This window comes from Palaemon carinicauda, chromosome 40 (genome assembly GCF_036898095.1).
Source record: "Palaemon carinicauda isolate YSFRI2023 chromosome 40, ASM3689809v2, whole genome shotgun sequence".
NCBI lineage: Eukaryota > Metazoa > Arthropoda > Malacostraca > Decapoda > Palaemonidae > Palaemon > Palaemon carinicauda.
In genome coordinates this window covers 18,722,064-18,947,063 of record NC_090764.1, presented here as the reverse complement: position 1 = coordinate 18,947,063, position 225,000 = coordinate 18,722,064, and the positions used below count along the sequence as shown (strand labels likewise).

General features: G+C 40.1%; 4 protein-coding genes across 7 annotated transcripts in view; 2 read left to right on the top strand and 2 right to left on the bottom strand.

Annotated features, from left to right (window-relative positions):
- The first annotated feature begins 31,359 nt into the window (after window positions 1-31,359).
- LOC137631576 (centrosomal protein of 78 kDa-like) lies at window positions 31,360-98,907 on the top strand. 4 transcript variants are annotated; one of them, XM_068363400.1, is made up of 10 exons: window positions 31,360-31,455; window positions 46,151-46,405; window positions 60,958-61,085; window positions 69,057-69,233; window positions 69,696-69,870; window positions 70,603-70,784; window positions 74,490-74,707; window positions 75,233-75,355; window positions 77,978-78,166; window positions 97,210-98,907. In XM_068363400.1, the coding sequence occupies exons 2-10, from the start codon at window positions 46,165-46,167 to the stop codon at window positions 98,759-98,761; spliced, it is 2,985 nt and encodes a 994-aa protein (XP_068219501.1). In that variant the 5' UTR covers window positions 31,360-31,455; window positions 46,151-46,164; the 3' UTR covers window positions 98,762-98,907. The 4 variants fall into 4 exon arrangements, with proteins under 4 accessions (XP_068219501.1, XP_068219500.1, XP_068219502.1 ...); XM_068363399.1 differs by lacking the exon at window positions 31,360-31,455 and adding an exon at window positions 33,278-33,582; XM_068363398.1 differs by lacking the exon at window positions 31,360-31,455 and adding an exon at window positions 34,859-35,019.
- Window positions 98,908-99,629: 722 nt separating this feature from the next.
- Tfb4 (transcription factor B4) lies at window positions 99,630-139,559 on the bottom strand. The gene is made up of 5 exons (XM_068363397.1): window positions 139,437-139,559; window positions 136,767-136,976; window positions 112,879-113,101; window positions 105,156-105,310; window positions 99,630-99,962 (listed from the first exon to the last, which is right to left on the bottom strand). Exons 1-5 carry the CDS (start codon window positions 139,524-139,526, stop codon window positions 99,708-99,710), a joined length of 933 nt encoding a protein of 310 aa, XP_068219498.1. The 5' UTR covers window positions 139,527-139,559; the 3' UTR covers window positions 99,630-99,707.
- A 6,354-nt stretch (window positions 139,560-145,913) lies between these two features.
- LOC137631573 (uncharacterized) lies at window positions 145,914-188,940 on the bottom strand. Its single transcript, XM_068363395.1, has 15 exons — window positions 188,901-188,940; window positions 187,965-188,082; window positions 184,917-184,998; window positions 169,356-169,424; window positions 168,874-168,943; window positions 168,275-168,384; window positions 166,675-166,934; window positions 163,452-163,679; window positions 161,705-162,079; window positions 161,088-161,185; window positions 160,055-160,161; window positions 158,944-159,005; window positions 157,778-157,888; window positions 149,208-149,295; window positions 145,914-148,209 (listed from the first exon to the last, which is right to left on the bottom strand). Exons 2-14 carry the CDS (start codon window positions 188,079-188,081, stop codon window positions 149,227-149,229), a joined length of 1,758 nt encoding a protein of 585 aa, XP_068219496.1. The 5' UTR covers window position 188,082; window positions 188,901-188,940; the 3' UTR covers window positions 145,914-148,209; window positions 149,208-149,226.
- An 8,614-nt stretch (window positions 188,941-197,554) lies between these two features.
- The window catches only part of Esyt2 (extended synaptotagmin-like protein 2), an 83,038-nt gene continuing 55,592 nt past the window's right edge, over window positions 197,555-225,000 (top strand). Inside the window, exons 1-2 of the mRNA XM_068363396.1 lie at window positions 197,555-197,970; window positions 221,909-221,921. Of these exons, the coding sequence (XP_068219497.1) occupies window positions 197,656-197,970; window positions 221,909-221,921 (328 nt within the window). The 5' untranslated portion in view covers window positions 197,555-197,655. The remainder of the gene's footprint in view (window positions 197,971-221,908; window positions 221,922-225,000) is intronic.

Sequence of the window (225,000 nt, the reverse complement as noted above, 5' to 3'; positions counted from 1 at the left end):
TGTATTTAGCAAAGGCAAATCATAATGATATTAATAAGAAAATCATCATCATCATCATCATCCGATCCGTTGTATTTAGCAAAGGCAAATCATAATAATATTAATTAGAAAATTATCATCATCATCACAATCATCATCATCATCATCATCATCCGATCCGATGTAATTAGCATAGGTATATCATAATGATATTAATGAGAAAATTATCATCATCATCATCATCATCATCATCCGATCCGATGTATTTAGCAAAGGCAAATCATAATAATATTAATAAGAAAATTATCATCAACATCACAATCATCATCATCATCATCATCATCCGATCCGATGTAATTAGCATAGGTATATCATAATGATATTAATGAGAAAATTATCATCATCATCATCATCATCATCATCCGATCCGATGTATTTAGCAAAGGCAAATCATAATAATATTAATAAGAAAATTATCATCAACATCACAATCATCATCATCATCATCATCATCCGATCCGATGTAATTAGCATAGGTATATCATAATGATATTAATGAGAAAATTATCATCATCATCATCATCATCATCATCATCATCCGATCCGATGTATTTAGCAAAGGCAAATCATAATAATATCAAGAAAATCATCATCATCATCATCATCATCACCATCATCTCCTCCTACGCCTATTGACGACAAAGGGCCTCGGTTAGATTCCACCAGTCGTCTCTGTCTTGAGCTTTTATTATCATAATTATTACTTCTTAGGCTACAATCCTATACTCAATTTTTCTTAATGAGGCGCATTTGCACCGACTTGTAGTGGTGCCCTTTTAACTCGGAAAGGTTTCCTGCTATCTGATTGGTTAGAACTATCTTGACCAACCAATCAGCGCTCAGGAAACTTTTCCGAGCTAAAAGGGCACCCCTGCGAGTCGATGCAAATGCGCCTCACTAAAAAGAATGGACTATAGTTGGAGAAGCAAGATGCTATAAGCGTAAGGGCTCCAACAAGGAAAAATAGCCCAGTGAGGAAAGGAAATAAACTACCAGAAAAGTAATTAACGATCAAAATAAAGCATTTCAAGAACAGTAACAATAATGAAATAAATCTTCTATTTATAAACCATTAAAACTTCAAAATAAAAAAGAGGGAGATAAATAAGATAGAATAGTGTGCCCAAGTGTACCCTCAAGCAAGAGAACTCTATCAATACTGAAAATATTCGAAATAAAATTACGGATAGAGGTATGAAAAATATGAAGGAGAATAAGAAGAGAAAGACAAAGGAAAAATGAGAATAGGGAAGAAGATACTCCAAAAGGCACTAAGAAAAGTTGGAAGACCCAGGCCTACATGGCTGAGGGCTATGAACCATGAAGTAGATGATGCATAGTTAAATAGACAGGTTAAATCGAAAGAGGAAATAAAAGCAATGAAGAATACAATAGAGGAAAGAGGAATGAAGGAAGAAGGGAAAAAGAAATAATAAAAAGGTAGGATAAAAACTGCGAAAAAGACATTAGGAAAAAATTAGCATTTTGTCCAAAACTGGATCACAGGACAAATTCGGCAATGAGAGACTATAGTCAATTCTTTTTAGTGAGGCAGATTTACACCGACTTGCAGGGTTGCCATTTCAGCTCGGAAAAGTTTCCTGATCGCTGATTGGTTGGACAAGATAACTCTAACCAATCAGAGAGCAGGAAACATTTCCGAGCTAAAAGGGCACCGTTGCGAGTCAGTGCAAATGCGCCTCATTAAAAAAATTGAGTATAGTTTCAAATTAGTTTGTGTACTGTAGCGACAGATTTAATACCGATTATGCATAAATAGAGTTGAATGAATTAATACATCTAATACAAATAAAAAAATTTAGAACCCTAAGCGAACTATTTAGCAGTCCAGTATTATTATTATTATTATTATTATTATTATTATTATTATTATTATTATTATAATAATAATAATAATAATAATAATGAATATTATTATTATTATTATTATTATTATTATTATTATTATTATTATAACTACAACAAGCTAAGGTACAACTCTACTTGGAAAAGCAGGATGCTATAAGCCCAAGGGCCCCAACAGGAAAAAAATAGCCCACTGAGGAAAAGAACCAAGGAAATAAAAAAACTACAAGAGAAATACTGAACAATTAAAATACAATATTCAAAAAACAGTAACAACATTAAAATAGATCTTTCATGTATAAACTTCAATATAACTGTATTTGTGTTGTATCCACTTTCCTCTTGGTATGGGTAGAAGCGACTCTTTAGCTATGGTAAGCAGCTCTTCTAGGAGAAGGACACTCCAAAATCAAACCATTGTTCTTTAGTCTTGGGTAGTGACATAGCCTCTCTACCATTTCTTCTATTGTCTTGGGTTGGAGTTCTCTTGCTTGAGGGTACACTCGGGCAAACTATTCTATCTAATTTCTCTTCCTCTTGTTTTGTTAAAGTTTTTTATAGTTTATATAGGAAATATTTATTTTAATGTTGTTACTGTTCTTATAATATTTTATTTTTCCTTGTTTCCTTTCATCATTGGGCTATTTTCCCTATTGGAGCCCCTGGGCTTATAGCATCCTGCTTATCCAACTAGGTTTGTAGCTTAGCAAGTAATAATAATAATAATAATAATAATAATAATAATAATAATAATAACAAGCAAAAGACAACCGTGTTCTGGAAACGCACAAGACGAGAAATGACGTCAAACGTGGATCTATTTTCGAAAGCATATTATCATAACAATGCAAGGTACTCAATCAATCTCCGGAGGTTACTGTCCCCTTCGTCAGATGACAAGAAAGCAAAGATAGCATCTGTAACAAGCTGTTGATGGGTGCTGTCCATATCGACATTGTCAACAAGAATGCCATTCCGTTGACACTTGGGGACAAAAGGGGTTTTCCACAGGGTCGGGATTTTGGGTGTAACTGTTTCCCATAACCACGGTCCAATGAAAAAAAGTTGTAACTTGATGGGATATTTTCAAAATGCAAAATGTTTTAAAGTTACATTCTTGAAATTTAACACTAACAAAAACATTCTGTCTAAAAAAAGAAAAAAATAAATAAAAAAGGGTATATTTTCAAAATGAAAAATGTTTTAAAGTTACATTCTTGAAATTTAACACTAACAAAAACATTGTCTAAAAAAAAAAGAAAAAAAAAAAGTTCTAATGTTCAGTTGTTGGTTCTTCCTTGTCCACGATACAGGTTATCTTCATTCAGATTTCCAGCAAATAAGAAGTGGGTAATTGAACAGATCTACATTCTAACTTCTTACTAACACTATAAGCCTCCTCAGATGACGTAGATGCGCAGAAGAGACTTAAAATCATTACGTTGTCTGACTGACCTGGCATATCTGCACTGTCAAAAATTTGCATGAAAAAAAAAAACGGTGAAAGTCTGGCAACATTTATTCCAGGATTTTTACCGTTTTAGAAATGGTTATATTGTAAAATTGAGTGATATCACGGTCATCATCCAGTAAAAGATAATAACAAAGTAAGGTAAAATGACGGTCGCCTGTAATTTACTGAAATATGGTTGAAAATAGTATATTTTTACGGAGAATTTTCGATAAAAATTACGGTTTTTCTAACAGTGTGGACCGTGCCCAGAACATGAAAGATGTTTTGTTAAAGTTTTTATAGTGTATATAGGAAAAATTTATTTTAATGTTGTTACTATTCTTAAAATATTTAATTTTTCCTGTTTTCCTTTCCTCACTGGGCTATTTTCCCTGTTGGGGCCCCTGGGCTTATAGCATCCTGCTTTTCCAACTAGGGTTGTAGCTTACCATTTAATACTACTACTACTACTACTACTACTACTACTACTACTAATAATAATAATAATATGGTAAAGGTGATGCTTTAGCAATGCCTTGTTGAGATTAAGATATTAAACTTTGATAATTTATAATTAGTATTCGAAAGCGATAATGATAATATTAATACTTATACAGAGTTGTGTAAGGGTATTAATCTACCATATACAGACTGTAGCTTAGAATACATCAACACATTATTATTATTATTATTATCATTATTATTATTATTATTATTATTATTATTATTATTATTATCATTATTATTACTTACTAATCTACAACCCTAGTTGGAAAAACAGGATGCTATAAGCCCAGGGGTTCCAACAGGGAAAATAGCCCAGTGAGGAAAGGGAACAAGGAAAAATATTTTTTCAAGAACAGCAACAACACTAAAATAAATATTTCCTATACAAACTATAAAGATAGAATAGTGTGCACGAGTATACTTTCAAGCAAGAGAACTCTAACCCAAGACAGCGGAAGGCCATGGTACAGAGGCTATGGCACTACCCAAGACTAGAGAAACCATCTACTTAAGTATATGAATATCATGTACATTACTTTCTTACATGAATAGTATCAATACATTACTTTCTCCCCGAGTTTATCCTATATCCAGCTTCTCAATATTAAATCAAGATTTATTACTATTCTGATTTTTTTTTTTTTTTTTTTTTTTACCTTCATGTCTAATTACCATAAACTCTCTCTGTTCCTTAGATAATCCTGTTGTATTCTTCATTAAAATTTCCTCTGATGAAGTGGCAGGACAGTATTAGAAAAGAAATTATAAGAGAGATTACTCGAATGCCATATGTAGATGTGATCATGGTGAGGGGTAGATGGAGATGGTTTGTTCATGCTCTCCACACTCTCCCCAAGAGAGATTAGTTCACTAAACTTTCACCTGGTCTCCACAAGGCACTAGAAGAGTTGGAAGACCCAGGCCTACATGGCCATGAAGCGTGAGGTAGATGATGAATGGAAGAATATTGAATTAAAAGCTTAATAGCTTCCGAAAGATGCAGGACTGTGCATTGTTATACAATTATATTTATAATTGAAAAAATCTACGCGAGAAGAGTATAATAGACTATGATATAATTACTTGTTTTCGTATGGTTGAAGCTTAGCTAGTAATAACGATAATAATAATAGTTTTCTAGTTCATTTAAAAAAGAAAAGACAATAGGAAAAGAATTACCTACAGAAATCAGCTATAGGCCTACAGAAAAGGATATAGTTTAAACAAAATTAACTGTGTTAAACAGAACAATAGTATATTTTATGGAAGTGGGAGAATCTCTCTCTCTCTCTCTCTCTCTCTCTCTCTCTCTCTCTCTTCAAGAGAGGATTGTACCGAATCTCTTGATTCACTTCCTAATCAATGCAAATTAAAGTCCCGGATGAAGTGGGAACAAAATTTGCGAAAATCCCTGATGGTTCAACAGACGAGAAGAGAGAAAGAAAGAAAGAAAGAAGAGAAGGAGACATTGTTGATATAACCCCCCCCCCTTTTGGAGGAATAATTAATTGTAGCGTATATACGATATATATATATATATATATATATATATATATATATATATATATATATATATATATATATATATTATATATATAATATATATATATATATATATATATATATATATATATGCATATGTATTATATATGTATTTTATATGTAATATATAATCAATCTATCAACGCGAATTTACGACAGCACGAACATAGAATTTTCGACGTCAGCGCAAACTTTCGTTCCAGCGAATTTAAATTATATCACAGTGTATATATATATATATATATATATATATATATATATATATACATATATATATATATATATATATATATATATATATATATATATATATATATATACAGAGAGAGAGAGAGAGAGAGAGAGAGAGAGAGAGAGAGAGAGAGAGAGAGAGAGAGAGAGAGAGAGAGATAAAAAACATTCCTTTTGTCCCTACACTCTCGATGTCTCGTCTCCCCGAATTGCTCATTTAGAGAACAGGAATTAGCCAAGATGAATATTCATTATCCATGGGAGGAACTACTTCAGATTATGGGAAGGGAAAGGAAGGGAAGGGAAGGGAAGAACAAGAACATGATCTAGGGAAGGGAAGAACAAGAACATGATCTTTGGATTATGTGAGGGAAGAGAAGAGAGAAGTACATGGTTTGTTTCAAAATGAGGATGGGTATAGGAAATATGTTTAAGAGAAGTACAGTATGTAAAGAGAATGCAGGTATGAAAAGAAACATAAACATCGTCAAAATGTCCATAGAAATTAAGTTTAATTGTTCCAAAATGTTCATAAAAAATAAGTTTAATTGTTCCAAAATGTCCATAGGAAAAAATTTTCATAGAAAATATGTTTGATTGTTCCAAAATATCCATAGGAAAAAAGTTTCATAGAAAATAAGTTTGATTGTTCCAAAATGTCCATAGGAAAAAAAGTTTCATAGAAAATAAGTTTGATTGTTCCAAAATGTCCATAGGAAAAATTTTTCATAGAAAATATGTTTGATTGTTCCAAAATATCCATAGGAAAAAATTTTCATAGAAAATAAGTTTGATTGTTCCAAAATGTCCATAGGAAAAAATTTTCATAGAAAATATGTTTGATTGTTCCAAAATGTCCATAGGAAAAAATTTTCATAGAAAATAAGTTTGATTGTTCCAAAATATCCATAGGAAAAAAGTTTCATAGAAAATATGTTTGATTGTTCCAAAATATCCATAGGAAAAAAGTTTCATAGAAAATAAGTTTGATTGTTCCAAAATATCCATAGGAAAAAAGTTTCATAGAAAATATGTTTGATTGTTCCAAAATATCCATAGGAAAAAAGTTTCATAGAAAATAAGTTTGATTGTTCCAAAATATCCATAGGAAAAAGTTTCATAGAAAATATGTTTGATTGTTCCAAAATATCCATAGGAAAAAAGTTTCATAGAAAATAAGTTTGATTGTTCCAAAATGTCCATAGGAAAAAATTTTCATAGAAAATATGTTTGATTGTTCCAAAATATCCATAGGAAAAAATTTTCATAGAAAATAAGTTTGATTGTTCCAAAATATCCATAGGAAAAAAGTTTCATAGAAAATATGTTTGATTGTTCCAAAATATCCATAGGAAAAAAGTTTCATAGAAAATAAGTTTGATTGTTCCAAAATATCCATAGGAAAAAAGTTTCATAGAAAATATGTTTGATTGTTCCAAAATATCCATAGGAAAAAAGTTTCATAGAAAATAAGTTTGATTGTTCCAAAATATCCATAGGAAAAAAGTTTCATAGAAAATAAGTTTGATTGTTCCAAAATGTCCATAGGAAAAAATTTTCATAGAAAATAAGTTTGATTGTTCCAAAATGTCCATAGGAAAAATTTTTCATAGAAAATATGTTTGATTGTTCCAAAATATCCATAGGAAAAAATTTTCATAGAAAATAAGTTTGATTGTTCCAAAATATCCATAGGAAAAAAGTTTCATAGAAAATATGTTTGATTGTTCCAAAATATCCATAGGAAAAAAGTTTCATAGAAAATAAGTTTGATTGTTCCAAAATGTCCATAGGAAAAAATTTTCATAGAAAATAAGTTTGATTGTTCCAAAATGTCCATAGGAAAAAATTTTCATAGAAAATAAGTTTGATTGTTCCAAAATGTCCATAGGAAAAAATTTTCATAGAAAATAAGTTTGATTGTTCCAAAATATCCATAGGAAAAAATTTTCATAGAAAATATGTTTGATTGTTCCAAAATATCCATAGGAAAAAAGTTTCATAGAAAATAAGTTTGATTGTTCCAAAATGTCCATAGGAAAAAATTTTCATAGAAAATAAGTTTGATTGTTCCAAAATGTCCATAGGAAAAAATTTTCATAGAAAATAAGTTTGATTGTTCCAAAATGTCCATAGGACAAATTTTTCATAGAAAATATGTTTGATTGTTCCAAAATATCCATAGGAAAAATTTTTCATAGAAAATAAGTTTGATTGTTCCAAAATGTCCATAGGAAAAAATTTTCATAGAAAATATGTTTGATTGTTCCAAAATATCCATAGGAAAAAAGTTTCATAAAAAATATGTTTGATTGTTCCAAAATATCCATAGGAAAAAAGTTTCATAGAAAATAAGTTTGATTGTTCCAAAATATCCATAGGAAAAAAGTTTCATAGAAAATATGTTTGATTGTTCCAAAATATCCGTAGGAAAAAAGTTTCATAGAAAATAAGTTTGATTGTTCCAAAATGTCCATAGGAAAAAATTTTCATAGAAAATATGTTTGATTGTTCCAAAATATCCATAGGAAAAAAGTTTCATAGAAAATAAGTTTGATTGTTCCAAAATATCCATAGGAAAAAAGTTTCATAGAAAATATGTTTGATTGTTCCAAAATATCCATAGGAAAAAAGTTTCATAGAAAATAAGTTTGATTGTTCCAAAATATCCATAGGAAAAAATTTTCATAGAAAATTAGTTTGATTGTTCCAAAATATCCATAGGAAAAAAGTTTCATAGAAAATATGTTTGATTGTTCCAAAATATCCATAGGAAAAAAGTTTCATAGAAAATAAGTTTGATTGTTCCAAAATGTCCATAGGAAAAAATTTTCATAGAAAATAAGTTTGATTGTTCCAAAATGTCCATAGGAAAAAATTTTCATAGAAAATAAGTTTGATTGTTCCAAAATGTCCATAGGAAAAAATTTTCATAGAAAATAAGTTTGATTGTTCCAAAATATCCATAGGAAAAAATTTTCATAGAAAATATGTTTGATTGTTCCAAAATATCCATAGGAAAAAAGTTTCATAGAAAATAAGTTTGATTGTTCCAAAATGTCCATAGGAAAAAATTTTCATAGAAAATAAGTTTGATTGTTCCAAAATGTCCATAGGAAAAAAATTTCATAGAAAATATGTTTGATTGTTCCAAAATATTCATAGGAAAAAAGTTTCATAGAAAATAAGTTTGATTGTTCCAAAATATCCATAGGAAAAAAGTTTCATAGAAAATAAGTTTGATTGTTCCAAAATGTCCATAGAAAATAAGTTTGATTGTTCCAAAATGTCCATAGAAAATAAGTTTGATTGTTCCAAAATGTCCATAGAAAATAGGTTTAGTTGTTCCAAAATGTCCATAGAAAATAAGTTTGATTGTTCCAAAATGTCCATAGAAAATAAGTTTCATTGTTCCAAGATGTCCATAGAAAATAAGTTTAATTGTTCCAAAATTTCCATAGAAAATAAGTTTAATTGTTCCAAAATGTCCATAGAAAATAAGTTTGATTGTTCCAAAATATCCATAGAAAATAAGTTTAATTGTTCCAAAATGTCCATAGAAAATAAGTTTAGTTGTTCCAAAATGTCCATAGAAAATAAGTTTGATTGTTCCAAAATTTCCATAGAAAATAAGTTTAATTGTTCCAAAATGTCCATAGAAAATAAGTTTAATTGTTCCAAAATGTCCATAGAAAATAAGTTTGATTGTTCCAAAATGTCCATAGAAAATAAGTTTAGTTGTTCCAAAATGTCCATAGAAAATAAGTTTAATTGTTCCAAAATGTCCATAGAAAATAAGTTTGATTGTTCCAAAATGTCCATAGAAAATAAGTTTGATTGTTCCAAAATGTCCATAGGAAAAAAGTTTCATAGAAAATAAGTTTGATTGTTCCAAAATGTCCATAGGAAAAAAGTTTCATAGAAAATAAGTTTGATTGTTCCAAAATGTCCATAGGAAAAAGTTTCATTGTTCCAAGATTTCCATAGAAAATAAGTTTAATTGTTCCAAAATGTCCATAGAAAATAAGTTTAGTTGTTCCAAAATGTCCATAGAAAATAAGTTTAATTGTTCCAAAATGTCCATAGAAAATAAGTTCAGTTGTTCCAAAATGTCCATAGAAAATAAGTTTCATTGTTCCAAAATGTCCATAGAAAATAAGTTTAATTGTTCCAAAATTTCCATAGAAAATAAGTTTAATTGTTCCAAAATGTCCATAGAAAATAAGTTTAGTTGTTCCAAAATGTCCATAGAAAATAAGTTTAATTGTTCCAAAATTTCCATAGAAAATAAGTTTAATTGTTCCAAAATTTCCATAGAAAATAAGTTTAATTGTTCCAAAATGTCCATAGAAAATAAGTTTAGTTGTTCCAAAATGTCCATAGAAAATAAGTTTAATTGTTCCAAAATGTCCATAGAAAATAAGTTTAGTTGTTCCAAAATGTCCATAGAAAATAAGTTTAATTGTTCCAAAATTTCCATAGAAAATAAGTTTAATTGTTCCAAAATGTCCATAGAAAATAAGTTTAATTGTTCTAAAATGTCCATAGAAAATAAGTTTAATTGTTCCAAAATGTCCATAGAAAATAAGTTTAGTTGTTCCAAAATGTCCATAGAAAATAAGTTTAATTGTTCCAAAATGTCCATAGAAAATAAGTTTAATTGTTCCAAAATGTCCATAGAAAATAAGTTTAGTTGTTCCAAAATGTCCATAGAAAATAAGTTTGATTGTTCCAAAATGTCCATAGAAAATAAGTTTCGTTGTTCCAAGATGTCCATAGAAAATAAGTTTAGTTGTTCCAAAATGTCCATAGAAAATAAGTTTGATTGTTCCAAAATGTCCATAGAAAATAAGTTTAGTTGTTCCAAAATGTCCATAGAAAATAAGTTTAGTTGTTCCAAAATGTCCATAGAAAATAAGTTTAATTGTTCCAAAATGTCCATAGAAAATAAGTTTAGTTGTTCCAAAATGTCCATAGAAAATAAGTTTAGTTGTTCCAAAATGTCCATAGAAAATAAGTTTAATTGTTCCAAAATGTCCATAGAAAATAAGTTTCATTGTTCCAAGATGTCCATAGAAAATAAGTTTAATTGTTCCAAAATGTCCATAGAAAATAAGTTTAGTTGTTCCAAAATGTCCATAGAAAATAAGTTTGATTGTTCCAAAATGTCCATAGAAAATAAGTTTAGTTGTTCCAAAATGTCCATAGAAAATAAGTTTAGTTGTTCCAAAATGTCCATAGAAAATAAGTTTAATTGTTCCAAAATGTCCATAGAAAATAAGTTTAGTTGTTCCAAAATGTCCATAGAAAATAAGTTTAGTTGTTCCAAAATGTCCATAGAAAATAAGTTTAATTGTTCCAAAATGTCCATAGAAAATAAGTTTAGTTGTTCCAAAATGTCCATAGAAAATAAGTTTAGTTGTTCCAAAATGTCCATAGAAAATAAGTTTAGTTGTTCCAAAATGTCCATAGAAAATAAGTTTAATTGTTCCAAAATGTCCATAGAAAATAAGTTTAGTTGTTCCAAAATGTCCATAGAAAATAAGTTTAGTTGTTCCAAAATGTCCATAGAAAATAAGTTTAATTGTTCCAAAATGTCCATAGAAAATAAGTTTAGTTGTTCCAAAATGTCCATAGAAAATAAGTTTAATTGTTCCAAAATGTCCATAGAAAATAAGTTTCATTGTTCCAAGATGTCCATAGAAAATAAGTTTGATTGTTCCAAAATGTCCATAGAAAATAAGTTTAGTTGTTCCAAAATGTCCATAGAAAATAAGTTTAATTGTTCCAAAATGTCCATAGAAAATAAGTTTAGTTGTTCCAAAATGTCCATAGAAAATAAGTTTAATTGTTCCAAAATGTCCATAGAAAATAAGTTTAGTTGTTCCAAAATGTCCATAGAAAATAAGTTTAGTTGTTCCAAAATGTCCATAGAAAATAAGTTTAATTGTTCCAAAATGTCCATAGAAAATAAGTTTAGTTGTTCCAAAATGTCCATAGAAAATAAGTTTAGTTGTTCCAAAATGTCCATAGAAAATAAGTTTAGTTGTTCCAAAATGTCCATAGAAAATAAGTTTAATTGTTCCAAAATGTACAAAGAAAATAATTTTCATTGTTTCAAGATGTCCATAGAAAATAAGTTTGATTGTTCCAAAATGTCCATAGAAAATAAGTTTAGTTGTTCCAAAATTGCCTTAAGATAAGTTTAATTGTTCCAAAATATTCATAGGAAATAAGTTTAAGAGAAGCATGCAGAAAGAATACATATAATAATAATAATAATAATAATAATAATAATAATAATAATAATAATAATAATAATAATAATAATAATAATAATAATAAATCTTAAGCACGAAATATTGCCTATTGCCTTATGCTTTCTCTATGTAATCGCATGTCGTCATCTGTAATAATAGACCGCTATTTCATAATCAAAGAGTGATAACTTTAATTCTTATACTGTAGTCAGTTTTCTGTATTTTATACTTCCTTACCTTTAAGGAAAAATTTTATCTAGTGCATTGCTGAGGTAGTGTGCATTTAACCTACGGGATTTGCACTCCCAAGTTATTATTTTTTTTTTCTATTTCATATATCTGCATTTTCCAATTTTCTAATTTTAAAAGCAGTCTGCCTCTATCATACGTATGGATTAGATTTTTTAAGACTGCAAAGTATTCGAAAAAATAGCACCTGAGGTTATTAAAAATATTTTCTCGATTTTGTTCATAAGCATCATTCTGACCTATTTTTCAGTGGCAGCATAGCTAGGTTTATGTGGTGTCCTTATTTATATGAAAACGTCAATAAAATGGAATTCTACGATGCAAATTGTAGATTCATGTCAACAGTCCTAAGACGACGACAGAAAAAAGATAGCTCACGCTATGGCAATGCATGCTCTACAGGCCAGAGTTCAAGAGGGGACTTGTGCTAACTCAGCATTCTTTGTTGTACACAAAGATCTCTCAGATAAGATTATAAAAAAGAGAACACTACTAGGTCTCAAAATGAACAGTTGAAGTGATAGAACCCCCAGAATATAATGCTATGAAATTATCGTAATATGTGGACCCTAAAATGGCAGAATACAAAAAAAAAAAAAAAAAAAAAAAAAAAAAAAAACTGAAAGAAAGGGCCAAGAAGAAAAATGATTAGACTAAATTGAATGTGATAAAGCACATGAAAATAAAGTTTGAAAAGAAAGCCATAGAAGGAGGCTTTTTTTTCATGGCCTGCCAATACATTCCAAGTCAATATATTTAACAAGATAATTCTGTGAAATTATCATTTCGCCATAAATGCTACTCTTATCAGCATCTGTATAAGGAATGTTCTGGATAAAAGCTTCAAAATATGCTATGAATGCTTAATCATATAATCATATATACAGATATAAAGAACATATAAAGAAATGTGTTAATTGCAATCAAGAACATGTAAATTTAGCAGCGAAATGACCAGTGAAAAAAAAAAAAAAAAAAAAAAAAAAAAAAAAAAAAAAAAAAAAAAACAGAGATCGAAGCGAACACATACTGTATGCATTATCCTCTGCAAACAACGGTGCAAGTTATGCCAAAGTAACAGCCGCAATTATAGGGAATTATCAGGCTAATACAAAAGACAATCAAAGTAATATAAGCGATACATAAGATGCAATAATTGTGACAATAACAAATATAGCAATAAAACCGGGGCTATGTCAAGAAGGATTCTACCCCTCAGTAATAAACAGATAATAATTTACCAATAATACATTTCTCTGAGTAAACAATAAACAAGATAGCAAGCGTCATGAAAAGTAATAAAAGACTGAAAAAACACCAACAAAGCAAGTTTTTCATGCAACACAGGATATGGAACATCGCCTACAATCTAAAGAAAGCTTAACAGAAAGTTCAGAATGCGACTCATCAGGCTTTACATACAGAAATGAACTTAATTTGCACTCAAACTCACAAATTCCTTCCCCAGGACATATGAGGGATTTGCAAGAAACACAGCATCAATTAAAGGAAAAAAAATACAATTCTCACTTACATAGCTTCTGAGATTTATCCCATTTTGCAAGGACTAGCTTCAGCATTTTTCAAAATCAGAGCATGAAAATATACAATGCCAGTAGTCAAGAATGCCAGAAAACAGAAAATAAAAGAGAATAATGCAGTTGATTTATCCATAGAATTAAAATCATCCATCATTGCATAAAATCCTTAAAAACAAAGATTTTTGAATTATGTAATAAATACAAAAAAAAAAAACCTGACATAATATTAACCAATGAGCATCATATGAAACGTAACGAAACAATGAAAGGTTTTGGTATGATATAATAGACGAACTCCATCCAAGACGATTTTTTTCAGTCCAAAATCATACCAACACAGGACCAATAATAATCGCTGCACCTTACAAGCCTTCAAGAAGAAACAATTTCACAAACAGCTTTTTCAATTAGACACAGTTTAGCTGATGTTATTAATTCGTTTTCTACACTCAGGTGATAAAATTTGATAGTAATATCAAGATGGGAAATAAAAAATTAGAATTCACTTGCTGGAAATTTAGGCAATTCAATTTCAAGGAGAATGGACAAAGAAACTGACACTAAAGGGCATCTGAGGACCAAACGCATTTTCGAAAGTTTCGAAGCTTGGATGGATACAAATCAGGGTTCGGTTTCCCACTGAATAAATATCTGGACCAACACCAAAATTTCGTCGATTGCTTTTAGTTCCAAGAAATAACTCTTCTGATAAATTTCGTGAAAATCAGACGATCGAAAACCTAAAATTAAAGGGCATCTGAGGAAGGACCAAACGCATTTTCGAAAGTTTCGAAGCTTGAACGGATACAAATCAGGGTTCAGTTTCCCACTGAATAAATATCTGGACCAACGCCAAAATTTCGTCGATTGCTTTTAGTTCCAAGAAATAACTCTTCTGATAAATTTCGTGAAAATCAGACGATCGAAAACCTAAAATTAAAGGGCATCTGAGGAAGGACCAAACGCATTTTCGAAAGTTTCGAAGCTTGAACGGATACAAATCAGGGTTCGGTTTCCCACTGAGTAAACATCTGGATCAACGCCAAAATTTCGTCGATTGCTTTTAATTCCATGAAATACATTTCCTGATAAATTTCGTGCAATTCAGGCGATCGAATTAAATGCAATGTAAAAGGCATGCAACCCGAGAAATAGAGGTAAGCTAGTCCCGTTAGCATTAAGCTAAGTCATTGCAATCAACTTTCTTTTTTCCTGTTTTTTTTTTTTTCTTTTTTTTTATCATCAGACATGAGCTAGTTAACGGTACCAAATGTTTCCCAAACCGAACCTCCTGTTAATATTCTTCTTGACAATTTCGTATTCTAATTTGTAAACTTTTAGCAAATACAAATGAATAAGTATTTTGTGGTGTATAACCCACAGGTGGCGAGAAAGTTTTATTTTCTCGCATTTAATAGGATGGGGCACATGAAGAATGAATATAGGTGGTTGCTATAGTCAATTGTTTTTAGTGAGGCAGAATTGCACCGACTCGCAAGGGTGCCCCTTTAGCTCGGAAAAGTTTCCTAATAGCTGATTGGTGGGAAGTATTCTTGCCCGACCAATCACCTATTAGGAAACTTTTCCGACCAAAAAGGGCAACCCTGCGAGTCGGAGCAAATCTGCCTCACTAAAAAGAATTGACTATAGATGTCTGTTTTTGGTTGTGGATAGAAAGACCATCATATGAATGAGTTGATAAAAGGAAGACAGATTAAATACCACCAGTGTGATTTTTAGGACATATAGCAAATTGTGATTTCAGAGAATGAGTGATATCTGTGGAATTTGGGGTTTGCAAAGTGATTTTGTTAATATGTTAATATGTGGCCCCAAGTACGAAGTGTGGAATGATTGGTAGCTGGAGTGTGTAGATTAGGATGAATGGAATAGGGAATGTCAGAAGGAATTGTGGCATGACAACATAGAGGGAAATTTACCGGGGAGGAATATGAAAGAGGTATTGCAAAGGAAAGGTCTTATTAACATATACAGTATATACTGTATACACACACAAGGAAACAGACCTACATCGACATTCTCGTTCACGATCGATTCTGAAGACAGTTGCCATTGGGAAGGTAGCGTAAATAGAAGAATCTAGAATACAATATCAAATTATTGTATATCTTTCCAAGGTATAATCAAGTCATCTTATAAAATATTTCTAACTTTTGTCTGGATTCACTGATAAAGTTTTAAAGCACTCTGAAGTTTATATTACTAGACAAAACAATAATTTATAGTTGATATATTAATTCCATTATCATAATGAAGGTCCTACTTTAGATAAATGAAAGCCTTGCTTCGGATAAATGCACGCTCAGGCTTAAATAAACAGGTGAAAAAGATAGCGGCGAACGTGGATGAAGCCTACGGGATTGACACGCCACATATCAACCTAACGCAAGAAACATGCGTCGAATTGCAGACATAGCGTGGGTGATTACAGGGTAGTCCGGCCGCGACCATTAATTTGGGAGGGTCTCGTTACTCATGATAGCAACTGAACGTAGTTTATGTGTGTAACTTTATGTCATGATGGATGCAAAAAAATGTGATTGATATCCGAATGTGGTGGATTTTCGTGTCTTCGTGTAAGCGAACGTCCATTTGTTTGGTAAATGTTGTGTATGTATCAATGAAGTACTTTGGGTGCCCCGAGCTTCATGGAGCGTTGTCTTCATCCGAAAGCCGTTATGTATGTTGCAAGTTTATGATAACGGATTTTTGGAATTTAGTGTTTTAAGAGGCACAGTTTAGGCTAATTGGACACGGGAAAAATGGCAAAGGAATTATACACACACACACACACACACACACACACACACACACACATATATATATATATATATATATATATATATATATATATATATATATACATACATATATATATATGTATATATATATATATATATATATATATATATATATATATATATATATATATATATATATATATATATATATACAGATTTTTTTCTGAGAAAGAGTCTGTGCCTCAGTAGTGGGTTAAATCTAAACACTTATGTTAAAACGCATGATAATAATAATAATAATAATAATAATAATAATAATAATAATAATAATAATAATAATAATAATAATAATAATAATAAGATGCATTTCGATATAATCGGGGATAGATATACTTATAAACTATTATGTTAACAGATTTTCTACTAATACGATGCAAAACCTGACTTAAATATTATGAAAATTAAAGTCTTTCCACATTGGTACCCAAACGAAGTGAAATGGAAGTTATCGTTCAATAACAAAATTAAAACGAAATAGCTAGCAGGGAGTTCTGCCCCATTCTGATATCTTTATTTCACTCAACCGAGAGATTGGGTCAATGCCATCTGGCCTGACCTGAAAGGTGGTAATCCTCTCTCTCTCTCTCTCTCTCTCTCTCTCTCTCTCTCTCTCTCTCTCTCTCTCTCTCTCTCTCTCTCTCTCTCTCTCTAGTTACATTTCACTTCTTAAATTTCTCTTATAGTCTCTCATTTGACTGTCCTTCCAAGCTACGCTACACAGCTAGATTTATAAGCTTTGCTTATATAAATTGCACGTTTTGGCACATTCATGAACATCGCATTGTATGCAATGTAGCGCATTTCATACTATACTGTCATGTTATGTTACAGAATATATTGATTACTAACAAGAATTATATTTAACCATAAATTATATTAAGATATACGTAACTGTATCCTTGTCTGATTTCTTAAACAGCGCTCAAAATCAACAATTTAGAAGTAAGTAGGATCAAGAGTATGATTTACATACGTTTATATAACTCAAACTTTAATGGGACTAAGAGAGAAAAACAAAAGAGTGTCGCATTTGTTCCGAGAAACAACGGAGGAACTATTCTCAGCAAATTTAGGCGGACATTCCTAAGTTCTTGGAACATTGTTCAGAAAGTTAAAGGCTCATTTGACTAGTTTCACACAACTCCAAAACGCGATTATAATAATAATATTCCCCGATGTATAATACCAGAAAATGAGCCCGAAGAGTGAATCACGCGATTAATTAAAATGGTGAAACAAATCCATAATAATGTATGTAAGAAGATATTTAAAATCTAAAAAACTGAACTTTCGGGAACCTGTATGATTCTCCATTTCAATCAAAATGAAAAGGCACAAGTTACTACTTTTACTTTGATGGCTGCTTTTCCGATCCCATACAGCCGGGGAACCCCGCTCTCTACAGGACCTCCACTGTCGTTTTACCTTGTTCTTTCAGAGTATTTAACGTTTATGATTAATACTTTATAATTATATATTTGTTTTACAAATAATAAAACAAACTAACGGATTACATACCTCAGTCGACGTTGAACTCTTATGACCACAAACTATCAAACTTGGTTATCAATAAAATTATAGCAACGATATGCTGCGTTCTAGTTCCATGTCCTCAATTTAGAAAAAGAGATGGTGCAGATGAATTAATCCACTTCGAGAAATGTTCCTTCTCCTCAATAGTTTAATTCCAGTTTCTCCCAAAATCTAATTCTTTCTCAGTGGCGAGGTCCAAAAAAACTGTTCGTTGCGTAATCTTGCTAGTAACCAGACAAATGGAAGCAAATGCGTAAGATACTTGCCGTCAACAATTATCATAACTTGACCGTGAAGAAATTAGTGCATTTACTATAATAGTAACGTGGTGTTGATTGTTGGTGTTTGGGGATATTCCCCAGCTTAAGGTATTTCCCGACAAGCTATACCGTTGCTGAGGATAGTCACTAAAGGTTTAAAGGTCGCTCATGAATGGCAGAGGCAAGGGACAGTGACATTGCCCTAGAAATCAGGACAATGCCCTAGAGACTGATCATATATTATATGATCAGCGCCCAAGCCTCCTCTCCACCGAAGCTAGCACCAGGGAGGGCCAGGCAGTGGCTGCTGAGGACTTAGCAGATAGACATATAGGCTCCCCCATACCTACCAACCTTAGCTCACAAGGATGATAAGGTTGCAGACACTAATGGCACTAACGAATCTCAGCGGGACTCGAACCCCCGACTTGCAACTACCAGTCAGAGACGTTACCAAAAGATATGCTTTATCAGAGATATGTTCATTACTTACTTTAAGGCCTGTTTCTGTTATGTATTATTGTAATAATGTACTATATTATTTCAAGTGTTGCAGGTATTGCGCAACATTGCATCATATTGCATGAATAAGACATGTTATGCTTTATACATAAGAGTAATGATTTGTTTTGGTATTAGGATTCAAACATTTGTTGATTATCTCAGATAGAATGTGATTCTTTATAGTTTTGTACTGGAGTAGGATTTAAGTCTTTTCAGAGCGATGCTCTTTTGTTTAGCAATGTTTTGGTTTGGCAGATTGTGTTAGACGCTCCATATGCACTTGGGAGTCAGCTGTCACAGAGTGAAGATTATAATGTAGTCTTTTATACATTAAAGGTATCTTTTAGAATACCAACGTATTATTATCCATCAAGCACACATCGACAAGATGGGATCAGCTGAGAAATAATTACTAACGATTGTTCATCTATGTTCCAGGTAATTATTATGGTTAATAGAACTTCCTACCTAAGCATCAATATCGAACAGTTTCCTGGTCCTATCGCACAAGGACACCTTACTCACTATACAAACTACAAGATCTGTTTGTCGCAGGCTATACATTCTTAGGTATTTAGAGTATCACACAGCGTATTCCGGGTTCAGTGTCAATCCACATTGTCGATACACTTAGAAAATAAGAAAATGTCAACTTCTCGTTATTGATACACTTAGAAAACTAGAAAACGTCAAATCCACATTATCGATACACTTAGAAAACAAGAAAACGTCAAATCCACATTATTGATACACTTAAAAACCAAGAAAACGTCAAATCCATATTATTGATACACTTAAAAATCAAGAAAACGTCAAATCCACATTATCGGTACACTTAGAAAACAAGAAAATGTAAACTCCACATTATCGGTACACTTAGAAGATAAGAAAATGTCAATTCCACATTATCGGTACTCTTAAAAAACAAGAAAACGTCAAATCCACATTATCGGTACACTTAAAAACCAAGAAAACGTCAAATCCACATTATCGATACACTTAGAAAACTAGAAAACGTCAAATCCACATTATCGGTACACCTAGAAAACAAGAAAATGTCAACTCCACATTATTGATACACTGAAAAACCAAGAAAACGTCAAATCCACATTATCGGTACACTTAGAAAACAAGAAAATGTAAACTCCACATTATTGATACACTTAAAAACCAAGAAAATGTCAAATTTCACATTATCGGTACACTATAAAAACCAAGAAAATGTCAACTCCACATTATTGATACACTTAAAAACCAAGAATATGTCAAATCCACATTATCGGTACACTATAAAAACCAAGAAAATGTCAACTCCACATTATTGATACACTTAAAAACCAAGAATATGTCAAATCCACATTATCGGTACACTATAAAAACCAAGAAAATGTCAAATCCACATTATCGATACACTTAGAAAACAAGAAAATGTCAACTCCACATTATTGATACACTTAAAAACCAAGAAAACATCAAATCCACATTATCGATACATAGAAAACAAGGAAATTTTCATTTCCTTCGTGAAAGCTTTATCTTCGTCTTTCGGATGTCAATCGGGAACTTGTTATTTAGTCTTGGGACAGCATATTTGAAAGCTTTAGAACCTACAGTATCCCTGGCAGTACATATTCCTTGATGATATTCCTTAGGAGAGTATAATCCCTATAAACGATATTCCTTAGGTAAGGATACTCTCAAGGAGAGTGACTTCAGAAGAAGTTTCGATGAATGGTGAAGTGCTGCGCGGTGTGAGTATAGGTGTTAAAGGTTAACCCCTTGTTAAACCACGCTGTTAGCAATGGTGTTCTAGTTGAACAGAATATGCCAAAATACACATACTGAATATACGTCATAGATTTATAATCACGGTATGCATGCTCACATACTCCAAATCATCGATAACCATATGTGCAAATGGCTCCCGATATCTTGCTTGCATTGATGGCTGCTTTTTCGGTCCCATACAGCAGGGGAACCCCATTTTCTACAGGACCTCCACTGTCGTTTTACCTTGTTCGTTCAGAGTATTTAACGTTTCATATCACGTATTATTCATTTACTGTTAAATCGTCACTGTCAAAAGACTCATGAAATAAGAAAGTCTTCAGTTTCCTCTTGAAAGCCGTAATGTCTTCAATCATTCGAATGTTTCGTGGGAGCGTATTATCAAGTAGAATTCGTGAGTCCGTGACCTAGGTGTATCGCTTAACTGTTATTTATCTCTCAGATAAATAATGTAGTCAGAAACGCTGGGTATCGCCACAGAAACATCGACTTAGAAAAGAAATATCTAGGTGAATATTCTGTAAAGAAACTTGGGAGCTTTTAAAGAATAGCGGTCCCATACGAACCTGGGACCTTCATTCTTCAAAAGGATAAAACTGAGGCCCACATTGTTAAAAAAGGGAATTAGGGGAAAACAACCGCCGAGGAAAACAAGCAGTAACATGATTGATTGTCAACCTAACCAACTAACCTAACCTACCCTAACCTGACCAAACTAACCTAACTGGGACCTTTAATATTCAAAAGGCCCAAACTGGGGCCCCTATTCTTTAAAAGGTCCAAACTGGGACCACTATTCTTCAAAAGGGTTAAGTGGGACCGCTAATCTTCAAAAGCTCCGAAACTTGTGATTAAAAAGAAGAGGATGTTATTAACTGTGTTATTAATAGAACTGACGACTGTAACGCCACCTGTTAAAATTCACCCAAACGACAGCTTAAGAAATTGCAAAACATATTGAACGAGGGACCATGACTGATTAAAGGTGTCCAGCCCTTTGAAAAGAATTACTCATATACTATTTGAATAACAATGGCTGCCTATTAAAAATAAAAGAGAGTTTAAGGTATGTGTAATACCTCACCAAGTTATCAGAACCGAACTTCCAAAATATCTAAGAGAATTGCAACAGACCGCGCAGCCAACGAATCGCGTCGACACGACAATAGTTACTTTACTTACTTCAAGTTACTTACTTTGATGGCTGGTTTTCTGGTCCCATATACAGCAGGGGAATCCCACTCTCTACAGGACATCCACTGTCGTTTTACCTTATTCGTTCAGAGTATTTAACGTTTCATATCGCGTATTGTTCATTTACTGTTAAATCGTCACTATCAAAGGACTAATGAAATAAGAAAGTTTTCAGTTTCCTCTTGAAAGCCTTAATGTCTTTAATAATTCGAATGATTTCAAGATATTGGAGCCAAGATGTTTGTCTACTATAGGTTCCAGAGCTTTCAAATATACGAAACCAAGACTATATAAAAATTTCCCAATGGATATCCGAAAGTCTTAAGATATTAAGGCTTTAAAGCAGAAGTTGAAGACTTAATTGTTTTTTAAGTGCTTCGATAATGCGGATTTGACAACTAACAGACAGATCTTGTAGGTCCTGTAGGACACAGGGCTTCATTGTGTGATAAGACCAAGAAATCTGCTCTTAAAGTAAAAGTAAGCAAAGTATTATTATTATTATTACTTGCTAAGCTACAACCCTGGTTGGGAAAGCAGGATGCTATAAGACCAGGGGCTCCAACAGGGAAAATAGCCCAGTGAGGAAAGGAAACAAGGAAAATATTTCAAGAACAGTAACATTAAAATAGATATTTCCTATATAAACTATAACAAAACAAGAGGGAAAGAAACAAGATAGAATAGTGTGCCCGAGTGTATCCTCAAACAAGAGAACTCTAACCAAAGACAGTGGAAGGCCATGGTACAGAGGCTATGGCACCACCAAAGACTACAGAACAATGGTTTGTTTTTGGAGTGTCCTTCTCTTAGAAGAGCTGCTTACCATAGCTAAGGAGCCTCTTCTACCCTTACCATAGTGTTTAAGGATTCCCGCTTGCCAACGAGAGATCCTAAAACAATTCTGGTTCGTTTCAACTGTGTTGATGCCAACTGGACAAAAGAAACGCATGGGACAACAATCTCACCCACGCCAAGAAAACGTATTAACCCTTTCTAATGAGGAAAGACTTTTGGCAGACATTTCTTATTATTATTATTATTATTATTATTATTATTATTATTATTATTATTATTATTATTATTATTATTATTATTACAAGCTAAGCTACAACCCTAGTTGGAAAAGCAAGAGGCTATAAGCCCAAGGGCTCCAACAAGGAAAAATAGCCCAGTGAGGAAAGGAAACAAGGAAATAGATAAACTATAAGCAAAGTAATAAACAATCATAATAGAATATTTCAAGAACAGTAACAACATTAAACTAGATCTTTCATTTATAAACTATAAAAACTTCAACAAAACAAGAGGAAGAGAAATAAGAATAGTGTACCGAGTGTATCCTCATGCAAGAGAACTCCAATCCAAGACAGTAGAAGATCATGGCACAGAGGCTATGGCACTACCCAGGACTATGATTTGATTTTGGAGTACCCTTCTCCAAGAAAAGTTGCTTGCCATAAAGGTTTAAAGGTTTAAAGGTCGCTCATGAATGGCAGAGGCAAGGGACAGTGACATTGCCCTAGCAATCAGGACAATGCCCTAGAGACTGACCATATATTATATGATCAGCGCCCAAGCCTCCTCTCCACCCAAGCTAGGACCAGGGAGGACCAGGCAGTGGCTGCTGATGACTCAGCAGATAGACCTATAAGCTCCCCCAAACCCTCAACCTTAGCTCACAAGGATGGTAAGGTTGCAGACACTAATGGCACTAACGAGTCTGAGCGGGACTCGAACCCCCGACTGGCAAACACCAGGCATAGACGTTACCAATCAGACCACAGCTTTATATCAAGGTAAAAACATTTAGTTTGTATTTGCTTCCATTTAGGACAATTTGAGTCCGCAATATAAGTGTATAATATAATTGCTAATTTTTATCTTAAATACTTAGTGTTAATATCTATAACTATTGATATCATTGGTCTCTTGATGGAATGATTCTTTGTATACTTTTATATTATCACCATTATCATTATTACTATCCAAGCTACAACCCTAGTTGGAAAAGCAAGATGCTATAAGCCCAAGGGCTCCAATAGGGAAAAATAGCCCAGTAAGGAAAGGAAATAAGGAAATAAATAAATGATGAGAACAAATTAACAATAAATAATTATAAAAACAGTAACATCGTCAAAACAGACATGTTATATATAAACCATAGAAAGACTTATGCCATAAGTCATATTTCTCCATGTGTCATCATCATCATCTCCTACGCCTATTGACACAAAGGGCCTCGATTAGATTACGCCAGTCGTCTCTATTGTGAGGTTTTAATTCCATTCATCATCTCTTGCTTCACGCTTCACAGTCCTCAGCCACGTGGGCCTTGGTCTTCCAACTCTTCTAGTGCCTTGTGGATCCCATTTAAATGTTTGGTGAACGAATGCCATGTATCATAAGTAGATTAAATTGAGTAAGTAAGCTTTATGAGATAGTTTTAAGATATATACACTTCACAACACATAAAGAAACCGTTGCGATCAAAATGTCTAAATACAAAATGAGTTAACGTAGGTACGGCATCTAACGGAGGTAGCTTACAGTGAAAATGAACAAGTTTATTGTCATACCAATATATCGTAAGAAAAAAAAAGAAAAAAAATAACAAACTTTTAAATCAAACCGGTTCATCTTAATTCTCAATTTCGTCGAAGTAAAGAATTATACTACAGTGACAGTGGAAGGAAAATTTATTAAAAACATCTAAATTCCTAAAAGATCAAGAACAAAAAATTATTAGATATATAAACTTTTATGAAAAAAAGTCATACAATCTATTTTGTAGATTATGATGTAGATAGGTTACATCATAGACACATGACAATTCAGAAATATAAGACTTGGAATGGTAGCATAAGTGTCTTGTAATGACGATACACATAGGAAAATGTCTCTAGCATTCTTAAAAAGAAATATTTAGTTATACAAAACGTGTTGTAGTTGTTATTTTGTAAATTACTGATTTGTAAATTTCAAAAGTTTAATTCTTTATAAAATCATTAAGCAAAGGGACATTATTTTTCACAGCAATACAGCAAGAGGCCTTCCGTAAATGAAACATGGAGATTAATTCCCTTAGAGTTTATACAGTCCGTTCTAATTTCTCGTTATCGTGTTATGCAACGTAGACTACGATAAAAATCCTAATTCCTTGTTATATGTTATGCAACGTAAACTACGATAAAACTGACATACAAGCGTTTCAAGTACTATTACACTAGAAACCATACATACACATGGCCTTTCTATGCCAGTAGGTACCCGCAAATTTCTTAGCTTGTCAATCCATCGTCTTCTCTTCCTTTCTCTGGTTCGTTTGCAATCTTTAGGAACCAATTCTGTTATTCATTTTGTCCAGTTATTATCTGTCATTCTCATTATATGTCTCACCCACGTCCATATATTATTTTTCACTTGTTAAAATATCCTCTACTTTAATTTACCTTCATATGCATGTATCTCTTTTTCTGTCTCTTAGTGTTATTATCATCATTACTCTTTCCATAGCTCTTTGAGTTATAACTAGCTTAAGTCAATACTAGTAGGACCATCTTTTCTTTTTAGAGAAAGTGAAATTTTACTTTTCATAACCCCTTTTTTGTTTATCAAAAGCTCTCTATCCCATACTTATCCTTCGTTTAATTACGGTCTGGTGTCCTGAGGAAACACTTACTGTCTGTCCTAAGTACATATATTCATTAAAAATCTCTAAACGTTCGTTTCTAACTCTTATTTGTTGTCTCTCTGCATTTTCATCGAACATTATCTTAGCTTTACTCAAATTAATTCTAAGTCCTACATTTCTGCTTTCTCTATTTAAATCTTCAATCATCTTTTGCAATTCCTCCCATGATTCACTATGTCATATGCAAATCTTAAATTGTTAAGTTATTCCCCATTAATGTTAGTTCACATTTTTCCAATCAAAATTCTTAAAAACTTATTCCTGGCACGCTGTGAATAGTTTAGGAGAGATGGGATCTCCCTGTCTAACTCCTTTCTCAATTGGAATTTTCTCACTGTCTTTATGTAGATTTAGGATTGCTGTACTTCCTGTATAGATATCTTCAAGTGTTCTAACGTAAGATTAATCTATTCCTTGTCTTTGAAGGGCTTTCATTACTGCTGAAGTTTTGAGAGAATCAAAAACTTTCTCACTGGCTATAAATGCCATACATAGTGGTTTGTCACACTGGTGATTTTTCCTTTAGCTGGTTAATTACAAGGATATGGTCAGTTGTTGATTGCCCGCTTCTAAAACATGCCTGCTTGCTTGTTTGATTAAAGTCTAGCTCGCTTTCTATTTGGCCTAATATATATATATATATATATATAATGTATATATATATATATATATACTGTATATATATATATATATATATGTATATGTATAAATATGACTATATATATACACATATTTATACATAAACATATATATATATATAATATATATATATATATATGTATATGTATAAATGTGTATATATATATATATATATGTGTGTGTGTGTGTGTGTGTGCTTGTACAGAGAGAGAGAGAGAGAGAGAGAGAGAGAGAGATTTGAACGTTCATGATACGTGATGAAATTATGAATAAGTGTGAATAAATGTAAAATATTGAGCTTCATCCCTAAGTCAATACGGATGTTGCGGCTTAATATGCATATTTCAACTGCATGATTTAATTACACAAACTTCTAATCGGATTATCAGTTGCTTAAAACCACTTCTTTCTTTCTTTCGTGATAATATCTCGTCTGAGTATTAGTGTAAGATTTATTTGCCATTCTGAAAATGTTACGTAATCTGATGTAATGGAAAAAAAGCAATTGGAAAAAAATGACATCTATAAATTTGACGATTATAAAGTTTCACTAATAAAGTCATTGAAATAACGCTGACGTCAGCAATTTATAATTTATCAGTGAATAAATCTTATAGAATATATTCTTTGACTTTGAAAAAAAAAACTATAACAATTAACGCAGAATACGATTGGGAACAGTGGGATACTCTAAATACCCAAAAATGTATAAAAAAATAATAAAAAAAAAAAAAACAGTTTTCCAGAAGTTCACTCCAAAATCAAACCACTGTTCTTTAGCCCTGAGTAGTGCCATAGCCTCTGTACCATGGCCTTCCACTGTCTTGGATTAGAGTTCTCTTACTTGAGGGTACACTCGGGCACGTTGTTCTGTCTTATTTCTTTTTCATAATTTTGACCATCCTTTACATTCAAATCTTCCTGGACAGTTCCATCCTGTTCGTAATACTGGCATGCAGTTAATTCTAATAGTAAGGCCTTCTTCATCATAAGGCTCAATACTACACAGTACTCAAGAAGTTTTATTCTAACTATGATCAAGTTGTGGAATGATCATCCTAATCGGGTAGTTGAATCAGTAGAACTTCAAAAGTTCAAAGTTGTAGCAAATGTTTTCATGTTGAACAGGCTGACATAAGTCCTATTATAGTTTATATATCAAATATCTGTTTTAATGTTTTTAAAATATTTTATTTCAATTTTCATCACTCAATTTTCTTAATGAGGCACATTTGCACTGACTCGCAGGGGTGCCCTTTTACCTCGGAAAAGTTTCCTGCTATCTGATTGGTTAGAATTTCTTGTCCAACTAATCATCGATCAGGAAACCTTTCCGAGCTAAAAGGGCACCCCTGCGAGTCGGTGTAAATCTGCCTCACTAAAAAGAATTGACTATAGGTACCTAATTTGGTTGTGGAGATAAATGGCATTGTGTTAATAAATATAAAAAGCAAGACAGATTAATGCATTTTCTTTTTAATTCCATTATCTCTAAAAGATTGGTCTGTTTTCAAACTGATTATCTCGACAGGAAGTCTTCATTTTCAAGTCTTATTATCTCTAAAGATACGTCTCACACTGACTGTATTCTCCCAATGATAAATCTTACATGCTGAACTACGTATCCTACAATGGATGTAGTCGTTATCAGTGTCCAGTATCCCTCTGAGGATAATATTATTCGTAACTCGTTGCTTCTCAAGAGTCCTTTCATTCCTGGTTTTATCGTCGGTCTAAAGATTCATTCTAAACGACTGGTCTTTAGAAATGTTCTAGATAAGGATTTGAATTATATCATCTTTCTGTTCCTGATTATTCTTTGTAATACCTAAAGCATGAAAAAAACTTATATTTATATAGATTATAAGATATTTAAAAAAAAACATAGATTCACCTATGAACCATCTTAGGTTTATCGTCGGTCTAAAGATTATTTCAAAACGAAATGCTCTATAGCGATTTCATTCATATCGTATTTTCTTGCAATGTCCTTATTCCTTGCAATACCTCAGGCATATTTATGTAGATTATAAGATATTAAAAATATTTAAATTCACCTTTGAACCATCTCAGACTCATCGTCGGTCTAAAAATTAATTAAAAAATACGACTCTGGTCTTTAGAAATGTTCTAGATAACGATTTAATTTATATCGTATTTTTATGTATTGTTCTCATTCCTGCCAATACCTAAGGCATAAGAAAACCTTATTTTTATATAGATTTTAAGATATTTAAAAACAAAGAAAAACAATAAATTCACCTATGAACCATCTTAGGTTTATCGTCGGTCTAAAGATTAATTCAAAATGACTGATCTTTAGAAATGTTCTAGATAACGACTTAATTTACATCGCGTTTTCTTTCATTGTTCTTATCCCTTGCAATACCTAAATCATGGAAAACCTTATCTTTATACAGATTATAGGATATTAAAAAATCTAAATTCACATATGAACCACCGTCAGTCTAAAGATTAATTCAAAAATACGACTCTGATCTTTAAAAATCTTTTAGATAACGATTTAATTAATATCGTATTTTTATATATTGTTCTCATTCTTTGCAATACCTAAGGCATAAGAAACATTATATTAAATAGATCATAAGATATTAAAAAAAATAAAAAATCAAAGTTCATCCATGAAACTTAGGTTTATCGTCGGTCTAGAGATTAATTCAAAACCACTCTGATCTCAAGAAATGCTCTAGATAACGATTTAATTCATATTGTCTTTTCTTGCAATGTTCTTATCCCTTACAATGCCTAAGACATAAAAAAACCTTATCTTTATATAGTTCATAAGAAAAATTCACCTGTGAACCATCTTTCCTCTTTTTCTATAAGAGGTAATGCCGGGAAGTCAGTCGGAAAATTGAATAAGCCTGGGTAGAAGAAGAATCTAAAAGGGTCGTATGGACGAGGAGAGCCGTCTGGAAGACGTAAAGAGCTCCTTTGAAGGACGAAAAGAGCTACTTGGAGGACGAGCACAACAACCTGAAGGACGAAAAGAGCTTTCCTATGAATGCCAATATATTTGAAGATTACTTGCGCCGCCTGAAGAACTCTCTCTCTCTCTCTCTCTCTCTCTCTCTCTCTCTCTCTCTCTCTCTCTCTGTATATTTTTTCCTCAACGTACAGCCGTTTCACTTAAAAGGAGTGGCTCTAGAGAAAAGAAATACAACAGCGTTGTTACATTCATCCGTTAACTGTTGAAAATAGTTTTGCTTCTCCAAAAGTATCTTAGGAGTGCGGTTGCTAGCCCATGCCCTATGTCTGACCCTTTCTGACATTTGTACCTAATCACTGAGGGGTGATAGACCAGGATCAGACCACGGGCCTTGCAAATACATTCAGTCTCGCAAAGTGAAAATTTTTGTCTTTTATCTAGGAACGCCCCTATCTATCTATCTATCTATATACACACACACACACACACACACACACACACACATATATATATATATATATATATATATAATCTCCTCCCACGCCTATTGACGTAAAGGGCTCGGCCAGATTTCGCCAGCCGTCTCTACCTTTAGCTTCTAAATCAATGTATATATATATATATATATATATACATATATATATATATGTATATATATATATATATATATATATATATATATATATATATATATATAGCCTAGGACTAGGTCCCCTGCCATGAGTTCATAAAGCCCTACACTCAATGTAAGAACTAATTGGCAAAACCCAAATAGTTCGCAAAGGAGAGCAACTACGGCAGGCTCATAATAACCGAAGCCTTAAGCATCGCTTTCCAAAGGACATAACTTTGAACATTCAACATGAGTCTAACCACACTCTCCCTTCAAGCAGAAACCGTTTTCGTTGTAAAGTGGGAAGTGGTGGTGTTGAAACCTACGCTCTCCTACAGGAATATTGCTTCCCAGAGGGCGGTGCTTCTGCTGTCCGTGCCCCTGGCTCTTGCTTGACCCTTGACAGCAGAGGTAGGGGTCTTGGCTCTTGACCTGCAAAACGGGTGGTCTCTGTGTTGCTGCAGGATGCAGGTCTGCACGTATGTTTGTGTGTGTGTGAGTGTATTTAAGTATATATTCATTCAATTTCCTAATTTATAATCTCCAAGGGATCTCTGAGATTTTGAAATATATCATATTTCCCTCTTATCATTTTGTTAAACTGATTAATCGTGATTTTAGCTAAACCAGTATACCTTAAAAAGAGATTTATAAAACACTTAAATCAGTAATCAGTTGATAAAGGCATACTATTGTCTATAGTCTATACAGTGCTAGTTATATATAAAAAAAGGAAAGAGATAATAATAGTCGTTTCTTTAAATAATTAAAGGTTCACGCCGTGGAATCTGAAGAAACTACTTAAATACGAAAATTCCTTCAGGAGAAACATTGACGTCATCATCATCATCGGCCGTTGCTAGTCCACTGCAGGACAAAAGCCTCAGACATGTCCTCCCACTACACCTGTCTCCCGTTTGTTTATGGTCTTTCTATGCCAGTCTATACCCGAGAAATTTCTTGGTTCGTCAGTCCATTGTCTTCTCTTCATTCCCCTACTCCTTTTGTAATCTCTAGGGGCCAATTCTGTTATTCTCAATGTCCATTTATCCGTCATTCTCTTTATATATCCTGCTCATGTCCAATTCTTTTTCTTACATGTTAAAAATTCTTTACTTTAATCTGCTCTGATATATATATATATATATATATATATATATATATATATATATATATATATATATATAAAGATTTATATACATATATATATATATATATTTATATATATATATATATATATATATATATATATATATATATATATATATATATATATACACACACACACACACACACACATATATATATATATATATATATATATATATATATATATATATATATATATATATATATATATATATATATATATATATATATATATATATATAGAATACTCAGCTACCAATAGGAACCTTCCATCAGGACGACATGGCTATCTCACCCAAAAATAGATTTTTCGCTTCCCTCAAAATCCGTTATATATACACCTCAAGTGCAGGTGTGTTCTCTCTCTCTCTCTCTCTCTCTCTCTCTCTCTCTCTCTCTCTCTCTCTCTCTCTCTCTCTCTCTCTCTCTCTCTCTCTCTCTCTCTAGCGTTATATGAAATAATATGGCAGTGGACTATCTTTCCAGATCATCCCTAGACCATGAGGCGAAAGGGCACATAATGAGAATGGATACCCATTAATTTCAAATACCTCCGAAGCTCAGCTGAAAGTACTGTACGCCAATCAGCAGTGAGTTAGGCCTCCATATACTCTTTTCAAGGTAAGTCTGCTTTAAATATTATATCTTAAACACTTATACAAAGAACGTAATACGTAAATGGGCTGTTTATTTTTTTTTGCAACTTATATTTCGTAGATTTAGAAATTTGGTTTTTAATTAATGATGTAAATACATGTGGTAGCAATTGTAATTTATATGGTATTTTGAATATGGTATCGTGCTAGGTTTGAATAGATATTTTAGCGTAAGTTTCTTCAAATTGCTTTGATATAATTCAAAAGCTCAGGAAAGATTAGATGTATACAAGCGTAATAGTTAATGGAAACTGAGAACATAAAATGTAAAATGTATCAATCCCAAGAGATTAGATCTACCATCATTAGCGTATAGGATCTCGAGAGGAGATCAGATTGAAACATTTAAGATCGTCAACAACAAGTATGATAAGGAGTGTACTGAGGGTCTTTTCAGGATGAGGGAGGATAGTGTAACAAGGGGCCATGATAAGAAATTATTCAAGACAAGAGGCAAGCTGAACCGTTGCAAATACTCCTTCCCTAACCGTGTGGTTAACGTTTGGAACAATTTGCCTGACGAGGTGGTACACTCAGAGACACTGACACAGTTTGAGTCAAGACTTGATAAATTTTGGAAAATACAGGATCAAACATTCAATTATTAAGCTCAGATAAATACCACGTGCCACCACCACCCACATAGTGTCCTGGCTACCATACTGGACTGGAGCCACAGGCCCCTTAGGGCCTCTTCCAGGAAAACGTCTGTAAGAGTCTGTAAGAATTATGATAATACAAGCTAAACAACAATAATAATAATAATAATAAAAATAATAATAATAATAATGATGATAATAATAAGAGGAAGAAGAAGAAGCCGTTAGTTGTAGGTTGAAGAAGGCACCACCTAGACTGCTAGAGTTAATGAGTTCTCTGACTGGCCAGATAGTACTACATTGAATCCCTCTCTGGTTACGGCTATTTTTTTTTCAATGCCTACACATACACCTAATAGTCTGGCTTATTCTTTACACATTATCATCGCTCCTCATACACCTGATGACACCAAACTTATTAAACAAGTGATTAACTACTGCTCTGTAATTGTTCAGTGGTTATTTTCCATTTTGTAAGGGTAGAAGAGACTCTAAGCTATGGTCATTTCGACACCAGCAATTCAGTCGTATTTATCACTGTCTTCCATAACTGACAGCTTACAAGATTTACGTGATTTGATTTCTACATCAATCAGCTAAGGACGAGGGGTATCGGCAATTTAATCATGAAAAGGGTTAATTGTTGCCTTTATAAGTATATTTGAGGTAAGATTTTTGATTTTGACATGGATCTCACCAACCAATGACCTGTCCAACAACCCAGCCCATCACTGGCCTACCTCTGTCTGGTTATTGTTGTTGTTGTGGATTATAGCCAACAGTTCTTGTTGGCACGGGCCTTTCCCTTGGTCGGCCCGTAGTGTCTGGTTGTGACTTCGTCAAGCATATATATGATAGTACTTGGATCTTGGATGCATCCATGAGATTTTTAGCTTGAATTTAAGCTGAAAATATAGTGTTTGTAATGACATAATCGAGCTCAGTTTACAGCAAGAGCATTGAAATCTCCCATCTAGACAACCCTGTCAGTTCTGTTGATATTTTGTTGCACTGCATCAAAATTATCCTATTCATTTACAATATTATTCATATTTTTAGTGATAATACGATGAAACTTCCTGTTTATTAAACGCTATGAAATTTTTAAAATCTGAGTGACCTCAAATAAAATAAAGGATGAAAAGTGTAAGAGTAAATCTGCTACAAGCGGAGGAGCACCTCAACCATTTGTACTTGAAATATAGATTATTGTATATCTAAGAATTATGGTAATGCTTTCGAAAAAGATATAAAACATGATATAATTAGTCACTGAAGAAGCGTTAGAAAAAACAATATATGTCTTTAAGAGTAAAATAAAGAGAGGGCAGTAAAAATTATAGAAAATAAACTTGTGTGTTGATGGACGAGCCGTTGCAAAGGCAACAAGCTAAACATCTGTGTGCAGTGACCTGTTGCCGTGGTAACGGCGAGGAAGAATTTGATGCATTCTGCTCTGGCTTTGACAGTTGAGAGGTTTCATGGTTTCTCTGGTAAAGTTTACAATATATATTACTTTTATTCACTGTATTACTTTTTTATTGAATTATAATTTTCATTTGATGCTAAAATTGTTATGAAATAGGTTGGGTTTGTTTCTATTTAAGAATATTTCGGCATTACCGGCACTATAACCAATTGCCATGGAATGCAGCCTAACCGGACGGCCTTATTTTACTCTGTATAATGACATTAGAGATAATAATCCGTTATAAGGTTTAATATGAAATATATTTATGCTGTTGCTAAATCTTTGAAACAACTTTGCTTTTTTGACAATGAGAATTTTCCGAATTATATGCATTTTGTGGATAGGTGGTCACACCGGTGTGACGGTCTGAACGATCCCCCGGTCTCAGAATTCTCCTTGACATTGTATAATGGTTCTTTTCCGCCATTAGCTCGCTTCACTCGCATGAAAATAAAACATCAAGCTCTTATGTACTGGCAAGCGGTAATGTTGAGCTGCGCACGCTAACATTACAGGAAAGTAAAACATTAACCTCGTATGCACTGGCAAACGGTAATGTTCGCGCATGCGCAGATTATCAAGGAGAATTCTGAGACCGGGGGATCGTTCAGACCGTCACACCGGCTAAGTAAGCGTAGTAGAGGTAACTGGTGGCTTACAGGGGGACGTTAAACCCCCCTAGGAATGACATGACGATGTAGGTAATGTCAGGATATCTCTGAATTAGTAAAATAGTTAAACTGTCCTTATCTAACCCTGAACCAACTCACGTCCGCTGATCTACAAACCATCTGTAAATACCAGAAAATTATGTAAAGTTGTATCCTGGATACTAGAGACCGATCTACAACCTTACGTAAATACCAGATAATCAGATATATTATCAGGAATGTTGCATACTAAAAAGTTTTAGGGAAGGTAGACATTACGTAAATGATGCAGAAATATTTGTAAAAGTCTGGGTCAGGTTAGGTTGGCGAGGTTTCTAGCTTAGAGACCATATAGGGGAGTTCAGTTACTCTATAAAAACACTGGTTTGAACCCTATTACCCAGTTTGGCAATTAAGAATAACTTAGATACCTGTTTTTATAAACACTTAATTTTCTATATTTTTTATGGTTGCCATAACAGAAGAAGACCCCTAAGCAGTTCATAAAATGTCCCACAATTGGTTCTGTTTAAACTTTGATTTCACATTTTTCTATATTATTAATTATTACCCATTTGTAACAGCCGATCATAATTTTTTTTTCTTTTTCCATGTGACTATCTCTTGCCCAGTCTCCTATTTCCGCCGTTCCTGTAGAAGCTCTAACCCTCTTAATACAAGTTTCTCCCACAACTACATCATACATTTGAAACTGTTCTTGGATTTGTATTTAAGAAAGATGTGCTTATTGATGGCATCCAAAACAGTTGGCTATATCCCTTTGAAGGAAATAAGAAGTTCAATTACAGGTATTTTGAATGTTTTATATGTCGTTAATCATCATAAATATGTTTTACAAGTTTTATGGATGGGTTAAGCTAGGAGATACATCTGAAAAACCCGTTTACATGAGGAAAGCCCGTTGGGAAACAAATTGTTGAGACTAGCTTAAGGTGAGATAAGTCGGTCTAAGGGGTGGTTGCAGAGCCCGTAGACCCGCTCTCCCTGGTAGGTAAGTAGGCAGAGATACAGCTCCTAGGTTAGGTTAGATGGCGCTCTCGTGTTTTCCTTTTGAAATTGGGTTTTTCAAAATAACTTCAGGAATTTCAAAAGTCTATAATTTGCAAAATATGGAAATTCCATAGTGATTTGCATCAGAACAGCTCAAAGTACCAATAAATACACCAGGGACACTGCTTATTTTTGTTATTAGGAATATTTTGCTATAGTAAATATTTACTAAAGTCACTTTAAAAGCTATGCATGGCTAGTATAATGTTAACACTTTTGCCTAGCATTCGCATGGCAGCAGATTTATTCCAGCATGGGTTTAAGCTGTTTACTGGAGAGATTACTGCTGTGGTTGGGCACCACAGTGTGGGTTTGGGCTTGCCAGTCTTAACGTTTTGGTGCGCATCCCATTGGATGATACTGGAACTGAGACCAGGCACTTTTAACCTTTTAACCTTCATTGGCTAATTGAGTACAAACGAAAAAGGTAGTTTGTTCCTACATAAATACAAACTTTTGCCATTTTATAGGAGTATGATTTCATGGCAGCTGGAACTTGGCTGATAAAAATTATAACAAGGTGCCATCAGTTACTGGCTAGTGGCCAGCATCAATATACTGTGTAGCCACTGATTTTTCTGCACAGCATTACGGATGTACTCTGTGCTAAACAAAGCTTTGATATTTATTCTGGTCTCCTTGTGATGGAGAATCCACTCACAGTTGGCCTTGTAAACATGGCCGCAAATGCGGCAGGTTTATGAGAAGGCAGGAAGGGGATTTCCTATTTTTCAATATTAAACTTACCCGATAATCATGTAGCTGTCAACTCCGTTGCCCGACAGAATTCTACGGGAGGGATACGCCAGCTATCACTATACTAGAAGGGGGTGTACTCACCAGCGCCACCTGTGGCCAGGTACTGCAGTACTTCTTGTTGACACCACCTCACTTTTTCCTCTGTCGTGCTTCCGGCAAGACATTCTGGGATACGCTTATGATTTTGGAGTTCTGTTCACGGTTTTTGGTGAAGTATTTCTCTAAGATTTCAGCTGTCGCTATACTGGAAACTTTTCTAATTAGCTTAGATAGCTTTTATTTAGTTTTGATTAATGGTTAACGATCTTTTTGCTTGATTTGGAATCCCCCTTGTCTAACTCTTTGATTCAAGATGTCTGACCTTTCACAAGCCCCACCCCATAGACGATGTAGGTCTTGTAATAGGCGTGTTCCGAAGGCCTCGGTTGATCCTCACACCGCTTGTTCTGACTGTAGGGAAAGACCCTGTCAGTTGGAAGATCGATGTGAGGAATGCGCCGGACTTTCGGAACTTGAATTTGTTCGATTCCTGAAATATTCAACCAAGTTAGAGAGAGAGAGAGTTAGGAGGAGTTCTTCTCGCTCTTCACTTTTTTCCTCACCACATGATCCTCAACCTTTTCCTCCCCCTGTAGTGGCTACCCCCGAACCTTCTATTTGTGCTCAACCTGATATGTCCGATGTTTTGCGTGCCATTCAGGCTTTAGGTGACAAAGTGGAATCGGTGGTTAGTGACCATAAGTCTCTTATGGCAGAAGTCAAAGAACTTAAGGTCAAAAGTGCAGTGGGAGGTGATAGTGCCAGTGCGGTGCCAAGTGCTAGTGTCAGTGCAGTGCCAAGTGCTAGTGTCAGTGTCAGTGTGGTGCGTGAGGGTACTTCTGTGCGTGCCAGTCGTCCTCCCAGTCCGGGACCTCTTGCAAGCTCCCAAGCCCAGGGGAGAAGCAATGTCGAAGGGCAAAAGGGTTCGGCAGGCCTTCATCGGCGCACAGAAGTATCCTCGGTGGTTGCGGGCGTGTCTTACAGAGACCGTCACTCCCACCCGCAGACGATTGAGCCCGTCTTTTACTCGTCTGCAGAAGAAATGTCAGGGAGAAAACGCTGGACTCAGGTCTCAAGACCTCTCAAACGCAAAGTCCAGACCTCAAGAGCTCTACAACCTGGTTGCAGTCATTGGCTTAGCTCTGACTCTCCGCAGTCATCAGGTGACTGCACACCTCCTAAGAGAGGTAAGGTGATGCCGCAACAGACCTCATCTTCTGTTAAGGCTTTGCCTCAGCAGACCTTAGCGTCTGTCGACCCCAAGTTGACTTTGCTGCAGTCCATGCAGTCACAGCTTGCGGTCTTAATGCGTGAGTGTCAGGCTGAGAAGGTTACACCTCCTCCTGCGATCGCTCCGCCTCACCGCAGTCCAGTCTGCCAGGCGTACGATGTTGAGGTTCCTCAGGATACCTTACCGCGTACTGAGTTGCCAGTTATCAGCGGTGTGCAGCAACCTCCGCCTTCCTTAAGGCAACCTCAGCAATGGGAGCAGGAGTCTTATGCCTTACTTCCTGCGGTTCCGCCAGCGAGGCAACAATCTCTTGAGGTACGACAACCTCTTCCATCCATGAGGCAGCCACCTCAGCACTCGCTGCAGCGACCTCAACCCTCCTCAAGGCGAGAGCCTCAACTCCTTAGGCTAGCACCTCAGGAACCTCAACTCGCGAGACAAGAACTGCGTTCTGCGCAGCCGCTACCTCAACTCTCGCAGCTCACACCTCAGGAACCTCAACTCGTTCCTCAGGAATCTGCTACTGCGCATCCGCTACCCTTACAGCAAGCGCAACTCTTGAGACAAGAGACTCATGCTAGGAGTCAGCCACCTCAACCCATGCGCCTACCTTCCTCTACTCTTCCTGACCAGTCTTTGCAGCCTGAACCTCAGGTTTTACCTCAACAACAGAGACTTGAGGATGAAACCACAAGCGTTTATGCACCCGCTTGTTCAGATTCTGCTGTTCAGCATACCACTGTTACATTACCTCTCACTTCGCTACACTCTGGTGATGAGGTTTCTGAGGAGGAAGCTGCGCACCTGGATCCCTCATCAGACGTGGAAGAACCCAAGTCTTCTCCTCTACCCATTGACTTTCGTAAGGTCCTGGCTCTTTTCAGAGAGGTATACCCGGACCATTTTGTTTCTGCTACCCCCCGCTCTCCTCCATCTGAGTTTTCGCTGGGCATGCAACCTGTGAAGTCAACTTATACTAAGCTCGTCTTTGCTAGGTCATCTAAGAGAGCTTTAAGAATATTAGGGGAATGGTTGCAGTCTAAACAGCAACTAGGGAAGACTTCCTTTATGTTCCCACCTACTAAGCTCACTTCTAAGGCAGGCGTATGGTATGCCACAGGAGAGGAACCAGGCTTGGGAGTCCCTGCCTCTGCCCAGGCTGACTTCTCAAGTTTGGTCGACTCTCCTCGTAGATCAGCAATGAGGCGCTCTAAGGTTTGCTGGACCTTCTCCGATTTAGACCACTTCCTAAAGGGTGTATTTCGTGCCTTTGAGATGTTCAATTTTCTAGACTGGTGCCTGGGGGCCCTAAGCAAGAAGACCTCCCCTGCGGACAAGGACTCGGCCATGCTTTTAATGTCCTGCATGGATAAAGCAATTCGGGATGGGTCTGGCGAGCTTGCTTCAATGTTTGTGTCAGGAGTTCTTACGAAAAGGGAGCAACTTTGCACCTTTCTTTCTTCCAGCATCACACCTTGTCAAAGGTCTCAACTCCTTTTTGCTCCGCTGTCTAAGTTCTTGTTTCCCGAAGAGCTTATCAAGGATTTGTCTGCGGCCCTGATTCAGAAGGACACTCATGATCTTGTGGCCTCTTCAGCTCGTAAGACTAAGGTTGCTTCCTCAGTTCCCAGGACTTACCGCACCCCAGTGGCTGATACTCCTGCTACAAGGTTTATTCCGCCCTTTCGTGGCAGAGCCCCCAGCCGAGGAAGCTCCCGTCCAGACTCTTCCAGGAGCAAGTCTAGGAAAGGTCCTAAGACTTCAAAAGGCAAACACTGACTCTCCTCCTCTCCAGACAGCAGTAGGAGCCAGACTCGAGACCTTCTGGCAAGCTTGGGAAAGGAGAGGTGCAGACTCCCAGTCTGTCAGGTGGCTAAGGGAGGGTTACAGGATACCATTCTGCCGCAAACCCCCTCTGACCACTTCTCCCATCAACCTCTCTCCCAACTACAAGGAAAAGGACAAGAGGCTAGCGTTGCACCAGGAGGTGTCGCTCCTGTTACAGAAGAAGGCAGTGGTTATAGTCCGGGACCATCAATCCCCGGGCTTCTACAACCGTCTTTTTCTGGTGGCCAAGAAGACAGGAGGTTGGAGACCGGTGCTGGACGTCAGCGCGCTCAATGCTTATGTCACCAAGCAGACGTTCACTATGGAGACGACGAAGTCGGTCCTAGCAGCGGTCAGGCAGGAGGACTGGATGGTATCGTTGGATCTGAAAGACGCATACTTTCACGTTCCTATTCATCCAGACTCCCAACCTTTCCTGAGATTCGTTTTTGGAAAGGTTGTGTACCAATTCCAAGCCCTGTGTTTTGGCCTAAGCACAGCTCCTATGGTGTTTACGCATCTGATGAGGAATATTGCAAAATTCCTCCACCTATCGGACATCAGAGCCTCCCTTTATTTAGACGACTGGCTGTTGAGAGCCTCCACGAGTCGTCGCTGTCTGGAGAGTCTCAACTGGACTTTAGACTTGATCAAGGAACTGGGTCTGTTAGTCAACTTAGAAAAGTCCCAGCTCATTCCCTCCCAATCCATAGTTTACCTGGGAATGGAGATTCGGAGTCAGGATTTTCGGGCTTTTCCATCGGCCCCAAGGATAAGCCAAGCCCTAGATTGCATCCTGAGCATGCTGAAGAGGAACAGTTGCTCGGTGAGACAGTGGATGAGTCTCACAGGGACCCTGTCATCATTAGCCCTGTTCGTCGAGTTAGGGAGACTCCACCTCCTCCCTCTCCAATTCCATCTAGCAGCTCATTGGGACAAGGATTTGACGCTCGAAGCTGTCTCTATCCCGGTCACCAAAGAGATGAAGACCACTCTCTTGTGGTGGAAGACCAACCTCCTTCTCAAAGAGGGCCTATCGTTAGCGATTCAGACCCCCAATCTTCATCTCTTCTCGGATGCATCAGACTCGGGCTGGGGCGCGACCTTGAACGGACAGGAATGCTCGGGAACGTGGAACAGGGAACAGGAAACGCTCCACATCAACTGCAAGGAACTACTGGCAGTTCATATGGCCCTAATGAACTTCAAGTCCCTCCTGCTAGGCAAGGTGGTGGAGGTGAACTCCGACAACACCACAGCCTTGGCTTACATCTCCAAGCAGGGAGGGACCCATTCGAGGAGCCTGTACGAGATAGCAAGGGACCTCCTCATTTGGTCAAGAAGTCTAAACCTCACTCTAGTAACGAGGTTCATTCAGGGCAACATGAACGTCTCAGCAGATCGCCTAAGCAGAAAAGATCAAGTCATCCCCACGGAATGGACCCTTCACAAGAGTGTGTGCAACAGACTTTGGACCTTGTGGGGTCAGCCTACGATAGATCTGTTTGCCACCTCCATGACCAAGAGGCTTCCTTTGTACTGTTCCCCAGTTCCAGACCCAGCAGCAGTTCATGTGGATGCTTTTCTGCTGAATTGGTCCCATCTCGACCTTTACGCATTCCCACCGTTCAAGATCATCAACAGAGTCATTCAGAAGTTCGTCTCGCACGAAGGGACACGGCTGACGCTGGTTGCTCCCCTTTGGCCTGCAAGAGAATGGTTCACAGAGGTACTACAATGGCTGGTCGACGTCCCCAGGACTCTCCCTCTAAGAGTGGACCTTCTACGTCAATCTCACGTAGACAAGGTGCACCCAAACCTCCACGCTCTTCGTCTGACTGCCTTCAGACTGTCGAAAGATTCGCTAGAGCTAGAGGCTTTTCGAAGGAGGCAGCCAGTGCGATTGCCAGAGCAAGGAGGGTATCCACTCGTAGAGTCTACCAATCCAAGTGGGAAGTCTTCCGAAGCTGGTGTAGAGCCAATGCAGTTTCCTCTACCAATACCTCTGTAACCCAAATAGCTGACTTCCTATTACATCTAAGGAATGAGAGATCCCTTTCGGCTCCTACGATTAAAGGGTACAGAAGTATGTTGGCTTCAGTTCTCCGCCACAGAGGTTTGGACCTTTCTTCCAACAAGGACCTTCAAGACATCCTTAAGTCTTTTGAGACTTCTAAAGAACGTCGTTTACCCACTCCAGGCTGGAATCTAGACGTAGTCTTAAGGTTCCTTATGTCTCCTAGGTTCGAACCTCTCCAGTCAGCTTCCTTCAAGGACCTTACCCTCAAGACTCTTTTCCTCGTCTGCCTTGCAACAGCTAAAAGAGTCAGTGAGGTTCATGCCTTCAGCAAGAACATTGGGTTCACATCCGAATCTGCAACATGTTCTTTACAGCTCGGATTTTTAGCTAAGAATGAACTTCCTTCACGTCCTTGGCCTAGATCGTTTGAAATTCCTAGCCTTTCCAACATGGTAGGTAACGAGCTAGAAAGAGTTCTTTGCCCTGTCAGAGCTCTGAAATATTATCTTAATAGGTCAAAACCTATACGAGGACAGTCAGAAGCCTTATGGTGTGCAATCAAGAAACCTTCGATGCCCATGTCCAAAAACGGAGTTTCGTATTATATAAGGCTTCTGATTAGAGAAGCCCATTCTCACATGAAGGATGAAGACCTTGCTTTGCTGAAGGTAAGGACCCACGAAGTGAGAGCCGTAGCCACTTCGATGGCCTTTAATAAGAACCGTTCTCTGCAGAGCATTATGGATGCGACTTATTGGAGGAGCAAGTCAGTGTTTGCATTATCTTAAAGATGTCCAGTCTCTTTACGAGAACTGCTACACCCTGGGACCATTCGTAGCAGCGAGTGCAGTAGTAGGTGAGGGCTCAGCCACTACATTCCCTTAATCCCATAACCTTTTTTAACCTTTCTCTTGAATGCTTTTATTGTTGTTTTTTGGGTTGTTACGGTAGGCTAAGAAGCCTTCCGCATCCTTTTTGATTTGGCGGGTGGTCAATTCATTCTTGAGAAGCGCCTGGGTTAGAGGTTGTGTAGAGGTCCTTTAGTATGGGTTGCAGCCCTGTATACTTTAGCACCTTAGAGTTGATTCAGCCTCCTAAGAGGAACGCTGCGCTCAGTAAGGAAGACGAACTTAATAAAGGCAGAGTAACGGTTCAAGTCGACTTCCTTACCAGGTACTTATTATTTCATTGTTATTCTGAAATAACTGATTATATGAAATACGGGATACTTAGCTATCCTTTAGTCATGTACACTGGTTTTCACCCACCCCCCTGGGTGTGAATCAGCTACATGATTATCGGGTAAGTTTAATATTGAAAAATGTTATTTTCATTAGTAAAATAAATTTTTGAATATACTTACCCGATAATCATGATTTAATTGACCCACCCTTCCTCCCCATAGAGAACCAGTGGACCGAGGAAAAAGTGAGGTGGTGTCAACAAGAAGTACTGCAGTACCTGGCCACAGGTGGCGCTGGTGAGTACACCCCCTTCTAGTATAGTGATAGCTGGCGTATCCCTCCCGTAGAATTCTGTCGGGCAACGGAGTTGACAGCTACATGATTATCGGGTAAGTATATTCAAAAATTTATTTTACTAATGAAAATAACATTTTTGTGCCCTTTTGCAGCGGGCATGATTGTTTGTAGTCATCCCCCTATAATGAGTGCAGGTTGTGGCCACCTTTGCAGTGATCTGAGTCTGGCAGGAGGAGAAAGATGGATAAGGGGGATTCTTTGTCTTTAGGGTTTCCCCGCCAAACTAAAAAAGGCTTCTCACCCTCTGGTGCTTCCTTCAGAGCAAAGTCTTGTGAAGGAAAACCAAAAAAGGAAGGTGACTCTGGTTTGCCCTCGGCAAGCTTCAGGTGAGACAGGTTTATCATCTTCCCCCCTAGCAGGCGGTATTTAACAGCCTTTTCCTAAAACTGATCCCATTGCCATAGCAGCAGGCGATGATATTTCCATGGATCTGGACCTAAGGACCTTGTGGCCCACTTTTGGTATCAATGGTGTCCGGCCTACAGAAAAGCTGCTGAAGGTCTAAGTTCCCATCCACTGTCGAAGAAAAAGACCATTGATCCTCCCCTTCTGTGGGGTCATTTCTACTAGGTGAGAAATCCTCAAAAAGGATTTCTTTAAAGAAGAAATAACCTCCCCCTAACCCTCTTCTTCCCAGCTCTGAACCTTCAACATTGCCCTTTTTGATGAGCCTTCATATGCTACCTGACCTCCAAAGACGAAGAATTCCATCAGTACTAAGTTCTACGAGACCTTTTCTGAACCCCATTTACAAGAGCATGACAAATGTGACATACCGTAGCAACTCTGACAAATTTTATAGATGGTGAAGTAGCTCGAGGAGCTCTTAAGTTTAGCTCCAGCTGCAGGTACACTTTGTCCTCTTCCATTGCCTGACAGTGAAATGCCCAGGCCAAATTAATGCAGAGAATGAGAGCAACTTTCTGAACAAGATTTACGACGTGATGAGAGACTCGGTTAGCGAGATCCACGTACATGATTATTTGATTTACTTCTACATACAAGATAACCTTGGGATGGTTCTCCTTGTGCACAATCATCTTCACGCATATGAATATCTGGGAATAGTTTTTCATGTACACGATTTCCTCCACGCTCATGATTACCTTCATGCAGAGGTTTTGAAGCAGAAAGTCTCCTCGCACAAACTTTTCATGCACAGAATCTCCCCCATGTAGAGTTTCCTTGCATCAAATATCCAAGGACACTCTCTCCATGCGCAGAACTTCTTTGAACAGTCTTCATGCAATAAGTCTCCTTGCACAGGTTTGTCAGGAGTGAGGCTTCCATGCAACAGGGATCCATACATATGCACCCCTTACATACACAGCCTTTCTCTCATAAAGTTGGTCAATATGGCCTCCTTCTAGGAAGCATCAAAGCTTGACCACCTGTTAAACACGTTTGCATACTTTCCTACACTGGTTTGTTCTTTTCAGATTACATGGTAAAGTTTTGGAATGAATGTATTGGTGCTGGTAGAAAAGACATTCTAATTGTCAGAACACATTAATCCACCATGTGGAGTTCTTTGAGACCGGGTACCTTTAAAGGAACTGTAGCCAAGTCTTTGAGGGTGACCAGACCCAAAGTTATGGGATAAGGAAGAGCTGAAGCATCTTTTAAACATGACAAGAAATTCAGATTCCTTTCTTGGGGAGGGGCTCATAGCCTTCCCATCACTTCTGGCTCCCATCTGAAAAGGAGGCAAGACTAAGCAGGAGAGGGGATACAGACGTAAGAGGTTTCCTTTCTGGATGCTAAGCATAGGAGCATGCTGGTCATATCATACTAGTGGTTTCCTTAGGTTCCAGAGTTTGTGGCAAAAATTCAAAATCTGCCAGTTCCTGATAAACAGATTTGAGTTTCTTTCTCCCCTCCCACCAGGACTTTGTGTGTCAACCGAGATGAGATACTTTTGTGCCAATTATAAGCTTTGCAATTACTATCTGAATAATGCTCATCACTTAAGGGCCAAGTGTTGATGTTTATTTGCAGTAGTAGGCACAAGAATGTATCCAAGAACACTATTGACTTCTGGTTTCATTAAGTGATCAAGCAGGTGTATCTGCTGTTCAGTGAGTGAGATGACTTTCTACCTGTGTGAAAATCTATGATGTCATTAGTATTGTCCTGTCCCTTATGTTCAGGCAGAACTTCTTGGTACATCAGGTATTGAGAACAGATGTGTGGTATTGGTAGACTACTTTTGCCTCTTTTTACTAAAATGATGTTTCCTTAAAGTCCTGTAACAATTTCTTCTTGGGATGACTAATGGCTGTTCAACAGATTGTGTAGCTGCTTGTCTCCATTATAAAATAAAAACCTCTCCCTTAAGGTTCACAGATTAACATAGCTCAGATTCTGAATAGGATGGAAGACTGGTCTTTCATCAACTTTTTTTTTTTTCCTATAAAGCCACAGCATCCAATATCAATGTGTGCTGATCTTGGCATCCTAGAGAGTTGCTTATTAGACAACTTGAAAGTCTTTGATCTAAAAACAGGATTGGCTCTTCTTGCTATTTGCATGAAAGTGTGATTTTAGGTATAAATTGCAACACACTGACCCCTATGGTAGGACAGGAACTCCTTGATATCCCTAGACCAGTATTAGATAGAACAACACCTTTTTTAAAGTTCCATGAGATGATGTTTTCCACCCAAGGAAGGTTTGTTTGCCCAAACTCATGTAATTTAGCCCATCAGCAAAGATGGTGTGGCACGCGGAGCCAACAAGTGAGAGTTTAGGTATCAAGGATGAACAGTGTACTTGGGCTACTCTATAAGGATACAACTGCCTTATTAATAAAAGTGCTACATCTCTTTACACTCCTCTTATATACTGTATTCACGCTTTAAGTCATATCATAATTACACTTCCAAACTAATCTTACATTGGTTCCTGTAGCCATAGCAAAGAGCGACATTTTTCAAGCAGATGAGTGGTAGGCCCTTCCTTAAATCAACCACTTGCCACTACTGAACTACTTTCGTAACAAGCTTCAACTACTGAATTACCTTGTGCCTAATACGCAGCTTTATGAAGGATCTCGGTTTTTTATAAAATTAAATTTAGCTTACTAACAAACTTGCAAGCCATCCTTCTCCATTACAGTACTTTGGACTGGTTAGACTAAAAGATAAAAGTTTTCTATGTAGATGCATTATGAAGCTGATATGCAAAGTTCTTAGATAAAAAATGGATTTATCATTGCTTGAGCATTGTGTTTCACAAACCCATCATTTAAGAATTTTTAAAGTCAATAACTTTATACAGAAATATGCAGCTGTAATGCACCGTAATTTATGCAGTTCAAGAAAACTTGACATTCTTTAAATTTGCAATTAGATAGTACATAATATAAATTTGATTTTAGATTATCCTCGGTTGTTATTTTATCATACAAGACTCGCATTTATAGTGATGATGATTAAAATACACCATTGCAGGTTCTCATTCCTTCATGGCTCGAAAAAATGCTGACTTGCAACTCCTGGGAGACACCTTAACTCGACAGTACCGCTTATCCTGTGAATTGTATAATACTTTTCCTATAGGACGTATTACGCACCAGTTATCTCAGGGAAATCTTTTTGTTGATTTATCTACTGTGGATCATGATCATTTGGAGGCTTTGTGTCATCTCCTTCAAAATAAAGTGACTCCTCAAATGTTGAAATTCAACATACCATCTTCTGTGGAAGGTAAGTTGTGCTCAGTATATTGCTAGTAGTTATAATAGTTTAATTAGACTACTGAGTTAGTACTGTGGTTAATTCTCATATGGATAACACATTTTTCTTTTAAAAGAAATTAGATTCAAGTTATCATAATTTACGTACTGAGTAATTTTGTAAAGCCTAAAAATCAGATATTTTCAATATTAAACTTACCCGATAATCATGTAGCTGTCAACTCCGTTGCCCGACAGAATTCTATGGAGGGATACGCCAGCTATCACAATACTAGAAGGGGGTGTACTTACCAGCGCCACCTGTGGCCAGGTACTCAATCATTTGTTGTTGACACCTCCTCAATTATTCCTCTGTCGTGCTTCCGGCTAGACGTTCTGGGATACGCTTATGGTCTTCGAGTTTATTCACAGATATTTGGTGAAGTATTCTCTCAGATTAACGGCTGTCGCTTTACTGGAATCCTTTTTATATTAGCTAGATAGCTTTTATATAATACTGATTAACGGTTAATGAATTTTGCTTGTTTTTGGATCACCCTTTGGCTAACTCTTTGAAACAAGATGTCTGACGTTTCGCAAGCCCCCTCCCATAGACGATGTAGGTCTTGCAATAGGCGTATTCCGAAGGCCTCGGTAGATCCTCACACCGCTTGTTCTGACTGTAGGGACAGGCCCTGTCTATTAGAAAATCGATGTGAGGAATGCGCCGGACTTTCGGAATTGGATTTTGTCCGTCTTTTAAAATATTCATCTAAGTTAGAGAGAGGTAGAGTTAGGAGAAGTTCTTCTCACTCTTCTATGTTTTCCTCACCTCATGATCCCCTACCTTTTCCTACCCCTGTAGTGGCTACCCCCGAACCTACTGTGTGCCCTCCGCCTGATATGTCAATTGTTTTGCGTGCTATTCAGGCTTTAGGAGATAAAGTAGAATCAGTGGTAAGTGACCATAAGTCTCTGATGGCCGAGGTTAAAGAACTGAAGGTCAAGAGTGCAGTGGGTGGAAATAGTGCCAGTGCTGTGACGAGTGCTAGTATCGGTGCAGTGCCAAGTGCTAGTGGTGCCAGTGTGGTGCGTGAGGATTTTTCTGTGCGAGCCAGTCGTCCTCCCAGTCCGGGACCTCTTGCAAGCTCCCATGCCCAGGGGAGAAGCAATGTCGAAGGGCTTAAGGGTTCGACAGGCCTTGTTAGGCGCACAGAACTATCCTCGGTGGTTGCGGGCGTGTCTTCCTTAGACCGTCACTCCCACCTGCAGACGATTGAGCCCGTCTTCTCGTCCGCTGATCAACTAGCAGGGAAGAAACGTTGGTCTCAGGTCTCGAGACCGCTTAAACGTAGAGTTCAGTCCGCGAGTGCTCAGCCAGGTTGCAGTCATTGGCTCAGCTCTGACTCGCCTCAGTCATCTGTCGACTGTACTCCGCCCAAGAGGAGTAAGGTTCTGCCAAAACAGAGCCCGACTGTGACTTTACCTCAGTCTGTTATCGTTTCTGCCGACCCCAAGTGGACCCTGCTTCAGTCCATGCAAGCTCAGCTTTCGGACTTGATGCGTGAGTGTCGGGCTGAGAGTGTTGCACCTCCCCCTCCGCCTACACTCCCCCCGCCTGTTCTCGCTCCGCCTGTGCTCGCCCAGCCTGCACCTGCTCCGCCTGGTCGCAGCACCATCTGCCAGGCGTACGATGTTGAGCCACTTTCGGAGTTCGCTGTTCCCAGTGTTGTTCAGCCTCAGCCTTCTTTAAGGCAACCCTTGCTTTGGGATCAGGAGAGTTATTCCACTCTTCCTCCTCCTCCCCTTGCTGCTCCACCAGTGGTGCAACTCTCGGTTGGGGTACAACAACTTCTCCCCTCCGTGAGTCTGTCTGCTCAACCATCGCTGCAGCGAGCTCAACCCTCCTCAAGGCAAGCTCCTCTACACCCTGGACTTGCGCCTCAGGAGCCTCAGCTTGCGAGAACTTTACCTTGTTCTGCGCAGCCTCAACCTCTTCATGCTCCACTCATCTCACAGGAACAGGAACGGACTACTCCGCCTCCGTCCTCCGCTCAGCTTGTGCAATCCTTGGGTTCAACTCTTGCTAGGAGTCAACCTCCTTCACCCATGCGCCTGCCTTCTGCTTCGTCTGTTGTTCAGCCTTTGCAGTCTGAGCCTCAGGTTTTCCCTCAACAGTTACAGGAAGAGGAAACCTCTGTTATTGTTCCTACCCGTTCTGACTCTGCGGTTCAGCATTCTGGTCCGATCGCTTCGCTACCCTCTGCTGATGAGGTGTCGGATGATGAGGAGGCACACCTTGATCCCTCATCAGACGTGGAAGAGTCTAAGCTTTCTCCATTGTCGATTGATTTTTGAAAGGTCTTGGCTCTACTCAGGGAGATTTACCCAGACCACTTCGTCTCTGCTATTCCCCGCTCTCCTCCATCTGAGTTTTCGCTGGGCGTACAACAAGCTAAGTCCAACTATACTAAGCTTGTCCTAGCTAGATCCTCCAAGAGGGCTTTAAGGATCTTAGGGGAGTGGCTGCAGTCTAAACAACACCTTGGCAAGACTTCCTTCATGTTCCCTCCAACGAAGCTCGCTTCGAAAGGTTGCGTTTGGTATGCCACAGGGGAAGCACCAGGCTTGGGAGTACCTGCCTCTGCCCAGGCTGACTTCTCAAGTCTGGTGGACTCGCCTCGGAGGACTGCTATGAGACGCTCGAAGGTTTGTTGGACCTTCTCAGACCTGGATCATCTTCTGAAAGGGTTGTTCAGAGCTTTTGAAATGTTCAACTTTCTCGACTGGTGCCTGGGAGCTCTCAGCAAGAAAACCTCTCCTGCGGACAAAGACTCTGCCATGCTAATCATGTCCTGCATGGATAAGGCCATCAGAGATGGATCGGGTGAGCTAGCGTCGTTATTTGTATCAGGGGTGTTGAAGAAAAGGGAACAACTGTGTACCTTCCTTTCCGCCAGCATTACACCGTGCCAACGGTCACAACTCCTTTTTGCTCCACTCTCAAAGTTCCTCTTTCCCGAGGAGCTAGTTAAGGACTTGTCGGCTGCCCTGATACAAAAGGACACGCACGATCTTGTAGCCTCATCGGCTCGTAAGTCTAAGGTTGCCACCTCAGTCCCCAAGACTTATCGCTCCCCAGTGGCTGATACCCCGGCTACGAGGTTCATACCGCCCTTTCGTGGTAGAGCCCCCAGCCGAGGAAGCTCCCGTCCAGACTCTCACAGGAGCAAGTCTAGGAAAGGACCCAGGACATCTAAAGGAAAGAACTGACTCTCAGATTCTCCAGACAACAGTAGGAGCCAGACTCAAGATCTTCTGGCGAGCCTGGGAGAAGAGAGGTGCAGACGCACAGTCTGTCAGTTGGCTGAGGTACGGTTACAGGATTCCATTCTGCCTCAAACCACCTCTGACCACATCGCCCATCAACCTCTCTCCCAACTACAAAGAAGAGGACAAGAGGCTAGCATTGCAACAGGAGGTGTCGCTACTTGTGCAGAAGAAGGCAGTGGTTATAGTCCGGGACCATCAATCCCCGGGCTTCTACAACCGTCTCTTTCTTGTGGCCAAGAAGACAGGAGGTTGGAGACCGGTGCTGGACGTCAGCTCTCTCAACGAGTATGTCACCAAGCAGACGTTCACGATGGAGACGACCAAGTCGGTCTTAGCAGCGGTCAGACAGGAGGACTGGATGGTCTCGTTGGACTTGAAAGATGCATACTTTCACGTTCCCATTCATCCAGACTCCCAACCTTTTCTGAGATTCGTCTTCGGAAAGGTTGTCTATCAGTTCCAAGCCCTGTGTTTTGGCCTAAGCACAGCTCCTATGGTCTTTACTCATCTGATGAGGAATGTAGCGAAATTCCTACACTTATCGAACATCAGAGCCTCCCTCTACCTAGACGACTGGCTGTTGAGAGCCTCCACGAGTCGTCGTTGTCTGGAGAACCTCAATTGGACTTTAGATTTAATCAGAGACCTAGGTCTATTAGTCAATTTAGAGAAATCTCAACTCATTCCCTCCCAATCCATTGTGTACCTGGGAATGGAGATTCAGAGTCAGGATTTTCGGGCTTTTCCATCGGCCCCCAGGATAAACCAAGCCCTAGAGTGCATCATGAGCATGCTGAAGAGGAGCAATTGCTCAGTGAGACAGTGGATGAGTCTCACAGGGACCCTCTCATCACTGGCCCTGTTTGTCGAGCTAGGGAGACTCCACCTCCGCCCTCTTCAATTCCACCTTGCGGCTCATTGGGACAAGGGCTCGACTCTAGAAGCAGTCTCTATCCCTATCAACCAAGAGATGAAGACCACTCTCCTGTGGTGGAAGCACAATCTCCTTCTCAAGGAGGGTCTATCATTGGCCATCCAGACCCCCCATCTTCATCTCTTCTCAGATGCATCGGACTCGGGCTGGGGTGCGACCTTGGACGGACGGGAATGCTCAGGAGTATGGAACAAGGAACAAGGATTACTCCACATCAACTGCAAGGAACTGTTAGCAGTTCATCTAGCCCTGTTGAACTTCAAGTCCCTCCTGCTAGGCAAAGTGGTGGAGGTGAATTCAGACAACACCACAGCCTTGGCTTACATCTCCAAGCAAGGAGGGACCCATTCGAGGAGCCTTTACGAGATCGCAAGGGACCTCCTCATTTGGTCAAGAGGTCTAAACCTCTCTCTGGTCACGAGGTTCATCCAGGGCGATATGAATGTTTCAGCGGATCGCCTCAGCAGAAGGAATCAGGTCATTCCCACGGAATGGACCCTCCACAAGAGTGTGTGCAACAGACTTTGGACCTTGTGGGGTCAACCTACCATAGATCTGTTTGCCACCTCCATAACCAAGAGACTTCCGCTTTATTGTTCCCCTGTTCCAGACCCTGCAGCGGTTCATGTGGATGCTTTTCTTCTGAACTGGTCCCATCTCGACCTGTACGCATTCCCTCCGTTCAAGATTATAAACAAAGTTCTGCAGAAATTCGTCTCGCACGAAGGGACACGGCTGACGCTGGTTGCTCCCCTTTGGCCTGCAAGAGAATGGTACACAGAGGTACTTCAATGGCTAGTCGACTTCCCCAGGACTCTACCTCTAAGAGTGGACCTTCTACGTCAACCACACGTAGACAGGTTGCATCCAAACCTCCACGCTCTTCGGCTGACTGCCTTCAGACTGTCGAAAGATTCGCTAGAGCTAGAGGCTTTTCGAAGGAGGCAGCCAGTGCGATTGCCAGAGCAAGAAGGGTTTCCACTCGTAGAGTCTACCAGTCTAAGTGGGAGGTCTTCCGAAGCTGGTGTAGAGCCAATTCAATATCCTCTACCAATACCTCTGTGATCCAAATAGCTGACTTCCTTCTTCATCTTAGGAATGAGAGATCCCTTTCAACACCTACGATTAAAGGATATAGGAGCATGTTGGCCTCAGTTCGCCACAGGGGTTTGGACCTGTCTTCCAACAAGGACCTTCAAGACATTCTCAAGTCTTTTGAGACGTCTAAAGAACGTCGTCTTTCCACTCCAGGCTGGAATCTAGACGTAGTCTTAAGGTTCCTTATGACATCTAGGTTCGAACCTCTCCAGTCAGCTTCCTTCAAGGATCTTACCCTCAAGACTGCTTTTCTCGTTTGCCTTGCAACAGCTAAGAGAGTCAGTGAGGTTCATGCCTTCAGCAAGAACATTGGTTTCACAACCGAATCTGCAACATGTTCTTTTCAGCTTGGTTTCCTAGCAAAGAACGAGCTTCCTTCACGTCCTTGGCCTAGATCGTTCGAAATACCTAGCCTCTCCAACATGGTAGGTAACGAACTAGAGAGAGTTCTTTGCCCTGTCAGAGCTCTCAAATATTATCTGAAGAGGTCTAAACCTATTCGAGGACAGTCAGAAGCCTTATGGTGTGCCATCAAGAAACCCTCGAGACCCATGTCCAAGAATGGGCTTACGTACTATATAAGGCTTCTGATCAGAGAAGCACACTCTCACTTAAAGGAGGAAGACCTTGCATTGCTGAAGGTAAGGACCCACGAAGTAAGAGCTGTAGCTACTTCGTTGGCCTTTAATAAAAACCGTTCTCTGCAGAGCATTATGGATGCAACCTATTGGAGGAGCAAGTCAGTGTTTGCATCATTTTATCTGAAAGATGTCCAGTCTCTTTACGAGAACTGCTACACCCTGGGACCATTCGTAGCAGCGAGTGCAGTAGTAGGTGAGGGCTCAGCCACTACATTCCCTTAATCCCATAACCTTTTTAACCTTTCTCTTGAATACTTTTATTGTTGTTTTTATGGTTGTTACGGTAGGCTAAGAAGCCTTCCGCATCCTTGGATTTGGCGGGTGGTCTATTCATTCTTGAGAAGCGCCTGGGTTAAAGGTTTGGTAGAGGTCCTTTAGTAGGGGTTGCAACCCCATGTACTTTGGCACCTTTGGGTTGATTCAGCCTCCAAGAGGAACGCTGCGCTCAGTAAGGAAGACGAACTTTAAATAAAAGGCAGAGTAACGGTTCTATTCGACTTCCTTACCAGGTACTTATTATTTCATTGTTATTTGAGATAACTGTTATATGAAATATGGGATACTTAGCTATCCTTTAATCATGTACACTGGTTTTCACCCACCTCCCTGGGTGTGAATCAGCTACATGATTATCGGGTAAGTTTAATATTGAAAAATGTTATTTTTATTAATAAAATAAATTTTTGAATATACTTACCCGATAATCATGATTTAATCGACCCTCCCTTTCCTCCCCAGAGAGAACCAGTGGACCGAGGAATAATTGAGGAGGTGTCAACAACAAATGATTGAGTACCTGGCCACAGGTGGCGCTGGTAAGTACACCCCCTTCTAGTATTGTGATAGCTGGCGTATCCCTCCATAGAATTCTGTCGGGCAACGGAGTTGACAGCTACATGATTATCGGGTAAGTATATTCAAAAATTTATTTTATTAATAAAAATAACATAATTTGAAATACTGAACAGTAATAGATTTATGCAATAAGATTGCCCCTAAGCAGGTACGACTTATTACTTGCCTTATATAATACCTGTAGTTAGTGCTGAAGGTTCTTTTGCAATGCCCCTTCAACTCCAGTTGCTTGTTTTTTCATCTACATTTTATCTGCTCCTTTTGGTCTCTATTGGCCAACTTCCAAATTATTGATCTTACTGTGCTTTTCATCTCTCATTTGAGAACAATTGCTTCAGGTAACTATGTGAATTAAAATGCGATTGAAAAGTCTTGTTAAATTAGTTCGTGATTATTGTTATAATAATGATGATGGAGATAGCACCAAATATTTTATGATTTATGCTGCACTTTTTACAGATATGAGAGATATCTATATTTTTGTTTACAGTAATACTTTAACTACCATAGTTTTGTGTAGATGATATTTAATTGGACAAGCTCCCATGCAAATAAGCCTGTCATTGCTCATCATAATGGTCTTCATTTATGTAATATGGGTTCCTATGAAACTTTATACATTTTATCTATTTCCCTCACTCCCTAGTGCTATCTGTGTTCCTATACTATGATATACTGTATAGTTGTTTTTTAAATATTTAACTTAGCCGGTGAATATATAATAGCTGCAACTCTGTTGCTCGACAGACACCTACAATAAAAACTCGCCAGCGATCGCTATACAGGTTGCGGGTGTGCCCACCAGCGCCAACTGTCGGCCAGATACCACTCTCGATGTAAACAAAGACTCAATTTCTTCTCTGTCGACGTGTCGACAAGACGTACTTTTACTCGCTGTAGAACCTGGAGTTTTTCCCATCATATTTGGTGAAGTACTTTAATTTGGTTTGAGCTTTCGCAGTGCAGGTGTTTTATCTTCATCTTAAATCTTGAACTCGTTTTTGGATAGATTTAATTTTTTGATGACAAAGAGAGTATGTACTTTCTTTGACTTTTAAATGGCCGACCCTTCCCTTAGACGGAAGTGTGTTTAGGCTTTTAGCAATTATCTTATCACGTTATAAATTAATTATAGATTTTCCTCTATATATTTTATATCTCACCGCCTTTATTAGGCCTCTTCGATTAACTTTCCATTTATAATAAACATGAAAATAAATTTTAATGATTTGTTTATATGCGACCTTCCTGAGAGTAGGCGGTCCTAACTTGGAAACTGAAGTTAAACAACGTTGAGCCCTTTCAATCGTAAATAGCTTTTAAAGAGCTAATGATTTAAAACTTTTTAAATGAATATTTTTTAATAGATATTTTATGAAAGATTTTCTTTGAATAGTCTTCGTACTGTTTCAAAGATGAACTAACGTTTAGTTTATTTATGCTACGCAGTTTGCGCTCTATCGTTACGATAGAGAGAGAGAGTATCACGGTTTCACTTTGCAGAAAGAGTAAATCGATTCTGACATTTTGTTCATTCTTCTTTCAAAGCTTAAATGTTTTAAATTATATTTTAAAGGAACTTTTTAATTGAAAAACCTTTCAGTTTTTTTTCCTTTGGTCAAATAACATGTTTTTTTTGACGAAACGTAAGTGGGCTCTTCTCTTAGGTGCGTAATCAAGAGAGAGAGAGAGAGAGAGATAGAGACGGAGGGAGAGAGAGGGGAGAAAACGTTCCGTTCAAGCGGGTAACGTTGTTCTCGAGTTACTCTCGTCCCTAGTCTCTGTACGGGGAGAAAGGATAAAACGTTTTTAGTTTTTTATTCTCGTCCCCAGGCAATGTACGGTGAGAGATTGAAAACGTAGTTTTGAATGAACTAGTGTTTAGTCTCTTCCCCATCCACTGATTTTTTTTATCTTAAAATATGTTTACTGTTTTTTGCTGGTATTAATGTGCTTGCATTATACAACTGATTTCGCTATTACTACCTTTTGATGAGGTTAGAATTGCGTGCTTCAGGTAGAAATCAGTAAAAGTTTCGATTTCAGTGAAATAAGTGCAAAACAGAAAATCGTAGTGATAAAGTGATATTGCGCAAAGTGTTATCAGTGTTGCGACCGAGGGTTCGTCTGTTCGTGCCTGTCGTTCGCCTAGTCCGGGACCTCTTGCAAGCTACCAAGCCCAGGGGAGAAGTAATGTCGTACGACTTATGGGTTCGAGAGGCCTTGATCAGCGAACAGACGTTCCCTCTATGGTATCGGGTGTATCTTACCAAGATCACCCCTACCATAAGGCCAGAGAGACGTTTTTCTCCTCGTCATCCGAAGGCTTTTCGCATAAGAAACCTGAAACAAGGTTTCGAGGCCCTTAAGCGAAAGTCAGTCCTTTCAGGACAGGTCCAGCATCCTGGTTGTAGCCATTAGGACAGCTGTGACCCTATGCAGTCATCGGAAGACTGCTCGCCGCCTAACAAAAGCGTAACACAGACTCCAAGAGTCTTTTTGTTGGCAAGGTTTTGCGGTCACAGACGTTACCCTCGTCTCTTACCGCAACCTTTTCCGTTGATCCTTAATGGGTTGTACGGCAAGACATGCAGAATAAGCTTGCCTCCCTTATGGAAGACTATTCTGCCGATTAGTCCGTTGAGCCTAGCCGTTTATCTCATCGAGATCCTGGCTTTCAGCCAACCTAACGTTCCTTTGTGCGTCCTGTTGACGTTGGCGTAGCTAAGTCACGTCAGTCAGGTTGTTTAGAACCACACTCGATGCGGTCTCGTGTGGATTTTCAGCCACATTTGGACGTTAGGCCACTTGCTGATGCTCCTGTTGACGTTCAGGACGTTCGCTAACAATCGGAGTTGACTTGTTTTGACGCTGTGCGTCAACCTCCGTATTCTAGAGTTGTTTTGACTGCTCAGTCTAGGCGGTCAAAGCAGTCTCGAGTGGACGCTGTGCGTCCTCACGCACCTGTTGTTGTTGACAGTTCACAGACTGTCAAGCAGTTACATGACGTTGCGTCCTGGTCTCTCGCACCTGTTGTTGTTGACAGTTCACAGACTGTCAAGCAGTTACATGACGTTGCGTCCTGGTCCGCTACTAATGCACCAGTGCGTGTGGACTCTGCTTGTAAAGCATTGCCACCATGGTAGGTCTCTCCCTTGCTTGAGACTCAGCTATTATCGGACAAGGTTCCTTTAGATGAGGAAGTTGCTGTTCCCCCTCCTACTGATATTCCCTTGAGGACTCTGTCAGACGGAGAGGAGCCTAAAGCTGCTTAGCCCTCTATGGACTTTAAATAAATCATGCTGATTTTTAAGGATCTTTGTCCGGATCTTTTTGTAACTGCTGCTCCTCGTTCACCTAAACGTCAGAGCTTACACTAGGCCTAACTACTTCGAAGCTGTTGTTTTATAAGCTAGTGCTCTCTCGCTCTCCTAGAGAGCTTTACGTTTGCTAGGCGACTGGTTTATCACCAGGAGGAGTTTGGGGGATACAGCCTTTGCTTTCCCTTCTTTTAAACTGGCTTATAGAGCGAGAGTCTGATATGACACGAGAGAAGTTCTCGGCTTGGGAGTTCCTGCCTCTGCCCAGATAGACTTCTCAAATCTCGTAGACTCTCCCTGGCGCCTGGCCAGGAGACGCTCCAAGATTTTACAGGTCAACTTCACAGCTGTTTTCGAGCCTTTGAAGTTTTGCTGTACAATTATGTCATGCATAAACAAGGCTTTCAGGGATGGCTCCAATGATCTGACAGCCACGTTCTCTGCAGGGACAAGTCCCTCAGGGATGGCTCCATGATTTGGCAGCCATGTTCACTGCAGGAGTACGTAAGAGGCAAGTGCGCTCAATGTATTCATTGTCAAGACAAACTTCACGATGAAGTCTACCAGGCTGTCTTGACAGCATTTATGGAAGGCGACTGGATGGTCCCTCTCGACCTTCAGGAGGCATACTTCCACATTCCTATACACCCGGATTCCCAACCGTTTCTGAGGTTTGTTTACAGGAATGTGGGGTACCAGTTTCGAGCTATCGGAGATCAGAGCCTCCCTGTACTTGGACGACTGGCTTCTCAGAGCCTCTTCCAGTCATCGCTGTCTGAAGGATCTCAATTGGACTCTAGATCTGACCAAGGAATTGGGACTCCTAGTCAATTTGGAAAAGTCACAGCTGGTCCCATCCCAAACTATTCTGTATTTAGGGATGGAGATTCACAGTCAAGTTTTTCGGGCTTTTCCGTCGGCCCCCAGAATAGATCAAGCCCTGCTCTCCATCCAGAAGATGCTGAAGAAAGAACGCTGCTCAGTCAGGCTGTGGATGAGTCTGGTAGGGACGCTGTCATCCCTGGAGCAATTTGTCTCGCTAGGAAGGCTACACCTCCGTCCTCTTCAATTCCATCTGGCTTTTCACTGGATAAAGTCTTGTCTGACTTGGTGGAAGGACAATATCAGCCTACGAGAGGGTCTTCCCCTGGCAGTTCAGATACCCAACCACGTTCTCTTCTCGGACGCATCGGACTTGGGCTGGACGGTCGGGAATGCTCAGGTCTGTGGAACTCGAGTCAGAGGAGCATGCATATCAACAGCAAGGAGCTTTTGGCGGTTCATCTGGCCTTGATAAGCTTCGAGAATCTCCTTCGAGGCAAGGTGGTGGTCAAAAGATCGAGGCATCTCCCTAGTAACGAAGTTCATCCAGGGCGACTTGAACATCCTAGCAGATTGTCTCAGTCGGAAAGGTCAAGTAATTCCAACCGAATGGACCCTCCACAAGGATGTGTGCAAGAGACTTTGGACGACTTGGGGTCAACCCACCATAGATCTCTTTGCAACCTCGCTGACCAAGAGGCTTCCAATCTATTGCTCTCCAGTCCCGGACCCAGCAGCAATACATATAGATGCCTTCCTCCTAGATTGGTCACATCTAGATCTTTACGCATTCCCACCATTCAAGATTGTCAACAAGGTACTGCAGAAATTCGCCTCTCACGAAGGGACAAGGTTGACGTTAGTTGCTCCCCTCTGGCCCGCGAGAGAATGGTTCACCGAGGTACTTCGATGGCTAGTAGACGTTCCCAGAAGTCTTCCTCTAAGAGTAGACCTTCTTTGTCAACTACACGCAAAGAAGGTACACCAAAGCCTCCACGCTCTTCGTCTGACTGCCTTCAGACTATCGAAAGACTCTCGAGAGCTAGAGGCTTTTCGAAGGAGGCAGCCAGTGCGATTGCTAGAGCAAGGAGAGCGTCTACCATTAGAGTCTACCAATCGAAGTGGGAAGTCTTCCGAGACTGGTGCAAGTCAGTTTCCGTATCCTCGACCAGTACCTCTGTAGCCCAAATAGCTGATTTTCTATTATACCTGAGAAAAGTACGATCCCTTTCAGCTCCTACTTTCAAGGGCTACAGAAGCATGTTGGCCTCGGTCTTCCGGCATAGAGGCTTAGATCTTTCCAACAATAAAGATCTGCAAGACCTCCTTAAGTCTTTCGAGACCTCTAAGGAGCGTCGTTTGGCTACTCCTGGGTGGAATTTAGACGTGGTCCTAAGATTCCTCATGTCAGACAGGTTTGAGCCTTTACAGTCAGCCTCCCTGAAAGATCTTACTCTTAAGACTCTTTTCCTGGTATGCTTAGCCTCGGCTAAAAGAGTCAGTGAGCTTCATGCCTTCAGCAAGAACATCGGGTTTTCGTCAGAAAAAGCTACTTGTTCTCTGCAACTTGGTTTCCTAGCCAAAAATGAACCACCTTCTCGTCCTTGGCCTAAATCTTTCGATATTCCTAGCTTATCGGAGATCGTAGGCAATGAACTAGAAAGAGTCTTATGCCCTGTTAGAGCTCTTAAGTTCTACTTAGCTCGTACTAAACCTATACAAGGCCAATCTGAAACGTTATGGTGTTCGGTTAAGAAACCATCCTTGCCTATGTCAAAGAATGCTTTGTCATATTTTATCAGATTGTTAATACGAGAAGCTCATTCACACTTGAGTGAGGAAGACCGATCTTTGCTTAAGGTTAAGACGCACGAGGTTAGAGCTGTAGCAACTTCCGTGGCCTTTAAGCAAAATAGATCTCTGCAAAGTATCATAGACGCAACCTATTGGAGAAGCAAGTCAGTGTTTGCGTCATTTTACTTGAAAGATGTCCAGTCTCTTTACGAGAACTGCTACACACTGGGACCATTCGTAGCAGCGAGTGCAGTAGTGGGTGAGGGCTCAACCACTACAATTCCCTAATTCCATAGCCTTTTAATCTGTCTCTTGAAATGTTTTAATGTTGTTTTTATGGGTTGTCCGGAAGGCTAAGAAGCCTTTCGCATCCTGGTTGATTTGGCGGGTGGTCAAAGTCATTTCTTGAGAGCGCCCAGATTAGGGGTTTGATGAGGTCCTGTTGTATGGGTTGCAGCCCTTGATACTTCAGCTCCTGGGGGTCTGTCAGCATCCTAAGAGGATCGCTGGGCTCCGTAAGGAAGACGTACTTACAAGGCAGAGTAATCGTCTAAGTCAACTTTCTTACCAGGTACCTATTTATTTTGGTTTTGTTATATTGATAACTGCCAAAATGAAATAAAAAACTCTTAGCTTATACGATGTAAACATATTTAACTCTGGTCTCTACCCACCTCCTTGGGTGTGAATCAGCTATTATATATTCACCGGCTAAGTTAAATATTTAAAAATGATATTTTAATTATAAAATAAATTTTTGAATATACTTACCCGGTGAATATATAAATTAAACGACCCTCCCTTCCTCCCCAATAGAGACGCAGTGGGATGAGAAGAAATTGAGTCTTTGTTTACATCGAGAGTGGTATCTGGCCGACAGTTGGCGCTGGTGGGCACACCCGCAACCTGTATAGCGATCGCTGGCGAGTTTTTATTGTAGGTGTCTGTCGAGCAACAGAGTTGCAGCTATTATATATTCACCGGGTAAGTATATTCAAAAATTTATTTTATAATTAAAATATCATTTTTCACGATGTTAGCAAGAGTAACATTTTAGGAATAAATGAAAGTCAGTACAGTATAGTAGAACAATTAATTTAGTGTGAATGGCAAAAGAAAAGAATTTGTTGATTTCTCTTGGTATTTAGGAATGAGCAACAAATAATGAGACAGTGAAAGATGAGACAAATAACAAAAGTTGAAGTAAGAAAGGTAGAAGGCATTCTGCAAAAGGTAATAAGGATAAAAGGGCTGAAAGATGTTAAAATTGTAAAGGGATTTGGGAGCAAGTTCACTTACATGTAACTGAAGTAAAGATATTTAATATGAATGAAAGAAAAAAAGGCCAAGTTGTCTAAGGAGAATTGTTTTGTTAGCATATAGAGTAACAATTATAGTTACAGAAAAGTGCCTAAAAGGTTAGCATTGGTGGAAAGATGTATCAGATTACTTTGGAGTAGTTTGGTCCTGAGGAGAGAGTAAACTAAAAGTTTGTATATACAGCATGTTGGTGTTGAGGAAGACCAAGAAACTCATTTAACCAATGTACTAGAAGTGGGCTATTATACAAGAAATGTGAATATGTATGCAAGTCATAATGACCAAATGGTGCACAGTTTTTGATAGAGGGTTGACACACTGCTGATGAGTCTTCAATGTGGTTTTGCTTTTCTCTGGAGTCAATACTTACTATACAATTGTATAGAAGCTTTATAATTAACTGAAATTTGTAAATTTCAGTTTTCTAATTATTTGTGTTCTTTATATTTCCTGACAACTACAACAGTAGGGGCAAGAATTCTCCAGCAGGCTGTCAGAGGAATAAGTCTCTGTGTATCACAGTCGTATACCTTAACTTCTCTTGAATTGTCCAACATTAAATTGAAAGGCAACAATCTCGAATTGGTGTGTCAGGTATGTTGTGAAGCCATTTTGTTACTAAGAAATATTTGTTCCGTAACTGAAATACAAACCACGCTATTTAATGTGGGTAATTACTTTCGGCGTAGCTGAAATGACGAGCCATTAGAATTTTAACGAGGGTTTACTACCCCACCGCTTGTTAGCGGGGGGTAGGGAGGGTAGCTTGCTACAACCCCCCCCCCCCTCACACACACACCTGTGCTTGAGCTCACTTTGCTCTCGGCTCGGGTGGTAGTCGGATGTGTCCGCTGTCGCCCTCGCCTTCTTTGACAGCCATTGCTAATACTTTTTGCTTTTCCTTTGACAGGTGTGTGTGAAGTTGGCCTCTGCTATGCGAAAGTGTCCTGGATTACCTGACCGCCCTTGTGGCACGTATATGTCGGCGGTCGAGACGGACCCTCACACCCTATGTCCTTATTGTAGGAGCCAGCGGTGTGATAGAAATAAATTGTGTGGTGAGTGTAGGGAGTGGTCTACCTCCCAGTGGGAGAGGTTTTCTCGGCGCCAGAAGAGGAAGTCCAGATGGGATATTTCTCCTTTGAAGGTTTCTTTGAAAGGAGAAAATCCCAAGGGCTCTTCTTCCGTGGCCCAAACCTCTTCCAAAGCTCCCACTCGATCGGTTTCTTCCGAGAAACTGTCGAGTGGTAGCGTAGGCCGTAGTTCTGTTGACCGTTCTCGGGGTTTGGGAGAGGGAGTTGCCTCCCATAGCGAGGCAGCTCCTCCTCCTCCCCCGGGGGAGGATTTAAATATGCCTGTTTCTAATAATGATTTGTTACAGCTTTGGGCTTCCTTGGGGCTTGAGGGTTCGCCCTCCAATGAAGCCTTGTTTGACATGATCAGGTTGGGGGCAGCTGTCAAACAATCGCCGACTTTAGCAGAGGTTGATCCTCTGTCTATCGTTGACGTTGTCGAGGCAGAGGCTTACGATGAGTTATATCAAACCTCTGCTCGTGATGTTCCTGTTGTAGCTGAAGGCTTAGTTCCCCCCTCCGAACATCCTTCGAGGGAGGAACTAAGTCCAACGGTGTCTCCTGCCGGTGATTCTCCTCCTCGGGGGAGTTCACTCACAGAGACTCCTCTTCGGAGGACTGCTGATGGTCAGCCCGCTGACCCCACGGCCCCCAGAGGGCGTATAAGGCGTAAAGCCCGCCTTCCTTCACCTCACAAGGGTGTTAGGAGGCGCCTCTTCGGTTCATCGTCATCGCAGTCCGCCGCAGAGGAACTTCGCTGTCGTTCTCCGACTCTACCAGCTACATCCCTGGACCTCTCTGCAGATCGTTCGCAATCTCCTTCGGTGGAAGGTCGTCCTTTCAAAGGGCACGCCGACCTTCCACCCGCCAGACCTGCTGACCTGCCGTCGCCGTTCCTGGCTGCTGATGCCCTGTGGGCGCCAACACATCCCATTGTGAAACGGGCAACGGTCCCTTCGGGGCATCAAGGGCTTTCGCACAAGTTAGTGCATAAGTCCCTTACATGCCAGGTCTCCCCTGCGCGCCAATGATCACCTGCGCGCCAGCGCTCGCTTGCAGAAGTTGTTCCTGTTAAAGCGCGCCAGTGCTCACCTGCGCGCCAGCGCTCTCCTGATCGCCAGCGCGCTACTGCACCCCCTCATCCTGCTGCGCGCCATGCACGCCTTTGTTCTCCTGCGCGCCCACCATCTTCTGATCTGGGCGCAGTGGGGAAGTTAACCTCTTCCCCTGCTCGCCAGCGCTCACCAATGCGCCAACGATCGCCAACGCGCCATCAGTCCCCTCCTGCGCGCCATCCTTCACCAGCACGCCATCACGCGCCCACGAGGTTGCGCACCCATGCCCATCACCACAGCCAGATGTGCGCTCTCATGCGCGCCCACGCCCATCACCACAGCCAGATGTGCGCTCTCATGCGCGCCCACGCCCATCACCACAGCCAGATGTGCGCTCGTGCGCACGCGCCCAACGTTATCGCCCGCGCGAACAGTCGCCTTCGCGCGCATGAGTGCTTATTCATCCTTCAGCGCGCCCTCTGCCATCTCCAGCCCGTGCCCCTTTGCGCCCACGCGCGCCATCGCCCTCATGCGCCCTTGCCATCGCCCTCATGCGCCCTTGCCATCGCCCTCGCGCGCCTGCGTACAAACAATCTTCCGGTCGCGACCCAGGGCAATTCCTATCGTGCGATCCCCAGCGCGTGAGGCTGCAGGACAACGCGCGGCCAGGTCATCGTCGCGTTCCACCCCCCACAAGCGCAGAACAGCTTGCTCGCCGGTGGAGGGAGGATTCCGGATAGGTCCAGGGACTTTTCCCCTTCATCTTTTCGGGCGAACCCCCCTTTGGTAACTCCTCCTAGGGATCGAACGATCCTCTTCCCTTCAGAGGGAGTTTCTGACAGCGCAGCTGTCAGTCAGCAGCCTTGGTTTGGGTCCCTGGTCAGAGTGGTCATGCAGGCTTTTAAGCCTGTTCTCTCTGAGCTGGGCCACAAATCATTGGCAGCTTCTACTCCCCTGAAGAAGAAAAGAGGAGTGTCTGATGTGGTAACTTCTCCAAGGACGAAGCTGACTGCTCGGAAGTCCTTGAAGAAGGCCTCCTCACCCCCCCCCCCCAGACTTTCACTCCCTCCCCTTCGGACGAAGATTTCCCGTCCTCAGGGGAGTCACGCGAGGTGAGGCGTTCCCCCATCGCACCAATGAGGGAAACCCCACCTCGCGCTGAAAAGTCTTCTCGGGTAGGGGTGGAGAAGAGCCTCCCACCATCGTTGTTGGAGTCCTGCATCCCTTCCAGGAGGGAGTCGAAGGACTCTAAGACTTTGCCAAAGTCATCCTCAAGGATTAGACCGGACCCAGCCAAGCCCTCAGAGAACGTCCACGAGTCCCCCCAAGGAGAGCCTTTGAGGACAGGAGACTTCGCTGCTAGCCCTTCAGGAGTCAGAGCATGCGTTCTGGCAGGTTCTGATCCTTATGAGGAATCTCAATGGGTTTGCGAATCCAGAGATTCCCCCCCGTGAGGGCAAGGACATGGTCTTGGACTGAGTCTTTGGTACTCAAAAACCCTCAAAGGCCAGTGCGGCTTTGACCTGGTCTCAAGGGGTTAAGAGTGCCAGGGACAAGGTCGAAGCCCAACTCTCCGAGCTTGCCTCCTCCAGCCGATCCAGCGTCGGCAACAAACTCCTCCCGCCTCCTCGTATCCATCAGAGGAGGTACTTTGACATCATGGAGGAGACTTGTTTAGCTCTTCCCCTACACCACACTTTGGAAGAGCTTACCAGGAGAGTCCCTCTAGAGAGACTCTACAACCGGCTGGTCTTGTTCTCGGCAACGGAGATCCTTAGCCAGAAGAAGGTAGCGAAGTGTGTCATGCAGGCAACTTCGTGGCTGGACATCTGGCTAGGGTCTCTGGGCATTCTGTTACGATCAGAGGACTTGTCCAAAGAAAGTACAGTACCAGGAAGGCCATGGAGACCTTTTTACTCTCAGGCAGTCGTACAATCGAGTTTCTAGCCCACCAAGTCTCGAACTTGTGGGCTAATACCATCTTGAAACGTCGAGATGCGGTGTCTGAGAGATTCCATCAAAAGGTCCCCAGTACTGAGATCAGCAGGCTCAGACATTCTTCCATTATGGGGAAGAACTTGTTCGAGCCTAAGGACGTGGAGTAGGCGGCTGAGAGGTGGAGGAAGTCCAACCAGGACTCTCTCCTACATAGAGCTCTAACATCGAAGCCCTATAAAGCTCCAGCAACCACGTCCTACCAAGACCACGAAACCGGCAGCTACAGTGAAGACAACGGTGTCTAAGCCCTTTCCTGTCAAGGACAAGAAAGGCAAAAAGTCCTCCAGAGGAGGAAAGAATCCTAGAGGGAGCGGCCGAGGCCGCAAACGCTAGGATTGGCAGTCCCCCTGCTTGTCCACCAGTGGGGGGATGCCTACAAAGTTGCGCAAACAGGTGGCAGCAACTCGGGGCCGATTCCTGGAAGATTTCCGTAATCAGTTAAGGATATTGCGTCCCGTTTACAACATTTCTACCTCCCCTGACAGCGAATCCAGTGTCGTTGAGCTCCCTTGCCATGGGATTGGCAAGGGGGCAAGCCCTTCAGGCAGAAGTCCAGACCATGTTGAAGAAGGGCACCCAGGCTTCTTCAGTCGACTCTTTCTTGTAAAGAAGGCGTCTGGAGGCTGGAGACCAGTCATCCACCTCTCAGCTCTGAACAGGTTTTTCAAGCAGACCCCGTTCAGCATGAAGACCGCAGACACGGTCAGACTTGCAGTTAGACCGCAAGACTTCATGTGTACACTGGATCTGAAGGACGCATACTTCCAGATCCCAGTCCATCCGTCTTCAAGGAAGTACTTAAGATTCAGCCTAGACAACAAGGTGTACCAGTTCAAGGTGCTGTATTTCGGTCTCTCCACAGCACCACAGGTTTTCACCAGAGTGTTCACCCTAATATTGTCGTGGGCACACGGGATCGGCATCCGTCTCCTCTGTTATCTGGACGACTGGCTGATCCTAGCAGACTCGAAGTCGACTCTTCTTTGACACCGAGACAAACTTTGCCAAGATCTGGGGATCATGGTAAATCTCGAGAAGTCTTCTCTGCTTCCCACTCTAAGACTGGTATATCTAGGCATGATCATAGACACCAATCTCCACAAAACCTTCCCATCAGACGACAGGATAGCAAGGCTGAGGAGGGTTGCAAGTTCTTTCCTCAGATGAGAAGAGCTTCCACCCCAATCGTGGTTACGTCTCCTCGGTCACCTCTCATCCTTGGCCCGTCTAGTTCCCAACGGTCGCCTCAGGATGTGATCCCTCCAATGGCGACTCAAGTCCCAGTGGAATCAGGGTCACGATTTCCCGGACGTCATGATCCCTATGGGTCCTGCGGAATAGACGGACCTTCAGTGGTGGGTGACAGAAGAGAACCTATGAAGGGGAATGGATCTTCTCGTCCTCCTCCCGGATTTGATGCTGTTTTCAGACACCTCAAAGAAAGGGTGGGGGGCCCACGTTCTGCAACACAGGACCTCAGGCCTGTGGTCAGAATCAGAAAAGTGCCTCCATACAAATCTGCTAGAAAGGAAGGCCGTATTCCTGGCCCTTCAACAGTTCCAACAATGCCTGGCGGGTCACTCTGTGGTGGTGATGAGCGACAACACCACAGTAGTGGCTTACATCAACAAGCAAGGAGGTACCTTTTCAAAGCAGCTATCCCATCTCGCAGTAGAAATATTGAGATGGACCGAAGCCCACTCGATTCCACTATCGGCTCGCTTCATTCCAGGCAAGAGGAATGTGCTCGCTGACAATCTGAGCAGAGCATCTCAGATAGTGAGTACCGAGTGGTCTTTGGATCATCTAGTAGCCAACAAAGTCCTGCCTTTTTGGGGTTCCCCGATGGTGGATTTGTTCGCTACAGCGCTGAACTTCAGGGTCCCGCTGTACTGCTCCCCAGTCCCGGATCCCAAGGCACTCTGGCAAGATGCCTTCCAACAACGGTGGGACAACATCGACGTATACGCCTTTCCCCCATTCTGTCTGATGAGGAGGGTGCTCAACAAGACCAGAATATCGGTCAATCTTTCGATGACCCTTATAGCTCCGCTATGGCATCACGCGGAATGGTTTCCAGACCTTCTGCAACTCCTAACGGAACTTCCGAGAGAACTCCCTCCACGACACGAGCTACTCAAACAACCACACGCCAACATCTTCCACAAAGCTGTAGCTCCACTACGACTTCACGCCTGGAGACTATCCAGCATCTCCTCGCTGAGAGAGGATTTTCGCAACAAGTTGCGAGCAGGATGTCTGGACACCTGCGAAGGTCATCCGAAGGGGTCTACCAGGCAAAGTGGGGAGTTTTCTGTGGTTGATGTCGTGGAAGAGGTATCTCTCCACTCGATGCCACTATTCCAGCAATAGCGGAGTTCTTCGTGTATTTGCGGGAAGAAATGCGCCTTTCAGTCTCGGCAGTGAATGGCTATCGCTCAGCCTTAAGTCTAGCCTTCAGGCTCAAAGGAGTGGACATTTCTCCTTCGCTGGAACTTTCCCTACTCATACAAAGTTATGAACTTACCTGCCCTCAGTCGGAAGTGAGACCTTCTCCATGGAACGTGGTTTGAGTTCTCAGGTCTCTTAAGAGACCTCCCTACGAACCATTACGCCAGGCTTCTGATCGCCACCTAACTTGGAAGACGGTGTTCCTACTAGCTTTGGCCTCGGCCAAGCGAGTCGGTGAACTTCATGGTCTCTCTTATGACATTGCCCATTCAAGGGGATGGGGGGAGGTAACGTTCAGATTCGTCCCTGAGTTTGTTGCTAAGACTCAGAATCCGGGAGTGCCGGACCCTCGGTTCAACTCTTTCCAGATTTCGAGTCTTCGTTCTGTAACAGATGACCCAGACCATCTCCTACTGTGTCCAGTAAGGAGTCTGAGGCTATATTTCAAAAGAACGGCTGCAGTTCGTTCCCAAGTGCAGGCATTGTTTGTGAGCACTGGGAGAACTAAGAGGAGGGTTACCAAGAATACCATCTCGGCATGGATTCATAGGGTGATCCATCTGTCCCTGAATCCAGACCCTCCTCTGTCACGTCGCCCTAGAGCACATGATGTCAGGGGCGTAGCTACGTCCCTGGCCTTCAATAAGAAATTTTCAGTGACGCAGGTTCCCTACGGGCCGACCAAGGGAAAGGCCCGTGCCAACAAGAAGTGTTGGCTGTAATACTCTACGAACGAACGAACGACGCAGGTTCTACAAGCGGGGGTGTGGAAGCGTCAGACGACCTTCACAGCCCATTACCTGCAAGACGTGACCCACAGGAGGCTCAATACGTTCTCTATCGGCCCTGTGGTGGCTGCACAACAGCTGGTTTAAAACTTCAGGCTCCTTAATGGACGAGTAGCAGAAGGTTGAGGGCATTGTTACTCAGTCATAGTCTGCATGAATGAAAAGGTATGTCTGGCCCTTATTCTTTTCTTCATCCTCTTCTCTCTTGGGGAAAGCAGCATCCTGGGTTCTCTGCACAGCTGACCTTGAACCACTGCAGGTAAACCATGTTTCCTTGTGTTCCTAGTATTAAGCTAATACTGCCACGTCCCCATACCCTGACGAGGTGGTATTGGGAGAGTCCTAGCCTAAAGTTTCCATCTAAAGGACTACAGGTCAATTTCCTAGGACAAGTCACACTTCATACCTTCACACACAGCTTACGTAGGCCGCAGCCCTTGCATAGCAAGGTTCTAGCGAGGTGCAGGGACTCCTTATTGTTGAGTGCTGACACACTCAGATACTGAATTCCCTGGGCAAAGCCAAAAGCCAGTACTGGCTGGGACTTGCCACCCTTCCTAAGGGGTGAGTCACCCATATTAAATAGAGAGGTTTGTATTTCAGTTACGGAACAAATGACAAATTCGTAGGTAATTTGTATTTTTCCTAACTATACAAACCTTAGCTATTTAATCAAACTTGCCCGTCAGCCCTATCCCCCGTGAAGTCCTACCTCTAAGCAAAGTGAGCTCAAGCACAGGTGTGTGAGGGGGATGGGTAGCAAGCTACCCTCCCTACCCCCCGCTAACTAGCGGTAGGGTAGTAAACCCTCGTTGAAATTCTAATGGCTCGTCATTTCAGCTACGCCGAATGTAATTACAGTACCCATATTAAATAGCTAAGGTTTGTATAGTTAGGAAAAATACAAATTACCTACGAATTTGTCATATTTCTTTTTGAAATATTTATTCACAATGCATAAAGTATTATCTTGGAGGTTTTTATCTTATTCATTAAAGATCTATATGAAGTTATTTTTGTTTTATTGTTTTGGAAGAGTCTATTAGAATTTATGCTGCTGTTACATGGAAATTACTTATTGTACAAATAATCACATAGCTATTTTAAACATGATAAAAGTACCTGTAAAATAAGATTATTCTAAATAATCTAATATCCACATTGTGCATGCAGGTGATATATCCTTATCAATTATTATAGGGTCTTTCCAAGTCACGAAATTTGAAAATATTGAGCTTTGTATCCTGTAGTCTACACGACATTGGAGTTGAGCGCTTGTGTCAGAGCATAAAAAATGTTCCGAGCATTTCAGAGCTTTCTTTAATCGACTGCTGTATACCTGAAAAGGGGGCAACAACGATCGCGGGGTTATTAAAGGTAAGGCTCCATATAATAACAAGTATATATGCAGTATTAATTTTAGAAGAGTATTGTACTTAATGTACTGTACTGTATACTGCATAACAAGGATTTTTTTAGACCATCATGTTTTGTGATTTTAATGAAAATTTTCATAGAAAAGATGAGTAAGTGTTCCTCATGTAAGAAGAGGATTTCCACCAACAGAATGATCATTCCAATAGGTTTAGTACATTTCTAAGTTTATCATTTATGTACAGTAATGCTAGAATTACTTTGCCATATAAAACATTCATCTTTTTTGCCTTTTAATGATCCTTTATCTTAAATAGAAATATGTTTTGTTTAATTGAATTTTAACTGAAGAATTATTTAGTGGCTCATATCTTAACCCTTTTGGTTCCACATGTATTCCTTAATAGTTAATACTTTATTCATAAATAATGTTAGATGTATCTCATGGTTTGATGATACTTACAGCATCAGCGACTAAATCGGGATAGTGCTATGTGGCAAGATACACTCAGACTACGCCACCCTCACTTGGATGGTATGAGAGGCTTAAGAAGAGTGACTGTAAATTATAATCCCCAACTTGGGGATTTTGGAGCCAAGGCTTTAGCAGAAGTATTGCTAGAAGACCTCTGGATTAAAGGTAGAAGAACACAGCTGTTATGTAGCTATTCTTTCTATTGCTATTACAGTATTGGTTTGTTTTTTAATTAAGCATGTGTTAGATAGGAACAGAATGTAATTTAGGTCAGTACACCGTTTCTTATGTGTTCTTGATCTACATGAGGGGAACAACTCTTGAAGTTTGCTTTTAATAATCCAGTGTAGGTCATACTTAGAGATTTTGTGCTTTATATTCTGGCTTTTGCTATCCAGCTCCTATAAATTTACTTTACTCTAATCTTCAATCCTCGATTAAAAAGTAGAGGAGTGGTTTTCAAAAAGTAAACATTCCGGTCCAGAGGTGAGACCATTCACTATTTATAACTCCTCAAGAAGCTGGGACTACTTTAACCAGAACGACAGTCATTCTTAAAGGTTGGACACTTAGACTCGCTCAGGCAATAAGATCTGATTTGCTGTTTGCATTGTTTTCACTAATGGGCCCAATAATCTCTCAGAATTCACTCTCCAACCCAGTTTACATGGGGTCATGGCACAGAATCATCTGGTCCTAACAGATCCCCTGTAAATTGATAAGAATTTTCTCATGAAGAAGAGGAAAGAATTGTTTTTGTCCTTGGGCAACTTTATTAAATGTAATGTGCTGGTTATATGTTTTTTTTTTTTATTATTAATAAATCAGAATTTAAACTCGAAAGTAATAGTAATGTATTTTCTCATCTTTAATGCATTAATGTTTTGCTATTTTTAGCTCTAGACCTTCAACATTGTGGCATTGGAGAAGAGGGTGGATTAGCTTTGAAGAAAATATTGAAAACAAACCACACTATAGAAGTTTTGGATTTAAGAAAGAATCCATTCATTCCTTGTCAGATAGTGAATGAAGTAATAAGCCTTCTCCATGAGAGACAAGAGGAGTATAACACAAACCAGGTATGCCTTTTGTGCTGTTTGGTTAAGGATAAATTTTTTTAGATATTTAACTGTAATGATTATCTTTCATTATGAGTATTGTGGGTTTTTTATACAAAACTTAATATCATTCAGAATTAATTGCCTCGGCAGTATTATAGTCTTTAAGATGTAAGTGTAACATTGCTGTTCCTCAATATTTAGTTTTATTCCACCATTCAAGATATTTGATTTTTTCTTATTTTATGTTCTATATTTGTTTCATCCCAAACGCATTGCTTCAGTAAGTTATTGTCCTTACTCATTGTCATTTGAATTTGTGCCTATACAAATAGAAACCTTTATCCTTTAATCTTAGCATGCTTTAAGCAAAGCTTGATATGGCAGTTAAAACTTACAATAAGCAGGTAGGTAAGCCCCACCCGCCCTACCCACTCACCAAGCAGGCCACTGAGCAGCCACTTTATATTCAGCAACCAGATTCTACAGAAGTACTGTACTTCTGGTGTCCTCGTCTGGCTAATTAAATCTTTTGCTTTATTTGTTAGATGAATATGTTGGCTTGGCAGATCATCTCGAGCGAGGGATATTTAGGGAGAATGGTTTTGCAATTCTTTCCCTATAACTGTAGCTGCGCAACAGTTTTCTGTGCAAACCTGCTGATATCCCTTTCCGTGTTCTTGTTAGACAGCATTCCTGTTAGCTGTTTATTTCCTTGCTAGTGTGGCCATGAGATGACATTGACAGCGTAATTCTTAGGAGGTTGGTATTCCTTAGACATCGATGTGGTTTGTCGGAGGAAAGGAGATTTTTCTGCAGCCGAGTATGATGGGGATGGGCGCCACTCTTCTCACCTTCAGTGTCTTCCCGTTCTCAAAAAGGCACAAACGACGTATCTGGTTGTAAGGTCTCTTCATAAAGTATGGTACCTGTGGTCTCTTTCCCCATGGTAGTCTTGTCATCAGCCTGTACAACCATGTAGAAGGTGAGCTTCCCGTTCCTCCCTCTCTTATGTCCCTTCATTGTTAGAGAGTCTACAATGCTATTTCTAGAAGAATTTTAAGATGTTATTAAAAAAAAGTCCAGACAGTCCGAGTAATAGGAGTTGCGTACGAGTCGCTCCTACCGTTTCTCTCCCTGTAGGAGTAGTGCAGTGCCAGGAACCTACCTTTTTGAGTGAGTGCCAAGAGTTACCCTATAACAAGAAGAAACATCGGCATTCCAAACTCTCATACGAGCGTAGCACATGCACTGCCAGTCAGGGTGAAAAGGCACTACCTTTTTTTCCCCCTTCCTGTCTTTTGGGAGGGATAGGGAATTGATGCATGCCAGTTGTCCCATAACAGGAAGAATCGCCCTAGCCCTGAGACCAGTCAACGACACAAAAACTTTCCCCGTATCTAGACTCCCACCAGTCCTTGTTTTGAGTTTTAATAGGTGACTTCACAGGTCAGCTCTGAATGCCCTTCATTATGTACATGCAATCATCATTAAGACTTTTCACCAGCAACAGGCCTTCACATGATGCACCTAGAGCCATTTAGTGCCATGCTCCTAAGTTTGCTTATCAAAAGCTAAAGTAATTAGGGTGACTACTTCCACTGAGGGCACGGGAGCTCTTGCCTCTAAGGAGTCAAACCTTCAAGCTGGCATCCCTTCATCCATAGATTTTCACCCCGATTCCGTTATCAGTCCAGGTCATGAGTGCTTTACACTAAGAAGGGTTTTCCTGAACTACACGTCGAGACCTTGGATATCATTGATCCAATCCCTGATTCCAGATTAGCGGAAGCGGAGAGCTTACATTCTTCAAGATATTGATACCCATGAGTTCGTTGACCTCAGAGAGGCAGTCATAGCTCTCATCAAGGAAGCGATGATCTCTATTGATCGGCATTTGGGCACCCCTCAAGGATCGAAGCTTCCATCAAGTATCTACATCGGAACTTAATTGTGTGGGGTTAGATAGGGTCATTCTGAAATTTGTGGTCAACTGAATGCCTGACTTTCTACCTGATCAAATAAGCTCCTGCCTCCTGTGCTCTCCACAGACCCTTCACCTTCTGGATTGACATACTTAACCAATTAAACCAGCAGAACCTACATGGACAACGGGGCCCCTGATGGAGTCTCAGACATGAGGGCACATCATCGATACAGTCTGTTGCCATGGAAACTTGTTTCCATTGCCACTCTTCAAAAAAACAGCATTCACACAATGGGGAGTTGTAGTCATTACATTGCTACGACCAACAATTTAGGTCTACAGACAAAGAACGTGGACTATTGACTTATTTTTCCCAATGTTTCTTTTATTCTATTTTTTTTTGTACTGTCAATGTTGAATGCAATATTACTCATGAATTTTTATGCTCATAGTCTTCCATATTATTTGTATGTTAGTGTTAGTGAACTTTTTTTTTGTACTGTCAGTGTTGAATGCAATATTACTCATGAATTTTTATGCTCATAGTCTTCCATATTATTTGTATGTTAGTGATAGTGATCTTTTTTCCATTTATTAATTCTTTAATATTTAAGCTACTGATTTTACACTTTTTTTTATCAAATTGTGATGGTTTGTTTTTTTCTAGATATACTTGTACTCACTATGTTTTCAATCAGATATACTTTCTATGTTTTCAATCATTGTTAGTAGAGAAATGTAATATTTGTTTTAATCTCGGTTCACTTGCTGCTCTAAGATTGTCATGTACTGTAGTTAGGTAGAGACCACAAAACTCTAAGGGAATTGAACACCAACAATGATTATTGAAAAGACAGGCTGATATGGACAAGTGGGAATAAAGGTAATGCAGATACACAGATATCTGCAAATGTAATACACTGTAGCAGATATAATAATCTTGCCGATAGTTTGTTTGTCAACAGCATCAAGAATTTGCCATTGTTGTTTCGCAATCCTTCTAGACCCAACAGTTTGGAAGAGGAATTCATGTATCCATGGGATAATATAGAGATTTACACAGTTCTTCCATTTGTGATTATAAGGAAAATTCTGAAAATAAGTGATGGTATGCAAAGAACATTGAAATTATTTTGACTGCCTATCTCTAGGCGAATCGAGATCGGCTTTCATATTTTCTCACCCTACTGGTAGATGATCCAGAAACCCATGAGATAGAGTACCTTTTTTAAACAACTTAATTTCCAGTTTCCATCAGAGATTTGGTATGCCTGATCATTATACTTTGAGGACATTTAACAATGGCTTAAAAACAATTTATTTTTTACATGGTAGCCATGGCAGTTTCAAGTTATTGCAGTGAAATGAATATTAAGCTGACTCATCTTACTACTCCAACATAGCAGATTTTCTGTTCTTTAAGAGAAGACAAGGGCTTATTAGTGTAAGACTTTAAAGACCTCAACATTGCCCTTTCCCTGATTGATCAGATATGGAGTATAGGTTTTCCACTTTAGATCCAAAAATCTCTATATAAAGATTTCATGAAAAGAACTAATAAGACTGGGATAGAACCTGTTTCTGGCCATTTTAAGATTGATGAAATTAATGAAGCAAACTTTTTAAAGTCCTCTTTATTCTGTGCTAAATACAAAGGTTAGTCCTTCATTGTCTTCAATTAGAGGGAAAATGGTCAAGAGGAATTATTATGTTGTATATATACTATGTTGTTTTATATGGTTTAATACAAAATAAAATTGAAATCTATTTCATATATATTCTTGTTTCTTTGCTTGCAGTATACATGGTTGAATTCAGAGTCTGACCAAAATATTGCTAATGAAAATGTTATTAAAATGAAAAGTCCAACAAGAATTCATACTGCTGTTAGGAAAAATTTGAAAGAAAATGTACAGAAACTGGATCATAAACCTCAGCCATCAGTCAAGAACGTTCCAGCATTACCAAAGACGACTGGAATTCCTTGGAGAGTGGAGCATAGACTATATGAAAGAAAGTAAGAGAATGTATTTTACTTCCATGTTTTATTTGTACCTATTGCCATAAAACTTAGCTACATATTTTAGGTATAAAGGAAGATGTTTGTTTTTACTGAATTGTGAAAAAGTTTGTTCATAACGGGAACTAAAGGTACGTTTTGCATGCAGCGATTGTTGCGATCATCGCTGAGCACTAATTATATTTATTCTTATGGGGCTGTTTTGCAACGGGGTGTTTCGCAACAAGCGATTATCGATGAGCAATAATTATTTATTCCTATGGGGCTGTTTTGCAACAAGCGATTATTGCTACAGTCGCGAGCAATCATCGCTGGCTCCAAATAGTCGCTCGTTGCAAAACTGTCCCATAGGAATAAATATAATTAGTGCTCAGCGATGATCGCAATAATCGCTGCATGCAAAACGTACCTTAACTCCTAACATCTCTTTTCCTCTTATTTGCTGTTATCTTCTGATTTTCTCATTAATAATGTTAAGGAGTGTTTTGAATTCTGCTAATTTTTGCAAACATCTGTTTTCAGAGAGGGATTGAAACCAGGCTCATTTATAGATTCATTAGTAAGGAGTGATATAACAACACCAGTTGCTCCTCAGGATTCCGAGTTATCCTCTGAGAAGACAGCTATACAATTCAGGAAAATTAAGTATGAATACCTGTGCTGTAATGCAATTTTTGCATGATTTAGATCATTTTAGAGGTTATTACATTTTTGTGCAAATAAGTATTGAATATAAAGCTCTGCATAGAAAGAAACCGCAGTAGACTTGATAATCTCGATATGGAGGCTTATGCTTAAAAAAGATAAAAGGAGTGATACCATTAAGTTCAAGTAGACTGTGTGTTTTAACTCAAAGCAAATGATAGACTGGCCTTTAACCCTTTTACCCCCAGGGTATTTGGAAATTTCCAACCCTTAACCCCCAAGGGGTTATTTTTTTCCCAGCACATTTTGCAGTATATTTTTTTTAAATTGCTCTAACAGCCTTAATTTTTGTCATAGAGAGGTCAGGTTGGTCTCATTCTCTTGGAAAATGCCTGAATTTTCTCAAATAATTATCAAAAATATGAAAAAAAAATTTTTTATAGCTTTTTTTTGCAAGGACGTACCGGTACGTCCATGGGGGTAAAGGGATGGCTTTTGTGAAACGTACCAGTACGTCCTTTGGGGGTAAAAGGGTTAAAAGAAACATTACTGAAATCATGAACAACAGAAGCATGATATAATTCTTAAATTTGAAGTTAGAAAGGAAGGAACAGTCTCTAAAAGGACCAGAATAGTTTGTATAAAACATGAGCACAACAATATCCTTGCAACAGAAAGAAAATCTAAAGTACTTGAGAGATCAGTCAGTAATAAGAAATTCCCTCTAATTATATCTTTCCTAGATGGATAATAAGAGGTTTATTCTTAATTTGAGAGCATTATGTTAACTGGAGTTATGAATTCGAGCCCTATGACCCAGTTCTGGGGCCTGGGAGGAAAGGAATATGTGTAGTAGACAGCTAAAAAGCGATTGCAGCTATGGTACCCGAAGACACTACAAAGACATCACTATCCCCCTATGATGGCTATTTATAAGCAAAATGGCATAAGGCCAGTGTAAAGGTATAATTTTGCTCACAAAAATAGAATATTTTATGATTCTTTACAAATGCTAACTGTTTTCATGTAACAGTAAATTGGTTAATTTACAAAATATCATTATTACATAGTTTAACCAAACCACCAAGTTAAGATTTCTGAGTCTTTAAAAGGCTGGCCAAACAAATAAATTGGCTCGATCTGAATCCTATTTATAAACGAGCAATTATATATTTAAAAATCTTTTTGTGGAACTCCTGATCAAACTTGCTTTCAGCTTTTGGTCAAGCTTCTTTCAGAAAACAAGATTATTTGGCGTCATTTTAATATTTATGTATGTAGTAGTGGTACTTGGCATTTTATTTAGGAGGAATAAATGTTAATGATTCTAAAGGTGTATATACTGCACACAGTTTTGATAGTGAAAGTATGATTAATAACATGATTAAGGAGAAAAAATGGTTGTTTACATTCAACTGCATGTTTTGAAGATTTGTGTGAGAAGTCAGCATAAGGAGCGAGATGGTATTTAGCTAGTAAATCTTAATAAAGAATTCATAGAGACTGCAATATTAAGTCCATGTAGAAATATGGTATCAGAAAAGGGATTTTGACGAAGGAAAAATCTATTTCTGGGCGAGGAACCTGTGTCGCCCAGTGAAATGCTCCTCTAGCACCATTTCTAAGGCATAGTTATTACTAAATATACCAGAGAAAAAGAGATACATGGAATGCCAGGAATAAACCTAGCTCGCTCACTCTTTGAATGTTGGTATAGAAAACTGGGGCGTGATTGAACCACGACCATAGATCCCTCACCAATTAGACCTCTCCTTCAACATACCCACTCTCTACCCCTACATCTCCCCACCCCCCATCTTCATTCCTCCTCAGCACTTGCGTTGGTCAGACGTGTTTTGTTTTGCTCATGTGCTTCGTGTTTTTTGGAAGATGTCAGACGTTTTAGAGATCCCTGCTTCCAAGTTGAGTATTATATTTGTCTGTTTGGGATTTCTAGGTAGCGACACTTTTTATTCTTAACCGTGTTTGGTCTTTTTGTTTTAGCTGCTGGTTGTTCCCTTGTTTATACCACCATTAGAAGTTTTATGATGCAAAAGAATCTTGCACTGCAATATGTAATCAGCAGAGTGACTGATAAGATAAATTAGGTAAAGAACAAGAAAAACAGGGGCTTACTCTTAAAAGGTATCCCCTTTGGGGAGTCATCTAATTAAACTATTGTATGGTATGACAATTTATTGCTTATAACTTTCAGTGAGTTGGCGATATCACTTCCACTTAAGAGATTAAGTAAAAATATTGTTTTGGGCGAGATATTAAATTCCTCTTTGGCTTAGTAGATTAACTTTCTCTTTAGCAGGAAATTTTTATTAGAATATGCTCCCTTCATTTAACGTACATTACTTTGCTTATATAATAAGTTTGTAGGGAAGATAATTATAAAATAAAAAAAATTATACCAAATAATTTTACTTCTGAAGTAATGTTATTCTTGATGCCATGTACTTTTGCATGGTTTTAATGCCTTTCATTTATTGCTGTCCATGGGTTAGTTTGACATTACCCTCATAAATATTTTCTTTTCTGGTTCCAAAGCATGTAGACTGCATGTTATAAGGAGTATTTCTTCAATTTAAATTAACTTTTAAATTTTTTCTCCAGGAAACTTCTTCGTCACTACAGACATTTGTATCATAAAGAAAAGGAAGCAAGGAAACGGGTAGAACATAAGCTGTCAAAACTCCAAGTAAAGATCAATAAATGCCACATGTTAGATGACCAGACGGTGAATCACATCGAGACGTGCTTCCAAAGATTCCAAACTTTTCTGTCTAATCTGAAGTCTGCTGGGCAAGTTACATTTTCACATACATTGGTTTTCAACTTTTTTAAGTTGCTACATTTTTAGTAACAAAAGTATAATCCTTTTTTATTCAATTTCATAAGTAACCAGGTTGCCATAGTTGAGTTGATAAGAAATTTATTTTGATAAATATTTGAATTATTTTCCTACAAGATTCTCCTAACCAAAGTTGCCATTAAAGTATTCTTAAATCCTTTTCAGAAAATCTAAAGTTATATATTTAAAACTGGTAGATGTTAATCAAGAGACAAAATTCAAATAAATAGAATTTTCACATCTTGAATTAAGAAAACTCTTACATTTAGAAGTTACAGCAAAGAATATTTTTTTTTTTAATTATGTTTGTTCTTGTAAAAGATATAGTTATCATTGTTCTGAAGATTTTAATATCTGATGTATTAATACAAGTAATTGAAGATGATTTATCAATAGGGAGTTTGTGTCATGACAAACCCATTACTTTCCAATAGCCTTTTTGGGCTCAAGCCATGTCGTCCTGAGGGTATATTACAACTACGGTGATATTCCCAGAGAATTTACCTTAAGGTACCCAGAATTCTAACTCCTGGAGCGAATATCCCTAATAAAAGAATCAGGGATATCGCAAAATATCAGCGGACGTATTCTTGACACGCCACATGGCAATCTGTACCCCGAACAGAGTTAACACTTCGTAGGGGTCAAATGGCAAGAAAACGAAAACGATAAGAAAGGGGGGAGCCGTTCGTAAGGCATCTCTCCTCCCCGTTTCGTAAGCGTGCCCTGCGCCGCTCGCGGCGCCATCTGTATTCCTTTTTGCGTAGCTATACAACTCGGTGTTTTCCCTGTGTTTCTACCAAATATCTTGGATTTACTCAAGCTAATATGCTTTCTCCAACTTCTTCTGCTTCCGATAAGTTGAGTACCATTTCTTTTATGTATAAATGTAGGCTCTTGGTAAAAATTAAAGTAATTAAAAGAGTTATCTTTGATACAGGAGCTGTTGCCTGCTGGAGGCGTCCTGGACGCTGTCGCTCGCTAGATAGGATTTATTTGGTTAGCCAGAGCGACGTTCCCAGCCCCCTTTTCGCTTTAATAAATTTATCTGCTTAGCTTATTTAGGAATACTTTTATGATGCTGTAGTATAGCGCCTTGGCGAAGGATTTGCCTAGGCTGGCCTACGCTAGACCTTGTAGCCTAGTCGTTTGGCCCTTGTACTTTCTGCATGATATTTAGTCTTCCAAGTGTGATTATTTAAATTTGATTGAAGCGTTAGGCAACGTTATACATATAAGCTTATGCTGAGTTTTTTCCAAGATGGTATATGAGTGAGTTTCGGTGATTTAGGTAATCGATTCTCCCAGTGCCTAGGCTAGGTTGTCTTAGGCTATTGATATGTTTTCTTGTTCCCCCCGTTTGCTCCCTTCTCTTCGGGGAAGGCGCGCAAACCCTTTCCCTCTGCTTAAGCCTTGGGCTTAACCCTAGTGGTTTATTTGAATTAATTTTCGATATAACTATATTGGGGTGGTACTGTACCTTCCTGTTCCAGCTTGTCTGGTTCAGAGAGGGGCAGTAGAGCAGTGTTTTAAGTCTGAGTCTGTGTTGGTCTGGCTTGGGGTAGAGTCTCCCTCGCTGTCTGACACAGACATAGGAGGTTTAGCCTCCTTCGGTCACTCTTGAAAGTTTCTGTAGCTATGATCCCTTCGTTCGGTGACCCTTCAGACTTGTCCTTGTTGCTGTTCCGGGTGTGGGGTGTGTCCCTTCCCCTGGAATAGCAATACCTTCCTTGCATTGGTTATAGGGAGGCAGCAAGTATTGCCGGCCTCCCTCCCCGGATTCCCCCCTAGGCTGAGATGGGCTTTCTTGGCCGTGGGTGATCTTTAACCAGTGCAAGGTTGGACAGGACCCTCTTGTCCCTTCCCTTCTGTCCTTTCCGTAATGTCATTAGTGTCTGCCTTCCTACATCCGTACCTAGCATAGGTTAGGATGGGGAGCTGACTTGGTTCCCTGCCGGCCGGCAGAGGACCTGTTACCTTGAGTGCTGCCCGGTCCTCCCTTGGTCCCTCATCCACTCCTGTCTGTAGATCCAGTGAGCAGTGGTTAGGAAGCCTGAATTAGATTCTCCCCTTCCTTTCAGCACTCTTTCGGGTGTTGGGCGTTGAGGTAGTATAGCCTCTTAGCCCGGCACCCATTCTGTTTTCTTCTTGTGTGTTGTACTCTGCCGACTGCCGGCCTAGTGGCCGGCAGTCGGGCAGTTGGTGTTCTCTAGTTCTCTTGCTGCCGGTCGGCGATGGCTACATGCCTTTGCCGGCCGGTCTCCTCGCTCGTCTGCCGGCCGCTATGAGTGGCGGCCGGCAGCCGGGCGCTACCTAGCGTGGCTGCCGGCCGGCATGGGTTGTTTACCTCTGCCGGCCGGCCTTTACCTCGCCCTGTCTGCTGGCCATTGGGAGTGGTGGCCGACAGCCGGGCGCCACCTAGTGTAGCTGCAGGCCGGCAGTCACTGCCGGCCGGCACAGACATCGGAACTAGAGTTCTGCCACATTAGAGTTCTTAAGTCGTATACTTGAGACCTACCTGTGGGGGGTGCCGGCCGGCACGCCACCCCATATACTATATCAGTACTCCCCTGTATAGCATATACTGTGGGGAGAGGCTATGATATAGTAGGTTACAACACTGTATTTTCTAGCGTGCTTGTGTTACTTTGTGCAGTCACTTGGTGTTGCCTTACAGGGATGGAAAGAGAGTTCTTTCTGTCTTTAGCCAGTATGTTAAAGTCTCACCTTAGGTGTGAGCTACACTTATTTCCCTTGGGAAACATTTACTTTGGTTATTCTAGCAGAGACTAACCATTTGATTTTAATTGCTGGAAGGCTACTGCAAGTGACTGTGTGGGAAACACAAGTGTGTGTCTTTCCTTTAAACTTTGTACATGCTTGTATATACATGTGAATTGAAATTCACCTGATATTCATGGAAATTTTCTTCTTTTACAGGAGGAGCATCCGAAGTGCGGTAGCGTCTTCTGCAACGTCCGCAGTAAGAACTTCTGCGGGCATGATTTGTGTAGGAGGCACGCGGCTTGCGCAGCCTCCAAGGATGATCTCCGTTACTGGGACCCTCAGGTATGTTCAGTATGTACTAACCTGCTAGCTGAGGCCTTTGAATCCCCTAGGTTGGCGGAGTCAAGGGATGCAGCGAGGGAGAAGCTTCGTGTTTGGGTAAGGGGTTTCCAAAAGAACACCTCTGGACCTTATCTTCCAAGTGAGAAGATGAGGGCGTACCTCTTTCCCAAGGCTTCTGCTGACGCTGTCGTCCCCCAGCCTCGGCCGGAGATCCCTCTCGTCCAGATCCCCGTGGATGCTGAAGTCGCGGAGGCCATGCAAGACATTCAGCTGGACGACAAGATGTCGGACGTGTCCGAACGGGCGGAAGAGGACCTCCTCGCAGGGGGCGAGGACGAGGATCAAGATCCGAACGTCGTGGAGGAAGAGGATGCCGTGCCATCGGACGCTCCGGTTCAGGCCCCTGAACCTATCCCCTCTACTTCGTCCGCTCTTCCACCAGAGCTGGGACAAGCTCTCTCTTCTATTGTTGGCATGATACAGCAAATGCAGAAGGAGAACAATCAGAAGGCAGCTGCAATGGAGCTACAGATGCAGAGGATTGCAGCATCACGTGGGCCTCCGAAAAAGCTCAACGTGAAAGACCTTCCTGTGTGCTCGGATGCCAACCCGTGGAGGTATGCCGAGCACATGCCGATGACGGTCGGGAAGATCGTCATGTCGGAGAAGCTGGGTTCAGTTACCCTTGAGGAGGTGGAATTCTGGCCCAGCAAAGGGGCCTATCCGGACTGTTACGTCCGTCTGAAGAAGGAACCGGCCTCGAAGGAGGAGACGGAGCCGAAGGAGGTGATCGTCTTGGATCACGCCAAGGCTCAAGCTTCGCTGGCGTCTGCAATGAAGGAGAGGGGCTTCTCGAACTCGAAAGTTGCTGCTTTGAGTAAGAAGCACCCTTCCTTCGTATCCTCTCCGGTTAGGGCCTTCCCCTTTCTGCAGAAAGGGTTCGCGGCCGTTCTGAAGGCAGTCGAGGCTGGCAAACCATGCCCCTCCTTGGAGGAATGCAAGCCTTTGTCTTTAGCCTTGCCGATGGACAACAAGGACTGGAAGGACGTCCATCTTACCTTTTCGGTTGGGAAGTTGGACGCCGATATCGCAGGTCGACAGTTCGGCGAAAACCTCCCTAATCTGTCTGAATTCCTTCTGCGAAGGGAGCTCGAGACAAAGGAGCGTCTGGCAGCCTCGATGTCTCTCCAGACAACCATGGAGACAATGGCAAGCGACCCCAAGGTCCATGAAATGTTCATGGTGGTGGCCAAGATCCATCTGGCCACGGTGACAAAGGACCTCTATAGCTTTGTCAAGGCGAGGAGGGCATGCAGGGAGTTTGTGTTCGCCTCGGCCACAGTGAGGCACGAACCGAAGAAATTGATCTCATCCAACATCTGGGGCAAAGATCTCTTCCCCAGTGATGTAGTTAAGGAGGTGGTGGACAAGGCAGCCACCAAGAATAGGAATCTTCTCCTTAAGTGGGGCCTGTCCCTCAAGAGGAAGTCTTCCCCCGATGAGGGTCCCCAACCGAAGGGGAAGACGAAGAAATCTAGGTTTTCTCCCCGCCCAGCCAAGCCTTTCAGACCGCAACGTCAGCAGCAGCAACAATCGGCTTTGCCTCCGGTGCCCCAGATGGTAGCCCAGGCCCCGACCACCTTCCAATGGGTGCCCCAGGCCGTGTCCTCGCCATCCCCGGCATTCAACCCAGTGTTCGAAGGGCAGTCTACCACCTTTCGAGCAAAGCCCAGAGGAGCAGCCAGAGGCTCGTCTAGACGCCCCTCAAGGGGAAGGGGATTCAGAGGTGGTCGCGGCCAAGGAGGCAAGACTGCAGGGCAGTCAAAGTGAAGTGTTGCCGGTAGGAGGGAGACTACAGTACTTTCGGGATCGTTGGACCTTCGATCCCTGGGCCCACAGCCTGCTCAAAAATGGACTGGGTTGGAGCTGGTACAGCACTCCGCCCCCGTGCCCTCGATTTTTCCAACACTCCACCCCCGTTTTGGAGGAGTACATTCAAGAACTGTTGGAGAAAAAGGTGATCCGGAGGGTAAAGTCCATCAAGTTCCAAGGGAGGCTGTTTTGTGTTTCCCAAGAAAGACTCGGGGAAACTCAGAGTCATTCTGGACTTGTCGCCACTCAACAAGTTCATAGTGAACCACAAGTTCAAGATGTTAACGTTGCAACACATAAGGGCCTTACTGCCCAAGAGGGCATTTACCGTCTCCATCGACTTGTCAGACGTCTATTGGCACGTTCCAATCAGTCGCCGTCTCTCCCCCTACCTAGGATTCAAGCTACAACGAAGACTTTATGCCTTCAGAGCGATGCCTTTCGGGCTAAACATAGCCCCAAGGATCTTCACGAAGCTTGCGAGTGCAGCGCTCAAACAGTTACGCCTAAAAGGGATCCAGGTGGTAGCCTACCTGGACGATTGGCTGGTGTGGGCAGCATCCAGGGCGGAATGCTTGCAGGCTTCCCTACAGGTGATTCAATTCCTAGAGTATCTAGAGTTCAAGATCAACAGAAAGAAGTCTCGTCTTTCTCCATCTCAGAGGTTCCAGTGGTTGGGAATTCACTGGGACCTAGTGTCACACTGATTCTCCATCCCGTTGTCGAAAAGGAAGGAGATAGCGGGGTCTGTCAAGAGACTTCTAGATTCCGAGAGGATATCAAGACGCGAACAAGAGAGGGTTCTGGGCTCTCTTCAGTTTGCGTCGGTAACAGACCCGGTGCTAAGAGCACAGCTAAAGGATGCAGCCGGAGTTTGGAGAAGCTTTGCATCAAACGCGCGAAGGGACTTGAGGAGACCGGTTCCGCTTCGGCTACGTTCTCTTCTCAGACCGTGGTCTCAGGCCAGTCGTCTAAAGAGGTCGGTACCTCTTCAGCCACCTCCCCCGTCAGTGACGATTCACACAGACGCTTCAAAGGAAGGGTGGGGAGGTCACTCTCATCGAAAGAAGGTCCAAGGGACCTGGTCCAAGCTATTCGGGACCTTTCACATAAACTTTCTAGAAGCTATGGCAGTACTTCTTACCCTGAGGAAAGTTTCCCCGCGTCACTCGATCCACATAAGGTTGGTACTGGACAGCGAGGTAGTTGTGAAATGTCTGAATCGGCGGGGATCGAGATCCCCACCTCTCAACCAGGTGATGTTGGCCATATTCCGACTGGCGGAGAAGAAGAAGTGGCACCTGTCGGCAGTTCACCTTCAAGGAGTCCGCAATGTGACAGCGGACGCTCTATCCAGGGTTACACCGGTAGAGTCGGAATGGTCCCTAGACGCAGGATCATTCTCCTTCATCTCGAGTCAAGTCCCAGAACTGCAGATAGACCTCTTCGCGACGAAGGACAACAAGAAGTTGCCGCGATATGTGTCCCCGTACGAGGACCCCTTGGCGGAAGCAGTGGACGCGATGTCCCTCGATTGGAACAGATGGTCCAGGATCTACCTGTTCCCCCCTCACAACCTTCTGTTGAGGGTCCTCAACAAGCTGAGGTCCTTCAAGGGAGTAGCAGCGATAGTGGCCCACAAGTGGCCGAACAGCGTGTGGTTCCCTCTGGCTCTGGAACTACGACTGAAGTTTCTGCCTGTCCCGGACCCAGTTCTGTCCCAGCGAGTCCAGAAGTCGACTGTCTACGCTTCATTACAGAAAACCCGGACCCTGCAGCTCATGATTTTCTCTCCCTAGCGGTGAAGAAGCGGTTCGGGATCTCGAAAGACAGCATTGACTTCCTGGAGGAATATAAGTGTAGGTCTACTAGAAGGCAGTACGAGTCTGCTTGGAAAAAATGGGTGGCCTTTGTCAAAGAGAAGAATCCGCCTGAGATCTCGACGGATTTCTGCCTGTCCTTCTTCATCCACCTCCACGGACAGGGGCTGGCAGCTAACACGATTTCTACGTGTAAGTCTGCTTTGACAAGGCCCATTCTGTACGCCTTCCAGTTAGACCTCGCTAACGAAATCTTTAACAAGATCCCGAAGGCCTGCGCCAGACTTAGACCTTCAGCTCCTCCAAAGCCTATTTCATGGTCTTTAGATAAAGTCCTTCATTTCGCCTCATTACTGAATAATGAGGAGTGTGCACTGAAGGATTTGACTCAAAAGGTTATCTTCCTTTTTGCACTCGCGTCTGGGGCCAGAGTTAGTGAGATTGTAGCCCTCTCGAGAGATGAGGGCCGCGTTCAGTTCCTGGATGGGGGAGAACTGAACCTGTTTCCGGACCCTACGTTTCTCGCTAAGAACGAGTTGCCCACCAACAGGTGGGGTCCCTGGAGAATCTGCCCTCTGAAAGAAGATGCATCTCTATGTCCTGTAGAATGCCTAAAGGTCTATCTTCGTAGAACTTCAGACTTCCAAGGGGGTCAACTGTTCAGAGGAGAAACATCGGGCTCGAATTTATCTTTGAAACAACTCAGGGCGAAAATTACATACTTTATTCGCAGAGCGGATCCCGACAGTTCACCCGCAGGTCATGATCCGAGGAAAGTTGCTTCATCCTTAAACTTCTTTACCTTCATGGATTTTGAACACCTTCGTTCATATACTGGCTGGAAGTCTTCCAGGGTGTTCTTTCGCCACTATGCTAAGCAAGTGGAGCAGCTAAAGAGGTCTGTGGTAGCAGTTGGTTGCGTCATTAACCCTGCTGTTTAACTCTGCGAGGAACAGTGGATTTAATTGGGACTATTAATTCCAGGGTGAGTGTATAGTTATATGCGGTGCTATAACTGGGAGTGAGGGCACCTGGTGCCCACAGTGACTGTTCCGTCTTTAAGGTGAATTTAGCATAAGTACAGACATGTGTGCCGAGCGTTTTTGACGCTAATGTCAGTGGCTAGTAACATGGACTTTTAACTTTGATACCTTGGTACGTGAAAAGTGGCTCTAATGTTTTCTTTCAGATAAACATATATCTGTTTACTACCGTACTTGTGAAAATTTATTGGTTATCCACCTATCATATGTATATAATTGTGGTAACCATGTCTATTTATTGTTTGTCAATAAACTTGTTCTCGGGAACCTTGCGTCTCCTTCACCTATGTCAATTTCTTATCAGTTATTGAGCATTCAGCCTATGTACGTTAATCGGGGATATCTATAATAGCCTGTTCCTTGATGCAAGCCTTGTTGCATTGGTTTATACTTTCCTTAGTGTAAAGGGCTCCATCCTTCTCAGAGGACGGTAGCGGCAGCAAGTTTATTCTTACACAGATATAAACCTTTTGTCCAACTCAGTTTCGACCATGGGGTTGGTCGGTATTTCCTTTTGACGCTGTAGTTCCTTACAGACTATGCTTTACTTCATATAGGGTGAGACCACTATATGGGCTTGCCAGTGATTCATACATAGGTATATGTACTCTTCGTTCCTTCCCAGAGGCTAGTAGGACTCTTCCCTGTAGGGGGCAGGAAGCGCTATCATGGTTTATGGTTAGTGAAAAGATGTATAACGGTAACATCTTAGGTCTCTCAGTCGAGTTGACTAGGGAAATATTTCTGAGGAGTGCGGCACGTTTTGAGAATCCACAGATACAGTAATGCTGTGGTACACTTCCATCAGGACGACATGGCTTGAGCCCAAAAAACGGATTTTGAGCGAAGCGAAAAATCTATTTTTGGGTAAGATGGCCATGTCGTCCTGATGGACCCGCCCTGCCCCTTTCCTTTAAAAAAAAGGGGGAAAGGGCTGTAGGACCCCTCCCTACATACAGTATCTGTAGCACCTCGTGTATCGCTACAAGGAATACAGATGGCGCCGCGAGCGGCGCAGGGCACGCTTACGAAACGGGGAGGAGAGATGCCTTACGAACGGCTCCCCCCTTTCTTATCGTTTTCGTTTTCTTGCCATTTGACCCCTACGAAGTGTTAACTCTGTTCGGGGTACAGATTGCCATGTGGCGTGTCAAGAATACGTCCGCTGATATTTTGCGATATCCCTGATTCTTTTATTAGGGATATTCGCTCCAGGAGTTAGAATTCTGGGTACCTTAAGGTAAATTCTCTGGGAATATCGCCGTAGTTGTAATATACCCTAGGAAGCTACCTTAGAGGAACTTCCATCAGGACGACATGGCCATCTTACCCAAAAATAGATTTTTCGCTTCGCTCAAAATCCGTTTATTATGCATCAACATACTCCCAAGAAGAGGCTTTCTAGTTCCATGTGGGTGACTCTGCAGCCAGATTACACAGTGCCATGATAGCAGACTATGCTATTCTTTATGTTTGATGTCCATTACACAACTTGTATTATTGCTTCCAGAGTTCTTGCACATACTATGCTAATTTTCATAATTTTGGTTGTTTTCTATAGTACTGTATTCTACCTCTTAGAATCTAATGTTTTTTTGGGCTCGAGCCATGCCGTCCTGATGGAAGTTCCCTCCAGCAACTTTCTACTGTATAATATTTCTGCGATTGATGATATAAGAGAATTACCGCAGGTATCACGGGGTCTAACCCCCGGATCGACTATCCGAAGATATCTTGTATAATCAGGGACATATCCTAAGATAACCATAGGTATCTGCACCCCGAATAGACCTTTCCCAGTCTAATCCTATAAGGGGAAGGATAAGTGAGGAGCCGTTACATATCCTAAGATAACCATAGGTATCTGCACCCCGAATAGACCTTTCCCAGTCTAATCCTATAAGGGGAAGGATAAGTGAGGAGCCGTTACATATCCTATCACCTTTCAGTGCTCCCATATGACCCTGCCGCTTCATTCCTCCTCCGCAGCTTGTTTGCTTCGTGTGATACTTTTGTGTGCGCTCTTTTCACCTTTTTTCGAAGATTTTCTTCGTATGTCGGCTTCCTCTTCTCCGTCAAAGTTGAGTACCTACCTCTCTTTGCCTTTTGTTTTAGCTGTTTTTGCTTTGGTTCCCTTCGGGGAGTTATATTTTAGCTTTTGTGTGAGAGGAAGCCTGAGCGCTTCGAGTCCAGCTAGCCATGGCGTCGGGTTTCGTACCTGATTGCTTCTTTTTCGTGTTTACTTGTTTATTTGGTAAGCTTCATGTTAGCGAGTAGTTTTTTTAGCATTACGATGCTTTGGGCTCTATTTTAAGTTAGCATTTACATATCATTTTTATTATTTACTGTATGTCGTTTTGAGTTTGTATCGGTTTCGGCTATCCTAGCCTACAGACGGTAAGTTGTTAGTTGGACACGGACTCGCCGTTTTCGTTTTTGGTCTTTAGTTCCGGTTTCGTTGACAGTGGTCTCTTCCCTCGGGAAGGTTTTTACTCGGTCATACTAGTCTCTGAGATTTTTGTCCCACTTGTTGGCGATTCTCGGTACTCTGACCATTTAGGCTCTTGGCCATCGTGCTACAAGCATCTGAATTCTCATGGCTAGGAAGGCGCACTTTTTTGGACTTCCCCCTTTGCGAAGGGTGAGCTCACTTATCTTGTTAAGTCGGTTCACTGACCATTTTACTGTCTTCTCTTCTAGCCTCAGGGATTTTTCTTTCGACTTGTCGTATCCAGGCCTAGCCTATCCTTCGACGGCGTGTTCATTGGTCCATTATGCTACATTCATTCATATGTTCTCATGTTGGCTTACGGTAGTTCTATCGTGTTCCCCTTTGTGAAGGGTGAATTTTTCCTGTTAGTGCGCCGACAGTTGTGCGCTACCGTATCCTAGCCTATGAGAATTTTAGTTAGAGTAGTAAAATTTTTACTTTGTCTTTACACCTCTCCATGGTGAGTCTTCCCGTTACTGATACCAAACTTAATTTTATTTATAATGCTGTGTTTTTGCTATTGTTGTGATGAGGCCTAATCCCTTCGGGGTTCTGATCTTATAGACCCGTCAGCATACCCCTTTATGTAAGAGCGAGTTGTCAGACTGACGGAATTTGCCGGTACTTACGGCTTCGTTGTTTCCGACGGCATCCCTTTTCTTGGGCATACGATAGTGATAAGTCGCTATTAAAGGCAGTGTGGCCTGTACTACCACAACCTTTGCTTACGGCATGATGTTTCTGTGGGAACTATTGTCGTCTGACTTTGCTGCCATTCTTACCAACACTGCTGTTACTGACGGCAGATGAAGCCTCGTATAGGGAATTGTTCTTGTGCCTCTGCTTTAGGAAGAGCCTTGGGAGATGGCAATACTGTTACCTAAGTGTGCCATTACTGACAGCAATTTTTGTACCATGATGGCAAATGTTTTCTTCGTCAGCAAATCCGTTGGGCCGCCATGCTACATACGTTCTTGATCTCCCATGGTTGGACTGAGCAGTTTTTTTGAGTTCTCCTTTGCAAAGGGTGATTTCTCCTTGTTCCGACTTACTTGTTCTGCCGTTCCTTCATAGCCTCTGTTATTTCTCGATTTACCCGTGGCATAGACTTATTAGGCTTAGCCATTCTGCATTCGCTTGTGATCTCTCGTGCTAGGACTGCGCAGTCTTTTGGACCTCTCCTTTGCAAAGGGTAATGTCATCATGTCGGTGGGCCGACTTGCATGAACGGCTGCTATCTCTTAGCCTCTTGAGATTTCTCAATCGGACGGCGTGGCGTTTATTTCGTTGCATGGGTATAGTTTCTCCTTGTCATCACCTCTCTTTTTATCCTAGTCTTTCCAGGATGGACATTGCATGGAATTTATTATATTGTGACCTTCCATGGCCATCGGTAGGCTTCTCCCTGAGAGGTGAGCTATCTGACTGACGACAGTGCCAGTGTCTGCGACTTTGCCGCCACCTTTTGGCTCACTGTCCTATTGTACCTGTACGGGCGATGCGTCGCTGCTTGCGGAAGTGCCTCCACTGGCGGCACTGCCTTCAGCTAAGGCATGGTTTTTTCTACAGAAACCATTGCCATTTGTCTCTGCCGTTCTAGGCTCCTTTGCCCTTAACGGTGTTGCCGTTATTGGTGGCGGGGCTAGCGCTGGCCTAATGTTTTTTATATGCTTGGCTAGATGAAGTGGATGGTTCTGTAAGAGCTCATTTGCTTCATTTCCCAAGAGCTGTAATTAACCCTTTTACCCCCAAAGGACGTACTGGTACGTTTCACAAAACACATCCCTTTACCCCCAAGGATGTACTGGTACGTCCTTGCAAAAAACTGCTTTTTCAATATCAAACTTACCCGATGATCATATAGCTGCATCCCTGCTGCCCGACAGAAAAAAACCTATGGGAGGAATACGCCAGCGATCGCTATACAGGTGGGGGTGTACATCAACAGCGCCATCTGTCAAGTAGGTACTCAAGTACTCGATGTCAACAACGAATCAATTTTCCCTCTGTCGTGCCACAGGCAAGACCTACTAAATACGCCGTCCCTAACTGGATTTGTTTTCACAACGATTTGGTGAAGTACACTATTCCAGTTTTGAGCTTTCGCTATGCAGGGGTTTTATCTTCATTTCAAAACTTGAACTCGTTTTGGATAGATTTAATTATGGTGACGAAGAGAGTATGGACTCTCTTTCACTTTTAAATGGCCGACCCTTCCCTTAGACGGAAGTGTTGGTGACGAAGAGAGTATGGACTCTCTTTCACTTTAATTGGCCGACCCTTCCCTTAGACGGAAGTGTGTTTAGGTTTTTGGTAATTTTGCTTTGCCTTCTGGTCTGCTACTAATACACCAGTGCTGTATGTCCTCACGCACCTGTTGTGGTTGACAGTTCAGTTTTTGACAGTTCACAGACTGTCAAGCAGTTTCATAACGTTGCCTTCTGGTCTGCTGCTTATGCACCAGTGAAACCCTCACTGAGATAACCTAGCTTTTCTCGGACATGGTTCCTGTAGATGAGAAAGTGCTGTTCTCCCTCCTTCTGATATTCCCTTGAGGACTCTGTCATTTGGAGAGGAGCCTTAAGCTGCTTAGCCTCCTATGGACTTTAATTAACGCATAACATGCTTCCAGGGAGGGTAAATGGTTCCGCTTCAGTCGCTAACCCAGTCTGTTGCCACACCTGCTCCCATAGACCTTGGGCTTTGTTGCAAGGCATGCAGTCCAAGCTTAGTCCTTGATAGAGGATTTTTTACGGAGAAGAACCTTCTTGCCAACAACCTTCCTACCGGTTGGTTGTACGCCCTGTTGACGCTGAGATATCCTACTCACGTCCGCCAGTTGAGATGGTTCCTCCTCCGGTGCGACCCAGTGTGGGTTGCCAGTCGCACGTTGACGTTAAGCGACTCTCGGAGGTGGTTGTGGACGTTCAGCGTGTCACTAGGAAGACGTTCAACAACCAGCAGAGGTGACTTGTTGTGACGCAGTGCGGCAACCTCAGCAACCCGATAAGGGGTTGTCTGCACAACCCAGACAGTCTAGACAGTTTCGGGTTGTCGCTGTACTTCCTCGCTTCCCCATGGTTGACAGTTCACAGACTGTGCAGCAGTACCATGATCTTGTGTCCGGCTCCGTCACGCATCCACCAGTGCGACCGGATTCAGCGAGTCAGACGTTGCCCACTCCGTTGCCGTTTCCTCATCAGTTTCGGATGAGGAACCCTCTGATGAGGACATGGCTGAACAAGACGATCAACCCCCAGCCCTGCTATCCATCCAGAAGATGCTGAAGAAGGAACACGGCCCTGTCAGGCTGTGGATGAGTCTGGTTAGGACACTGTCATCCGTGGTTCAATTGGTGTCACTTGGAAGACTACACCTCCGTCCTCTTCGGTTTCATCTAGCTCTTCACTGGAAAAGGACAAGACGCTAGAAGCGGTCTCGATCCCGGTTTCCGGAAGATAAGTCTGGTCTGACTGGATGAAAGGACTTTATCAACCTTTGATAGGGTCTTCCCCTGACTGTTCAGACTCCCAACCACGTTCTCTTCTCAGACGCATCGGACGTAGGCTGGGGTGCGACCTTAGGCGGTAAGGAATGCTCGGGATTATGGAACTCGAGTCAAAGGACAATGCATTTCAACTGCAAGAAGCTTCTGGCAGTACGTCTGACCTGGAAAAGCTTCAGGTCTCTCCTTCAAGGCAAAGTAGTGGAGGTGAACACGGTCAACTCCCTGCTTTGATGTACATCTCCTAGCAAGGAGGGACCTACTCTCTGACATGGTACGAGTTCGCAAGTGACCTCCTCTCCTGTTCAACAGGTCTAGACTTTTCACTAGTAACAAGTTTCTTCCAAGGCAACTTGAATGTCTTAGCAGATTGTCTCAGTAGGAAGGGACAATAATTCCAACATATTGGACCCTCCACAAGGATGTATGCAAGAGACTTTGGGTCACCTGGGGCCAGCCAACCATAGATCTCTTCGCAACCTCGATGTCCAAGAGGCTCTCAATACTTTGCTCACCTATCCCGGACCCAGCAGTAGTTCTTTTAGATGCCTTTCTACTAGATTGGTCTCATCTAGATCTATATGCATTCCCTCCGTTCTAGATTGTCAACAAGGTACTGCAGAAGTTCGCCTCTCACGAAGGGACAAGTGGACGCTAATTGCTTCCCTCTGGCCCGCGAGAGAATAACTTACCGAGGTACTTCGATGGCTAGTAGACGTTCCCAGAACTCTTCCCCTAAGGGTGGACCTGCTACCTCTGCCACGCGTAAAGAAGGTACTCCAAGGCCTCCACGCTCTTCGTCTCACTGCCTTCAGAGTATCGAAAGACTCTCGAGAACTAGAGGTTTTTCGAAGGAGGCAACCAGAGCGATTGCTAGAGCAAGGAGAACATCCACCCTTAGAGTCTACCAATCGAAGTGGGAAATCTTTCGAAACTGGTGCAAGTCAGTATCCGTATCCTCGACCATTACCTCTGTAACTCAAATAGCTGACTTCCTCTTATATCTGAGGAAAGAGCGATCTCTTTCAGCTCCCACTATCAAGGGTTACAGAAGCATGTTGGCATCAGTCTTCCGTCACAGAGGCTTAGATCTTTCCAACAATAAAGATCTACAGGACCTCCTGAAGTCTTTTGAGACCACGAAGGAGCGTCGTTTGGTTACACCTGGTTGGAATTTAGACGTGGTTCTAAGATTCCTTATGTTGACAGGTTTGAACCACTTCAATCAGCCTCCCTGAAAGATCTCACCTTTAAGACTCTTTTCCTGATATGCTTAACCACAGCTAAAAGAGTCAGTGAGATTCATGCCTTCAGCAAGAACATCGGATTCTCATCCGAAACGGCTACATGTTCTACATCTTGGTTTTCTAGCCAAACACGAGCTGCCTTCTCGGCCTTGACCAATATCGTTTGATATTCCAAACTTATCGTATGGTTGGAAATGAACTAGAAAGAGTATTATGTCCTGTAAGAGCTCTTAAGTTCTATTTTAAAACCTTTACGAGGCCCGTCTGAAGCTTTATGGTGTTCAGTTAAGAATTCATCTTTGCCTATGTCAGAGAATTCTTTATCCTATTTTTATCAGACTGTTAATACGAGAAGCTCATTCCCTTCTGAATGAGGAAGACCAAGCTTGGCTGAAGGTAAGGACACACGAAGTTAGAGCTGTCACAACTTCCGTGGCCTTTAAACAAAATAGATCTCTGCAAAATATATTCGACGCAACCTATTGGAAAAGCAAATCAGTGTTCGCGTCTTTTATCTTAAGAATGTCCAGTCTCTTTACGAGAACTGCTACACTCTGGGACCATTCGTAGCAACGAGTGCAGTAGTGGTGGGGGCTCCACCACTACAATTCCCTAATTCCAGAACCTTTTTAATCTTTCTCTTGAAATATTTTTGGGTTGTCCGGAAGGCTAAGAAGCCTTTCGCATCCTACTTGATTTGGCGGGTGGTCAAAATCATTTCTTGAGAAGCGCCTAGATTAAAGGTTTTGATGAGGACCTTTAGTATGGGTTGCAACCCTTCATACTTCAGCTCCTAGGAGTCGCTCAGCATCCTATGAGGATCGCGAGGCTCAGTAAGGAAGACGTACTTAAAAAGGCAGAGTAATTGTTCAAGTCGTCTTCCTTACCAGGTACTTATTTATTTTATGCTTGTTATTTTGAATAACTGCTAGAATGAAATACGGAATACTTAGCTCATAATGTCAACTTGTTATGCTGGTCTCTACCCACCCCCCTGGGTGTGAATCAGCTATATGATCATCGGGTAAGTTTGATATTGAAAAATGTTATTTTCCTTAGTAAAATAAATTTTTGAATATACTTACCCGATGATCATAAATTAAAGGAACCACCCTTCCTCCCCAATAGAGAACCAGTGGGACAGAGGAGAAAATTGGTTCGTTGTTGACATCGAGTACTTGAGTACCTACTTGACAGATGGCGCTGTTGATGTACACCCCCACCTGTATAGCGATCACTGGCGTATTCCTCCCGTAGGTTTTTTTCTGTCGGGCAGCAGGGATGCAGCTATATGATCATCGGGTAAGTATATTCAAAAATTTATTTTACTAAGGAAAATGACATATTTACAATTTTTTTTTCATATTTTTGATAATTTTTTGAGAAACTTCAGGCATTTTCCAAGAGAATAAGACTAACCTGACCTCTCTATGACGAAAATTAAGGCTGTTAGAGCAATTTAAAAAAAAATATACTGCAAAATGTGCTTGAAAAAAAAAATAACCCCTGGGGGTTAAGGGTTGGAAAGTTCCAAATAGCCTGGGGGTAAAAAGGTTAATATCTCCTATAGAAAAGATATTTCACTCTGTTTACTCGAGGTGCATTTTTCCAAAGTTACAAAAGTATCTTTAAATTTTATCACTGTCAGTTTTGTACAATAGACTATTGCCTAATAGTGTTTGGCTATTTTTATTTCATATGGCATTTGTATAATAAATTGTGCTTTAGACCTTGTACCATAATTCAGTACTAGGTAGACGTAACATTATGAAGTTGTTCTTGTATTCATTGACTGAATTTTGCTACTCTGCTAATTTTTAATTAATAGATTTAAATTCTCATGGCTCCGCCCCCTACCTAATGAACCTGTTAGACAAATGAGAGTACAACATAGCTAGGGCACATTTGTTTTGCCTAAACTCTCTCTCTCACAGAATCACCCAAAACAGTCTGTAGTATTAGTGTCTTCATTACTAGTTTTGAGAGAGATATTATCTTAATGAATTTCCTACACCCTTCATTAGACAGAAAACTGTAAATCACCTGAAGTCCTATGTGACAGTGTTATTCTTGTGGCTCCTGTTATAGCAACCAGTGTTGTTTCTTCCCTTGGTGGAATTTTGTTGGTGGTTGCTCAGACATCAACTTCTATGCTTGGAGAACCTGAGGAGAAAGCTGGTAGGAAGAAGTGAGTTTGCTACACTTTCTCCTTCTCCTTCCTCTTCTGATTTTGACAATCGAAGAGGATCAGTTATAGTAGTTACAAGAATAGGGCTCTTGACAACACCCAGGTGGTTGCAGGCCCTGTTCCAAACCATGGCATGAGCTCCTTGGTTAGCCAGTTGGGCAGAGGTGGACTGCCCCATGCCCACCTGTTAGCCATGTGTTGGATGAGCTCGTGTGCCCTCCTTCACCTTTCCTTACTGGATGGTGAACTCTTCTCCCTTTTCTGAATAGAGTATTGCCATAACCATTGTTTAGAAGAGGGCACCCATGTGGTTTTTCGCTTTAGCGTATGCTTCGTCATCGATTGTCATTCAGACCCTGACTTCTCTTCTTGCAGAGCCTGATGTGAACGTTGGTAAACGGAAGAAGCCATTTCAGTTCCCTTCCTCTTTCAACTCTTCTTCCATGTCCTCAGGTTTCCCTGGCTTCCCAGGAGCCAGGTGGGAACAAGGTGCATGGCATTGTGTACACCTTTGGTCAGCCATGTGTTGGAAGAGCTTGCTCGCTCTCCTCCTACTTTCTCACCCGGACATTGGACTTCTGCTCCTTTCTCTGAATAGGTTACTGTGGTATCTCATGCTTAGAAGATAGCTCCTCTTGAAGTTGTCAGTGTGGAAAGCTGACGGCCATGGGCCAGTAGTTGAGACTGCAGCCCATGCATACAGGCACAAGGTCAATGCTTCCTCTCCACCTCAATCATGGGGGAAGAGTATGAGTTAATTATTGTCTTTCCATTGATTGTTACTGGAGAATTTTCCTTTCCTGGTGATTACCGACCTGGTCTAGCATCAGTCCCTGATTACATTGTTTTCGTGGGGAGTAGATGCCTGGAGTAGCCTGCCGAATACTTTACCCCTGTAAAGTATGAGGGTACTTGATTCTTTTGCTCTACAGGTATTAGACAAATAGAAGAAAAGACCCCCCTGAGTTCACGTTAATTTGTGGATGTTTTTGCGCCTTTAATTAGTCTTCTGCTATGGCCACCCACCAAATGTCTCGATACTTGACAGATGATCAGGCAAAGAATGTAATTAGAAAGGACAACTGGTTTTTCAACCTGAATCTTTACTGTTTGGTGGGAGGCAGTGATTTTCTTGGCATACCGATGGGCTACCTGGGTTATGAAGAGGAGAAATGTTTTGGTTTCCCAAATGTCAAAACAAGTCCATCTAAATTTTGCAGGATTCCATGTCTTTCCTTCCTAATAGTTCCATGCATGCAGTGGGGGAGAAGTAGAAGACTGCTTTGCAGGACTCCTTGATATGTTGGATAGTCTCTTTCAAGGGCTCCACTTCTTCAAAGGTATCTGCAGCCATGCCTGCAGCATCGGGTAAGGCCACAGCATCTCCTTTCAGGACCACCTGTGACCTCATCATCTTGAAGGGTTTCTGTGCATGCACAGCTCTTTTAAGCTGCCCAACCTGGTCAGGTCAGGAAGGTGAGAGAAGAGGAATGCAAAAGACATTCCCTAATTGAAAGGACTCAGGTTTGTATGGCATGGAAAAATACAAATTACTTACAAAAAAAATTTCATATTCTGACATAACCATAAAATAATTTTTGATGAAAAAAAAAAGGGTGATCATAAAAGCAGTTGAAAGGGATCAGATTTAGGTTTTAGAAAATTTAATATTTTTAATACATCTTTTATAAATTCATTGTAGAATGAAAGGTTCTTGTGTGTACAGTATTGTTGATATTCAACTACTTTTTACTTGTAGGTACCATTGGCAAGCAGAGTTTTTGGAAGATGCCAGTAGACCAAAACAAGTGGGTGACTTTATGCAAGACAGTATATCAAGACATCCTTCTGTATCTAATCCACTGGACAATTTTGCTGGTGCTACTCCTTATGCTGATATTGACCTTTTAAATTTTTCTACTGTAAATCTTCCAATATTTTTTAGAAATAGAGAAATTTCTGAGAAAGATTACTTGGAAGAAAACTCGTCTAAGCCCGGAAGCTCACCTGAAAGCCACTTGAAATCTGCAGCAAATGTACCAGAAAGAGAGACCAGTATTGAGAACGCAGCTAAGCGGCTGTATGATGAAAACATTGATAGTCTTCAAAGAGATTTTGATAGAGGAAAAATGTTAGTGTCTTCAGGTAAATCCTCTGAGAATCATGTGAAATCTTCAGCCAATGTACCAGACAAAGAGACTAGTATTGAGATAGCAACTAAGCAGCTGTATGATGAAAACATTGATAGTCTTCAAAGAGATTTTGATACAAGAAAAACATTACTATCTTCAGGAAATCATGAAGAGGAAAGCAGTATACATGATATTACAAATGCAAGTCAAAATGACAATATTGAGGATAAAGAATTATCTGATCAAGTACAACCCGAAGTAGATAGTGGATCGAGTTCAGCCGAAGATCAAGAAACTGGAGCTAATTCTCCCGACATGAGGGAGACATATGACAGAATCAATCATAAATATGAAGTTCTTGAGCCAGTAAAAATGTCTTCAGAGATAGAAAATGAAGATATATATCAGGCAAATAAAAGGTACTATGAAATTCAAATGGAACAAGCCAGAGTGGTTACTGATCAAAACCTTCCAGAGGAAGTAGTAACAGCAGCACAAGCAGAAAAAGAAACTCTGAGTAATGCATCGGAAATATATAATGACAGCAGTTTAAAACCAATGAAGGGTCTCAAATCCTTCAGTCCAGGTAAGATTGATAAAAACGTGCATGTATTAGAAAAAATGTCTCCGAATAATAAGTTTAGTTTACAAACACACAACATTCATTCTGAAAACTTAGATGCTTCTCCAAAAGAAATGGAATTTGTGAAAGATTTTTCTACAAAAGAACAAGAATTTGGGAAAAACAAAGAAGACAGTGTTACTCCAACAGAAATTAGTAACTCGGAAACACTGGATGGTCCACTTTATAGTCAAAGAAGTGAAACTGATGATGAGAAACTACAGATGAAAAAAACCTTTAGAAGGGCTGCAAGAAGTGGTTCTATTTCATCAATCAGCATAACAGAACATCTCAGTAATTCCCATAGCAGTTGGACCAAATTAGGGAAACCTCGAGTAAAGAAAACTGTGAAATACGAATCACCCCAAAGTAAAACTCCGATGTCAAGAGTAGTTGATTCCAAGGAAGTAGAGACTATCATGCCAAAAGATATCCCAATGGAATATGACAGTGACTTTGAAGTCAGCGATGTCGAGGGATTAAGTATATCTGCTTCTTCACTTACGTCGACTACTATACCAGATGATCTTGTTACTCCAGGAGAAGAAGAGTTTTGATTTTGGACTTGGATACTCGTGAATTGTGCACTTGAAATTAGATTAAATAGCATAAAAATCTGTCGCTAAAGAAAGGAAAGCAGAGAGAATTCACCAGAACTGTTATGGAAGACAGTAACAGGATGATGAAGGTAAGCAATTTAAGCATTACCCTAATAATTTATACTGTACGCATTACCCTAATAATTTATACTGTACGCATTACCCTAATAATTTATAAGCATTACCCTAATAATTTATACTGTTATTATTTGCTAAAATAAGAATGTAGATTATAAAAAAATACTTACACATAGTGAGATACCAGTGTTGAATGTTGTTATTAATATCAGTAAATTATTATCTAACGAGATAGATGAACCAGATTCGGTGTGAAAATTCTCAACTTTCACAGGTCTGGTCAGTGGATACTTAAGTTACCCATTACCATGAATCTTACCTCTGGATAAAACAAGGAATTAAGTGTTAGTGCCAACTTGATGACCTATGAATAAGGCAACTTGGGTACATAGCCCAAGAAATATATACTGTATATACAGCATATCCGGGGCAACAAAGATACAAAACAGACTTGGTGTATCATCAAGGGACACAGAGAATGAGGATCAATGGAAACTGACATTGTTCCTAGTGACTCGCTTCTCAGTAACGGGTGGTCGTTTTAGTGGCTTAACATGAAAGAGAGAGGATATACTGTGGAGAGGTTAAAACTTTTTTGTTTTTTATTCAGAGGTTACCAAGTTAGCAATTTTTTATTGTGGAGGTGACTGGAAATCTAAGTCAACGACAATCTAATTTTTTTACCAGATAATAATTTGGCTGGATTGATAACTTTTCACCGAAAATTTAAGTTAAGAAAAAGACTATATATTGGTTGGCTTCTTGCAAAATTATTGTCTCGTATTTTTATATTTAACAAATATCCATGTTACATGAAAAACTAAACTCATTTCTTCTTTTTCAGTGCTTTCATGAGTGGTCGGTCTGTTTGGAAAATAACATCACAAGTAGAACATAAAGGCACAGCTCTGCAGTAAACTGATAAGCAGTTGGAGCACACATTTCCCATATCCACTAAGGTGTGATGGCAAAAACATGCTGCACGATAATCCACACTATCAGGAGGAGGTGCATTAAGCTTCTTTCTTGTTAAAATATCTGGTTGGTACATCATTATTAAAGTCTGCAGAAGCTCAGAAACCTGAAAAGTATCAATAGTTCACTGTTAACTGAAATAAATTGATTGTTATGGACTAATAAATAAGAGTACAGCATAATATAAATTTCCAATGTGATTTTTGTCTTTTTTTCCGAGTTTTTCATACCCAATTCCTTTAAAGTAAGAGATGATTTTAGCGTGAGCTAGAACGGATGTTGAAACATTTAGTGGTTGATTAATGACAGGTGGTGTGAGGAGGAAGCCCCACCCACTATGTCCTTAGGACCAGGACAGGCAGAGTGGTTGAAGTGGAAAATGATTCAGGATGGCTTAGCTATGAAAAATACTAATTACTTCTAAAATGTTATTTGTTCCTTCACATATACAAACCTTTCGTCCTTTATAATAGACTCACTCATTGGTGGCAGTAGTTTCATAGGACTAAACTGGAAGGTTCTTTTCTTCCTTGGACATGTCATCCTTCATGGTCTCCCACTTGAGCAAGGAAGGTAAATAGCTCGACAAAGGGAGGTAGAAGCTATTAGGGCCTTAGCCAGTGGGCAATTTCAGAAAGGGCAATTTCAAAAAGGGGAAGGTGCTTCCAAACCAAAACTCAGGTGAATCGTGACGCTACCAACTGGCCCAGGCTTGCAAGCTCTTCCTTGGTCAATTAATTAATACCATAAATGCTGAGGGTCATCGACGCTTCTTCTGGGATGGCAGAAGTTTGCACTGACCAAAGTTGTAATGGCCAGCAAGCAGCCTTGTAAAGCCAGAAGGAATAGTATCTGCTAGGACTAATGAAAAGACTGTGAGTGTGCACTTCATATTGGAGGGATGAAACTGAAGTTATGAACAGGGTTCAAAGACCATATGATGCCGATTCTTCATAAAGTCAGACAAAATCTCCATCCTTCTAAGGTTGACACGATAGCCTTAAAACTCTTTCTGGCCGATTGAGGGAAAGACTCCTATCATGCTCTCCTTAGGTTAGCAGACGGTACATGCATCAGTGACATGAGGGCAAGGATTATTCCCCCCACCCCATGATGAAAGTGCCTTGATAGCCAAGACAGCCTGAAGCTCCCTTTGAGCTTGGACCATTCCCCCGAGGAGGGAGGTTCTAAATCCTAACAAGGATCTACTGTTTCAGAAGCAGAGAAGAGTGAAAATCTTCAAGGAAAGACTCCAATACCCTCAGGTTAACAGGAAGTGTGTGTGCCAGTGACCTGAAGACAAGGAGCATCCTATTCCAAGACTTAAGTCCCACAGTAGGCAAGACTGCTTGAAGCTTCCTTTGAGCACAGACTCTTTCCCTGAGGAGGAGGAATAGCCTACAGAAGAGTTTTGCATGGAAATGTAGGCAAGGAAGTCCACAATTTACTGAAAGGTGCTTTAGGCCGGAGAGACACATTCTCTTCGAACCCCCTGTTAAGTCTTTCTCAGCTGGTCAAATCTTGGGGCAATGGTCGCTAGTCAAATTTTAGCTCATACTCCGCTTCGTTTATCCTGGAAGAATTTATCAGTGAGTGAGCTCTATTACTCCCTCCTAAAAGAGTGGCTCATACTCCACTTTGTGTACCTCAAAAAATTTTATCAGTGGGCGAGCTCTTACTCCCTCCTAGCAGAGGAGAGCATCTCTTGAGGACAAGGACATGTCTCACTTTCGCTGGCCTATGGAGCCAGTGTTGGGTTCCAAACAAGATTATTCGTCTGCCTCCCATAGAAGGAATAGCCACCAATACCCCTTATCAGAGATGGAATGCAGCTTCCTTAGGGCCAGGATGTTCCTCCCATGTCAAAAGAGGAGTGATAGAGGTAGGTGCATATGCTCCCCCTCACTTGTCCTACGGATCTAACTGACCAGTTGGCGAGACCTGTTACTGCACTTTTACTCGAATGAGAAGAGCACTCGATAGAGGTGCCAAGGAGCTTCTTGTGAGAGGCCTCCTGCAAGATTAGTACTTCTACTTTTTTCTTCTTAGAAGAAATTGATAGATTGGAGTTGGTAGAGATGGAAGAAGTGGGAGCAAACTCATTTCTCCCCTTGCCAGCCTTTCTTCCTTGCTACTATGAGTGGTTCAGCAGTTCCTACTGCTCATAAACAGGTGAAGTACCCTGCCAGTTTGCCGATTCGAATACTAAGGAAAAATTCCCAGTAGAACAGCATTACCAGGAATTTTGTCCTTTGCTTGGGCATGAGATTAAACTCTCATTCCCGATCCTCTGATTGAAATAGGAATGGGTAGTCATCCCTATCTTGAAGGGGAAAGACTACGAAGAGGTCACCAAAAGCATAAAATCTCCCTCTCTGGAGGCTAAATATGGAGCAAAACTTCCAACTGAACACATTCTGTAAATGTACCAGTTTGACAGTGAGGGGTATTATTATTAGCTAAGTTACAACCCTAGTAGGAAAACCAGGATGCAGTAAGCCCAAGGTCTCCAATAGGGAAAATAGCCTAGTGAGGAAGAGAAATTAGATAGAATAGTATGCCCGAGTGTACCCTCAAGCTAAAACCCTAACCCAAGACAGTGGAAGACCATGGTACAGAGGCTATGGCACTACCTTTCATTACCAAAATGAAAGAAGCCACTGAGCAATTACAGTGCAGTATAACACCCCTTGAGTGAAGAAAAAATTTTCCGTTATCTTGAAGTTGTCAGGTTTATGAGGAAGGAGAAGAATGTGTAAAGAAAAGGCCTGACTTCATTGTATTTGTAGGTAAAGGAAATATGAGCTGTAACCAGAGGGATCCAATGTACTGTAGTACTATCTGGTCAGTCAAAGAACCCAATAACTCTCTAGCAGTCGTATTTTCCTCCGTCTCCGCAATGACTCATGAATGGATAGTGATTGTAAAAGACTTCCAACATCAAAGCATAGGATCGTTTCACCTTTGTCATCATGTCCAGAGAGTAACCTGTTACCTGTAAGGTAGGTGTAAAACAAATTAAGATGGAAGTGGACTGTGCAAGGCAAGGTATCCCTCTACTGACAGCAGGAGATATAGCTCTTTATCACTCCCCTACCTTTTTCTTTCTGCTAACACTCCTGGACTTAGCCTGGGAGAGGTAAGAACAGGTGGAGAAGAGTCTGACACCTAGAGGAAGTAGCTATTGGTAGTCTTTGCTGGAATTTGGACAAGGCTGAGACTTTCCTCAGATCTTATCCAGATGGCATTCCTACCACCATAAGTCTTGGCTGAGGACGTTGAAGGCTACCGCAAGGTTGGTGGAGTCCTAACACAAATCACTCTCCAGAAAGGGAGAAAAAAAGTCCTGAACCAATCCAACCAACCTAGCAAATGTCATATAGGTTGGTTATATGGTGAGAAAAGAAGAAAATTTTATTCCTCTCAATAGCATAAATCAGTAGAACTTCAGAGTTAAACCTTGTTGAAAGGCAAGCTCACTACCGTGACTGGCCATTACTGTAGTTGGCATATTGGGTAACAATGTTTAGTGGATACCATTCCTTCCATGAAATTATTTAGAAAATGTTTCAACTTCTACCACTTTCATTGTTGATATGAATGGGTGGACTAGTTCTCGTAAGTGCAGCAGAATATCATCTCCTTTTGGTAGCAGGAAGAAACTGATTAACACACCCAAGTGAAAAAAGCAGCTTAGGAGTGTCTCGGTTGCCGTTCGTATACTGTTGTGGATTATCATTTCCTTTGTGCTTTTCAGGTAAATTTTACCAGTAACTTTGGCTCAGCCTGATGGCTTTCAAGTGTAAGTCACAATGATAGCAGTGCTTCAAAAGAACGGAAAGCCATCACCATGGAAGTGAAATTAGACATAATGAAAAGGGAGAAGCAATGCCAAATATCGGCCAGGTACTCCAACTTGACTGCTCAACTGTCATGACAATTATCAAGGATAAAGATGGTATCATTAAGCATGTGAAAGGATGTGCTTCTATGAAACTGACAGTGATAAAGAAGCAACATGTGGTCTCATTATTGAGATGGATGAATGGTTAGTTTTATTAGTTGGACGACCAGAGTCAACAGGATATTCCAGTGAGCCTTATGGTAATTTAGAGAAAGCAAAAAGATTGTTTGAGACTTTGGAAAAGGGTAAGGAAGTGAAAGTGAGGAGTTTGTGGCCAGTAGGGGTTGGTTCATGTGGTTTAAGAAGCATGCAAATTATCATAATATTAAAGTTCAAGGTGAAACTGCTATTTATGATGAGAAAGCAGAAAGTGGGTATCCTAATGTGTTGGCTGACATGATTAAAAGGTTTATTTTGGAAGACAAGAAGAGAATACCAGGTCAAAAATCTTGGAAGAAGACTGGCTGCTTTCAGTGAGTAATGCTGCTAGGTGGCTACAAGCTGAAGACCATACTGGCAATTCAGGCTGAGAATCTAAGGACATTTGGAACAGTTGACTGCCTGCATCTAACAGACTCCAACAACAGGCATCTACGGTCAGGTCATGGTCCGTGTGTCTCGCCAAAATCCACAACTGTCAAGGATCGTGGGTGCTGTGGCTATCTAGGAATGCTCAAACTCAGTTGACTGACATTGATGAAACACAATAGATGCCAGAGCCTTCTAAGTCAGAGACTTTCTAACCTTCTTTCCCGAACAATGGATGAGTGCATGTCATTCAGCACTGGAAACTGTTCCCTCTCCCATAATAGAATGCAGAAATATGAAAGTGGATACGGGAATGTGTAATTCGGAATGATTATTGGCACCAGTAGTCAACCGAGATAGGGAGAAATATTCACCGATTGATCACACATGGGTCAGGGACTAACTTCCCTTTGCCACCTAAGTAGGGGGGTGCAGAAATCTTCAGACCATGCCATCTTTCCCCTTCGTCCACCTCATTGCCAACGATGGAAAAAGGACAGAGATGATCCTCCAGGTTATGGAGTCTTATCCCCATTGGACTGAATTAGTAATTGGTCCAATGAGGGACAATTCACTTGCTATCGGTAAGACAGGTGACATACTGCTCACCTGCTACAGTTGAAAAGAGCAATCACTAACCCACCCCAAAGGTAACAGTTGATATGTAAACTTTACATCGGCATAAGGAGGTAGCATGATTGTTGATACCCTTATCGACACTGCCTGTTCTGTTCTGATTGCCCCCCAATTACATTGTTAACGAATCAACTGCTGTTCCATCTCGCGCTGGAGTCATTTCCTATTTTAAAGGATGAATGGTTTGTATAATCGTATGAACAAAAAGCACTGATCTACAAAATTACTAACCTCTTGAAGACAATAATAATATCCTCCACTTATATCAGCTCCTTGCTGCAAGAGTCCACAGTCACTGCCAATCACACACACGTCAATTGCTGCACCAATCTTTTGCGCACTTAGGTAGGTATTGATGTAATTTAGATACTGACTTCCAGTATCAGCTGAAAAGGTAAAAGGTACAGATTTCAAAATAATTGAACCAGTTATAAATGATTAAAAAAATCAATTAAGATGGACTGATAATTTTAGACAAAGGGATTTATTTCAATTTTAAACAAAATTAGAAAACATTCACATTAAACAAGTCTCAAAAGCTATTAACTATACTAGTTACAATAATGAGATAACGCATTCATTGACCTTCTCCCCTTCCAAGCTTCGTGGAGCTACAACCAAGAGGTTTGTCTATATTCTGTTCTTCCACCAGTATTGGTACTAAAAATTTCAATACTTACTACCCGTTATGTACAATTGGTGGTGCTGGTTAAAAATATTACAACCACCAGGGAAAAATCAGAATACATTTAGTATGGCCACCATAACAATAAAGGGGATAAATTACATAAATCTTTAAAAATATGATATTTTAATTATAAAATAAATTTTTGAATATACGTACCCGGTGAATATATAATAGCTGCAACTCTGCGGCTCGACAGAAAACACACTCAAAAAACTCGCGAGCGATCGCTATGAAGGTTGCGGGTGTGCCCACCAGCGCCAACTGTCGGCCAGATACCACTCTTGTATGTAAACAAAACCTTCAATTCTTCTCGTCCCGCTGCGTCTCTATTGGGGAGGAAGGGAGGGTCATTTAATTTATATATTCACCGGGTAAGTATATTCAAAAATTTATTTTATAATTAAAATATCATTTTTAAATATTTAACTTAGCCGGTAAATATATAATAGCTGATTCACACCCAAGGAGGTGGGTAGAGACCAGAGTTAATTATGTTTACAGCGTATAAGCTAAGAGTTTTTTTATTTTGACAGTTATCAATATAACAAAACCAAAATATATAGGTACCTGGTAAGGAAGTTGACTTAGACGATTACTCTGCCTTGTAAGTCTGTCTTCCTCACGGAGCCCAGCGATCCTCTTAGGATGCTGAAAGACTCCCAGGAGCTGAAGTATCAAGGGTTGCAACCCATACAACAGGACCTCATCAAACCCCTAATCTGGGCGCTCTCAAGAAATTACTTTGACCACCCGCCAAATCAACCAGGATGCGAAAGGCTTCTTAGCCTTCCGAACAACCCATAAAACAATATTAAAAACATTTCAAGAGACAGATTAAAAGGATATTGGAATTAGGGAAGTGTAGTGGTAGAACCCTCACCCACTACTGCACTCGCTGCAACGAATGGACCCAGTGTGTAGCAGTCCTCGTAAAGAGTCTGGACATCTTTTAAGTAAAATGACACGAACACTGACTTGCTTCTCCAAAAAGACGCGTCCATAATACTTTACAGAGATTTATTTTGCTTGAACGCCACGGAGGTTGCTATATCTCTAATTTCGTGCGTCTTAACCTTAAGCAAACATCGGTCTTTCTCATTCAAGTGAGAATGAGCTTCTCGTATTAAAAAAATCTGATAAAATATGACAAAGCATTCTTTGACATAGGCAATGAAGGTTTCTTAACTGAGCACCATAATGCCTCAGATTTCCCTCGTAATGACTTAGTACGAGCTAAATCGAACTTAAGAGCTCTAACAGGACATAATACTCTTTCCAGTTCGTTGCCTACAATCTCTGATAAGCAAGGAATATCAAAAGAATTAGGCCAAGGACGAGAAGGCAGTTCATTTTTTGGCCAGGAAACCAAGTTGAAGTGAACAAGTGGCTTTTTTCTGTAGAAAAGCCGATGTTCTTACTGAAGGCATGAAGTTCATTGACCCTTTTAGCCGAAGCCAAGCACACTAGGAAAAGTGTCTTGAGGGTGAGATCCTTCAGGGAGGCTGAATGTAATGGCTCAAACCTGTCTGACATGAGGAACTTTAGGACCACGTCTAAGTTCCATCCAGGAGTTGCCAAACGACGTTCCTTAGAGGTCTCGAAAGACTTAAGGAGATCTTGGAGATCTTTATTGTTGGAAAGATCTAAGCCTCTATGTCGAAAGACCGAAGCCAACATGCTCCTGTAGCCCTTAATCGTGGGAGCTGAAAGGGAGTGAACCTTTCTCAGATGTAAAAGAAAATCTGCGATTTGGGCTACAGAGGTACTGGACGAGGACACAGATGCTGACTTGCACCAGTCTCGAAAGACTTCCCACTTCGACTGGTATACTCTAATGGTAGAAGCTCTCCTAGCTCTTGCAATCGCACTGGCTGCCTCCTTCGAAAAGCCTCTAGCTCTTGAGAGTCTTTCGATAGTCTGAAGGAAGTCAGACGAAGAGCGGGGAGGCTTTGATGGACATTCTTTACGTGGGGCTGACGTAACAGATCTACCGTTAGAGGAAGACTTCTTGGAAAGTCTACCAGCCATTGAAGTACCTCGGTGCACCAGTCTCTCGCGGGCCAGAGGGTAGCAACCAACGTCAACCTTGTCCCTTCGTGAGAGGCGAACTTCTGCAGTACCTTGTTGACTATCTTGAATGGTGGGAATGCATAAAAGTCCAGAAAAGACCAATCCAGTAGAAACGCGTCTATGTAGATTGTTTCTGTATCTAGGACTGGAGAGCAATAGATTGGAAACCTTTTGGTCAACGAGGAGGCAAAGAGGTCTATGGTGGGTTGACCCCAAGTAGCCCAAAGACTCTTGCCCACGTCATTGTGGAGGGTCCATTCCGTGGGTATCACCTGACCCTTCCGACTGAGACAGTCTGCCAAGACGTTCAAGTCCCCCTGGATGAATCTCGTCAACAGGGAGATGCCTCGAATTCTTGACCATAAGAGAAGGTCCCTTGCGATCTCGAGCAGCGTGAAGGAGTGTGTGCCTCCTTGCTTGGAGATGTACGCCAAAGTTGTGGTATTGCCTGAGTTGCCTCTACCACTAAGTTTCGAAGAAGCCTTCTAATATCATCAAGGCCAAGTGGACTGCTAATAGCTCCTTGCCGTTGATGTGCATGCTCTTCTGACTTGAGGTCCACAGACCCGAGCATTCCCGACCGTCCAGGGTCGCACCCCAACCCAAATCCGACGCGTCTGAGGACAACACGTGGTTTGGGTTCTTGACTGCTAGGGATAGTCCCTCTCTCAGACTGATATTGCTGTCCCACCATTTCAGGCATGCCTTTACTGGTTCGGAGACTGGGAATGATACCGTCTCTAATGTCTTGTCCTAGTTCCAGTGAAAGGCTAGATGGAACCGGAGAGGCAGAAGGTGTAGTCTCCCTAGTGAGACAAACTGCTCCAGGGATGAGAGAGTCCCTACGAGACTGTTCCAACTCCTGACTGAATAAACGTTTCGTTTCAGCATTAGTTGGACTTCGAGCAGGGCTTGACTGCGAATCTCCATCCCCAAATATAGAATAATCTGGGATGGGATCAGTTGGGACTTTTAGGTTGACCAAAAGTCCCAACTCCCTGGCCAGACTCAACGTCCAATGTAGATCCTGCAGACAGTGAAGACTGGACGATGCTCTGAGAAGCCAGTCGTCCAAGTACAGGGAGGCTCGGATCCCCGATAGATGGAGGGATTTTGCCACATTCCTCATGAGCCTCGTAAACACGAGAGGCGCAGGACTGAGGCCAAAGCACAGGGCTCGAAACTGGTACCCCACATTCCTGTAAACAAACCTCAGAAACGGTTGGGAATCCGGGTGTATAGGAATGTGGAAGTATGCCTCCTGAAGGTCGAGAGAGACCATCCAGTCGCCTTCCATAAATGCTGTCAAGACAGCCTGGTAGACTTCATCGTGAAGTTTGTCTTGACAATGAACACATTGAGCGCACTTGCCTCTTACGTACTCCTGCAGTGAACATGGCTGCCAAATCATGGAGCCATCCCTGAGGGACTTGTTCCTGCAGAGAACGTGGCTGTCAGATCATTGAAGCCATCCCTGAAAGCCTTGTTTATGCATGACATAATTGTACAGCAAAACTTCAAAGGCTCGAAAATAGATATGAAGTCGACCTGTAAAATCTTGGAGCGTCTCATGGCCAGGCGCCAGGGAGAGTCTATGAGGTTTGAGAAGTCTATCTGGGCAGAGGCAGGAACTCCCAAGCCGAGAACTTCTCTCGTGTCATATCAGACTCTCGCTCTATAAGCCAGATTAAAAGAAGGGAAAGCAAAGGCTGTCTCCCCCAAACTCCTCCTGGTGATAAACCAGTCGCCTAGCAAACGTAAAGCTCTCTTAGAAGAGCGAGAGAGCACTAGCTTATAAAACAACGGCTTCGAAGTAGCTAGGCCTAGTGTAAGCTCTGACGTTTAGGCGAACGAGGAGCAGCAGATACAAAAAGATCCGGACAAAGATCCTTAAAAATCAGCATGATTTATTTAAAGTCCATAGAGGGCTAAGCAGCTTTAGGCTCCTCTCCGTCTGACAGAGTCCTCAAGGGAATATCAGTAGGAGGGGGAACAGCAACTTCCTCATCTGAAGGAACCTTGTCCGATAATAGCCGAGTCTCAAGCAAGGGAGAGACCTACCGTGGTGGCAATGCTTTACAAGCAGAGTCCACACGCACTGGTGCATTAGTAGCGGACCAGGACGCAACGTCATGTAACTGCTTGACAGTCTGTGAACTGTCAACAACAACAGGTGCGTGAGACCAGGACGCAACGTCATGTAACTGCTTGACAGTCTGTGAACTGTCAACAACAACAGGTGCGTGAGGACGCACAGCGTCCACTCGAGACTGCTTTGACCGTCTAGACTGAGCAGTCAAAACAATTCTAGAATGCGGAGGTTGACGCTCAGCGTCAAAACAAGTCAACTCCGATTGTTAGCGAACGTCCTGAACGTCAACAGGAGCATCAGCAAGTGGCCTAACGTCCAAATGTGGCTGAAAATCCACACGAGACCGCATCGAGTGTGGTTCTAAACAACCTGACTGACGTGACTTGGCTACGCCAACGTCAACAGGACGCACAAAGGAACGTTAGGGTGGCTGAAGGCCAGGATCTCGATGAGATAAACGGCTAGGCTCAACGGACTTATCGGCAGAATAGTCTTCCATAAGGGAGGCAAGCTTATTCTGCATGTCTTGCCGTACAACCCATTTAGGATCAACGGGAATGGTTGCAGTAAGAGACGAGGGTAACGTCTGTGACCGCAAAACCTTGCCTACAAAAAGACTCTCGGAATCTGTGTTACGCTTTTGTTAGGCGGCGAGCAGTCTTCCGATGACTGCATAGGGTCAGAGCTGTCCTAATGGTTAAAACCAGGACGCTGGACCTGTCCTGAAAGGACTGACTTTCGCTTAAAGGGCCTCGATACCTTATTCCACGGTTTCTTATGCGAAAAGCCTTCGGATGACGAGGAGAAAATCGTCTCTCTCGCCTTATGGTAGGGGTGATCTTGGTAAGATACACCCGATACCATAGAGGGAACGTCTGTTCGCTGATCAAGGCCTCTCGAACCCATAAGTCGTACGACATTACTTCTCCCCTGGGAGCTTGCAAGAGGTCCCGGACTAGGCGAACGACAGGCACGAACAGACGAACCCTCGGTCGCAACACTGATAACACTTTGCGCAATATCACTTTATCACTACGATTTTCTGTTTTGCACTTATTTCACTGAAATCAAATTTTTTAACAATTCACATTAGGTATGAATAAAACTGATTTCTACCTGAAGCACGCAATTCTACCCTCATCAAAAGGTTGTAATTGCGAAATCAGTCGTATAATGTAAGCACATTAATACCAGCAAAAAACAGTAAACATATTTTAAGATAAAAAAATCAGTGGCTGGGGAAGAGAATAAACACTAGTTCATTCAAAACTACGTTTTCAATCTCTCACCGTACATTGCCTTGGGACGAGAATAAAAAACTAAAAACGTTTTATCCTTTCTCCCCGTACAGAGACTAGGGACGAGAGTAACTCGAGAACAACGTTACCCGCTTGGGACGAGATAAAGATCGGGACGTTTTCTCTCCTCTCTCTCCCTCCGTCTCTATCTCTCTCTCTCTCTCTCTCTTGATTTCGCACCTAAGAGAAGAGCCCACTTACGTTTCGTCAAAAAAACAGGTTATTTGACCAAAGGAAAAAACTGAAAGGATTTTCAATTAAAAAGTTCCTTTAAAATAGAATTTAAAACATTTAAGCTTTGAAAGAAGAATGAACAAAACGTCAGAATCGATTTACTCTTTCTGCAAAGTGAAACCGTGATACTCTCTCTCTCTATCCTAACGATAGAGCGCAAACTGCGTAGCATAAATAAACTAAACGTTAGTTCATCTTTGAAACAGTACGAAGACTATTCAAAGAAAATCTTTCATAAAATATCTATTAAAAAATATTCATTTAATAAGTTTTAAATCATTAGCTCTTTAAAAGCTATTTACGATTGAAAGGGCTCAACGTTGTTTAACTTCGGTTTCCAAGTTAGGACCGCCTACTCTCAGGAAAGGTCGCATATAAACAAATCATTAAAATTTATTTTGATGTTTATTATAAATGGAAAGCTAATCGAAGAGGCCTAATAAAGGCGGTTGAGATATAAAATATATAGAGGAAAATCTATAATTAATTTATAACGTGATAAGATAATTGCTAAAAGACTAAACACACTTCCGTACTGAGGGAAGGGTCGGCCATTTAAAAGTCAAGGAAAGTCCAAAAAAACAATCCAAAGTCATCAAAAATTAAATCTATCCAAAAACGAGTTCAAGATTTAAGTTGAAGATAAAACACCTGTACTGCGAAAGCTCAAACCAAAATGAAGTACTTCACCAAATATGTTAAGAAAACTCCAGGTTCTACAGCGAGTATGAATACGTCTTGTCGTCAACGTCGACAGAGAAGAATTGAAGGTTTTGTTTACATACAAGAGTGGTATCTGGCCGACAGTTGGCGCTGGTGGGCACACCCGCAACCTTCATAGCGATCGCTCGCGAGTTTTTTTAGTGTGTTTTCTGTCGAGCCGCAGAGTTGCAGCTATTATATATTCACCGGCTAAGTTAAATATTTAAAAATAAACTATTTGCTGAGGAAATACCATAGCATCCATCTCATTCAATTTTATATTTAAGCTCATTTTCTGGTGATGAAATTAATAAGTTGACAAAATTAACAAAAATCATCCAGAAAATAATTTTACAATACATTTTTTATAGATATGATTCAAATTAATTCAGATATATTGTTTTCTTAATGCTTACACGACTTTTCCCTAATTTCATATTTTAAATGGAATTTGAAACATTAAAACATAACATAATAAGAATTTTGAATATTCTTAAGGTATTCATTATCAGTTCTATAATCTTGGCTATACTTTATAATATTAATTCATCTCACATCAAACTAATTGCTTATAATTAAAAAAATCATTGACCCTGAAATTCTATTCTTACTTTTGCCTACTAATCAACTTTTCTTGTTACATACATGTGACTTTTTAATATGCAGTATATATATTTTTTTACACTGGTTCTTATTTGATTGGCTACAATAAATTAAGCCAAAGGTAAACCTTCGGATAAGGACTATATTTAAATATAATTACAATTTCATAAATGGCTAATTAATTATAAACATTTTGTGACTTGCCTAAAATGTCTAATTACATCTACCCTCTACATACAGTATACAAGAGGATTACTAAAAACTTACATGAATATTTTATCACCACTAATCTGGCGTTTATTTTTCGTGCAATGGCTTCTTCACTTTCTAGTCTCTTAATATATAAAAGTCCTCGACAAATAGCTCCAGATAGAAGAGATTCCGTTTGCCTGACATTATGATCACGGGACAGCATTTTCTTCAATTCCTCTTCGATGCTTTCATCAACATGATTCAGGTACTCCAGTCTTCCATCCTTTTGGCGGTCCACCTGATAACGAAGATTTAATAAGTCTCATGCAAAGAAAAGAAAAAATTAATTAAAATTTTCAATGATAATGCAGAATACCAAACATCCTTTACAATTCTTCTACTGATTCCATGCATTATTCATCGTTATATTGTAATAAAATTCAGTTAGAAATAACTAAGCAAAAGGATGTGTTTAATTATCAATAATTGAAAAATCTAGGTAAAGTACATGGAAATTAGATGCCTTTGCATTACCAAAGCTTTTCTACTGACAGATTTTAATGGAAAATATACTTAAAAAAAGAAACTCTATGCTGAGGATCACAGAAATTAAGTTTCAATAGACTCTGAAAAATATTTATAGTGATTATACTTTCGGCAAAGCTGGAAGACTAGTCATGTGACTTTTAGTGAGGTGTAACTACCCCACCGCTTATTAGCAGGGGTAGGGGGTAGCCAGCTACCCCACTCATACACACGCCTGTGTTGTCTCGTCACTTTTTATTGCAGGCAAGACTTATCGGGGGACAGGTGATGGTAGGCCAATTTGTATAAATACCTCAAGGTTTGTATTGTTAGGAAAAATAGAAATGACTTCCAAATTTGCCATTTTTTTCGACATTAAATACAAACCCATTTGCTATTTATAAGGATGACTCACCCATTAGGAGGGTGGAAGTTTGAACCAACCGTTGTAGGTGGACCATGGAATTCCTCAACTCTCTTGGTCTAAGCCAACACGAGTGGGAAACCTGTCTTCAAGGTCAGGTTATGTTTCTCAATCACGAGTAAAGGAAAATGTCCGGTGCTGGAACACCAGGAACCTGGAAGAGAGCTGACTGGCGATCGTGACCTGACACGCAATCACCATCAGACAGGAGATCGCAAGCTGACGGGCAATGGCTGGCTGATGGCGAGCTGTAGGACGATCGTGGGCAATGGCGAGGTGACAGGCGATCGTGGGCAATCACGAGCTGACAGGTAACCGTGGGCAATTATGAGCTGACGGGCAATTTTGGGCGATCGCGAGTAGCTGCAGGACTGGACGAGCTGTGTCCGCTAGACGAGACGAGTTTGCTGGTGAGACAAGTCAACTGGGCGAGAAAAGTCTTCTAGACGAGATGATTCAGCTGGGCGTGACGATTCTTGAAGGCAGAAGAGACTGCCAAGAGAGAGGAGTATTTCAAACGAGACAGCTACGAAGAGCAAGGGCGAGGCATGGACGAATCTAATTTCTACCTGAGGAATCCCCCCGAAAGGAAAGAAAGTCTCTCCCCCGCGGATGGGTAAAGGCGATCAACCTCTCTTGCCACCCTCAGCAATTCTCTCAGGAAGCGGGAAGACAGCTGGATAGCGGCTGGTTGGGGGACTCTCCCTCAGAAGGGAAAGTTCTAACACCTTGAGGCAAACCTCTGAGCAGCACTCTGCTTCTCAACAACGAGCTAAGCTCAAGTCGAAGGTCAACATCGAGTGATGCCTGTGAAACGTAGTCGAAACTCGTTTCTGGGTTCTCCACGAAGGGGTTGCCACCCGACAAGACACTCCGCGGAGTTCTTGGTAGCAAAAGATCCAGAGAAGACTGAACCCGCATACGAGACACGCCGTCGTCAGCGAGATGATCAGGAACTAGCACAGGAAAAGAAGGCAGTGACTGTTCAGAAGCAGCAACTTCCCCGGAAACAGACAATCCGACTACACACTCCTTACATCAGCTGACTTAGCCAAACAAAGTAGTAAGGCATAGCTAGCACTGAGGAAAAGCAAAAAAGAATAAAAAGAAAACCCCCTCAGGAGAACAACCTAACCAGCGGACAGGAAAGGTGTCCCCCGAGAGGAACAGGAACATTCTACAGACTATGCACTTCGTCCGCCGGCTGCCATTGCAGAACGGAGGAGAGCGACGTCCTTAGTGCTACTGAAAAGTTAGATTAAAAGAATTTATTAAAATTAATTAGTTGAAGACCAACCACTCAGGAGAACGACCTAACCCCCGGATGGGAAAGGCATTCCTTGAGAGGCACACAGAAATATGCATCGGGCTGAGTACCCCCTCTGCCGGCTGGCAACGAAGAAAGTGGTGCGGCGTCTTCAGCGAAGAGGAGCAAGACTGAAGTCAAGCTCTGGGTAGGCCACCTTCCCTCCGATGAACTAATACTGAGCAAGCGACATCTATATCCAAACGGAGAAGGAGTATCCACATGAGGACAACTCCCTTGCTGCAAAGGCGGGGTCGTAGCACTTAGAGATGTGGGGAAGGCCACCAGCCTACGGTTGTGTCTGGCATCAAAGGGGAAGGGATCAAAAGAGCTTTCTCCGCCCTCATGAAAACGCCGCACTACACTGTCACCAAAACAGCAATACTCACACTGCAATGATAAAAGAATGCTTATATAAAAAAAAACTTTAGCCTACATGAATGTTTAAATCCATATAAAAACATAAGTAAAAACACAAGAAAAAAGTCACAGGACAGTTAAAAGTTGAGCAAAGAGAGAGACGAACATCTACTCTCACTGAGCCAAAGTAAAAAGTGATGAGACAACACAGGTGTGTGTGTGACCAGGATAACCAGCTACCCTCGCTTTTCTTCCTATTCAGCTTATTCCCATTTCTATATGGGGTCGCCGTTTCGAATGAGCCCTTTCCATCTATTTCTTTCTTGTGCCTCTGATTCACTTATTCCCTTATCCCTCAAGTCCTCCCATACACAGTCCCTCCCTCTCCTTTTTGGTCTTCCCCTTCTTCTTCTACCTTGAACTTCAATTTCCTAAGTATGCCTCCCCACATGATCCTCCTCCCTCCTCAGGAGGTGTCCATACCTTCTCAATCTTCCTTCTTACACTGTCTTTGATATAGCCAGCTAACCTCCTATTCCCGCTAATTAGCGGTGGGGTAGTTAAACCTCGCTAAAAGTCTTTTGGCTAGTCTTCCATCTTCGCTGAAAGTATACATACATACATATACCAAAGGCACTTCCCCCAATTTTGGGGGGTAGCCGACATCAACAAGAAACAAAACAAAAAAGGGGACCTCTACTCTCTACATTCCTCCAGCCTAACCAGGGACTCAGCCGAGTTCAGCTGGTACTGCTAGGGTGCCACAGCCCAACCTCCCACATTTCCACCACAGATGAAGCTTCATACTGCTGAGTCCCCTACTGCTGCTACCTCCGCGGTCATCTAAGGCACCGGAGGAAGCAGCAGGGCTTACCGGAACTGCGTCACAATCGCTCGCCATTCATTCCTATTTCTAGCACGCTCTCTTGCCTCTCTATAAATGGCAAAAGGGCTTGTATTTAGTGTCGGAACAAAAATTTATTTCCTTACACAGTACAGTACTGCAATTATTTTTTAAATTCTAAACCATAACTATTCTATGTGGATTATCATGTGCACTTTGATAATATGAATTGAACCACTGTAAATACAAATCTTCATCCTATATTCAACATAATATGAAAGGACAAAAAAGGGGTGGCGAGGAAAAGTAACCACACAAGGCAAATTAGGCATATTACCCTTAAGGGAATCCACTCTATTCGAGAAAACCTTCAAAGATCTATTATGACATAGAAAGCAATCGTTTGAATTCGTTCTTATACATTACCTGAGCTATAAAAGGAATATAAAATGACAATGCAGGCTTTTGGTCTTGAAATAGTTTCCAGTCCTAAAACATGGTAAAATAAATAGCTTTATCCACATCAAATTCCATATGTCAAAGCAGAGCTTAGAGGAAGGTAATGGAGAGTTTTTTAAAAGATCCTCACTTTCCAGCAGACCAAAGGGACGAAGATTGAATTTTGACATTGGTTTAGCCATCAGTCAGTCAAAGTCATATCACCCCTGTCATGCTCCCATAAAGTGAGTCAGTAGTCTGGTAAGAATTGGTACGGATAGTCTTCTTCATCTTCTGAGGTCAGACAGCACCTGAGGGCTCAACAGTAGAAGATGGGGTCAAAGGTAATGTTGGGAAGAGGGCAAGGTCATTTCTTCTTGTCAGAAGTCACTTTGAGGAAATCTCGGCTACCGGCAACAGCACCACTGAATGGGAGGATCGACAATCATCTTTGGCAGACCGGGACCAGTGGATGGACACTAAATCAGGTGCTCTTTCTGCAGGTAGGGTGGTAGAAGGGAAGGCACAGTAGCAGAAGTCCTGGGGTTCCTATCACTGTCTAAGATCTTCAGCAGCTTCTCTGCAGGCAGAACACCATCGATGCCTAAGGCTGGCTACAAGATCTTTAGGTCCAGACAACCTAAAAACGTCGTTGTCAGAGACTACGGACGTGAGCTCAATTCAAGAAGGGTGGGGAATATCACCTTCTCTTGGAGAAGATGATAAAACCACCTCATCAGAAGGTTGCCCCTGGGGCAGATCAGGGTAACATTCTTCCTTCTGTTTTCCTCTGGACAACTCGGCTCTAGAGGAAGCCAAAGAAGGCGTAGCAGTATAAGTACCGGAGGATAAGAGGCAGAAAACTTCTTTGGTTTGGGGGAAAACTGCAAAGCCAAAGAATCCTTCTTAGCCTTCTCCTTCCTCCTCCAGCAGTATTCACACCACTGCGAAGGCAGCCATGATCTGCATTTGTCACAAGGGGATGACTACGAACAGTCATGCCTCGTGCAAAAATGGGGCACAAAGAATGGGGATCTTCATCTTAACAGCTTTTAAACAAGCTACAACTGCAGCCAGGTTTACCAGGGTAGCCCCCTATGCACAATTAGTCAAACCAAAAAGAGAAGGCAAGAGGCCAGGAATAAACTGTAAGAAGATCAAAACACAGTACTATCTTAATAGAAACACTGAATAACAAAGTCCTGATACATACCTGAATAATCCAAATAAGGAAGGGAGTACAAACCAATTAAATCCAAAACTAAAAGCACAATATTGAACACGAAGGGACTTTCCATAGTCCCAACTTTGAAGGAAGGACATCATTGTTTTGGCAAATCAAATACGGTAGGATGAAGACGTAAACAAGCCTATCTTTATATTAGCTCACATAATTGTCGAATCTCTTTCTTTTATGAAGAAACAGCAATTGAGTCTCGAGTAAGATTCATGGAAATATAACAAATTTGGAAATAATTTGTATTTTTCCTAACATACAAACCTGAAGCTATTTATAATAGGGTATTACTTTCGGCGCAGCTGAAAGACGAGCCATGATAATTTTAGTGAGGGATAACTACCCCATCCGCTAGTTAGCGGGTGGGGGGTGGGGTAGGCTGGCTACCCCGCTCACTCACACCTCTCAGCTGAGTAACCACTTTGCTTTATGGCAGGACTTCTCGGGGGACAGGGTGGCGGGCCAATTTGTATAAATAGCTTCAGGTTTGTATGTTAGGAAAAATACAAATTATTTCCAAATTTGTTATTTGTTCCGACACATATACAAACCTTTGCTATTTATAAAAGGGCGACTTACTCTTAGGAGGGAGGAAGTCCTCACCAACTGGCCTTGGTCATGACCCGGGGTCCTCTCTATTTCGATCTATGATCGAAAGTAGAAGGAACCCTACCCTCGCTAAAATCAAGTGCCGATATGAGGTAATGCACTGATACCGGCCTGCAGAAGCTTGTGTGTGAGTGGAACTAACAGTGTGGCTTGTCTTTAACATAGGAACTCGAGTACAGAACCTAATGTTCTTAAAGACTTACCCAATACCCTCCCTCTAAAAGGTATTGGGGACGTAACAAAGTATTCTTCTATACTTAGGAGGCACAAGGGAAATGGGTCTTACCTGCAGCGAGGTGAGGTCAGCTATGCTGAGGCTTGCGGAGCTGTTTTCCCCAGAGGGGAGAAGGTGAAAGGAAGAAAGGAGCCAGGCATTCTTACCCATTCACCCCAGACTAATCCGGGTAGCCTCAGCCCTCAACCCTCTGCTACTTGTCCATCAAGGAGCCTGAGGTGTTTAGACCATTTGTTGTGCGACCACCACAGGACCAATGGAATAGGTCTCCATGTTCTTGTGGGTTACGTCTTTGCAGGTAGTGGGTCGTGAAGATCGATTGACGCTTCCACATGCCCCCTTAAAGTATCTGCACCACAGAGTAGTTTCTTGAACGCCAGGGACGTAGAAATGCCAGTGACATTACAAGCTCTGGGGCTTAGGATGGAGGAGAGTCTAGATTAAGAGTAACCTCAATTGCCTTCCGATCCCAGAGGGGAAGGAAAATATTGAGGTCCTCCTCTTGACATTTCCCATGCTGGTCAACAGTGCCGACACATGGGGGAGAGCTGGTATCATTCTTTTAAGGTAACCCTACAGACTCCTCACTGGGTAAACCCCCAGTTGATGGGATTTCGGTTACCGAACGAAGACTCTTTATTCGAAATGGGCTGCACCTAGGGTACAGCACACTCGGATTTGAGTCTTGGCAATCCACTAAGGGACGCCGCTGAGGATTACTTCTCCCCGTCTCCTAGGGTAGGAGACATCAAAGGTTGGATCATACAACACACTAACTCTCTTGGTCAAAAGCCCACGTGAGTAGAAAGGGCGTCTCCCGTGTAAGGAAGCAATCTGCTGCTGGGGCTAAGGTTCGTAGAGAGGGGTCTTCAGAGACTGAAGAACCCGAACCGCGTACCCAGGGGGAGGTTGAGATCTGACGGGGACTTTTCTCAAACTTGCATAAGTAAAGGCCCCGATGGGAGAGAATCCCCTTTCACGACATCAGTCACAAAGGACCGAACACTTCGCCTGGAAGACCGACGCTGAAAAGTGTCTGAGGTGCCTAGTCATCTTTTCCGTAATCTGTTGCGAAAGGCCTCTCTGAGAGGGGTGGTGTAGGATCGTCCCAGGCGAGAAGTCGAAGCAAAGCTACAGCTTAGGAAAGCGTTAGCATGTGGCTGCTTGGAAGATCGTGCCATGGCAGAAGATTGTGCCGTGGAGGAAGATCCCTCGGAACTCCGTCAGGAACTGTAGAAGGTCCGGGAACCATACTGTGGGTTGCCATAGCAAAGCTATTGGAGCTCCGTCAGGGGCTGCAGGTCTGGGAACCATTCTGTGGGATGCCATAGCGAAGCTATTGGAGTCATTGATAAGATCCTGCTTATCCTGACTTGGCTGAGGACTTTTTCACCAGTCCGAATGGGGGGAAAAAACAAGGCACACCTATACGCCGCCCCACCGATCTTGGAATACATCTTGTTTGAGGTCCTGGGGAATGGTCGAGTGGGAGCCTGAAGATCAGGGCCGCTGCGAGCATAACCACAGTCGGGGATCCCACAAAGTAAAGACTTTGTTGGGTACAAGATGATTCCAAGACACTAGGAGCCCACTATCTGGGTGGTTTTGCAAGCACATTCCTATACCAGGAATGACGCAAGCAGATGGGGGCAACTAGTTGCCCTCTGTCTATCTAAAGCTTCGTACTGCTAGATAGTTCTCTAAGAGAGGTGAATGCTAGTACCTTTCTGAATCAGACCAACCGACGAGGATGGAATGGTATGGCATACGCCCCCCCCCCCCTCTCTCTTTTGATGCATTATAGAGAGCATCAGGTCCAGAGGGAATACAAGAAGACAGGCCTCTTTGCGGAAGCTCTCGTCTGCCACCCATCATCCGCGGATTGTCCAGCGGTGAGTGCATAGCAATAAACACACCTCGAGATGATGTTGAGATGTGTAACCAATTGCACGTTCTTGCAACGAAGGGGAACAGCCTGTTCTCTCTCCAACTGCCACTAATCCAGTGTGGTTGGCCGAATAAGACAGATACCGAACGGTAAACCATTTAATCAGTACAGCTTATGTTATAATAGCGAATCTCCATAGAGATCGCTTTCCGGACAAGAGACTGTACGGTAATCACCGAACGCATCCAACCAAACCCAAGAGGGGATTGAGACGTATCTTCAATCTATTGTTGAGTGGGTAAAGAGCATAAGAGAGAGAGAGAGAGAGGTTTCCCTCGAAGGAGGAATATCAAGTTGAAGGTTGACAGCGAATGCTATCTCGAATTGAGGGCAGCTCACGAGCTACCACGTGTACTACGTCGCTGTTACCTGTGAAAAAAGAAAAGAAAGTTGTTATCAATTACAATGCATGCTCCGTTGTACAAAATACAGTGAACCCTCGTTTATCGCGGTAGATAGGTTCCAGTCGCGGCCGCGATAGGTGAAAATCCGCGAAGTAGTGACACCATATTTACCTATTTATTCAACATGTATATTCAGACTTTTAAAACCTTCCCTTGTACGTAGTACTGTTAACAAACTACCCTTTAATGTACAGAACACTTAATGCATGTACTACAGTACCCTAAACTAAAACAGGCACAAATATTAAAGGTGATTTTATATCATGCATTTCCTAAACATGCTAAAAAGCACGATAAAAAATGGCAACCAATGTTTTGTTTACATTTATCTCTGATCATAATGTAGAAACAAACTGGAGGTAGAGCTTTGCTTATTACCCAGACATATTTCCAATACTTTTCCCTTAGAACTACATCACATCTTCCTACTTTAGATATATATATATATATATATATATATATATATATATATATATATATATATATATATATGTGTGTGTGTGTGTGTGTATATATATATATATATATATATATATATATATATATATATATATATATATATATATATATATATATATATATATATATATATATGTATACACATATACATACCTACATATATACATAAATACATGCATACATATATATATATATATATATATATATATATATATATATATATATATATATATATATATATATATATACTGTATATATATGGGTTATGGAAAAAATCCGCGAAGTGGTGAATCCGCGATGGTCGAACCGCGAAGTAGCGAGGGTTCACTGTATGACAAATTCGTAGGTTATTTGTATTTTTCCTAACTATACAAACCTTAGCTATTTAATAGGGGTTATTACTTTCAGCGTAGCTGAAATGACGAGCCATTAAAATTTCAACGAGGGTTTACTACGCCATCGCTAGTTAGCGGGGGGTAGGGAGGGTAGCCTGCCACCCCCCGCCCCCCCACTAACACACACCTGTGCTTAAGCTCACTTTGCTTGGAGGTATGACTTCAAGGGGGATAGGGCTGACGGGCAAGTTTGATTAAATAGCTAAGGTTTGTATAGTTAGGAAAAATACAAATTTGTCATTTGTTCCGTAACTGACATACAAACCACGCCATTAAATAGGGGTGACTCACCCATTAGGAAGGGTGGAAAGTCCCTGCCAGTACTGGCTTTTGGATTTGCCTGGGGACTCAATATTTGAGTGTGTTCGCACTCAGCAATAAGGAGTCCCTGCACCTCGATAGAACCTTGCTACGCAAGGACTGCGGCCTACATAAGCTGTGTGTGAAGGTAAAATAAAGTGTGACTCGTCCTAGGAAGTTGACCTGTAGTCCCTTAGAACGAAACTTTAGCCTAGGACTTTCCCAATACCACCTCGTCAGGGTATGGGGACGTGACAGTATTATCTTAATACTCGGAACACAAGGAAACATGGTTTACCTGCAGTGGTTTGAGGTCAGCTGTGCAGAGAACCCGGGATGCTGCTTTCCCCAAGAAAGGGGAGGATGAAGAAAAGAGTAAGGGCCAGACAAATCTTTTCATTCATGCAGACTAAGACCAGGTAACAATGCCCTCAACCTTCTGCTACTTGTCCACTAAGGAGCCTGAGGTTTTAAACAAGTTGTTGTGCAGCCACCACAGGGCCGATAGAAAATGTATCGAGCCTCCTGTGGGTCACGTCGTGCAGGTAGTGGGCTGTGAAGGTCGTCTGACGTTTCCACACCCCAGCTTGAAGGACCTGCGACACTGAGAAATTTCTCTTGAAGGCCAGGGACGTAGCTACGACCCTGACATCATGTGCTCTAGGGCGACGTGACGGAGGAGGGTCTGGATTCAGGGACAGATGGATCACCCTACGAATCCATGCAGAGATGGTGTTCTTGGTGACCCTTCTCTTAATCCTCCCAGTGCTAACAATGCTTGAACCTGGGGACGGACTGCAGCCGTTCTTCTGAGATATAGCCTCAGACTCCTTACTGGGCACAGTAGGAGATGGTCTGGGATATCTGTTACAGAACGGAGACTCGAATCCGGAAGGAGTCGAACCGAGCCTCCGGCACCCCCTGATTTTGAGTCTTAGCACCAAACTCAGGGACAAACTTGAACGTTACCTCCCCCCCATACCCTTGCATGGGCGATGTCATATGAGAGACCATGAAGTTCATTAACTCGCTTGGCCGAAGCCAAAGCTAGTAAGAACACCGTCTTCCAAGTTAGGTGGCGAACTGAACCCTGGCGTAATGGTTCATAGTGAGGTCTCTTAAGAGACCTGAAAACTCGAATCACGTTCCATGGAGGAGGTCTCACACCCGACTGAGGGCAGGTAAGTTCATAACCTCGTATGAGTAGGGAAAGTTCCAGCAAGGAAGAAAAGATCATTCCTTTGAGCTTGAAAGCTAGACTTAAGGCTGAGCGATAGCCTTTCACCGCCGAGACTGAAAGGCGCATTTTCTTCCCGCAAATACACGAGGAACTCCACTACTGCTGGAATAGTGGCATCAAGTGGAGAGATACCCCTTCCATGACACCAACCACAGAAGACTTTCCACTTTGAATGATAGACAGATGAGGATGATTTTCGCAGCTGTCCAGGCATCCTAATTGCATCTTGTTGTGAAAAATCCTCTCTCAGCGAGGAGATGCTGGATAGTCACCAGGCGTGAAGTCGTAACGAAGCTACAGCTTTGTGGAAGATGCTGGCATGGGGTTGTCTGAGTAGATCGTGTCGTGGAGGAAATTCTCTCGGAAGTTCCGTTAGGAGTTGCAGAAGGTCCGGAAACCATTCCGCGTGATGCCATAGTGGAGCAATGAGGGTCATTGAAAAATTGACCGATATTCTGGTCTTGTTGAGCACGCTCCTCATCAGACAAAATGGGGGAAAGGCGTACACGTTAATGTTGTCCCACCGTTGTCGGAAGGCATCTTGCCAGAGCGCCTTGGGATCCGGGACTGGGGGGAAGTACAGTGGAATCTTGCAGATCAGCGCTGTCGCGAACAGATTCACAGTCGGGGAACCCCACAAAGTCAGGACTTTGTTGGCTACTAGATGACACAAAGACCACTCGGTACTCACTATCTGAGACACTCTGCTCAGATTGTCGGCGAGCACATTCCTCTTGTCTGGAATGAAACGCGCCGATAGTAGAATCGAGCGGACTTCGGTCCATCTCAGTATCTCTACTGCAAGATAGGATAGCTGCTTCAAAAAGGTACCTCCTTGTTGATGTAAGCCACTACTGTGGTGTTGTCGCTTATCACCACCACAGAGTGACCTGCCAGGTATTGTTGGAGCTGCTGAAGGGCCAACAAAACGGCCTTCATCTCTAGACGATTTATATGGAGGCACTTTTCCGATTCTGACCACAGGCCTGAGGTCCTGTGGCACAGAACGTGGCCCCCCCCCCCCCCCTTTCTTTGAGGCATCCGAAAACAGCATTAAATCCGGGGGAAGGACTAGAAGATCCACTCCTCTTCGTAGGTTCTCGTCTGTCACCCACCACTGGCGGTCCGTCCGTTCCGCAGGACCCATAGGGATCATGACGTCCGGGGAATCGCAACCTTGATTCCACCAGGACTTGAGCCGCCACTGGAGAGATCTCATCCTGAGGCGATCGTTAGGAACTAGACGAGCCAAGGATGAAAGGTGACCGAGGAGACGTAACCACGATTGGGTTGGAAGCTCTTCTTGTCTGAGGAAAGAGCTTGCGACCCCTCTCAACCTTGCTATCCTGTCGTCTGATGGGTAGGCTTTGTGGAGATTGGTGTCTATAATTATGCCTAGGTAAACCAGTCTTTGAGTGGGAAGCAGAGAGGACTTCTTGAGATTTACCATGATCCCCAGATCCTGGCAAAGTCCTAAAAGTTTGTCTCGGTGTCAAAGAAGGGATGACTCCGAGTCTGCTAGGATCAGCCAGTCATCCAGATAATGGAGGAGACGGATGCCGATCCTGTGTGCCCACGATGATATTAGGGTGAACACTTCTGGTGAAACCCTGTGGTGCTGTGGAGAGACTGAAACACAGCACCTTGAACTGGTACCCCTTGTGGTCTAGGCTGAATCCTAAGTACTTCCTTGAAGACGGATGGACTGGGATCTGGAGGTACGCGTCCTTCAGATCTACTGTAGTATACACATGAAGTCTTGCGGTTTCACTGCAAGTCTGACCGTGTTTGCGGTCTCCATGCTGAACGGAGTTTGCTTTAATCTGGACCTCTGCCCTAAGGGCCCGCCCCCTTGCTGATCCCATGGCAAGGGAGCTAAATGACACCGGATTCATATCCTCAGGGGAGGTAGAGATGTTGTGAACGGGACGCGATATCCCTAACTGATTACGGGAATCGTCCAGGAATCGGCCCCGAGTTGCTGCCACCTGTCTGCATTTGCGGCCTCGGCTGCTTCCTCTAGGATTCTTCCCACCCCTGGAGGACTTCTTGCCTTTCTTGTCCTTGACCGGAAAGGGCTTAGACACCACTGTCTTCGCTGCCGTTGTCGGTTTCGTGGTCTTGGTGAGATGTGGCTGTTGGGGTGCTGGAGGTTTATAGGGCTTGAATGTCAAAGCCCTATGTAGGAGGGAGTCTTGGTGACTTCCTCCACCTCTCAGCAGCCTGCTCCACATCCTTAGGCTCAAACAGGTTCGTTCCCATAACAGAAGAATGTCTGAGCCTGTAGATTTCGGTACTAGGGGCCTCCAGGTACTGCCTTGGAGTCCTTCGACTCCCTCCTGGGAGGGATGCAGGACTCCAACAACGACGGAGGCAGGCTCTTCTCCACCCTTATTCGAGAAGACTTTACCGTGCAAGGTGGGGTTTCCCTCAATGGTGTGATGGGGGAACGTCTCACCTCACGTGACTCCCCTGAGGACGGGAAATCCTCGTCCGAAGGGGAGGGAGAAAAGTCTGAGGGGGAGGGTGCCTGCCTCGAAGACTCACAACAGCTTCGTCCTCGGAGAAGTTACCGCGTCCGAAACTCCTCTTTTCCTCTTCAGGGGAGTAGATGCAGCCAAGGATTTGTGGCCCAACTCAAGAGGGGGGGAATGCAGTGATGGCAACCTTACCGCGCGTTGTCCTGCAGCCTCGCGCGTGGGAGGGTATTGGCGATTGCGCTGGGGAGCGCGCTGGCACTCACGCGATGGGGAATACCCAGGGCTCGCGCGCGCAAGGGCGATTGCACAGGCGCGACTTCATAAAGTGAGCAGGATCAGAATGAAGAGCCCATGGGAGCGAAAATAAAAGATCGTCGGCGCGTACTCGCGTACCAGAATGTTGGCGCGCGGGGAAGACTATCGGCACGCGCGGGAAAGATCGTCGGCGCTTGCACGCGTAAGAAGATCGTCGGCACTTGTGTGCGTATAAAGATCATCGACGCTTGCGCGTGTAAGAAGATCATCGGCGCTTGCGCGCGTAAGAAGATCGTCGGCGCTTGCGAGCGCTAGTAGGTTGAAGGGTCAGCTGGCAGGACGATCAGGAACTGGGATGTGCCCTTTAAAAAAAGGTCGGGCATCCCCCGATGAGGACCGTAAGCAGGTCTGCTTTAGAGTCCAGGACCGAAGTCCTTCGTTGCCTCGCAAGGTTGCGCTGGTAGATCGGTAGGTCAGCTGGCAGGATGATCAGGAACTGGGATGTGCCCTTTGGAAGGGCCAGCATCCACCGATGGGAACGTAAAAGGTCCAGGACCGAAGTACAAAGGACCACGTTGAAGCACAAGGTTGAGGTCACTGGAAGTTCTGCTTGATCCTCCAAGGCGGAGTCTCTGTGAGAGACCTCTCCCGAAAATGAGAGAGGTGCCCTTCGTAGAAGAGACTTGAAGACACTCGTGGTGAAGCCCCATAGGGCCGTTGGATCAGCAAGCTGACCTTATCAGTAGCGATCCTCCGAAGAGGAGTCTCTATGAGTGGTCTCTCTCGCGAACGAGTGAGGTGACACTTCGTAGAAGAGACCTGAAGACATTCGTGGTGACGCCCCTTAGGGCTGGTGGATCAGCAAGCTGACCTTAGCAGTAGCAATCCTCCGAAGAGAAGTCTCTATGAGTGGCCTCTCTCGCGAATGAGAGAGGTGAACACTTCGTAGAAGAGACTTGCCAAGACTGTGCTCCACCCCTGAAGGAAGAGAAACTCAGCAAGGGGGGAGAAAAGTCTGGCCGAAGGGCAGCAACAATAGTCGAAGGCGATGAATTTATTAAGGTATGGGAAGTTCTCCCTCTAAAGAGAGAAAACCTCACACCTGGGGAGGAAACCTCCCTCGGAAGGGAAGTTGTCCAACCCCTGGAGGCGAACCTCCTTAGCGTTCTAAGATGATCTGAAGTGCTGGCATGTTGTCACGGGAGTACTTCTAAGAGAAGGGATAACGCCCATGACGACGTCCTCTGAGGGACGGCAGCGACAGCAGAATCCCCAGGCATGAACAGGACAGCTCTGCTTCGTTGGCACTCTTTAGTCGAACGAAGAAAAACCACATAGTTGACTGGGAAAATAAAATTAAATAATTATTTTAACAGAAATTCCCTAGGGAGGAACTCCAAAGAGGAACCCCGAAGGATAACATAAAATAAAAATTAAGTATGCGCCCACCTTCCCCAGATGACATCCACGGAGAAGGGGGGGCGGAGTAACTGTAATAAAAACAAAATTATAACAGAATTATAATTATCTAAATCATCTAAGAATATTCACTAATAGTGAGAACCACTGAACCCCCGAAGGGAAGTGTTCCCCACAGAGAAAGCTGAAAAGTTAAAAAATACAATTAGATTTCACTAAAAATCATTGAGACAAACAAACGGAATAGCAACCTAACCCGCAACGGGAAAGGAGCTACCGTAATAGTACGTAGTCGTAGTAAAGGTGAATGACCTCGAGTAGAGAGAGACCGTAGTCAATCTAAAAAAAGGCCACATTCCCTTCGCTGAGAATCCCAGTTTCCCGTAGGAAAGGAGGAAAAGCGAAGATAATACATGAGTGAAGAGGGTCCAGGCGATGACGATTCCCCTGCGGCGGCCGAGTTAACGGATATATGCCGACGGGAAGACCGATGGCCCAGAGAGGGAGATGTCGTTCCCCACGAAGTGGAACTGTGGTGGCCTTGCTACTAGGCAAGTGTCGTTGTCGTACATCACACACACAGCACAAACACTGAAAAGAAAACTTACTACATTTCTATACACAAATATATACATAAACATAAAGAATGTTTATATATATATATTACAAGTATAAGAAAAAGTAAGTAAAAATGACAAATTCGTAGATAATTTGTATTTTTCCTAACGATACAAAACCTTAGCTATTTAAATAGGGTATTACTTTCGGCGTAGCTGAATGACGAGCCATTAGATTTTTAACGAGGGTTAACTACCCCCTCGCTTTGCTTAGAGGTAGGATTTCACAGGGGACAGGGCTGGCGGGCACGTATGATTAAATAGCTAAGGTTTGTATGGTTAGGAAAAATACAAATTATCTACGAATTTGTCATTTGTTTCGTAACCGAAATACAAACCACACTATTTAAATAGGGCGACTTAACCCTTAGGTAGGGTGGTAAGTCCCTGCCTTACTGGTTTTGGCTTTGCCCGGGGACTCAGAATCCGAGTGTGTAGCACTCAGCAATAAGGAGTCCCTGCACCTCGCAAATCCCTTGCTCTGCAAGGAATGTGCAGCCTACGTAAGCTTGTGTGAAGGAATGAAGTGTGACTCGTCCTAGGAAGTTGACCTGGAATCCTTTAGATGGAATTCTAGGATAGGACGTTCCCAATACCACCTCGTCAGGGTATGGGGGACGCGACAGTATTATCTTAATACTAGGAACACAAGGAAGCATGGTTTACCTGCAGTGGTTTGAGGTCAGCTGTGCAGAGAACCCAGGATGCTGCTTTCCCCAAGAGAGGGGAGGATGAAGAAAAGAGTAAGGGCCAGGCATACTTTTTCATTCATGCAGACTAAAACCAGGTAACAATGCCCTCAACCTTCTGCTACTTGTCCATTAAGGAGCCTGAGGTTTAGACCAGCTGTTGGCCGATAGAGAACGTATCGAGCCTCCTGTGGGTCACGTCCTGCAGGTAGTGGGCTGTGAAGGTCGTTTGACGCTTCCAGACCCCAGCTTGTAGAACCTGCGTCACTGAGTAGTTTCTCTTGAATGTCAGGGACATAGCGATGCCTCTGACATCGTGTGCTCTACGGCGATGTGACGGAAGAGGGTCTGGATTCAGGGAATGGTGGATGACCCTGCAAATCCATGCTGAGATGGTGTTCTTAGTGACCCTCCTCTTCGTCCTTCCTGTGCTCACAAACAATGCTCGCACTCGAGGACGGGCTGCAGCTGTTCTCTTAAGATAAAGCCTCAGACTCCTTGCTGGGCACAGTAGGAGATGGTCTGGGTCATCCGTCACAGAACGGAGACTCGAAATGCGGAAGGAGTCAAACCGTGGGTCAAGAATCCTGGGATTTTGAGTCTTAGCCACGAACTCAGGGACGAACCTGAACGTTACCTCCCCCCATCCCCTTGAATGGGCGACGTCGTACGAGAGACCATGAAGTTCGCTGACTCGCTTGGCCGAGGCCAATGTGAATAGGAACACCGTCTTCCAAGTCAGGTGACGATCAGAAGCCTGGCGTAATGGTTCAAACGGAGGTCTCTTAAGATACCTGAGGAATCGAACCACGTTCCATGGAGGTGGTCTCACTTCCGACTGAGGGCAGGTAAGCTCGTAGCTTCGTATGAGTAGAGAAAGTTCCAGCGAGGAGGAAATGTCCATTCCTTTCAGCCTGAAGGCTAGGCTTAAGGCTGAGCGATAGCCTTTCACTGCCGAGACTGAAAGGCGCATTTCTTCCTGCAAATACACAAGAAACTCCGCTATTGCTGGAATAGTGGCATCGAGGGGAGAGATACCCCTTCCACGACAGCAACCACAGAAGATTCTCCACTTCGCCTGGTAGACCCCTGCGGATGACTTTCGCAGGTGCCGAGACATCCTTTCTGCAACTTGTTGCGATAAGCCTCTCTCTGTGAGGAGATGCTAGATAGTCTCAAGGCGTGAAGCCGAAGCGATGCTACAGCTTTGTGGAAGATGTTGCAGTGTGGTTGCTTGAGTAGCTCGTGTCGCGGAGGAAGTTCTCTTGGGAGTTCCGTCAGGAGTTGCAGAAGGTCCGGGAACCACTCTACATGATGCCATAGCAGAGCTATTAGAGTCATTGATAGGTTGACCGATATTCTGGTTTGTTGAGCACCCTTCTCATCAGACAGAACGGTCGGAAGGCATAAATGTCGATGTTGTCCCACTGTTGTTGGAAGGCATCTTGCCAGAGTGCCTTGGGGTCCGGGACTGGGGAACAGTTCAAGGCTGTAGCGAACAGGTCCACCGTCGGGGAACCCCACAAAGTCAGGACTTTGTTGGCTACTAGAGGATCCAAAGATCACTCGGTACTCACTATCTGCGATGCTCTGCTCAGATTGTCGGCGAGCACATTCCTCTTGTCCGGAATGAAACGCGCTGATAGTAGAATCGAGCGGACTTCGGTCCATCTCAGTATCTCTACTGCAAGATGGGATAGCTGCTCTGAAAAGGTACCTCCCTGCTTGTTGATATAAGCCACTACCGTGGTGTCGCTCATCACCACCACGGAGTGATCCGCCAGGGTTTGTTGGAACTGTTGAAGTGCCTGATATACGGCCTTCATATCTAGCAGATTTATGTGGAGGCACTTTTCTGATTCTGACCATAGGCCTGAGGTCCTGTGGTTCAGAACGTGGGCCCCCCACCCTTCTTTTGAAGCGTCCGAGAACAGCATCAAATCCGGGGGGAGGACGAGAAGATCCACTCCCTTTCGGAGGTTTTTGTCTGTCACCCACCACTGAAGGTTCGTCCGTTCCGCAGGACCCATAGGGACCAGAATGTCCGGGGAATCGTGGCCTTGATTCCACCGGGACTTGAGCCGCCATTGCAGGGATCTCATCCTGAGGCGGCCGTTTAGAACTAGACGGGCCAAGGAGGAAAGGTGACCGAGGAGATGTAACCACGATTGGGCTGGAAGCTCTTCTCGTCTGAGGAAAGGATCTGTGACCCTCCTCAGCCTTGCTATCCTGTCGTCTGATGGAAAGGCTTTGTGGAGATTGGTGTCCAATATCATGCCTAGATATACCAGTCGTTGAGATGGAAGCAGAAAAGACTTCTTGAGATTTACCATGATCCCTAGATCTTGGCAAATTCCCAGAAGCTTGTCTCGGTGTCGAAGAAGGGTCGATTCCGAGTCTGCCATGATCAGCCAGTCGTCCAGATAACGGAGGAAACAGATGCCGATCCTGTGTGCCCAAGAAGAGATCAGGGTGAACACTCTGGTGAATACCTGGGGTGCTGTGGAGAGACCGAAACAGAGCACCTTGAACTGGTAGATCTTGTTGTCTAGGCTGAATCTTAAGTACTTCCTGGAAAACGGATGGATTGGGATCTGGAAGTACGCGTCCTTCAGATCCAGTGTACACATGAAGTCTTGCGGTCTCACTGCAAGTCTGACCGTGTCTGCTGTCTCCATGCTGAATGGAGTTTGTTAGACAAACTTCTTCAGAGCTGAGAGGTTGATGACTGGTCTCCAACCTCCAGACGCCTTCTTTACTAGAAAGAGTCGACTGAAGAAGCCTGGGGAGCCCTCGACGACCTCCTGGAGAGCATCCTTCTTTAGCATGGTCTCGACTTCTGCCTGTAGGGCTAGCCCCTTTGCCGATCCCATGGCATAGGAGCTCAATGACACTGGATTCGCTGTCAGGCCCCGAGTTGCTGCCACCTGAATGCGCAACTTTTTAGGCATCCCCCCACTGGTGGACATGCAGGGGGATTGCCAATCCTAGCGTTTGCGGCCCTCTAGGATTCTTGCCTCCCCTGGAGGACTTTTTGCCCTTCTTGTCTCTGACAGGAAAGGGCTGCTGCTTGGACACCGTCGTCTTTGCTGCCGCTGCCGGTTTGGTCGTCTTGGACTGGCGAGGTTGTTGAGGTGCTGGAGGTTTGTAGGACTTTGTTGTAAGAGCCCTTTGGAGAAGAGAATCCTGGTTCGATTTTCTCCACCTCTCAGCTGCCTGTTCCACATCCTTGGGCTCAAACAAACTCTTTCCCAGGAGGGAAGAGTGTCTGAGCTTGCAGACATCCACGACTGGGACCTTCGAGTGGAACCTCTCAGTCACCGCATCACGTCGCTTCAGGATTGAGTTTGCCCACAAGTTCGAGACTTGGTGGGCCAGAAACTCAATGGTGCGCGTGCCCGAAAGGAGGAAGGTCTCCAAGGCCTTCCTGGTGCTCTCCTTGGACCGATCCTCGGATCACAGCAGGATGCCCAGAGACTCCAGCCAGACATCAAGCCACGAAGTGGCCTGCATGGCACATTTTGCGACCTTCTCCTGACTCAGGATCTCTGTTGCCGAAAATGTCACTTGCCGGCTGGAGAGTCTCTCAAGAGAGACTCTCCTGGAAAGCTCTTCCACAGAGTGGTGGAGTGGAAGAGCTAAACAAGACTCCTCCATGATCTCAAAATACCTCCTCTGTTGGACACGAGGAGGTGGGAGGAGCTTGTTGCCAGCAGTGGAACGGCTGGAGGAGGCGAGCTCGGAGAGCTGGCCCTCAACCTTATCCCTGACACTCTTCACCCCTTGGGACCAAGGCAAAGCCGCACTGGCCTTAGTGGGTTTCCGAGTGCCAAGGACTCGGTCCAGGACCGAGTCCTTGCCCTCACGAGGGGCGATCTCAGGGTCTTTGAACCCGTTGAGATGCCTCATCAGAGTCAAGACTTGCCAGAAGGCATCTTCTGACTCTTGCTGCTCTCCTCCTGGTGAACTGGCAGCAAAGTCTCCTGTCCCCAGATGCTCTACTTGGGGGGACACGTGGACGTTCTCCTGGGGTCTCACTGGCTCTGGTCGAATCCTGGAAGAAGACTTCGGGATAGTCTTCGAGTCCTTGGGTTCCCTTCTAGGAGGGATGCAGGACTCCACCAACGAAGTCTGAGGGCTCTTCTCCGCCCCAACACGGGACGATTCTCCTAATCGAGGTGGGGTTTCTCCCATTGGTCCAGTGGGAGAAGGTCTCACCTCGGTAGATTCTCCTGAGGACAGAAAAGCTTCGTCCACAGGAGAAGGAGCGAACGTCGGTGGGGGGGAAGGAGCCTTCCTTACGGACTTCTTAGGAGCCCGTTTGACCCTGGGAGAAGTCACCATGACCTCTACTCCTCTCTTCCTCTTCATTGGGGTCGGAGCTGCCGTTGGTTTGAGACCCAAATCAGCGAAGGCAGGCTTAACAGCCTGGACGACAGTTCTGATAAGGGACCCAAACCATGGCTGCTTACTGACAGACGCAGTGTCAGAGACTCCCGCTGGAGGGAAGGGGATCGGGCGATCCTTCGGAGTAGATACCATAGGGCCTGCCTGAAAAGAAGAAGAAGATAGGTGCCTAAACCTCTCTGAAGACCTCCCCTCCTCCTGCGAGCGCGCTGTTCTGCGCTTGCGGGGGGAGGGGGGGGGAAGAAGATGACCTGACTGCTCTCGCCCCAGAAGACATGCTAGGAAGCTCGCGTTGCGAAACCCGGAGGGAATCGCACTTGGGCTCACGCTGGCGTTCGCGCGATGGAACAATCCCACGTGCGCGCGGAGATGGAGGCGCGGGCGAGTGTTGGCAACCAGGAGAATGACGGCGCGTAGGTGAACGATGGAGCGCAGGCGAGCAATGGCACGCAGGTGAGCGACTGCGCACATTTGAGGTTGCGCGTGGGCGCCCAGGTGATCTTCCGCGAGCAGGCTCGTGGGCGTGCTGGAGAGTGATTGCGCGCAGGCGATGGGGCGCGCCGGAGATCGCTGGCGTGCAGGTGCGCGATCTGGGGAAGACGGGGCACAGGATCAGCAGGCTTAGAAGCGCGTGAAGGAGACTGCTCGTGGGCGCGTCGTGCCCCGTCCACCTCTGGAAGTGTGCACGGTAAGAGCTGGAACCTGTGGGCGCGGAGGTGACAGAGCGCGATGGCGCGTAGGCGAGGGTTGACGAGAGGGCAAGTTCCGAGGGGGCGCAGGTGAACGCTGGCGAGGAGAAGGATGAGGCTTCCTTCCTATGCCCAGATCCGAAGATCGTGGGCGCGAGGGCGAGCGATGGCGCGTAGTTACACGATGGCGTGCAGGGGAAGTTCGCTGGCGAGCTGGAGATCGTGGGCGCGTAGGGCACGTATCAGGATCAGGGGGCACAGATGTGCGCTGGCGAGGAGATCGCTGGCGTACAGGAGATCGCTGACGCGCAGGAGATCGCTGGCGAGCAGGAGATCGATGGCGAGCAGGAGAGCGCTGACAAGTCGACTCTGCCATAGGAGATTGCTGGCTCGTTGTTTCCGGCATAGGATGACACTCAGCAACAGCAGGAACAGGAAAAGGCTTGCGCGTAACTGCGCGCGAGCGTGCAGGAGATCGTGGGCGCACAGGTAAAACCTGGCACTTAAGGGACTTGCTCACATTGTGAGACAAGCCCTTTTGCCCCGAAGGGACCGGTGCCCGTTGGATAACGGAGAGCGAGGGCGCACGCTGCGCATCAGCTGCCACGAACGGTGGAGGGTCAGCAGGTCTGGCAGGCGTAGGAGATCGCGAACGATCTGCAGAGAGGTCCAGAGATGCGGCTGCAACGGTCGACTCACGATAAGGAGGATCCTAACTCCCTTGTGGGGAGAAGGAAGACCTCTACGGCGAAGAGGAGGGCGAGCCTTGCGACGGATACGTCCTCTGGAAGCAGGAACACCATCGTCGGTCCTCCGAAGAGGAGTCTCTGTCAGTGAACTCCCCCGAGGGGGAGAATCACCTGCAGGAGAGACCGTTGGACTTAGCTCCTCCCTCGAAGGATATTCGGAGGGGGGAACCGAGCCTTCAGCAACATCAGCACCCAAGGCAGGGGTTTGACCCGACCCGTCGGAAGCCTCTGCCACAACAATGTCGACGATAGACAGAGGGTCAACCTCCGCTATCACCGGCGACTGTTTGACAGCTGCGCCCAACTGGATCAAGTCAAACAGGGCTTCCCTGGAGGGCGAACCCTTAAGCCCCAAGGAAGCCCAAAGCTGCAATAAATCATCATTATAAACAGAAACAGATAAATCCTCCCCCGGAGGAGGAGGAGGAGCTGCCTCGCTATGGGAGGCAACTCCCTCTCCCGAACCCCGAAATTGGTCAACAATAGAACGGCCTACGCTACCACTCGACGGCCTCTCACGAGAGACCGATCGAGCGGGAACTTCGGAGGAGGTTCGGGCAACGGAAGAAGAGTCCTTGGAATTTTCCTTCTTCAAGGAAACCCTTGAAGGAGAAAGATCCCGCTTAGACTTCTTCTTCCGTCGCCGGGAAAACCTCTCCCACTGGGAGGTAGTCCACTCCCTGCACACACTGCACACTTTATCCTTATCACACCGTTGACCTCTGCAGAACGGACACAAGGTGTGAGGGTCCGTCTCGACCGCTGACATATAAGTCCCACAAGGGGGGTCGGGTAAACCAGGGCATTTCCGCATGATAAGGAGAGAGGCCAACTTCCAAACACACAAACTGAAAGAGAAAGCAAAAAAGATTAAGGCTGTCAATGCGAGGGTGAGAGCAGACACGTCTGACCATCACCCGAGCCAAAAGCGAAGTGAATCAGTTCACCGGTGTGTGAGGGGGAAGGGGTAGCTAGCTACCCCTCCCCTAACCCCCGCTAACTAGCGAGGGGGTAGTTAACCCTCGTTAAAAATCTAAGGGCTCGTCATTCAGCTACGCCGAAAGTAATACCCTATTTAAATAGCGTGGTTTGTATTTCGGTTACGGAACAAAGACAAAAATTAATGGCAGTCCAAAATAGGCGAGGAGAGAGAGAGGAACAACTGTTCTCGCTCAGAGCCAAAAGTAAAGTGAGCTCAAGCACAGGTGAGTGTGTGTGTGTGGGTGGGGGGGGGGGGGTGAGATAGCAGGCTACCCTCCCTAACCCCCGCTAACTAGCGGTGGGGTAGTAAACCCTCGTTAAAATTTTAATGGCTTGTCATTTCAGCTACGCCGAAAGTAATAACCCCTATTAAATAGCGTGGTTTGTATGTCAGTTACGGAACAAACACTATTCGGCGAATAAGTCACCTTGAAAGGGAGCTGAACTGTTATAAACTTTCTTCTGTAATGAAACAAACACACGGCAGTGTTGAGAACCTGCCGAATGACAATCTTACGGCGGAGGCAGTTGGATACGATGTTAACAGCACTAAAGTTACACGTATCTAACAACATATATTTCCATTTATACATATATACACTCAAATATATGTAAGATAAATGAAAACACACAAGAAACTAAAAATAAACGAAAAACATCAAGGCCAGTCTATGCGGGAGAGAAGGACAGCATGTCCGTCCTCTACCGAGCCAAAAAGTAAAGTGGTTACTCAGCCGAGAGGTGTGAGTGAGCGGGGTAGCCAGTCTACCCCACCCCCCACCCGCTAACTAGCGGATGGGGTAGTTATCCCTCACTAAAATTATCATGGCTCGTCTTTCAGCTGCGCCGAAAGTAATACCCTATTATAAATAGCGAAGGTTTGTACATGTGTCGGAACAAAAATTCTTTCTAATCTTATTACTAATTTATGCAGAAGAAATTAAAACACTAACTTTCTCTCCCGTTGACTGAGGATATAAAAAACGCGTCTCGAGGTGATTGGCAGCAATGATAGCAACTCTGTTCATACGACTGAATGCCAGATGTATATTAGCAAACGAAATAACTGCATTGAAGTAATTATGAACAAAAGCAAGCTGCTCTGCTATCTGAGGATGTACATCAAGTACAATAACAAGAAGACATTCCTCGCTATTCATTTTCTGAAATAGAAATTTACTCATTAATATTGTATATATCTCTGCAATGTGTAAAAGAATATAAATCACAACACATATACTGTTAATCTTCACATAAACATGAAACAAAACTAAAAGATATGACAAGGGGTAATTAGTTTCTATTTGCTGTTTAACCCTTTTACCCCCAAAGTACGTACTAGTACGTTTCACAAAACACATCCCTTTACCCCCATGGACGTGCCGGTACGTCCTTGCAAAATAATGCTATAAAATTTTTTTTTTCATATTTTTGATAATTTTTTGAGAAAATTCAGGCATTTTCCAAGAAAATGAGACCAACCTGACCTCTCTATGACAAAAATTAAGGCTGTTAGAGCAATTAAAAAAAAATATACTGCAAAATGTGCTGGGAAAACAAATAGCCCCCTGGGGGTTAAGGGTTGGAAATTTCCAAATAGCTTGGGGGTAAAAGGGTTAACCAATTATCTCAAATATTTTGGCCAACTTCCAACTATTCATATGCAAGCAAATGTCAATTTAGCAATATTTTCTCATTACCAAACCTCATAACTTTCAAAATATAGCCAACTGAAGTGTACTTTGATTGCTTAATAATATTCTAAAAGAAATATAAAGCAAAGTCTTTAAAATTTTACTACAAGGCCTTTCCTTATTTAACAATAGCCGTAATTGTCAGCGAAGTACCGAGCTTAAATCCAAATTTTACTATAGCGGTCTTAGAGTACATGTAAGAGCTGATGGTCAATCAAGATTGAAACTGATGACAAATAAACTATTACTTTTCTCAATTGGTTAGGATGTGAGATATTCATGATTTATGCGACTTTCGAACTGGTATACAGTACAGTAATACACTATCATGAGTTTCCTATTAGTGTCCACCATAATCATAATACTGTATATAGAGGAAGAGGAATGGAGAAAAATCAATACTTAGTTTGTGATATATATAATGGACAGAAATATATTAAAAATGAGATGAACTTTATGAAAACATTTCACGTCCTGTAATTGGCAAAAAATTCACATATTTCCAAGATATTTTTTACTTTCACATGAGTAATAATAGCTATATAGTATACTGAACGGAGGGCATATTCATCATAATTAACTGCCAACATAGATTAAATTACTCAAAATTTTTTAATAGATTGTATTTCCCTCTAGGAAAAGTCTTTCTGTGATTGTAGTGAAGGTGAAGCTGAAAAGGGAAGGGTAGGGAAAAATGGCTGTTGGAGAACAACACCCAGGGACTTGTGCAAAAATATTTGTTAACTCGTACTTGATAGAAAAAACTAGGTAATAATTAAGTCATACAAGATAAAAAAGTTGGCACAAAGGAGTAAACTTATAGTTACGGACAGAACAACATTTTGAACAGGAAAATAGTTTTTCCTGTAGTAAACAAAGTGCTTTCACTGTACTTAACCTTCATTTCAACAGCAAATGAACCGAAAACCCATTAGACCATCTAAGAAATGGGATATTTTATAAGAAATCTAAAGGTTTTTACTCCGTGTGTTCGCTTCACTTGCGTAAAAATAAAAACACCAAGCTCCTACATACTGGCAAGCGGTACATGCTGAGCTGCGCATACTAACCCCATTGATTATCATTTCTTAGATAATTAAGTTTTTATTTGCAGGGAAAATAAGTGTCATTATTTTCGAAGAAAACGGACAATTTTCTAAAGGAAACACCTGTCTTTTGGTACATAAGCTTTTTCTGTCCGTAACTATAGTAAACCTACAAGCGAACACAAGCAAAGCAAGCGCAATGCCAATAACTCACTATCAGTATCCCAAACGTAAACAAACAATGGAGTTAGACTGAGAAAAACTTTACATTTTAATCGACTAGGAGCCTTTGTATATCAGCGGCCAGTTCCTCACGCATTGATTAACTAAAAATGGACCTCAACTAACTTACACTTTCCCCCTAACCTAACCTAACCTAATTCCTTACCTATTTACCCTCGGGGGGGGGGGGGGGGCTAATGCCCCCCTGCGACCCCCCTTACTCTGTCGTATTCTAAGTTAGCCATAATAATACATACAGGTGGCTGCTATCATACATACACCACCAATCGGCCAATATGCAAGTTACTATGCCCCAGTCCCTATTAAACAAAGAAAAAAAAGTAGTTTTTCCCTAGGTTACATTACCCCGTAATACAATACAATAATACCCATATATTAACCTGTTAACCTATTAGCTAATAAAACATAATTTGATGTATGATAAGAAATTCGAAACTATGTGTACGCCATCCACACTATCGCCGAGGAGAAATGTATGGCGTCCAAATTCCACGGTAGGTTTTGCTGTTTATTACTGCCAGAGCACAGGAAATTATCTACCAATAAATATGACCACCTAAATAAGAGAGCCCTTAATACGCCACTTAATTGTTCTATAGTAAGTCAACAATATAAATTACTAAAATACAGAATAACATACCAGGACAACAAAATTACACAACAACTTGCAATAAGTATTCGAAAACTTCCACTGTAAATAGTGTAGTAGTAGTAATGTAATAAAAAACATTTGTTACGGCTCCTGACCTGCTTTGCTTTTAAGTCAAGTGTTTGGGATTTTATCAGTATTAATATTTTATTTTCACTATTCACCAGTTTGTTTCCTTCATTAGTGTATTTATCGATGACATATGAAAATCAGAATGTTTTCAAAACCAATGATAAGATTAGCAATCTATTTCATGTTGATTACTCAATTAACTTATTAGGTTTGGTTTCCTTGGAATACAATTTATTACATGTTTTGTTCAACATTCTAGCCATGATCAGGTCATACTGGTCTTACTGCAAAATGGCACTGAAAACAGTACTTTGCTTCAGCAATAAATACCAACCCTATACAGTATGTTTAACTTTACTCATACATTCTATTGATACATACATACATACATAAGTGTGTGTATGTATGTATGTATGTATGTATATATATATATATATATATATATATATATATATATATATATATATATATATATATATATATATATATATATATATAGGCCTATATATATATATATATATATATATATATATATATATATATATATATATATATATATATATATATATATATATATATTAATCATCACCATCATCAGTTGTTGATAAACCACTGCAGGACAGACTCATAGACTCATATGTCCTTCCACACAAGTCTGCTTATGATCTTTAAATGCCATTGTTTTGCAAATTTTCTTAGCTCGTCAATCCATTACTTTTTCTTCCTTCCCCTGCTTATCTTGCAATCTCTAGGGACCCATTATGATTTTTCCAACATTAAACCTATAGTAAAAAAAATAAATAAATAAATAAAAAAAAAACAATAGTAGTCACTCATTACTTTCTCTTCCTTCCCCTGCTTATCTTGCAATCTCTAGGGACCCATTATGATTTTTCCAACATTAAACCTATAGTAAAAAAAAATAAATAAATAAATAAAAAAAAAAACAATAGTAGTCACTCAATTCTACCGACATCTTTAAATGACTGCATTGCAAAGAAATTCTCTCTAGCTTTCATTACTTTTAGCACTGTGTATACATATATATGTAAGCAATTAGCCTGTGACTAAGGTTTTCACATTATCCAACCAATTTTAGGCTTACCTTTCCTCATAACATCTAGTAATTCTTAATTATCCTGTTTTTTTGCAAACCTGTATACTGATATTCCTCCATGACCAGACCATCTCAAACTGCAATGCAATATTGCTACACAAACATTTTCACCATTTCTTCAAGGAATCTAATTCATTTCAACCTGTTTATTCTTCTAACACCACATACTACAATACCTATCTCAATACCTTTAACTTTTCCCAGAGATCAAATTCGATTCACTCAGGAAAGCCACTGGACGATTGATTTGTTCAAAACATGTTTCACCATAAGAAAAAAAAACAAATGTAATTAATATGCTGGAAAAAAGTACTCTTAATAGAGAATTCTTCCAGGATTCCACTGCTCTCTGACTTTTCAAAGATTTCCTTTCTCAGTGTTATAGAGGTTCTGTAACTTTTCCTTTTGAGATACCAGTTACTCAAAAACACCAAATTAAAAAAAAAATTATCAGGAATCTTGTGATAATTTCATTACTCAAATTTCCTCCTCATGCAAATAGTTTTCTATGCTTCCACTAGCATCTGCAATTTCTCTTTCAAATCCACATATTTCTGTAGGTTCCTTCATTTGCTAAAACTAGTTTATTCATTTCCTAATAACTAACATCACCAGTGCTGAATCATTAGAAAGCATTTAACAAACCAGGAGTCCTTTTCATATCCCACAACTTTGCACCTACACATATCTTACTTTCTTTGATTTCTCAATGCACTCATTTCAAAAAGATATTAAACTGCTATGGAAACATTGCATACGCTTTCATTAGAACAACCCTTACACTAAACCATATCTACATACAATATTCCAGTTCATAGTTTGCTCTCTCATAAAAATGTTCGATGTGAGGCCATACGGATTTCAATCAATTCTTATTTTTGATAAAACATTGCTTACCCAAGTGCTGGATCAGCAATCTTTAAAGCCATAGTTTAGGTCATGTATGTGCACCTGTGTACTTTGGGAATCGCCTAGGGTTGTACCCAACCCCCCTTAGACAAGGCGCATCATGGAACAACGAATAGAATTAGTACCAAAATACAAGCTCTTGTATGACAAGACTACAGGGATGTAACAAAGGATGGACAGTCAGCTACTGAGACAAGATATAATAAAGTCTTTAAATAGTTAGCAAGTAATTTGCATGCTTTCATTTATGAGTGATCTAGAGAATATACACAAAATAATCTTATCACAATGTCACCATAAAGACATGTACTTGAGCTATATTTAATGTGAAACAACTATCACTCACTATTAATAAAGGACCATATACGGAAAAATGCCTTCCTCAGATGTGAAATATTCTTTGAATTTGTTGTGGAAATCATAAGCCTCAAGGTAGCATTACTTGCTGCATATCTAATCCTGTGTGAAATCACCAATAACTATTGTGAGCTAGTATTAACCTGCCAAGCTTCACCTCCAATAACTTCTGTATTAAACAATATTGAAATAGCTTCCACACTGACTATATATTCAATTAGAATTTTTATCCAGTCCATACACAAAATGAAAAATGCAGTGTTTGTCATATTACAAACACTGCATTTTTCATTTCTTCTCAAATTTCCCTCATAACTATTTCTTGACGAACTCCAGATTCATAAACCATACACCTTACCTAAAACTAAATTTCCTTTGCTACCCTTTACCACATCTTAACTCAACTAATTCTACCATACCAAGTGCATTATTAACAAAGAAAACTCTAGTCTAAAAATTTTGGTGAGCATCTATTCTGATGGAACTGGAACTGAAACCAGAGAGAAAAATATATAGTGTATATTCATTTAAAATCAAGAGATTTTTGCACTTTTTCCAAAGTGCAAAAGTTCTTGACTTTAAATATGCAATGAAATATGATTGTACACTTTAATGCTCAATACAAAGTAATAGTATGCCCTTTAATTTCTATATTTCATCTAATCACCTTTACCAATATACCATTGAACAATTATTCTTCTCACACATTCCCTCAGGACCTTTCCATGTTTTTAAAAACCTTAACTAGTCTCAATCACGTTATAAACTACTTTATTACCTTGCACTAGGAATTAAAATGAAGACGGCCACTACCATGGATTTAAATTACAGTATTACATCTCTAATATGAATATAAATAAGTCAAATTTGCTTACCTTTTCCCTAGAAGCTCAAAAATTAAATCCTCATGATGACCTGATAGATGCGAAGTGGAGATACACATTATGGGTTGACTACAGCCAGTAACACCGTCATTATTTTTTAGGCCTCACCTGTTTAGTACTCGCATATCATTTTGAATTAAGAATAAAAATTACTAAAAGCTTTGTAAATCTTTCTGGTGTAAACCAATTAATATTAAACTCTGACAATGCATTAAATGTTATACAGTACTAGGAGAATTCTATGCCAATGCTAGCTGGTGTACCTGGGAAGAGCTGGTGTTGAAAAATTAATGGAAATAAACAGTGTACCAAATGTGCATCAGTATTTGTCTGCATAACTACATGTTTTCATGGTAAACTAAGAATGACAATGAAACCATCAATGATCCAGTCATTCATACCAGGTACAGCTTATTTGGGCCCATGTTATATTTTGGGCACCGGTAACAGTTTGGCTTAATATGCAAATGTTTAACGAGCTCAAACAATAGGGATAAACCCCAGTATGTGAACTAACACTGTCAAAACAATAAAATTATACTCATTAAAAATTATTCATTCAAGTACGATGAACTGGAGAATATTAAAGCAGTTCAGTAACAATAAAATAGCCTACAAAGACCTTAATTGAGGAACAGGTAATGGATTATAACTATGGTAAGTTTTAAGAGGCCAAGAGGTAATTGATAATCCCTCATACTATTGTGTAATGGCCATAGTACAGTAGAATTTGGTATGTTAGCAGAAGAAAATGATGTCTTCTTCACTTGGTAGAATACTAGCAGGCAATATCTGTCTGCTTCCGAGTGGTTTTGGAGTGTTAGCAGCGGAAAAAGAGAGTTTTTATGAGAGTTCATACTCAATTCCCTTGCAGGAAAAAGGAAGTGCTCAGTCAGTATTAGCAAATTCCAAATCAGTAAACCCTATGTGATCTTTATTTTATCCACTTCACATATCCGTTTTGGATTAATTTCTTACCTTAAACTGAAATTGGTACAGACAATAGTGATATAAGAGCGAGTCCTCATGATTGGGTACTGCTCGTCAGGCAAACAACGTTATCAAACCATGGTGATGATGTCAAAAGTGCAATAGCCAAAGGCATGGGTCTGGCAACAGTGCTACCCAATCTAACTTAGGCCCACAATGACTATTCATGCAGCAGTAAACATGTGTACAAACAGGCGACCACACTATCAGTCAGATATACTGACTGGTGAAGCAATCATTCGTTTGAAAGAATTGACTCTTTCTGCTTAGCTGATCTCCTAAGACATTCAATTTTCCAGGAATATATAAGGAAAGGTTTACTCCTCAATATCTGTTCAAGTTTACGGCACTTCTGTTCTCTGGATCACTTGGGGGTGACCTTGTACCACCTTGGTTCTGGATGTAAGCTAATGTTATTATGTTCTGTAAAAACACAATCACAGTCTTCCCACCCACACAAGTTTCCTATTCCTGAAGAGTTTTGAATATTGCTATAAGCTCTTTGCAATTGATATGTAGGGTTGGCAAATGTAAATGATCTAGAGTTCCTCCCAAACCCCATGGTGAATTTGTAAGTTAGCCAAGGAACCAGCCACCTTTTGAGATACTACCGCTAGTGTCATTGGGTCCTTTGACTGACCAAATATCACATTGGATCCCTCTCTTATTACAGCTTATTCATCCTTTGCCTACATATACACAGAATAGTCTGGCCTATTCTTTAAACATTCTCCTCTTTCCTCATACATTTGACAACAATTAGATAACCAAAAATTTCTTCTTCACTCAAGGGGTTAACTACTGCACTATAATTGTTCAGTGGCTACTTTCCTCTCCATAAGGGTAGATGAGATTCTTTAGCTATAGTAAGTAGCTCTTCTAGAAGAAGGACACTCCAAAATCAAACCATTGTTCTCTAGACTTAGGTAGTGCCATAGCCTCTGTACCATGGTCTTCAACTGTCCAGGGGTAGAGTTCTATTGCTTGAGGGCACAGTATATTTGCTTTCTTATTTTCTTTCCTCAATGGGCTATTTTCCCTGTTGGAGCCTTTATAGAACTTATAGCACCCTGGTTTTCCTACTAGGGTTGTAGCTTAGCTAGTAATAATAATAATAATAATAATAATAATAATAATAATAATAATAATAATGGAGCCGCAGAAAACTTAGTAACCAAACTCTCATGATGCAGCATTAGAAAACAACCCGAACAGCACCAGGAACCAAATTGGCAGAGGTTAACATTAGAAGAGGAATCTTGCAAGGAGATCTACTACCATCACCAGTGCTATTCATAGTTACCTTGATAACAAGGGCAATGACCCTATGAAAAGCTAGGAATTGCTATCAACAAGGAAGACAGGGCAGTCATTAGTTACCTTATGTTTAGTATGACATCAAGATTTATAAGAAAGATGCTAAGAGCTTGGATTCCCTGTATAGAGGTCAGATCAAAACTTAAAATGTATGCATTAAGCTCAGCAGTGACTATAGTCTGTCCAGAGTGAGGCAACCAAACTTTCAGATGAAAGAAACATTAACATACGTACCTATTAATCCTGGGTGTTGATACAGTAATATCAAATATCAAGAAAGGGATGTACACGTCAGAAGAGAATATTTTTCCAGGATTGCAGAAAAGCCCAATGGTGTAAAAACTTAGAAAAAATACATGAGCTTTGCTAATAATGAGATAAAGTAGGGGAATCATAGATTGAACAGATATATCATTGAACATGGACTAAAAAACAATATATAGTACTGTAAGTTATGATAATAGAAAAAAAAAAATATACACCTGATGGCAAGTATAGCAAGGCCTTACTTATTAACAGGAAAAGGAGAGGAGGATTGCGAAGATTAGTTAATAACAGTGTAGAACAAAAAACTCTTCCCTATATAAGAACGTAATAAATACATCATAAGGAATGGACATGAAGATAAAGGAAAGAGAAACAATTGATAGGCCAGTGCCAAAGGCAACCTTGGAATATAGCTGCTGACCAAGCATTGTGTACATGAAATGTATAAAATCAGATAGTATAAAAATTGATTTCTCAGTATTTGTCCTAATGATCTAAAAAATATAGTTACAGTATTGGAAAATAAAATTTAGTCCAGGTTAAAAATACATCCCGATTGCTTAAAGTTTAATCACCTGTTTTTAAAAAAAGGCTTTTTGACAAGGTCCATTTACTCATATATAATAGCCAAGTGCTAAGAACCTCAGGAAAATAAAATCTTACTTCATAAAAAAATTATTATATCATTACAAACCTAGAGAAGTAAAATTCATAACACCTCACATATAGTGTATCCAAACATTAAAAAGGACATTCTTCAATTAGAATTATTCATTTCAACTCATATTTCACTCAAAAGGGCTCCAATGCCCCACAGTTACTATGTTACATCTCCAAATCATTTGAATAAAATGCCAACCACAGTAATAAAAACATCATCAATCCAAACTTGGAATGTTCTAATGAAAATATTGAATATAACCTATTAAGTGGCTCTTTTTCAAACCTCCCAAAAAGTTTAGTTACAAACTAATGAAAAATACAGTAAGTCATAGTTCATATAAGAAAAACATAGTACAGTAAGCTTTTTTAATTTAGAGAACTTTCTTAAACACAATATTTTGCTAAGCAATCTAAAAATACAGTGAACCAGCTCAATTTAGAAATATTGCACAACTACATTTCATTAAACAGCTAAAACCAAACACTTAGAATCTTGAAGTTAAAGAAAGAGAAGAGTAAATAACCTTATAAGGGCAATTTTTTCTGGCTATTTGTTTTACAGATTTTTCATATTCACTGCATTTAGTCATCTACAATTTTGGGTCCAGTTCACAATATCAAAGGAAAATACCCAAGCATGATGAACTTTGGTATTATTATAATAATAAGGCAAGAGAAAAACTCTCAGTGATAACTTATAACTACAAGTTTTCTACTCAAGAATGATTATTATATTAAATATCATTAGATTATGATGCTGAATATTCATCTGAAGAGATATATTCACGATAGAATACAGTAATAGGTTACAAAAAAATATACAATACATAGCCAGCAATAATTACTAAGATTACCAGTGAATCTGATGAATAAATCCTTTTGAATCCTTTCAAATGTACTGACGCATTACCTTTCAATCATTCCCGCTTATGTTAACATAAAACTATCAATCTTAAAACAAAGTATTTCTTGATAAACTGTGTTTTCAGTAATCTTTTAGAGGTCATAGTAGTTTACTGTAGTATCAAGAACCAACATATGGGAATCAAACATCTCATGAACTATAGTCAATTCTTTTTAGAGAGGCAGATTTACACAGACTCGCAGGGGTACCCTTTTAGTTCGGAAAAGTTTCCTGATCGCTGACTGGTTGGACAAGATAATTCTAACCCATCAGAAAGAAGGAAACTTTTCTGAGCTAAAAGGGCAATGCTGAGAGTCAATGCAAATGTGCCTCAATAAAAAAAATTGAGTATAGTGAAAAGCTCAATAAGAAAAAAAAACTTTTACCACACACAGTAGTGTAAGAAATTTTCTTAAAACATGGTTCAAATAGTTTATTTCCTAAATATTACACATGAAGTTCACCTTCTTAAAAATCAAATACAACACATTTATGAAAAACTCACTTGAACATGACTAAGTTTTAATATGATTTTTTTTCTTTCCTTGATTAATTAAAAGACCTTTTCAACTAAGCAAAAATAAAAAAATAGCCAAAGATATTCCAAATAATTTCCCCAAGACTACTTGCAATTTTGTAACTTACACATTCTCTTTCTTGTGCAAAGTAACACCACGCCCTATCACATGTAAGTCCTCTAAAACAAACAGAGCTGGAAAAAAATAGATGTCCTCAATACCACACAATCAGTAAAAACAACAAGAATATGCAAAACTACTCCTAAAGAACTTAGCCCTACGTACAAAGGATGTTTCCTTCAAATAATCTGAAATAACAGTAATAAGAGGAAACAAATTCATAATAGCACTCCATTTGATTTTACAAAATCTTCTACTGTTTTACATGCCCATTTAGGAATCCATTGCACAAAACTACTTACAATTCAAGCACTAGACTTTAATATGCAAAATAAACTTTGACGACTTTACCTGGATACAGGTAAAAAGGGTTTCTCAAAATATGATCATAACAAAACTAACAAATGTCATTTTATGATGAGTTATTTTTTTTCTTAACTTGCACAAATTTCCTGATCAACTAATTTCTACTCACAGACAAACATAGGAAACAACTAAAGTACAACATCAAGTACCAAAACAATAAACATCTAAAATGTTTAAACTTCACATGGTATGCAATACATATTAAATATGCAAATCATTTTAAATATTACTTCAATTTCTCATCCTTTCTGCATATTCAAAGATGAGGACACTGAGGAACCTAGAAAAAGAGGAAAAATAATTCAAGATACTGCTATAGTAGCTTCAACATTTATATACATTCCAATCTCATAAATGTATAATCAATCTTGCTTATCACTCATTTTGAATATGTTAGAATTGTCATGTTACTTGTAGAATTCCAGGAAATTAGAAATTAGGAGATATGAAATAATCTGAGTAAAGTAAAATCTTTTTATGTCTTACATATAATACTGTTTAGTGCTTAGCCTTCCGAGGATCTGATGACACACTTTGGCGTCATCCGTTCATGTAACCATAAGTACTTTATAGAAACTAAAGCAATTTTCAGTTTCTTTCTACAGTTTATCTAGTCTTTGTTATGCTGCGGAATGTCACCGTACGTAGGTTGTCGCACGACGTCATTGCTTACTGGCCAAAAGTCATGAGCCTGACAGCAATTTTGTTATGGCTAAGATCACCAGAAGGTTAAGTTATTCTATCATGTAAATTGAATCTTTTTTTCTATGTGGTTGATGATAACTGCATGAAAAAGTTAACATATACTATTGCTAGAGGGTGGGTCATATCCTGAGGAAAATATAGATCTTGGGAGCTTGAACTGTATCAAGAATTTTTTACTTTTCATCAGTTCCTTTTGGTTTCTTCCTAACTGGCTCTTCAACCCTTTGAGAAGTGCCTTACACTAATTCTCACTTTTAAAATATTCCTTGAGAAAACTAAGTGGGGGTATAGAATAAGATTCTACAGTCTTGAACTGATCTAATAATCCTAAATAAAAGCTATCTATCAACTACTCGCACATAAAATCAGAATACAAACATTGGAGATGAGATGAATTGTGGAGTGGTCATGATGACTAAACTAAATGCTCTTTCCTGGCAAATTTTGTGGTTGCCTCATTAATAACAGATTCCATTTTGAATATGCATCTTCCTATGCAAACAAAAAATATACAAAAGTAAATACAGTAGTTTTAAAATCTGCAATAAAAACAAAACGTTCACCGATACTTACGTGGATGAGAAACACACGACTAAACTTCCTCTGACATACTTCTACTTGGACCAGAATCGCTATACCAAATGTCATCAGAAAAGTTTGCCTAAAGGCAATAAAAGAATTTTCTTGTGTAAGGTGACTACTTTTATATAATAAAATGTTATACTAAAATACAAAAGAAAAGGATTTTTAAAGACTGTCAACAAACTCTATAGGAAAGTATCAATTTTAGGATGATTTAATTTTTTTTTCATACAAACCCATTGATCATATGGAGTCAAATTTGTGGATGTAAAGGTCCCTGGAAGAACAATTTTGATGTCTTAAAAACTGAAGAAGTATTAGAGTTAAGAACAACCATCCACAAATGCACGTATGAACTTACTATATTGCGTAAGTACAAATTAGATCCAAACTGAATAATGAAATGGGTCTGTAAGAAAAAGATGTTTTACATAAATCATAGATACAAAATAATATTATCAAATATAACTGGAATTTCCCTTTGGGTGGGAGGTTGAAGGCTGAAAAGTTCAACCCTTTGCAAATGCTCACTATATTAGATTCATTAATTAAGCTGTAGCCTGTGTAGCCATTTAGGAAATGCAAATGGAAAATCCAGCAGTTACACTTTTACAGTAAAATTTTAAGGAGGTAGGACAGCAAGGATGGAGAGAGGAAATGGAGATAAAGTCAGGGGACATACAGCAAGTGCAGTTAGGGCATAAAGCAAAATGAAAAGCCGTCCAGAATGCATTCCGTGTAACTTACGAAGTGACATGACAGATCTATTCACCTGTTAGAGTTAACCGTTAAGACTTATAATAGCTTTACATCAATAAAGACTGTCACTATGGGAATTAATATATAAAAGCCAATGGCATGGCAACCTATAATTTTTACCAAGACCAGGCCAAAGGTAAATCTATAAAACAATTCATCAAGAAAAAGTGAGGCTTAACCCTTTTACCCACAAAGGACGTACTAGTACGTTTCACAAAACTCATCCCTTTACCCCCATGGACGTACAGTACCAGTACGTCCTTGCAAAAAACTGCTTTTTAAAATTTTTTTGCATATTTTTGATAATTTTTTGAGAAACTTCAGGCATCTTCCAAGAGAATGAGATGACCTGACCTCTCTAAGACAAAAATTAAGGCTGTTAGAGCAATTTAAAAAAAATATACTTCAAAATGTGCTTGAAAAAAAATAACCCCTGGGGGTTAAGGGTTGGAAATTTCCAAATAGCTTGGGGGTAAAAGGGTTAATATAAATAGCAGGCTGAATGTGGTTTTATAAATTACAGAATATGGTAAATACAAGAGAAAAAAAAATCAACTCAATTTTAAAATTAACAGAATGAGTGTTGGGTTCAATGAACTGACATCACTAAATTTTACTATCGCCACATTTTTATGAAACCTAACAGAACACACTGGAACACCTTGTTCGTTAATCCTCTGTTTCCAGCTTACTAGACTGCCTCAAACCTCCATATACATAATTATATCTACAGTAAAATGGTATTTTCATTATAAAATAAATTTTTTAACATACTTACCCGGTAGTTATACATATAGCTTACGTCTCTGACATCACGGCAGAAAATTCAAAACTCGCGCCAATCGCCAATCGGATATCCAGGTGTACCACCCCTGCACCCTAGCGAAGTACCTGGGAACCATTCCAGGAACCCTCATATATTCCATGCCTCTAGTCTCTTAGAGGGGAGGAGGGTGGGAGTTGAATTACAGTATATATAACTACCGGGTAAGTATGTTCAAAAATTTATTTTATAAAGAAAATACCATTTTTAAACATAAGACTTACCTGGTAGTTATATATATAGCTGATTAACACCTTTGGTGGAGGGTTAGAGACAGCTATTATATCTGAAATTCTGCTTAAGAGTTAATTAAAACAAACTTGAGGGTTCGTACCTGATAAGGAAGCTAACTTCAATGATACTCTGCCTCATTATGTCTGCTAACCTTATGAGATTCAGCGGTCCTCCCAGGGGCTGAAGATCTCGTAGGGACTTTCAAACCGGTGTAAATACCTCATTATGACAGAACCTCCTCCAATAACCCGTTCCGGGTGCTCTCAAGGAACAAATTTGACCACCTGACAAAATCAATGATTGTGGAAGACTGACACAATCTCCACAAACAACCATAAAAAACAATTAAAAGTACCAAGAGAAGAAAAGGTTATTAGGATTATGGGAACATAGTGGTGGATCCTTTGCCCACTATTGCACTCGGTGCTACGAATGGACCCAGAGTGTAACAGTTCTCGTAAAGAGTCTGAACACCTTTCAAATAATATGATGCGACCACAGATTTGCTCCTCCGGAAGGTTGTGTCCATTATGCTTTGACGTGATCTGTTCTGTTTGAATGCCGCCGACGTTGCGACTGCTCTGACTTCAAGAGTCTTGACCTTTAAAAGACCAAGGCCTGATTCATTACAATGAATATGTGCCTCCTTAATTAAAAGCCTGATAAAATATGACAAGGCATTTTTTGACATCTGTAATGAGGGCTTTCTGACCGAGCATCATAAAGCTTCAGAATTGCCTCATACATCTTTCGTCCTATCCAAGTAGCATCTCAGAGCTCTTACTGGGCATAAGACTCTTTCCAACTCTTCTCCAACCAAATCCGTAAGATTTGGAATCTCGAACGCTTTGGGCCAAGGTTGAGAAGGGCATTCGTTTTTGGCAAGAAAGCCTAATTGTAAGGCACAGACAGCTTTACCATCACGAAATCCAATGTTTTTGCTAAATGCATGTATTTCACTCACTCTTTTGGCTGTCGCAAGACTAACCAAAAATAAAGTCTTCATAGTCAGGTCTTTCATAGAGGTTGAACCTAGTGGCTCAAACCTGTCACTCATAAGATACTTCAAAACAACATCCAAATTCCAGGCTGGAGAATCTTGGTTTCGTTGTTTTGTAGTCTTGAAAGACTTAAGAAGATCTTGCAGATCCTTATTGTTAGACAGGTCAAGGTTTCTATGTCTGAACACAGTTGCTAACATGCTCCTATACCCTTTACTAGTATAGGAGGAGAAATTGCACTTCCTTCGAAGGTGGAGCAGGAAGTCCGCAATTTGAGCTACAGAGGTACTGGATGAGGAAAGAGTTGTCTCTACACCACTCTCTAAAAACCTCCCACTTGGACTGATAGACTTTGATAGTCGAAGTTCTTGCTCTTGCAATGGCCTGAGCTGCCTCCTTCGAAAAACCTCTAGATCTCGTGAGTCTTTCGATAGTCTGAAGGCAGTCAGCTGAAGAGAGTGGAGATTTTGATGGAATCTTTCCAAGTGGGGTTGTCCGAGTAGATCTACTCTTAATGGAAGTATTCTTGGAGTGTCTACCGCCTATTCCAGTACCTCTGTGAACCATTCTCTTGACGGCCAATAGGGAGCCACTAGGGTCATCCTGGTCCCTTTGGATGTTACAAATTTCTGAACTACAGTACTTTGTACAGGATCTAGTATGGTGGGAAGGCGTACAGATCTAGGTTGGACCAATCCATACGAAACGCGTCTATGTGGACTACTTCTGGATCCGGCAACGGGGAGCAATACGCCTCTAACCTCTTTGTCTTTGAGATTACAAAGAGATCTATGCATGGGCGACCCCAAAGACCCCATAGGCTCTTGTAAACTTGAAGGTTGAGTGTCCACTCTGTCGGTATGATCTGACCTCTTCTGCTGAGGCTGTCTGCCATTACGTTTTTCTCCCCTTAGGTGAACCTTGTTAGAAGTATAACGTTCCTCTCTCTAGCCCACTAAAGGAGATTCTTTGCCGTCTCGTACAGAGATATCGAGTGAGTTCCCCCCTGCTTGGTAATGTACGCCAATGCTGTCGTGTTGTCCGCATTGACCTGAACCACTTTTTTGTTGACTGATTCCTCGAAACTTTTGAGGGCTAATAGAACTGCCAACAATTCCTTGTGGTTTATATGCAAAGACTTTTGGTTCTCTGACCATAGTCCTGAAACTTCCAACTTGTTTAGGGTTGCTCCCCATCCTGTGTCCGAGGCGTCGGAGCATAACACAAGGTCTGGGCTCTTTTGTGATAGGTCGAGACATTCCTGGAACTTGTTCGGTTCTTCCCACCACCGAAGGCAGTCTTTGATGGCGTTCGTAATTGGAATGGACATCGCTTCTAGGTCTTTCTCCTTGTTCCAATGGCTGGTGAGATGGAACTGGAGAGGACGAATGTTCAGACTTCCTAGGGGAACAAATTGTTCCAAGGAGGAGAGGGTTCCTACTAGGCTCATCCACTTCCTTGCTGAACACACATTCTTGCTTAGAAACGACTGGAGTTTCAATCTGGCTTGTTCCATCCTTAAAGAAGACGGAAAAGCTCGAAAAGTCTGACTCTGAATCGTCATTCCCAAATAGAGAATCTCTTGAGATGGAACCAAGAGAGACGTTTCCTTGTTTACAAGGAGACCCAGCTCTTTTGAGAGGTTCAATGTTGTCTAAAGATCCTTCAGGCAGTGATCGTATGAGTGCGCTCTGAGAAGCCGGTCGTCGAGCTACAGAGAGGCTCTTATGCCCCTTGAATGGAGGATCTTTGCCACATTTAGCATGAGCTTCGTAAAGACCTGGGGTGCTGTGCAAAAGCCGAAGCATGGGGCTCTGAATTGGTAGACATCTCCCTTGGAGACGAACCTTGGGTAAGGTCTGAAGGTCGGATGGATCGGGATGTGGAAGCAGGCATCCTGGAGGTCTAAAGAGACCATCCAGTCGCCCCTCCTTACTGCGGCTAGCACTGGTTTCGAAGTCTCCATAGAGAACTTCGTCTTCAAGATGAACTTGTTCAGCGCGCTCAGGTCCAGGACTGGACGCCATCCCCCTGAGTTCTTGGGTACCAGGAACAGTCAGTTGTAAAAACCTGGTGAACAAGTATCCTGTACCTTCTCTATGGCCCCGTTTTTCAACATAGGACACACTTGGGTCGGTAGAGCTTGTCTCCTTGCCTCCTCTCTGTACCTGGGAGAGAGATCCACAGGAACTAAGACCAAAGGAGGACTCCCTTGAAAGGGGATCTTGTAACCCTCCTTCAAGATCTGGATAAACCACTGATCTGCTCCTCTCTTCACCCACACTCGCCAGAAGTTGAGTAGTCTGGCCCCTACTGCCTGAAAGCGAAAGCAGTCAGACCCTGCAACGCCCTGCTCTAAAGCCTCTTCTGTTACTCCTCCTAGCATCAGGTCTGGAACTACCCCTGCTGGAAGATCTCCCTTGAAAGGGCTGCGAAAACTTGGGAAACGTTTCTTCCTTAGGCTTGCGACTGGTAAATGAGGGTGGAAGAGCTTTTCTGGCTGTCTTAGAAACAAGATCCTGAGTAGCTTTTTGAGCCAAGGCTGCCGATATCTCCCCGATTACTTCTTGTGGGAACAACAATGGAGAAAAAGGCGCATACAACAGCTCGGACTTCTGGAAGGGAGTGACCCCCAATGAAAGAAACTAGCATAATTGGTCCCTTTTCTTAAGGATGCCAGCAGAAAACAGAGCTGCTAGTTCGTTGGATCCATACCGCAAAGCCTTGTCCATACAGGACATCAGATGGACTAGGGCAGAGGTATCCCCCTCTTTAAAAGTAGCTACTTTTTTACCCAGAGCTCCAAGAGTCCAGTCTAAGAAGTTAAACACTTCGAAGGCTCTAAATATGCCCTTGAGCAGGTGGTCCATCTCCGAAGTAGACCAGAATATCTTGGTCTTCCTCATGGCCGACCGACGAGGAGAGTCTACGAGGCTTGAGAAATCTTCCTGGGCAGAGGCAGGTATCCTCAAGCTGAGAACTTCTCCTGTCTCGTACCAGATACTAGACCTGGAGGCCAGTCTAGCCGGAGGAAAGGAGAAAGCTGCTTTTCCTAAGGCTTTCTTAGACTGTAACCAGTCACCCATCAATTCAAGAGCTCTCTTAGATGAACGCGATAACACCATCTTGGTAAAGCGAGCTTTCTTAGAGGCCTTCCCAAGAGTAAACTTTGATGGTGGCAAACGGGGAGCCACTGGCACAAAAAAGTCTGAGAACTCCTCCGTAAAAACTTTCATCAGTTTCTTCAAGTCAACAGAATGACGAAAAGAAAAAGAGTCCTCATCATCCGACACTTCATCAAACTCCATAGGAAAAAGCTGGCCTTCTATATCCTTCTCTGGCAACGTTCCTTCGGGAGCAGCAGTGTTAAGAGCAGTTTCCTTCTCCAAAATATCCTGAGTACCGATAGCAATGGAAACAGGATCATTACGAGAAACATCAAGCGGGCGTGATGCTTGCGGCTCAGCTAAACGCTCGCGATCAACTTGATCGGAGTCAAAGAGTTCCTGAACTTGAACTGCATCAATGTCTTCTTGGAAAGAGTGAGTCTCATTATCATAATCCAGACTAACATCCAAAATATGGTAAGGGATAGGGTGTTCCGGCTCATATCCTGAAACGCGCTTGCTGTCATTTCCTGACAAGCGTACGACGCTGCGAACCGCTTGTTGTTCAGCGACTTGTTCATTTGTTTTCCGTTCGGAAACACGACCTGGAGGACGTTCACTAAAATAATTTGATGAGCAAAGAGCATCCTGAAATGTAGGACGTTCGACAGCCTGTTTCGCAAGACGATCTGCAGCCTGTCCCGAAGGATGCTCGGCAGCCTGCTCCGTAGGATGTTAGGGAGCCTGTTTCGAAGGACGTTCGATAGCCTGCTTTGAAGGACGAACGGCAACCTGTTTCTCAGGACGTTCGGCAGCCTATTTCTCAAGCACGTTTGGAAGGACGTTGGGTAACACGTTGCACAGGACGTCCAACATCTTTCTTTGAAGGACGTTTGAGCACACGTTCTGACGGCAGGATCTCCTTGCGCTTGTAAGGGCGTTCGTGTTCTATATAGGGGCTGTCAGCTGCAGACTTAGGAGAACGTTCACGATCACTTCCTAAAGGACATTCATAGAGGCTAGCAGGAAGCTTAGATCCTCGACTATGAGGGTGTTTGAGCACACGTCCTACAGGATGTTTCGAAACTTGTGTAACAGCCTGCTCGCTGTCTCGATCCCGACCAAAACTGTCACGTGTGCTGGTTTGAGGTTTGTCGCTACACTGGTAGTTCTGCATAAACGACGAGAGCCTGTTTTGCATGTCTTGCAGCATAGCAAAATTAGGATCTGAATGTTGTGAAATCAGTGATGAAACCACAACGTTCTCCCCATCGCTCAACGGAACAGAGCGCCTGGAAGGTGAAAACCAGTCTGAAGGCTGTACTGGCACCTGGAATGAAGTTAAGCCTGGTCCTGACTGCATAGGAGGATCCTTGGAAGCGTCCACCGTCCTATAAGGACGTTTAATCGGAGGACTTTCAAACGTCTCTAGTGTATCCCAGTGACTACATCCAGGACGAGAACTAGCAGGACGTCAGTAGGCCTTATTATAAGTCCTCTTAAGAGGTCTGGAAGCAAGCTTCCAGCCTCTTTTAGGCAAGGGGTTATCCAAAGACAATGAGAAACACTTAACCTCACCTTTCCATTGGTGAGGGTGAACGTCCTGGGAAGCGCCCGCAGGTACGTTCGAGGGGACGTCTGCTCGTGTATTTAAGCCTCTCGTCTCCTTTCGCCTTTCGACATTCCTTCTCCCAGGGGTTGGGGAGCTTGGAAGAGGTCTAGGACTAGGAGGACGACAGACGCGAGCAGGCGCACCCTCCACTGCACTTATCTTCACTGCACTTTTATCACTTTCACCTTTCAACTGCCTTACATCGGCCATCAGCTGTGTTCTGTCCGCAGCAAGCGATTCCACTTTAGCGCCCAACGCTTGAATCGCCACTAACATATCTTTGAGTGATGGCTCATTAGCAGTTGCAATAGTGGGATCAGGATCTACCACTACAGGGGAAGGAACAGGATTAATGACATGGGAAGATGAAAAGTCTTTAGAAGAGCGAGAAGAACTCCACCTCAATCTATCCCTTTGAGTTTACGTCTGTACCTATCAAACTCAATCCATTCATGCTCTGATAGTAGAACACACTCATCACAGCAATCTCCTAAATCACACTCTTTACCTCTGCAAGCAACACAGAGAGAATGGTAGTCAAGTGAAGCTTTTGCCATTCGGGTCTTACAACCACTACTCACACATAACCTAAAAGTATTGGGGGGGGGGGGGGGGGGCATTTTGAAAAATTTAAAGAGAAATCAGACAAGCAAAGGTCAAAAATCTTCTAATCCAAATCAAATTAAAGAATATCCAAAGCGAGATAAAAAACAAGCGGGAGTCAACAACCAAAGTTTTGTACTTCACCAAAATAAGATCAATATTGACGAGAGCAGAATTCACATGTCGCCGCTAGCGACGGCAGAGAATATATGAGGGTTCCTGGAATAGTTCCCAGGTACCTCGCTAGGGCGCAGGGGTGGTACACCTGGCTATCCAATTGGCGATTGGCGCGAGTTTTGAATTTTCTACCGTGACGTCGGAGACGTCAGCTATATATATAACTACCGGGTAAGTCTTATGTTTGAAAATAAATACTTCTAAATATTTTCCTTTATTAAAACATCATGTGAGTAACTACTTACCGGTGTGGAACGTAGCAATTGTATTTCTTCCTTAGTCAGACGTCGAGTATGTGGGGTCCTTCCGGCAAACCTCTTTCCTAAATCAGTTAACTCTGAATCTGCAGCAGAAAGCTGTCAAAAACATAGAATTTCTTCAATATATAGCATACTATACTATCATTGACTTCATCATTATCAAATAGAAAAGAAGCTCAACCCTGTAAGTTGGCCCAACAAGACAAAAATATTTCATACTAAAAATACTTCTAACCTCAAAGTTTTCAGAACAAAGAATATATATACAAAATTATCGTTCACTAACATTGGGAATACAAACGTGAAAGCCATTTATCCACAAGAAAAAATAATTCTCTCCCCTATTTTGTCCAAATGATCTAGCCTCATAATAAATTACAAAATTCTCATACCTATCACTTTTTTTATTAAGATACAAACCAAAACAATGTTTCACAAGCTAAAAAGCAAAAACTTCCAATAGATCACGGTTAATAAAGGAGTCTCTCAACTATCACCTCACTTCTCTAGATACATACTAAAGTCTTTCACCAATAACATCAATTATTAAGCTGTATGAACAACTTAAACAATGCTAAGCTGTAACATAGTCTTCTTAAAATATCAGATCACAAAGAGAAACTAAACATATTGTTGTTCTACTGTAGTACCCTTAACAAACAAAGCAATTTCTACATATAGACAACAGAATTACTCATAATTGCAAAAATAAAGAAAACATTCACACTAAACCGAGAAAATTAACTGCACATAAGTCGGATACGGTACATCTTTATCCAATGACAGCTGAAGAAAAATTGACAGGTTTCTGTTTGACGAATGGAAGGTCCTATCTATGGCAGACAAAAACTTGTTACAAACTTTAACAGCTATTTCCAGCTTGCAATGGGAATAATCCAACATATAAAATGAGGGTTTGCATTCCCAAGGCACCTAATAGTATGTTACATACTTTTTAGTGATTGCATCCTGTTTCTTTCATGTAAATCTAAGACTTATGGTAACAAGAAATGGAAAATGCGTACTCATTGCTAGATCATAATTTACAAGCAATTCTTTCAAAAATTAATTTATCTTAATAAAAGCAAAAGAAAGTGTTTATACCCAACCCAGAAAATATAGCAAGCTAAAAATGGATATCGAAAGCTTACCTTCAACTTTTTATCTGACGGCTCATCCTCTGAGTAACGACGATGGGCACGTGTCTTCATAACTGCAAATATCAAACAAAAAGAAGGATATAATTTCGAACAAAATTAATTATTTCAATACTTACATAAAATTCAGTGCTAATAGCTTAGAAGCTATATCTTCATGGTAATATAACTAAAATATGATAATTCTGGTATCTGGTGTTTCTGTGACACCTTCTTCTGGATACATCCGCACATTCTAATATTGGCCACTGCTATAAATATTCATCATCTTTCAAGTTTAAGTAAGAACTTCACACAAAAAAATACACGATAAATTGGAAGGCAAAACATCTTATGAATCACAATGGTATTGAAATAATTATGAATAGTGTTTATCTTAATGATCTCTTTTCGAAAGTTATAATATTGATTACCACATTGACCTGGCTGGAGGGATAGCAGTCCTCATAGAACATAACATTATAAAAAGCAAATCTTCCAATCATAAGCCATACAAAGTAACCTCTTATCAAAATTCCTTAAGGTCTTTATTGTTGAAGACCACAACACAGAACCTAATATAACATGAAATTCCAAATGAATATTGTCTTCCCTGTCCCAAGGATGGTGTATCAACGTGCAAAGGAAGGCTCTATTAAACCTACCACACTGCCCCAAATGGTGAACTGGAGACAATACTAACGGGTACTTTGTTTATGCCAAGCCATCATCTTTTAGATTCTGAGTTATAAAAGTAGAACCTCGCAATAACAGACACGTTTATAATGGATTCTGGATATTGTATGACACACTGATATCATTAATATCTCTAGAGATACAGGCTCTCTTCTTTCCTCAGACTGACATTGATGGCTGGAGGTGCTGCATTGAGTTCGAGAGCACCTGAACTCTGTCTCTCTTATGCACATCGAGTCCGTATTTTGCACACTGATACACTAGCCCTAGAGCAGGGAAGACTATATTTCTTTGATATCTACGTCTTATTGGATTCCCTGTTCTAAGATTTCACAATAAAGTCCTTGGAGACTACACAGCACTTAGAGACCGTTCAGCACTTTAACCCTCAAAAATACTACTGTATACTAAAACTAAAACGTTCACTTACTTTCGTAAACCTTGTTCTCTGAAATTAAAGGAAAATTTTGCTCATCCTCAGTGTTGCTGTTAGTTAATATAGGTGTTAGCACATTCTCTTTGGCATGGGTATCTGATCTGAAAGAAATAACAAACGAACTCGCTAATACAAAAACCTTCTACATGTCTTACGGGAATAAAACTTGAGAGCTTTTGCAGGAAAAGCAATACTTTAATTTTCTTTATAACTAATTTTACTTGAATGACATAGTATGAGAGGAACTTCCCCTATCATCACCAAATACACACTTGATAATTTATTGTAATAACATATTTAACAAAATGTTAAGATTTTAAATAACAACAAATGCTTCAAAAGAAGAAACAAAGGAATTACAACATTGTCGGAAAGGTTATTTGAGGTAATAATACCTAAAAGTATAAGCACAATACGAAAACAGCTTGAATTAAACAGATGTCATCCTTTACTATAAGAAACAGAATGGCTAATTGTAAGAGGCAAAACGTGACTTTCATACTATAAGTTTACAAGTTATGTAGGGATTTACATATTAGTCAAACTTGCATATGTTAAAAAGAGCATCATGATTTTGATAATAAATTAAGTAATTACCAAAGAATTGAGGCACCAGATTCCTGAAAATTTATCATGTCTAGAAGGTTAGAATAACAGCATTGTGTAGCAACGCAAAACATCAAAAAAAAAAAAAGAGAGAGAGAGAGAGAGAGAGAGAGAGAGAGAGAGAGAGAGAGAGAGAGAGAGAGAGAGAGAGAGAGAGAGAGAGAGAGAGAGAGAGAGAGAGAGAGTCTTGACTGATCATCAGCCATTTTTTGGATCTACCTGGTATTCTTGGGTTGAACCTTTGGTGAAGAGGGGCACTGAAGTATTATGTATGATTGGTCTCTGGGATAATATGCCCCACATTCAATGACTTAACCCTTCCTTCTTCACAGCCTTTAAACCCTAAACATTTACTGTATATTTTAGAGGAAAAACCTTAGGTCTAGAATACCAATGAGTGACAACACTAAATGTAACTTACCCAGGAAAGCTGATATCCGAGTCCTGCAAATCCGAAGAAATTACAAAATCACCAATCACCTCACCAAGACTCTTGCGAGTCTTAATTGAGGACACATCCTGCAACAAAACATTGAATTTTAACATTTCTTCTCTTTATGAAAACTAGATTTCCTGAATACTAAAAGCCAGATCTATTTTAGAAAGTCAGTAAGTCTCATCAATTAAGGGATATAAATAATAAAAAAAAATATCAGGGAAAATAAAGTAGTAACTGTGTGTGCCATGAAGCAAGGTTCTTGAAAAATATATCCAAGATCTTTGGCATAACAAAGGACAAATTTCAGAAGGCAGAAACCACTTTATTCTGTACTACCCATTCAAAAATACAATACTTCAGTGATTGCAAAGAAAAGAGTTGCCCTTCAATAATTAGGATAATTTAATGAAATTTGCTATGACTACCTTATGAATTAGTTTACAATTGAAAAGCAACAATTTTTTAAGATAGAGGTCTAGAGGTCTAGTGCACAGAACGGAAGGAGAGAAGAGGGGAATGCATACGAGTAAACAGAAAAGGACAGATGGATCTATATAGGGAAGCTGCAGAGAGCATTTGCAAAGCAGAAAAATACTAACCAAATTATCAACAGCTTTCAGATGAATGGGTGTGCTTGTCAACATCAGTCTGTCCCCCTCTAACTTTTCTGGAGATTTTGCTAGGTTGGAAGAGCCCTCAATTCCATTCCTTTCTTGGTTGTTCACATGACGATGGTGTTGATAATGCTGGTGGTGGTGATGATGGTGGTGACGGTGATGGTGATGATGGTGGTGGTGATGATGGTGATGGTGGTGGTGGCCTTTGTGCATATAGTATTGTTGTAAATGACTTGGATCACTGGATGGAAGAAGACTCACACCACTCACTAAAGTCCAGTTACTAGGCGTACCCTCTACGCTTGATGCTGCAATGCTTATTATTTTATTAGCTGTATCACTATCAGCTTTAGGCTCCTGTAAATAATAAAGGTATTGTACCTCACTCATATAGATTTCCTTTAAAAATTGTTAATGAACTCTTACTTCCAACTTAAAGAAATTCACCTTAAACGCATTAGCAATCCCACTAGCAGGAAAGCTACATAAAACTTTAGGTCTTGTTTTATCATTTAGAAGCAAAAAATAAATTAAACCAAGGAAGAAAAAAAAACCTTTTAAATGACCACTTTGGACCCAAGTGATCATAAAATTAGGTAATCAATACTTGGTCAATATAGTACTGAGTACTGACAAAGCATGGGCCAATAAAGTGGGAAAAGGAAATAATTCTCCAATATATATTTTAAATATGAACTAGATTCTTTATACAGTATCCTGAAAATGCATTGGAAGACCCAAGGAAATTCCCAGATCTGAATTACTCTCTTGAAAATAGGCCCTATACTTCTTGTACACATCCCCTTGCTTTATTGACCGTGCTTTATCGTTAATTCATCTGAAACACGATCACAACACTCGGCAGGACTCTGTACATTGTACACAATCCGAGTGGAACGATCATTACCAATAAACCGTAATGATGGACCATTACTAAAAGTTATGAGAAAGTGAAAGGTTTTAATGAAAAGATCATATCGACATACTAAATTAAATATGATTTAAGACCTAATTCCAATGCTTGTAAAATTATCTTTTATTCCTATTAATCCGTTACATTTTGATACGCCTTCAACGGATTAATTCTGAGAAGAGTGTCCGATAGTAATACGGGATTACATTTTTATTTCATAACATGTAAAGCACTAACATGTTATGAAATATAAATGAAAATTATTTATTATATAAATTTCACAAGTCAAATAAATGTACGAAGCTTCATAATAAAATAAGCCTACCATGAAAAGAAAGATCTTATCAACATTATAATGTAATTAATATGTAAAATTTAAAAGAAAAATCTAAATCAACTTAAATAAATTTACCAAAAACAATAAAACCTGTAAAATAATTGCAACAAAATTTCTACTGGGATATAACCTAATGTTGAGTAGAAACTAATATATTTCACTTATGTTATATCTAAAAAGAGCTTTCTTTCCAGAAGAAATGCAATGTTTTTCACTGACCAATAAAATATTTATAAGATTCTCCAAAATTTTATATAAATTCTAACTTAGAAAATCCTATTTTTTTCAAGTTTACCTGAACAAAATGTATAAAGGCCTGTGTGTGAGAAATGGAACACCTTCCTTTGCCTAGTTTACAACTAGTATGATAACTTATTACCGCTAAGTGTTGTCTTTTTGCCTTCGTGGGCAAGACGAGATCCTGTAATACTACGGCTTGCAATTTAATATAAACTGATCCAAACTTATATTAGAATTACCTGTGAAAGAAATTGACCAAGACCATCATCACTGACTTGTCTTTGAATTTTACACTGCTGATCACTGCCACCGGCTTGATTAACAACGTCACACTGCTGAGGAACAACACCCTCCCGAGAAGTAATTTCCAATTGCTGATCCTCAAACACAGAAGCATGGGTATCAAAATCTCCATTCAACAGGGCTTCAATATCGGACGAGCTTGACTCTATAGTTCGTTTAGCTCCCTGAAAAGAATTAAGAATGACGGAGGAATTCCCAACAATGAAATGACTAATATTGAAATGACTAATAAATATTTAGTCATACTAAAAATTAAATGCTAGTAATTTTCTTTAACCTCTTGCTATTTTATATGCTTTCACTCTGGTGTAATCCTCAATTTTTTCAAAAATTGCCACAAACTTAGCTGACATATTTTCTATCGAGTTTGGTTGTCCAACTGTTGGCCGTCACAAGAATTTATCCTTTCAATAAATAAATTTAATTTTCAATGAATTTGCATTTGAGGGCCTAGATTGTCAATAACTAAAATGTCCATTATCCAAATTTTAAAGTTTACCCTTGCTCAATCTTTGGTAGGCACTAAACAGTGAGCACTAAATTAAAAAGTTCGAAGAAAAAATTACACTGGGTTAAGAAATTACATTTTCTATGTAATGTACACTGAATAAACTTGGTATTCATTAAAGTACAGGGTACAGGATATGACCACAAGGGATATTTATATAAACAATATCCAAAGATTAAAACAATTTTGTACTTGACACAGAAATAAAGCAAAAAAATTTTAAACCACATTACAATAAAGGGACAATCATCAATTTTGTTCGAGACATAGTATTTATTATACTGTACTATAATTTGAAAGCATTTAGGTGGAAAATTTCAAAACGTTATGCATTGCAAGCCCGTATGGAAAATGGATTGAAAAAAAAAAATGTTAGTCCCTTGGGCATACACACAATTGTTCAACGTGATTCGTCTTTGCCCACATTTGCAAAGGATCTGTCTGTTTAGGTATCTTAACAAAACTCTGGTTCTCTTGTCCATGGTGATGCAGTTGTTTCAGTAAAGAGAATAGTATTTAGCATTTTAACTAGGTAGATCTGTGGGATCATGATCATTTTATAAAAGTTGGACCACGTGTCCAACCACCAGACAAAGTACAGTACCTAGGTGTCTGATAGACAGGGCAGCAGAAAGTCTTCCTGTCAGCAAGGTCAGGGGTCGTTTATGCATTTTCTGTTGCAGTAGAAATAATCACTGTTGCTTTGGTTGGTTATCCTCAGTTTCCTTGTTATTTTAGAAATTCTTGTTCCAAAGGTATATTCACAAGCATGTGCTCGATTGGTGCCAGAAGCAACATTGACGGGCTATTCAGTGGTGTTGATGAGTAACATGCCAAATGGAATACATCAACAAGTATTGAGAGGGTGTGGGAAGCCAATATACGAAAGATTGCCACACAGCAAAGGTGTGGTTCAAGTACTTTTCAGGCAAGAAGAAGGTTGTAGTAGAACAGCTTAGTTTTCCCTTCACCACAAAAACCTGAAGAGCCTTCTTGTACTTTGCACCGACAATAATTGCTAGAAACTTTTTTAAAGACATGCCACCCATTCAGATACTACCGCTGGTTACAGCTCATTTCATTTTTGCCTACACATACACAGAAAAACCTGACCTATTCTTAACACATTCTCCTCTTTCCTCATACACTTGCCGAAACTGCAATTACCAAACAATTCTTCCTCTCTCAAGAGGCTAACTACTGCACTGTAATTGTTCAGTGACTAATTTCCTCTTGGCAAGGGTAGAATAGACTCTTTAGCTATGGTAAGCAGCTCTTCTAGGAGAAGGACACTCCAAAATGAAACAACTGTTCTCTGGTAGTGCCATAGACTCTGTACCATGGTCTTCCACTGTCTTGGGTTAGAGATCTCTTGCTCAAGGGTACACTCGGGCACACTATTCTATCTTGTTTCTCTTCCTCTTGTTATTTTGAAGTTTTTATTCTCTGTTATTTTCAAGTTTTTATAGTTTATATAATTAAGATTTATATTAATGTTATTATTGTTCTTAAACTTCCTATAGTTTCCTTATTTACTTTCCTCACTGGGCTATTTTCCTTGTTGGGGCCCCTGAGCTTTTAGCATCCTGTTTTTCCAACTAGGTTTATAGTTTGGCAAATAATAATAATAATAATAATAATAATAATAATAATAATAATAATAATAATAATAATAATAATAATAATAATAATAATAATAATAACATACAATGACTCACATGCATTTAGCAACTACCTGAGATGGCTCGATAATGAGCAGACAGGAGGATGAAATGCAAGAGATTGAAATTTTACGGAGAAACCAGCACCGCGTATAAATTAACTGTCGCATACGAGTTTATACAATGGTATTTATCTGTTTGGCCTGTTGGTAGGGCAGATTGTACTTAATTTCTAATTATACAGTACCTGTTACTACAAATACAAAAAGCAAGAATAAGATAATTACCATTGAAAACAGAGAATAATATTTGGGGAGACAGATGAAATAATCACCCCCAACACCACAGATGTTATGAGGCAAATAAAAATGTTGGTAGTATAAAACATGAATAAAAAGAATGATTTTCAATGCAAGAAGTTACTTAAAAGTAACCAATGATTTTTAAGACTACTAAACAAGCAGTTAACTCGGCTCTTTCAAGATTGGCTCAATATCAGTGACGAGGCTTTCATGACCGAGTAATCTATAATGGTAATACGGTATATTTATTTTATGCATATGTTGCCTTGTTATTATGTTTCCAATTATAGTTGTGAATGCAAAAAGTCAACCATGTACCTTTGCTTCAGATTAAAACAGGAGTTAAATGTTGTCCGTTGTTATGGTGCGTTTCACGTGGATGACTGTACAAGCAAAAGAGTGAGATCACGAGACTACCGTATTCTAATAGTGGGACAATAATTGTCCAACTAATCTTGTAACTGTAATTGAGGACTTCAAGGGTGAAATTTGCATATCAACAGAATCTAAAGAGGGTTACGTCACATACTTGCACATAATCTAAATCTCCATATGCTATACACCACTAATATTAACACTTTAAAGAAAGATTTATGGATTTAATGAGTTCAGTTTAACAATCTAGACATATTTTATATTAATTAAAATTTAATAAATACAAGGAGGCTAAAAATTACTAGTCACTTACTCTGATTTCTGACAGATTTGGAGACGATAGAGATGATAAACAGGAGCTTGATGAACATGTAGAAACATCACAACTCGACTTTGAACATGAAGATGAAGGGGTACAAGGTGACATTGACTTATCTTCTTCCTCTCCCAGCCTGCCAGGAGTCAGCGGCAAATTTTCATCCTCATCACAAGAAGCATCTGACTCCAAAACCTCCTCTCTACTTTCAACTCCATGCTTCTGGGATTTTGGTTGACAAAGTTTACTCGGCGGTCCTAGTAAGAAAAATTGAATAAATAATTTAACCCTTTTACCTCCAAAAGAACGTAATGGTACGTTTCACAAAAGCCATCCCTTTACCCCCATGGACGTACCGGTACGTCCTTGTAAAAAAAATGCTACAAAAATTTTTTTTTTTCATATTTTTGATAATTTTTTGAGAAAATTCATGCATTTTCCAAGAGAATGAGACCAACCTGACCTCTCTGTGACAAAAATTAAGGCTGTTAGAGCAATTTAAAAAAAATATACTGCAAAATGTGCTGGGAAAAAAATAACCCCCTGGGGGTTAAGGGTAGGAAATTTTCAAATAGCCTGGGGGTAAAAGGGTTAAAAGAGAATATCTTCGGAATTAAAAATGTCAAGAATAAATAATGTACAAGAGAATATCTTCAGAATTAAAAATGTCAGTAATAAATAATTTAAAAGCAAATATCTTCAAGACTAAAAATGTCAAGTTTTTACTTTCCTTCATTTACAGGTTAACAGGCTAAAAATAATCAAGGTACAATTATTATTCTAAATCCAGTATGATTTGGCAATTTCCCTAATTAATTCTTTAAATTAATCTCAAATATTATGAACACATTTCATTCATGACTATAAATATTTCCATCTTGAGTACACACGAGATAGAAAATATGAAATACAATATTTCTATCTTGAAAAATATCATCATCAAGTAAAACCCTTGTGAGAAAATATGAAATATTTCTATTCTGAACATTATAATCTTAACACCAAATAACTTTATGAATTAAAATATTCAGTTATTAACAATTTGCATGAAGAAAGGGGTTTTGACAATGGAAAAACTCATTTTTCGTAAGTTTTGCGAGACCACTTCCATGGAAAGGCTACAACTAATAATCCAATACCACAAGAAATAGTGTATCAATGTGCACAGCATGGACTTAGTGAGTATAAGGAAGACCTATGGATACAGTCTCTATTGAATCAGTCACAGCACCTCTTATACTGAAATTTTGCTTTTAAGAGGTCATTGTTCATCCGTTAGAGTATTCGCTTCACAATTTGCATGTTACGGAACATGAATATACAGAAACTTGCTTTATAAATTGTCATATTCAAAAATGGAATTATACCTTGCTTTCTAAATTACCAGATTTAAAACGACCTGAACAGAATTTGTCCAATCTCATTAACAATGATACTTAGATGTGCATCCAATACTGCACTGTCTACATATGCAGATCAATGCCCTGTTCAACAAGTACAGTAACATGCATTCTCATATCACTTCTGTATGTCACATTCCTGGAATATTTACGAGACAACAAAATTTGGGGAATTTCAAAAATGTTCTAAAAATTACCTGATTTCAAATCTCTCTCAAATGTAGAATGGCGAGATTCCTGTGTGAAAAGATGACGGCATGACTTTTCTGCGCTTGGAAGCACTGATTTGTGACCTTTAACTGGACGTCTGAAAAGAGTACATATCCATTAGCATATAAATGTAAAATTTTGTGATACAATAACACATTGTACAATACTGTATATGGCAAGAACTGTGCTCAAGATTACATGATATGATAGACTTCAAAATATTTTATTTTTCCTTGTTCCCTTTCCTCATTGGGCTATTTTCCCTGTTGGGGCTCCAGGGCTTATAGCATCCTGCTTTCCAACTGGGTTGTAGCTTAGCATTTAATAATAATATTAATAATAATAATAATAATAATAATAATAATAGATATTTCTGTGTATATAAATGCAGAACACACTTTTATGGCAGCTAATTTGACCAAATAAACATGAAAAACCTGTCATGGCCGTAGTTAACCGAGATATTACTGTACTTGTCAACATTATAAAATTTATATGAGCTAAATTTTACCCAATACTAAATACACAAAAAATGCAACACTTATTTCAGATTTCACCAACATTTATTCAGCTCTGCTTCACTTACTCTGGACAACTGGTTCCGTGGTTAAAAGTTACGTCCTGTTGTGGTGTTGAGAGATCTAACGTCTTACCCTCTGAAAAAAAAATTCATGTTACATTAAAACCTCAAGCAAAAATCAATCTTAAACAGGAAACCTATTTCCATTCTAACAAAACCTTCCATATATCCTCACCACTTGGGAAAATAAAATCATATATATACATACATATACATACATATACCAAAGGCACTTCCCCCAATTTTGGGGGGTAGCCGACATCAACAAGAAACAAAACAAAAAAGGGGACCTCTACTCTCTACGTTCCTCCAGCCTAACCAGGGACTCAGCCGAGTTCAGCTGGTACTGCTAGGGTGCCACAGCCCAACCTCCCACATTTCCACCACAGATGAAGCTTCATACTGCTGAGTCCCCTACTACTGCTACCTCATATATATATAATTGTAATCATATGATCCAGAAATACTGAAAAACCAAGAATACAAACCTTTAGAATCTGAAGCCTCTGTGATTTCCTTCTTATGCTCTTGAAGTACTGGAGTCAACTTGAAAGAAGCTTGAAAAAAAAAATAATTTAATGAGTAAAAAGTAATTTAAAAACAAATTCAAATAATCAAATATGTGAATGACAAGAATATAGTACAGTAGTAAAAATTTAATCACTCAAGTTGGGCCAAAAAAAAAAAGAAAAAAGAAAGAGGATATTAGTTTAGATTTTGTAACTGGAAACTAATAGGGTTTGAAAAGTAAAGACGCCAAAAACCCAACTAGCATAATGATATAGAATAAAGATATGCCCAGATTATAATCATATATTGATGCTTCACTTACTCAAAGTGTAAATCATACTTAGGAAATGTAATTAAACTCCAATAGTAAAAGAAAAAATCTCCAAGTGTTGGTTATATCCAGTTCTCATAAATCTCAGAAAAGTACAAAGTACAAGAAAATAATTTCACTTGGCTATTTGGAAGTGTCTTGGAAACTAAATATATAAAATAAAATAAAATATGGATTTAAAACATAAAATTGTTGAATAACATTACCAAAACAGAAGAGGCATAAATGAATGAAGACAAATATGTAATAGAAAATTCTTGGATATGAAGCTTGAGACAAAATAATTTGGGAAAAGGGAAAATTACAGAAATGCAGTCATCTACAGTATATTGTTAAGAACAGAATCGGAAAGAAAAACCTTAATTCAATAGAAGATATCTATAATATACCATTTATTCATCATTTTAACTGCCTCAAAAATATCAAACATTTAATTTTTTCTACTTTCAATTTAAAAAAAAAAATAATTAAATGTAATGCTGTAATATCATGTAGTACAAAGGCATTCGGTAAAGATCAAAGTGGCCTTTTCATCTGGTAAACAATATGCACGGAAGGATTGTCTAACAAAAATGTAGAGCTCAGAGCAACACTCCCAACTCTTACCAGCTGAGTAGTACAAACAATTCCCTGCCGAATTTCTTCATCATGTCTCCCCCCTATGGAGTGGGCCTGACAGACCTTAGTGTAACAACCTATGAAATGACGTTATTAATACTATCACCATTTGGGAAAAATTTTATTTTTATTAGTAAAATAAATTTTTGAATATACTTACCCGATAATCATGTAGCTGTCAACTCCGTTGCCCGACAGAATTCTATGGAGGGATACGCCAGCTATCACAATACTAGAAGGGGGTGTACTTACCAGCGCCACCTGTGGCCAGGTACTATAGTACTTCTTGTTGACACCTCCTCAATTTTTCCTCGGTCCACTGGTTCTCTCTGGGGAGGAAGGGAGGGTCGATTAAATCATGATTATCGGGTAAGTATATTCAAAAATTTATTTTACTAATAAAAATAACATTTTTCAATATTAAACTTACCCGATAATCATGTAGCTGATTCACACCCAGGGGGGTGGGTGAAAAACCAGTGTACAAGACTAAAGGATAGCTAAGTATCCCGTATTTCATATAATCAGTTATCCACAATAACAATGAAATAATAAGTACCTGGTAAGGAAGTCGACTTGAACCGTTACTCTGCCTTTAATAAGATCGTCTTCCTTACTGAGCGCAGCGTTCCTCTTGGGAGGCTGAATCAACTCAAAGGTGCTAAAGTATACAGGGCTGCAACCCATACTAAAGGACCTCATCACAACCTTTAACCTCGGCGCTTCTCAAGAAAGAATTGACCACCCGCCAAATCAACAAGGATGTGGAAGGCTTCTTAGCCGACCGTACAACCCATAAAAAGTATTCAAGAGAAAGGTTAAAAGGTTATGGGATTATGGGAATGTAGTGGCTGAGCCCTCGCCTACTACTGCATTCGTTGCTACGAATGGTCCCAGGGTGTAGCAGTACTCGTAAAGAGACTGGACATCTTTGAGATAGAATGATGCGAACACTGACTTGCTTCTCCAATAGGTTGCATCCATAACACTCTGCAGAGAATGGCTCTGTTTGAAGGCCACTGAAGTAGCCACAGCTCTAACTTCATGTGTCCTTACCTTCAGCAAAGCAAGGTCTTCTTCCTTCAGATGAGAATGTGTTTCTCTAATCAGAAGCCTGAATAGTAAGAAACTGAGTTCTTAGAACTTGGAAAAGAAGGTTTCTTGATAGCACACTATAAGGCTTCTGATTGTCCTTGTAAAGGTTAAGACCTTTTTAGATAGTACCTAAGAGCTCTAACTGGGCAAAGTACTCTCTTCAGATCATTCCCCACCAAGTTGGACAGGCTTGGGATCTCGAACGACTTAGGCCAAGGACGTGAAGGAAGCTCGTTTAGCAAAAACCGAGCTGCAAGGAACATGTAGCCGTTTCAGATGTGAAAACAATGATCCTGCTGAAGGCGTGGATCTCACTTACTCTTTTAGCTGTTGTCAAGCACACGAGGAAAAGAGTTTTTAATGTGAGGTCCTAAAAAGAGGCTGATTGGAGAGGTTCAAATCTTGATGACATAAGGAACCTTAGGACCACGTCTAGATTCCAGCCTGGAGTGGACAACCGACGTTCCTTTGAGGTCTCAAAAGACCTAGGGAGGTCCTGTAGATCTTTGTTGGTGGAAAGATCCAAGCCTCTGTGGCGGAAAACCGCTGCCAACATACTTCTGTAACCCTTGATCGTAGGAGCTGAAAGGGATCTTACTTTCCTTAGATATAACAGGAAGTCAGCAATCTGGGTTACAGTGGTACTGGTTGAGGAAACTGCATTGGTCTTGTACCAGCTACGGAAGACTTCCCCTTGAGACTGATAGATTCTGAGAGTGGATGTTCTCCTTGCTTTGGCAATCGCTCTGGCTGCCTCCTTCGAAAAGCCCCTAGCTCTTGAGAGTCTTTCGAAAGTCTGAAGGCAGTCAGACGAAGAGCGTGGAGGATTGGGTGTACCTTCTTTACGTGAGGTAGACTTAGAAGGTTCACTCCTAGAGGAAGAGTCCTGGGAATGTCGACCAGCCATTGCAGTACCTCTAAGAACCATTCTCTCGCGGGCCAGAGCGGAGCCAACCAACGTCAGCCGTGTCCCTTTGTGAGAGGAGAACTTCTGAAGTACCCTGTTGACAATCTTGAACGGCGGGAATGCATACAGGTCGAGATGGAACCAATCCAGCAGAAAAGCATCCACGTGAACTGCTGCTGGGTCTGGAATCGGAGAACAATACAACAGGAGTCTCTAGGTTATCGAGGTAGTGAACAGATCTATGGTTGGCTGACCCCACAGGGCCCAAAGTCTGCTGCAAACATTCTTGAGAAGGGTCCACTCTGTGGGGATGACCTGACCCTTCCGTCTGAGGTGATCTGCCATGACATTCATACCGCCCTGAATGAACCTCGTTACCAGTTAGCTTTCGATCTTTAGACCAGATGAGTAGGTCCCTTGCGATCTAGAACAACTTCCACGAAAGAGTCCCTCCCTGCTTGAAGATGTAAGCCAGGGCTGTGGTGTTGTCAGAGTTCACCTCCACCACTTTGTTAAGCTGGAGGGACTTGAAGTTTATCAAGGCCAGAATAACCGCCAACAACTCCTTGCAATTGATGTGAAGTGTCCTTTGCTCCTGATTCCATGTTCCCGAGCATTCTTGTCCGTCCAAAGTCGCACCCCAGCCCGTGTCTGATGCGTCCGAGAGGAGACGGCGGTCGTGTTTCTGAACAGCCAAAGGAAGACTTCCTTGTTAAGAAAGCTGTTCTTACACCACGCGAGAGAAGACCTCCTCTCTTCGGAAACAGGAACTGAGACCGTCTCTAGCGTCATGTCCTTTATCCAGTGAGCAGCTAGATGATACTGAAGGGGGGGGAGGTGGAGTCTCCCTAACACGATGAACAGGGCCAGCGATGAAAGTGTCCCTGTTAGACTCATCCACTACCTGACTGAGCATCGGTTCCTTCTCAGCATGCTCTGGATGCATTCTAGGGCTTGGAAGATCCTTGGGGCCGACGGAAAAGTCCGAAAAGCTCGACTCTGAAGATCCATACCCAAGGAGACAATGGTCTGGGATGGGACGAGCTGAGACTCCTCAAAATTGACCAGGAGGCCCAGTTCCTTGGTCAGATCCATAGTCCATTTGAAAATCTCCAGACAGCGACGACTTGTGGGAGCTCTTAAAAGCCAGTCGTCTGACGGAGCCGGACACAAGATCATGGTACTGCTGCACAGTCTGTGAACTGTCAATCATGGGCAAGCGAGGAAGTACAGTGACAACCCGAATCTGTCTAGACTGTCTGGGTCGTACAGACAAACTCCTTATCGGGTTGCTGAGGTTGCCGCACTGCGTCACAACAAGTCACTTCTGTTGGTTGTTGAACGTCTTCCCCGTGACACATTGACTCCGTAAAAAAAAAAAATCCTCTAACAAGGACTAAGCTTGGACTGCATGTCTTGCAACACAGCTCAAGGTCTATGGGAGCAGGTGTGGTAACAGACGGGATTAGCGACTGAAGTGGAACCATTACCTTCCCTGGAAGCATGTTATGCTTAAATAAAAGTCCATAGGAGGCTATGCAGCTAAAGGCTCCCTCCAAATGACAGAGTCCTCAAGGGAATATCAGAAGGAGGGAGAAAAGAACTTTCTCATCTACAGGGACCATATCCTAGAAAAGCTAAGTTCTCTCAGTGAGGGTTCACTGGTGCAAAAGCAGCAGACTAGAAGGCAACGTTATGAAACTGCTTGACAGTCTAGTGAGTTGGCAACAACCAAAGATGTGTGACTGAGAAGCATGCGGTAAGGTATGCAGAGCATGTTGTATGCAGAGTATGCTGTATGCAGAGCATGCTGTATGTAGAGCATGTTGTATGCAGAGCATGCTGAATGCAGAGCATGCTGTATGCAGAGCATGTTGTATGCAGAGCATGCTGAATGCAGAGCATGCTGTAAGCAGAGCATGTTGTATGCAGAGCATGCTGTATGTAGAGCATGTTGTATGCAGAGCATGCTGAATGCAGAGCATGCTGTATGCAGAGCATGTAGTATGCAGAGCATGCTGTAAGCAGAGCATGTAAGGTAAGCAGAGCGTGTGCATGGCGTTTAACATTTCTCAGAAATTCCATGACCAGTGCTAGAGTGCTTTATGCATGCTTGCATGGGGTTTTAATATCAACATAATATATACCTTACATTCATAACTCATGATTCATATTTTTGCCATATTTTGCGATATGTTAAAAATATATTGCCAGGAATACAAATATATTTTTATAAGTAATACAAATAACCTCCATTATCATAAGGTTTGAAAATGGAGGTAAGGTATGCTGAACAGCAGAGTCAGAACGAGCTGGAACAACAATAGTTGTGGTTTCCTCTTCAAGACTCTGTTGAGGGAACACCTGAGGCTCAGTCTGCAAAGGCTGATCAAAGGAAGTAGCAGAAGGTAGGCGCATGGGTGGAGGAGGCTGACTCCTGGCATGAGTGGCTGAACTCAAGGGTTGCGCTTGCTGAGTGGTTGGCGGATGCGCAGTAGCAAGTTCCTGAGGAACGAGTTGAGGTTCCTGCGGTGTGAGCTGAGAGCGAAAAGGTAGTGGCTGCGCAGAACGCAGTAAAAATCTCGCAAGTTGAGGCTCCTGAGGCGCAAGGCTAAGGTGTTGAGGTGCTTGCCTTGAGGAGGGTTGAGCTCGCTGCAGCGAGAGCTGAGGAGACTGACTCATGGACGGGAGAGGTTGTTGTACCTCAACCGAGTGTTGCATCACTGGTGGAGCAGCAAGTGGAGGCGGAGGAAGAGAGGTATAATCCTCCTGATCCCATTGTAAAGGTTGCCTTAAGGAAGGCGGAGGCTGAACACCACTGGGAACAGCAAACTCAGAACGTGGCTCAACATCGTACGCCTGGCAGGTGGTACTGCGATCAGGCGGAGCGAGCGCAGGCGGAGGGAGTGTAGGCGGAGGCGGAGGCGCAACACTCTCAGCCCGACACTCACGCATCAAGTCCGAAAGCTGTGCTTGCATGGACTGTAGTAGAGTCCACTTGGGGTCGGCAGAAACTACAGTAGGCTGAGGTAAAGCCTTAACAGTCGAGCTCTGTTGTGGCAGAACCTTACTCCTCTTAGGCGGAGTGCATTCAACTGATGACTGAGGAGAGTCAGAGCTAACCCAATGACTGCATCCGGGTTGTTGAACTCTAACTTCGTACGTCTGGCATAGGTCTGGACTTTACGTTTAAGAGGTCTTGAGACCTGAGACCAGCGTTTTCTCCCCTAAATTTCTTCTGCAGACGAGCAAAATAAGGGCTCAATCGTCTGCGGGTGGGAGTGACGGTCTCGGTAAGACACGCCCACAACCACCGAGGATACTTCTGTGCGCCGATCAAGGCCTGCTGAACCCTTCTGCCCTTCGACATTGCTTCTCCCCTGGGCTTGGGAGCTTGCAAGAGGTCCCGGACTGGGAGGACGACTGGCGCGCACAGAAGTGCCCTCACGCACAACACTGACACACTTTGCGCTAATCACTTATCACTTTGATTTTCTGTTTGCACTTATTTCACTGAACTCGAAACTTTAAGTGGTTTGTACCTGAAACACGCAATTCTATCCTTTCTCAAAAGTTAGTAATTGCGAAAACAGAATTACAATGTAACAGAAAAATCTAATGAAAGATAAATAATTCAGTGGCTGGAAAGAGACTAAACACTAGATCACTCTAGAAACGTTTACCTTCTTCCCCTAAAGAGACTAGGGAGAAGAGCAAAAACGATAACAACGTTACTCGCTTGAATGAAACGTTTATCCTCCTCTTTCTCCCTCCGTCTCTATCTCTCTCTCTCTCTCTCTCTCTCTTGACTTAGAACCTGAGAGAAGAGCCCAATCATATATATCGTTAAAACATATTATTGTTAAAGGAAAAAACTGAAATATTTCCCAAAATGAAAAGTTCCTTTATTAGGATTAAAACCATTAAGTTAAGAAAGAATGAACAAAACGCTAGACACGGTTACTCTTACTGCAACGTGAAACCGTGAAAATTCTTTCTCTATCGTAACGATAGAGCGCAAGTTGAACGTTCTGAACGTCAACAACTGCAGAGACAAAACTAAACGTTAGTTCAACTTTGAAAACAGTACGAGACTATCAAAGAAATTCTTTCAAAGACATTAAAATAGCATAATATGTTAACAGGTAAAACCAAAATGACGGGCTCAATGTTAATTAACTTCGGTACCAAGAAAAGACCGCCTACTATTAGGAAGGTCGAATATAAACAAATATAAAAATTAATTTTAACAAGTTTATAATAAAAGGAAGTTAATCGAAGAGGCCTATAAGAGGCGGAGAGATATAAAATAAATCTATAACTTTTGTTAAGCAAAATTAAGAAAGAGAGTCTATACTCTCTTAGACACCAACACTTCCGTCTAAGGGAAGGGTCGGCCATTTAAAGGTGAAAGAGAGTTCATACTCTCTTCGTCACCATAATTAATCAAATTAATTCCAAAAGCTAACTAAGCTAATATAGAAGTTTCCAGTAAAGCGACAGCCGAAATCAAAGAGAAATACTTCACCAAAGTCGTGAAAATACTCCAAGAACATAAGCGTATCCCAGAACGTCTTGCCGGAAGCACGACAGAGGAAAAATTGAGGAGGTGTCAACAAGAAGTACTATAGTACCTGGCCACAGGTGGCGCTGGTAAGTACACCCCCTTCTAGTATTGTGATAGCTGGCGTATCCCTCCATAGAATTCTGTCGGGCAACGGAGTTGACAGCTACATGATTATCGGGTAAGTTTAATATTGAAAAACAGAATTTTATAAGCCTTGCGACAGCCTAGTGGATAAAATCTCTCTAACTTACGATATGTGGGTCAGGAGTGTGAGCCCCTCTTGTATCCCCCCAAAAATGTCATACTAATCTTTTCAGTCTCCTCATCCCCGCCAGCTATGGGTGGTGGTTTTATGGGCCTAATAGGTCTACCTACCATTGGCTGGCTTCTTCTTTTCCTAACTTGGATGGATACTTGGTTGCTGATCATATACATAAATGGTTGGTTGCTGGGATGTTGGCATGTCCCTAGTCCCTGCCGTTCGTGAGCGACCTTTAAACCTTTAACCGTGCCCAAGTAGAGAAAGCAGCCCTATACGAAAAAAAAGTATCTCTAGCCCTTCTATAAAGCTGCCCTGAATCCCCATTTGAAAAAACAAGCGAGACAACTCCAACCCCAGGATGTGAACACCATGGTTGAGTTAAATCCCAACCAAAGACTAATAGATTAACTTTGGAGTAAATTTTTCTAGAATTTTTACAACAAATAGTTTCTCTTCTACACTTTCCATGTGGAACACTAACCATTACAGAGTTACAGTAGCTATCCACTTATGTGAGAAGTGTACTGTAGTATGTCATGTTATCCTATACGAGAGCAAAGAAAACAGAAATACCTAACGAATGATCCAACATCAAACTGTTTGGTCAGCCGTTAAGGGGTCCTACAACTTTTAACAGGTAACTTCTCAAAAGACAGCAACATCCTTTCATCTCACAATACCCTCCCCAATGCCTGGTCATAAATAAAGAGAAGAGGGGTACCCATCTAACCGTCATACTCTGTCGAAGAGAAGCGTACCTTCTTATTCTGGAGGAGATCCTCTCACAACTATAATTAAATCCTCCTAGTCCTGGGGAGCATCAGGCCCAGTAAGATTGATGGAGGAGTATCCCATATGGAGTTGGGGATGTAGAAGGAACTAGCACAATCATGGAAGATGAAGAGATTACAACTGGGCATTTACTATACTAAGCAACTTCTTAATATACGGTAATTCTGGTTTCCATGGTTCCTCTCCCTTTTCAACTGGCTAAGATAGTTGAAAAGGATTAAATTACCAACAATATTCCGACGGCATTTCATTACACGTTGCATATAATGTATCGAGTGTTCAGGTGCATTTCAGAGATCTTTTGTGGTAGTTATTAAAATAATTTTATAATCAATAATGGGCTTTTATATAATATTCTACACTGTTAAAGTTTCCCTTTTGGAATGAAATATGTATACATTGTCTGCTTTTTTTTATAGTTGCCAGTTACACAACTTTTTCTTTCTTTTTGATTGTATTAAACCCATATAAATGACTCAAAAGTTTGTATTTGCCTAGGAATAACAAACCTTTATTATTAGACATATTCATAAAATGTTATTTTGATAATAAAATAAATTTTTTAATATACTTACCCGGTGATTATAATAGCTGCAACTCTGTTGCTCGACAGAAAACTCTACAGAAAAATTCGCCAGCGATCGCTACACAGGTAGGGGGTGTACTCAACAGCGCCATCTGTCGTTCAGATACCCATTACTCATTGTAAACAAAGAACTCAATTTTCTCCTCGGTCCACTGTGTCTCTATTGGGGAGGAAGGGAGGGTCCTTTAATTTATAATCACCGGGTAAGTATATTCAAAAATTTATTTTATTATCAAAATAACATTTTTCAATATTTAACTTAGCCGGTGATTATAATAGCTGATTCACACCCAGGGGGGTGGGTAGAGACCAGCAAAATATGTTTACATCATATGAGCTAAGAATTTTTATTTCATTTTAGAAGTTATCAAAATAACTAAACAAAATAAATAGGTACCTGGTAAGGAAGTCGACTTGAACAATTACTCTGCCTTTTTAAGTACGTCTTCCTTACGGAGCCTCGCGATCCTCTTAGGATGCTGAGCGACCCCTAGGAGCTGAAGTATCAAGGGTTGCAACCCATACAACAGGACCTCATCAAAACCTCTAATCTAGGCGCTTCTCAAGAAATGACTTTGACCACCCGCCAAATCAACTAGGATGCGAAAGGCTTCTTAGCCTTCCGGACAACCCAAAAACAATAAAAACATTTCAAGAGAAAGATTAAAAAGGTTATGGAATTAGGGAATTGTAGTGGTTGAGCCCTCACCCACTACTGCACTCGCTGCTACGAATGGTCCCAGAGTGTAGCAGTTCTCGTAAAGAGACTGGACATCCTTAAGATAAAAAGACGCGAACACTGACTTGCTTTTCCAATAGGTTGCGTCGATTATACTTTGCAGAGATCTATTTTGTTTAAAGGCCACGGAAGTTGCGACAGCTCTAACTTCGTTTGTCCTTACCTTCAGCAAAGCTTGGTCTTCCTCACTCAGATGGGAATGAGCTTCTCGTATTAACAGTCTGATAAAATAGGATAAAGCATTCTTTGACATAGGCAAAGATGGTTTCTTAACTGAACACCATAAAGCTTCAGACGGGCCTCGTAAAGGTTTAGTTCGTTTTAAATAGAACTTAAGAGCTCTTACAGGGCATAAGACTCTTTCTAGTTCATTTCCAACCATACGATAAGCTTGGAATATCGAACGATTTGGCCAAGGTCGAGAAGGCAGCTCGTTTTTGGCTAGAAAACCAAGTTGTAGAGAACATGTAGCCGTTTCAGATGAGAATCCGATGTTCTTGCTGAAGGCATGAATCTCACTGACTCTTTTAGCTGTGGCTAAGCAAACCAGGAAAAGTGTCTTTAAGGTCAGATCTTTCAGGGAGGCTGATTGTAGCGGCTCGAACCTGTCTGACATAAGGAATCTTAGTACCACGTCTAAATTCCAACCAGGTGTAACCAAACGACGCTCCTTCGTGGTCTCAAAAGACTTAAGGAGGTCCTGTAGATCTTTATTGTTGGAAAGATCTAAGCCTCTGTGATGGAAGACTGATGCCAACATGCTTCTGTAACCCTTGATAGTGGGAACTGAAAGAGATCGTTCTTTCCTCAGATATAAGAGGAAGTCAGCTATTTGAGTTACAGAGGTACTGGTCGAGGATACGGATACTGACTTGCACCAGTTTCGGAAGATTTCCCACTTCGATTGGTAGACTCTAAGGGTGGATGTTCTCCTTGCTCTAGCAATCGCTCTGGCTGCCTCCTTCGAAAAGCCTCTAGCTCTCGAGAGTCTTTCGATAGTCTGAAGGCAGTCAGACGAAGAGCGTGGAGGCCTTGGTGTACCTTCTTTACGTGTGGCTGACGTAGAAGGTCCACCCTTAGGGGAAGTGTTCTGGGAACGTCTACTAGCCATCGAAGTACCTCGGTGAACCATTCTCTCGCGGGCCAGAGGGGAGCAACTAGCGTCAACCTTGTCCCTTCGTGAGAGGCGAACTTCTGCAGTACCTTGTTGACAATCTTGAACGGAGGGAATGCATATAGATCTAGATGTGACCAATCTAGGAGAAAGGCATCTATATGAACTGCTGCTGGGTCCAGGATTGGTGAGCAAAATATTGGGAGCCTCTTGGTCATCGAGGTTGCGAAGAGATCTATGGTTGGCTGGCCCCAGGTGGCCCAAAGTCTCTTGCATACATCCTTGTGGAGGGTCCATTCTGTTGGAATTATTTGTCCCTTCCGACTGAGACAATCTGCCATGACATTCAAGTTGCCTTGGATGAACCTCGTTACTAGTGATATGTTTAGACCTTTTGACCAGGTGAGGAGGTCCCTTGCGATCTCGTACAACGTCAGAGAGTAGGTCCCTCCTTGCTTGGAGATGTACGCCAAAGCCGTGGTGTTGTCCGAGTTCACCTCCACCACTTTGCCTTGAAGGAGAGACCAGAAGCTTTTCCAGGCCAGACGTACTGCCAGTAGCTCCTTGCAGTTGAAATGCATTGTCCTTTGACTCGAGTTCCATATCCCCGAGCATTCCCGACCGTCTAATGTCGCACCCCAGCCTACGTCCGATGCGTCCGAGAAGAGAACGTGGTTGGGAGTCTGAACAGCCAGGGGAAGACCCTCTCTTAGGTTGATATTGTCCTTTCACCAAGTCAGACAAGACTATCTTTTCGGAAACCGGGATCGAGACCGCTTCTGGCGTCTTGTCCTTTTTCCAGTGAAAAGCTAGATGGTATTGAAGAGGACGGAGGTGTAGTCTTCCTAGTGACACAAATTGATCCACGGATGACAGTGTCCCTACCAGACTCATCCACAGCCTGACTGAGCAGCGTTCCTTCTTCAGCATCTTCTGGATGGATAGCAGGGCTGGGGGCTGATCGTCTTGTTGTTCAGCAACGTCCTCATCAGAGGGTTCCTTATCCGAAACTGATGAGGAAACGGCAACGGAGTGGGCAACGTCTGGCTCGCTGAATCCGGTCGCACTGGTGGATGCGTGACGGAGCCGGACGCAATATCATGGAACTGCTGCACAGTCTGTGAACTGTCAACAACCATGGGTGCGCGAGGAAGCACAGCGTCAACCCGAGACTGTCTAGACCGTCTGGGTTGTGCAGTCAACACCCTACCGGGTTGCTGAGGTTGACGCACTGCGTCAAAACAAGTCACCTCTGCTGGTTGTTGAACGTCCTGAACGTCAACAACCACCTCCAAGCGTCGCTTAATGTCAACGTGCGGCTGGCAACCCACACTGGGTCGCATCGGTGGAGGAACCACCTCAACTGGCAGACGCGAGTAGGTTACCTCAGCGTCAACAGGGCGCACAACCGACCGGTTGGAAGGTTGTTGGCCAGAAGGTTCTTCTCCGCATTTAAGTCCTCTATCAAGGACGCAAGCTTGGACTGCATGTCTTGCAGCAAAGCCCATTTAGGGTCTACGGGAGCAGGTGTGGCAACAGACGGGGTTAGCGACTGAGGCGGAACCGTTACCATCCCTGAAAGCCTTGTTATGCGTGACATAATAGTACAGCAAAACTTCAAAGGCTCGACAACAGCTGTGAAGTTGACCTGTAAACAACTTGGAGCGTCTCCTGGCTAGGTGCCAGGGAGAGTCTACCAGAATTGAGAAGTCTATCTGGGCAGAGGCATGAACTCCCAAGCCGAGAACTTCTCTCGTGTCATATCAGACTCTCGCTCTATAAACCAGTTTAAAAGAAGGGAAAGCAAAGGCTGAATTCCCCAAACTCCTCCTGGTGAAAAACCAGTCGCCTAGCCAACGTAACGCTCTCTAGGAGAGCGAGAGAGCACTAGCTTAAAAACAACGGCTTCGAAGTAGCTAGGCCTAGTGTAAGCTCTGACGTTTAGGCGAACGAGGAGCAGCAGTTACAAAAAGATCCGGACGAAGATCCTTAAAAAAAATCATCATGATTTAATTAAAGTCCATAGGAGGCTAAGCAGCTTTAGGCTCCTCTCCATCTGACAGAGTCCTCAAGGGAATATCAGTAGGAGGGAGAACAGCAACTTCCTCATCTACAGGAACCTTGTCCGATAAAAGCCGAGTCTCTCACTGGTGCATTAGTAGCGGACCAGAACGCAACGTCATGTAACTGCTTGACAGTCTGTGAACTGTCAACAACTGAACTGTCAACCACAACAGGTGTGTGAGAACGCACAGCGTCCACTCGAGACTGCTTTGACTGCCTAGACTAAGCAGTCAAAACAACTCTAGAATGCGGAGGTTGACGCACAGCGTCAAAACAAGTCAACTACGATTGTTAGTGAACGTCTTGAACGTCAACAGGAGCATCAGCCAGTGGCCTAACGTCCAAATGCGGCTGAAAAACCACACGAGACCGCATCGAGTGTGGTTCTAAACAACCTGACTGACGTGACTAAGCTACGCCAACGTCAACAGTAAGCACAAAGGAACGTTAGGTTGGCTGAAAGCCAGGATATCGATGAGATAAACGGCTAGACTCAACGGACTAATCGGCAGAATAGTCTTCCATAAGGGAGGCAAGCATATACTGCATGTTTTGCCATAAAACCCCTTAAGGATCAACGGAAATGGTTGTGGTAATAGACGAGGGTAACGTCTGTGACCGCAACACTCTGCCTACAAAAAAAGACTCTCGGAGTCTGTGTTACGCTTTTGTTAGGCGGCGAGCAGTTATCCGATGACTGCATAGGGTCAGAGCTGTCCTAATGGCTGTAACCAGGACGCTGGACCTGTCCTGAAAGGACTGACTTTCGCTTAAGGGCTTCGAAACCTTGTGACAGGTTTCTTATGCGAAAAGCCTACGGATGGCGAGGAGAAACAACGTCTCTCTCGTCTTATGGTAGGGGTGATCTTGGTAAGATACACCCGATACCATAGAGGGAAAAACGTCTGTTCGTTGGTCAAGGCCTCTCGAACCCATAAGTCGTTTGACATTACTTCTCCCCTGGGCTTGGGAGCTTGTAAGAGGTCCCGGACTAGGTGAACGACAGGCACGAACAGACGAACCCTCGGACGCAACACTGTAACACTTTGCGCCTCGGACGCAACACTGTAACACTTTGCGCATATCACTTTATCACTTCGATTTTCTGTTTTGCACTTATTTCTACCTGAAACACGCAATTCTACCCTTCATTAAAAGGTAGTAATTGCGAAATTAGTCGTATAATGCAAGCTCATAATACCAGCAAAAAAACAGAAAACATATTTTAAGATAAAAAGAAAAATCAGTGGCTGGGAAAGAGACTAAACACTAGTTCATATAACTACGTTTTCAATCTCACCGCACATAGCCTGGGGACGAGAATAAAAACCTAAAAACGTTTTATCCTTCCTCCCCGTACAGCGACTAGGGACGTGAGTAACACGAGAACAACGTTACCCGCTTGAACGGAACGTTTTCTCTCCTCTCTCTCCCTCCGTCTCTATCTCTCTCTCTCTTTCTCTCTTGATTTCGCACCTAAGAGAAGAGCCCAATAATATATCATCAAAAAAAAAACATGTTATTTGACAAAAGGAAAAAACTGAAAGGTTTTTCAAATAAAAAGTTCCTTTAAATTAGAATTTAAAACATATAAGCTAAGAAAGAATGAACAAAACGTCAGAATCGATTTACTCTTACTGCAAAGTGAAACCGTGATACACTCTCTCTCTATCGTAACGATAGAGCGCATGTTGAACGTCCTGAACGTCAACAACTGCGTAGCATAAAAAACTAAACGTTAGTTCATCTTTGAAAACAGTACGAAGACTATCAAAGAAATTCTTTCATAAAATATTACATTTAAAAAGTTTTAAATCCTTAGCTCTTTAAAAGCTAATTACGATATAAAGGGCTCAACGTTGATTAACTTAGGTTTCCAAGTTAGGACCGCCTACTCTCAGGAAAGGTCTATATAAACAAAACATTAAAATTATTTTTATATGTTTATAATAAATGGAAAGTTAATCGAAGAGGCCTAATAAAGGCGGAGATATATAAAATATATATAGGAAAATCTATAACGTGATAAGATAATTACTAAAAGCCTAAACACACTTCCGTCTAAGGGAAGGGTCGGCCATTTAAAAGTGAAAAAGTCCATACTCTCTTTGTCACCATAATTAAATCTATCCAAAACGAGTTCAAGTTTTAAGATGAAGATAACACATCTGCATAGCGAAAGCTCAAAACTAGAATAGTGTACTTCATCAAATAGTTGTGAAAACAAATCCAGTTAGCAACAGCGAATTAGTAGGTCTTGCCGGTAGCCCGACAGAGAGAAAATTGAGTTCTTTGTTTACAATGAGTAATGGGTATCTGAACGACAGATGGCGCTGTTGAGTACACCCCCTACCTGTGTAGCGATCGCTGGCGAATTTTTCCGTAGAGTTTTCTGTCGAGCAACAGAGTTGCAGCTATTATAATCACCGGGTAAGTTAAATATTGAAAACTGTAAATTACTTACCTTTGGATAGCAAGTTCTTCCCAAATATCGGTGAAACTGAAAGATTACATAATGGAGGACCTTCTCTCAGTATACAATCATCCTGGAAAATCAACATTCATGATTTCAATATTTCCATGCTAGCCTACCACATTTATATGATTGATTACTCTAGAATTCATATACAGTAATTCATTTCGAATTTACTAAACAGCACCTTAATATTTTCCTTACAATTACAAGTATATGTATAATAAACTCAATTTAGCTCTATGTGCTAGTTACAGATAATAAAACACGGTACTCATACCCAAGCTCTCAACTAGTGAAGGTACTTTTCAATCAAAAACTATATTCAACATAATAAAGACATGCCCTAAATTTATTAGATTAAGGATGACGTTAATTAATCCTAAGGATGGCTAAGCATTTGAACTTATATACTTCCTGAAAACTGATGACACCAGAAAGTGGCCTACGTACGCACCATGTAATATTGCTGCAGTAATGTGAACCAGTTAGTTTTACAGTTGTTACATGTATTCCTTGGGACTATTCCTGGTAAATGTGTAAGAGAGCTCCGCGGAAGATCTTGAAGAATTTAAACACCTACAATTTACTATTATATCCTATAGAACGCTTATATAATAGTCAATATATGAGCAGCTTCTATTTAACGAAGATATTCGTGTGTATAGTTATGTTTCACTTGGATTTTTTCTAAGTGTTTGTTTTTGTTTACTGTGTGATGTCTTGGCTAAAATGAGCTGTTTCACCGCCTTACTGCGTATGGCAGACTAGTTCTCAATGCTATTCTAACCAATAACAGGTGTTTTCTTGACGTCACACTGTTTGAAAACCAATCATGGCGGTTTTTACAAATCTAGCCAATGCTGACACTTATTACTTCACTTATCCCTGCTATTTTTCCACCAGTTACCACAGTTTACGTGAAGTTCCGCGGAGGAATATTTTTGCACGTCTCGGATCTCCCTTCAAACTGAAAAGCTCATTTTGCCGTGAAGTATGGAGCAATTAGCAGGACCTTCATCCCGTTCCGACTGTGTCACTTGTGACAATTGCTTTATTTCTTATGGGGATTTTTGTGTACATTATTCAGGGAAAGTTAATTTGCTAATTGCATTTGCTCAACGTCATGGTTTGATTTTGGCAGAGAAAAAGTGCCCTAATTGTGAAAATGTGTGCCGTATAGATTACAACAAATTAGCATTCCGGTGTGATCGTAGTGTGGTTACTCGTGGGAAAAGGAAGAGGAGGTGCAATTTTTTCGTGTCTTGTTTCAAAGGTACATGGTTACTGTGGCCTTAAGGGGGGGTCGCAGGGGGGGCGGAGCCCCCCCCCTCCCCCCGGTAGGCCTAGGTAGGGGTACAGGGCCCCATAGGCTAGGTTAGGTGGGTGTCTTAGGTTCGGTGGTGCCCTGAAAATTACTGTGGCCTTAAGGGGGGGGTCGCAAGGGGGGCGGAGCCCCCCCCCCCGGTAGGCCTAGGTAGGGGTACATGGCCCCCAGGGTAGGGTAGGTAGTTGTATTAGGTTCGGTAGTGCCCCGAAAAATCACTTTTCTCCTCCTCCCCCCACCCAAAAACCCCGCTTCCCACTGGGGTCCCCCATAATTGTAGTAGTAGGTTTATGCTTACATTTTCTGTGTAAGAGTTAGGTGGTTGTAGGAGGATTATCTCACAGTTTCAAGGTAACTGTAGCTCTAATTTACTGTTTTCTTTCGTTTTCTACTTTTAGAAACTTTTAAATCGAGCGCGGAGGTCTCCTACACAATTACCCTATTCCTTTAGGATCTTTCCCTCATTCACACATTCCTCAATAACCTAGGTCAGCTACTTAATCAGACTACTATTCGTAATTTTTGATAAATTACAACCATTATGGAATAACGAATTGGATAGTAAATTAAAACAGATCAAACCCATCTTATTTCCCTTCTTTATAACCTGAACAGTCATTTATACAAAATTTACCAAACTATGGTAACCCTTTCACCACTAGTAACAATCAGCCATACTTTTTCTCTTATCGTTATTATTATTATCATTACTTGCTAAACTACAACCCAGGTTGGAAAGGCAGGATGCTATAAGCCCAAGGACCCCAACAGGGAAAATGGCCCAGTGAGGAAAGGAAACAAGGAAAAGTAAAATATTTTAAGAACATTTAACTGATCAAGATACACTCGCTCATCTCTACATTGACCTAGGCCACCATCTACTTCCAATAGCATCACTCCATTTCTATTTGTTGTCCACATAAAATGGCACTTTAGCCCTCCTAATGGTTTTGGTAATCTTCTGCCCTCATTTTAATTATTTTTTTTCCCTTGGACACCATTATCTCCCGATATATTAACAGGTTCATAAGTAAACCATGTCAACATTTAAAATAACTTTGTATAATGTTTAGCATAAAAAACCTAATGTACTGTACTGTAGATTTTTAAAGATACAGAGATAATATATAAACTTTTAAAGCATTCAGTAGCGCCTTTAGGTATTGAGAATCATAAATTTGCAATGGCATATCTCTAATAATCTTGAATTCTGATATGAAAAAACATTCGTTTGTTAAGCGACAATTAATTTATATATTTAGGTTATATGCCCACAGATCTCAAGTCAGTGCGTGATCCTAAACTATCACTACAAAATCAATAGTATTTGTACTGTATACTGTACTCATCCTAGTTATGTATTGTTTAAGATGTTCACAAACAAAGTGTTGTTTATCTATATTAGATAAATAACAGAGAAGTACAAACAGCTTGAAAGAGAGGTAGCTGTCAGTCAAATAGTATTTTAGCTAGTCACATATAGTATTTTAGCTATTTATGGCTAAGTGACAGACCTTGAACTAATCAAAAGATTTAAAAGATGATCAAGAAATAATCCTTCTCAAAATAATACTTTTCATACCAAAAGCTGGCAGATTCCGCAATCAAATAGTAGGTGTATTACTCTTGAAAGTCTCAAGCAAAATCTTTTTAAAAGTACAGGTACTGTAAAGCAAATATGAGAAGTACAACGAAGATGTAACACTACTTACAGATATATCGAGTCCAATGCTGAGGTTAACTTTGCTTTTGCTATTTTCTGCTAAGCCTTCCTCGCTTTCACACTCGGACACTTTAGAGGTAGCGCCCATAGCGCAAGGAGACTCCATCCTGAAATATTACGAACACATTACAGTAATCAGAAACGAACCTGACTAGTACAGCAGTAACGTGTTTCACAAGCAAAAGTATGACGACAGATCGATCCCCGCCCAGGACCATGAGCTTAAGCGGTTTACTGGGGAGGCCACTATTACTTGCGGCACTCTAGGTCAGATTAACGGTGGGACGTCTGGGATGAAAGGCAGGTGTAAGGACACGAACTAGGTTAGGTTAGGTTAAAATTTCTATTTTCTAAGACTTCTGGCATTCGAGATCCGGTGGAAGGGTTCGTTAGTGATGAACCTCCATGTCAGGTTAGCAACCCGAGTACTATATTAGGTTAGGCAAGGCTTGATCTTATCCCTGTACCATCCTTACCATAATTTAATGTTTTATAAACATTTTATCCAAATAAATTATGAATTTCTTCCTTTATTTACATTTTGAATATAGCTGTTTAATATATATACCTAAATTGATTTTACCTAGGTATTACTGAACTTACGGTCGGGGAAACCTTTCCTATTAAAAAGTAACTTTTCCCTATACAAAACACTTTGGGATAATTAAGCTTTTCAAAGCAGCAAATACCAAAATGCAAGGCATTTAACAATTAGACAAGAGAAAGACATAAATGTTCTCTAAGACTTACTTTGATCTAACACTTAGGCCTAGGCTAACGAAAATGTAGTTCCCCGTAAACGATATTAACTCTAAAACGTTCTAATAAATATTCTAAAACTGTACCTTATTCAGGCTTTATGGATATACCGATATTAATATGATAATGTGAAGTTGATATAAAATAAATTTAAAGAAAATATCACCTGTCCGCAAAGAGTAGCACAAGTTACGAACACGGAATTTAAAACTACACTGACAGACGTGACTCTTTCGTGAGTGACCTAAGTAAACTTGTCAAAAATCAAAATATTATTTTATGAGTTATAAAGTTTTGAAAATTTATTTTATATAAAATTGTTTATAAAAATCATTTATATTTTCTACCGGATGAAGTAGATTTTTATTTTAGAAAAGACAATGGGTGACGTGAGTAAAGTTTTCGAAACTCAAAATATTATTTTATGAGTTATAAAAGTTTTTAAAGTGGATTTTTATATAAAATTGATTATAAAATTATTTATATTTTCTTCCGAACGCAGTAGATGTTCATTTTAGAAAAGTCAAAGTATGATGCATTCAATGTGTTAAAGAACTTGTCAAAACTCAGAACATTATTCTATGAGTTATAAAGTTTTGAAAATGCATTTATATATAAATTTGGTTATAAAATCATTTATATTTTTTTTTACCAAATAAAGTAAATTTTTGTTTTAAAAAAGGCAAGGCGTGATGCATTCGATATGGTAATGGACTCGAACAGAAATAGCTGATGTTAAAGAAAAGGTTGAAAAAAAAGTATTTGATAAGGAAACAAAAAGAAAAAGAAACCATAGAAATGATGATAAACCAGATCAGTAGAATAGGTGAGTCAGATGTAGGGATATTGCTTGCCAAAGCAATTGTTATCAATTACTACTGAGGCCAATTATAGTGAAAATGTAAAGTAGCAGGCATAAAATGGGCAATAATTGGAAAGATTAAATATCTGAGAAATTGTCTCAGGAAGCAAGGAAGATATCTAATCTATTCAGAGAGAGAGAGAGAGAGAGAGAGAGAGAGAGAGAGAGAGAGAGAGAGAGAGAGAGAGAGAGAGAGAGAGAGAGAGAGAGATTTGAACAACAGTAGAAATAAACTTATTTTTGCTTAACTACACATCAAAAGATAGTAAAAAATATTGGCAAGTTAGAAAACATGATGAATATAAAATTGACTGATTAAAAAAGAAGAGGGCTTAAATACTGCACAGAAATAGTGATGGCATAGATATAGAAAAAATAGAAACTATAAATAAGGATACAATGTATGAATGTAGTGGCAGTACATACAATTAAACCCATAATTATCGTCTGTTTACTTTTCAGCAGGTAATGCTGCAAGCTACTTTTGCTACTGCTTTATCCAACTATTGTAGCTGCTGCCATAACATCATCAGCAGCATATAGCAGCAGTAGCCATAGCAGCAGCTCTATTTGGCAGGGGAGGCCATAGCATAGCAGCAGAAGCTGCATTATCACCAATAGCAGCAATAACTATAGCAGAGGCAACAAGCAGAGGCAGCTAAAGCAGCAGCAAGCAGAAGCAGCGGCCGAAGAGGCGGCATTAGCACCCATGGCAGCAGCAGGAAGCAGCTGCGGCTGCTGCTGCTTGTGGCTCATGGTGATGTATCTACTACTTTTGGTTCTGCTGTTGATTGCCATTGCTACTGCCGACTTTGAATGTTGTTACTGCTGCTTACTGCCATTGCTGCTGCTTTTTGGATATTACTACTGCTGCTACTGGTGGTACTGTTACTGCTACTTGCTGGCGGTAATTGCTGCTGCTGGTGATGGGTGCTACCAATTAGGTTTGCTGCTGCTGTATGATGCTTATGCTACTGGCTGCTCCTTGCTTCCTCATACTCCTGTTACTGGCTGCTGTTGCTACGGTGGCTTGCTGCTACTTCTATTAATGCTGCTGCTTCCTACTATTTCTATTGATGCCGCTGCTTGCTGCCCATTCTGCTGTTACTGCTTTTGCCATTGACGTTCTGTTCCTGCTGTTGTTATTGCTGCGGCTTAGTCGCCTACAGTTGGTATTGCTACTTACTAGCATTGCTGCTGTTTTTTGGATGATGTTCTGCTGTTGCTGCTAATAGCTGGTTGCTGCTACTGGATGTTGCTAATTTTTATAGATTATATTTTCAAAATACCCAATAATTATTTTTGTAGACCCTCATATATAGAAGGAATTGTAAACTAATATTACTCAGCAATTACTTGAGGACATAGTTTTCTTGAAACAGTGTTGTAGTGATAGACTAATATATATATATATATATATATATATATATATATATATATATATATATATATATATATATATCATTGAGTCTAAAACCAAAGAGAATCTAAAGAAGCTGAGAAAATACAAGTATTCCTACAGAAAACACATTAACGCCACTTACGCAATCGCATTCACTTAAAATTATACATACCAGTGCATACATATACAAGCATATGCTTTTAGATACATCATCATCTTCTACGCCCATTGACGCAAAGGGCCTCTGTTAGATTACATCAGTCATCTCTATCCATTCATCATCTCTTACTTCACGTTTCATAGTCCTCAGCCATGTATGCATGTGTCTTCCAACTCTTCTATTGCCTTGGATAGCCCAGTTAAAAGTTTGGTGAACTAATCTCTTGTGAACACAGCATCATTCTAATTCAATTTTGAACTGCATATTCTGGTAATGTGTCCCTTAGTATAGATTGGCATACAAAAAGCTTATTGATAGATATGATAAGCCAATAGCGTTACTTTTGTGTTATCTTATCTAGAGTGATTTTTATCAGACGGTAGCTCATGAAGAACAGAGATAACGTGCCTTAACATGGCTATCCCTTTTTTAGCTTCATGTCGGTCTATACTTACTCCGCGGGATGTATCAGTGCAAGGTACCTTTACAGCAACCGTCTTTCGGTATATTCCATCAACAATGTCCTAACATGTAGGCCTACCTGAAAACATTGAGTTAATAAGAAATGGCATTCACTTGAAGTATAATGCACTTATATTTCGTGAAAACAAAGCATAATCTCCCAGGCGTGTTTCTAAAGCCAAGTGAAATGAAGGAATTTAGTTTGTCAGAAACCGTTGATTATTTACGAACAGTGTCATACGATATTTTCGAATATGCCGTGCAGAAAATCTCCCAATTACTGGTGTGGACAGACAAGAGGATGCATAAACACTTTGATATTTATCTTTTCCTCAAATACCTTTTGATGTATTTCATCATTTGCTGTGTGTCCTCGATAGGACTGAGCTGGGTGGTACTGAGCATCTTTTATCTCGTGTTAATCAAAGAGAAACAAGACAAAATGACTGTCCGTTTGCTGTTGGCTTACATGAACACTAAAATGATCAAATCCCTCTACAAATCTGCACCGAAAGAGAGGCCATCTTGGGTAAGTAGAAAATTAACAGAGGTTAATATTCATAACATTGATCACCCTTTTATGGTCCATTGCCGCTCGTACTAGGTCTCTCCTTTTCTCAATCCAGTCCAATCTACAATTCGTGGTGTATGTATGGATTGCAGTTGTAAGTTTCCCCTAAAAAATGGTTTTACTGAAAAGATTTAAACGACTTTAATGTAGAACATAAAAGAATAAACAGATTGCCAAAATAAAAAGCCAGATAAATTACTGTACAGTGAGAGAGAGAGAGAGAGAGAGAGAGAGAGAGAGAGAGAGAGAGAGAGAGAGAGAGAGAGAGAGAGAGAGAGAGAGAGAGAGAGAGAGAGAGAGAGAGAGAGAGAGAGAGAGTAGATGATCCTTAAAAATTGACACTGAGTATAAACTATAATTGACGAGTTTCTAGACTCAACAGCAATGGAAAAACAGAAAGTATGTCTGAGGTAGTCTGATGAAGAAAAGAAAATAGGGGGAAGTTTTCAGAAGATTAACGCAGATGAATACTTTGTTTAACTCGAAATAATATTAAGATTCGTACTTCTCGAGTAGAATTATCTTAAAAATGTCTATCGAAATACTCTTAATAGTCTTAATTTCTGTTTCTTCTTTATAACCCTGTCTCCATTTGGGCTCCCTACTTCGAATAATTTACATATTAAAAGATTATGCAAGACTGTGAGATTTACCATGAAACTTGTTTTATCTTAGTAGTTTTAATCCCGAGGCGTTATCTATAGGACGATAGGAGGTGTTAAACATCTTCAGACTTTACCATTAGATAATGACGAAGTAACAGTACTTTTGAATTCCAAAACATCTCACCATCGACCAAAAACCGGATCAAAGTTCTTGTGATTTTTCTAAAGATTCACTACAAGATAATGGTATCATAAGATGTCATCAACACTTCATGATGCTGATTGTTTTCAACTTACTGGTTCACAAATCAGACCAATATAGTGAAAAAAGGATTAGTTGGAACCACAATTAGAATAAACCCTAAGTCCGTTAGCACGCTGTCAAAAATTAGAGTATCTTCTTCTTATTATTATTACTGGCTAAGCTACAACCCTAGTTGGAAAAGCTGGATGCTATAAGTTCATGGGCCCCAACAGGGGAAATAGCCCAGTAAGGAAAGAAAACAAGGAAAAATCAAATATTTTAAGAACAGTAACAGACATTCTTATATTCAACCTAAAAAAAAGAAAGAAGCTAATTTACTGAATCTTTTGATATATGAATAAATTTGTTAATCTAACCTAATAGTCAGACACTAGGACCGGTGATGCTTTCCATTTCTTGATAAATAGTTTGTAGTATCCTGCTTTTCCAACTAGGGTTATAACTTGGCAAATAATAATAATAATAATAATAATAATAATAATAATAATAATAATAATAATAATAATAATAATAATAATAATAATAATAATAATAATAATAATAATAATAATAACAACTTCAAGGTACTAAGGAAATTGTTAAAAGCTAGTACGAGTATTAACGCGTCTTGCAAACTATAAAATCATCATGAGTGTTTTCCTTGAATATTTTTCCTGAATACTTCAATAATGTGTATATTTCCGATTGTGTAAATTGTGGATTCATAGTTCCAAGTAAAACTGGTTGAAGGTATTATTTTCAATATCATTATAAACGTTGAAATTATCGTCAATGCTGTAACAAAGTTTATTATTAAATTCACGCCAGAAAGCCAAACCGACTCGGAAGTGCTTTTATCGTTAAGTGTCGATTGCTTCGCAATCTTATCACATTGTAAAGAGTTATTTGTTATCAGAATCACTCCAGATATCTTATCTGAACATCATAAAGATTGCTGGTTAATTACCAGCAACCAATTAAGCGGCGAAATTGCTATCTAAGTATGACAATAATGTCCTGATTTCTGCAGCCTTAGAAGCAAGACAGTTAACTGCATTGAGAGAGAGAGAGGAGAGAGAGAGAGAGAGAGAGAGAGAGAGAGAGAGAGAGGAGAGAGAGAGAGAGAGAGAGAGAGAGAGAGAGAATTCAATATTACAAATTAGCATATCAATTGTTCAAGTATTGGCGAGGAACCTACCGCTATACGGTACCTTAAAATGTAATAGGAAATATTAATCATATAGAAACATTGCATAAAAAGTAAATTTTATGAAAAGTAGGCCTACTTGCAGATTTGATACTGGAGCTGAGGTCTCCATTATCTTTCATTACATAGTTCTTTCCATCCTACGCAACAATTCTAAAATTCCATTCCTACTTTTTTTCTGGTTGAAGAATAACTGTATCTGTAAAGTTATTATTATGGCAATATATTCCCGACTTGGCAACTTTTACCCAACTTCGCTTGTTTAGCTGTATAAAGATAACAAATAGATCCTCTTAACCCTATCTTCATTGTCAACAACTTTCCATTGCTGATATGAAGTGCTTAAGCTGTTGTGTTAAAGAATTGAGTTGAACAATAGAAATTAAAGATATCAATGAAACGGGCATATGACATTCTGGTCCCTCCCATTCAATCACAACAACATTGTTACCACATCCGAGAATATACCGAATCTCTCTCTCTCTCTCTCTCTCTCTCTCTCTCTCTCTCTCCTCTCTCTCTCTCTCTCTCTCTCTCTCCCATGTACATATGTGTGTGTTACAATGTACACACACACATATATATATATATATATTATATATATATATATATATATATATATATATATATATATACTGTATATATTATATATATATATATATATATATATATATATACTGTATATATATATATATATATATATATAATATATATATATATATATATATATATATATATATATATATATATATATATATGCGTGTGTTTGTGTAAGCAAATAGATTTTTACTTTACAGTATAAGATGTAGAGAATACAGTCGATCAGTAACTTCAAAAGTAAATGAATATGAAGAAGGGGAGAAAAAAGTGATTACCTCTATAATTATTATTATAACTAGCTAAGCTATAACCCTAGTTGGAAAAGTAGACTGCTATAAGCTCAAGGAAACAAATAAACTACAAGAGAAGCAATGCACTATTAAAATGAAATATTTTAAGAACAGTAACAACATTGATATGTATTTTTAATATGTAAACTAGGAAAACTTAAAAAAAAAGAGGAAGATAGATAAGATAGAAGTGTGCCCGAGCGTACCCTTAAGCAAGGGAACTCTACCCCAAGAAAATGGATGATCATGGTACACAGACTATGGTACTACCTAAGACTAAAGAACAATGTTTTGATTTTGGAGTGCCCTTCTACTAAAAGAACAACTTATCATAGCTAAAGAGTCTCTTCTACCGTTACCAAGAGGAAAGTAGCCATTGAACAATTGTAGTGCAATAGTTAACCACTTGGGCGAAGAAGAATTGTTTGGTAATTTCAGTTTTGTCAGAGGTATGATTAAAGAGGAGAATTTAGAAAGAATAGGCCAGAATCTTTAGTTATGGTAAGTAGCTCTTCTAGGGACACTCCAAAATCAAACCATTGTTCTCTAGTTTTGGGTAGTGCCATGGCCTCTATTCCATGGCCTCCAACTGTCTTGGGATAGAGTTATCTTGCTTGAGGGTACACTAGGGCACACTATTCCATCTTATTTCTCTTCCTCTTGTTTTTTTTTCTTTTAGTCTATATATACGAAAGCTTTATTTTTATATTGTTGCCGTTCTTGAATAATTTATAGTTCATTACTTTTCTTGAAGTGTATATATATCCTTATTTCCTTTCATCACTGAAGTATTTTTTCCCTATTGGAGCCATTGGGCTTATAACATCCAGTTTTTCAACTAGGGTTGTATCTTAGCTAACAACAACAACAACAACAACAACAACAACAACATGAACAACAACAATAATAATAATAATGATAATAATAATAACTCGGTTTACGCTATTTGATTTCCCCGAGTAATTCATTTGAAAAACAAATCTCGTGGGTCCTACAGGGTCAAGTATAGGCTCATCAGTGTGTCACAGGACCAGAAAAATAACCATTGAAGGGAATATGGTGTCCTGCAGGATCCGCATATCAGTTTGTTATATCCACGCTAACTTAACACAAAATAATAAAGCTATGGATTTATTGTCAATCTTTGAGCTGCATGTATGAGGGCATCTTGGCTTAGATAACTTGAATAAAATATTTGAATAATAGTCTTGCATTGACAATTCGACACGGATCATTGGTAGTATTACTGATAGCTCAATGAGTCATATTTTAAACATTATTCTAACATTGAATTAGCAGCCAAGGTAGTGCAGTCTCAAAGTGCAACATTTCGTCAATCTTGTCGGTATATTTAATAGGTTTAAAGTCTTCTTATGTTGAATATTAGGAATTTTTCACCAAGGTACCTTAGGTAAATTATAATGATTGTTGGCCAATTGTAGTAACCCATCCTATTTCTAACACGATTTTGTACAAGTTTATAGTAGAACACTTCAAGATATTCAATCTTAACATTTTAACATTTTAGTGACGGTATCCAGGAATTTTGTTTTTATTTGAGTAGGCCTACTAAAACATGAATAATTACAGTTCATAGCACAAAGTTGAGGACTTTGAAAGTTACATGTAAATTGTTGACAAGTTTATTGGATAATAATTAATATGTAACAGAATGTGAAATTATAATTGATGGTGTAAACTTTTCAAAATACGTAGGATAGGTAGGCATAGCTATATGTGCAGATAAAGCATAAGTATTTTTTCATTATTCTTTACTGTTTTGTACATTTTTTTTTCTGAGTAAACAGAATTTACTAATTTGTTCAATGTAAGATGCTAGATTCAAGTTGATTTGTGGACGTTGTCACTCTTCTCGCAATGCTGTTTCTAATTAAATGATTCTTAACCCAAGACAATAAACTCAGTTGAATTAAAGCTTGATTACTATAATTTCCTAAGTTAAGAAACGGCTAATCTTGAATTAAATGACGTGGCGAAAGAAAAGGCGAATAGAAAGCAGAGAGGGCTAAAATAAGCTGTTGAGTGTTGTTTCTAATTAAATGATTCATAATTTAAGACAATCAGACTAGTTGAATTAAAACTTAATTAACCTAATTTCTTAAATTAAGAGTAGACCAAACTCAAATTAAATGACGTGGCGAAAGAAGAGAGCGAAAAGAAAGCGGAGGGGACTAAAAGAGATATTAAGTATTGTTTCTAATTAAATTATTCATAACTAGAGACAATCAGACCAGTTGAATTAAAATGTAATCACCATAATTTCTAAAATTAAGAGAAGACCAAACCCAAATTAAAATAACGTAGCTTAAAAAGAAGAAATAGAATAGAAAGCAGAATGGTAAAAGAGTTGTGGAGTCACTGGCAATACTGTCAGAATCTAAGTCTGCCGAGTCGACCGGTTGAACCCTGACAGACCACAGACACTCGTCTGCTGAAGGAGTTCTTCTATCTCGACGTCAGTTTTAATTTCTTTTGTGTTTATCAGATTCCAGTGAAAATGACAACTCTAGCCAAAGAAGGGGAGGAGGAGACCCACGACGTTAGCGAAAATGTCGGGCAGGCATATGGCGAGTGGTTTTTCAATTACATGAAAATATTCAGTCGTAGGCTGTGCGAGTGGTTCCTTGTGTACATGTTTGGTTACTACAGTGTCAGTTTTGGATGGCTTATGGCACCTTTGCTTTTCCTCGTCTTGAGGGATAAGAGAGCCAGGGAGAAAAAGATTAAATTCGATATCATTCGGGCCATTGCCAACGCCGACGAGAAGGATATTCTACAGGAATTTCAGCGATTCGCTAATCTTCCTTCATGGGTGAGGAATTTTTCTCTTCTTTTTTTTCTTTTTCTTTTTCTTAAGATTGGCTGGTCCTTCCGGCTATACATATATGCAAATTGTAGTCACACGATGTAATAATATACAAAATTACCTGCAAATTTTACTCTTAGGCTTGTGTACCAATGCGTTGTCAGTAATTTTTTTTTTCCTATGGCCTTCTATTTCCATTGCCATTTATTGTATTCGAGGTACTCCTGTCATTTTTAAGCTTGGTTCTTATTAGATTTCCAATTGATAGGGAAGATGGGTGAAAGAATGGTAAAACTATAGTATAGTTTATTTTACCATTATATATAATTACCTCCGTATATTTTCCCTACCCTAAACTGCCTCTTCCCAACTTGGTAGCCCCCATTTCCGTAGAAGATATTAGTGTATATCTCATTAACTATGGTATTTATTAGCCCCCAAAATAAATTCATTTTTCGCAGAAAACTGTATTTTTCCCATAGGAAAAGGTAATTTTTTTTTATAAGTTATTTGGTCAAGCTGGTGGTCGAACCCAATTGTCAAACCTGCTTGTCAAACACTTCGAAGAGGTGTCGGTCTCAAATGCATAAGGTATGTAGACAATGAAGCCCCACCCACAAAAGTCAGGCTAGAACAGACTTTCTTCGTCAAACTTGTTTGACAAACGCGTTCGACAACCAAGTACCCCATTCACATGTTCGAACGTCACTTCAAATACTTGTCTGTCAAACCACATTCGGCGAACCGTTCGACCGTGTAAACTCCGTTTAATAGTAATATATGTGGTTTAAACATCATTTTATTTATATACCTGTATTAAGGATTCTTTTTATGGCCTGGTTCTTGTTAAAAAAAAAAAACATTGTATTATCCAGAATGGGAAATACAGAAGATGAAGGCCTTAAAGAATGAGTTTTATTAGGCCTTAACAAAGTAAGATAATTTCATAGCATATTCTATGTGGCACAGTCATAATCCATACTATATGGACCTTTTTAAATGCTGTTACTTATCCATTATATTGCTTGCATACATAGCATGCAGCCTATACACCCTGATGAATTTAAGCGGTGGTAGTTGATAATTTAATGAATTATGTTCATATTTATTCCATCTCAAACCGAATTGTGTATTTACCCTCTGATAGTTCAGCATTACCGTTACCAGTAAACATTGAACCTAATGGTTCCTCCCAAACCTAACCCAAGATTCTGTGTTTTTTAGATTTGGGTTTGTCATTGGCCCATGAGCTCCCATTTTACCCGAATTTGTCTAGTAAGGACGCTGTGGACTCATCGTATGTTATAGTATCGTTGATTGGTAACAAGATATAGAAATACAGAACCTCCTAATTATGTACCTCAATCTGAGGAGTTTAAGAATTCCAAACGGCTACTGGTTAAGTCGCGCTCTTGCCGTGGTGTCACCTTTTTGTACTGTCAACTCTTTGCCTTGTAACATACAGAACTTTAAAGGGGTGACAAGGGTAAATGAGGATTTTCTATGTCTAAAAGGTCAGCTATGCATACTATACAATTCTAGCACTTGCTCTCATGAGAAGGGTGAAGAGATTTGTTCTTAATGGGTAATTAACAATAAAGTTTATTTAATGCCATTTTGGTTCCATTCACCAAGGATATTCGAATTAACACATTTTTTGATGTTATGCGACATAGGAGTACTGTACTGTTCACATGTTATATTTTTATTAATAATCCCTGGCTGTTTAAACAGGCCTAACCATCTATTAGAAAACAAAGTGAATTTGGCCCTCACTCATTATTCTAATGACCTAGTGAGAGTTCGTGAACTGCATGTTATTCCCAGTAGATCTTATAGCCATGGAAAATTCTCACTTACTCTTCGCTTCTGTATTCTCCATATGGAGAGGCAAGGCGACTGTACAAAACGGTCGATAACGTAGTTGGGTGATGGCTTGACCTCTAATATTTAGAATTTTGTTTAAAGATTGCTCGCGAGTTCGAAAGCTAGTTATTGCGAGTGTCCTGGAGATTGAACTTTAGCGGCCATAATCAGTGCTCAAGAATCCTTTTCACTCGACCTAGGACGATGGAGATCCAGTCAGTGATTCTGAGTTGCTGATAACTCGGAATTTAAAACCCTCCCCTAAATGGCATCTTCGGCTCACTGGTACTATTATGTAGTTTTCACCATTGAAAACTAGGAAGGATGCGAGCTCTGCTTAAATACTTGACTAAAAGAATGGCAGTACAGTATCTAGGATTTTGATAAGCAGGTTGTCATACTAGTTCTTGGTGTCTAATTTCCCTTATTCACTTAACTTTTGTCTACATTCCTTGCTGCTGCTTTTCCTATTGAGCCTGCCAGTTTGTATCATTCTGCTTTTTTAACTGTGGCTAAAATTTGATTTGTGAATAGTAATATTGACGTCTTTGATTTTCCAAATACTGTATATAGTTTCGATAAATATTGCAAAAATAATTTTTCAACTTTTACAGTAAGTACAGTGTTTTAATATGTACAGTTGACAGTAGGCCTACAGTACATTACTGTATATCGGTCGAAAGCAGGAATTCTAACGTTTTAAGGCATTACCATGATACTATGTACCGTATTGTTGCACATTAAAGTTATATTAATTTCCATGATACTATGTACCGTATTGTTGCACATTAAAGTTATATTAATTTTGTTGGCTCCGTTTTCTTTTCTAATCTAGGCTAATCCCATGAACTAGTGAGGAATGGTTTTTTCAAAAATTATCTAAAATGTCGAATATGGCATTTGTATTATTTTGACTAGCTTGCCATTCATTCTCTACAAAATGGCGAGTCCAGTACACTTCCTTGCCTTAACACACTGAGGACCTCAGACCCTTGGACCCTATGGCCAGGTTAGGTTTGGACCGGTCAGTTTATTGGGACTGATATCCAGTATAGATCATTGTAATGTATTATTAGATTTCAAATCTTTGTTTTTGAGAGTCTTTGCTCTGCCCTATATTCTATGATGTCCTCTTCTTCTTTGCATCTTTTCCCACTTTTATGTGGGGTCAATGTTTCTGGCCATCGTTCTCCATCTACCTCTGTCCCCCACTTCATCACCGGTTAATCCCTTTGATCGAAGGTCATCCTTGATACAGTCCATCCACCTTCGCTTTGGTCTCCTTCTCCTTCCCTGTACCTCCATTTCCATCACTCTCCTCCTAATATACTGTTCATCTCTTCCCATGATATGACCATACCACCTCAGTCTACTTTCGTGGATCTTGTCTGATCGTTCTCTAACTCCTGTGGTACCCCTAATTACCTGTACGTCCAGCTTGCGGGGCATAGGAACACACCACATTGACTATTGTTGCTCCCAGTCCCAGCTTTAAACTCACAATTCTGTCATTTTTCCTATTCACTCCAATTAAACTTTTATTCACATCTTTCGATAATATTATTCCTAAACCATTTCTTCCTCCCATATTTGCTCCACTGCACTAAAATTTACAACCCTCGTCTAGTTCTTGTGCCTTATTTCCCTTCCACCTGGTCTCCTGCACACACAGCACTCCAATTTTCCTTCTCTCCATGAGGTCAACCAGCTCCCGTCCTTTTCCAGTAATTGTCCCCACATTCAGAGTTGCTACTCTCATCCTCTCCTCAGATATTTTCCTCTGAGCTTGCCTCTTTAACCCAGCCCGCCCATGACTTGGTAGCCCTTGCCGATTTTTCGGAGGGATCAGGCGAGGTCCCAATGCATCGCCCACTGGGAACACCCTAGCATTAATTCTAATCTCACTGGCCATATTGGTTTTGGATAATTTTTCATGACTGGATGCCTTTCCTGCCGCCAACGCTCCCCATTTACTCGCGGTTGGGACCGGCACCAATTTGAGACTGGATCACTAATAGTTTATGGCAGTATTCCTATATTATCCCTTGCACCAAGGGATTTCTTTATGCTTGGAAACATTTAAGAAAGACTTTTTTTTTTTCTATATCATTTCTACTAATTCAAGGTCCACCCAGCTGTGCAAGGAAGAGGGCTAGCCTGTTGCATTAAGACAATATGAGAGAAGGTAGACAGAGATGACAGTGGAGCATTTAATTCATATAAATGGGAGCAGTACTGTATGACATTACAGTTGTTTATCTAGAGTAAAGAATTAAACTTTGGAGGTAAATGTGAAAGAGCTTGTGTTATCTGTTTGTTTGATATCAAGTAAGTTAGGTCAAAGTTTTGGTTTATTTTAATCCTTTACTGTATTGTTTTAAGTTTCTGCATAGATAATAGCTTGTTCAGACTGAAAACAAATTTCTCTCGTGAAGAATTTGAACATTATAGTGTACACGTTTGGTGGACTTGCTATGCCTAGTGGACTTTTTTTTTTTTTTTTCTCAAATTACAGTAAGTAGATTTCATGGTAGAGTACTTTCCACTTTATTTTTGTTTTTTTTATAATTTTTTTCTGCAGAAATTAAAGCTCAGTTAGGCTACCCTATAGAGATTAGTGCCATCAATACTTCTCGCTTATTGCAGTGTGAGCATTAATGAAGGACCTTTATTGTTTCTTCGTTCCCTTGCGTGCTATTTCATAGCCTTTAAATTTATCAACCTCTGCTTCCTTGTCTTGATTTGTGTCCGATCTCTTCTAACCTGTAATGAACAATACAACAGCGTGGTTTTCCCATTATACCCCAACTCTGGGGCATTATCTCAATTTCTAAAACTCTAAAGCTTAAGGAAGTAGGTTAAACAATTTGATAGGTGGCCAACTAAGTGTCACTAAACATTAAGCACTACTGTCTGTAGAATGCCTTTAAAAATTTTAATTTTTTGGGACTCCTCTGGCACACAAGGTGTTACTTTTATGGGGCTGCTACTGGTGTGGCAAATAGGGACTTGGTGAAGGAAATTCTGGTTTTCAGTTGGAGGGATACACAATGTCGTTCCTGCATTAAGAATTTGACTATTCTAGACCAAATTTTTTTATATGCAAAATTTTAGACCGGAAGATTGTATTTAAAACTGTTGCTGTTTCTAGATATCATTCCATTTATTTAGGAATGGACTTTAAATCATTTAGGAAATTACTTGCAAGTTTTAGGCATAGATGCTCGATTGTCTGGATCACAAGAATTCCGAGTGATAAATGTGTCCAATACTGTATGTGGTAATCCTTAGAACATTGGAAACTACTATAATAGTGAGATGATGCAAAGGGTTACCTTTGATAATGTATTTTTCAATTGCCAAAGTGCTGTCTAAAAGTAAAACTAACGTGAAACGTATTACAGGGTATGGATATGGCAATGGTTGGTAGATCTTATGGTATCTATTTGTTAGAGATTTACTGAACAATCATTGAGTGAACATTTAAATGGGGAATTTGGGAAGATTTTTGGAGTGTGAAGTTAACATCATCATTCTTCAACTTGCACAGTATATTGTAGACAGTAAACATTTGCTTCAACTCTTTTTTTAATTCTTCTTTATAAGGGCCAGGGCAGAAAGTATTCCGTTTATCCATAGCATTTTAATTTTTTTGCAGATGTTTATAAAATAACTACAGTGTGAATTTTATAGCAGTGTGAGTCACTGAGTGAGGCTAAATGGAGAGGTGAGTTTATATTGCAAATTTTTATGCATCCTATCGTTGATAGTTTGTCAAGTAGCCTGTATGAAATGTGTAATTTGGTGAACGCTCGAGATCCATAGAAGCTTTCTAAATGGCACTTATCATTTTCTAAAGCTTTCTTTCAACCATGCCTTTTAGTCTAGTTTTTAGTTCAACCAGAGCAGGGTGAATATTTATTCTCAATAGAGAGGTGGAACTTGAATGAAGATAACATACTCTTTAATGTGAAGAGCTTGTTATGAAAGGGAACTTAGCATAAATGAAAATTAAGAGATGAACATTGTAGCAGTGCAAAAAAATTCCTTAATTATTGTCCACAGTGAGTCACATGGCACACTGTATGCAGTGCTCCTACTATTAGGGGTTGTGCCCCCTAAAGTATTAGTGTTATCTTTGCAAGACTTGCAATGTTCTTTAGGATGTTTACAGGATCCCTACGGCCCCTAAATGCAAGTACCATTGGCCATAGGAGTCCTTGGTACACCTTGCTCCAAAGAAGTGCACTCTGTGACACCCTTACTTCTGGGTGAGTATACCTTAGATGTCAGGATGCCTGAAAACTTTAAATCAATCAATCAATCTGGGTGAGTAACCAGTCAATTAGTATAGGAAGAGATGGCAGAGGTGGTGGCCAGGGTTTTCAAAAAAACAAGAATTCTCCTTACAGTACGGGTGGCCGAATGCACTTTTCAGATCAAGGTGTACCAGTAATTCTTGCATAAAACTGTACTTTTTAGCCTTCTATTCTATTTCTTTTCTTGAAATATGCTGTACAGCCACTTTTGACCTTAAATTTGTCATTTTTTGAACAACCGCTAGGTTTACCTTTAGTTCCTATGGGGACTGAATAGCGTCCAGAGTACCAGTGCCTAATCTGGATATACTGAACTCAGTCCAGATCTTATGGCATCTTCAGGTTACTTTTTTGAAGGAGCTCTGCACCATCAGTACACCTCATGTGCTGCACTGTAAACATCAGTTAAGGGACTTTAGACCTTCATACCTAGTTGCATCAACTTTTCAGCCATCTACTTAACCTGTTTCTTATTCTACCTTTGCTGTCCAACTTCTCAAACTTTCAATTTATATCGCAGCTAAAGGGTTTTGCTCAGTTCTAGAATGACATTCCCTGCTCAAATTCACAAATATTAACACTACATATAGCATTTCTGGAGGTAAAATATTCCAAAGTATGTGTAGGAATTGCTTTTAATTGAATCCAATGTGGACCATAGGGCTCATTAATAATCTTGAGGATTTTAATTTTTGTACACAAGCAATTTACAATTATAAAAACGCAGTTTTAATGCCCATGTTATTGAGAACAATATAAAGATCTGTTGAAACTTGTTAATTGTGAATGTAGATTAATTTTTGCTTATTTTGACGTGGGCAAAATCGTGTTTTTGTAAAGCAAGGGAAGTGTCTAGTGAGCGAAATGGCAGAGGGAATTGTTGGTTTAGGGTTGACTGACACTCCAGGGTCTCATAGGCCTAACTCGTGTGGGTAATAAATATGCTGTTCTTCAAGTAGACTAGGCCTATTCCCTCTGTATATATATTTCCCTACGGTATTCAAGTTTATTTTGAAGGTCTGTTTAAGGCCTTTGGTGTAGACATGCAACTTATGGTAATTTATAACCAGTTTTTTAATCTTTAATTGTGCTGTTGAGAATAATTTTATCCATATTGAAGAAATTTTCATCAAATGGTTTTGTAGAGCTCTCATAGTAAGTTTTTATTATTCTGCTTTGAATCTAATTCCTGTTATAGTAAAAGTTTTAAATTCTCAGTTATTTGAGCATATGTGACCTTTGCCGGGTAAATATTTCTCTCTCTCTCTCTCTCTCTCTCTCTCTCTCTCTCTCTCTCTCTCTCTCTCTCTCTCTCTCTCTCTCTCTCTGTTAAGCTGTGCACGCTTCTAACCTTATCCACTTCTGAGAACGGATTTAAAAAGCTTAATTGATGAAATTAGATGATTGGAATGTTAATAATCTTTACGTAACCGAAGACATGAGTCTAAGACTTGCTTGCAGGAGAAAGCTGCTGGTAGCTGGCAGATGTCTGCCTGCAAATTTCACGAACTTCCGGCCTACCAGCCTGTTTCATTCAACCTTTGGCCTGGGTTCCATTCTTCTTCACACACAAACAAAACACACACACACCCACCCACACACACAGGGATGTGGTAACCCACCTCCCTTGCCCTCAGATATCACAATATGTTTTTAGAAACTGGGAATAGTATATATATATATATATATATATATATATATATATATATATATATATATACATACATACATACATACATACATACTTACACATTTATTTACTAATGATTAGATAGTACAATGTCTTATCTTAAAAAGGTAAATTTCCTGTGGATAAAAATGTCTACGTTTTTAATAAACTATTTAAAACCCCGTTTAAAAGCTGCTTTACGTTTTCAAATAGCATCTGAATATCAATTTAGCATTAACCAGTCGAACCTGTATGTCCTAACCCGAAAATGACGTGGGCTGTTTAAGTGAACACTTGAATAACCATTTTACCTGTACAGTATACAGAGCGCTATTGTGAAACTAGATTTTTTCATTGTTTTATGAGCTATTGTCACTTGCACTAAAGTGTGTGTGTGTGTGTGTGTATATATATATATATATATATATATATATATATATATATATATATATATATATATTTATATATTTATTTATTTATTTATATTCCGTTGCGGAACTTAGCCCGAATTCTTTTAATGGGAAACTTTGGGACATATCTCAGCATAGCAACAATTTATATTGATTTGTTTATATTAAACTTTATCTACATCTAATGATTGATAAATATCGCGAGTAAGCAATGTATAAAAGGCCGTGAAAAATGAGAGAGAGAGAGAGAGAGAGAGAGAGAGAGAGAGAGAGAGAGAGAGAGAGAGAGAGAGAGAGAGAGAGAGAGAGAGTCAACACTAATCTCTTTTCCCGTATGTGAATATCTTTTGCAGCAGTTTAGTCCTGAAATAAATGACCTTGTCAGGATTTTCGGTCTACATACTTGAAAACGGAACTACCTGGCCAATTGTATATTCATCCTAAATGCCTTTCGTGCTGAAGCATTTCCTGTTATGTAAGCTTGCGCACAATGTTACTCCCCAATCTGTTCTGTATATATTCTTTTGGCAAAGGAATATCTCATGACATTTTCTGCTAGTTATCATCCTCAGTTGATTTTATTAATCATTAATAGCGTCTTTAGATTTCTAACTTATAACTAGGAGATAATCTTTCTCCTATTCACCGCAGCGAGCACATGGCAGCAGTTGTGTGGTGGCTGGCTGGAGGTGACATCACTTCTAAAAATGGAATTGTTGGGGGCGTGCCTTTCCTCAGTTTCAACTGCTTCATGGAAAAAAAAACACGAGAGATTAGCACTTGTATATTTATACCAACCTTATCGCAGAGATTTAATGAACTTGTTCGTGTCGCCGCCTTATCTCTTGCTTGAATTTTTAAGTTCAAAGCAAGGGTGGAATCATGACGCGCCTGATTGAGAGTCAAGTAGGGAGCAAGGAGTTGATTTTTATGCTTCGCGGTCTTTCTGATATATTTCTGTTCTCGACAGACTATTACAGACTATTAGGCTCTTATAGTTTTCATAAATAGTGTAAAGAGCATCTTTCATTCATTAGGCACTTCTTGAACTATCTAGAGTAGACCTATGTTTACATAACTATAGACTTATCATTGCACAACTAGATTGACCAAAAGAACAGCCGTGTTGATACCACGCTCTATCTAGATCAATTTTAATTGTTTTAATGACAGCACATTAGAGCACACGAAAAGGGAAAAGAGCTTAGTATGCTTACTAATGATTATGTGTCACCTATTAATAAAAGAACAGTCATTTCCAATGTTAAGCTTCGTGTCTCGTTTCGACCTTGCCCTTCCAAACCTGTTTCACAGTCATCCCCGAAGGTGGCCTCTAGGATTGGGCTGAGCGGCGAAGGATTTTCTTTCTTAGATTTTAAGTTATTCAATATTCCAGTACACTACCAAAGGTAGTCCTAAGTTACGGCCGTTTGAATAAGTACGTGTTTGAGAGAGAGAGAGAGAGAGAGAGAGAGAGAGAGAGAGAGAGAGAGAGAGAGAGAGAGAGAGAGAGAGCGAGTACGATGTTATGTAATCCGTCTTAAATTGGTTATGATTATATCTCTGTTAAGCGTTATGCCCTTTCGGACACTTATCATGGTTTAAGAAACGCTATAAGCCTTACATGACTTGTATCCGGATTAAAACCTAACCCTTTAATATGTCTTCATTGAGATCATCCGCTCTTTCATTATAATTTTCATCCGCTCTTACGTCATATTTTTTTTTCGCTACCATAGAGTCGTGTTCAGCACGTTGTTGCCAAGGCCAAATGGGCTATATTTGAGTCAACTTAAATTGGTTTAAAGTAACCCTTTCATGCAGAAATATTTAAGGCAATTTGAATGCATCTGGACACTTAGCTATTCTTACTTCCATCTATAGTGCATTTCTTTTAGCGAGTCATATTTTCACCGACTCGCAGCGGTACCCTTTTAGCTCGGAAAAGTTTCCTGATCGCTGATTGGTTGGACAAGATGATTCTAACCAATCAGCGACTAGGAAACTTTTCCGAGCTAAAAGGGCACCGTTGCGAGTCTGTGCAAATATGACTCGCTAAAAGAAATGGACTATAGAATAATAGTTGAAAGTGTTCAATTTGTAGCTATTACATTTATAACAGAAAGCTGTTTCTTTTGTTAGTTATAAGCGTAGAAACCTTTTTAATTATTAAATTCCTAATCAGTTTTCCGAGAGAAGGCAAAGTCCTTCTGTGGAGCTGATTCCTTTGCTCAGTATTCTCGACGTGGCTAAGCACCACAACAGACCTTTCTTTGTGCTTGCTTGGCATGGCTACGGCCACTAATACCGCTGCCTTTTTAGGTTTTGTTTTGTAACAGCAATAATCTCTCTCTCTCTCTCTCTCTCTCTCTCTCTCTCTCTCTCTCTCTCTCTCTCTCTCTCTCTCTCTGGGCATAAGGGATTTATTTTCTTCAGTCTAAATTTGCCTTATCTGCCTTGCAAGTGTTCCATATTTGTTGCAAAACACCTATCTTATGATTGTTACTGATTATTTTTATATAAGATTTATTTTTATATAAGATTTATTTTTATATAAGATTTATTTTTATATAAAATTTATTTTTATTTAATCTATTTTTATTGGTCATTTATTTTTTTAAGGTCAAATTTATTTTTATAGGTCAAATTTATTTTCATAGGTCAAATTTATTTATACATAAAATATATTTTTATAGGTCAAATTTATTTTTATAGGTCAAATTTATTTTTATAGGTCAAATTTATTTTTATAGGTCAAATTTATTTTTATAGGTCAAATTTATTTTTATAGGTCAAATTTATTTTTATACTTCATAAAAGTCCACGAATTTTATTTTCATGCTACTTGTAATGTTGACATCATCCACGGGAAAAAGGACTTATATCATATTTAATCTTTTATCTTTGGCATTTCCTTTAAACTTATGTACTCCTGTAACTTCTGTATTCTGGGATTTCTGGTATTACGAATGACAGTTTTTCCATCCTAAAAATTGTTTTTTTTAATTGTTTTTCTTGTTTATTTTAAAGTTATGCAATGGTAATGTAGTTAAATGTATAGCAACAATGTATAGGGTTGTAGTGACGAGTGTGTTAACGTTCGTGACTTGTGATCGAACAGCTTGGGGTTCGAGTCAAGCTCAAACAAGTTAGTTCCTTTGATTGCTGTAACATCATCATCCTTCTAAGCTAAGGATGGGGGTTTAGGGAAGCTTATAGGTATATCTGCTGAGTCAACAGCAGTCATTGTCTGGCCCTCCTTGGTCCTAGCTTGGGTGGAGAAGGGGGCTTGGGCGCTGATCATATATATATGGTCAATCTATAGGGCATTGTTGTGCTTTATAAGTCAATGTCTCTCTCCCTTGTCTCTGCCATTCATGAGCGGCCTTTAAACCTTCATACCGTTCTGTTACCCGTTTACCTTTTTCGTTTGTGAAGAAATAACGATTAAATGGACAGTGGAGGAGTTTTTTTCAGAACTCAGAGAAATGATGTTGGTTCTAAGTCTCTTTTAAATTACTTCGTTGGTAGTCGTAGAGTAGTATAGAGTTTAAACTGTCCGTGCCAAGTCTGTGTAGTTGCTGGGATATGCGTGGCCTTGCCCAGGGCGCACACAGTAAAACCTTATTTTTTTTTGTTATTTAAACTTTTTTTTTTTTTTTTTACAAGTAAATGTACAACCACTATTTTTGCATAGATACCACTCATAATTTATGCCTGTTAATGGCCTCTCCAGACACTTTCTTTTATAATACGTTAGATAGATCCCCTTTTTAATAGAGATGTATATTAGGAAATAAGGGAACAGATAGAAGAGTGTGCCTGAGTGTACCCTCAGGCAAGAGAACTCTAACCCAAAACAGTGAAAGACCATGGTACAGAGATTATAACACTACCCTAGACTTGGAGAACATTGGTTTTATTTTGGATTGTCTTTTGAATCATGATTTATATTTCCATACAACCAAAGAGGGTCTGATTTAACAGATTTTGTTTAGTTACGAATGATAATAAAACCAGTACATGTTGCATGTTTTTTTTTTTAGCTGAATTTATTAGACATTTTAAAATTAACTTCACGTTGGTATAATTACAATCTACAAATGAAAACGTCAGGGTAGAAAGTGCCGTCATTTTAAAAACCCTTTTTATTTTTATTTCGTGAACCTAGTAGATTTCAATCATCTATAATATTCTATGCCATAGACGTCCCATGATGTTAAGTGGGCCGGGTTGACCAAATATTAGATGCCTGGTACTATTTAATGTTGAAGTGATAGGTTCAGTGCTTTTAGTTTTGGTTTGAAATTTTGTTTTTGTTTTCCCACTTTTAATGATAATTCCATATTGAAAAATAAATATGGTAAAATTGACTTATAAAAAGTAAACCTGGATATATATATACTTTTGTGCTAAATAGATATTATACACTAAAGTGGCTGTAACCAGTAAAACTTATTCCCTGGTTTAATCTGGTAAGATCCATAGGCCTAGTGCCTTTATAAAATGTCCTATCTTATCAGTGTCATACCCAGAAAAATTACAATCTATTAGTGTTTCCTCTTAACCCTGAAGCAAGGGTAAAATAACGTTGATGTCGTTATATGTTAATTATTTGAGAATCGCAACAAGTGACTCGAACAATTATGCGTCTTAATCTTACTTATGCACACCCTGTCCTTTCCTCTCTATTGCAGTAGAGCTAATTGCATAATAGGTGTGTAGGTGGGGGGGGGGGGGGGGGGGCGGGTGGTAGGTGAAACGAGTCTTAAGCTAAGACTAACCGCTTATTAATGAATTCTTACACATTTCCACGTGCAAAAGAATTCATAGATTTGTCATTGATTTGGTAAATTATAGTTCCTTTGGAATTATTTGAGATGACAGTAACAATTGGATCGAGAATTTGTTTATTTTACCATAGCTGAATGGTCCTCTTGGCCCCAGATCATTATCAAATATTGGAGGTATAGCATTCAGTTCCTCTGTTCTTCTCTATGACTTTTTCAGGCGAAGTGTTAGTTAATTATCCTGTAATTACTATTAAATTTCATGCGTCAGTGTTTTACTCTACTAATACATCACAACGAATGTTTTTATTGCCTCTACCAACGAAGTTGGAAGGCTGTTATGTTTTACCCCCTGTTTGTGTGCGCGTGTGTATTATTTATATATATATATATATATATATATATATATATATATATATATATATATATTATATATATATATATATATATATATATATATATATATATATAGTTAGTTAGTGTGTGAACAGAATCCTGGCAACAATTTTAATCGTAGAGTAATTGAGCTTGCAAGGATTTTATGTAAAAAGCTGGAGATGGTTAAATTTTGGAATGTCAGGATCAAATGAAGGCTAAGGTCATGGTCAAGCAAAATGTCCAATTCACGTAATCAGCCTTTAAGTTTAAGACATCGTTGTCATAGACTTAAAACTTGGTTCATATTTGAGTACGGAAATCCACCTCGGTTATTACATGTCAAGGTCAGGGTCGAGAAATATGCTGCTACGTCTAAGGTTTGGTATCTGAGTGCCCCTCTAGTTATGAATAAAATTGTTAGCAAAGCTTCATTTATTGCTGCTTGGTATATTGTAATAAATTCTCTTATTAAATGAGCTAATGGTCCATCCATAAAACTGAAATGAAGCACTGAAGCACTCGCTTCTCTACTCGTTAGTGCAATACCAGATAAGAGACTCTCTATGACGGACGGTAACAAGCAATGAACTGAGCTCTCTATTTTTAAGCATGATGTAAAGTCAGACAGGATGATTTTCCTCTGTATTTAGTCATTCGTATTTGCTCTTAAAGATTTTTTATAATTGCAGTTTTCAGTTATGCATCACTTGTTTATTGATGTATTTAGGCAAACTCGGGGACACTTGATATCTTATTTCTCTTCCTCTTGTTTTGTTAGTTTTTATAGTTTATGTAGAAATCTTTATTTCAATGTTGTTACTGTTCTTAAAATATTTAGTATTGATTATTTATAACTTCTCATTTAGCTTATCTATTTCCTTGTCTCCTTTCCTCTCTGGGGTATTTTTCCCTGTTCGAGCCCTTGGGCTTACAGCATCCTGTTTTTCCAACTAGGGTTATAGCTTAGCTTATAATAATAATAATAATAATAATAATAATATATCGCTAAATATTATTGGGCTCTCCTGTAAGGTTAAATAACTAATTGGGTTGTGTATAAAACCATTTTTCTCGGGACAGGAGGCTTAAAAGTTATTATATCTATTTGCTTTACATTCATTTTAGAAACTCCCATTTCTGTAACTGGGAGATTGTTGCAGCTGACATTTAATAATCATCAATATTTTGAAAATATTCTAAGTTTCCTAAGTAAACTTTTGAAAATCTGCCAATACATATACCAAGTAATATTCAAACTTTGTTAAAGTATTTTACTTATTTTAAACAACAAAACATTTAAATCAGGCTGATTTGAGTTACCTTATATGGAGAGTAAAATGTCCGCTCAGGCATAAGTTTTAAGTCTTATTCTTTTCCTCTTTTGTAAAGATACGTGCCTAGGATTTAATTATTGTATATGAAGTCACTTAAATGGAATGTCTTAAGTCATAAAAATTGTTGTTCGATAGCGCAAGCTTAAAGAATAGGATTGAAGATCACTACATATTCAGTTAACCTAAGTTTGGCATTGAACTTTTAAAGAGGTTTAATCCAGTGTACAGAGATGAGTCTATCGGATGCTGCAGTGCTTCAATAGCTCTCGCAATAGATAGTTTGCTGGAATGAATTAGCAAGACTGAATTATCCGTTTTAGGACTAGTTTGTTTGGGCAGATGTAACTTGAAGAAAGTAATTGCTTTAATGTTTTAGAGTATGTCCGTGGCAATATGCCTTTAGTATGTTTTATGTCACCTATTTGTTATAGGGTTGACCGGCGTCAATGACCTTATAAGTTAGGATGCCAGATAACTCGATCATTCAATCAATCGCCAAAGTAAAAAAACTAAAGTTCTCAGTCATTAGGCTCGATACTACACAGTATTCTAGAAGTTTTATTCCAGCTGTGACCAAGTTGTGGAATGATCTTCCTAATCGGGTGGTTGAATCAGTAGAACTCCAAAAGTTCAAACTTGCAGCAAATGCTTTTATGTTGAACAGGCTGACATAAGTCTCCTTTTTTATAGTTTATATATGAAAGATATGTTTTTACTGTTTTCGTTTCTGGACGGAGGGGATTGGCCACTAGCCCTTTTAGATAATAGTATAGAAAGCATTGTGGTCTTTCTGTGTAAATATAAGTAAAGTTTGTTTCCTTAAGGTATTTTGAACTCGTGTTAATCACTTTCCACTGGAGAGAATTTCTTTGTGCGATTATGAAAAATCCAACGAGGAAATTCTCTTTAGCCGAACAGTCTATAGGGTATAATTTTGAAAGCTATTTTTAGCCGAATAGTCTATAGGGTATAATTTTGAAAACACTTTTTAGTCGAACAGTCTATAGGGTATAATTTTTTTCCCCTGCATTTCCCTCTTACAAAACCGTAAATATTTTGAGTTTACCGGCAATTAAAGTCTTTTGCTGATGTTGAATACAGTGATATTGTGTTCTTTTTTATATATATTTTTATAGTAAAAGCTAATTTTGCCTTTATTATTATTATTACTTCCCCCAACGAAGTTGGGAGGAGGTTCCCCCCCCCCCCCCGCCCCGTTTGTCAGTTTGTTGATGAACTACTACCTGGCCACAATTTTACTCAGTGATAGAATTTTGAAAGTCCTAGGTCAAGGTGAAGGTCGAGCAAAAGGTCGACTGAATTAACCCTAACCTAACCCCAAGTTCACACATATTAGCACACAGCTTGTTTCGAGAAATAAGCTGCCGGTGTTCTTCTAGTCATTTATTATTATTATTATTATTATTATTATTATTATTATTATCATTATTTTAATAATAATTTTATTATTGTTATTTTTATTTTATGTATTTTTATTATTAATATAATTTTATTTATTATTATCTTTTTAATATTTTATTTATTTATTTATTATTATTATTATTATTGTTATTATTATTATTATTATTATTATTATTATTAGCTAAGCCTCAACCCTAGTTGGGAAAGCAGGATGCTATAAGCCCAAGAGCTGCAACATGGAAAAATAGCCAAGTGAGGACAGTAAATAAAAGGGAATAAACAGTTCAGCCTTTTACGAGTTTACAAGGCATTCCACTTTCCCCAAATGAATTAAGAAGAAAGAAGGAATCTGGCTTTGAATTACGGGCATAAAACTTTATCAGATTGTAACCGACTTTGCTACAAGTACTGTTGGCTTCATTAATTCCGGTACACTAAAGTCTCCTTAGATTTCTGTGAAGTGTACCGGAAATAATGACCCAACTGTACCTATTTCGAAACTTAATGCCAAGAGTTTTTCTTTTTCGCTCATGAATAGCAGTCAAGGGACAGTGACATTGCCCTAGCAATCAGGACAATGCCCTAGAGACTGACCATATGATCAGCACCCAAGCCTCCTCTCCACCCAAGATAGGACCAGGGAGGGCCAGGCAGTGGCTGCTGATGACTCGGCAGATAGATCCATGGGCTCCCCCAAACCTCCCAACCTTAGCTCACAAGGATGGTAAGGTTGCAGACATTAATGCACTAACGAGTCTGAGCGGTACTCGAACCCCCGACTGGTAAACACCAGGCAGAGACGTTACCAATCAGGCCACAACAACCCTAAATATAATAACCGTTTGTTGGCCAATTTGTATTTAAACCAAAGCTTGTGTCTAAGGTGAAAGCATTTACCTGCAACGAAATATATAAGTTTTGATGTTCACCTAAAGTGTATGACAACTTTTAATAGTATACCTTAATAAATTTGTATATAATCAGTAAATATATTTTGTAGCGTGTTGTGGCCATTAAAGACAATTTTACTGATATTATGTCGTCTTAAAGGAAGTTAATGACGTCTGAAAAACTGCTGTAAGCCTTGTTTATTGCTGGTGCCAGCTGGTGGGTACATGTCCCGTGTCATTAGTTACCTTCTTAGTGAGCTAAAATCAGAAAAAAAAGTAACCTCTCTCTCTCTCTCTCTCTCTCTCTCTCTCTCTCTCTCTGTGAGGGACCTGGGGGCTCCCATAGAATAAGACAATAAGGTAATTCTCTCTCTCTCTCTCTCTCTCTCTCTCTCTCTGGTGGAAATACGGTGCCTCACAGAGACCTGGGGTTCCCAAACATAGAATAAGGCAAAAGGCGCTCTCTCTCTCTCTCTCTCTCTCTCTCTCTCTCTCTCTCTCGTGTTTTTGCGATTATTTTTTCAATTCAGTCATTGGTCGATACTAATGATGCTACTTGAGTGGCGTTGACTATAAGAGTTGCAGTTCCTTGTTATTTTACGGTCTTCAAATGGTGAACTCTGGCAGTCTTTATTGCGTATACTGTATTTGTTGCCTTCGCCCAGATCGAAGATTTTGCGAAGGGTATATATTCAGCCCTGTTGTTTTTCTTAGTTTATTTGTTTGTTTATGGGCAACTTTAAACACAAACTATTGTACCGATTTTGACCAAACTTTGTAGTCATGTTTGGAATTACCCAAGGGTGAATCTGTAACATTTTGGGTGGAGTACATCAAAGTACAAGTATGCAGTAGTACTCTGAAAATAATCGCAATGTTAAGTAAATGGCAAATATTTTGGTTTATTTTTTGTTTGCGAACAACATTACGCAAAAACTACTGAACTAATTTCAACGAAATTTGGGGGACATGCTGGGTAAGACTTAAGGATAAATCTATTAATTCTAAAGAAAATGCATAGAAGTACAATTGCTCAGTGGAAGTAAGAGCAAAATAAGACTGCTTGGCGTGGCGAAGGCATGCTCTCTACCGAGTGCCTCTCTAGTTTATTGCTTTTATTTATTTATTTATTTTAATTTATTTGATTTATTTATTTACTGTAATTTATTTATTTATTAATTTATTTATTTATTCAATCATTAAAGAAATCATCAGACAATTGAATCTTCAACGCACAACATCTATAATTGAATAAAAAATCTCCGTTAGTAAAAAAAATTTCAATTTGGCCACTATCTCTCTCTCTCTCTCTCTCTCCTCTCTCTCTCTCTCTCTCTCTCTCTCTCTCTCTCTCTCTCTCTCCAACTGTGTCGCACATTTCAATCATTATATGAGTTTCTGCGCACTTTTCGTTTTTTGTTCTTGGCTGCTGGAGATGTCGTTCGTCTAGGTCTTTGTCTTGTGAGATTCCCTCTCGATAAACTTATCATATAATGATCCGGCGGAGGAAGTACAGAGGCTTGGATATCTTTTGGCATCCTGTTTTTTTTTTTTTTTTTTTTTTTTTTTTTTTTTTTTTTTTTCGTTCGGTTATTTGTATTTTCTTGTGTGTATTTGTTTTTTTTTTTCGTTCGGTTATTTGCGTTTTCTTGCTATTGTTTTTCACCACCTTCGTTTATTTCAATACGTTTATATTTCTTGTATATTTTAATACGTTTATCTTTCTTGTATATTTTAATACGTTTTTCTTTCTTGTATCTTCCTTGTTCGTTTTTGTTCATTTTATTAAGTTTGTTAATTTTGTTGCGTTTATTTGGTTTTCTATTTCGTTTATATGTATATTTGGCGTTTATCAGATTGTTTCCTGCGTTAATTTGTTCCATCATGATTTTTTCTTCCGTTTTGGTGTTTTTAACTTTATTTCATTACGTTTATTTCGGTTTTCACTTGCTTTTATCCATTTCCGTCTCAAATGATTGCCTGTACGTCCTTGGAAGAGTGCGTTCGAGACTAAGAACAACATATGCTGATATATTTAACGTCAAGGGACCTTCTCCAGGTCATTAGCCCTCTGGCGGGGAAAGTATGTCAAGCTTCTGCAAAGCAGAATAATCAAAGTTTCCCCGTAGATGAACCTTGACATTAAAAAACGTAATTATTACCTTTAGAATGAAGTAATATTAAACGTAGCATAGCAGTTAATGTTAGTGGTATTGTCATATGTTAGTGTATTTGTATTCTCCAGATTTGAAACAAGATAGTTGAAAAGTAAGCAAACATATGGTGAAGTGGTGTGTATGGCTAAGCATATCTCCCCGCTCAGCAACGGTGTTATAGGGTGCACTTACTCAGGGCGAGGTATACCGGGAATTAATGTATTCAACTGTACGCTCAATTTGGACCTTTTTTTATCCAGTTATTCGTTAGTCTGTTATTTTTTCGGTACGCTCAATTTGGACCGTTTATTATCCAATTATTCGTTTGTCTGCTTTTTTTCGGTCCAGTATTTACCGTATTCTAACTTATTTTTCCCTCATCATTCCAAGCTATCTATTCTTCTGGTCTATGATTTTATGTAATTTTCATACCTGTAACCTTTCCTAGATTATTAAACTTAAGAGTTGGACTCGGAGATAGAAATTAAATCCATATGAATTACAACTATTTAAATTGTATCCCAGTGTAATCCATTTACTTAGAAATGAGCTGCTTAATGAATAAAGTAAAAGACCAAACTTACTTCTTGTTTGTTGATCTGTGCTACATACCATTTAAAACCACATCGTCTGTGGTTCTTACGTGCTTGGGAAGTCAAGTTTCAGACCAGAGGACTTTACTTTTCCTCCCAGACTGACACAGATATTTGCTTGTAGGCTGTTCCTTTAACCAACTTCAGAAGTCTTAGATGGATGCAGATTTTTGCTTGTAGGTTGTTCCTTTTACAAACTTCAGGTCCTAGACTGACAGATATTTGCTTGTATATTGTTCCTTTTACAAACTTCAGAAGTCCTAGACTGAGAAAGATATTTGCTTGTAGGTTGTTCCTTTTACAAACTTCAAAAGTCCTAGACCGAGAAAAATATTTGCTTGTAGGCTGTTCTTTTTACAAATTTCAAAAGTCCTAGACTGAGAAAGATATTTGCTTGTAGGTTGTTCCTTTTACAAACTTCAGAAGTTTGACTGACACAGATATTTTCTTGTGGCTGTTCCTTTTACAAACTTCAGAAGTTTGACTGACACAGATATTTTCTTGTGGCTGTTCCTTTTACAAACTTCAGAAGTTTGACTGACACAGATATTTTCTTGTGGCTGTTCCTTTTACAAACTTCAGAAGTCCTAGACTGACACAGATATTTGCTTGTAGGCTGTTCCTTTTACAAACTTCAGAAGTCCTAGACTGACACAGACATTTTCTTGTAGGTTGTTCCTTTTACAAACTTCAAAAGTCTCAGTTCTGTAACGTCGAGGAACGAGGCAGTAAGCGTCATTGAGAAATTGTAGGGGAAAGACAAGGCAATTGTTCTTGTTGCAACAGACTTCGCGTGTTGAATGGAATCATAAATGAACATTCTTGTGTTTTTTTTTCCTTTTGCTATTCTTTACAGAGATGTTGTTTCTCTTCAATTATATATATATATATATATATATATATATATATATATATATATATATATATATATATATATATATAATTATATATATTATATATATATATTATATATATTATATATATATATATATTATATATATATATATATATATTATATATATATATATATATATATTATATATATATATATATATATATATATATATTTATATATTTATATATCTATATATATATATATATATATATATATATATATATAAATATGATATAAATTTTGTCTGCTTCAGCCTTTAAATACTTTTAAACTGTTAATAATTTTAGTACTAAGCTATAGCTACTTTCTCTCTCTCTCTCTCTCTCTCTCTCTCTCTTCTCTCTCTCTCTCTCTCTCTCTCTCTCTCCCCCAGCTGTGTTCCAAGGTTTTCCGTCGACAGTCTGCTTTTGAAATAATTTTATACTGTGAATATAGTTTACTTACCTTCGTTATATGTATGTTCATCTCAAGATATTCAATAAATGGCCAATGTTCATCATTATTCTTTCCTCTGCTACTCAGCTGTAAGCTCTCATTACCATTAGTCATCTGTCGGTTATAATTAAGTGATATTCCTGCGCTCTAAAGCTAAGATCATAACTCCCAAGGGTCAGTTTTAATCGAGAATGCCTTAAATTCCTAAACAGCTGATGTCATTTGTTTTAACGTTATTATTATTGTTATTATTATAATTATTATACTTATACTTACAATTATTATAATTAGAATTAGAATTATAATTATAATTATTATAATCATAATTGTTATGATTATTATCATAATTATTATGATTATTATTATAATTGATTATTATAATTATAATTTTTGTAATTATTATTGTAATAATAATTATTATTATTTATTATTATTATTTATTGATATTTATTATTATTTATTATTGTTATTATTGTAATAATAATTATTATTATTTATTATTATTATTTATTGATATTTATTATTATTTATTATTATTTATTATTGTTATTTATTATTATTTATTATTATTATTATTATTATTATCATCATTATTATTAACAACTAAGCTACAACCCTAGTTAGAAAAGCAGGATGCTATAAGCCCAAGGGGTCCAACAGGGAAAAACACATTCATTAAAGATTCAATGCCTTCTACTCCTCCTTCCCATTTTCACATAGGAAGGTGGAGTGTGTTCTTCTGTTTGTATTCGCCTTATCGAGATTCAACCCACGTTTTAGACCTAGGAGAGTTCCTTTTAACCCTGGGAGAGTTAGGCTTATATTCCCGTCCATGCTGTGGCGATCAGGAAGAGAGAGTTGTGGAATGTGGCGTCTTGTGCTGTTGTGTTTGGTCTTTTTATATTTGATTATTTTGTTCTTATATTTACTACTACTGAATTTTTAAGAAGGGGATATTCAAGTTATTTATATATATATGTTGCTAACTTTTTTCAGGTAGCTGTGCCTTTATTAAATTCGATTAGAAATGAAATTAAGAAAATGCTGTTTTTTTTTTTTTTTAAAGAGAAGTAGTAATTACTAGGAATTTATCATTATATAGATATTGGTAGAAAGCATGTGGATGCAGTTTACTATTTAAGAGAGACTACTATCGAAGGAATTTGCCTCATTGAGTCCTATGCCAAGTATAGGAGTACTGCTTGCATCATACTTTACGGTTCGAAAATCATTAATGAACACTAAAGATTTGCAATTATGGAAACGGAAGTGATTTCATAAAAATAATTTAACTAAAATTCTTACTACTTGCTGATGTTGAATTTTAGCCTCCAAAATTTTATTTCCGACTTATAACTGTTATAAAACTACTGCTCGCAGCAAACCATATGCAAGAAGATGAAGCTTATGTATGAAATATGGGTTTTCGTGATTTTAGGGCGTGGCCATCGCAGAGGGATGTAAGAGGCACAGGTGTTAACGTCTAAATATAGGTCGAAGTGTGATCATGACATCTGTGAGAATCTAAACGTAGATTCCCACATCACCTTAACAGGTATATACTTTACTTTAATGAATGTTTTCATGGTCCTATCACACATGGGAACCATGTGCTTTGCAGGACCTAAATGATCTTTTGCCCTATAAAGCCTTTGGTACTTAAGAGTATCACATTGCTTATTCCACATTAATTGTCAGATTCACATGATTGAAGCACTTCGAATGCAAGTCTTCAGTTTCCTCTTGAATGCCCTTAATATCTTCAGTCTTTCGGATATCTAGTGGGAGATTGTTATATAGTTTTGGGGCCGCATATTTAAAATCTCTAGAACATACAGTAGACATATCAATAATAGTAATAATAAGAATATGGAAGTGGGGAATATGGGGAAAGGAAGAGCACCCCTGGATACAATACAGTTTATAGCTCAAAAGCAGGTACTCGGGATGGGAAAGATTAAGGAAATAGGGAGAAAGAGAAGTGCAGGAGAAGAATAAGAGAGGGACAGACCCTCTTGCGATATTAGGGAATTGGTATTATTTATTTCATAGACATATCTTTGTTCCAATAAGGTACTTATGTGTTTGCTAGTTGTGTAATGATTTATTTGGAACTCGATAAAGTGCTTTTGAACGTTGCACAGATATGAGCTTGATACAAGCAGTGATTTTAGAATTTTAATATATATGTATTTAGTCCTTGGAGTAATAATAGTAGTTTTAGTATGGCTTAAGAGTTTCTATACTTCAGGATCAATTTTTATTCCAATTTTTTTTTTATATTTCTCCTAAAATATCAAAATTTTGTAGAATTACGTAGGATAGTTTTATACCAATCTCTTCAATTTATATAGAGCTGTACGAATGTTGATAATTATAAAAACAAATCATATGAATATTTTTAGTTATGAGATTACGTTACACATGTGAACTGGATCGATAAGAAAACGATTAAGTATGCAGCCCAATGACTATATTAGGAGAAAGTTATGTTTTGTGGATCAGTGTTATTTCCACTTCGTTACTGCGTTGATCTCTCTACTGTGAGAGCTCATATCTTGATTTCCCTGTATATTTTTTATTTTATATTTCAAAATATGCGAATGTATTTTGTAGCGAGTGAGTCTGTTTATACAGAATAGAGAATTGATTAAATTTTTGAAAGATTTGCATCGAAATGTTGTGCTACTCTTAAAAAAGCCGTAATTTTAATCTGAAATTGTCCGTAAAATTATAACTATTGGACATTTAAAACATCATTTTACCCAGAAAGCTAAATATTTCAAGAAAACTTTCCCTCGTGCCAATCTTTGGATAAATAATGATTATTTCTCCAAGTGTTAGTGCAATTTGAAGGACGTTTAGAAGTGGTCTTAAATATGGCACATTCCGTGAAACTTTTAATATGTCCTCCATAGTGCAAATACACAAAAATCCGTAATTTTAATCGGAAATTATCCGTAAAAATGGTTATCAGTCGTATTTCAGTAAAATACGGGCGACCGTTATTTTACCTTTATCATCTTTTACGGGTTGGTGACCGTTATATCACTCATTCACGTCAATATATCAGTTTTTCAAACGGTAAAAATCCTTAAATAAATGTTGCCAGACATTTACCGGTTTTAATGCAAATTTTTAAGCGTATATCAGTCAAGTAATGAGATAAAAGACGTAATGTTCAACAACTTGTGAAATATGTGAAAAAATTATTTGTAGGAGATGGAAAATATATATTCAATAGAAAGAGATGGGGTAAACGTGATATTTATGACGCTCTGGTGAAGTTAACGACTCGGCTTCAGATTATTTCTAGTTGTTGTCTCAGAATAAACACGAATAGTGATAGATTTCCTTTTTGAAAAATTCACTATTTTAGGGAAATCCTGTTTAAGATTTAAGGCCTAACTTCAGAATAAACACGAATAGTGATAAATTTCTTTTTAGAAAAAATTACTATTTTAGGGAAATATGGGTAAAGATTCAAGGCCTAACCTCAAAATAAACACGAATAGTGATAGATTTCCTATGAAAGATTCACCATTTTAGGGAAATCCTGGTAAAGATTCAAGGCCTAACCTTAAAATAAACACGAATAGTGATAGCTTTCCTATGAAAGATTCACCATTTTAGGGATATCCTGGTTAAGATTCAAGGCCTAACTTCAGAATAAACATGTTAGTGATAGATTTCCTTTTGAAAGAATCACCACTTTTAGGGTAATATTGTTAAAGATTCAAGCTCTAACTTCAAAAATAAACACACACTGAAGATTTCATATAAAAGAATCACCATTTTAGGAAATCCGGGTTTAAGTTCATAGCGGCCAAACCAATTTAAGTCTGAGGATCCTTTCAGTAAATGATGATGATGACTAACGAAGTAATTAACACTAAACTCTTTACTGTTAAGTGACTGAGGAGGATATGAAGCAGACTCTTCACTGGAGGTTTTCAGTTTATTTTTGTTTATGATATTTCTATTGAGTGACCCATCATTGCAAAGGTCAAAGTTAGAGTGAGAGCTTTTCTCGTCTTTAGTAGACGGTGAGCGTTGCATGCACGATGAATCCTACTTTCTTCACAAAATCACAAAATTTTTATTATAACAACTGGGAAATTAGGCCTCTTGTCTTGAAAATAGTTTGGTTTTTGGACTTTAGTGTAATATCTGAATTTTTTAGAAATAGATACTGTAGTTTTAATTTTTTTTTTTTGCGTAGCGGTTGTGTAATAATTCTATATTTATTCCTGACTTTTGTTTTATATTTGCATTCTTTATAGATACTGTAGTTTTATTTTTTTATTGCGTAACTGCTGATGTTTGTATGCAATAATGCTATTATTAATACAATAAAACATTGGGAATTATCAGTAGTTTTGTAATCTAATGGATAGAATTTCGTTGTAATTTGTTTGTTGCTACTGTGATACCTTTTTGGAAGTGAAAAGTTAAATTAATTAGGAATTTTGAGGGAACAGTTATTTTACTCTCTCTCTCTCTCTCTTCTCTCTCTCTCTCTCTCTCTCATTGACCACATAAGTCGACTAACAACTAGGTATATGATTCACTGTTCAAGTCAGTATACTGGATTTAAAGGAGCAAAGTTATTTCGATCGAGAGAGAGAGAGAGAGAGAGAGAGAGAGAGAGAGAGAGAGAGAGAGAGAGGAGAGAATTTTCTCTTTACGATAGTTTTGGACATTTAAATAAGTCTTTTACATAAACCTTAATGAAGATTAACTGGAAAAGGAAAAAGTAATCTTAGCAGACTTGAAAGAAGTCGAGAGTAGGACCCCCCTCCCTCCATTTCAGCAGTAACGTAGGAGACATCCGGGAGATTACAGCCGATCCCCTTGTCGGCAATGCAGTCTATTCTTAGCGGGTGTATCACCGAATCCGTTGCAACGAATAACGGTCCTAGAATACCGAGATTGTCTTGAAACTTTCAATTTTTTTTTTGTTACTGTCGTAGAATATTGGAATTTTCTTAACTTTCAACTATTTTTTAATGTAGAATACTGGGATTGTCTTGAAACTTTCAACTGTTTTTATTGTCGTAGAATACCGGGATTGTCTTGAAACTTTCAACTATTTTTTACTGTCGTAGAATGCCGGCATTGTCTTGAAACTTTCAAACTATTTTTTACTGTCGTAGAATACCAGGATTGTCTTGAAACTTTCAACTATTTTTTACTGTCGAGAATGCCGGCATTGTCTTGAAACTTTCAAACTATTTTTTACTGTCGTAGAATACCAGGATTGTCTTGAAACTTTCAACTATTTTTTACTGTCGTAGAATACCGGGATTGTCTTGAAACTTTCAACTATTTTTTTACTGTCGTAGAATACCGGGATTGTCTTGAAACTTTCAACTATTTTTATTGTCGTAGAATACCGGGATTGTCTTGAAACTTTCAAATATTTAATCAATCTTAGAATTTTTGGAGATTTGTCTTGAAACGTTCAAATATTTAATCAGTTTTAGAATTTGGAGATTGTCTTGAAACTTTCAAACATTTATTCAGTGTCTTAGAATATGAAGTTTGTCTTTAATTTTATTTTTAATAACTTAGAATACAGGTATTGTCTTGAAACTTTCAACTATTTTCTTGGTTAGGATTTGGAGATTGTCTTGACTTTCAAAATATTCATTAAGAATATGAAAATTGTCATGAAACTTTTTGAAAAATAACTTAGAATATGGGGATTGTCTCGAAACTTTCAACAATTGTTTTTAGGTCCATGGAGGATGCGTAGAATAGTAAAATTTTATTGTAAAGACATTCTTGCAAGTCTGTCACTGCGATTTTTTTTTTCTTCTGTGGCGTCTTGCTTTTCCCTTCGTTAGCATTCCCTCTGGTGCCGTTTCTCCGTCGCC

Excerpts from the sequence above, each read along its gene's own strand:
- LOC137631576 (XM_068363398.1), top strand. The coding sequence starts at position 34,950 with ATGTGCTTATTGATGGCATCCAAAACAGTTGGCTATATCCCTTTGAAG. Across the intron at positions 69,234-69,695 it reads CGATCGCGGGGTTATTAAAG|CATCAGCGACTAAATCGGGA; the intron begins GTAAGGCTCCAT and ends TGATACTTACAG. Across the intron at positions 69,871-70,602 it reads AGAAGACCTCTGGATTAAAG|CTCTAGACCTTCAACATTGT; the intron begins GTAGAAGAACAC and ends TGCTATTTTTAG.
- Tfb4 (XM_068363397.1), bottom strand. The coding sequence starts at position 139,526 with ATGTTTTTTATTACATTACTACTACTACACTATTTACAGTGGAAGTTT. Across the intron at positions 136,977-139,436 it reads TGTGTAATTTTGTTGTCCTG|AAAATGAATAGCGAGGAATG; the intron begins GTATGTTATTCT and ends TTTCTATTTCAG. Across the intron at positions 113,102-136,766 it reads CTCAGTCAACGGGAGAGAAA|GTGGACCGCCAAAAGGATGG; the intron begins GTTAGTGTTTTA and ends CTTCGTTATCAG.
- LOC137631573 (XM_068363395.1), bottom strand. The coding sequence starts at position 188,081 with ATGGAGTCTCCTTGCGCTATGGGCGCTACCTCTAAAGTGTCCGAGTGT. Across the intron at positions 166,935-168,274 it reads TGAGAGAGATTTGAAATCAG|GACCGCCGAGTAAACTTTGT; the intron begins GTAATTTTTAGA and ends TTTTCTTACTAG. Across the intron at positions 157,889-158,943 it reads CGTCAGATAAAAAGTTGAAG|CTTTCTGCTGCAGATTCAGA; the intron begins GTAAGCTTTCGA and ends TGTTTTTGACAG.